This window comes from Cavia porcellus, unplaced genomic scaffold (genome assembly GCF_034190915.1).
Source record: "Cavia porcellus strain 051 isolate PalLab524CR breed Dunkin Hartley unplaced genomic scaffold, mCavPor4.1 scaffold_1, whole genome shotgun sequence".
Lineage (NCBI taxonomy): Eukaryota > Metazoa > Chordata > Mammalia > Rodentia > Caviidae > Cavia > Cavia porcellus.
Genome location: NW_026947484.1, coordinates 94,145,371 through 94,433,728, shown reverse-complemented (window position 1 = coordinate 94,433,728; position 288,358 = coordinate 94,145,371). Strand labels below are relative to the sequence as shown.

General features: G+C 37.9%; 1 protein-coding gene across 6 annotated transcripts; it reads left to right on the top strand.

The window, feature by feature from the left end:
- Window positions 1-47,222: 47,222 nt before the first annotated feature.
- Slc24a2 (solute carrier family 24 member 2) lies at window positions 47,223-284,705 on the top strand. Of its 6 annotated transcripts, none has more exons than XM_063251786.1 (11): window positions 47,223-47,362; window positions 49,273-50,355; window positions 192,975-193,013; window positions 195,482-195,590; window positions 225,254-225,304; window positions 242,854-242,952; window positions 245,981-246,099; window positions 262,044-262,187; window positions 270,596-270,685; window positions 274,331-274,497; window positions 275,832-284,705. In XM_063251786.1, exons 2-11 carry the CDS (start codon window positions 49,426-49,428, stop codon window positions 276,079-276,081), a joined length of 1,998 nt encoding a protein of 665 aa, XP_063107856.1. In that variant the 5' UTR covers window positions 47,223-47,362; window positions 49,273-49,425; the 3' UTR covers window positions 276,082-284,705. The 6 variants fall into 6 exon arrangements, with proteins under 6 accessions (XP_063107856.1, XP_063107848.1, XP_023421805.2 ...); XM_063251778.1 differs by lacking the exon at window positions 47,223-47,362 and adding an exon at window positions 47,572-47,696; XM_063251795.1 differs by lacking the exon at window positions 47,223-47,362 and adding an exon at window positions 47,794-47,942.
- The last annotated feature ends 3,653 nt before the right edge of the window (window positions 284,706-288,358 follow it).

Below are 288,358 nucleotides of genomic sequence, written 5' to 3'. Positions count from 1 at the left end.
TGATTTGAATGATGGTAACCTCTACAAAATTCATGTTAAAACTTAATCCTCAGTACAACAGTATAAGCTAGGGGAGGTAAATCATGAGGGTTCCACTTCTGCAAGGGATTAGCAAATGGAACAAAATTCTTGCCCTTCTGTCTCCTCTAGCATGTAGGGAGACAGTAATCCTTTTCTCTAGAAGACGCAGCATCAAGCGTACCTTCAACAGATACCATTCTTCTTGACACTTAAATATTGAACTTCCCTGACTCTAAAAGTGTGAGAAATAAATTTCTATTTGTTATGGTCACTCAGCATTGGGTACTTTGTTATCTTAACTCTAATGGACAAAGAAAGTCAAGCATAGCCATCCATTCAATAGATTACTTAGCTCTTTGGTAAATGGGCTGATGCTAACTAAAATCGTCAGAGTCTACAGTATCCGGTGAGGGAGGAGAAGGGATGTGGGCTCTGAGAGTCTGAGTGACCCAGCATACACCAGAGCTGCTCACACAGGCACCCAGCATACAGCAGAGCTTCTCACACGGGTCGTTTAGTGCTCTGCTGCCTGCTAGAACGAAAGTCTCTGAGGGAGCAAGTTGCTTTCACTTCACTCTTTGAAGCCCTCATATGGTTAAGGATTGTTGAGGCTCCAAGTGGATGACTCAGGATACAACAGTACTCAGGAATATGTTACAACTTTTTCTGAGCATCATCCTTCTGATCTTTAAAATGTAGCTACTTGTAGCCGGGTGTAGTGGCTCACGCCTGTAATCCCAGCACTCAGGAGGCTGAGGTGGGAGGATTGTTGGGAGTTTGAGACCAGCCTGGGCTACAAAGTGAGCTCAAGGTCAGCCTGAACTACATAGCGAGACCCTGTCTCGAAAAAAAAACACACACGCACACACAAAAAGTAGCTACTTGTAACACTGCTTTCTCTCTATTTTAAGAATCTAGTGAGCTAGTGATTCAATGATCAAAATTCAACCCAATGTCCATAGTAAATAACACCCAGAATGTGTTGCTGTAAACATACATACATACATGTGTGTAGATAGATACATAGATACATAGATACAAAGAGAGAGAGAGAGAGGGAGAGAGAGAGAGAGAGAGAGAGAGAGAGAGAGAGAGAGAGAGAGAGAGAGGCATTCAAATATCTCAGATTCCCGATAAATTTTACAAAGAACTTGCTTTTTCTAGAACAGAGATGACCTGGAATATCTGAAACAAAATATGATGAGTGCAGAATTATTTTATTCATACAACTCTATTCTTAAGAAATATGTTAGTGGGCTGTGTTCATAGTCACAAGACCTCCATCTCAGCTCCAAATAGTTGCCTTGGAACTCTGCTGACAAAATTCTAGAAGACTCCTTCATCAAGACCCACTCTGTCACCATTCATCGGCCAGTCATTCTTCCCCTGGGTGGCCAAGGGAGTCAAACTGATTGATACTACCTCAAGCTGTACTTGTCTGCTCTCTCTCTTTTATATCAAAAGAATCAAAAGGACAGGAGAATAGAGGAGAGGGGAGGGAAATATATATTGAGACTTTGGAAAATCCAATTTCTATAAAAGCTCAAACTTTAACAGAAAAGAATAATTTTACTAGAATTAAAGTAAAATAAAATATTACTATACTTTTCTTTTTAAGAAAAGCAAAAAGAAAGACCATGAATTTTCTAGCAGTCAAGAAAAATTAGTGAAAAATAAAGATTGCTCTATTTAAAAATGTTAGCCAAATTATCAGAGGAAACAAGTATTTCCCTTGCTTTATGCTGGATATTTACATATTTGATAAATGTCTAGATAAGCAATATGACACATAGGCCCTCCATATCAAGTATAGTGTTTCTTTTTTTAATGAAATGGTGTTCTGTTTTGCATATGTGGTCCTTCTTTTTCCTGCTCAGTCCTCAATAAAGCACAAGATAATATTACAAGTTTTAAGCCTATAAAATCAGAATTTTAGAGATGTGTTACAAATGCAGATGGTAATAGAAAAAAAACAAGCAGAAGTACATGGTCTTGTGGAAGATGAAACTGTTCTGGCACAGGAAACTAACATAGAAGGTAACAGAGGATGGTGAAGCCACGGGATTGAGAGATGTCGTTAGATGCTGAAATACAGTGCCCACTTGTGAGAGCTTGCAACATATCAGGCCCTCTGCTAGATGCTCTTAAACACTGAATTATTTGATCTTTACAAACACCCAGGAGATCTTATTATGTTCCAGAGTAGAAACCAGAATAAAACACACCTGTGCTCCAAACTGCTCTCTGCACGTTTTCATGCTGGCCAGGCAAGTGGCCCCACGGTCTGCACTGGAAGAGAGTTTTGAGTGAGAGCACAAAGCGATAAAGAAAATGGCAGAATGGAGCAAGGATTATGTCAACACTCATCTTCTATAAAATTTCAGTTCCATGAAAAAGCTATAGTCTCTACAATAAGGGTTTTATAGGGAAAGTCCAGTTTCAGTTCTTGTGAGGAGAGTTTGGGGAAAGCGTTAAAAATGAAAAAAGGAGGGTAAGTAAACAGTACAAGAGAAGGGACAAGGAAACGTGGGAATTAGTTGACAGCAGAGGGAAGGGCTGCCAGGGTCCCTTTACTGGCCTGAAGGGACAGCTGCTGAATTCCGTTTAAAAAAAAAAAAACATCTAAATTGCAAATGTGTTGCTGGGGGTGAAGCCAGCAGTTTTTCTGATCCTGAGCAGCAGACTCTAGATTGTTCTAGTCCTCCCTATCCCAACCATCAGCAAAGCAGAGGTAATGATGAATCAGTAGCATACCCTTCTTTCCACACACCCATTCCTCAGGTAACGTGCCATGATTTATGTTAAGCTTCAGAATTCCTTGCAGCCATCCAATCTGTACATACTTCAACTAGATTTCACCCAGTTTTATAAACCCTGATGGAGGCAGAGAAAGGCTATGATTTACTGAATCCCAACATAAACCTAGATCTGAGCTTCTCATTCATGACTTTACACTCAGATTGCTATGAAAAGGACCTTTTCTTTAATTTTAAAAATATTTAATTCCTATTTCACTTTGTTCTGGGTAAATAAAGCAGTCTCCCACACAGAGCATCTCTACTTCTACTTGTATGAATCATCATAGAACTGTTTGTACTTTAAAAAATAAAAATGAGCATGGGAAAACCATGGGAAAAATTAATCTTTTGCTGCTTCTATCATAAGGGCTCTAAAGAAGACAGGTGGATGAGAGAGGGCATGCACACCACGGAAAAATTCAGATGAGACTCAGTTTTCAGAAGACAGGGCATCAGCTGGTAGAATAGTCTAGACATGCCTTATACATGGATGATCCCAGAGTTTGTCCCTAGGGAAGGGTGCCTAACCACAGCAGAGCATTTTAAAGCACATAACCTCTCTTTACTAAGCTCATGAGCAGACAGGGTATCTCTAGAGAACAAGAATGAAAAACTAAAATACATCGTCCTATTCCCTTAGCTATCATACAAAAACTGAATGAGAGCTTTTGATTTGTTGGTTTGATTTGGGGAGATCTAGAGAGAAAAGATACAGAAACACCAGATTAAACATTTATGTTAAAGTCTTTATGTAAGTCTTAAGTCTTACATTACTCCATAAATGTCAAAATATATGAAAACTAACATTTTAGAATCAAGAAAATACAGCAATAAAAGCAATAACGTCTTTTAGAAATTAGGGCCAATAGTATTGGCTTTGTCTTTATGATCATATGAAAGCCCTTACCAAAAAACAAAATTAAGATAATTTTTCAGCATCCTTAGATAGACATTCTCAGGAAGAAAGCACCCCTATGAACTCAGAGAGTTCTTACCATGCTCACCCAAGACATCTTGGGTCTATAACAATGATACTGTAGAGAGTACAGGTGAACAGTTAATTTGACCAATGAACAGCTAATTTAGTTAACTTAACTGATAATAGTTTCTGATACTAACCTGGTTAAGGTCCATTGTGACCATGGGCAGAGGAAAGGAGGCAAAGAATCCATTTCTTAGATGAGCCACAGGACCCATTTAGTACAGGGCATGTGTTGGTGCCTCTTGGTGGTAGTTTTGTAGCAACTTAGAAAAATGGAAAAGTTTCCCTTATACTTAAAGTAAGATATGACTGAGTGAGTGGGGAGTGAGGATGGAGAGAAGTCTTTGTCCAACCTGGCAAGGGACTGTTGGTGGAGCAGATCTCTGGCTGTCAGGAGAAAAGCTAAGTAAAAGGACGGAATGAATACAAGAAGAGAGAAGCTGGGAAGAAGAAACCACTTATTCCCAGGCCTCATCCAGGGGCCAGGAAGAGACCCACTGAAGACCATACTCCAAGGTGCTCCACAATCTGCCCAAATTTCTCTCCTCTCTTGCCATGGTTTCAGTGTTTATGGTGCATGGCTTTCATGGCAGGTATTTTTTCCTCATAATTTTCCATCCTCTTAGCATTTAAACCAGTCATTCAAAGTCACATTGGATGAGTACTTAACATAAATTAGTTTTTAAAATGTATACAAAAGAAACAATTCAAACAATGAATTATAAGGAGGTGGTCGACCTATATATCAAATATTTAAGTTTAAAAGCTATCACAGCAATTGCCATTAAGCCTTCTCAAAATATTCTCCCTCACTTTGAACACACTTATTTCATAGTTAAGCCACTTTCTAAAGTATTTCTTAAAGTCTTCTTTCATGAGTGTTTTTGTAAAGTGTAACCAAAAAATATAGTGAATGCTGCTCTTGAGTGTCAGCTAATAGAAAGACAGGTTTATAAAAACATGTCAGGGTCTTCATCCACCATACCAGATCTGGTACTGTTCAACTGCTGTCTCTTCATCAAAGTCAAAATAAGCATGCAAGATAAATGATCTGAATTATTTCAGTACCAGGAAGCCACTACAATAGCACAACTAAGGACATCCAAAACAGAGGACTTGCAGAACTGCCTCAACCTCAAACAGTTTCAAGAAAAATGAGATAGGCGTATAAAAGTAAAACGAGTATTTTCAGGGGAATTAATGCAACATATCTTTCACTGTGATACTTTTTAAAATGTTTAATATTCACTGTAGTTTTCAATCATGCCTCATAAACCAAACCTCAATGAACACATACATGCCGAGAGGGATTTTTTTTTTTTTTTTTATTTAAGAGGAAAAAGAGAAAAACACAAAACAGAACAAAGCAGTGTAAGGTTACACATAATACATAACTACAAAAAAAAACATAACAGTAAGAAATCACCTGTTAATAGATTACATAATATCATCTTGGAAATAGTTGCTCAAATCACAGTATCAAAGAATACAAAGTAGACATTCAAACGGAGAGACTGCAAACAGCTGTGTTCAATGATCCAAAAACATTAATATAGTCAGCTATTTAACATCCCTAAACACACTTGTTGTTATATCCGTTAGAGCTCTTTTTTTTTTCCCCTCCCTCTCTTTTTTATAACAAAATTTATACATTTTGGATTTTATTACTCCTCAGTTCTCGTTACTCTCTTGGGGGGGAGAGAATAAAGTCAAATATGGCAAAACAAAGCTGTAAGTCCAAACCAAGGATAGACATAGCACATGATGTAGAACAGAGTACAAGGTCATCAACAATGGTTATCAACATTGTCTCTTGTTTCCTTAAAAGGAATTGTCCATCTCATTAGATATTATAAAGCCGGACAAAACAGTGGAGAACAAGACCAATAAAACTTAGGCATTGTGAACATTACAGGACTTCCAAAGGAGACAATAGTCAAATCAGAATGGGCATCTTTGTGAATCTTATTGCCTTCAAATTAGTTGCCTATACCTTCAAACTTGCTACTATCGCACAGAATGGAACAGAGTCTAATCAGTCAAAACAAGATCTTGGGAGTATTACAGGACTTCAAAACAAGTTAATAGGAGATCAAAAAGAGTTACTACTATATATCCTAATTTTTTAAGTTTTTCCCTTAATTAAAATAAACATAAGAAATAGCTGAATAATTTTTTTTAAAGAATAGTAGTTACCATAGTGTCTGTCTTTTTCCTTAAAATATTTGGATAAAACTTCATATACTATAGCTTCAAATATTTCCATATCAAAAAGCCCAGAGTAAAGCCTTTCTAATTAATAAGTGAAAATTTTATAAGGCTTCAAGGCCACATAATGGGGAATCATGATTATCACATATTTTTATATATTTGAATCATTACTTACATTAGGGAAACTATTCGGTATTCATACATGCGAGATTGATTTATTTCACTTATGAGTATGGTCTCAAGCTGCGCCCATTTATTGATAAATATCTCAATGCGATCCTTCTTTATAGCTGAATAATACTCCATTGTATAGAAATACCACAACTTTTTTATCCATTCCTCAGTTGATGGACACTTGGGTTGTTTCCAAGATCTGGCGATTACAAATTGTGCTGCTATAAACATAGGTGCACATATATCCCTGTGGTATGATGCTTTCAGTTCTTCTGGGAATATGCCTAGAAGTGGAATAGCTGGAATAAATGGGATTTCCAATCCCAACTTTTTGAGAAACCTCCAGACAGATCTCCACAAAGGCTGTACCAGTCTACACTCCCACCAACAGTGCAGGAGAGTTCCTTTTTCACCACAGCCTCTCCAGCATTTGTTGTTGTTGGTTTTCTTGATCCTGGCCATTCTTTCAGGAGTGAGATGGTATCTCAGTGTGGTTTTAATTTGCATTTCTCTAATGACCAATGATGATGAGCATTTTTTCATGTATTTATTTGCCATTTGCATTTCTTCATCTGAGAATTGCGTATTCATCTCAGATGCCCATTTTTGGATTGGATCTTTGAATTTTGAAGGTCTGAGTTTTTTTAATTCTTTATATGTTTTAGACAAGAGTCCCTTGTCTGAGAGAGAGTTCACTAAAATCTTTTCCCAGTTTGTGGGTTTTCTTTTCACTATGCTGGAGATTTCTTTTGACATGCAAAAACTTTTTAATAAGAAGTGGTCCCAGTTATTGATTCTGGGAAGTATTTCCCGTGCAGTTTGAGTCCTATTCATGAATTCTCTACCTACTCCTATGTCTCCAAGGTTTCTACCCAATTTGTCTTCCAATAGATTTAGCGTTTCTGTTTTAATATTCAGATCTTTGACCCATTTAGATTTTAATTTAGTACATGGTGATAGACATGGGTCTAGCTTTAGTTTTTGGCAAATGGAGAGCCAGTTTTTCCAGCACCATTTATTAAAGAGACTGTCGTTCTTCCAGTGAACCTGCTTGGCTCCTTTATCGAAGATAAGGTGGTTGAGTGTGTTTGTAGTTGTGGTTGTATCTTCTAATCTATTCCATTGATCTTCAGCTCTGTTTTGATTCCAATACCATGTTGATTTTACTACTGTTGCTTTGTAGTATAATTTCAAGTCAGGGATTGTGATGCCTCCTGCTTTGTCTTTGCTGCTTAGAATTGCTTTTGCGATTCTAGGTCTCTTCTGGTTCCAGATGAAATTTAGGAGTGATTTCTCTAGATCTATAAGGTATGTTGATGGTATTTCTATTGGGATTGCATTGAATCTGTATAAGAGTTTTGGGAGAATGGCCATCTTCACAATGTTTGTTCTTCCTATCCATGAGCAAGGGATGTCTTTCCATTTTCTGAGATCATCTTCAATTTCCTTTTTCAGTGTAATATAGTTTTCACTGTATAAGTCTTTCACTTCTTTCGTAAGAGTAATTCCTAAATATTTCATTTTTTTGCTTGCTAATGTGAATAGTCCAGTTTCCCTTATTTCCCTCTCTGTGGTTTTGTTGTTTGTGTATAGGAATGCTATTGATTTCTGAGTATTGATTTTGTATCCAGCCACATTACTGAATTTATTTATTGTATCTAAGAGTCTTTCAATGGAGCTTGGGGGGTCTTCTATGTAGAGTATCATGTCATCTGCAAACAATGACAACTTAACTTCTTCTTTTCCTATCTTTACCCCTTTTATTTCTCTTTCTTGCCTAATTGCTCTGGCTAGTACTTCCAGTACTATATTAAATAGGAGTGGTGATAAAGGACATCCTTGTCTTGTGCCTGATTTTAAAGTAAAGGCTTTCAATTTTTGGCCATTTAGTATGATGCTGGCTGTTGGTTTGTCATAAATGGCCTTTATTATATTGAGGTAAAGACCATCTATTCCAATTTTCTGTAGAGTTTTTATCATGAATAAATGTTGGACCTTATCGAAGGCTTTTTCTGCATCTATAGAAATGATCATGTGATTCTTATTTTTGGCTTTATTGATATGGTGAATTACATTTATTGATTTGCGTATATTGAACCATCCTTGCATTCCTGGGATGAATCCCACTTGGTCATGGTGTATAATCTTCTTGATGATTTGCTGGATCCTATTTGCCAATATTTTATTGAGGATTTTTGCATCTGTGTTCATTAGGGAGATCGGTCTATAGTTCTCTTTTTTAGTTGGGTCTTTCTCAGGTTTTGGTACTAGAGTGATATTTGCTTCCAGGAATGACTTAGGCAGGATTGCTTCCCTTTCAATTTCATTGAATAGTTTGAGGAGTGGCCGAGAGGGATTTTTGAGGCAGTGGATCCACTCATATCACCTCGAGTTTTTCCAGTGCCTCTCAGTGGGTGATCTCATACTAAGATAAATTCGATTCTAACATTTGAAAAGACTAATTTTTCAGACTACATGAATCTTACATGCAAAATAACAGGGCTTTTTTTTTAGATGCTTAGTGAAAGAAATGATCTGTCCTAGGGCAAGAGACAAAATCTGGCTGCTCTGATATTATGGTAAGGCAAAATGTCAGATGTTAACTAAGTAATTTTCACTTCTGGGATAAATTTAGACCCTACATCCTATATTACATGAATCTGTGCTGACTCTCCACACATATCATGCTATGTTGCCCAACTCATAGTGTCATTAATAGTGTTTCTACTTCCCCAGAGTGGATATGAATTCCTTTTCACAACCCCCCATTTCCCTCCTGGATCTGACCAGTTCCTGCCTGACACTTAGTTGGCACTTAATAATTAATCATAGAATTACATTTCATGCAAAGTAAAAGCAGAGACTCTAAAGCTTGATCTTGGAGATTCTGTTGCTATAAAAGACATCACTGAGACAGCGAGCAAAATATGCTAGGTAATGTAATTGAATTTATGTTAATTTTTGACCAAAAATTGCACTGTGGCTGTGTAAGAAGATTATTTTTAGAAAACACAGTGAAATATTTAGGTTTAAAAGAATGCCATGTCCACAACTTTCTCTTAAAGGATTAAAAACGAAATGTCTATATGCATATACACACATACATACATAAATTCTAAGAGTTAGGAAATCTAGATGAAGATTTTCAGATATTTTTTGTATCATTCTTACAAATTTTGAGCAAATCTGCAGTAAATGAGAAAGGTATAAGGAAAAGACTCATTTGGATTGAGCAGACAAGTCCTTGAGGTTCCCATCCCACACTTTGCTTCATTTTAATCGATAGAAAAGCTTTTCAGATGACCCTTCCAAAATGAAAACATCACAAAACTCCTATAACAAAGAAAATCCTAAAGAAGCAGCTACAATGAGTTAGTATTATGATTATCCTAGGATTCTGTGAGATTACTTTTCTATAACTAGAAATCTAAGCCCCCTCAGAGTAAAAGTAACTTTCAACTTGTAAAACTTTTTCCTAAACAGAGAATTTTAGAAGCACTGAAGGATAGTAGCATTAATGACAATTTCTGTGTATCAACTACTTGCCATGTGCCTGCAGTAGTGTTTTTAATCTGTCTGAATCTTCATCCATTTTCCAATTTCTTTTTCATAAAAGCCCTAGAATTTAACATCTGTTATTTTACCCATTCATTGATATAATGCACACTTATAAGTGTAAGTTCATTTATCCAAGCTAAGGAGTGGTTTTTACTCCAGGTATTCTGAGAACCGTGTCCCAAGAGGAGAGTGGTAAGTATATTACTCTATTTTCCACTGCAATAGGAAAATATCCGGAGTTAGGTACTTTATATAGCTCACACTTTTGAAGAAATAGTATGGCAAGATAGGAAGCCATACTCTTATGATAACCCACTGTCACAAGAACTAACTCACTCTGTGAAAACATTAGTCCCCTCCAAAGTCCCCATGACTCAAATACCTAGCAACAGGCCCTGTCTCTTAAAGCTTTCACTACATTTAACACCACTACATTGGAGACAAAACCTACAACACATGAACGCAGAGTGGGTAATCCCATTCAAACCATGCAATGCAGGAAAGATTTTATTGAGAAGAAACTTCTATAAAAGATAAAACTTGGAAATTCTGGGAAGATGGTGAAGTGGTAAGCAGCAGAAAAAGAGCATTTCTAAGAGTTGTCATCATAACACTGGAATATAGCAATGCAGGGAAGACAAAAAAGAAGGAAGTGGGTCTGAGGAAGGATCTGAAGTGAGAAATGAAGACCATAGGGAAAGCAAAGAGAGAAACTTCAATAAAGAAGAAGGAGATAGCCAGTGGAGTAAGGACTCACTGTGTAGGAGGAACAGTTCAAACTTGCAGGCACATGCGATAGCTGGGAACATCAGAGGCTCCATGGAGAGATGCAGCAGTGAAAGGGAGCATCAGACATGAAGAACTGCACTAGCTGTTAAGTACTGAAGGCTTGGTCATCTCACAGGAGAAAGTGATTGGCTGGGAGTCACCTGGAGAGGGGCCGGCTGAGCTCAGAACTCAGCTGAGTCTATCTAGCAACTCCCAACTGGGTTCAAGACTGCAGAAGTTATACTGACTGCTGCAGACTGGAAGTGTCTTGTCTTGGCCCCATGGTCAGAATAGAGCCTGAACTTCAGGGAAAATAAAGGTACAGCCTCACTGAGATTATTCTCTACCCCACCACAAAGCTACTACTGGCTTAATGGGATAAATCAACACAGATCTGGACTGTCTCCACATGTTTACCAGAGACAGCAGAGATAAACCTGGAAATTGATCTTCCTCACCCCTATTCTTTTTCTGAGGCTGTTGTTGTGGTTTTGGTTTTTGGGTTTTTTTCTCTTTCATTGTTTGATCTTTTTATATGAGTGTAAGCTTGGTTTCTAGTACCTTTGTAGCTCTTTTTCTGTTATGTTCTTCTTTTTATTTCTTCCTTTTCTCTTTTCCTCCTGTCTTCTGCTCCACTTTCTCAAAGTTAGTGTGATCCTTCCAGCCTTACTTCTAATTTCTTCCTCTTCTTCTACTTCTCTATTTTCTCCCTAACCCCTTTTAAATTTTAACCCCTGAGGATAAAACTGACATATGAAGGACATAGATACTGTATGTAATTTTACGGTTTGATTTAGATTTTGTTAGATAGCCACAATTTTCACATGACGTACACAACTTTTTCTTAAAAGATTGAATAGTTTCCCTAATGTAAGTAATGATTCAAATATATAAAAGTATGTGGTAATCATGATTCTCCATTGTGTGGCCTTGAAGCCTTGTAAAGTTTTCACTTATTAATTGGAATGGCTTTATTCTGGGCTGCTTGATATGGAAATATTTGAAGCTATAGTATATGAAGCTATATTCAAATATTTCAAGGAAAAAGACACTATGGTAACTACTATTAAGTCGGGTTATTTGGTGGTGAAGCACTAGGTTGCTGAAACAGTCATGCTTTGACCTGTATTGTTATGTCGTTATGTCCTCTTTTATCTCAATCTCTCCCTTATTCATTAAAAAAATTATTTAGTTATTTTTAACGATTTTTTAATTAAGGGAAAAATTTTTAAAAATTAGCAAGATATAGTAACTTTTTTGATTTCCTATTAACTTGATTTGAAGTCCTGCAATACTCCCACTATCTTGTTTTGACTGATTAGACTCTGTTCCGTTCTGTATGATAGTATCAAGTTTGAGGGTATAGGCAACTACTCTGAAGGCAATAAGATTCACTAAGATGCCCATTCTGGCTTGACTATTATCTTCTTTGGAAGTCCTGTAATGTTTACAATGTTTAGGTTTTATTGGTCTTATTCGCTACTGTTTAGTTCAACTTTATAAAACCTAATAAGATAGACAATTATTTTTAAGGAAGCAAGAGGCATTATGGTAACCATTGTTGATAATCTTGCAGTCTGTTTTTACATCATGTGCTGTGTCTATCCTTGGTTTTGACTGACAGCTTTGTTTTGCCATATTTGACTTTATTCTCTTCAAAAAAAAGTAATAAGAACTAAGGAGTAATAAAACCCAAAATGTGTAAATTTTGTTGTAAAAAAGAGAGGGGGAAAAAAGTGCTCTAAAGGATACAACTGCAAGTGTGTTTAGGGGTGTTAAATAGATGACCATATTAATGTTTTTGGTTGGATCATTGAACACAACTGTTTGCAATCTCACTGTTTGAATGTCCACTTTGTATGCTTTGATACTGTGGCTTGAGCAATGATCTCTAAGATGATAATGTGTAATCTATTAACTGGTGATTTCTTACTGTTTTTTTTTTTTTTTTGTAGTTCTGTATTACTTGTACCCTTACACCACTTTGTTTTGTTTTGTTTTTTCTCTTTTTCCTTTTAAATAAAAAAAAGATTGAAAACAGAATGTCTATATGTTAATATGCACATTGATGCAGACAGAATATTAGTAGTTAAGTAATCATTCCTTGGAAGATACCTCAGAGAAGAATTGATTTTCTAAGGCTTCTAAATACTATCAATAAAGCAACTCACCATAGACAATTTACATGCAACAACCCAGGAATTAAACTAAAAATTTAAAAATGAGAAGACATTTAAGTCACAGCACTACATATCAAGTTCACCAAAGACATTCCCAAGGAGCAAGGATATGGGACAATCCACAGGCCACTCATCTGCCTCTCTGAAGTGATAACAAAAAAGCAATTGAATGAGGTTCAAAAAAATTCAAATCAGAAATAGTGTCTCATATAGCCGCCACTATGGAAACCATGACCAGTGATTTTAGAGTAGATATAAATTTTTAAAAAGTAGAGAAGCTTCAGAAAATGATGGAAGCCATAAAAGCCTAACATAAGAAAAACTGGAATCCATAAGACAGAGTCTTATGGTTCACAGATGAAATTAAAGAAGATAGACAGTTTCTACAATTTAATGACAATAACAGTACAATATATGAAAATTTTGGGGACACAATGAAAGCAATTCTAACAGGGAAATTTATAGCACTAAATATCCATATCAGGACTACAGAGCAAATACAAGCAAACAACTTAACTTTGAACCTCAGAATTCTAGAAAGAGAGGAGCACACCAAATCCAAAGCTCATATGAGTAAGGAAATTTTAAAGATCATAGCAGAAATTAATGCACTAGAGACTAAGGAAACAATGCAAAGGATCAATAAATCGAAAAGTTTGCTCTTACAAAGATGAAATAAAATCAATAAATCTCAGGCAACCTACTGGAAAAAAAAACAGACAGAAAAGATTCAAATCCAAGCAATCAGGGATGAGAAATCTAAAATCACAATGGACTATGCAAAAATCCAGATCTTTTATATATACTTTCAGAACTTGTGTTCTAATAAGATGGAAAATGCAGAAGAAATGAACATAATTCTAGATACATATGAATTACCAAAAAAGACATAAAAATCCTAAATAAATCAATATCAATCAATGAGGTTGAAGATTTAACTAAAAACCTTTCCACAAGAAAATTCAAGGACCTGACAGATTCACTGCTGAATTCTGCAAGAAATTCAGAGAAGAACTAATACCACTACTTTGCAAACTCTTTGATGACCAAGTATAATTCATCTCAGGGAAGCAGGCATGATTCAACATACACAAATCAATAATATTAACAGAGCCAAGTACAAAATCCCAATAGATGCAGAAAAAGCATTTGACAAAGTCTAGCACCACTCATAATAAAAACCCTACTGAAAATTGCAATGGATAGTCTTTATCTCAATCTGATAAAAGTCATCTGTGACAAGCTAACAGCCAGCATCATAATAAATGGACAAAAACTGAAAGAATTAACTCTAAATCAGGAACAAGACAAGAATGTTACCTGTTTTCACTCTTATTCAGCATAGTTTTGGAATTGTTAGCCAGAGAAATCATACCAAAAAAGAAATAAAAAGAATAACTATAGGAAAGCAAGAAGTTAAACTATCATTATTTGGGAATGATATGATACCTTATGCAAAAGACACCAAAAACTCCACTAAAAGCTGCTAGACTTAATGATCAAATTCAATAGCATAGCTGGATACAAAGTTGACACTCAAAAATCAATAACCTTCCTGTACACAAATAAAAATGTCACTGTAAAAAGAAGCGAGGGAAACAATGCCTTTCACAATAGCATTCAAAAAAGTGAAATACCTAGTTATCAATCTAATGAATCTAATCAATCTAATTTCTATATTGAAAACTATAGTACTCTAAAAAAGGTATTAAACAGGGTATCATAAAATGGAAAGATACTCATTGCTCTTGCGTAGGAAGAAAAAGGATAGTGAAAATGATTATGCTTCCAAAGCTTTTATACTGATTTAATGCAGTTCTGATCAAATTTCAAAAGCACATCTGACAGAATTAGAGAAAAAAATTCTAAAATTGTTTTGGAAGCAGAAGACACCTAGAACAGCAAAGACAATGCTGCACAATAAAGGCAAGGTAGGGGGCATTACAATCCCTGACTTGAAATCATACTATCCAGCTACTTTGATTAAAAACTGTGTGGTACTGAAAAAGAAAATAGATCTGAGGATCAATGGGACAGATTAGAAGATCCAGAAGCAACTCCAGACACAATAAGCCACCTTATTTTAACAAAGGTGCCAAACACATTCACTGGAATAAAGATAGAGTCTTTAATAAAGGATGCTAGAAAAAGTGATTGTGCACATGCCAAAGATTAAAATTGAACTCATATTTTTCTCGATACAGTAAAATAAATTCAAATAAATCAAAGATCTAAATATTAAAATAGAATCATTAAATGTTCTGGAAGATAGAATAGGCAAAATTCTTGAAGATATTGGTGTAGGCAAAGACTGTATGAATGAAATCCAGATAGCACAGGAAATATCACAGTGAATTAGCAACTGAGATCATCGTATTAAAAAGCTTTGCATAGCAAAAGAAACCACCAACAAAGTGAAGAATTAACCCACAAAATGGGAAAAAAATGTTTTCCAGCTGATCCTCAAAGGATTACTCTTGAGAACATATAAACAACTCAAAAAAATCAGACCTCCCAAATTTTAAACGAGCAGCTGAGATGAATACACATTTCTTAGATTAATAAATACAAAAAAATAAATATTTGGAAAATGCTCAGCATCACTAGTCACTCAAGAGATGCAAATTAAAACAATACTGAGGTTCCATCTCATCCTAGAAAGAATGGCTATTATCAAGAAATCAACAAATGCTGGCAGAACTATGGGGGAAAAGGAATCCTTCTCCACTGTTGATGGGAATGTAAACTGGTGCAATCATTAGGGAAATCAGTGTGGAAATTTCTCAAAAATCTATAACTACAAGTTCATTTGACCAAACCCTTCACCTTCTGGGTATCTTCCAAAATTAAAAGTATCATGCCACAGAGACATATGCATGCCCATGTTTATAGCAGCACAGTTTGATATATCTAGATTTGGAAACAATCCACATGCCCATCAAATGGTGAATAAATAAATGTTTTTTAAAACAATGGATTACTACTCTGCCATAAAGAAGGATATGCTCAGGACATTTTTAGGAAAATGAATGTATCTTAAATGAAATAAATCCACCACAACTGTGTAAATACTACATTGTTTCTCTGGTGTGAGAAACCAAAAGTTTAAATAAGAACGAAAATGTATTCTGAAATAGGAGGAAAATGTTCAGCTGAGGAGAGAAACAAGAGGGATCAGAAGGGGAAAGAAAAGAAGGAAAAAGTAAAAAAAAGAAAAGAAGGAAGAAGTTTAAAATGAGAAAAGAAGTAAAACATGGAAACAAAGTTTTGTAAGTGGGGAGGAGAGGGCAGATTGAAGGGAGGGTAGGAGAATAGGGAAAAAACCAAGTTATGTACAGGTACAAATTCACTATGGTGAATGTGATATGTAAAAAAAAATTTTTAAGTAACCAGATTAAAAAAAAGAAAGAAAAGAAGAAATATACAGAGGTGGGCAGGGCGACTTCCTCTGGCTCCTGAGGAGGACAAAAGGAAGAAAGGAGGCTCTGTCTCCACTGATGCTTGGAGAATGTTTCTGTAGTTTTGAATGAAAACAAGCAAGCTTATTGTTTTACATGAAGACATGGCAGAAACCTTCCATTACCTGCTGACCATCTGCTCTCAAACAGCAATGTCCTTCTTATCCTTGAGTTTTATTTTTAATTTTTAAATCAGCGGTCTTATCTTCTGTAAGACGATGTAATCACTCTTTCAGAAATATTGCAAAGTGAGCTGTAGTTCAGCAGCCTTGATTAATTAAGCAATCTTCACATTTTTCTTAGCAAATTCCTTGGTTTTATAGAACATTAATCTTTAATCATAAATTCACAGTGAAAAGTATCATTCCGTCAATGATAAATATTTCAACCTACGTGGAATTTCTAGAAGTCACATTTTGCATCAAAAAAAGATCAGGCATAATGGGGGGAGTAATATTAATATCAGTAATGATCCCTCAAGAAAGACATTTTATCTGAAGTTCTCAGGTTTTGTCAAGAAATAATTTTATAGTAACTGTGTCCATAATCAAATTATATTTTTATCTCATCCAACATATTTTGAATTGTGAGACACAAGCCCTTGAATGGTCTATATGTTCTCCTGTAAGCCAAACATCATTGGCATAAATAACACACCCCTGATACTTTTATAAAAATTTAATGATTCTGTAATAATTATATAGCATGAAACTGTATTTAAAGTATTACTAAGGTCAGAACCAGTATGATCATTAGGTCATTTCTCAATCAACAAGTACCAAAGGTGCAATTTTCAGGATGCAGCAGTACCAGTTGATGGTACCTTTTTGAATTTCAAAATGAATCTTATATTCAAAAAGTTGGAATCTGCTATTATATAAATGATGCTCTGGACCATTAAGTTTATTACACACCTATGCAGCATCTTCAGGATGCTGGGCTGGTACACTTAAAATTGATGTTACTTTCTTGATAGATTGTTTTGAATATTTCCAAATCCATTTACTATTTATCAGAAGAAAGGCAATGTGGAATATCATCACCAATGTGTTAGTGAAACAAGTTGTGGGTGTGTATTTTTCTACAGAACATAGATTACAAATTCTTGATATAAAATTTCATTTTGAAGATCACATTTTCTTCCCTACTTCACTCTAGTTTTTGTTCTAGTCTATGCTGCTTCTCAATCCTTACAATACAGTACAAGTTGGCATCACTAACGTACACAGAAGTGTGGAGAATTAAATTGGTCTTCACATCCATATGTAAAGCTCTCCTACATAGCAATCATTCGGAAACACCAGTAGTACATCTAACGTAAGCCTAAGCTGTTTAGAGAGTATCTTAGTTACTTTTCTCTTTGCTGAGACAAAATACCTAATGATCAAGTTAGGGAGGAAAGGTTTATTTAGCTCACAGTTTGTAGAGGTATCAGTCCATGTATCAGCTGGCTCCAAGGCAGGGTCACACATGCCAGAGGGGCAACAGGTCATAGCAGGAGAAGACAGCAAAAGTTATTTGGGAGTGGGGGAACAAGCCTATTTCTACACTTATAGTGTAGGCAGACTGCCCATCCTAGGGCTGGTATGGGACTCACACCCTTATTCCCAGCATTGGACCATGAATCAAGCACAAAGTCTATATTCAACGAACTCTGAAAAGGCCACCTCCCATGACTTCATGAGGCTTTGGAGAGTCATCTAGACACAATCTATAACAAAGAGCATGGAACTTTTGTAATAAATAAAAGGATATTTCCAAAAATATAACATTTTGGAAATGTTTTGGTTACTCAATGGAGACTTCTGTAGGTATACATGAGACTCAGGTCCCAAATGCACCTACTTTCTTGATATTGCAGATAATGATAACAGAAAACTATATTATTAGTCCATCTATTTATTGTACTACATTTTTCATTGTTTATTTTAGAGTTCTCCTTCAACTTTTAAAAATATATACTAAAAAATTGTGTTATACTGGCAGTGGCCTTACACATCTGTGTTTACATCTCTTGATGCAAACTCAATAAGTGATTGATCTCTAGATTTGTGTGAGTATAATCTATATTTGCATATGTTTTGTATAAATATGTACTATATTTGCTTTGTATATGTTCACTTTATATATGTTCACTCAATAAACATTTATTTTTAAATATTCATTTATATGTTTATTTGTATAACGGCCATATGAAGAATTAGATGGAATTATGCATTATAAAATATATCATTAGGCATGATAAAATAAAATGCTTGCATTTTTAAGTTAACACTTTTACTTATTTCACATCATAGGTTCAGACTTAATTACAAGCTATGAGAGTTAGATTATAGAATAAATTAAATCGATTCACATAAACTTTCTACACTTTGTCCTCTAGTCTTGATATGTCCATTTAATAAGAAGTTTACATGGTTAGTGAGGATTAGATTTATTTACTGTTAACTTGGTGCAATACTTGGTACATGAGTCTCCAGGAGACTCTTGTTCTCCTCATTAAGCCAACATTTCTCCAGTTCATACTCTCTGGTTTTCACTGGGCCTCTCCAACTATCACCTCCTATAAGAGTCTCTTTGTTCTCACTAGTCCTAATTTTTTTGACTGGAGAAGAAAGCAGAAAATTAGAACCTCTTTCCTAGAAAGGATATCAGCTTCAGTGGGATGAACTTCTCTGTGATCTAAGAAACTAATTCAAAATAAAGATACATATTTCATAAGTTATTTGTGATAGAAATACATACATTAAAAGATAACTACAGTGGTTTATTACACAGGTAGTGGATTACTGGAAAAGGTAATTCAGGATTCTGTGTGTGGATGTGTCTGTGTTTCTCTGTGTCTATTTGTATCTGTGTGCATGTATAAGGGATTATACTCTGAGCAGAACTGAAGTGATATGTAAGGTAGGCTATACTTTCATAATACTGGAAAGACAGCAATTGTTTACACAAACATCACCAAAACTCAAGTAATGCATTGTGTTATGACAACTACAGCAAGGGAATAAGCATATTAGCTCCTGGAATCCTGAGACCTGTCATTTACATGGTTCACTGTTCATCAAAACACCTGTGCCTGTGCATATATATTGATACTGATGTTGATATCAATACTGATATATGTCTGTTCTAATGTCACACACTCTTTTGCTTATTTTTGGCAGTTTACTCATGATGTGATTTGAATATGCAAGGTTGCTTCTTCCATTTTAATTGATATATTTTTGGAATAACATAAGTCAGAAGTAGAGATATTAACAGTGATGTTTTCCACCTTGGTGTATTTTGATATATTAGACCTGGGATGGTGTTATGGTTTGTGTCTAGGGTCCTCCCTAAGCCTCATATAGTCACGGAGGCAGCTGAATCCTCATTCTTTAACAACCATGTGGAGGAAACTCACTCACCAAACAAGTGAATATAAGGAGAATTTAACTAAACAAAGGAGAAAAAGAAGGGAAATGCATGTACTCCTACAAGGAAAATAAACATGAAGAGCTAAGAGACCAACATGATACTGTTGATTTCAGCCCCCAGGCAAGCCTGGGAAAAGTCATCAAAGCCATCAGTAAATATATTCTTATTGAGGTGAAAAAGAGCAAAAAAATGGAAAATATCGTCTGTATTAACATGGAAGTTAATGGAATTATTTGTGCCTCATGGCCCATTACATTGGCTTTACTTGCTGTGCATATTTCTCTTTCATAATCCAACATGATATCATGAACTTGAGGTACTCAGAGATAAAATGCTCAAAAATAGATACAAAATCTTAGAGATACAGAATATCCAAATTTTTACAACAATAATTGAAAGACATTTTAAATTTGTTACATTTCCCATAATTTAAGAGTCTGAATCTCCTGAAACTGCAGGCAAATATTTTGTGGTTTTATTCAAGAATGCATTTTTCTAAAGATGCATATATTGGATTCTGTAAGATTAGTAACAAGTGAGTTAATGCCTGGAAATACTTAATAGGTCATAAAGGATGAGAAAAAACCCTGCATACTCTAAATGATGAAAAAAATTAATAAAGTATCGAATTTTAAACAAGCTGGAAATTAAGCAAAAACAAGTTTTAGGGAAATTGTCCCAAAGCTTATCTAAGGAACCCAACATTCCACCAGTTATTTTGTCATTAGCACAAGTAATATATTCTCAAAGGCAAGACTTTATTTTCATAGCAGGACAAAGGACGAAAAAAATGAGAGTCAGAAAAATTAAGTGCTGTTTTCCGAATTTGCAGGAGAATCCAAGGGATCTCTCAAGTCACTAATTTTTTTCTTTAATCATCTCATTAGTCTCTAAAGTTGAAATGAGTTCCGACAGCTCTTATCCTCAGAATTTAAATTTCTTCTGTGTGTTAAGGGTCAATGTTTGCAGCAATTATCTTAATAAGGAAGTTATCTTAGATTAGCTAAAATCTAGAATTCTGCTTTTCCTTTAAAAGAACATTTTCTCATAACTTCCAAAAGGCAGATAACTCAGTCAGAAGGATATTCTGAATTTTACTTTCATCAAATTTTATGTCCACATTTTTCAGTTTCACAACGGACATAAAGAGAAAATAGTTTTCAGGTATAATCTTCCTAGTGTTCACCACTGTTAAGTTTAATCTTTCCATTAGAAACTCAGACATCAGTTGCAAGATTTCTCTAAACAGAGTTTGCTTTTTATTCCACAGAAGGGAACTTCTGCTGAATTTAGCAAGAAATGCCTAAATATCCAAATATTGATAGTACTTTTGTAAAAGGGCCATAGCAACAATCATAGCACAATAGTTTAAGAAGCTATTTTATCCAGGGCAAAGGCAGCTCAAAAAGACAGGTTCATCATGTAGAGTATGCTGCTGGATTGGCTTATTTACCCTAATGAATATAACTGCCAGATGCATTGGTAGAGTTGGTAGATTCATTATCTGCTGAGTAGCACATTCTCTTTAAGCTGCTAAGGAAAGCTAAGTTACCACCTCATGGCTATTTGGTAAGTATAGTGTCCAAACATGGACAGTCAAATGATTTTGATAGATAGATGTAACCAAATAATGTGTGTTTGATGAGCTTATATTATCTAAGTCAAAATTATGTTCTAGCAATTCACAGCCACTGTATGTAGGAAGACCACTCCCCATCCCACTTGGGACTGCAACTGCTTTATACCTCCCTCTCTGAGACAGAATGCTATTTGCTTATCTGAACACCCATTCTTCACCTTTCCAAGAATATTATCCTGATTTTCACTTGGGCATAATGTCACTGAAAAATAATTTCTAAAAAATTATCTTTCCTGGATGAGATACAATCTCGTGGGTATGTCTAGACAATGAAATACTGGTGAGTATGATGACTAGCTTACAGTTGTTGAACATTCCCACTGAGAACAACTAGAAAAGCAAAACACAAAGAGAGGCAAGCAACAAATATATTTTAAGCCATTCAATGGCTGCTAAAACATCCAGAACTAGAGGAGCTATCTTAGTCCTTAAATGATATCATAAAACAACAGACTACTTTATAACAACAGAAATTATCTCTCACTCCCGGAGAATAAGTAGTCTATTATGGTTTGTGTCTGGAGGTCCCTCCAAAGTCTCATGCAGTCATGGGGGCAGGCTTCCAGAATTTGTGATTAATTCATGGTCCAATGCCGGGATTTGGGCTGTCAGTACTACACTCACCCTTGGGCTGGTAGCCTACATACAATATAAGGGACAGAAAGAGTCTCCACTCCACATTCCTCCTTTTTTGCTTTTGTGGCTTTGCTGTGTTCTGCCACTATGAAAGTGGCCCTCTGCCAATGAGCCACCCTGATTTGGACCCGAAGATTATGGACTGAAACCTCCACAACTATGAGATAAATAAACCTTTCTTCCTTAATGTTGGGTGTTGGGTATTTGGTATCAGCAATGAGAAAAGTAACAGTCCAAGATCAAGGTACTGAACGTTAAGTGTCTGAGGAGCCACTTCCTGGTTCCTAGACATGGTATATCCCCCTATATCCTCACTGCGGGATACGGGATACCATTTTGCAATGTTGTCTTTGTAAGTATGCCAAATTAATTCATGAAAGATCTGCCTTTCTGACCTAGTCACCTTCCAAAGACCCCCACCTCCAATACTGTCACTCTGGTAATTACACTTTACATGAACTTAAAGAAAACACAGACATTTAGATCATATTTAGGCTGAGGCTTACTAATACTGTGTAAATAAGTACCCAAATAGAATAAGATAATCAATGCCATTTTTTTGTCTAGAAAAATGAATGCTTTCCAGGCTGAGATAAAATTATCTATAGTCTATATAGCAATGAACAATGTTTGTCATTGAATCAAAATTATTACATATGCCAAGAGACAGTACCATATGATTTGAAATCAAGAGAAACATTAGATAACAGACTTAGAACTATAGATGGCTCTCATTCTAGAGATTTCCAAATTGTAATGATTAATATACTACAGAAGAAGAGATGAAAAGATAATTTCATGATAGAATTAGAATCTATCCAAAAGATAAAATAGAAATTCCAACATTTAAAAACGTAGTGCTTGAAATTAAGAATTCAATAGATAGCTTTAATAGATTAGAGATAACAGCAGAGAGAATTAGTGAGATAAAAGCCTGGGTACTAGGAAATACCTACAGTGAAGCACTAAATGGAAAAACAAATAGGCAAGTGAGAAGAATCTACGAGATAAATAGCAAAAAGCTTGTGTATATTTAACTGGATTACCAAAAAGAGAGCAGAAAGAATATTGGGGGAAAACCTTTTGATCATGATCAAGAATTTCTGAAGCTATTTTTTAAAATGACTTCACAAAGCATCTGGGAAAAAAAGAACAGCAATTTTTCAGCAAAACTTCTCAAAGCCAGAAAATAATGAAATTATATTTGAAGACAATGACTTTCAATGTAGAACTCTACAAATTATGAAATCATTCTCCAAAACAGAAAGGAAAATAAAAATATTCTAAAACAAGTATAAGTTTTGTCAGCAAACCTGCACTAGGAGAAGTACTAAAAAAAGGTTATTCAAACAGAAAGAAAGCTATTCTGACCTGAAACAAAGAGATGGAGATTCACAGAAGAGCATTGCAAAAGAAAAACAAAATTGAAATTGAATATAGTAATAATAATACTTTTAGGGTATACTATAGATATAGAAATAAGTTGCAAAAATCAGCAGAAGGATGTTAGTTAAAAGTACCTAAAATTTTAGCATCAGAGAATTGCTAAAAGATAATCCATATTACATTGTAATCAGGGCTACCTGATGAAATCTCTATGATGGGCTCTGAAAAGAGTGCAAGAATAAAAGAAAATGGAGAGGGAAATGCAATGTTAAAAATTATTTATTTTTTTATTTTAAAGTGGAAGAAACAAAAATCAAGGAGCAAGCAAACAATTAAAAAAACAAAATCAAAATGATGGCACAACAACAACTAAAACAAAACCATGGCAATGTAGGATTTCAAAACAAGACGATAAGAATTTAACAATGCTTGGTAAATTGCATACTGTTATCCTCAGAGTACTCACTTAGGCTACCAGATACAGGCATGCAAGATTGATCAAACAATAAAGTTTCCCTTTGAGTATTTTTTCTCTTTTACTGTATCTATTGTAGCTTTTGGATCTTATTTACTCTTTCAGTTTCTTACACTGCCAAGACAATTTGGTTTTCACACATGCAAATCTGATTTATTTCACTTATGAGTATGATTTCTAGGTGCATCAGTTTACCTGTAAAAGCCTCAAGGGTATCATTCTGTTTGGCTGAGTAGTACTCGATTATATAAAAACATCACATCTTTTTATTCATTCTTCAGTTGATGGACACTTAGGTTGTTTCCAAGATCTGGCTATTACAAATTGTGCTGCTATAAACATGGGTACACGTATATCACTGTGGTATGATGTTTTCAGTTCTTCTGAGAAAACACCAAGAAGAGGAATAGCTGGGTTGAATGAAATCTCTAATCCTAGTGTTTTCAGGAATCTCCATACTGATTTCCACTGCGATTGTACCATTCTATACTCCCACCAACAATGGAGAAGCCTTCTTTATTTCTCGCAACCCTGCCAGTATTTGCTATTAGTTAGTTTCTTGATGTTAGTGATTCTATCTGGAGAAAACTTGTTTAATCCAACAGAGGGCATGAAAAGAGAACAGTTAGCAAATTCATATTCAATTATGTAAGTGAACTAAGTAACCCGAATGTTTTGGTCTTAGTCCGTTAGGGCTGCTGTAACATAGTATCATAGATTGGATGGCTTAAAATGCAGAAATGCATTTGTCACGGCTCTGAGGGCTGAAAGTCTAATATGATGATGCCTGCCAGCATCGTTAATTTTCAATATTTTCCTGAGTTGCAGGTTGCTGACTTCTCAGTGGATCCTCCTGGGTCAGAAAGAAGAGTTAACTTTCTGGTTTCTTCTTATAAGGGCACTAATCCTATTGAAGAGAACCCTATCCTTATGGACTAATTACCTTCCCCAATCCTTCTTCTTAATACCATCACACTGGGGATTACATTTCAACATAAAAATGAAAAAGGGCACATCCATGTATAACACACTTGGAAAGATTTGCAGCAACTTGCTAACTGTAGTAACTTTGGTGAATGAAGAGGTTGGAGGAATTTAAGGAGAAAATTTTGTTTTCTAAGTTTTGGGTCATTTGAGATGTTCCCCCTATGCATATTTTATTTTGAATTTAAAAGTGGAAAAAGAAATATTGTGGAAAAATAGAAATATTGTAAAATAATATTTTGTGTACCTATTTACCCAAGGAAATAGTCTTCAAGTTTTGAACATTTTCTCTATGGCCCTCACATATTTCTTACTGATGTTATACCCTTAATATTAGCTATTATATCATTTTACAAAGTACTATGATGATTACCTTTCACTGATGATTCTGGTTTCTAAAAAGTCACTGTGGTATGCAAAAGAGCAATGGATTTTATCATGATTTTTCTTAATACCAGCTATTTTCCTGGATCCATTAACTCAATTAGTTTTCTTTCTGACATTAGAATCTTGAGATCTTGAGACACACGCAACTTGGTACACCCCCTCTCCTCCTTGGCTATGAAAGTATGTACAGCTAATGAGCCTTGCAAAGTTAACTTCCACCTTCCACCTACCATTACTGGAGTTGATCGATTCTTCATGCTGTTGATATATAGTTACTATTTTTCCTGAGACTTTTTGGCTTAATCATAGTTCCCTGTATTCTTTCCTATTTAGCACATTTTTAAAAACCAGACTTTATGCCCAAATGAAAGGGAAAGTAAGTGCTCCAAAGGAAAAAACATTATACACACGACTATATGTATAAGTGTGCAAGATAGATGACCATACTACTAAGTTTTTGTTGCTTCATCAAACAGAATAGCTTGTGCTGTCATTGTTTGATTGTCTATTTTTTATACTTTAATTTTGTAACTTAGGCAACTAGCTCAAAAATAGCAGTAATTTACCACATAGTGATTTCTTACTGTTACTTTTTTTGAAATTCTGTATTATTTCTACACTTTTTTGTTTTGCTTTTTTTCTCTCAATTAAAAATAAATAAATAACCAAACTTTACAAACAGGCCATTCATTAATATATTAAGCAAAATACTACAGATACGATTTGATACACAATCAGCTCAGTTTCATACACTGAAGTAATTCTACCCCAGACATCCAAACTGCTCATGTAGCAAATCTGCTGCTGTAAAACTGTGCTTTGCCTAAAAGCCTTCTGTGGGACGCTTTCCATGGGGCTCAAAGCTATATTTCTCCCACTGCTTCTTGTGGTCCTAGCCAGCAGTCTGACCTCCATGCTCCAAGGACTGGATGTGGAATACTCTACAGGATGCTAATTGGTATACCGAGAAAACAATCTTCAACCATGTGCATAGATTTTTTTTAACTGTTAAATTTTTTAAAGTTTTTATGTCTTTTACTTTGTTACATCGCAAAAACATTTAACCTGATTCTGAGATAGGAATACCTGGTAGGACTTTGTGTTTGTTTTTCCTAAATGTGTAGATAATGGAATTTTTTCAAATTTTATTTTTTTATTAGTATGTATTTGCAGTACATAATGAATACATTCCTCATAACGATTTGGTACATGTACACAGCACATACAATTTCTTTCTTGGTCCCTTCTCCCTTCTTCCCCTCTCCTTCCATCTCTTGGCCCACTTCCCATTTGAAAAAGAACTATCTCCCTATTTTCTATTATCTATTCATTATTTTGCCCTTTATTTACATTTTGGTTTTCTCATATAAAGAAACCATGAAATATTTAAGCTTGTGTGTCTGATTTATTTCACTTAACAATATAGTCTTTAAGTTACATCCAATTTCCTACAATAACTTTAATTTACCCTTGTTTTGGCAGATAATATGCCATTATGTACAAATACTACATTTGCTTTATCCATTCCTCTATTGATGGACATATAGGTTATTTCCAAGAACCATCTATTATGAATTGTGCTGCTATAAACATGGGTATGCATGGATCATTGCAACATTATTCCTTGACTGTTTCAGGAGGATATCTAGAAGGGTAATATCAGGGGCAAATGGAATCTCTAATTTAGTTTTTAGAGAAATGTCCATGCTGATTTGCATAGTGGCTGTTACTAGTTTACATTTCCACTAACAGTGTACCAGGCTTCCTTTCTCCCTAACTTGCTTAGAATTTGTTGTTATTTGATTTCTTGATGGTGGTGATTCTTTGTTGTTTTGATTTTCATGCCTATAATGGCCAGAGATGTTGAACATTTCTTCATGTATTTATAGGCCATTTTTTCTGAGAAATATCTATTCATTTCAGTTGCCATTTTTTTGACTATATCTTTTCTTTGGGGAGTCCAGTTTTCTTTTGTTTTTTAGTTCTTTTTTATTATTTAAAGAGAAAAAAAGAAAGGAAATAAAATTTTAAAAAAGCAAAGCAGTAAAAGGGTACAAATAATACAGAATTTCAAGGAAAAAAATACAGTAAGATATCACTAGTTAATAGGTTACATATTGTCATCTTTGAAATAGTTGTCCAAATTATAAAATTAAAGCATGTAAAGTGAACATTCATACAATGAGATTGCACACAATGCCGATCAATGATCCAACAAAAGTTCAGTTATATGGATTTCCATCCTATACACTCAAACATACATGCAGTTATATCCCTTAAACCATCTTCCTTTCCTCTCTTTTTGATAACAATTACACTTTTTGGGTTTTTTACTACCACAATTCTTATTATTTTTTGGAGAGAATAAAACCTAACGTGGCTAAACAAAACAGAGTCGGTTAGAACAAAAGGATGGGCATAGTACATGATGTAAAAATAGAATATCAGGTGATCTAAAATGGTTACCATTGTGCCTCTTGCTATTTTTTTTAAAAAGTTGCTATATCGTCAGATATAATAGAATTGATCAAAACAGTACAGAACAAGACCAATAAAACCTACACTGGAGACCTTACAGGACTTCAAAAAAAGATAATAGTCAAACCATAATGGGCGTCATAGTATATCTTATTGCCTTCAAAGTGGTTGCCTATACCCTCAAACTTGATACTATCAAACAAAACAGAATATAGAATAATCAGTTTTTTAGTTCTTTATATATTCTAGATATTGGTCCTACAAAGGCTACCTGACAAAATTTTTTTCCATTCTGTGTGCTGTCTTTTCATCTGTTGGTTGTTTTATTTGCAGAAACTTTTAATTTGATCCTGTAGCAATTGTTGATTCTCAGTACTATTCCCTGGGCAGCTGGGGTTCTGCTCAGAAAGTCCTTGATAGCATCCATGACTTCAACAGTTTTATGTATTTTATCTTCCACCAGATTAGGTGTTTCTGTTTGAATATTTGGATCTTACCTTAATACACAGCGAAAGATATGAGTCTAGATTCAATCTTCTGCATGTGCATACTCAGTTTTCCTAGCACCATTTGCTTTCTTCCAGTGCAAGTTTTTGACCCTTTTGTCAAAGATCAGGTAGTTGAGTGTGTCTGGGGATGTTGCTGCATCCTCTTTCTGCCCCATTGATCTATGTGTCTCTTTGTTCTACTATCATGCCATTTTTATCGCTATAGCTTTGTAATATAAATACAGAAATGTATAAAAGGTAAAATTTAGCTTAACAGTTACCTGGGAAATCTTAGCACATTTTTAAGCAATATATGTGCATAATTATAAAGGTAACAGCAAATGAACAAAGCAAAACAAAAAGGGAAATATATCTTCATTAATTCATTTTATCTATAAAAATATAACCAAGAGTCATGACTAGACCAGACATGAGACTCAGATATTTCAGTCTCTGGAGGTCAGGGGCTTCCTCAATGAGTTCTCATTGTGATCTAGACCAAAAAAAGTCTCCTTAAATAACCTTTAAATGTTCGTTTCCCACACTATATCAGAAACTGCTTTTATTAGACTTACTGTCATTGTTCTGGGTCCAACAAATCTATGGTTAAATTCTCTTTCAGTATTCCTTTAGGTAAATGCTACTATTTTCTTTTATGGGACATAAAGTGAGTTTTATTTGATTACTCACGGGCTTTTAAAAAGTAGAATCTATATATATCACTTAAGCTTGTCACAGAGAGAATACTGCACTAGATTCAAGTGCATCTGTGTCATCTGTTAATGCTGACACTATCATGGTGGTTTTATTTCAGGCACCTTCCAGCACAATCTATATTTAACTACAGGAGCAGTGGCTATTTCTTAGGAGAGTAAGGCAAGATCTGGAAAGAATCAATTCAGAAGGAATGATTTATGCCTTAATAACTGTTCAAATGGATCAATATGCTTATTCTTCATCATAAGAATGGGGGGTGGTCCTGAGGTACTGCCTGAAAAAATGAAGAATCAGAGTCATAATATTGGAACCGTTGCGAAGTAGGAACTTAAAACTCTTTTCAATTCTGCAGGTCAATAGCTTTGTTTAAAGCAGATTTCACCTAGAAAACTTACAGTACTGGAATGGGGGGGGGTTGTCTTCATTCTAAAATGACAGACTTCCTCCAATTGCAATTACCATGTAAAAGATTTTCATATCCATTTTCAAATGTACCGCCTTTGTAGTCTTAGCAACCCTTTTATATTTAGATTCGGTTGAGCTATAAGGGTATTTGAGCAATTTCTTTTATCCTCCTCCTACATGTACCTGGTTCCTTTCCTGTTTGTTCTTCTTAACAGAGTACAGTATTGTACTTTTTCTTCTACAGTATCAATTTTCCTCAAAGAATGAGAAAAGCTAAACAAAGTGCCATACTAAATAACCAGACTAGGACACTGCTTCCTGCACTAACAGGAAAAGCTAGAAGATGCTGCTGTGTTCAGACAGATAGAATGAAGGTTTAAATTGAAAAAAAAAAAAAAACCTTAGCATTGTAAAACACACATTGACAAGGATGAGGGGATAAATGTGAAAGAAAGGGGAGGATTATTGAAGGGGATTAAAGGTAATGTGTCTTTACTGTGATAAATTTTTAATGTAAATGTTCACCATATTTTCTGATCAACTCTCATTGATCAAATGGCAATTGTTATCAAATAAAAACATTTCAGTTTGTCCTCATCTACCTATCCACTGAATCTAGAACCATGCAATTTCCGGTTCTTCCTCAAAGTCAAAATGATCATGAGAGGTAACTGATCTCAGGCATAAAGACAGCCACTACAGAGCAACTAAAGACACACAGAGAGGCGTTTCCAGAACTGCTTAAGAAAGTGGCAAAAACAATGGTATAAATGTATTGGAAGTGAGGGAGAATGTTGTTTTTTTTTTTTTTTTTTTTTTTTTTTTTTTTTTTTTTTTTTTGAAAGTAGTAGAATACAACAAAACAAGACAGAACAAAGCCAATCGAGACAATGCAGTGAAATTGGTACACAACTTCAGGGCAGGATACGGGGGCAACATAAATCGGTACCATAGTATATCTCATTATCTTCACAATAGTTGCCCATTCAATCAGGAATAGCAAAATCAAACATTATAGAACTTATCAAAACAAAATATTGAACAGAGCAAAATAATCAGAACAAAGCAAAACAGTGAAACCAATATTTGCCTTCAAAGAGATGATAAGAGATTCCCCCATATTTACTACTATATTGCACACATTCATCCTCCCAAGAGATGCTCAGACTTCTAGCCCCCAGTTGCTAACAGCACTGGGAGGGGATGGGATGTTCGATTCTCAGCCCGCATGCTGATAGGCTCACAGGAAATACTGACTTGTTCCCTTAGGCTCACCCACAGCTCCCTTATGCCACTGCTTACCAAGAATGAGGAGATTCTTGCTCTGCTCCCTAAGTTCCAACATGGCTGGATCTCAGGAGATGCTGACTTGTTCTCTTCCTGGTGTGACTCTGAGGGAGAATATTGTGAGAGGCAGTAATGGCACTGTGTTTCTTCTCTAACAAATTTTTATAATTTAAACATTCATCATATTTTCTATCACATTTTATATATGGCAGTCTTGGCATTATACATGGTCAGGCTTTTTTTTTTTTAAGTGGACAGACTCCAAATGCAAAACAGACTTTGAGTCCGTGCTCTGTTTCTTTTATTTATAAAGGTTAATCTCAAATAAAATATGAAACATAATGTGAAATTTGCATCATCTTCCCCTATGCTTTCTCATTTGATGTCTGTTTCAATATTGGATTTTATAATAATAGACATGGGTTTTAAAATCTATTTTATTTAGAAATCCAGAGCAGAAGAAGGCTTATAGTTTATCAAGTCCAGAGTCCTTATTTTACTAGTAAGAAAACTAAGATTACAGAGAAATGAGAGGCCATACATTACTCAATATCACACATCCGGTTAGCGACCAGAAGCCCCACTCCTAACTTCTTTCTGTGATCTCATTTTCATAACGTACTCAGCTAAGCAGAGGCATAAGAGGTGATACTTTCCCTCATCCATCACAAGTGTCATAGCTGATACTCAAAAGACAGATTAACAGAAGAAAAGCACGTCAAGTTTATTTAATTAAAGTTTTATGTGAGATGTGAGCCTTCAAAAATAAAGGCCTAAAGACTCAGGAAAAGTTTCTGAGGATAAGAAATGAAAAGCCATATAGAAATATCACTGGACAAAATAGTATGATCCAGAGTTAGTAGACTGATGGGGAAATCCCAGGAAGGATTGTTTGTTCAGATTCTTCTTGGTTTATCTGTATAGTTTTCTTCCTCTGTGTATGAAGCAGGATCCCTTTGGAATAAATAAATGTCTTCAAAGAAAAAGGGAAAACATTACCTTTGTTGATTTTATAGATTACTTTGAGAGAGAGAGGAAGACAGAGGATAAAAAGACTAAAAAAGTTTGAGCACTGCTTCTGAGGCCTCTCCAAAGTCTTTTAGTTCAAAGTACCTCATGTTTTAGAATAATATATTTGAGGAAACAAGAGCCTCAAGAACTATGTCCTTTATAATCTTAAATGTTAGAATTTTGTTTTTCACTATACTTTTCAGATAACTTAAATTTTAAAAGTAAAATCATAGAATAACCTTTAGTTAGAATTATCCTATTGTGTAATAATAGTATGCCTATTCTGATTTAATCTGCTTCAGAATCAAAAGTCAAAGTAAAATAAAGCAAAGAACAGTTTTATTCTGATTTTTTAGAGTAAAAAGAAAGAATTCACTTATTCAGCAAGCATTAATTCATAGTGATAGTTTATTGAAAAGTTAATAAATCAAGACACTGGCCCCTTCAAAGTCCTATAACTAAGACTGCATTTTGTTTCGTAGGCCCACAAGTGTTTGAACTTCAGTTGACACAAAACTATATTTAACTGTGGGAAAACAATTGTAAAGATCATAACCTAAACATACTTGAAAGCAGAAGTTTGCCAAGAGCTAGTCATGGTAGCCTAATTTATTTTCCTGTTTTGATTGCTTAATAGGTTGGTACATCAAATGTGTTAGTCAACTTTCCACCCCTGGGGCAGATACCTGACATATATACATCTTATACGAGGAAGAGTTTCTTTTTTCTTATGGTTGCAATCTATGTTTGGCTTGCTCCAAAGCAGGAATATCATGGCAGAAGGACATGGTGGGAGAAAGTTCCACCCCATAGCAGCTGGGAACAAAGAAAGAATGAGAACCAGAGAGAAAGGAAGGGGCTGGGGATACAATACACCTGATACAGCCTTTAAAAACACATGTCCCCAGTGACCTATTTCCTCCAACTGAGTTGGACTTCCTAATAAGCCCATTCAGCTCTGACGTCACCAGCAGGCTAATCCACAGATGCAGTGAGATGAGGTCAGGGACCTCCTGATCCAGTTACCTCTCTCAGCCCACCTCAGAACATTGCTGCACGGATCAACACATGACTCTTTGCAGGACACTTATTTGAACCATTAAAACAAGAGATTAAATTCAGTTACTCATGAAACAAATGTTTATGAGAGCTTCTATGTGTCAGAAATGAGTCATCAGTTTGGAGACGCTGCACTAAGTATCTGCTCTCAAGGAGCATGGTCCTATGGATTAACCACACGTACCTTCATTTGGAGTCAGTCTCTAAGATGTATTTTTGAATAAGATGAAATAATGCTGCTCTACTTGATGGCATTGTTCATTAGATTTGTTGTTATATAAATAAGAGAAATCAAAGTATTATTAGTGCATTCATGTTCACATGGATAGCAGTTTCTAGAGGAATGGCACAATGAATGTCTGTCCATGGAAGTCACTTGCTCAACTATTTTACTAACAACCTGAGTTGACACAAGCATCCTTTCTAAATGAACAGCTAAAGATAGCATATTAATATGATAAATGATGCAGCCAAGATTTGTCACTATTTTTCATGACGTATAGGCAGACTTTACTATTCCATTATTGATGATATTAATCACATATAATGTTGTTATTGACAGATGTCAAGAATAAAATACTAGTATCTTATCTTCAATCACTGTGATAGTTCACTGAATTTCTATGTCAGTTGTAACAATGAGAAATTCCTTTCTTATAAAGTTCAAGTAACAATATTTGTGATAAAATAATGTTTATTAAAGCTCAATTTCCAAACATCTGAAAATCAAGTAATGCAATGTAAAGTATGTTTGAAAATATAGTGCGTGGAGAGGGGAAAGGAACCTATGAAGAATTAAGATATGGTATATCCATGTATCAGCACCCCACAATGAATGTACACAAATAAAAAATATGGTGAATAAATTTAACAAACTTTTATTATTGTAAAAGGCATATTGCCCATAATTTCCTTCAGAATACTCTTCCCCGCTTTAACACTGTATCACTCTTTCTGCTCTCTGAGCAAGAAGTCTTCCTTCACGTCTTTGGTTGTCAGGACTGCCTCATGTCCTGAATTGATTCAAAATTGATATTTCATGGTCATTTTTCCTTTGGGAAAGAGCCAGAAATTACACGGTGCCACATTTGGTGAATGAGGAGAATGAAGACACACGGGGATGTTTTGGGAGCCAGCCTTTCTGCTGAATGGCACGGAGCAGAGCATTCACTCAGCTTGTGTCAGGCCTCACAGGGATGCTCATGGGCGCTTCCCTTCCAGAACTGTTTCAGAAAGCAGCAAAAATGATGGGGTAAGTGTCTCTGAGGTGAGGGAGAACACTCTGAGGAGGATTAATGGCAATGGGTCTTTTATTACAACACATTTCTAAAATTCAAACATCCATGGTGTGTTTTAAACTTACCTTGTGTACCATATTAATGGAAAAAAGAACAAAAACTACAGGACCATCTTAGCAGATGAAGAAAAAGCACTTGATAAAGTTAAACACACCTTCATGATCAAAATATTCAATAAACTAGAAACAGGAGGGAACTTATTCAATCTGATAAAGGACATACAGGAAGGAGGAATAAGCAGCATTGTATTTACGGAAGAGTAAATGTTTCCCCCTTGAGATCAAGAACAAGACAGCTCTCATTACTTCTAATCAACATTTTATTAGAGGCTCTAGCCAGTCCAATTAGGAAAGAAAATTAAATAAAAGTCACTCGTTTACTATTTATAAATGATATAGCTGTATATATGGGAAATCTTAAGCTATCCTCTAAAAATCTGTAAGAGTGAATGAGGAAGGTCAGCAAGGTTACAGGACATAAGACAATGTGCAAAAACCAACAGTGAGGTTCAGAGAACAATCCCATTTACAACAGCTCTGAAGAAAATAAAATAGAACTACATTTCAAGAACGAGGCATAAAATATATACTCTCAAAATCTACAAAACATTTTTGAAAGAAAGTACAGGAAACCTAAATAAACTGAAAGAATACCATTTTTGTGGAAGGAAATGACTTTATATTTTTAAGATAACTATTCTCCCCAAGTTGATCTACCAGTAAAGCAATGTCTATCAAAACTCCAGAGGACATCTTTGCAGGAATTGATAAACCAGTCCTACAACAGAAATGCAAGAGACCCACAGTGGACAAAACAATATAGAAAAAAAGTTGTCAAAGGAGTCATGCTTCCCTATTTTTTCACATCAGATTTTCCAGATGACAGTTTAGCATCCATATCACTTCTTCACTAAATCTCATTTCTTTTTCATTAAAAATAATCAAATTTTACATTTTAAAATATAAATTTGATGGCATGTGAATTATAGTCAATAAAGATATTTAGTATCTCAATTTTCCAAATTTTTTTTTATCTCAAACATAATTTTTCTCCTTGATGATTTCTAATAATGGCATAATTTCCAGATACATTTCATCTCTACTTTTATAGACTAGCTAGTTGGGTACAAATATAATATTTCTCTAGTATTTATTATTTTATTTCTAACATCTTCAGAAATATTGGAAAATTATGTCTCATATTTATTTGATAAGTGGTAGCAAATGCAGTTATCAAGATTTTAATATTGAATTATTAATATTTATGTCATTTATTTACTGCATTATTCCAGAAGTGATTGAAAATGTTTCTTGGCTTTTTAGCTAAGATAAAGTACAAACGTGATTAAAAATCTTATTTTAGATAGTGTCAAATTAAAACATTTGGAATTTTTAAAAATTATGCCTGAAACTCCAGGATTCCTTCCTAACATTAGGCTATGACATATGAATAAATTTCAGTAAGCTTTTTAGGTTAGTATATTTCAGTGAAATCAGTATTTTGAAGTATCAGCAACTACAATGCTCCATGGTATTTGAGATCTTATTGAAGTCAGCTTCCTAAGATTAAAGAAAATGTAAACTTCCAACTTTCTCAAAGTAATGAATTTTACATTTAAAGAAAATCATTCCACCTATTTACATAAAGCAGGTGATGCTTAATCAATAATTATTGGAATTTGTTTTATGCTTTCCAAAAACAGCATTTGCATTTCAGTAGATATGTTTTTAGCAAGCCAAGGCTATAAATATAGATTATAATTATGTGTCCAAATTGGTATTACTATGTTTTTGAGGTTTTCTAAAATACTCATGCCTAAAACTTTTAAATATTCTTTAATGATTCTCAAGTGCTTTCATTTACTACTCAAGAATGTGATTTTTCAAACTTTTTAACATTTTTATTATGTCATTCATTTCTGATATGTGTTTCCTCTTACTAAGGAATATTAACTTACCTTAGTTAGACCATGAGATTTTGAAGAACATGATTCTTAATCTAAAAAAAGTTTAATATTTTATTCTTTTCATGATTTAATTTTGATATCATTTCTTCTTTATGTTCTCACAGAAACAAAGGATTCTTGTTCCTTACTTGTAGCAGAAATGTTACAAAGAGTCTAAACTTTGTATTTAATTCTGTGTGCTTTGTTGAATGTCTTGTAAATCCTTATACTTTAAAATATTGAATGTACATTTACACAAAAATTATGTTGTATCAACTTATAGTTTTATGACCACAAAAACCCCAAAACTATTTAGATTCAATAGCAACTGTAATCTGAGGTGAAGATAAATTGGTGATTCTTCCAAAGGACAGAGTTAATAAAGAATTTATAGATTATAGACATTGCTTTACTAGACATTGGCAAATTGAGCACAAAGCTATGACTATTTCTTAAATGTTGTGTGACAGATGGCTCATTTAGCCAGTTATTAAGTAGTTGTATAAATGTATGTTTTCTTCACTTGCCTCATTAAAATGCCTCCCAATCAACAATGCAACAAAACCATATCATGAAGAACAAGCATAGTATAGATACAATTCTATCCCAAACTAGCAATGATAATGAATTTTTTAGAAAATATAGAGATATTTTGGCAAATTAAGGGAAAATACAAAAATAGTAATAGGTAAGGTTCTAAGGGCTCAATGATTCTCTCAAATAATTTCAAGCATTTCTAGGAAGTGGGAAGCCTCCCCTGGAGCCCTGATCATGCTAACCCACTTATTTTGAACTTCTAGCCTCCAGAATTGAGAAAGAATAAATTTCTGTGCCTTTATATCACCTAATTTGTAGTAATTTGTTGAGACACCCCAAAGAAATGAATATGTCATATTAAGAAAGTTAGAATGTGATAAAGGAAATATTGAGCAGCTTTGCAGTGTTAAACAGAGTGGACTGACTGCATAGAAATAAATACAAATTAGCACCCAGAGACATCTGTGGTCTTTTAGCTTTCATGAAGAGCCAAAAAGAGAGACTGAGCTCAGAGCTCACGTAGATGAGCATCCCCCTGCAATCAGGAAAAGCCAAAAATTAAGGAGAGACCTGCTTCAGGGAAAGGCTCTACAGGTTTTTGTGTACTCCATGTCTTTAAGCTGATCTTAAAGTTCTGACATGTTAGCTGATTCTTCCTCGGTCCTTATCTTACATCCCACTCTACACTCTTTGTGAGCCAAACACAGACCTGCAGAGAACTTGCCATCATCAAATAAGAATACTAAAAGATAAAACACAAATTTCACCTAATAGTTATGTACAGATACTTAGGAGGAGAGTGAAAGAAACGTCCAATACAACTGGGTAATATGAAGAGGCTTCCCCTTAAGAAACAGAAGAAAATATCAGGCAAGTAGTCACCATTCAATCAAAGTAATAAACATTACAAGGTCAATAAGGAGTGGGGGATGGAGCATAAGGGTAGGTAATAGGGGAGATGAATATGATCAAAATACATTGTACACACTGAAACACCTCAAAATGTGATATTAGGGTGGAAAGAGGGCAATGGGGCAAATGATTAACATATGCTACATGTGCGTGCAAATCTGCCAAAATGAAAGCCATTAATCTGTTTTAGCAACATGCACTAAAAAGGTGAGAAAAACAAAAGCCAAAGGTTAATGTTTAAAAAAATAGAAATAAAATTAAACATATGAATAAAATTTTAAAAAGGGTACAAAATTGAGAAATAAGGCAATAGAACATAAAAGCATAAGGCAGAATTGAGAAGAAAACCTAAATGTAGTAAAATCAATAGAAACAAACAAACAAAAAAAAATAAATGCTATGTCAGATCCAGTGAGAAGTAAAATGAAATCTACTTCCAAAGTCGGTGAAATAGAAAACACTCGCTTTTCAAAAATCTGCTTCTGTTGCAAACATTATAATGCCATGCACTGGATAAACTATAAAGAAGGTTCATATTGGCTCACAATTATTCTCTGAGGTGGATGAGCTGCTTCTAAAGACAGCCTTTGAGCCGGCAGAGTCTTCAGCAGCACAGGATGCTGCATGGTAAGAGAAAGGGGTCCCCGAGAGACCCAGGCTGGCTTTTGTAGCAGAACCATTGAGATCACCCACTTACCCATCAGTCCATTAACACCTTCATGAGCACTGAGTTCCAGCTCATCTCTTAAAGTTCCCAGCTGGTCCCACATTTCAATATAATATAATGAGGATTAAATTTCAATATGAGTTTCAGAGATGACAAGTCATATTCAAACTATAACAGCTTTCTTTGAAAAATCCTATGAAATGAAATGTACAATGTAATAACAGGATGGAAATGAGGGAGGAGATGATATCACAGATGATACAGAGACAATATGTCTACAATTGTAACATTTCTAAAGATAACAAACTCAAAACAGAAAAGACAATAAAAGATATTTCTACCCAGAAAGGAAGACTCAGAAAGAAAGAGAACCCCTGTTCTAAAAAATAAAAACAAAAACAAAATAGAATGAAAACAAGAGAGGGGTAGATAACCATAGCTATAAATGTTCACTGAGACTTGTCAAGTGAAAAAAAATTGGAGATATGTTTCTCTACTTAACTCAAAAATACAAAGAGACCGCAAGACAATGTCTATAAGCACATGTAGTATGTTATAAAAGGTTTCATCAAAGTCAGGTATGATGGTACATGCCTGTACTAGGGAGACTGAGGCAGGAGGATTGTTGTGAGTTCAAGACCAGCCTGCATTACAAAATGAGCTCAAGGTCAGCCTGAACTGCATAGCAAGACCCTGTCTCAAAAAGACCAAAGAAGAAAAAACAGATTTCATCAAATTTACTGTACATTTATGAAGACAACAAAAAGATTTTTCAAAATGAAAATTCTCATCCTCATTGCAAAAACAACTTGAATTACATTAAGTTAATATAAAAACCACAGGAATTATAAATTCATATTTCAAAAGGATATATATGTTGCATAACTTATTCAATATAGGACCAAGGCTAAATATAGCTTTTGAAATTATTTTGTTCTATACAATTACGAATGTAGAAGTTCAAATTCATAAATATCCTTGTGTTGTTAGCAACAAGTCAGCACCACTATCTAAACTTGGCAAATTGAGATATACAAATGTAATCATATTGTGTAAGGAACAAAAGGAAGAACATGAGGAAGCATTAAAAATATAAAATGAGATGACAAATTTAAAGCATTTCAAATAACTATATCTCAGATTGGATTCAAAATAAGAACAAATTAAATGCTATATAAACAAGGTAAAGCCTCAAGGAAAGAAGCAGGCCATACTTGACTTCTGACCTGTGCAATTGTAAGATAATTCACTTTCTTAGATTCTTATAAGGCACAAAGTTTGCAGTAGTTTGTTGTAGTTGCAGCAGAAAACTAACAGTAAGAGTGTGGGACAGGGCTGAGAACTGGAAGATTGAACGTCTCAAATGAGCAAGTAGATCTCCTACCTTAAGGTCCACAGACCGAAGAATGATGGGCTCACCCTTTTCGCTTGTTCAACTCCCATAATGCTGGGAGCCAAGCATTTTAGAGAGGAACTTGAAGAACTTCTCTGGGGATACTGATCAGCCTAAGAGAAATTTACTTCTGTACCAAAACTGACTCTTGTGCTTTCAGCAGTGAAATGCCTAAGTCCTTGCCTGATTACCCTGTACTGAAAGTCCCCACCAAGCAAAAATTTCTCATTAGCAGATTTAGAGCCTCATTATTCATAATTAACAAACACAAAAAAAACCACCAAGCATTCTAGAATGGTCTGTGAAATGATAAAACAAATAGTAAACAAAGTAGCAAAAAGAAACTTAAAACAGGAACTTCACAAGGGAAGAAAATGTGTGATAAGTCACAGTAAATATTCAAAGATGTCAGTGCAATCAAAATACATGGTAAATTCTTAATTCAAAAAAGGATTATAGTAAAAGACACATTGCCATTAATCCTCCTTAAGATACTATCCCTTGCTTCAAAGACACCTATCCCATCACTTTTCCAGTTTTGAAGACAGTTCTGGCAATCATCTCTCATGAGAGTTATTGTGAGTTGTGATCAATATTCAGTGAGTGTTACTGCCCTGTTTCATCCAACAGAAAGACAGCTTGTAAAAACATCACAGTGGGTCCTCATCTACCTTATCCCCTGGATCTGCCCCGTGTGACCTCTGGCTCTTCCTCAAAGTCAAAATGATTATGAAAGGTACATATTTTGAATTAATTCAGGATATCAAGGCATCAAGACAGTGCAACTAAAATTATTTACAAAAGAAGAATTCCAAATCTATTTCAGGTAGTGGCAAGAACAAAGGCATAATTCTGTTCAAAAATGAAAGGGAGAGGTTTTGGCAATACGCCTTTTACTATAAAAACATTTAATTTAGATATTCACTATTTTTATCATACCTCATATTTATTGAATATTTATTCTACTAGGCACTCAGTATTTGGATATAAAGTAATGATAAAGGAAATAAAGCTCAAGGTCTCATGAATCTTACATTATCTTAGACACCTAAGAGAAGCTAGCAGTGCAATTTGAGACTCTAAATAAAAAGAAATATGAGAAGAGCAAGGTAGAGCTTCTAAAATTTAAGTTAACTCACCCAATTTGAACATTATACTGTGTATTCACATATTGAATTATCACTCCATACCCTATATATGTACATAAACTTTGAATTGAAAAAGAGCAAAAAATGCTGAAATTTTTATTACTAGAAAAATTAAATGATAAATTTGAGAAACTTCCTCAAGAGTGGAAAACGGAGAAAGAAGGTCTTGATCAGAGGACCAGGCAAGGAAAGTTAATATAAAAATAACAGAGATTGTCAAGAGAAAAGAAAAAGATCGAATTGAGAGAAAAAGTTATCTTTTAAAATATACCACAAAAACATTTTTTCAGGCACAAAAGAGTTTCTAGGGCATGAAATAATAAACGATTTCCTCAGACACAATATATTTGAAGACTGTGAATAAAAAGAAAATCTAAAAATCTTCTCAAAAGAAAAGATAGACCTTGTCACAAAGCACTTGTAATCCAAACAAAGTTTTCTCTACAGCAACAAAGAAATTTCAAATACAATGAAGAAAGAAATTTGTTAAAAATTCCAAGGGAAGACATTCTAACCCAGAGGTTTGCACAAAGCCACCCTCTGGATAGAGTACTAGAGAGGACAGAGATGTTAAAAAGTCTTTTCTTATCCCCTCTGAGGAAGGTTCTGGAAGCTGTGTGTTAATAACATGGATAGTACAGAAAATATGACCTAAGACAAAGAATTCAGGAAACAGGGGTGTTCACTTAACCAAAGACGTTCAGGGACTCCTAGACAACGGTCAATAACACGCTTCTACAGCTGTCAGCCCACGTGGCAGTGGTGTGGGTGTGCTTCAGAAGGCGAGTCTCCTAAGAGAAAAGCAAGAACCAGGAGACCAACTGTGTGTGTGTAAAAACCTTAAGAGGAGAGGTGTGGTTCTGTCAGAGTGTGGAGTGAATTAATAGCTATGTAGCTCCACTGATGGTTACCTTTGCATAATTAAAGGATGTAAATAGTGACTATTAATGTATTCAAGATGGCGATGTCACTCTACCGCAAAGGGTAGTTGATAAGTAAGTTTCAGTCTTGGGTGGGAAGGTGGGGTACTGCACTCCTCTTCCATGGTAGAAATTTAATACTGAACATCTAAATAAGAAAGTCAATCTACAATTTAAAAGTTCCACTATTTTCAAAAGTGGGTGATAAGTATCAAGAAACAAAAAAAAATTCAAAACTAAATAGCTAAAACATTGGACTTGGCTACTTCTACAGACCAGGAAGCAGGACTTGTAGGGGAGGGCTGCCATTTTTCAGCATAAGCCTTGTAGTAAGATTTGGAGTAGTTGAAGGATTCGGTATATGTTAACTGTCTTTCATCTTGGTCCCAAACAAACTAACAAACTGAGAAATAAGCACAAATAAATAAATAAAGTGACAGGTGGTGAGAAAGTGTCACTAACGTTGGGTCTTCATGCACTAGGGTGCCAGAGCACACCACATGGGACCACCACACATACACACACTATTTAGAGTGTGGCGGGGGCGGGGGGCATAGTTCCAATTTTGTACCCTCGAGCCAGGAAAATAATTAAGGATACATTTATTTCAATTTTATGAATCAAACAAAATCATTTTATTCTGATAATCAAAGACCCAAAGTATATACTGGATATACTTACTGGATTTTCCTGCCTATGTTTGATGCTCAAGGCACATGGGTTTTCCTTCCTAAAATTGTAAAATTTTATTTTATGTTGAAATTCTGAACCAGAGTTAGGTAAGGACAGGATACAGCCTATTAAAAAAGACAACAGAAGCACAGTTTTCGAGCCCTCAAAAAGCAGTGCACATTGCTCGCCTTCCAAGTGGGCTATCTAACACTACGCTCTCTTCCCCAGCACCGCTCTTTTTACCAGTATCATTTATCTTTATTTCCACGCACATGTAGTTCTGAGAGGCCCACGGGTACCCTGGAGGTCTCTTAGGAAGTCCCTGCTTGAATCAAAAAGGTTTTAGACTCCAAGTCCCTTGATGAAATCAATAAAGCATGCCCTGCCCTCCTCTGAGCCCCACCTCAGCACTGTGCCAGTCCAGGTGCTCAGGAGCAACAAGGCTGAGCTGGTGTTGCAGAGGTTTAATGTGTGTGCCTCCTGCGCAGGAAAGCCCCCAAAATTCCTGCTCAAATTTTTTTTAAACCCAGAAATTTATCACCCCCCATCTTTAAATAGATAAAGAAGAAAGCCATTTGAGCATGTGGCTTTATGTTCTATTGTAAAAACTGCAAAGAATCCTATACTTGTATCCTTCAACCCCCACAAAGGTTTTTTCCCCTGCTATGATGATTCTCATTGAAATGGAAGGGAAAATCCACTGACCAAAAATGAGCTAAATGCAAAAGAAAATAAAGTCAGCCCATGTTTGGAGTTCTGAAGTTACAGAATACCAGGATTTTATTTTGATATTTATACCTTTGACTTTTAAATAAGCAAAACAGTTTTTCTCAGGAAATAGTTATTCTCAATTAAGGACTCGCTGGTATTAGAAAAAATCCATAGGAACCACCTAAGTATATAATGTCAACAGGAAAAATGCAATGAACTCTTAAGGCAGGGAAGAAAGACCTCAGTCATATGCAGTGAGGGGTAACGCAAAGAACTCAAGCCTTGGAGTAAATGTCACATTCAAGCAAGAGCTGATGAAGACTGAGCAAGCTAGTTAACCTCACACAGCAGTAATTTCTTCATCTATAAAATGGGAATAATAATAATAATTGTGACAAAACTTATGACAGTAAAAAGAGATAGAGGTTCAAAACACTTTTTAAAAAAAAAACTATTTTATCTAACCAAAAATTCATGGTACTTGCACAAGACATTGCACCAAATTCATGGTACTTGCACAATCCTTTTTATCACCGCTGTCACCTGCTGTGGTGGTCATTATGCTGGCAACCAAGTCTTTCATGCTTCTCCCAAGCACGCAGTACACTTGCACTTTCTTGCTCTCTTGAATGTAGATTGAGTTAGCCATGTGATTTGTTTTAGCCTAGCAGAACTGAGTAGCAGTAATGTGTTGCTTTCAAACTGAAGCTTCAGAGTTTGCCTCACACCCTTTCTATGAGGGCAGCAGACTGTTCCCAGCAGAGACCAATTTGGGGTTCAGAGTAGGAATGATAGCAAAATTCACAGAAGACAAGTGACTGACAAACAACTATTGCGCTTTATGCTATATGATTTTTAGGCCTTTGGTTACCATAGTCCATCTTCTATGCTCCTGACTTTAAGTAACATATGCCAGCATTTTATTAATTCATTCCACAGATACATGTTGAACAAATGCCAAGCATAGTGATGCTGCCTGAAATGCATGGACTGATTCTTTGCCTCAAGGGGAACAGTTGGGGTTGCAGCTGGTACTCCTAAAAGGATTCCCAGCTGGTTCTGATGTTTGCTAGCGTCAAGGTTGGGAAATGCTGCTTTTGTGGACAATGAATCCTTTGCATGCAGCCCAACTGCCTGTAGTTTTTGATAACAGAGAAGCTAGAGACTCTAATAAAAGACCTACAGAAAGGTGATGTATCTGGGAAGAAGAAAGAGACAGTTAAACTGACAAAGTAAAATCTCAATACTTCATCTTGTTCCTGTGTTGACCACAATTTACTAGGGTTTTTTTTTTTTTCTTTTAGACCAACTGTCAAGTAAAAAGCAACTTAAAATTACTAATCATTGCTATAATTCCTAGAGCCATTTACTTTTAAAGAAATCCTGAAGTTGTAAAATAAATAGCCAAAGTAATGGGTGTCTAATTATGCAACTACAGGCACCGTGCCACATGAGGCTGCCACTTCAGTCAGGGGCAAAGGATCTTCCCAACCTACTTTAAATCATGCCATTCTCTACTTGTATGTGAAAATGATGCTCATCCTTAGTACCCTTTAGCAGTTTTTCACATTTTAGCTTAAGTGTGACCCATGCTTCTTAAAATTCTTTGTCAATTTTTGAATGGCTCCTTACCATACTTAACCTATAATTATCAACAACTCCCACAAACTGTATATTCAAGTAGTCATCCAGTAGGAAGCTAACTAATAGTTATATTTATGCAGATACCTAACACAAATAAAGAGGTTACTTCTTAATAACAATGTAAACAAAGAGACCCATTGTTTACTTAAATCTTTTAGCAGAGAAATTGGTCAGTGCTACTGTTCAAAACTTATCATTTGGTAGTAGAACATTTTCTCATGTGTCACCCTTTTCTTTGTACCTAGACAATGAGGTCTGTGGATCTGGGAAACCTATGGGGGTTCTTCAGCTCTGTTTCAGGGGTGTGTGACTTGGACAAAGGGCAGCCCACACCTTTTTCACACTACAGTGAGGACAGTGCCAGCCTTCTCCACTGTCTTGGCAGTTGACTGCCAAGTTCTTGATTAACTGCCAAATCTTCAGCCCAGTGTAGATCTCATAAAGATGCTTTAAAACTGTATGTCAGATACTGCTAGTTGCCCCTTCAACACTTATTTCTTCTTTATTATTAGCAATACCCTAATATTCTAAAAGGTGATCATGAGCCCAGAGTGATTATATCCCCCTGCCACTAGGGATGACCAGGTGACCAAGTTGTGGCCAGGAAATGCAGGTGACATTTTGACAGCATCTCTTCCTAAACAAAAAAGTAAGCAAGTTTTTTGCTTTCCACTCTTCAATATTTCTCTTTTTCCTACCTGAAACACAGACATGATACCTAAAAGAGGCAACTATTTGTACCCTGGAGGATATGAGCCATTCATTAAGAAGACACAGCAAAAGATCTTGGTTTTCGGAAGCATCATGAAGCTACTGTACAAACACTTGGCTGGACAGTGGATTTTTATTTTTTATTTTTTTGGTACCAGGGATCGAACTCATGACCTCACACATGCCAAGCAGGTTCTTATGCCACTGAGCTAAATCCCCGGCCTGAGTTTATATTTCTTACATGAGAAAAATTTGTCTAGCTTGGTTAGTCACTAATGGTCAAAAGCAAGCTCCAACCAACAAAATTTGCAGATTCATAAGCTCTTTGTTCTCTGCCTTTGCACTGTTCATCAAGTGGAGATTGGGCTCATATCTGGGTTGGCATGAGCAGAAAAATCATGATAAAGATCCAGGTAGGAGGGAGTATGACATAGTCACAGGTAATATATAAAAATATAATCATTTTTAAAGCAGAATCTCATAAAAGATATCTTATTTTCCCCTAAATACCCAAAGGAATCTTTCCCTTAGAAAGACTCACATTGTCAACCCGGAAAAGGAAAGACAAATGCAGGGTAAGAGTAACACCTAATTAAGTTCCTCAAGTCTATTGTGTATAGAAAATGCAAAATGCATGTTGTTTTTGGTTTTTTTTTGTAAAACAATTTTCAAAATAAAGACTGGTTCCCTCTCAACCATCAACAGTTATCAATCTGTTGAGCTGTTTTTGGAAACTTTGAACTAGATGGTTTGGGAAGACCTGCAATTATCCTTTTATTAAAGCTGGAACTGGCTGGTCTTTAGTCAACAGGAACCCATTTGGAGTGTTTCCAGAGTCTTTTCCACAGGCTCCTAGAAGTGGTTGATAGCTACTTTGCCTTCTGTAAATATTTATGGGTAAGATGACGGGAAGGCTGAATTTTGCTTAAAGACGATGATACGAAGAAAGTGGGTAGGTATAAGGCATGACTGATCATGAGTTGGTTATTTCACAAGCTGGTGATGGCCTGTGAGAGGTTTGTTGTACTATTTTCTTACCTTTGTATCTTTACATTGTCCAAAATAAAAAGTAAAGATAAAAACGTTGAGCCAAGTCAAAAAAGGGACTTGAAATCCTTAACAAAATAATAGTCTCGAATGCCTGGACTTGTCGGGGAGAAAGCTGCGTGGTGCCAAGCGCTGAAGACGACATTTGATTTGGCAACAGCAAGCCCCTGAGGTCTGAGAGCGCCCTGTATCATTGGTAGCAAGCCTGGGATGTGACCCACATTGCCCATCCTCGGGAGGGCAAGAAGAAGCCTTTTGTCATGGGCTGAAGAAGAGGACAGACTATAAGAGTGGAAGACAGTGGAACAGAGGTAAGGAGAGAGGACGATGTGTAGGGGCCCCCAAAAGCTTGTGGTGGGGGATCTCTCCACAGGGTTGGTTAGGAGCGTTTTCTTCAGCCACTGGTTTGTATCATCTCCTACTCTTTGGCTGCAGTTCTCTGACCCCTAAACAGGTCTCACTCAGTTTCTCCTGACCAAGGGAATCTTGCTTTGCAGACAGGGCAGAAAGAAGCACTGAGCCTAGGGTCCGAGGCAAAATCTGAACCTTTTCAGTGATTGGACAGGACCTGTGCCTTGGATGTCAGGCACAAGAAAGGTCTGCCTGCCTGTCTAAAGACCCTTCAGTGTTGCAACCACACGAACCTGAGACTCCAGGAACCAGGACCCTAGCAGCCTGCCCAGGGCTTGTGTGCCTTTCCGATAACCATCTTTTCTTCCATTACGCGTTAAGTGACTTCCAGAGAAAGACGCAACCACTACACGTTTTGCAGCTAATTGGAGAGGAGGTGCCCAGCATAGATGACCCCAAAGTTTACAGCACTTTCAGATTCGGCCATTCGACGCGTCACCGACCTATAGGATTTCTCCTGGCTGCCCTTGCTCGCCTGCAAATCCTGACCCCTTTCCCCACTGCGGAGAAATCTCCCGGGAGGCGGGCGTCGCCTCTGCGCGCGGGAGGCGTGGAGCAGAGCCCTGGCGAAGGCGCGGAGCGCGCTGCAGCCCCGCTCCCCGCGCACGGCCGAGAGGGAGGGGCCGGCGGCCCGCAGCGCCAGACGCGGAGCCCGGCTCGCGGCGGCTCAGTCTCCTCCGCGCCCGGCCCGGCTGGTGCGAGCAGCGGCCGGCGCACGCCGGAGCCCGGGCCTCGGAGGGGAGGCGGAGGGCCAGAGGCGGCTGCGGACCGAGCAGCGGGCCGCGCTCGGGCCCCGGGAGCGCGAGTCCTCCCTTCGGAGCCTGGTAAGCGCGAGCGGCTGCGTCCCGCGGGTCACCGGCTGGGCTGGCCGCGGGGATTGTGGTCCCCAGAACCAGCTTGCGCGCATCTCACTGCTGCGCTGCAGGCGCACAGGTGGCCCCGCGGTGGCTGCGGGCACCCCAGGCCCGCCTAGGAGTTGGCCAACTCTCTCTGCTCCGAGACGCGTTTTCCGAGCCCACCCGCTTTGCTCCACCCTTCTTTCTGGCCCGGGGAGGGGGTGAGGGGCAGGGCCTCACTTGGAGGGAGGAATGTGCAGAGGGAAGTCCCCCTTCCGCGACCGGAGAGATGGGAGCCAACCAAATGCACCCCAGAGTGCTGGTGAGTTGTATACCCTTTAGTTTTTTTTTTAAATTTTCCTATTAACCCACGAGGGAAAGTTTAGGACCAGGCAAGGCAAAGTTGGGGCGCGGCTGGCGGCTCACTTCGCCCTGGAGGGTAGATCGCTTAGAGTGGAGCGGTGAGTGTGCAGAGGGAGCCCAGCTCCGATGCAGCTGGTGCGGCACCCCAGGAGTGAGCCTGTCCCTGCCGGCAGCCCGGGCCAGCACTGTGACAGTCCCCAGAGCTGTGAGTCGCTTAATCTTTGATGTTGAGCATAGACATCCGCAGCCAGCCGGGAACCTGATGGGTCTGGGTTATCTCTGGAGTAGCAACCATTCAGCCTGGATTGACTGGTACTCTTGCTCTGCTCTGAAAACCTGAGCTCCAGCTAATCCCAGGTTTTAAGTGGTGTGTGTTTAATTAGCTTATTTTACACCTGAGATGATCTCGGTGAATGCCTCTAAAATGAAATCACTGATCCAGGAAAAGATGTTTTTAAAGAATAATTAAAAAGAGGATCCCTCACTGGATCAGCTCTCATATCTGGTTATTTTATCAATTTTTCCGTGGAATCAAGAATGAAAATCCTGCTTAGATATCTAACCTATGAAAGAATCAGTGTTGGGGTTGTTTGAGGCAGATTTTTGTGGACAGAGGAATAGCTGTTTTTGCGTATTGTTTATGAAATACCCTACTTCTTATTTGACTGCATTAGGATTGTTTGTTTAAGCTATTTTAAACAGACTAAGGTTTTTTTTTTTCTTAAAGCCTGTAGCGGAAAACAACATATAAATGTTTTAAGAAAACAGATTGTTCATGCTACCAGAATATTTTTTTGCAAACTTAAATTTTTAAAGGGCTACTTTTCTGCATCTCATACAGGAGAGATTTTCACATGAAAGAGAAGATCCTGAGACCACTGTACCTCAAACTTAACCCTTTCCAAATAACAGGTTAAGTCAGAAAAGTGTGTGCACCATAGAGAATTATGTAATTGGACTAGAAGAAAACAGGGAGTAATTGTCACTTGTCAAGAACCTAGATATATCTGAAAGAAGTGGGATCTTTTTAGCACTGGAAAACGTTGTTGCATGATTTAAGGTGAATTAACTGATTTTCATCTATAAATTTTTATACTTATGCACATCTCCATTTTTATATCTAACATTGGATTTACCAAAATGGTTGTTTGGGCTTATACATGACTAATTTTAAGTACCTACCATTTGTCACTTCCTACATCTCTTGTAGCTCACCTTAAAGCAATCCTGTGGGGCTAAGGATGTAGCTCAGCAGTGCTAAGCTTGCTAAGCCAAGCTTGAGGCAAGGTGGAGCACTTGCTACAGTCTACCTCCAGCACTGGGAAAGAGGAAAAATAAAAGCAACCTGGATGTTAGACTGTAATTGTCCCTGTGTTTTAAAATGAGGAAACAGAGGCAGAGAAGAGTTATGTAATTTCCCTTGACTGCAGGACAAAACTGTCTCATATCTGTGAAGTTCCATATATATATATATATATATATATTTATTTATGATTCGTATGATTTACCTACTCTCATTTTTACTTTTATTTTAGCATAAATGCTGAAAATTTCCCTTGAAGCCTAAGAAGCCCTGATTGTGGAAGTGCCCCACAAACACTGTTAACCATAAAGTAAGGAAGAGCATGACCGAGCTGTCTGCTTGAGTCTGAACTTTGAAGAGCACCGTGTCCACCGAAATACACAGGATGGATCTGCACCCAAACAGCACCATCAGTCTCCTTGAGAAATGGTGTTCAGAGGCATCACTGCCTGGCTGCAGGAGGCAGCGTAATATGAGGAAAAAACTGAAGTTAATTCGCATTTTAGGCCTTTTCATGGGCCTGGTAGCCATTAGCACTGTTCCGTTTTCAATCAGTGCCTTTTCTGAGACAGACACGCAGAGCAAAGGAGAGGCCAGGGTTGTCAGTGGCCCTAGTGTAGCACACAGTTACCATCAAAGGACACTCTTAGATTTAAAGGATAAGATCTGGGATTACACTTCACAGCCACCTCTTTCCCAGGAAGGCAAATCTGAGAACAGTACAGATCATGCCCAAGGGGACTACCCTAAAGATATCTTTTCCCTTGAGGAGCGAAGAAAAGGCGCCATTATTCTCCATGTTATAGGAATGATCTACATGTTCATAGCCTTAGCCATCGTGTGTGATGAGTTCTTTGTTCCCTCTTTGACCGTCATCACTGAAAAACTCGGCATCTCTGATGATGTGGCTGGAGCCACCTTTATGGCTGCGGGGGGCTCAGCCCCAGAACTTTTCACCTCCCTCATAGGAGTATTCATTGCTCACAGCAATGTGGGCATAGGCACAATCGTAGGTTCCGCAGTGTTCAATATCCTTTTTGTTATTGGAATGTGTGCTCTGTTTTCCAGAGAAATCTTAAACCTGACCTGGTGGCCACTCTTTCGGGATGTGTCCTTCTACATTGTTGACTTGATCATGCTGATTATATTTTTCCTGGATAACGTTATCATGTGGTGGGAAAGCATGCTTCTCCTCACAGCTTATGTTGGCTACGTGATTTTCATGAAGTTCAACGTGCAAGTAGAAAGGTGGGCGAAGCAAATGATAAGTCGCAATAAGGTTGTCAAGGTGGCAGCGCCAGAAGTTCAACCAAAGGTTGGTGGCGATGGTGTTTTATTCAGTGTTTTTCTTGATCATTGTTCTGAATCACTATGTTTTGGAGATCTTCAACTTCTTTTAATGTGATGATGTTCTGGGCTATGGGGAACAGCAGATTGCATTCTGTGATTTTGTGATACCAGGCTAACATGGCAATATAAAAAGTAATGTGGGGGCATTCTTCTAGATGTCTATCAAGTTCCCCAGCTACTCGCTTCAGAATAAAAACATTTGTACATATAGGTTACATAAGCACCCAGAACAGATTTAGAACTTATTTGCCTTTTTATTTTCAGGAAACTAGGTTTAACGATTCTGTGAGCAACTTGATATTCATGGGAAAGCATGTGCTTTCTAGCTTTTGCCTGTTAAATGGGCACATGGCAGTTATCAAGAACCATCTCTTTAAAGGTTGTTGCCCAGGCAACAGTTTGGGCCCAAAGTTCTGGCTATTAGAGTGATGATGACTATTTTCCTTCTTTTTTACTTTATTTTGTGGTGATGGGACTTGAACCCACATCCTTTCACTTGTAAAGCTAGCACTCTCGTCACTTGAGCTCTACCCTCAACCCCACTGCTATTTTTCTTGCTCTATACAATCATATTTCAGGTTATCTGACCAAGACCTAATTAACATCCATTTTAAACAGTCATTGGCCAGCCCTGATTCCTGCTTCTGTATCATAGAGGCCAGTTTTGCCCACCCTAGAAAACATGACCCAGTATGTTTCCACAGTAGAATTTGGTAGAGTTTTAATGAGAGTAGTGACCACTCTATTGCTCAGTTGGGAAGCAGATTGATAAAGAACTTAGAAGAAAATGATTTGAAAAAATGTGAATTAAAAAATAATAAATAAACAAGTAAATTCTGTAAAATTTTGAGCGTTATCATAATGCAGTCTGGTATATATCTTAACAATAGAATATCATCTTTGAATATGACTTTAAACAGAAACCCCAGATACTGTATATATGCAAACTTCATGCTATTATTTGAGGAAATTCTCATGTATATAAAAAACAGCTGTTTGAGTAGGTGTAAAAGACTTTGCACATAAAGAAAGAAAAAAGATTCTACTTCTAGTATACGTAATTCTTGTATAGTAAAGTTTGATAACTGTGAATTTTAGCATCCATGAGATAGAAACAGTGTCAGAACATAATTGTAAGATATAGAGAGAAGTACATAAAAGTGCCCTTTCTATGTATTACATTCAAAAGAGACATGTTGTGTATTATATTTTTTCTACATCTGTCTCAGTACATGATTATTTGTTAGAAACTGTGGTTTTAAAAATCATTTAGCAAAATATGTAGCAAACATGCATCTAGAGGTGACAAATGAGTACATATCCTTCTGGGCAAAGAACAGGACATCAGTGAGCCTCTCTCCTCGCCCTCATTCGGTAACTAAATGTATGAGCCTTCAAAATCTCTCCTCAAGCCCAAGTGGTTTGATCAATAGTCTCTGCTTCTTGTAATCAGAATAATAGGTTAATAAATTACTATTAAGGAAAGCCATATTTTTAGGGGCAAAGAAATAATTTTGTGACTTATAAATGACTTGGGCACATCGTCAGTAAAAGGTCTTTCTGAGACTCCATACTTTTTTATTACACCACCGTGGAAGTTCATCAACTTGGACGCGCCTTGTGGTTGAAGGTTACGCTGACTGCATTTACCAGAAAGGAACTTGTAGAATAATCCAATGGGGTATGTAGAATTGCAAAAGGACTTTGAATTCTGATTTTAGTGGGAGTGGGAGTGCATTTTGGAAATAACTTTTTAAATGCAGGCTACAGACTACATTTAATCAGTTATAAAACATGCATTAAAATAGTCCTAGCAAGATTACTAGCTGCTCGGTTAGATGACTGTCGTATTCAATGACTTCTAAGTCAGCAATTCCAACTGACATTCTTTAAGAGTTGTCATTGAAATCCATAAGTTTGTGCTATGCTTAATACTCTTTTATAATTTAGAAATTCTGAATATCACATACCTTAAAAAGAATACATGTCTTATTATTAACTATTTCTCCTGTTTCTGATCCCCCCACAGATGTGTTCATTGTATTATTTTAAAATGCCAATTAGTTAGAATTCATTCCATTTAATTAGTATTGTTTCTTTTGGCATTCAAAAACTATCTAAAGTAGACTTTCTTTGACATTCAAAAACTAACAGAAGTAGACAAAGCTATGTCTTGCTGGATATTCCCCACAAATGCCAGAACTGTTTTGCATGGTTAGATGGACTAATATATATGATTTCTCTTAGGAATTCACTTTTGAATCTTTGCTGGAATACTTTCTTCAGTAATTACAACTTTTATCATCTTCCTGAGTACAGAATCTTACAGAGTTTAGTTCTGCACTTCCAGAACATAAGGTGTCCCAGAGTTGGGTCCTTGAGTGTGGCCATGTAGTCCTATGGTCTGCAGAATTCATTTCTGGCCATGTAACCCACCTCTCCTATAGAAGTCAGAGTTCTGGTATCATTGTAATACTCAGAAAAAAGACCCTAAGACGAATGTGACCATCAGTGGAATCTTTATGTGTTATGCAAGAATTTGGAAAGTGTAATCCTGAGCATCATTTCATATAAACCTGCTTCATTGAACAATTATGCATGGGAATTTAAGAAAGTAGAAGAAACAGCTATAGGTGCTCTCATACAAATTATCAGATGTCCCTTGTCACAGAATTGTAACTGCTGACTATAAGCAATGAACTATCTTTTAAACTACTTGCTTCATAAACAAGTTGAAATCTTAATTTGATTCTACTGTGGGTGATACATGGCATGAGGCAACTCTGAAGCATGAAAAATGTGAACTGACATTTTATTTTCATCAAGCAATATATGCTATCCTGTGTGTGCTTTTTGAAATTTATTTTTATTATTCCTCAATGATACCATTATCATTGTATTGAAAGGTGGAGGACAGTTATATGTGGAGAAACCCTGGGACTTTGACTCAGGGAGCAAAAACTTTTAAGCCCAGCTGTGTAAGCCAGTAGCCTCAGAGAAGCCATTTAAACTCAGTGAGCCTCAGTTTCCTAATTTGGAAAATTAGAAGAATAGTATCTACATTATAAAGTTGGAAAAACCATTAAGTGGATGGTAAGCATCTAACATAGTTCTTGGCAAGTATGAATTGTTCAATAAATGCTGGTTCCCTTCTTTTATGTTCTGTTCTTTAATGAAAAGTAAATCAGGATGAATTATTTCAGATTTGAGAATTGCAAAGCATTCCTTGAAGATTAAATTTCCTCCAGTGAATCGTTGAGTTAAGCAGGCTGTTATACCCTTTAGAGACTTACAATATTTGTCATCTTACAATATTCATTAGCCCTAGTTCCTATATAGTGAATATAGACAGTTTAAATATTATCATAAACTCCCAGGAAACCTCCAAGCACTTTTTTTGTCCTGAGTTTTTATTGTGAAGGATTTTGTTTCAAATAAGAATATCATTTGCTGGGGTTCAGAAATAATCTATACTAAGAGGAGACTTCTGTACTTATAAATGATAGCACCATCATCTTAAAACATCTTTCTAGCTGGTTAGGAATAAATTTGAGTCATGAAGGATGAGAGTCAGTTGAATTTCAGGAATCCAACACATTTTGCTGAGTGCCTGGCCAGCCTGTTAGGATCCTGCTGATCTGTTTGGTGCTAGGCTGTTATTGGCCTAGAAAGCAGCTGTCCATGGTATTTAACTTCTTAGACTTGGCACTGTAATCTGACAGCAAGTCAGCCAGGTTCTAATAAAGGAAATGATCTCAGTAAAGATGCTTAAAGCTGGATCATTGGAGAGGCAAACTCTTTAGTAAGGTGTACCTTGCTTTATTTAGTTTATGTGTTCCTGTGTTTTGTGGTTCAAATTGTTATTAATATTCTTGGGAAAGTCAGAATAAAAACAATATACATTAAATATGCCTTGTACAATGAAGTAGTTCTTCTAATGTAGCAAATCATTAATAATTTCACTGTGTACACATGTGCAGTCCCAAATTTTTTTCAGATTCAGAATCTATTATAAAACTGAATTCATTCCAAGCTTACTAAATAAATTGGAAAAATTAATGTACAAAATTCAAAGAAGACAAGATAATCCTTGTATACATAAAAAGTATGTATACTGATTGTCAGACTAACAATCTTGCTAGTTTAAAAAAATGCATCTGCATTCTTTTCATGAGAGTTTTATCTAAAACCAAAGAATGTTGAAAATTAAAGAGTGGAAAAATGAAACGTGTAAAACCAAATAAAGGGGAACCAAAAGAAAGAAAATTTAGACATCAAAACTCTTACCTAGATGCCTGTGAATGTGGTATGTATGTTTAATGGGGAATAGTATGCTGATATTTTTCTTATTTTGTTTTCCTCTACTAACGTATCACTGTGTAATTCAGGGAGTGAAAAGAGAATTTTGAGAGACCCAAAAGAACCCAATAGATTTTAATAAATTAACTTTAAATTGCCCTTGATCATTCCCCCTGGTACTCTAGGTTTCCCTGGCATGGAGGTGAACTAAACTTTGTGAATTTTTCTGGCAGTATAGAAAACCAGAGTCACCACATCCTTTCCTGTCCTCTCCCCTCCCCTCCCCTCCCCTGCCCTTTCCTCCTCTCCCCTCCCCTCCCCTCCCTGCCCTCCCCCCTACCCTCCCCTCCTCTCCCCTCCTTCCCTTCCCTTCCCCTCCCCGGCTCCCCTCCTGCTTTTCTCCTTTTCCCTCTCTCTCTCCTTCTCCCACCCTTTTCCTGTCTCCTTCCCTCCCTGTCTGTGAACATGACCATCAATTGGGATTTTGACTTGAATAAAGAATAATATTTTTATGTTAAGATAATCCCTGGATGTTGGGAGCACAAGAAACACTGTAGTATGTATTTGGCATATTTTGTTTCATTCTTTTTTTCCCCCAGTACCAAGTATTGAACTTGCAACCTCATGCTAGCCAAGCAGGCACTTATGCCTCTGAGCTAAACCCCTGTCCTGTTTCATTCTTTTATGTTCACATTTATTTTGTTTTAGACAAATTTCCCATAAACAGAGTATACTGACATTTTGTTTAAACTGTCAGATTATCATTCTGACAATCATGTTTAATTGGAGAGTTAATTCATTCACATGGATTGTGACTATTGTTGTTTTTAATTGTTTTCTATCATGATATTTTGTACTTTCAATTTGTTCTGACCTTTCTCTTTCTTTTAATAGTTTTCTCTTAAATTTTTAAGTTGAATTTTAAAATTTGTACTAGTACACTTGCATTACATAATCATTATTCTTCAAAGGAAGTTGGTATGTACACATAAAGTATCTTAGTTATTTTTACTTCCTCTTCCTCTCCTCTCCCCTCCCCTTCTGTCCACTTCTTGGTTCTTTCCAGTTTTGCCAAAGATCTATTATTTATCTGTTATTTTGATTTTTAATTTATTTATACTTTGGATTTTTCATCTAAGAGAAATCGTGATATTTCAGCTTATATGTCTGATTTATTTCATGAAATATATTCTCCAAGTTCATCTATTTTCCTGAAAATAATTGAAATGTATCTTTATTTATGAGAGAGTAGTGTTCCATTTTATATAACTAGCAGAATATCTTTATTCATTTATCTGTTTATGGACATACAGGCTGCTTCTAGAATTTAGCTATTATTTGTTGTGCTGTTATAAACACAGTTACACACATTTCACTGTAATATGATGTCTTTAACTCTTTCAGAAAGATGTCTAGAAGGGGAATATCTGGATTGAATATAATTCCCATTTTTAGTGTTTTGGGGAATCTTCATATTGATTTCCACAGTGGCTTACTGATGTACATTGCCGCCAAAAATGTAGAAGGATTCCTTTTGCCCTACAGTTTCTCCAGCATTTGTTATTATCTGATTTTTTTTATTATACCCATTCTTTCTGGAGTGACATAGAACCTCAGTTTTGTTATGTTTTTTGTTTGTTTGCATTTCTATAATGCACAGAGATGATGAACATTTTTCCACGTGTTTACTGGTTATTTGTACTTTTTTGAGAAGTGTTCATTCATTTCAGTTGCCAATTTTTATTGGATCTATTATTTTGGCAGTATAAGATTTTTGAGTTCTTTCTGTATTCTGTATATTAGTACTCTGAGGAATAGCTAGCAAATTTTTTTCCATTCTGTAAATTATCTCTTCCCTTTGTATGCAATGCAGAAGCATTTTAGCTTGATATGATTGTATTTGTTGATTCTTGATGTAATTTCTTGTGCAATTGAGATTCTGTTCAAAAAGTCCTTGCCTATGTCTGAGTCTTCAAGAATGTTATGTTTTCTTCCAGAAAATTATGAATGCTTCTGTTTTAACATTTAGATCTTTGATCTATTTTCATTTAGTTTGGTATATAGTGAGAGATATAGGTCTAGGTCACTCTTCTACATATGTGTAGCCAGTTTTCCTAGTACTATTTGCTAAAGAGGATATCTTTCCTCCAGGAAAAGGCTCCTTTGTCAAAGTTCAGACAACTGAATCGTCCTGTATCCTCTATTCTGTTCCACATATCTAATTTTGTGCCAATAAGACTCTATTTTTAAAATTTTTTATTTTTTGTCTTTTTCACTTTTATTGGTACCAGGGATCGAACTCACAACCGCACACTTGCAAGGGAGGTGCTTATGCCGCTGAGCTAAATCCCCAGACCTTGGACTCTATTTTTGTCGTGGTAGCTTTGTAATATAACTTGTAATCTGGTAAGCTGCGGCCACCCCACGACAGGAACCACCCAGTGTCTCCCGAGATCCACGCCATGTTGGGAAACCAAGCAACCAGTCCATCTCCTTGGTAAGCAGCCGTGTGCCTACCAGCGTGTGGGCTGAGAATAAACATCCCATCCTCCCTCACCCCCGTTATCAAATGGGAGCCAGAGTTCTGAGCACCCTTAGAGGTTGACCATATGCAATATAGAAAATAAGGGAGATTTCCTTCTACCATCTCTTTGAAGACAAATAGTTTTATCACTGTTTTGACTTATTCTGATTAATAGTATTGCTCTCTTCAATATTCTGTTTTGATAAGTTCTGTAATGTTCTGTATTTCATTTAATTTTTCTATACCTGATTGAAAGAACTACTATTGTGAAGATAACAAGATATACTATGGTACCTATTACTTTTATCCCAGTAACCTGATGTGAAGTTCTGTACCAATTTCACTGCATGGTCTCAATTGGCTTTGTTCTGTTGTATTTTAATACCTTCAAAATAATTTAGGATTCTTGCTTTGCTTTTGTTGTTCAGGATTGTTTTTATAATTCTCTTTGTCTTCTATCTAGTTCCATATGAATTTTAGGATTGTTTTCTGTAATTCTGTGAGAAACGGTGTTGGGATTTTGATTAGGATTTTATTAAATCTGTGTGTAAGTTTTTGAAGTATGACCATATCAACAATACTGATCCTGCCTTTCTAGGAATGGAGAAGATGGTTTCTATTTGCTGAGGTCCTCTTTAATCTCTAGGGGCTTTTTGTTTGTTTGTTTGTTTGGTTAGTTGGTTGGTTTTTTGGGGGAGGGGTACTGGGGATTGAACTTACAACCTAGCGCTTGCGAGATAGGTGCTTGTGCTGCTGACCTAAATCCATGGCTCCTTTTTTTTTTTAAAGAGTACTATAGTTTTTGTTGTAGAAATCTTTCACTTCCTTGAGTATGTTAATTCTGAAGTATTTGACTTATGTTGATCTTTTATGAATGGTGTTGTTTTACTAATTTCTTTCTGGGTGAGTTAATTTTTGGTGTACAGGAACTCTGTTGATTTTTGGGTGCTCACTTTGTATCCTGCTTTATTGCTCAATTCATTTATTAGTTCTAGAAGTCTTTTCATGAACTTTCTTGGCTCTTCTATGTAGAGAATCCTTTCATCTGAAAACAGTAATAATTTGATGTCTTTCTCACATATATATATGTGTGTATATATATAATCCCTTTTATTTCTTTCTCTTTCTGATTGCTCTTGTTAATGTTTTGAGTACTATATTGAACAGGAATGGTCATAGTGGGCTTCATTTAATATGATGCTGTCAGTGAGTTTATCATAAATGTCTTTCGTCAGATTGAAATAAGATACTTCTATACTTTTTTTTTTTCAGGGCTTTTGTCCTAAATGGATGTTGGATTTTGTCAAAGGCTTTTTCTGCATCTATTATGACAATCATGTGATTTTTGTCCTTCCTTGATTTATTATATTTGTTGATTTGCTGATACTGAGACATCCTTCCATCTCTTGGATAAAGCCAACTTGGTCATGATGTGTGATTTTTTTTTTTTTTTTGGAAGATCTGTTGCATTCGGTTTTTCAGTATCTTATTGAGGATTTTTGTGTCTTTGTTCACTGGCCAGAAGTTCTCTTTTTCAGTTGCATCTTTGGTTTTGGAATCAGGATAATCCTGGATTTCAGGAATGATTTCAGGAGTAATTCTTCCCTTTCAGTTTCACTAAAGACTTTGAAGAATTTCAGCACCTTCCCTGAAGTTCTTGCAGAATTCAGCAGTGAATCCATTTGGGTTCTGAGCTTCTCTTGGTAGGTTTTTTAATAATTATATTGGCTTCATTGCCCATTATTGGGTTTTTGAGGGTTTTTGTATCTTCTGGGTTCAGCTTTGATAATTCATTTATATCTAAGAACATTTTTCCTGTCTTCTCCAGTTTATTGAAATACAGATTTTTGAGGTGGCTACATATAATCTGGATTTTCATGACATCTGTTGTGATTTTGCCTTTTTCATTCCTAATTGTTTTGATTTGAGTTTTCTCTTTATCTCTCTCCTCTTTTATTTTGATAATATTGAGCAAGAGTTTTCTATTTTTATTCTTTGGAAGAACTAGGTCTTTTATGAAAAAGTAAACCAGATTTTCATAACAAAATAGTAGGAAAGTAACAATAGTCAATACGCTATTTGCTGTTATCTGCATGGTAGTTACGCAGTACAAAACATAAAGATTCTTACAAGAAAACAAACTAATAGAAAACTTTCTTTTCATTGAGCTAAGATAATCTAGTAGTATAAATGAAACAAATAGGCATGTATATTAAAATATTTTTGAAACAATGAAATATGTAATTTGGGAAAGTATTTTAACTTCTCCCTACTTCCTATTTCTCTTTCTGATTATGTTTGCTAATGTTTTGTGTACTGTATTGAACAAGAATGGTCTTGGTGGGCGTCCTTGTTTTGATTCTGATTTTAGATTCCTCTCTCTCGCTTTCTCTCTCTTCCTCTTTATATTAAACTGTGTGCTATTTGAACTTGTGTTTCTCACTTATTTCACTTAACATTGTGTCTCAAATTGCATCCACTTACCTAGAAATGCTTCAAGTCTATCTTTCTTTCATCAACATAGTACTGCATTGTGTATAAATACCATGTTTTCCTTGTCCACTCATCTGTTGATCGACATTATTTTACTCTTCTCATTGATGAAACAAAATGCCTGACAACTAAAGGAGGAAAAGTTTTATTTTAGTTCAAAGTTTGTAGAGATTTTAGTCCATAACAGCTGGTTTCAAGGCAGGATTGCACATGGCAGAGGGGTAACAGTCTATGGTGACTCTCCTTGAAATAAGAGCTATTGTCTTCATTTTGGCTAAACCTGGACCTATTTCCATATAAATATGTGCAAAGCTGGCTAAGTTTTGTTTTTATTCCCTCAGTTGGTTTTAAGCAAGGGAAATGGGTGTAGTGGAAGTGCTGATGCGTAGTTGTTAAAGCAACATAACAGATCAGTGAAGGCTGAAGTTGGATTCAGGGAGTCCTCTGATCTCCTTGATTTCTTCTGTGATCCATTGATTATTCAAGAGTGTATTGTTTAATTTCCATGTGTTTGCCCAGTTTCTGTGAGAGTATTTTGCTATTAATTTCTACTCTCATTGCATTATAATTATAATCATGAGATAATTTCAATTCTTTTGTATTTACTTAAATACACTTTAGGAGCTAGCATGGGGTATATTTTGGAGAAAATTACATTTGCTCCTGAGAAGAATGCATACTTGGTTATTTTGGGGTGGTATACCCTTGATATCTATTTAGAATATTTCTTTGAAGATGTGGTTTATTTTTGATATCTTTTTAAAATTTTTGTCAGTTGATCTGTTTGTAAATAGCAGTAAGATTTTGAAGTTCCTTACTATAATTATGTTGATACTTATCTGATATTTTATGTCCAGTAGTGTTCGTTTTATGAACTTGAGTGCACCGGACTTCATTGCACCAGAGTTGAGTGCAATGAACTTCATTGCATATATGTTTAAAATTATTATATCTTCCTATTGAATTGTTCCCTCAATTAATATGTAGTGACCTTCTTTGCCTCTTTTGATCAGTTTTCACTTGACATCCACTGGGTTACTATTGCTTATTTTTGAGTTCCTTTGGTATGGGGTGTTTTGTATTCTTTGAATTTCTTTTTTTAATTAAAAATGCTTGTTGTATACACCATATCATTGGGTTTTGGTTTTTTTATACAGTCTCCCAGTCTGTGCCTTTTGATCTGGGAATTGAGACTCTTCACTTTGAGAGTTATTACTGGAAGATATTTATTGACTTATTCCTGTCATTACATTATTTTCCTATTGCTGATTTTTCCTTCAGTTTAACCACTCAGCCTGACTTGTGTATTTATTCCATTAAACTTTTTTGCATTGTTGGCATCATTGTATCCTTCTAGGACATCCTTATGATTTTTTTGGAGTGCTGAGTTGGCACCATGAGCTTTTTAAGGTGCTCTTTATCATGGAAAGACCTTATTTTTCCATCAATTTTGTAAGATATTTTTTCAGGACATATTAATCAGGATTGGATCTTGTTTCTCGTAGGGCTAGAAATACTGCACTCCAAGTCCTCTTGAATTTTATGGTTTGTGTGGAAATGCATGATATAATTCTTACCTTTATAAGTGATTTATAGCTTTACTTTAACAGCTTTTAAGATTTTGTCCTTGTGTTGGACCCCTGGAATTTTGATTATCATGTGTCATGGAGAAGTTCTTTTCTAAATGTGGCTATACGCCTCTGTTATCTGTATGTTAACTTGTTTCCCATAGTTGGACATTTTTCCATTATTATTTCAGTAAACAGGTTTACATTTTTTCTGTCTTCTGATGTTTCACTAATTCCAGTTAATCTTAAGTTAATTTTCTTTACATTACCTAGCATTTGTTGGACCCATTTTTCATTTATTAGGTTATCTCTGAGTGTATGGTCACCTGTACCAGCCATATGTGGTCACCTGTACCCACCCTATCTTCTGGTTCTCAATTGTCTTCTCATTGGTCATTTCTGTAGCCCATACTTTCAATAGAATTTTTAACCTTCTGGATTTCTGATTGGTACCTGTTTATGCACTGTAATTCTTTGCCAAACTCATCATTCATGTTTTGTATCATTTTGTTTAGCTTTGATAACTTTTCATTAATGGCTTTTATGAATTCACTGATTGTTTTGCTTATTTAACTGATCATCCACTTAGTTATATCTTCTTTGAGTTTGCCAAGCACCTTAATGATCTGGGGATTTCTTGTGTCTCCTTTTATTTCATATAATTTAGCTGTTTGGTTTTTGAGTTCCTTCCTATTATTGCCTCATGTATTGGATTTGTGGGATTTTGAAGTTTTGGGGGGCAGTTTATTACCTTGTCTTCTCACATTCATGTGTGTGTGTGTGTGTGTGTGTGTGTGTGTGTGTATGCTCATGTGCACTGAGGTTTGCAGGTGATTATAGTGGAAAGATTTGATATTATTTGGGAGATCTCCCTAGTTAGCATCTGCTCTCTAGTAATGAGTTGGTGTTTGGCTAACTATAGGTCCAAAGATCGAGCCACATCCTTTACTTTGGGAGGTGAGGGTGCAGTGCAAATGGCTCATCCTTCACTTCTTCAGAAATGAACCTCATACTGTTGATGACCCAAAGAGAAATCAGATATTTCCGCAATGATGACTATGCCACCCCATCAGTAGCAATAAAATCAGCAGTAATTATAGAGTCAAAGACAGAGTGCCTATTAAAACACCATAAGAACAAATGAATACTATTGCTGTACCACCCTTCACCATAGAATACAGATCTATAATTATGATATAACACAAAGACAAGTCAAATATTAGGATGCAGTAAATAACTCCTAAATGTAATAGGTTACCATCATTAATGAGAGAAAAGAATTCAACAATAATAGCAAGTTAATTGAATATCTAAATGTTAATAAATTTAGAGGTTATACTAGTAAATATGGAGAAGTGAAGAAAAAGAGAATGAAAGAAGTAAAAATTTTTAAAAGAAACAAAAGAATAGGAAAGAAACATGAGATACAAAATCCTATTAAAGAATGAAAGAAAATAGCATTAGAAAAAGTAACAGAAAAGAACAAACAAGAAAAAAGACAAAACAAAGTAAAGAAATATGAGGAAAAAAGAAAAGGAACAGAAGAAAACCCAAAACCAATGAAATGTAATTGCAAATATAGTCTTCTGTGTTTTAAAATGAGTCGTTTCTTTCTGGGTTCTGTAGTATTGGAATCTGCCAGGTATGGAGGAGGGATAGCAAGTCACGGTTAAGACCCATTTTATTTGTACACTCACATTTTTGCGTGTGAATGCTGAATCCTTCCCCACCTTCCCCACTGGGTCAATGATCATTGCCCTAAGTCTGTAGTCACTCCAGATTCTGTGTCCCTCTGTGCATCCCATATCATAGCTTATTTTGCCTAGCTTTACAGCCTGTAGGTTGTGAGGTGCATACCCCCATCCCAGAAGATCCTCTGTTCATACAACCCTGGCTGTGGGAGCCATCTAAGCCAAAGCAAATGCCTGCTTGCATTGCTAGATACAGAAGGCAAACAGACACCATGCTGGATTTAGGCAGCAGGGTTTAAGCAGACCAGTAGACTTAGTGCAAGGTCTTTCAGACTTAGTCCCTTCTGAAAGGCACGCGTGACTGGTCTGGCTTCTCATCATAAAGTACAGAGCCTCTATGTCCTTCTCAGCCTGATAAACTTCTTGGCTGGCTCTGTATCTAGCCTGTGTCTTCTCTAAAATTGTCTCTTGTGGCCATCTCCCACTCGGTCACTGTGGTATGGTGACATTAGAAACTCTGAACTAGGTCTGAAAATGGCAGCGAGCTAGGGGATCGAGCGAAGAATCTCTCCAGAGAATTCAAACTCAAAGCTAAAAAAAAAGACAGCATGGAGAGGACCAGACAAATCGATAGCGATTCTTATTAACCAAGACAGTACAGCTGGAGGATTTAAAGTCGTGCTGAGACCGGAGGCTGCAAATCCCGCGCCCTTAAATCAACGAACAGACTCGTGGACCCAGCACGAAAAGCTGAGTTGCTTTTGGGGACTGCGGAAACTGAGACCCAGATCGAGACTCCAGGTGGCAGCCAGTTCTGCACCGCTGCACCAGAGCAGATGTACAGAGCTCTGGCGTTTCGAATCTAAACGGCGCACAGAAATCTGACCGGTCAGCGCTGAGCCGCAAGGTAGGGAAAAGTGGACGGCTTGGTATGCGGCGGTCCCGGAGTGGGGACTTGCACCGGACTCTGGTGAGTACAGAAAACCCCGCGGTTGCTGGGTTTGACCAGAGAACAGCTGGCCCGCCACCACGGGGAAATCAATAACACAGAATCTGGTGCAGACATATTAGCCTGGCGGCAGAAACCGCAGCTTGGTAACATCACCAGGTCCCCCTGTAGGGAGGGCTGGTGGAAGACATCTTGAGTCCTGGCAGAGTCTGATTGCTTGCTGGCTTCAGCTCCGCATGGAGAACTTAGTGGGAGCCATCTTGGTTTTGGGCAGATCCGCTTTTCTGGTTCTCCTATCACAGAGAGGTTTGGAAGAGAACGGCTGGGACCTGGGCAGAATCCTGTGCCATTACCCAGCTGCTTCTGATTCAGGGAGAACTGGCAAGAGCTACTGGGGCTAGACCAGGCCTCTGCTTGGGGCCCAATGGGCGGATGCAGAATGGTCACAACTCAGTGACAACCAGAAGGTACAGCCTAATTTATGAACTAACTGACACAGAGGCTAGAGACTAGACTGTACCGCCCCTGCATCCCAGCCTACCCCAGATAACAGCAAATTGGGGAGGACAGCAAAAACTCAAGCCAGCACGCTTCTGAAAGGCCCTAAGCAATTCGGAGAGGGCCAGAGAACTCCAGGACAGTCTGAAAGAAACCAGAAACATGACAAGAGATAAAAATAAAAAAAAATCTCCAGCTGTTCAACAGGAGAAATTAAACCCAAGAGAACTAAACACTGAAGAGAACAAACACAGTAACCATCCATTGCTCGACACAGCATCAGCCGAAATTAAAAAGTATTTACATGATCTCATAGAGGAATTTAAAGATGTACTCCTGATCCAAGTGAGGCAAGATATAAAGAGATTAATTAAAGAAATGACAAGCCCCGCCCAAGAGAACACAGATGGAAGAACTGAGGAAATCAGAAAAGAAAGAGAAGCATCTGAAGAAGAATTTAAGCATAACTTAGAATACATGAAACAGATCCAAAGAGAATATCAGGAAACTAAAAACTCCATTGAATATTGGCAAAATGCCTTGACAGAAACTAAAGACAACCTTCTGAAACTTGAAGAGAGATTTAGGGCTTATGAACGTGAAAGAAAAAGCCTCTTAAAAATAACAAGGAACCAGAAAGAAGCAATTCTAAAACTGGAAGATGATAAAAAGATGCATAACCTAAGAATAAAGAATGTGAGTGAGGAAGCAGGAACATCCAAAAATGAAATACAAAAAATATTCACAGAGATATTAAAGCAAAATTTCCCACGTATAGCAAAAAGAAATGATATCCAGATAAAAGAAGCATACAGAACGCCAGCTACCTACAACCAAAACAGATCTACGCCTAGGCATATAATAATCGAGATCCCAGAAATCCACCAAAAAAACAGAATATTAAAAGCAGCCAGAGAAAAGATGCAGGTTACCTATAACGGGAAATCTATCAAAATAACAGCAGACTTATCAACACAAACTCTTAAGTCAAGAAGGGAGTGGGGAGAAATATTCCAAGTCCTGAAGGAAAAAAATATGCAACCTAAGTTCATATATCCGTCAAAACTCTCTCTAAAAATTAATGAAGAAATAAGATACTTTCAAGACAAGGAGGAACTGTGGGAGTTCGTGGCCACCAATCCAACCCTACAGAGAGTGCTGAAGGACATTACAGAGAAAGAGAGGAAGAGATATCAGGATTACAGCTACAGTGGCAGAGAGGCCTCAGTGTATGGGGCAGACCATGGAATGAGGGAATAAGGTGGACAAATTATAGCAGAAAAGTGGAGTAGCAGACATGAGGCAGAGACGGTAAGCTAGTCTTTGGTAGAGACAGCTCTGAAACTATATTTAAAAAAAAAAAAGCAGAGGTCATTGCTAATGGTGTATAACGATTTAAAAGACACAGTAGTCCTAGTGCCATATTTAGATTGAATTAAATTTGTTCTGGTCTGTCCACTCATATCAGATTTGAGGACACAGACCTCTAGAACCAAAAATAGCAGGTTATACCATGGTAACTATCCTTACTTTCCTATTGACTTAAGCTGAAATCCTGTATTACTTACATTGTCTTACTATGACTGATCTTAATTGTATCTGAATCATAAGACTATTGGTTGGCCTTGACTGATCCTATTTGAAATCGGTATGCGTGTTAGAATCAACCCTAAAAGTAGAGGAAACTACTCTGAGCATGACAGGATGTAAAGGATATCCATACTGGTATGAATCAGTAACAGCTCTCAAATACTACAATGCAGTCAAAGATAAGTTTTTATAAAAATAGGTGATAGTATATTTAACTATAATAAGCCAGTGTTGTCGACAAATCTATTGAAAATAACAAGAGAAGGGGGACTCTGGAGAACATGGCGGACAGACAACAGCAAATACTGAACGCTCTCTAAAGGCTCGGCTCAGAGGCCAGGAATGATGCGGACTAAGGAGATACGAACCAGTAGAGATATGCTCTGCTGACTCAGGAACGAACTGGGCTGAGAGAATCCAACTTGGAATACAGTCCTGGCGCTAAAATAGGAACAGAAAAATCTCGGTGTGGAGGCTCGACTCCGCGCCATTGGAAACCGCGGCTTGGATTTCCCGCCGCGCGGCGGCCGGCCACCTCCACAGCGGCTCAGCAAGGAGAGACGCGACCCCCGAGCTCTGGGAACGGGCGTCTGGGAACGGTCTCGGAAACGCGACGGGCAGGAAGGAAGGCTGACTGGTGGCGAGGTGAGCGAGGAACTGACTCCCTACCGCAGTCTGACTCCAGCGGAGGATTTTCTGGGCGCGGGCAGTCCTGTAAGAGCAGGGCGCAGTGGCAACTGCAGCCGCGCATTTCCCTCTCGGACGGGATTGGTGAAAGGTGCCTGGCCGGAGGGATGCTGCTCGCGGACTCCCTAGGCTGGCCTAGCCCAGATCCCAGAGCCTGACGGTGGCCCGGAGGAGCGACCGACTTCCGCGTAGGCTGCCTCCTCCGCAACTCCCTGGGGCGCAGCGGTGAGCTGGAACAACTAGCCAGCGCAATTCGATCAAGCTGTAGCTGACAGGCAGGGAAGCCGGGCCTCCTGTGTAAGATTACATTTTATAAGGAACAGAAAATATGGGGAAGGGAAGCAACAAAAAAGGCTCCTCGACCCCCAATCCTGAGAATCAGGCAATAGTGGACACTGTACCAATATACATTAAGCGCCATTTAGAGAGCCTCATAGACCAATTCAGGAATGAAGTTATCAATGACCTGAAGCTAGAAGTATGCAGAATAGTTAGAGAAATGCTAAGCACCACCCAGGAAAAAGCAGATGGTGGAGTGGAAGAACAGAAAAAGAGGGGAGAATTGCTTGATGGAGAAAACAGAGAAAGCATTGAGTATGTGAAGCAGGTGCAAAGGGACTATCAAGAAATCAAGAAGTCTACCCAAGACTGGCATAACAGCTTGAAAGAAACTAAGGACAGACTATCTGAATTGGAGGGCAGACTTGAAACATGGGAGAATGAAATGAAAAACTTCTTAAAAATAACAAAGAAACACACAGCAATAATACAAAGACAAGAAGATGATAAGAGGAGCCATAACTTAAGGATTAAGAACATAAAAGAAGAAGTAGGGACACAAACAAGTGAACTACAAAAGCTACTCACAGAAATAATCCAGGAGAATTTTCCTAATTTAGCAAAAGGTAAAGATACTCAAATGTATGAGGCATACAGGACCCCAGCTACCTACAACCCTAACAGAGAAACACCCAGGCATATAATAATAAAAATTCCAGAAATTCAATACAAGAACAGAATATTAAAAGCTGTAAGAGACAAGAAACAGATCACTTACAAGGGAAGACCCATCAAAATTACAGCAGATTTCTCTTCACAAACCATCAAATCACGAAGAGCATGGGGAGAAATAATTCAAGCTTTGAAAGATAATAATCTACAGCCAAGATTGAGATATCCTGCACAACTGTCCCTGGAAATTGATGGAAAAACGAGGTGCTTCCAAGATAAAGAGGAACTGGGGGAATTTGCAACCACCAATCCAACCCTACAGAAAGTATTGCAGGATATTCTAAAAAAAGAAAAATACAAAGAACCCAGAAATAGGGGCGGGGAGGCCACAACGAATAGAGCAGAGACCAAAACGAAGAAGACAAACTGACAGCTACTGACAGAAAAAGAGCTCAACAGAAATGAGACAGAGAAGATTGGACGATAGGAACAGCTTTTTTTGGAGAAAATGACATCTTAATAGGTAATGCTGATTTAGTACCATCTTGTTTTGAAGTCTCATCTAGCTTTTGTTCTTCTGTCTCCAATGGTCTAAACAGGTTGTATCTTATTGGATTTTACTATGTACGATAGTATAAGAAAAAACCTTTTAAAGACAAGGAGATTATACAGAGACCATTGTTCATTTTCTGTTAATCGATTCTAAATACTCTATAATGCTGTTATTCTCTTAAATGGATTTACATTGTTTTGATATACTTAATGCTACAGTATATGAAGTTGTACTCAAGGACTTCAGGGAGGGAGTCAATATGGTAACTATCTTTGGGTCAGGATTAGCTGGTGGTGAAACACTATTCTGCTTAAATGGTTATGTTTTGATCTGCCCTGTTTCGCTGTTATGCCCTCTTTTTTTTTCAATCTCCACTCCATTATTTACTTTTTTATTTTTACCCATTTAATTACAGGGAAAAATATAGCAGGATATAATATAGTAACCCACTTTGACTTTCTATTATCTAGATTTGAAGCCCTGTATTACTCTCACCATCTTGTTTTTGACTGAGGTTCCTATATTCTGTTTTGCTGGATAGTATCAGGTTCGAAAGTTTAGGCATCAGCTGAGAAGATAATGAGATTCATTATAACGCCCATTCTCGTTGACTTTTATCTACTTTTGAAGACCTACAATGTCTCCAATGTTTTGGTTTTGTCGGTTTTATTCTTTACGGTTTTGTTCAATTGTATTACAACTAATGATATAGGCAATTCTATTAGAAATAGCGGGAGGCATTAGGGTAACCATTGTTGATCACCTTGTATTATGTTTTTATATTATCTATTATGTCCACCCTTTTGACTTGACCGATTCTGTTCTGTTATGTCACATTTGGTTTTACTCTCTTCCAAAAAAGCAACAAGAACTGTGGGAGCAATGAAACCCAAAATGTGTAATAGTCACTGTACAAAAGAGAGGAAAAGAAAGTGCTCTAAACTATATAACTGCATGTATATTTAAAAGTATAAGATAGAAAATGATATCACAGAGTTTTATTGGATCATTGAACAGAACTGTTTGCAGTATCATTGGTGGAATGTCCACTCTACAAGCTTTAATTTTGTGACTTGAACAATTATTTCTAAGATGGCAATATGTAATCCATTAACTAGTGATTTCCTACTGCGCATTTTTTTATTCTGTAAATCTGTATAACTTGTACCCCTTCACTGTTTTTTTTTCTTTCTTTTCTTTTCTCCTTAGATAAAAATTAAAAAAAAAAAAAAAAGAAAGAAAATAACAAGAGAAAACATAGTAGCTACGGAAGATCATTTATATTATAGTTTTATAAGTCTTATCCATTGCATGTTTATCTAGGAAATTGTTTCGCTGTCTTGTTATGACTTGGTTTTCCCTATAATACAGAGAGGATAGGAACAAATACTCTGAGGAAGAGACCTGAAAAACCCGAGGCTTATTTTGTAGCATTATAATATAAATTCTAGCAATCTGTTGCTTGCTGATTAAAATGACTCTGGACTGGTTTCTTCAGCTCAACTTCAGCATATGCAGAGATGGGGACGGCTATCACAAAGAGAATGAGAGATGCGATGGTAGTTGGAAATGTCTTCCCTAATTTGGAACTTGAGGACCTAAAAAGACTCCATCATCCTGTAATGATTTGATTAGTTCTATAATATGCAATAAGTATAGAAAGTGGGTGAAGTTAGGGACAACTATTTGTAAGAAGCTAGAGACAGTTAGATAAGGTAGATCTCCAGTGGACTTGCTTTGAAATCTGTATTTCTTTAAATTGTTTTTTATTTTTTTTTTAAATGTTCTGTTCTGTTTTGATATGGTTAACCTTATCCTCTTAGAGATGTAAAACAAATAGGTGGGACTGATAATCATATTACGGAGCTTTTGTTCGGCCATAAAGCAGAATGGTTTGTAGGGTCACTTTTTTGAATGTCATTCTAAATACTTTAATTCTATAACCTGAACAGCCATTTCGAAGAAGACAATTTGTAACTTATCAACTGGCAATTTCCTACCTTTTGTTTGTCTGTAATTTAGTATTATTTCTACCCTTTTTTTTTAATCTCCATGTATTTTTTTTTCATTTCCTTTTCTTTAAATAAATAAAAAAAAAAAAAAGAAAGAAAGAAACTCTGAACTATAGCTGTTCTGTAGTTGGGTTGTGTTGCTCAGTCTTAAATAATTAGCTCTTCCCAAAGTGAGTCCCTGATTAAACCACTGGATACCACTGGACTTCTTCCCCCTTACCCTGCTGTGTGGAAGGAGTCACGTTCAGAGTAAAACACCACACTGTTTTTGCAGTTTACAATAGTTAGGGGCTTTTCTTCTGCTTAGAGCTTCCAGTGCAATCCACTGTTCCTGCCTGGAGCCATCCACTCCAGGCCACCTGGTCACAGTGGGGTCAGCTTCGCTGTGCAAGAGCCAGGGTAGCACTCCCGAAGCGTCATTCTTTTCTCAGTGCTGTGCAGTTTCTCTAGATTCTCTGTAGTTTCTAGTCTTCCTGTAGCTCCTTCCTGATTTCCATATAGTGATATACTCTCAGAAAGGTTTGATGCAACCTTACCTTGATAGTAAAGCTCCTCATCCACAGAAATCCTACTAACAGCAAAATGTGTAATCAAGTCAGTTCTGAGACAAAAAAATAGGAAATCATAGTCACTTTGAATTTTAGACTTTGCTTTTTAAACAGTAATTTACACTAGATACTAAAGCAATAAATTCATTTTACAAGGTTATAAATGTACATCAAAACATTTAAATTGCTTATAATCTCCCCATTGTACTGTCCATCAAAAGATAATTATGCACTATACAATAAGTCTAACAAAATCTTCGAGAGTTCTCATATACACATATGTATTCACATATACTTATATGCATATACTTAAATACATTGAAATTATATTGGATAAAGGCAATTTAAAAATGATAGTATATTCCATATTAGCATAACTTTTGAAATCTTGGTTTATTAAGAGCATGAGCTCATATCATTAATTGTTCTTCTGAATATTTAGTATTTTGTCAAAATAAAGAAAAACATTTTTTCTGTTGCAATTGTTATAATATTTCATTAAAATTATGAAAAAATCATTAAAATCATGTGCCTTACACATGAATTTTTCTAATTTCATGGAAGCAGAAATTCTAGATCAAAATTTATGAGCTTTTTAAAGCTTCTACCACACTGCTACATATTTAGTAATATTGAATATTGTAATTTTTGTTTTCTAATATCATAGGTGAATTATAGCATTTTAATTAGTTTTAATTTGCATTTCTCTAATTAATTAGTAGGCTGAGCTTTGAAACATATGGTTTTGACAAATTAAGTTTCTCTGTTGTAGATTGCCAGTTTCCTATATTTTTTGTGTCAATTTTAAAATTGGTTGTGATGACTCATACAAAGAACTCTTACAAATATATGTTGAGAATCACCAACTAGCTGTCATCCCTCCCCGCATTTTCACACCTAAATAAAGGCAAGAAGTTTTTGTTTTTGTTTTAGTGGGTGAATTATTCTGAAGAAGAGGTCTTGTGATGAAGATGTTGGGAGAGGAGTTTCCAGAATTGGGATGTCCTTCCTAGCCATATGACCTTGGGAGATGCTTTGCCTCCAAGATCTTTGCTTCCACATCTGGAAAAAAATGTCTTTGGCCTAGATGACCCAAAATATTGGGAAGATCTAACATATTTGAGATGCCCTCATATAGATATTTTAGCTTACCATGTCTATTCTTAAAAGCTCTAATACTCTTCAAAGTAATGTAACCAGACCAAATAGCAATCTGAAACATTTACCTTCACAGAAGAGCAGAGACTCACCTTTATTAAGTAACTTTTTTTTTCCTTAACTGGTTTACATGTAATGTTTTCTCTCAAATGACTTAACTGACTTGATCAAGCAGTAATTTTAACTTGAGCATGCAGTGGAAGACAGCTCTCCCAGACAGATGCGAGAAAAATGTGCATGGAATGGGATTATTCAAAGTTCCACGAGGACATTGGACCCCGCCTCCCAGCATTTGTGGCTTCTGTGAGTGGAAGTCCTCTATGACCTCTGTCTCTAGACTGCTGGTGACTGCGAGACACTGCTGGTCTCCCAGTCAGCAGCAGAGAGGGAACTGGAAACTAGGAAGTGCTCCATACCAGATACAATACTATCTCAACCCTCTGAAATAGACATTATTATCTCTATGTGCATATCAGGGATCTGAGGATCAGGAAACAAATGACTGGCTAACGTTCAGAGTTAGTGATGTTTAAGCTGCGTTTTAACTTGAGTCTGTCTGACTCCCAAAATGCAGACTAGTTCTCTTGTACTTTACTACTTTCCACTGGGAAAATGGAAATAAACAAAACAATCCTGCCAGTTAGATTCACTTTTCATATTAGGTCCTGCCAACATAGTGACTGTCAAATAGTTTTGACTGTCACTCATACAAATATAAGAAATATATTTTACATATTAACCCAATACGTAAGTGTAAATATGTGTAATCCCTGTGCATATATTTGTATATACTTATAAAAATTAATCTAAGTGTGATGCACTTTTATATTATAATTTTCTAACTCGCTAATGGGTTGCGACCTGAGTTTTTAAAAATAGCATGTTAGGAAATTTCTTTTTTCTCCTTCTTCCTCTCAGCAGGGTTACCCTGCAAAGCTGTGGCAGTTGGATACTGCTCAAGGATATCTGTCTGATCAAAGAGATGAATAGGAGCAGAAATCCAAACATCACCCCACTGGCAAGCTGTGTGCTCTGGTGTGAAACTGTGGCTGCCCAAAGGAAGGGCTGACTTTTCTGAATTCAATAAAGATGCCCTTTGGGCTTGTGGTACCCTGCTTCTTAGCTCCTGCTTCTTGTTTTATGGTTTATTTAAAGTTTCAGAGCCATGAATTCAGAGGGGTGATTAATTACATTTAAATCCGTGCTTGTTTTGATGATTTGGACTCTTTTGGCTATTTCGAACTGGATCCACGTACCATTGCAGCTTCCCTCATTAAGTGTGCACGTCATCCATGTCCACTGGGGCCAGTCTGGCCTTCTGCCTAGTGCAGATGTCTGTAGGCTCCTAAGAAGCCCACACTCACCGAACTCTGTGTTGCTTACTGGCTCTACCATAGACCAGTTGCAGAGAGGAAGGTGTAGATTGTAGCATGAGCCACACCCTGAGAAGACTGAACCTGTATTTTCGTTAGATTGGTTTCCTTTTTTTAATGAAGTATTGGATTTGTAAAGCATATGATGCAGACATGGTTGTGCTGGTGGTTTTGGAAAGAATATAGCATCAGACCATATTTAATGCCATATCCACAGGACCATGCATTGACAGGTACCAAACCTGGAAAGATGGAATTCCTTTTTTATCCCGTACACTAGTTGCATAACCCCATACCAGACATGCTGTCCCAAGTGTCTGTTCTCATACAGTCATTCATAGGTATTGTGGAAGACTGATTTGAGAACCACTATGGGTACCAAAATCTGAGGATGTTCAGATTTCTCATCTAAAATGGCCTATAATTGTATATACCTACATATATCCTTCTAAATATTTTAAATCATTTCTGCTTTTCCTATACCTAATGCAGCATAAATGTTATGTAAGTAGTTGTTAGGCTGCGTTGTTGAGAAAATAGTGACAAGTTTAAAAGCTGCATATTCTGTACAGACACAATTTTTTCTGAATATTTTCAATCCATCATTGGTTGAATCAACAGATGTGACAGGCTAGCTTTTTACTTGTTTGTAACTATGTATTGACCAGTAGAAGAGATGGTCACGTAAGGAAGCCCAGAATATATTTCATTTGCAGTGCTTTTTCAGTTAAGAAACTCAATTACAGGAGATTGGTTTCTTTGGAGGATGGTGAGAGGGTCTTTACCTATCCATGGGACTTTCTTGCAAGGTGGTGCTCTGTAACTAACTTTCTCGTTTCCTGCTTGATGGAGATTGAATTAGGCGAGCACATTAGAGACAGAAATACAGGTTCCATCTTCAGCCGCCCTATTCTTCCCACTCCCTTGTCATCTGTTGCTAGAGACTGAGTCAGATTCACTTTTCCTTGAACCATCTTTATTATTTTAGGCCCAAGGTCAATACTGAGCTTTGGTGTATTCCAGGAACCTGTTAGTTTGTTTTTTTGAGTGGAGTGTGATGATTAATAGTTAACACAATTTGAGAGGTGATTTTAATTTACATCTCCCTGATGCATGAATTGGTTGTCAGCTTTCTGTTACTCTGACAAAATACCTGAGAGCAACAATTCAAAGGAAGAAAGGTTTATATCAGGATTTCACAAGTTTCAGTGCAAAGTTATCTGGCTCTATTGGAATGACAAAGACATCATGGCAAAAAGGAAAAATGGAGGAAAACTGTTCACCTGATGACAGCCTGGAAGAAAGAATGAGAGGAAGGAGAGAAAGGGAAGAGGGAGAAGAGGAGGAAGGGAAGGAGAGAATTTGAATATGCGCTAGTGGCCCACCCAGGTCTCTATCCTATTGGATGTTGCTGCTGACATTTAGGAATAGTCCTGTGTTCTACTAATCAGCTCGGCATTTTTCAATCCAGGCAGGCTGACAATCACAACTAACTGTCTCAGATGACGATGTCACAAATCTTTTTTAGAGTTTGTCAGCTATTTACATATCTTCTTTGGAGAAATGTATTCAAACCCTTTGCCTGTTTTTAATTGGACGTTTTTGCTTGAGTTTTAAAATTCTTTATGTCTCCTGATTACCAGTCCCTTATCCGATTTATGACTGGTAGATGTCTTTTGCCATTCTATGGGTTTTTAAAGCATGTGCTCTATAAATACAGTAGCTCCTAGGCTGGGAACCTGTAGGACACCAAGCTGCTCCCTATTGTCCTGGAATCATACTTGTGGCTAAAATGATTCTGGACTCTTAGATTAATCCTAAAACTGGCAGATCCCAGGAAACTTTGGGGAAAAGTTTGATCCTCTTGAAGCTAAGGACTAGGAAGAGATTCAGGGATTCCTTGGGGTCTCAGGGTGGGAACCTGGGATCATGAATCTACTTGAGCATTGGGCTTGCAGTGTTTGTTATCTGATTGTTAAATCACACCTCTCTACATCCTCCTAACTTTTCTGTGTCTTACCTAAGAGAATTTCTTGCCATCAAATCCCTCTTCCTGTTTTCTTGCCTGAAGCTCTGTTAGCAAAGCAGTTTGGCAACCGTCCTTTGCTCGCTAATGTGAACTTTGCCTAATTTTCTGGCTGACCTTGTTTCTTAGCTTTATGTAGCTTGTTTATGAACCAACCCTGCTAAACTATACCTTGCCCATACACACATATATATATTATATACATATATAAAATGTACATAAATACATACATACATATATGTATATGTATATGTAAAAAGCTGCCTATTTCAGGTCTTAGAACATTTGATTTCATCTTGAGTGAAACTTAGTAAGTATATGGAGCTAAATACAATTAAAATAAGTAGCAGAGTCTCCTCCATCACTGTCTACTGTGACCAGTAATTCCACAATCCTGATTAGTATGTATGTTCTGAGGGTTAAGAGAATTTGCCACATGATTTCTATGCATAATTAGTCCAAAGCTCTAGCATTTTCCAAGCAGCTCAGGAAATATCCTCTTCCTGGCTTTTAGCTTGCATCACGGGCATCACAACTGGCAGCCTGGTGGATGGAGTTTTGTGGCCTTGAACAAGAGGCTGATTTATTTAAATAGAATTCAGCTGAGCCAGGCTGCTCATTTTATGCTTACTATGAAGGACCATTATAAACCTACTATTTTATGCTGCCTTTTATTTAAGTCCAATTAAATAGATAGCCACAAATAGCTCTGACCTTGAAAGTCTGCGTGAAGGTGAGATGTGAGAACAGGCTTAGGAAACATATGTTTTGACGTGTTAATGCTCTGCGAGTCACACACACTTAAGGAAAATAAATAGAACAGGAGAAGATAGTGTCATGCAGCAGGAAGAAGAATTTAAATGCCTTGGGAAATAGCACCTTATGCTTCACTGGTGGATAATCATAAACTGGGCTAAAACTTAATCCAGCTCTATCTCCACTTCACTGGTGGCTGTGGGAGACTGGCCCAGATCAGTGGTATTACTGATGGCATTCACTGTGTAATTGTGTTCGTCACCTTGGACCCACACCTCTGCCATAGGCCTCAACTGAGCAATATTTCCTTCCTCTCAGCAGCTCTGATACATGCATTTGTCATTTATTTTTAGCAATAGTACTTAGAGCCACCAATTCAGTTTAATGTCTTTCACATGTGGATCACAGGATGAACTGTATATGTGGTGGAATAAGTGTTATTGACCTGGGGCTTCTTATTGAAGTTCTTAAAGTCTTTGATTTGGATTATACAGACTTAAAGAATTATTTTATTCATTTTAAAATTAGTATTTGTGATGTCTTACGAGCTGTTCTTTTCTTTGTGACCTAATCAGTCCTAGGAAACAAAATGTTTAAGAATCTCACGGACTCACTGAATGGTCAGTGTTAAACTTTAGTGTCTACACATCTATTTTTAAATATCATTATGTTTCTGTTATCTCATTAAATGCTTCAACACTTTAGGAGTTATATATGCATTTATCTGTCCCCAGTTTTTTACATCAAGAAATGTGAGCAGATGGCCTTTCCCTTGCTTCATTGCATAGTGTGTTAACTAATGAGGGAATAGGAATGGATCTCTGTCTGAGACTATGTTGGATGAAACTGCAGACTCAAAAGAGACAGTGGAAGTGCTAGGTGAGGACATTAGGAAATAACACTGAGATGGTTTTAAGCAAATTTTAGTTTAGGGTTCAAATAATCTTCATGCTCATGTAGTTATCTTGAGAAATTAATATATGTGGGTATAATTTTAACCCCATAAACTTTCACCTATCTGGAAGTCTAGAAGAGAACCAAGATCCAAGGCCAAGAAACCTTTGAGCTGCCACAAAGCAGCGTTCTAATCTTCAGGCATTTAATCATACACCTTGAGATTCTTTGTTAGAGTGTGTTTACTTTTATCTCATCCAGAATTCAATCTAATTAAATTGCATGCTTTCCCAGCCTTTAAGAAATCAGAAGCAATAACTGTGGTTTATATAGTGTGGAGGGTTGGAGGGATGTTGAGTGATACAGATTCGTACATGCATAATGATGACCAGGCCTGCCACTGGCCTTGTCAGTGTCCTTGAAAATATTTTAAAAGTCTCTCTTCTCTGATTATTCCAATTAGAAAAGACACCCCCCCACACACACACACACATAGACAGATCTACAGGTACAAAACATGATGAGCAGCAGGGATCCTTGTGTAAAGGGAAAGGTGCCTTCTTCCCTAAATGGGCAAATACTCACCCCACAGGTTTCATAGTTTAGTGTGGAACACAGGCTTGGCTCCATCCTTAGCTAAGCACCCATAGTTCTTGCACATGCCATAGCCCTGATGGTCTGATGAGTAACACAGCCCATAGCAACAGGAATCAGAACTGTAATGCACCAAAGTATATTTATCTGGGTTTAGCAAATATAGAGTGAGATCACAGAACTTTATCTTCCCATGGTACCTGTGGGTGTACAAGTTATATAGTCCTTAATGCTGGTAATAACCATAGGAACATTGAGAAAGTCTAGATCATGTTCATTGTGGCTTGTGAGAGAGGCTGCGGAGCTATGGGAACAAGCTGTAGGATCTAGAGAGGAAACAGACTCATGTTCAGGCACTGGGATCATGATCCAGGTGAATGATGGCAGTGGCTTAGTCAGGGTGATAGTCACAAAGGCAGAGAGAAGTGATCAGATTCTGGACATACCCTGAAGCCAAAGATAACAGCATTTGCCAACAAATCGATTCAGAGTGTGATAGAAAACAGAGGAATCGAGGGTGATGACAACATTTTTTTGGCCTGTGTAACTTGAAGAATGGAGTTGCTATTAATTGAGATAGAGAAGGCTTCAGGAGAAAACAAGTTTCCAGTGGAGGATGAATTCGTTCAGTTTTCAATTTAAATTGGTGATCTCAATAGTTGTTAAACATTTAAATGAGGATATAGACTAGGTCATTGGATATGAGTCCAGAATGTAGATTAAAAATATAATTTGGGAAATCACAAGATAATCTATGAATCTAAATATAGATTGTCTATAAAACCAAGGGCTGAATAAATTCAGCCAGCAGGGAATGTAGACAAAGGCTGAAGATTGAGTTGTTAGGGTCACAGCACTAAGGCAGGAGAGAGAGAGAGAGAGAGGAAAAAAAAAAGGAACCAGCAAAAGAGACAAGAAAGCACCACTCCTGAGGAAGGACCACGACTTGGGAAGGAGGAAGTCAGGTGAAGGGAGTATTTCAGAGAACCAAGTAGGTCGACAGAGATTGAAGGTGGGATTAACAATCAAATCAGAAGGTGACTGGGGACTTGGCAAGAGCCATTTTGGTAAAATGATGGAGTGAAAACCCAGCAAACTGTGTTCAAGAAATTGGAGAATGGGAACTAGAGATATAGAAAGAGGAGCAAACATGGGTAGAGGCTGGAAGAAAGCATAGGGTCAAAAGAGGTTTTCCTTTCCAAGTGGGAAGAATAATAGCATATTTGTATGGTAATGAGAATGACATGGCAGAGGGGAAAGTCAACAATGGAGAGAAGGCAGAATGCTGGCACAGACTTTGGGTAAGTGGGGAAGGGATGAGGATGCTACACGCAAATGGAAGGGCCGGGCCTGATGAGCACCCAAGGGAGGGATGCAGAAAACAAAGGGACTTGTTGGTGAGATGTGAGACAGCTGTCTTTTTGTTTGTATTTTCTCAGCAAAAAAGAAGGCAACAGAGATTTCCAAACTTGGTTGGAAAAATCCTTTGGTGAATAATAAAAATTATCTGTCAATCACACTGACATTCAACAAAATTCAGATTGAGTTGCAAAAATCTGTACTGCTTGAGAAGCCAAAAACCAGAGTGAGAAATGTTAACTTATTTTGGTAAGACCAAAAGTCTGTAGGACACAACAGGACGTGTGTAGACAGATTGATGGCTCTAGAGGATGGCTCCCTCACTCAGGAACCTGTTAAACAACGCATGGTGTAAAGTAGAAACACGGAACTCAGTAAACTGGATTTCATTAGGCCAGAATTTTCGTTTGTTTGTTCACATGTGAATCCCTAATACCAAAAAGAGTATGAGACACATAATAAATGCTCAGTAAATAGTTACTAAATTATTAATAGATTTTAAACCAAGGGCAACCAGAATATTCTTTACTTAAGAGGATAAAACAGTTATTTTAAATGATCTCTTTCTACAGCCTTGAATTTTCATCATTTAAGTGAAAATGTCCATATGGCTCCAATACTGCCATTTTCCTCCAAACACTTTGCTCTTGTGAAATGACTAAAGGATATTGCTTATAGCTCTGCTTTTAGGGGATAATTTCAAAGTCTTCAATCCATAAATTTACTTTGCAGTTAAAAACCAACTGGCAGAATCTCCATGCAGAAAATTTCTCTGCTCTCTGGTATTATCAGGTTCAATCTCATTATTAAATGGTGCTGCAGATCATAATGTTTAATGGGTAAAATGCTGGGCACCATCTGTTGGTGAGTTGGATACCTACATTGGTGACTGATTGGACCAGATACAGTTGTGAAAATTCAAAACAAGGTCCTCTGGTATTTAAGTTATGCCAACTTGCTACCATATGGCCGGCATAGAAAGAATCAGAAACTAAATAGCAGTGCTATATTTTGTATTCCTGGCCTGTTTTTCATTTTCTTTTGTTTGATCTTCTTTGTAAACAGCAGGGTCACGGAGTAAGCTAATTGTATTTTATTTCCCTTGGCTTAGCAAGATGAGTGTCCTCAAATAAAATCAATAGGCTGGACACTGAGGACTGTGCCATCTTCACACATAAGAGCTTTGCAAGCACTTCTGCAGTCTTTCTCAGAGTTTCTGAGCAAAGGTGCAGTGCAGTACAGGGTAAAGAATCGAGTCAAGGAGAACAGATGACTTTTCCTCAGGAGAACAACTGCACGTGTTTTAGCTCCAGTTTGCCTGATTACTAGGCGTTATTGATAGACATCAGTGATAAGGAGAAAATAACTTCCTTAATTGAAGTATTGGATTTAGCACCATTTAAAAAGATTCACCTTTCCTGTTAAAAAGCAAGGTGAACCTAACAAGCCTCTCCTCCTCCTGTGCCCTCTCTCTTAAATGACCCAACCCTACAGAACACTGCCTGTTCATTTTCATCCCAAACTCTCAATTTTCAGAAACATTCAGTGTGTTAAATACAGGACAGACCCCATGCTTGTCTTTTGGGGCAGAGATAAATGAAACATGCCCTTGCCTCTAAGTATTTTAGAATCCACCATCATCTAGCTACTCAATTGTTTCAATTGTGAGTTGGAAAACTGAATGAAATGACTCCAGAATTTTGAGGTAGGCGTTTCTATTAAGAAGTTACAGAAGCCTGGGTCATGGATTCCAAACTCTTAATTTTATACATTTCTGGTAGCATCCCTTTCACCTCCTAGTCTTCCTGAACTTGAGCATTTGCTAGAACTAAGGAAACATGATCTTTTCCAAAGTACAGTAAACAGACTTAAAACTTCTTTCAAAGAGCCTAGTCTGGAATGGAACCAGATAAAAATCTGATTTTTTAGTTACAGAATGATCTGAAACTCTTAATGTAATCTTTAGTGCCACCAACGGTGAATTGTCACTTAATAACGTTTGCCCAAGGGGAGAATTCAGCTGAGACCTGCTGTAGCTGTATTTCTGACCCATGGAAATCATGAGACAATAAATGGATATTGTTGTAAACCTCCAGTTTGTGTTATTTGCTAGAGCAATTATTAAAAGGAAACCTAATGTATCAATAATACCATTATATTAAGATCTATTTAAAAAGTTTAAAACAATACTTGTTAAGCTGCAAGTATTTTCAAAGGTTTATCATACACTACATACATGATTCACCTCTTTTTGGAGTCATTTTGGGGTTATATGCTTCTTAGTTTCTATGTTTTTTTAAACTCCTCTGCAGAAGGATACATCCATTTATTTATGGATTCCTTCATTAAATATTTACCAGTATCAACTATGTGCTGGGCATTCAGTTGAGCATTTAGAGATAAAATCAGTCTCAGGAGCTCACAGATATGAAAGCAGATCATTGTGTGCAGTTCAAATGTTCAAATTATAGCTGGTCACACAGGACATTGGAAGCAGGTAGCATTTAACTTGGTGAATTTGCCTTGATCAGGAGCCTGGCGCTCAACCCAGTAGAATCATAAGCCTGATGGCGATGACTCATTGCAGAGAGATTGTCTCAGAGTTGGACTTACATTAACCAAGATTATTATGACTGCTATATATTAATACAAATCCAATTAGGACCCATTAAAATGCAGTAATCATGACAGCTCCAAAACTGAATTGAAAGTTCAAATCAGTGTCTTATGTGCCTGCAGGAGAGTACATGGAGTGCAAAATTATAATAATCAGGGTGACCATCTACTGATTTACCATAAAGAATTAAACTGTCAAGTTGACTGGTCTGACCAACACATTGGCAGTGTAGATAACAAAATGGGGAGCCAGATTGTGGCATCAGGAAGGGTTTAAAAAGAGAACTTTGCTAAAATAGCCTGACAGACTCTCACTCGCAGCAGGGATGACCTTACTGAAGAAAAAGAAGCACTTGCCCAGCCAAGATTTTTTTCTACCTTTGAGTGCCCTTGGACAGCCTGGCCAACTCAGTCTTTTGCTATAGTTCCATACCCAACCACCTGTTTCACACTGTATTTCTATAACCAAGGAAATAGAGAGAATGATGTTTTCAATGATTATTACTATCAATTTTTAGTTCTCCTTTCAGATCATTTCTGAGTCCCCTTGTTCTAAATTTAAGATATTCCTATACTTTTTATTCACATGTTACAGACAGTCCTCTAGGCCTGTGTTCACAAGGGATCTAGTAATCAATACAATGTGATAAGTCCTGAAATAGAAGCGTTCAAAGGACCATCCTATGGGAACTCAGACCCAGAAGAAATAACATTTATTGAACTCATATTGTGACAGGGATTCTACATGTATTATCTCACATAATCCTATAATAACGCCATCATGTAGGAACTGGAGATTAAGGAACTTGGCCAGGGTTACAAAGTAGGATATAGGACCAGGACTTAAACCCAGGCCATCTGAGCCCAGAGCTTATGTTCTTAACTGCTGTGCTCTGTTGACTTCCCTGAGTCCTTTGGACCTTATGCCCACTCTGAAGACTGGAGATATTTATCAGTCTGGACTGTTTCAGAAAATAGAAACTGCACTATTGTTTTAAAGAGTGAAAAAGGTGTAATGTAGGAACTGGGTGCTTATGAACTTATTAGGAGATCTGGAAGAGCAGGCGAGGGCTCCAGAGATGATTCCCAGACCATCCTGAAAGCCTGGTCTGCCCAATGAGCTGCCATTTCTACTTCAATAAGAAAATGAAGAATCAGTATGCTTCCCTTGAAACTGTCTTATATTCCGGGATAAACCACCAGTGCTTTGCCTTTCAGTGCTTGTAATCCTACTTCCTAAGGACCACAGATAAATAAAAATTAATAAAATAAAAATATTCCTGATGATTGCCAAGAGAAAGCAAAAGCACTCTTCTGTCCTGACTTATACCTTTTAAATTTACCTTAAGAGTATCCGATTGGCTAACCTGAATAATAACTATATCCTAAATGTAAGGGAAACTGGAAAATGTCACTGTTGGATTTCTCAACTATTACAATTCAGAAGCAAATGTATATTAGTCAGACTTGAATCACTATAACAAAATACTCAGCACAGATTGCTTATAATGAAAAATGATTAATTTATCCCCATAGTTTTGAAGGTTCAAGAGTGAGGAACTTTCATCAGCTCAATTCTGATGAAGGTTCCATGGCAGATATTGATTAGTGAAGCATATACAGTGGTAGGCAAGTGATTACATCTCTAACCAGGAGCAGAGAGAAATATATTGAGGCTTCTAAGGCCACAACTTCAGTAACCTTAGGGCATTCCACTAGGTATCATCTCCCAGAGGTGCTACTACCTCCAATAGTGTGTGCCATCCTGGACCGAGCCTTTAATTGTAATAGGCCCTTGGAAAGTCACAAACCAAATTTAAACCACCGCAGCATGGAAGAAGGAAGTGCTGGGCACCAGTTCCCTTCTTACTGAGGTGATGCTCGAGTCTCAGAGGTTGAAGTACCCAATGTTGCACCAGGAAAAGTAGGGTTGTTAGGCTCACTTCAGACTTACACACTTCAAGATCTGTGCTCCTGATGATCCTTTTCAAGGCTAATTCAGCATAACTGAAGAAGGAACATTCATAGCATTTCCTACAACTTCATGTGACAATGAGAAATCTGGGTTAAGGGATCCATTCTCCCATCCAGATGACATTGGATGCCTATCTGGTCCTTGACTTGATTTTCTCACTAATACCTGGCTTTGATGGGACAGTCATTTTGAATGAATACCTTACCCAAAAGAGTTGGCTGAGCAGGCAAACATTGTGCTTGGGGGGAAAGATGAGAAATACTAAAGGAAGTTCTAAAGGATACTTGAAACTTGGAGGTTCAGTTATCACTGTTCTCATTAATGTAGTTTAATTGTAATGCATTTCTTAAAAAATAGAGGTGAACACAGTATTAAAGGAAGATGTTAGCTTTAAAATACAGATGGATTTTCCATCCTTCTGATTAATAATCATCCAGTGTATGAAAATAAATTACATGGGAATGATAATAGTTTGGGATTATTAATTTTTTCTTCACTTAGTCTTAGAACTATCCAGAATAAAAGCTATCTCTATTCTGTTCTTAGAAACTGTATTGATTGTCAACAAAGATAAAGTTCAGGGTTTCAAAAATGCTGGGACTTGGGAATCTGAGAAAGTAGATGAGCTGCCCTTGTGGATCACCTACTGAGGTGAGAAATACCTCAGCTGTGTGCTCCTGTCCTGTCTGAGCTCCTCTGGTGGTCTGAGCACTTCAAAAAGTGTCTTTATTTTTGTTAAATGTTTCTATTAGTGCATTTTTGAGGTATCCAATGATTACTTTTATCATGAAGAGTTTGTACATAAACATAACACATCTGCATCCCTTTTTGAGGGGAGTCCTTTCCCCCTTCCGTTCTTTTGTGTCTTTATACAAGACTTTTCACTCTGGAAAGTAAAGAAAAGGGAGAATGTGAAAAGTGACACAAGGTCTAAATGCTACTTCTGGCACTGAAGGATCAGGAACCTCCTCTGAAAACTATAATTTAGGAATTCTGACATTTCCATTTTTCTTGCATTTGCCATTTGTCCTCATTTTGTTAATACATACAGAGAATTTTGAGCATAATGGAGTAGTTAGGAGTCTAGAATTTGGTATCAAATTACCTTTGTTCACAATCTGCCTTGCTTTTTATTATCTGTATGGCTTTAGGTAAGTCAGTCAGTTTCTCTGTTCTTCAAGCTGTTTGTCTGTAAAATGGGCAGGGTGACAGTACCTACTGCCCAGAGTTATGTCCAAATAAATAAATACCTTTCCCATTTTTCCCCATCCTGGATAAAGTTCTCCTTCTTTCTGTACATAGACTCTCCAATTTGTGTTCTTCCTTTTTCTTTTTTTTTTTTTTTACTTATACAAGTATATTTTATCATTGCAAGCTAAAAATAAGTTGATTGAACAGAAGATAAATGCTTTCTCGTTAGCCCTTCAGGCCACACTCTCCGATGAGTATTAATTTCCCAATCTAGGCTCTTCGAAGTGTTGCTGGTGACACCATCACAACCACCACCAAGCACAGTGAAAGACAAAGACTATCTTCACAGGCAAGCACTGAAACTTTGCAGAGCTTTGATTTACTTCTAGGGTGCCTGTTGTAGTCAGGGGTTGTGAGGAGAACAATTAGAATCGTGACATGCAATTTATAATATTATTTTATGATGGTCACCCAGAGTTAACACAAAGTGCAGGAAATCTACCCACAACACTAAGACACAGAATATTTAGCCAAGGGCCTGAATCCCACAGCAGTTTCCCACATGAGTCTAAATGAAGACTCAGAGCTCACGACAATGCCTCCCACAAGTCCAACTGGAGGTCCAGAGCCCACAAGAAGGACTCATGCCAGTCTCTTTAACAGATCCATGCTGGGAAGGCCCAAAGGTCAGTGGTGGAAGCTGGGAAGTCTATGCCAGCAGGGTGAAGGAGCTGTGCTTGTAGGTTGAGAGTTCTACACTGGAGCCAAGAAGTCACGCTCATAATAAAGCCCAGGGTTGTCCTCAGCAACTTGGAGGCCTTGAGCTCCTCCGACAGTTGGGTACATGCTGGGAAGCCAGCGTGAAGAGTTTATCCTGGAGACCAAGTGGCAAACGTGTCCCCCTCCAGAGCCAGGAAGCAATGTTTGATGTGAGGACCAGAGCTTCTCCAGGAGACCCAACGGCTCAAACAGCAACACAGAGCAAAACCCACAATGCCTCAATGCCTAGCTTCTCCTTCTCCTCTCTATTTATGTTGGCAACTTTCCTCAGGTGGAACGTCTACACTCAGCACCATGGTGATTTAATTCCGCTGGCATTAAGTTGATCATCGGTTTTTAAACAGTGCCAGTGACAGATTCCAAGTATGTCTAAGCAATTGCTCTAGTTCATTCGATTTGTTTCCTTGACACTGTACTTGATTTGAAGTTTAATAAGTTGTGTTCTGAAAACAAGCTTTATGACAAGTGACTGTGCAACTCATTGTAAAATATTTCTAAAGAGAGGTCTAACATATCCATATATGATTAAAAGCTCAAACATTTCTCTTTAAACTTCAGACCTTTCAAAATGGGAAAACATTTGCTCCCTTCCATCATTTACTTAGGTGAGATTCAAAGTACCTAGACTTTTGGATGACAATTTTCTCCAGGACCCCTTTATAGGTACACTTTTGTTTTCAGCTTTCAACATAACAAGCAGCTAGCACTGTTACACAAAACTGAATACCTGCCAGGCACTCATCAAATATACATTTTTAAGGTCAAATTCTGCCATTTGACAACTTTCTGACTACATAGAAAGTGATCACTGCATTGTACATCCTAATTTTAGAGAAAGAATTATTTATTTATTCTTTGCAAAGAAGCAGTGGTGTACAGAGAAGAGCAGCACAGGTTGTGTATATGGAGATTAGGTAGCAGTGTTGCCCATATGCTGAGAAATGCCAAATTCAGCCTCAGCTCCTCTCTGTCACCCCCACTACAAAGGATCTGCTTTGGGAGACCCACTTTCTCATGCCTCATCTTCCAACCATGCTTGGGCTAGAGAAAAAATGACAGTCCTAGTTGCAGTGTTTAAAAAGGAGACAGAGAGCCATGTTCTGTGGCGGTGGCCCCGGGCTCATTTATATGAATCTTGTGCTTAATAGGCCCTCTGGGTCCATATCTGCAAAGCTACTCAAATCTCAGTTCCCAATATGAGGCTTATTTTTTTTCTTAAAAGTTCTGATTTCTCTCCTCTTTCCAAAAATTTTGGTTGAAGTTTGTTGGAATGAAGCAAATAGAACAGTGATCCTCAACACTGGCCATCTAGGAAGTTTTCCTAATATCTTCCCAATCCTAGCCCACCAAAGCTTCTGTTTCAGTGGTTCTTGAGGAGGCCTGAGCAGCAGTATCTTTTAAAAAGTGTCTCATGTGCTTCTTATTTGCAGCCAGGTTGAAACCATGGTGTACCAACTCTGCCAATTTGGCCAGTCCTTTACATCTCTGCCTCAGTTTTTCTTCTGTGTACTGAAAGTAATAACAGTACTGGCCTCAGAACTTTTGCTAGTGTCAGTTAAACTGGAAAAGATGCTTTAGAAAATTGTTCATGACACAAGCACTCAGCAAGTGTTTACCACAGTGCTTGTGCAAAATCTCAAGGACCCAAAGGTGAGTACATCACAGTCCCTGGGCTCAAATTTGGGAATACAAAGTCCTTTCAAGTGGTGAGACCCATGGTGGAGGCAATAGAGAAGGAAACAGGCTTCCTAAATGCACGACTAACAGTGGCAGAGGCTCTTGAAGAGTGAGTGTTCCAGACACATGCAGGGTAGGTACAGGACATTCCAGGTAAAGGAACAGGCTGTGCAAAGTCATCTTGCCATGAAAGCATCAGATGGCTAGCAACTGACCGGTCATTTGGCACCATCTGTTGTTGGGGAAAGTGATGGTCAAGAGGCTGTAAACAAAATCCAAAGCCAAACCGAGAAAGACCTGTGCACTTGTCCAGATGCAATTTGGGTTTTATTCTCTAAGCAAAAAAAAAAAAAAAAAAAGCAAAAACCAGTGGTTTTGGTTTTAATCAGTGGAAAAATAGCCTCAAAATTGCATTTTGCAACAATAGATCATATGGCAACAACAACAACAACAAAACAAAGCAGTTTAAAAGATAGTGGCTGTGCTCTAGGGAGTTCAGTTCTGGCCATCTTATTGTGGAGGTCAGAACTAAGAGTGGGGCACCCTTGAAAATTGGCATGATTGCTGCCATGCGACAGAGCAGGGTATCTGGGGGTGACTGGGGTCCACCATCTGGGACTATTGGAATCTTGGTGTACTGTCTGTACTGGAGGCAGCATTACAGGAGGGCAAGAGGGGTTGGGTAATGAAAGAGTAAAATAAGCGATGACTATGTTGAGTTTGAGAACCATATTGCTGTGCAGGTAGAGAATGTTTAGGTAAATTGTTCCATAAGTAGCTGGGGATGACAGACATATCTTTCTGCTACTAGGTCTTTCCTGTCTTTCCAGTATTCCCAATAAATCTTTCTGTATTCTGGACCTCAGCTAAACATTATTCTCAGCCAGCCTCGTAAGATAAAAATCAAGGCTGTCTTCAACACCTATATCATTCTTTGGCATCATCCCCCTTTTCTTTGATACCAATCCACCCTGAAACATCCAACAACTGATTCTTTTGGTCCAGAGACCATAAGTAACTGTGATTCCTCTTGCCTTGGCTTGAACTCCTGAAGGGTCTAGTTACTCCAAGTGACTCCTGGTATATTCCCTCGGACTTGATCGTAATGGTTGATCCCAGGTGGGATAATATGATTTCCCTTCAGCATAATGCACCACAGTGGGAAGTATACGCTTAGAAAAAATGTCATCAAGTCCCAAATGTGGCATTGCTGCATGACTCTGAACTCAGAGCCCCACCTAACTAGGTTGCTAGATTAATTATAAGATGCCCAAGAAAGTTTGAATTTCTAGTAAATGCTGAATAATCTTTATGTACAGATGTTTTCTAAATATTACATGGGAGAAATATGCTATAAATGACTTATTGTTTCTCTGAAATGCATATTTAAATTGAGCATTTTGAATTTTTACTTAATAAATCTAGCTACCCTGAACTTAAGCTATTGTTAACATTTCTTGTAATACCTAGAATTTCTTCTAATAAAAAAGGGACCCATTTTCCTTTTAGTACAGGAAGACCCGCTGAATTTGTTTCTTGGGTCATGTAGCCATGACTGTTCCTTATCCTACAAGTAATAAACAATTGGTTTTGGATATGTTTTCCTTTTTAAATCTTGGGTGATATCAATTTTACCCTTTAAACATATACATACCTTTAAATAAACACTTCTGTCTTCGTCAGTTCTTTGTCCCTCTGACAACCGTTGAAAAGAATCAGCTTAATGGAGGAAAAGTTTACTTTGCCTAGTGGTTTCAGAGGCTTCAGCACATGGTCTCTTGACAGCTCACTTTTGGGCTGTGGTGCCACAGTGCATCAGGATTCGGAGTGTTTGGGGAGCAGCTGCTTAGGAGAAGTAAAGAGAGAGACAGGAGGCAGTCCAGCATTGCTTTCAAGGTCACACCCTCACTCACCTCACTTCTTCTTACTAAACCTCATATCTTAAGGCTCCTTCCAGTAAGTGTCACAGTCTGGGGGCCAAACCTTTAATATGTGAGCTTCTAAGGATCATGACATATCATTCACAGAAGCTATGCACAAGAACTGACTAAAGCATCTCTGTATCAAGCCATTTCATCCATACAATTCTATGAGATTAAGTGTTCATTATTTTAATCTTACAGATGAGGAAACAGAGGTAGAAAGAAGTTAATAAATTCCCTGCAATCAAAAAGCTACCAAATGGTGCCAGGCAGAATAGCCAGTGCAAGGAATATGATCCAATATCAAAATACAGTCAACAAATTTGGGTTAGTTTTCATAGCAGCCATTCAAGAAAAAAAGCCAAAAGAAATATGCGTTGTTTATCTCTTTTAGAAAGAATTAGTGAACACTTTCCTGCTTGAGGATTCAGGGGCATGAATTGTGAACCTTTTATTATTTTTTTTAACTGTTGCCATCTGAACAACCTGAGCTTAGAGCAAGGAAAAGAGGTGACCTATGTCAATATCTGGAATGCACACATCTATTTAGCTGATTCACAAGAATCTTAGGGCCTTATTGATAGTGTCTGGAAATAGCTCTGGAAGCCATTGTTGTGTGATCAGATGTATCTCTTCCTGTACCTCAAGGTCTCTAGAGACACAGACATTGCATAACCTGGTGCCACAACCTGCTGGGAACAGGCAGAGGTTCTTGTTGTTGCTTCTTCCTGTGTGCTTCCCATAGGGAATAAAAGAAGGCTGCTTGTTCTCCTCTCCTGGGGCTGAACTATACTTAGGGTTTACCTTTCTGCACTTAGGGATACCTAGTCCCTTCCAATCAGACCAGTAGTGCCACTTCTCCTCCCTTGTAGCCTTCTATATATTTTTTTATTATACTCTTTCTTTGTGCTTTGTACTGCAAAAACATACTAATAGAAAGATTAAAAAGAAATAGAAGTTGAGATAATTTTGGGGCTATGTTGTAAAAAATAAAATAAACAATAATAATAATTGGGCCTAGTCTACCAGGATGAAAGGGCTGCCCAATATTTCTGAAAATTCATTATGAGGTTAAATTACTAAGATCATAATTTTGACACTCTCTACCCATATCTGTGTCTGTCTTGCAAATTCCTTTACCATGCATTTGTGACAACACAGAAGGTAGTTAAACACACAAAGATGCCCCCAACAACTTTTCTATCACTTTCCCCATTGCATCAATGGAAAGCCACTCATAAAAATTCTCTTGTCATTCCTTGGTATAATTTCAAAGGGAAAACTTTGCTTGGCTCCTTTCTTCCTTTCTTCCTTCCTTAATTCTTTCCTTCTTTCCTTTCTTCCTTCTTTTCTACCTCTATCTCTATATCTGTATCTCTATTTCTATCTCTGTCTCTATCTCTATCTCTATCCCTATCTTTACCCCTACCTCTGTCTCTATCTCTCTTTCTCGTCTTGAACTTATGATCCTCCTACCTGAATGTTAGGATTATAGGCATGAGCCACCATGCTTTCTTTTGTGAATCATGCAGAAACCAGCCCCTTGATAAAGAGGGAAGTGTGTCTGGTAGCTTGAAGTGTGTTTGGGGAACTCAGACATCTGAAACTACAGATCTGCTCTGTATCTGCTTCAGCTAAGCTGAGTGTGAGTCACTGTCCAGTGAAAGTGACTTTGAGTATTTTTTTTAGTAAATAATTTATTAAATGCCCTAGGAAGCAGATGTAATATTTACTGCTATGTGTATCTTCTGGGAACTTGCAACTTTTGCAAAACCAGAGAAATTCATACAGGCAAAAAGGGAGGTAAATGGTGACCATCAGCCTGAGCACAGCCTTAGAAGCAAGACTGCTTGCACTGTCTATCCTCCCTGGCACCATTCGGTAGCTTTTTGATTGCAGGGAATTTATTAACCTCTTTCTACCTCAGTTTCCTCATCTGTAAAATTGAAATAATGAGCATTTAATCTCAGAATTGTATGGATGAAATGGCTTGATACAGAGATGCTTTAATAAGTTCCTGTGCATAGCTTCTGTGGGAATGATGTGTCATGTGCATATTTGCACAATCACAAGTGTGTTCCGGTGTACACTCACATTTTGGTCTACAGTTATGTGGAGCAAGTAGAAATACTTAAGTTTATCAAAGACAGTCATAGTAAAAGTGAAATTCCAAGTAATACAAGAAGAATTTGCTGGAGCTAATCTCTTGAAAAGAAGAATGGTATTGTGAAATGATGACAAAAATTTTGTAGTTACCATCTATCAAATACTCATTATATATTTGAACACTGTGCTAAGCACTATACTGATATTATTTTAAAAATGGAAGCAAAAAAGCAAAGTGTGTATGTATACTACAGAACCATCTATAGAAATTTTTTGAGGTATCTGTATATCCCTGTATGTTTATAAGGGGAGAGAGAGAAAGTAAAATATGGAGAATGATAAATATAAATTCAGAATAATGGAGAAAGGGACAGAAGGAAAGAGAATAAGAAGGAACACCGAGCACCTTCAATTTCTTCTGTAATATTTTTATTTCTTTCAACTAACTGTGAATATGGAGAGATGTTAAAATTCAAAGGCCAGACAGTAGATCCAAAGCTGATTATTATGTCATCCTCTGTACCTTTTTGACTGCTTAAAATATTTCATGATTTTAGAAGGACGTCATTTCATAATGATTTGGAGAGTCCTAGCAGACTCTGGCACACAACAGACACACAACAAATGGTATTGTTCTTTTTCCTAGGCTTTTTTTTTTCTGCTCTAAATTCTGCTGTGAAGTATCACTGGTGATTTCAGTGTTGGAATCTATTCAAAGGGAAGATTCAGCAGGTCACAAGAAAAATCCCAAAGGAACTTGGGACACCCATGACAGTGTTCTTGCTAGTGGTCACCTAAACCAAAAAGATAAACAAGTATGGCTAAAAGTAGACATCAATAAATGATTGTCACAAATAGCACTTAACTTGACCTTCCCATAAATTTCTTTAGGTTCTTCAGCCTTAGCTTTTTAAATATGTAGTGAGGAAGAGAATGCAGGGTTTTAGAATAAGACCTGAATCAGAAAAATAATTCTCTGAATCAATAAAAATTAAAAGTCAATTACATGTTATTGGGTATATTTTATATTATTTTCTTCTATTCCATCAGCAGAATCAATTTTACTAAGACACTAGCCTGTTATGTCCACAGAGGTTTGTTGCCAGTATTATTAGAGAATTCTGTTGCAGTTAGGCACACTGAGTCTAACCCACACTCTCCGCAGCAGCCAGTGTTGCCTCAGGGATGCCTAACAGTGTGAGAGATTTTGAATATTTTCCTATCAGGATTAACAGTTTTCCCTGTCTGACATGGCTACTAGGGAAATCAGTGCTGCTGATTTTCATGCCTACTTTTCGAGTTTCTTAGAACTTTGATGACAAAAGATAAATTAAATAATTATTTGCATTTGTTGTAAAGTTGCTGTGGCTCTGAGACAAAGGAGAATGCCTGTCTCTTGGCAGTACTGTGTTGCGCTACTGAAGAATAGCTTGCATCTACGTAAGCAGGCCCAGAGTTCATTTTTTTTAAAAAAGCCAGGGAGGAATGGTTGGTAGAATAATTCTGGATGATGTTTTCATTTTCTTCTTTTGTAAATTTTCAGACTTTTCTGCAACTAATAGGGTTAACCACTGCAAGTGGGAAAATACTGCTCTGAAACACAGAAGACTCTGATTTACATCAGTAAACTAGGCTGATATTTACTCTAACACTTTGCTGGCTCCTTGGCCTCTTCCTGCTAATCTTCACATTTGTAAGATGACCATATTGAGAAAAATAAACTTTTCTGACTTATTTTACCTAACCTGTAGGATTCTTTTGTCTCTTATTAATACATCTTTGCATATATGAAGTTTACATTCATCTTAGAGAACAGGTACACGTACATGACATACCATGATTCTCTTTATTCCCCTTCCCCTCTCTCCATTTCTAGATCCTTCACTTCCTTTCCTCCATCTCTAGATCCACTTCCCCCATTATTATTATTATTATTATTACTACTACTATTACTACATTTTAGTTATACTTCCAGTATAGAATGAACATGTTCATTGTGGGTAGTTAGTACATGTGTACATGCATCTTAAATAGTTTTATTGTTCCTTCCTCTTCCCCCATCCCCTCACATAGGTTGCTTGACTCCTTCCCATTCACAAAGGATCTATGTCCCTGTTTGCTTTCATCAGTCTTTTTATTTGTACTTTGCATTACTCAAATGAGAGAAACCATATGACATTTGAATGTGCATATCTGATTTATTTCATGTCATTAAATTAGTTGATAGAATGTGAAAAAATACTTTAATAAAAAGTGCTGCTGCATCATTGCAAAGACTTTCCCTGAGATTTGGAAGAGATGAAATTATAGAGCAAGAGCTAGAGTTGTAGATTACGTTGCTTCAGGCAGAAACCCATCCACCTTCCCTGTGCTCCTAGAGGCAAGAACACTTAGGGCAGTAGTTCTCAGCAAGCATCAGAATTCCCTGGAGGCTTGTCAGCTATATACTGTTGGCTTGGTAAGTCTGGGGAGGGGCAGGAGATTCTGCAGACCTGGCAGATTCCCACACTGCTAACTTTGCTCCTGCCCTAGTCACTCTAAGATCCATTGCTTTAAGCATATACAGAGATAACTACATATAGGTGTTTATTTCAGAGTATTTGGCACTGGAGACTTCTTGATGACCTTCAAGAAGACACTTTCAGGAGAGTGAAAAATACTGAAGGTGGCTGAGGAGAGAACCACGGGTATGGAAAAGAAGTCAGTGGTTGCCGCCTAGATGTTCAAAAAATTTAAAGTGAAATACCATGGTATTCGAATGGGAAACAGAGTCATTTAAATGAATGTTCAGAGGAAAGGTGAAAGTTATGATTGAAGCCCAGGAAGTATTTGTTTTGCACACTCACCCCATCATTCAATTTTAGTGGCCCATGTTTAAAAGATCAGATTTCATAGGAAGATCTAGATTCCTGCCTACATTTGAAAATTTAGATGTTGCAACATAGGACCCGCATTTCCATGTTACAGCGACTGGGTGGAGCCAAGCAGTGACTGTTCTCTTTATTGGGCCGTTCATACCTGGGTTAAGCAGACCTGCCCCAGCCTTTCCTCCTCCAGGTGACCTCCCAACGCTCTTTGAGCTTGTGAGTTTGTAAGGACAAAACCTAGTTAGCACATTTTTTTCATCTGAGAACAGAGAGAAACTGAAGATGCTGCTGGGGAGTTGTAATCATAACATGGACAAGGACCAGTAAAGAGATGGACTCGAGGATGTATGTGGAAGTGTTGGCTTTGGGAAGGAGTGGAAACATCGGTGCATTCATGTTATAAGGAAGGAAAGCAAAGGAGAACAATTTTGGATTAAAGATGATAACCTTCATCTTCCCAATATCATAGATAAAGCCCTCTCTGAACCTATGAGAGAAGATTTTAGGACCTAGGAAATAAAACAGGAAATTCAGCATATTCCTGCAGAATGTGCAGGGAAATTGATATGTGTTAAAACATTGGAGTAGCTCAGCCAGCCCACTGGAAATGAAATATATTGTGGTTCTCCTTCTAGCACCATTTTGCATGTGTTGTTAGGATAGTGATCCAAGACTGGTGATTTGTGTCTTACATGTTTCATTTTAAGCTACTAAACAATCAAATAAACACAACCCTAATGATACCTGCAGCTGCACCAAATCAAGATATAAATCCATCTATGCCATGGGTTCATCTATCTATAGACTTTCTACAGCACCAAGAACTGAATCTAAATTTCTGCGCTTTTTGAAGTAGCAGACTGAGAGTGCGTACCACAAGCTACAAACAAGTATATATTATAGGATGCAGAATTCCCTTTATTGTTGAATAGAAAACCAATTTCAGCCCAGTGTGTGGCACCCAACTGCGTCTCAACTACTTAGAAGGCCGAGAAAGGGTGACAACAGCACAAGGCCAACCTGGGAAATTTAGTGAGACCTTACACTCAAAATAAATATCGAAAGGTTCTGGGAATGTACTCAATGTTAGAGTGCCCCTCGATTCAAGCCCTGCTGCCCCATTTTTTAAAAAAATTAATTTCAAAGAAACTGTGATCCACAGTCACTGCTTTTGGTTCTTCAGCCACCATGGCTAGGACAGTAGAAAAGTTTCAGAAAAGCCACTAAAGAAAACATTTCATTCTTCAGTGTTAAACTTATATCAAACAATCATGCTTTTAAAAATGCAAAAAATCAAGCCAACTGAATTTCAGTTTGTTTTCCTTAAAAATAAGTTTATGAAAATTCTGTGTAATTTGTGAGGTGAATTGCAAATGAATGTATGAGTAAGTTCACCATGAACAGAAGTGGTAAACTGACCCTATGCATAACCCCAGTAGTAATTGTCCAACCCAGCTGTCACTACTTAGTCTAATGTTCTTGTGCTGAAGCAGGAATGTGGAACTAATGCTGACTTTTAAATTCTTATAGGCTGGTATTTTGTAAAAGAGTGTTAAGCACAGGTTACTGTTACTTCTCAAAATAATGAGACTATTTCAGTTTGAGGGAAAAAGCAGAAATATACAAGTTTTTAAGACTTTCATTGGAACACCAAGAACTCTCTGCTTTTAATGAAAAATTCCCCCTTTCCCTTTGAAATTTCCATCTGTTGGCAAAATGTTCTTTCTCTCCAAACACAATAAAGTGGCTTGGTGAAGCTGTCATGCATCCCAGAGGGAGTGCAACCTGCCCATCATTAGAGGTGCTGTCTCACCCACATGTGCTGTCAGAAACATGCCTGAATGCAAGCGAGTGTGTGTGTGCATGTGTGGAGGTGGGAGTAAGTTCGTTGAGTCTCTTCCTAAGTCCCTGTTTAGCTGCCCTTGTTCCTGAAGGAGATGAATTCTAATGCCAGACAGAGAGTCTTTCTGGAAGGAGGGCCAGGTAGCAAATTCGATCAGGATCTACTACTCCCTTTTCGGCCACTTACTATACATTTGAACTAAGCAAAAGGATCTTACCTTCTTATACTTAAAATTGAGAGAGTGGGTGTTGGGAAGAAAGTGTGGAGAAGGGCAGTAATAAAACTAGTTGTGTTGCAAGAGTGACGTGGGAATTCAATAGGGTCATGCTAGTGAAAATGTTCCTCGGGAGGAATCTTGGTATGTGCAAATGCCCTGCATTACTAAGCAGAATGGCAGTGATGGCAGTTTTTAGAATTTTACTCAGAGAGAATTGCTTTGCTATAAAATATTGGTTTGATGTGATTATCCTGTAATCTAATGAAAACAGAAAAATGGGATTTCTCTCCTAAAATTTCCTAGTTTAGAGGGAATATCTTGGTTGGTTTAAGAACTTCTAAGATAAGGCTGGAGATGTGGCTAAATAGGAGAACTCTTATTTTGCATGCAGAAGGCCCTGAGTGTTCGATCTTCCATACAAAACACACAAACAAACAAAAACCTTCTAAGATAATTTCTATAATTATGGAGGCCTCATTTTCTGTCTTCACACCTTCCAAAAGGTTGGGTGACTAAGAATAGATAAGTGAGAGGAATGTGAGCTGCCAATGTCTCGTTTTCGATCCTTAGTCTCCAAATGAATTCATTGTCATTTGTTGAGATTTTCCTGAGAATAATAACTATACATCTTGCCAAAGAACATTTTGACTAAATTCACAGTGGAGAACTCTTTGTTTTAGATAGTGCTCATTCATGTGATATGCAACTTTCAGCTCATCTGTTAAATTAAGCAATTAACTTCGAGCTTCCATAAACTAAATAACCGACACTCAGTGGAAATGGCTTCAAGATAGAATATGGCTTTTAATATCTGGAACTCAAATATTGCTCTCTCACTTTCATTCATAATGGGAGGCTTTCACAAAGTAGTATAAACATGTGAGAGTGGTGTAGATTACAGCTCAGACACACTTTGTCAGCAATTATCCCATTACATACGAGGCTAACTACAGTATTGTTCAAGCAAGCTGAATGATTTAATTTTCAATACACCACTTAAAATTACGTTTTAATTTTTATAAAACTGATCAAAATTTGTACATCTTGAATGTCATTGCATTTTACTTTAGGGTTCTTTAAATTACACTCTCAGTAGTATACAAATCACAGGAAACTCTTCAAGTGAGAAATTTGCTAAAATAAAGTCATCAAAAATAATTCTAAGAAATAAATATAACTACTGATAGATTATTCATGCCTTCATTTTATGACTTATTCAAACATAGCCAGCCCATAATGAGAACACCCAGACATATCTCATGATTAAACATAATCGACTTTGATACTTTGCCAATTTTTGTCATATATGAATTATCATTTTATACTTTATTTTGTCACAATAAAGATACATTTGTCAGACTAGGAAAGTAAAACATATTTTGACAGCTTCTTAGCTTGATTTATTGGATTAACATCTTTATAGTTGTGTAGAATGTAGACTCCATTTGTCTTTCCTTGTCCTCTCAGTGAGCTTGGATGAGTGTACAGTGACCTTGGTACATTGTGACAGAGTAGAGGAAATCTGGGCATACTTGTTCATCATGATCCTCAAATATTGAGATAGTTCCATTTAAATTTTTTTTTGGTCTGATTCTGTCAATTTCTGGGAGAAGTGTGTTACAAAAAAATCTCACTGTTTGTAGGATTTTTGTTCTTCCATTTAGTTCTTCTGTGTTTCACTCTATATATTTTGAAGCCATGTCATCAACTATGTTATAAATGGAGAAGTTTCCCATCATCGTGATAGGTTAACCCAGGCATTGTTGTGAAATGGCACTCTTATTTTCTAGTGCTTCTTCTGGCATAAAAGTCTACTTCTAATTTTAACATTGATAAGCCATTTTTCTTTTGATTACTGTTTATATGGAGTTTCCTATTTACTTTCACTTTTTCATGTCCTTTTAGTCAAATGTATCTCATAAACTGTGCAGGTGGGTTTTTGTTTGTAATGCCTTGTTTTTAATTTTTTAACCTAAAATAGTGAATCTATGTATTTTAATGTAATTATGAATACATTTGGATTTTAATTTATCATCTTATGTGTTTGCTATGTGTCTCAATGAGTCTGTGTTCTCTCTCCCTCTGCTGATTCTTAGATTAATCAATATTATATTTTCCTTCTCTATGTTATTTTTCTTCCATTAAAGCTATAGAGACTATATAGTTCATACTTAATTTATTAAAGTATTCTTACATTTTGCTTCTCTCCATTTTATTATTTTTCTGTTAAAACTTCAGAAAATATGTAATTCATGTTTAATTCACTAAAGTCCCATATAATTGAAAACATACTACTTTCTGGTGACAAATGCTAAACACCCTTAAATACTTTAATTCCCTTTAATCCACTCTACATTGTGCACTACCATAATCAGATATTTTAATTCTAACAGCATCAAACTATCCTGTCTCAAGCCAGGCATGATAATGCATGCCTGTATTCCCAGGACTCTGGACGCAGAGGGAAAAGGATCTTTTCAAGTTTGAGGCCAGTGTATACTACATAGTAAGATTCTGTCTTAGAAAAACAAAACAAAATAAAACAAAACAAACCTGTTCTGCCTTCTCCCAAATGTTCTTTCCTTGTACTATGCTAATTACAACCTCGCCCTGCCTCTTCCCTTTCCACCCCTTTATTCGATTTTGTTTTCCTTCACTGACTTACCACCCAAAATAAAGATTTTTGTTTGTTTTTTGTCCACCTGTCTCAGTAGCATTTAAGCATCCTAAGGGCAGGGATTTTGATTACATTGTCCACAAGGGCTTGACCGAAAGTAGGCATTCGGTAAGGATGTGTTAAATCACAAGTGTAAGTCTGAGGTGCCCCACAGAGAACTCATTCTGAATACAAAAATGAGAAAAGTGGGCCCAAAGCCCTGGAGAACTACTGCCAACCACAACTTGGAGCGTTTTTATGTCAAGAAAACTTAGGAGAGATAGTAGGATTGCTTCAGAAATACCTAAGTGGGCCTGTTTCCTCTGTTCCTGTCTTTTCATTCATTCAACACTTCCTGAACACCTGTGCAGATCTGGGCACTGAGCAAGGTGCTGAATGCTCTGCCAGACTGCGTGCAGTGTGCAGCAGGGAGTAGCATTGGCTGTGAGGTTCGCCCATAGATCACACGGCAAACAACACCTGGCTGAAGGTGTGAGAGGCCGCCGGGCTGGATGACAAGAGAATGTCGTAATAATAATGAACGGAAACCACCTTGCTGCCAAGGCTTTCTTGAGCTGGATGAAATTAAGAGCTTTGAACTTGATACCTTAGGTAAGCAAGGCCAAGACCACGTCATGTTTCCAAAGGGTTTCATACCTAAAGGTGTTACCAACTGATCCAAGAAAAATTCTAGCTCCAAAACACCTAGATTTATAATTGTTTGTTGGTGTTTTTGTTTGGTTGCTTCTTTGTTTTTTGCATTGAGACAGGAATTGGGTTAGGGTGCCATCTAAAGAGCAGGTTTTTGTGTTTACCTTGAGCCAAAATAGCCTTTAAGGAAAAAACAAAAAACACAACAAATGCCACTTGCATCCGAAGACTTCGAAAATCCCATCCCCATATGAAGTCTCTATTTTCATATCTGGGCATGGCTGGACTGGCCCAGATATTTCCCTCTGGTTTTTGCTCATTTCTGGAATAATAACATAAAATGACCATAAGTTGATTCCTAGGTTTCACTCACAGAATAACAGTTGAAAAATAGGGATTTTTTTTCCACAGCAAGGCTGTATTATTTCTCCCTTTTCTCCCATCCAGCAGGCAGATGGGCAGGGCAGCTGCTGTGCATTAAAAAGTGATGCTCGTAGCCAGTCTCTTTGTTTCCTGGTCCACCCTGAGAGAGCCGGTCTGGGTCTGATTGGCAGAGTGGCTGCAGCAGGGGTCCCCCTCAGGTTGTGGTGTTTGGATTATAGCCTAATGCTGGCTCAGCGGTGCTGATGCTTCGTTAAGACACTGCAGCCCTGATGGCGTTACACAGATGGGTGCGCGCTGCTGTTTAACAGAGAGTGTCTCATTTTTGCACTAGGTGACTTCACGGTTCTGCGTTAATCTAAGCTACAAGTCGGAGTTTTCTCTGAAAGCGATTGGACAGGATAGAAATGAATCTCACAACCGCTGTCTCTGTGATGCCAGTCAGTGAGCTTAAGCACCTGAAATGTCCAGTCAGCAGATCTAAGGGAGCCCACAAGGATTCAGGTAGTAGGCCTAGAGTAGCTAAAGCTATCGGCCCCTGCCCTCTTTGGTATATATCTAAAAATTCACCAAGAAGAGATTTTATTTTATTTACCCAGCAATGAATTCCTTAAGGTTCCATATTGGACATCTGTTTTATAAAAATGCCATGAAGTATAGTGCTTTTGAACACTCGCAATGTATCAATACTGTTTTAATGCTTTTCTTGAATGTTTTCAAATCCTCACAGTCCTCGTAGATACTGTTCTGTTTCACAGATGAGAGATAATATTTGTACAAGTAGTTGAAGAAAATTACTCACCGGGTTTAGGTTGTAAAATGAGGGTGTTTTGTCAAGCTCATTCTGCGACATCATGAACCTTCAGAAACTCTCTGTGCTGTTGACATTTACATCACAGCATAGTTCACCTTAATATTAATTCATGGGCACTTGAACTGCTACTGTGTATCTCCATAAGCAGTTTCTCAATCAGAGTTTTCATCTGTAGTCAGCTTAAGATCCATATTGTATAAAGGCATCGCACTCCTGTTAGAACTTTTTCCTCTGTAAGTTATCACAATAAGGTGACAGTTTTTCTCTCAACAATAATCCCCTTCTCAAGACAGGATATGTAGAGAGCTATGGTAATCACTTCAGCTGAGATGAATTTTTAAATTTTTAATTCTTTATTATTAATGTGCACAGTAACCAAAAACTTTTGTATTTATTTATGTCGAAACCAGAAGCAGTTTTATTTGAATGAACTGATGACAAGCCCCACCTTTTTTTGATGACTTATTATTATTTATTAATATTAACAATAAAATTGCATATATTTCTCATAACTGTTTAATGCAGCTAATAAACATAATTGTAATAAAATAGCATAATAAACATGTTAATTCTAAGCATCCAACTGTACTCACTTTTCATGTTTCCAAAGCTGCTTGTTATGATACAATTCCAGTATGTTTGAAGCCCCACCAACAGGTTGCTGTGCAAAGTGTGGGCTGCCTGCAGTCACAGGCAGTTATTTAGTGTCAGCTATGTACTTGGATTGTATTTTGTGTTTTATCCATGCCAAGTGCATTAGTCAGCTCAGGCTGCTACAAGAAAATATCTCAAATTTGTGACATAAACAACAGCAATTTATTTCTCTCAGGTCTGTGAAGTCCAAAATCAGGATTCCGGGTGATTCAGTTTCTTCCCCACTTCACTATACATTCAGGTGAGAGAGAGGATTTTTTAAAAGAACACAAATCCTATTAAATCAGGACCCTTATGTATGATTTCATTTAACCTTAATTCCTTGTAGTTACTATTTTCAAATATATTCACATTGATGACTTCAACATATAAAGTAGTAGAGGAAATAAACATTCAATACATAAATGCTATAAATATGTATTCCTAACAAGAAGCATTTTTATAGATGAAGAAACTGAGGCTCAGAGAAGATAAATCATATTGATAGCTCATGGTAGAAATAGGATTCAAATTGAAACCTGATTCCAAAATCTATACCATTTCCATTAGTTAGAATACTTCCTAAGCTTTATTTAATGGCTTGATGTCAAGACACTATATAAATGAGAACAATTGTTAAAGTTGATTTGTCAGTAGTTTCCTTACATACTGTGCTAATTTGTTTTCCTCTGGTTTGTTTTAAGAAATGTACTCAAGACAAATCAATATCACTTAGCATTCAAAAAGCAGACTAACAGCAAAATGAACTGAAAAATGTGACAGTTTAAATATGATCAATGCTTGGAAAAGAAGTGTCTTTTTTCTATTGTCAGAAAATTTTATTATCAGAGGTAAAATAAAACCTAAAAGTATTAGATAGAAAGGGGTAGGTGTGATAGCTTAAAACACTATTAAATGTGGATCTAAATGTACTCATTTATACTGAGAAAAGATATGCATAAAATAATACTTGAAACATTTTGAAAATTTTAATGCAGGAGTATTTTATAGTGTTATATTTTAATCAATTTAAACAGTAGAAACTATATAAAACTAATATTGATGCATGTAAATATATATATTTAATCAAAAATTCTTTAAGTGGATATCAACTTCTACAATATCATGTTTTCATTAAATACATAAGTTGGATATATTTTCATGTTGCTACTATATAAATTCATCTTATTGTGTGAAACAATAGCTTAGAATTTGGAGTAAGATTATAACATCTTTTGCTTAATTACTACCCTATTGGTTAGCACACTTAGGTTGTTTCCTACAGTCACAAAAATGTAAACATCTTCCCAATTCCAAATTTATTCATATGGATAGATAAAGTCTGAAATTGTGTACTTAACTATATATCCTATAGATTTAATTATATCATTTCTCTATATAATGAATACAATTACTGCATCAAAATCATGCATCTGATATTGGTAGATAGTGCCAATTGTCATCTATATAAACTTTATTATTTAATATTTTCCAAAAACTACATTAATGTGATGAAGCGCTGTCAGGGTTGTCGCTTTATTCTGTGCTTTCTTAGTGGTAACGCTTGATGAAAGTAGAAGCCAATTGAAAGTGAGACAGCCACACTGATTTGGAATGTGCTAGCAAAAACAGTAGTCCACTAAACTTTCCTGCAGCCTAGTGTGAGGTGAACTGATGTTCGCTGATGTAAATGGAAGAACTTTTCTGCGTCCTGTTCTTCCAGTTCATCCAGGAAGTATTCATTGAATATTTACTGTGGGAGAGTGAACTTATAAACAGTAAGATTGTCCCAGATGTAAATCAAATAGGGCCACCTCAGAGTCGCAGTACTTTATTTTTCCGTTTTAGTACCATTTTATGTTTTTTAACTTACAGATGTAAGATTCACTCTTTTTAATGTAGTTTGACTTTTAAGTCCTAGTCTCAATTCAAACAAATATAAGCAACATTTTAGTATTTGATGCACCCTCTATCCTATTGGTGAATAAAGTGAGCTGCCTAGAGTTCTTTAGCCCTCTGACTGTACAAAAATTGAGGAGTCTTATAATACAAGGAGTTTCTGAAATTGACAGTTTATACAATTAAACGTATTTTTAAGTTTATTTTAAGATAAAAATTGTACAACAGCTATTATGTTTTAAAGCAAGGAGGATATGGTCTTTGAAAATTATATTTGCCTCTCAGACCATTTTTTCCCTGGCAATGGAGAACCTTCTAGAATTATTACCTATTTGACAACTTGAGTTTTTTCATTATAACAAAGCATAAAGAATAAAAGTGTTCTAATGAAAGGTGTAGTCTCCTGGACTGAAAGCACGTGACTGAACTGAAGCTTTGGGAAAGCTAATACTCAGTATATTAAAAGGACAGCCTGCTTAACCCCCTTAATGCCTATTTGTCTGAATTTATGAGATATCATTCTTTTCAGTTGGGCATGTTTCAAATTATCCAGCTGGGAGTGAGTCGATTTTTTTTTTCTGTCACTAATTCATTAAAAATGTCAGTCACACAAAGGAACCCAAGACAGACCATCTGCTTTTCCAAAAACCTTAAATACACAAAGAACAAGAGGGACTGTGGTCCTTAGACTTAAACCGGGGCTAATGTGTGCGGGCGCCGTGCCCCACACACGTCAGCCCACCTCCTCACTGGCAAACAGCTGAACCATTCTGAGCTTCAGATATTTCACTTGAAAGGGACTAACAATACTGACCTTTCAGAGGCCCTGCGGGTTAACCTACTTGTATTTCTTTTCATGAACATTCAGAGGTGGACCTGGACACTGAGAGTACCCCTTAAACCCACAGAGAAAGAGATAACAGTGATCTCAGTTTATGATTTCTGGTTTTTAATTGTAAATTACCCTGTTTTCAAATAAATATAAAACATATCACACCACTGCACAGAGAGATGGAAGGTAAATTATAATGGTATGTTTTTCCAGGAAAAAAGTTTTCAATATTCAAAATAAATGAATTTTTAGACACCGTTTTATCTAGAAAGGTATTTACAGCAAAATTACTTGATTACAAAACAAAAGCTGATTGGAGAAAGAATACAAGATGTAGCATGAGCCCATGCAGCACATAGACTCCAGTGTCTCTCTCAAGCCTAGTCATGGTTCTAAATACTGAGACTCCAGCAGGGAGCAACCCTGCCTTCTTAGAGCTTCCTAGCTGCAGAGGAGATACATAATGCCAAATAAATGAAGTAAGAAATAAAGTACCTAGAAAGATGTAGCATACTATAAGAAAAACATGGAAAAGGATGAGAAAATTATGAAGTCACATTCTAACACAAATTTAATCACTTTTCAAAATTTGAATTGAATCTAATGTATCCTTTTGTTTCTTTTGTGATGGACAAAGAAACATTATTTACTGTATGAAGATCTGCCTTGTTCTTCAGTTTCACCCATGTAAAAATGTCTAATATTATGCCAAGTTAAATTGAGACTATACCCTTAAATCTCAGCAGGATTATTTTTATAAGAACCCTGCAGAGTCTGGCCGAGATATATGTAACTACTGTTTTTACTTTCTTATAAATAAGGTGACACAATCTTTACTTTGTTACTGGTGAAAAATTCTACCCCAGATTATTTAGGTGGCTGAACAAAATGGGAATGAACAATAAATCTGGGATTGATTTCACATGGCATCTGCCATGTACTGCCAAGCAAGAAATAAAATGCCATCATTTTAACACAAAGGAAAAACAAAATGTACACAGAAACATTTATTATAACTTTAAACCTAAAAACTTGCCTTGGATTTGTCTGGTTTTTGTTATTTTTAAAAGAAAGGCTCTATATATCATGTCGGATTTGCCTTGGGGTAAACAGATCAACTCAAAGGGTGAAAAAATACTCTATAAAACAGTTGGTAAACTCAGATGCATGTAACTGCCACCCATATGTGAAGAAGACTATTCTGTAATGATTTTACATGAGTCATCTGAATGATAAGTAGAGGGTATGTAATGCCAAATTTTTGTATTAGCGAAGAGGAATCTGGTAATCATTATGTAGAGACCTAAATCACATTTTATACCCTGTTCAGTTTGGAGAAGGTCACTCGGATCTCTCCACACCAATCATAGCCTTCTCTTCTGTCCTTCCTGTTTTAGGGGAAGTAATGTGACTTCTGATTGTTCTTTGGACTCACACTGCAATTGTATTTGCTTTCATATTGATGCAAAAAAGATAAACAAACAAAAACAATATCCATGAGAATAGCCACAAATTTACTCTGATACGCAAAGGAAGATTATGCTACTAATTTTGCCTTCTCCTTTCACCTTTTTATGTTCTTAAAGGTCTGTTCTTTCTCAGGTAATTAGAATACTGTTACTTCAGCAAAAAACATTACAAGCTGAGAGGAAATGAAATCCTAAGCAACTTTCAATGGGAAATGTTTGCATATATAAAGGTCTTGCCAAGAAGTGAGTGATTGCTGCGAGATGGATTTTTGAGATGCTATGAAATCCTGACCAGAGTATACAGGTCTTGAGTCTGCCATTTGTTCTGGGTGGGAATGCATTTTCCCTAGAGCTGAGTTTGTTTGAAGAAACGGTGATCACAATTTGTAGATATTTTTATTAAGAAGCAGCTTTATAGAAGCAGAAGGTTTTGGTTTTCTTTTTCTTAATGCCATCAAAGTCTGAATATGAAAGGGACATGACAGGAACTGGATTTTTTTCCAAGCCTGACATAAGTCTGCCCTGGAGAATGATTATAGGAAGTGACTGTGTATCTTAAGCATTAAAAAGGGGGGGAGGATATGTAATGTATCCCCACCAAACTCTCATCCCCAAACTATTACAGTCAAAGTTGTTTATATCTATACGTATATGTGTATATATTAATACAGTACTGGAATATCTATCCGTTCACTCTCATTGGATTCTTATGCATATTTCATTTCAAGTGGCAAAAATATATGTGCTTATTAAAGAAAGAAAAGGCTATAAATAAAACACTGTGGTATGTATAAAGAATCCTAGGAATATCACTTATTTTGTAGATAGTTTACCTCCAACTCTGAGAGTTTTTATAAAAACATTCAATGGAGTTTGTATGCATTTCATTCTTAGCCAAAATAGAATACAAATAAAATGTTGAGCCAAATTCTCTTACCTAAACTATTTGCTCATTTTGAAGGAGGCAATTTAGGATTGGCATTAGCTCTTTTAGCTGCTGAAATAAACAACTGATTCAGTTATGTGCAATTACAACATACAATATCTAATTAACAGCTTACCCAGTATACTGTGTACAATCTTTATGTGCACACCAAGTTTTCTCAGCCTGGGCTGTTCTTTGTTATAGAACATCATCCCAAGCACTGTAGAATGATTACAGCAGTCCCTGGCCTCTGCCCACTTTATGCCAGTAGCCTATCCACTTTCCATTTTTGGAACAACCAGTATGTCTTCAGACAAAATGCTTTCTGCAGAAGCAGAGTCGTCCCACTGGTACACACCATAATGCATACATAAATGTAACTACAGTGTAAGACAGAGTTTTTGAATGGCGCATCCCAAGGCTGCAGGACTTGTACAGCTGGGTCACCTTCTCCCACAGGAACTGCTATAGATGAGACCGGGAATAAGTGAGATGTGTCTGGATCTTGAACTTTGTTCAGGTTTTGTATTAAACTGTGGTTTCCTTATGAGTCTTCCTTTAATGGTATCTAGTCTAACTGGCATTTGTGTTTGAAATATGCTATATTGGTTTTGAAGGTATTTGAATTCTAACTATGCTCAAATTATAATTTGTTCATGAATTAGAACTTGAGAATTATTTTAATTATTTTTTATTTCCCCTTCAAAACTAAGATTGAATTATTTCTGAAATGGATAATGTGGATGTTTTGGAATTAAAAGCATCTGAAGATAATTGGACTAGACATAAATTCAATGTACTCAGTTCATAAATGCCACGAAGATATTTGATACTGTTTTACTGAAAGAGAAATAGTCCATCACATCTTGCATTAACAATTTTATCTTGTGGCAGGACCTCCTCCTGATCCCCACCCTCACCCCAAAGTATCCCAAAATACATGTCAAGTTGTTTGAATAATTTATCCCATTCCCAGTTTATCATCTAAAATTGTGTACAGTTGTTTTTCAGATGTTTGTTGACTCTTCTGTTTAATCTTAGCATTGAAGACAGAGCCTTTCTCAAAGGAAATGACTTACTCACATCTTGCTGTGTTTCTTTTTCAACCTCTTAGTGTCCTCACTGAGTCTCAACTGACATTTAACACATAGGTGAGACTGATCATGATTTTGTAGTCATCAATAACTTGTAGCTCTGAATTATTCAGAATAGAAGTTTGAGAACATTTGACTTTAAATTCTTGTTTAATGAGTTCTCATTCCCTCCAAAGAACAATAATTGTGTATCAATATGTCTCCCTAGAAAATTAAATTGTAATATTGCAGCAAAAGTTGTTCTTGTATTTTGACCTGTGAATGAACCACAAATCAGATTCTGTCATAACTTAGATTACATTATAATTTCAAACATCTAAGTATCAAATGCATTCAAAAAACAAATTTCTAAATCAAAAATACTAAAATATGAGAAAATGCTCCCATCACCAGAGACATACTTCACACAGAGGTCATTATCTAGTAAACCTTTAATAAATTATGGTGTTAAGCTCATGAAGTACAATGTATAGAAGACTTTTTAAACTGTAAATTTTTCCATAATGGCTTGTTTTCTCTTTGACTCTGGCCCTAGACTTCTATTATTAATTATTAACAAAACAAAAATTCCCCTGCAGCTGAGTTTCAAGGAGAATCCCATGAATAGGGCAGTGAATGACCTGTTTCTGTCTGATTCAGCTATACTGGGGACAAGATAATAGTCCAAATATTTCTTGGGGTTCCTTCTAGCCTTTGAATAGTTCCTGAATTCATATGGCAGAAGTTTTTTATTTCAGGAAGACTATATTAAAGTCACTAAGAGTTGATGAAATGTGTAAGTTATGGCTTTAGAGTTCAAGGAGGAAAACCTTAGCAATAAATTAAATGGAAGGTAATAGAATGTTCAAAATGGAAACACCTGTATTAAGTATTATATTTTAAATGAAAGAATATCAGATGTTCTGTGGGCTCACTCTTTTTTGGTGCATTTTATTTTTCTTTTTGTTAGCAGAAATGTAAAATAAATTAAAACTCCTTCACATTCATGCAATGAAAACAGACTGCTAGATAAAGCACGACCTAAAATAATTGCCGTAAGCTATTTGGAGATGTATTGTGAATTAAACTGCAGGAATATGCATGATAAAAGTGGCATCTGTCATTTAAAAACAATATAATTTATTTAAAAATGAATCTGTGTGCTCTGCCTGGATTGACGGGTCTTTAAATTTTGATGATAATTTTATCACTGCCACCCTCAAGCCCCAGTATTTTATGTGCCATTTGCTTTGGGATTTTCCTTGAATTAAAAATTGAACAATCTTATTGCAGTGCAGAAAAGATTTCATTACTTTCAGAGGTGACCTTCCAGATTCTATTAGGACAAGAAAATAGCCTCTAACAACCTCACTCAAAACCTATCTTCTCCTACTGGCTTTACCTAATTCTAGCAATTCCAAATGCTCAGTCTACAAGTTCTTTCTTTGACATTTTATTCTCCTGCCCTTCTCAGCAAGAATCAGGAACAGAAACATGTAAAAACTATTTGTGAGTCATCTTCTCTATATTTTGTTTATTTACATGATTCTATGATTTTGTTCTCTGCCTTCCTCTAGATAAGAGTACCTTAAAGTGCCTTGAAGATAGAAATTGAATCTTATTTTTCTATAGCTTCACAGAGAGCCTCCTTCATATTCCTGTATCAAATGGGCATCTGGCAATATTAATCAACTGGTTGTTTTTGATGAAATACCGTATTCCATGCTTCCTTTCTTTAAAGACTGTCCTAATTTATTGTGCACTTTAAGGGTCTCATAAGAACCTCAATCCAAAGTAATCAGCTGTTTGCAGCTTTAAAATAGTACCAAAAGAAGCAGGTATTTCATTCAGCTTACTATTAGCAAGCAGAAATGCATTTTTTACTTAAAGTAATACCAAAATATGTGTTGAACTCAGCATTCATAACCCATCCTAATTAATTCTATAAGAAGTTATATTTTTATTGCTTCAATAGAATTTCTCCCTTCATATTCTTTGTAGAGAACAGTTTTGAATATACAATCTGATTTCATCTGCTTCAGGGTTCTTTAATTTTTTCTTCCAGCTAAAGAACCCACTCATACCAGACTCCTAGTGTGCATGAAACAATTTAAACACTGTTTCCTGTAGTTTCCTTTTATATATATTCAAGATGTAAGAGTAACATGCACAAAAAATATAGCAGCTGATGGATAGTTTCTGGAATGCTTTCTTCTTCTCTTAGGAAAGATTATAACTAAAGGGTATAAGGGATGATGAAAAACATTGTAGAAAATAATTTGTTACGTGGAAAATAAAAGATAATGCAAAGGGAGGTTGAAGAAAAGAGTTTATCTGAAAAAAAGGGATGAATCTCACTAAATCAACGACTTGTTTTAGTCACATAAAGAGTAACACCCAATATTTTCTCTATAAATATACAGATATAAAAGCTTAACAAAAATAAAATAAGCTTTATGTAGCACAATTAAAATAGATGAAAAATCCTCAAAATGGATACTGTTGTGTGTTGGAATGATTAATTTAAGACTGTAGAATTATTTAATTAGGAAGTTAAAGGGATGAGGAAGATACATAAATATCTGAAATGAGGATTAAATGATATTGTGAAGAGCTACTGTTTTAATGGTTCTTAAGATTTCATTTATTATTTTTTTATTATTTCCCTTGATTTCATCAGATTCATCATTCTCTAATGATTAAAGCTCTTTAAACTTCATTGCATAAAAGGAAGACATTAATGTTGAGTTATTTTATTAGAACACATAGTTTTGTCCCTTTTTCGTGTTTTTCTTCTCTAACTGCTGTTACTTCAGTCAAGTAGAAGCCCTAACTTTAAAAGAAAAACAATTCCAAATGTGCACAAAAACTCCAGTAGTATCAACAGAAGATCAACATTCAGAATATTTGTAATGGAAAGAGTGACTAACACCGATCATTTTGCTCTGGCTCTAAATGAAAGTATAGAATTGATATTTGATTTGAAATACACTAGAATGTATGTTTACAGTGGAATTTTTAGAGTGGGAAATTTACCTGTCTTCAGTGCTGCCTTCAATCTCTTTTCTGTTCATTCTTTTTCAATGTATTTTTAGGGATTTTAGGGGAAAACAGTGATTTGTGTTAAATTTATGAAAGGAACCCATAACCATGGAGTGAAACTTGAAAAGAGGAAGATCAGATGCTCACATAGATACTAGAGGGTAGGATTGCTGCTGTCTTGGTGGTTACCTGTGTTAAATACTGTGCTTTTGAACATAATCAAATCATGATTATATAAACATCAGGGAAATACGTTGTACTAATAGAAGTTTTCACAGATATAGCACACATGTAACAAGACGAACACACACACCTTCACATAAACACAAATTGTTTCAGAGCCATAGATAGAAAATCAAGTGCATGAGATGCTATTTAAGGGTCATTGTGGAGTTGAGTCATCAATGCATCAGATCCCTCTCGGCTACACCCAGGGGACTTGTTGGTTTTGTTAGACTCTTCTTGTTGATTTAACACACATTTTCAGTGTACAGTACCCCCATAGCATAAAGTCTAAAAGAGGCTTCAGCCATAAAGAGGCCTCTTGAACACCATAGACAACAGCTCTCAACTTTTTTCCTGAAAGTTCATAGTTTAACATACTTGAAGACCAGTTAAAAATCATCAAGGCATCCTAATCCACATGTTCATTGTGAAATTCTTCCCTTGAATTTCATATATGGCCATCTCAAGTCCACATTTCTCTCTTCACTGTCAAATCATTTGTATACCATCTTCTTTGAATCCTTTCATATTACTCAGTACCTTAGTTAGTTTCTCAGAATAAGTCCAACTGATGGCTCAAAAGCTTGTGATTAGTCCTGTGGGGTTTTGTTTGGTAAACTCTGAGGTTTTTAAGATGTAATGTAGTAAGGCAAATGGTCACAGTAGTATCAACATAGCATCTACAGGTTTGTCTCAAGCCTGCTTCATTTATTTTACCTCCTTGCTTCTGTGGGAATTTGATTATATGAATTATAGAGCACTAGTAAGATTCAAAAAGATTTGAAGTTTATTTCAGATGAAGACTAAGACCTTGAAGGCTAATTTGGCTTGCTTGAATTTACATAACAATGTATATATTTCTTGTATGTATTCTTAATCACAATTTCTAGGTGTGATCAACTCTATGATATGATGCACTAGTGGAAACCAGAGAAAGCAAAATACAAAAAGATACATAACATCACCTCCTTTACTGCCTCCTTTTGCTTGTCACATTGAACAGCTTAGGGCTGCTGTCCAGGCATCTGAAAGAGGAAAAAACTCATCACTACAGGCTGGTTTTAGGTCTTGATTTATGTAAGTACCTTGCTCAGTATTGCTAATGTTTCCGTTTTCCCCATAGGACACTTACCAAAATATGCAACCTTTTTTGGTGGGAAGAAAGAGTGTCCAGTGAATTTTTCCCATTTCCTGAGGTCTGTGGAAATAAACCTTTATGTACTTAAAGTTATACAGAAAATAGAATAAAGTTAATACCAAAAATAAAAAAGGATACATAGCAATATGAGCTAAAACCTTCATAGTCATTGTTATAGTTATATGATGTTCATCTAAATTTGAAATCCATTTTACTTAGCAAACTTGATGATATTCTTTTAAGTACTCAAGATTTGACCTTACTTGAAAAAATGACACTTTCTACAAATTCCTAATTTCAATCAGGCTGATCCTTCTTTCTCTGCTCTGCCTCTCACCTCTTGGACCCTTTCTTTTCTGTTATCGAATGGGATTTTAAATACAGACACTGATGCAATCCACTTTCTCTCATTTCTCAGCTTTAGATGTCACTCAGAAAGCAAAGAACTAAGAAACAGGACAGTTAAAGCCCGACCTCTTCTTGTTGAGAGCACTGAAAGAAATCAGGCAAAATGAAAAATGATGTGGGACTCAGTAGGTCAAGAAATAAACCAGTATAATGTTCTCAAGAAGCCAATTCTGGGTTGCTAATTTCTACAAAGTTTTCGGATTTTAGTTTTCACTTCCTCATCCACTAATTCGGTGTTGCAAACAGTCCCTGGAGGAATAGTGAGACTCTTACCCAAGCTTAGTGCTGGTAACCAAGAAAAAGGATTTCTTATAACTCTGAGCACCAGGCTAGCAAACTGTGCCCCTAAGAACTTCTTCAAACAGTGAAGACTTAGTCATTCATGCCCAGAGGGAAGATTCATCAAGAGCCTTCACATTTTTAGTATTTTATGAAGTGTGGGTGGAAGAGTTCTGGTAAGACTCACTTTGCGGAGGACTTGATTGCTTTCTGCCAATATTCAGTTTTACAGCTTACTGCAGATGGAACCCTCTTTCTCATATAACTTGAAATATGACAAGGGAAATGTGTCCCACTTTCTCAGACCAGCTCTAAAATTTCAAAAGGTAAAAAACTAGTCTAAATTCAGAGAGTCATGGGGGAAATAAGTTGACACCGTACACCTAAGTTCCCAAAGTTGAAGAGGCATGAAAATGGGTCATCTTTTAATAAACTCACAGAGAGGCATTTCCACCATACACTTGTTGATTCCAACACTGGAACATGCGTGAAACTCAAATCTAGATCTAGTCATTCCATATCGCTGCCATGGTGACTTTTGCCTTGCTGACAGCAAAGGTACCAGTCCCAGTCCAGGCAGCACAGTGATGCTGTCACTGTGCAGGTTTTTCTAGGTGCTATCATTGTCTTCAGAAATCCCAGTCCAATTAGATATGACCACATGCATGTGTCTTCTTCTTGTAACTGAAGTTTAGAATAGAATTTTCATTTGGTTGAGTAGCAGAAAAACCAAATCTTTGATAATTCTTTTATGGAAAGGTCTATGCCATGCCAGAATAAGCACTACAAATGGCCTCCGATATTCCTGGTCACAGAAAAAAAGAGAATAAATTGTAAGGAACAACTAAAAATAATTTAAAAACTAGGAAAATTTTCAGAATCTTAAGAAATGTATTGAGGTTACATTATACATACTAGATGTTGTATAACTATTGGCAATCAATTTAACAGTCAAATATAGTGTATTTGTGTAGACTTTTATTTTTCTGTATTTAATTTTTCTAAAACTTAAAAATCACAGAAGTAGGCTTTTTGTTATAATGTTCATAATGACTTCTGAAGCAAATGTTTGGGTAGCAATTTTTTATTGAGAAATGCACTTTATTCTTATTATTTAAAAATTAGAAACCTATTATAGTGCAGATTTAAATTGACCTAACTATGTTACTTTGCCACCACTTAAAAACAAGTTGAAGTATCTTAGGCTAATCGTGCAGCACCTTCATCTCCTGAAACTCTAATGTACATGTCTCTGTAATCTAACATTCCAGTTTTATTTTCTGAAAACTTGAGAACCTAAAGCAGCACAGAAAGTTCAAGTTTTCTTCTATTATCTCAGATTGTATGAGTGCACCTGGCATTTTAGACACAGGTCTCACTGTCTCTGGCAAAGGGAACTGCAGGAGTTTATCCATCATCCAGCCTTGGATGTCAGATTGCAGCAACCTCAAGCATCTAGAATACTACCAAACCAAGTATGATAGAGAGAAAGGAACAAAGGTGGGACCAACAATTGTGTATCTTAGGGATGTCTTCATGTAGTCCTGCCTAACAATAGTAACTAGCAAACTTGGAAACACAGAGGTTTGAGTAAGTACCACTGATCTTCTAGCCAGTCTAAAAGCATGAAGGCTTGACTAAAACAAAAATAAAAAAGGAGCAGGAAATATGTGGCAATAACACAGGGAAAAGAAGAGGCTGTGAGAATGGGGTGTGGTAGTAGTGATAAGCCACAAAAACAGAGCTTATGAGAATAGGGAGACAGGTAAAAGGATCAACATGTGGCATGTATATGTACCTATCCCCATTGTGAATATGTATCATGGACCCAGATATATACTAACTAGGGTACTTGTCATTAGTTCTTTGAGGTCTGCCTCTGTATTATCGCAAATTATGTAATGCATATGACATTCCAGGCAAAGCTCTCAGTGTCTCTGGCAAAGGGAACTTCAGTACTTCATCCATCATCCGGACTCAGATGTCAGATATAAGAGCTTATGAGAATGGGGGAACAGTTAAAAGTATCAATACATGGCGTGTATGTGTACCAATACTCCACAGCGAATATATTCATCATGTATCACAAACAGACTTTTTGGAGGAGGAAAAAAGAGAAGGAAAAAGGACTGTATAATGTTGACCCAGAGGTGTGTTTTACTCAGTAACTGCTATATGGATTGGGAAACCAAAGGACAGAAGCAGAAGTGGGACAGGAAATCTAAAGATGACTCCAAATGTGCAAGACCGGGACACCTACCCTGATAACTGTTCATTTTTATGTGTTCAATAATAACATGGCTAAAAGGAGATGTTCTTCATAAAGCCTTCTGATTTCGTAAGTTTGTTCTACATTCTGGTGATCCAAAGTAAAAGGTGCTATTTTTAGCTGAATTGGAGGTATCGGCTTTGAGTATTCCTCAGTAAAAAGAATATCCTTCATTCTCCCTCTCCCAGTGACCTTCAAATTGAAACTCAAAGAGTCCAACTTTAAAGAACAAGTTAGAGAAGTCATAGAGTATTAGTTGAATAACGTGGGACTATTTTGACTGATTTTTAAACTTTGTGAGGGGCCAGCATATGACACAGCTACATGAGAATGGTCAGTTGCTTATGCCTTTCAGATAACTCATTTATAATATTCTTCCACCCTCGGTGTGGTGTGTAATCCTGTATCTTGGTCCTATTTTCGAGCTTCCCTATGGCTATATCTGGATTCAAAACAATGAAGACAGACTGTGCCTTCAGGAGCTGGTCATATAAATTCCTTAAAAATAAAACTTTAACTTTTAGGAAAAAATTTAGCACAGAGCTATCAGAGAGATCATGGTATTTATTCCAAAGGACAAACTAATGCACAGATGGACACAGAGTACTTTCCAAGTGTTTCCATCATTTTTAGTTCCTTCAGGGAAAGATTATTTCAAACCTGAGTTCTGCTTGAAGATACTCAGCTTAATTCCAGTTAGTAATTATGGCTGTAACCTTGAAGAGAAGTGTTACTCTTTTTTTAAATCATCTTTCTGCCTATTAGTGTATCAATTGAGATATTATTCAGAATGCAAAATACAAGAGAAATTTGTTATGTCCTGTGAATACTATATAAAGTGCCCAAACTTCTTATTCTTAAAATGCATTCTAGAGATGTCTGGAATTCTGCTGAAAATCAGACATTGGGAAAAATAGTTCCAGATCAATACAGGCTGGTGTCAAGTGTTTGCAAGTGTTCTTTTTCTGGCAATGATGATGTGGTGGTGGTGATGACGGTGGTGATAGTGTTTGAAGAAGGAGTAGAATTCGATTTTCTGTATCTCTTCTCACATACAGTCTTGGGTTACTTTGGATGCTTTAACCTACATCTCCCTATTTCCTCCCTGCCTTGCTGGCCCATAACCATTATTTAGTCTCGATTTTTGTACAAATTAGCAAATATGTGGGATAAATAAGTGTAATATCTAATACACAGCATGAGAATGATAGTGGATAGTAGTGTGTTGTTTTTGAGGCTGAATAAATTGTAGCTGCTCTTGCCATGGGGGAAGTGAAGGAGGATCAGAGGATGTAGACTAATTTGTTCCATTGTAACATTTTACTACAGATACGTGTCTCATAACATTGTTATCTACCTTAAATATACACAATGAAATTTGTTTTGAAAAATCTTTGGATTAATAATGCAGAATGCACCTCCTCCTCCAAACAGAAAAGGAAAATAGATGCGTGGTTTGAGTGGCCAAAAGTACTCATTGTAAGAATCACAAAGAAGGTTTAGGAGGTTACTGGCACGTTCATCAGACTCTCAAAAGGAAAATAAAGAAGGTGGTTTTTAGAAGTTCAAGATAATTCCCTAAGGGAAAAGAAACTTTCGGTCTTTAACTCAGCGATCTGTTTTATAAAAGATAGGCAGGTGGCAGTGCCTTCTAGCTCTGCTGGGCCACACAGCACCTGCAAGAGGAAGTGGCTTTAGGGTCCCAAGCGTGTGACCTTGCTCCCACCCTGTGTTGCACTGATGGGCAGCTTTACAAAAGGATTCGGGTATGTCATTAACATGCTTACACACGCGCGTGTGACACCCCAAAGACTCCATATTTTCACGAAAAAGGAAAGTACTGTTTGAGAAAAGTGTTCATCAGTGAAAGCTGAGAAAATGTGAAAGTGCAGTTACTTAATTTTTAAAAGCTTTGATTAATGTGTTCCAATGTTCTGCTTTCTCTAAAGCTTCTCAAGAACTAATGTTGTAGAAATTCACTAAATATCTGACCAGATCCAGGTTTCATGACAGTGTTCAAAACCTTCACAAAGATCTGCCAACAATCAAGAGACCGTTCCATTCTTCTCCAAATGTGCAGTTTGCTAGGCATTTTCAATTTCTCATGACGAAAGTCGCAATCTTTTAAAATTTTTTTAGAAAGTCACAATCTTAAAAATGAGTCAAATATGTCTTAAGAAACCAGAAAGACTATAAAAATCTACAGAATGAGAGAAACTTCTTGTAGTCAGGTAAGGACTTCAGTGTATGACTAAATTTGTAAGGGCTGTTCCTGAGGGTTTTGTTCGTTTGTTTGTCTTTTTAAGACGAGTTCTCACTGTGCAGTTTGGGCTGGCCTTAAATTTACTTTATAGTTCAGGCTGGTCTCAGACTCACAATGATCCTCTTGCCTCAGCCTCCCAAGTGCTGAGATTACAAGTGTGTGCCAAAGGGAACTCCTTTCTTTCTCTGTCTGTCTGTCTGTCTGTCTCTCTCTCTCTTTCTCTCTCATTCTATCTTTCTTTCTTTTTCCATCTTTTTGAGATAGAGTCTCACTGTGCAGTTGAGGCTGGCCTTGGGCTCACTTTGTAACCCAGGCTGCCCTTGAATTCATGGCAATCTTCCTGTGTCATCCTCCTGAGTGCTGGAATTGCAGGCCTGAGGCTCCATGTCCTGCTAGGATTATTTATTATAAGTTTCACTTCCTGGAATTGATTCATTTATAGTGTGTACACCTATAAGTCTCATACAGATAGTCCATAAAATAATAGCAGCATGTCTAATGATCCTAATGCTTTGATAAACAGGAGTACTTTAGAAGAAATACAATCATAACTTTTTAATGATCAAGTATGCTGCACATTTAACCTTTGCTGTTAGTGAAGTTCTTAAAAACAATGAATTCTTAATATTTTATAGTTAATGTGTATATTAAATATTATATATAAACTGTTAAGATTACATATAATTTCTGCAAATTGACTTAAATCAGTATAAGATTTTCAAAATCATCTCTTAAATTTTGCCTGTAGAGGTTTAGATTTTCAACATTTTGGGGACTCAGAACCCAACGTTTTCAGTCAGCACTATATTGCAGCTTTTCAAATTAGTTAAATATATATTCTGTCTGATTTACAGTAAAATAAGTGTGTGCTTACATCCAAAAATAAAAATAAAATAAACTTGACAGGGCTGGAGTCAGAGAGATACTTTCTGAATTGGTACCAGCTTATGCAGTAATGCTAATAAAAAAAAAACTCTTAGAAACACATTTTTAGCTTATAAATATGAAGGCAAGATGCAGACCTTTAACCAACTGCTTTCCTAATTATCAGGATGATTTTTGCTCTGTGGAAGCAAATGTCAGTGTTAATATCAGCTGAGAACATTGTTTCTTAATAAGTGACTACAATGTTAAGTGGCAAAATGCATGTTATTCACAAAAGTGCCCGAAAATATATTTAAAATTACAATTTTACTTCTGCATTCAAACTACATTCTAGAGGTGAATAGAAGTATCCACTATTAGAAAACTCCCTAAAATTTACAAGCGTTTCACACAACGGTACAAGTCTTCATAGTTAACTTGGGTTGAAGCCTGTATGTGGGTACATGTCTCCATCCCCCTAGGAAAAGAACTTCCTACCTCTCCTCTGAGTTTTTCAAAGGTGTCAGGTACGTTATTCCTTTCCTTATCAAATATTTATAAGTCATCTACCAATTAGCTAGGTGCTAGGATTGGAGCAGGGAACAAAACAGATGGATAAGCAAAAAATACCTAGTATAATGTTAGCTAGTGATAAATAATGTAAAGAAAAATAAAACAGAAAAGGGGACAGGGAGAGATGGGGTTTCTGTTTTAGACTGAGTTTGAAAAAGTTTCCCTAGAGGAGACATTTGAGTACAGACCTAAATTAAGTGAGGGAGCCAATTGTGCAGATATCTAGGGCAGCGTTTCTTAACCAGGGGTGACTTTGCCTCTCAGGAGACATCTGGAGACATTTTTAATTATCACAGCTGTGGGTGGGGGTGCTGCTGGCATCCGGTGGTTAGAGGCTAAGGGTCCTGCTAAACATCATGATACACAAGATGGCCCCTGGAACAGAGGGTTATTCGGCCCAAGTGACAGTAGCACTGACGTTAAGAAACCTTGATCTAGAAAAAGAATATATATTCCTGGCTAAGAAGACAGAAAGTGCAGGAGGGACCCTGAGATGGGAATGTTCTTGGCTTATTTCAGGAAAACATGTATGGCTACAGCACAGTGACACGGAAGATACGCATCTCAAAGTAGATTCAAGATAGTCAAAACCCCCGCCTCTCCTCTATCCTGCTCTGCCCCTAACTTTACCAAGTTCCACAGCTCTCCTGTGAGACCTGGCTTTGCTGGCAGATATCCCAGGGCAACAGATTCCAGTTTTTTGTGGGAGACAAGCATTTCACATATGTGTTTCTGAGAAGAGTGAGTTCACATCTGTCTTTCCCAGGAATGGGAGATCTCAGAGTTGCCTCTGCAAAGATTAGGAAAACTGTTTCATTGAAGTTCTGCAACTGAGACTCTCAGCAGGATAGTTACTGGTCATGTGGCTATTTGAATTTAAATTAGCAAAATGCAGTACTGTTAAAATTTCAGTCCCTTGGATATGCTAGCCACATTTCATTCCCAATAGTCATGCAGAATCTTAGTCTTCTGTCTTAGACTTCCACTGTCCTGGGTCTGGACCATTTTTGTTGTTGTTGTTGTTGTTGTTTTTGCTCTGATTCTGACCTTAGTCAGGTTTTTCATGCTGAAGAGGCCAGTGACCTCCTGAATCAGCAAACACCCTCAGTGTCATTCAGGAGCCTGTTCAGCTGGTGTGGGTGACTGGCAGCTTTGTGCTTACTTAGCTGTTTTGTTGCCTCCTGTTCTGTTCTGTTCTGTTCTGTAAGAAAGGTTCAAAGGGGATCCTAAAGTTCCTTTCAGGTTGGGAATCTGATTTTGGAATACTTGGTCTGATCTCATTTGTGTCATTTCTCTTCATTGTGTTATTTTCCAATTACTCACACTGCGAGTTCTATTTTGTTTTTTTCCCCTTTCAACAGAGATCATTTTCTCTTAGCTATCAGTATTACTCCATGACTGCATTTTCTAACTTTAAAAATGAGTTTAAGGAATAAAGCATTTTAGAATTAGAATATATATATTATTAGAATTAAATATATTAATTATTAAATATATATATTTAGAATTAGAATATATATATATGCGCTATGATTTCTTTAGTTAGATGTGGTCTTCAATAAATGAAATCACAGGCATTATCACTGGATTGTGCAGGTGATAGCTTTGATTTAAAAGGACACAAAACTAATGTAAGAATCAGTTTCTTCATCAGTAATGTTTACCCTCATAAATTTTCCACACTTCTGGTAGTGATTACCTTAAGAATGATCTTTAAATGTGTGTGTCAGTGGCTCTCAAATTTTATGGTCTTGACTCCACCTTTAATGTCACTGAGAACCCCAAAGATCTTTTGTTTGTTTGTTTGTTTATATGTTTGTTTGAGATAGGATCACACTATGCAGTTCAGGCTGGCCTTGAGCTCAGGCTGGTCTCTTAACTTGCTTCAACCTCCCAAGTCTGGGATAACAAGCATGTGCCACCATGCCTGGCAATCTTTTGTTATAGAGGTTATAACTTTCTGTAGTTACTATATTCAAAATTAAGACAGGGAAAAATTTAAAGCTCGAGAAAATCCAAGCACCTATAACATTATCCATGAGAGCAATTACATCATCATCTGTCAGCACTTGGAAAACTCCACTGTATGCTTGGAAAGAGTAAAAACCGGAGAGGCAAGTATAGTCATCCCTCAGTATTTGCTGGTGGCAGATTGATTCTAGGACCTCCCTATGATACCGAAATCCTTAGATGCTCAAGTTACTTATATAAAACTACAAAATTGCTATCATGACTCCTCATAGTAGCTTTCTTTTTGTAGATGCAGAGTGCATTTTTATTTTTGCTTTTACCTTTTTCCTCTTCTTGTCTGACCCAAGTTTTCTCTACAGGACCAGTGTTTCCCTTACCCCTTCACCCGTCACCTTTCAAATAAACTTTTGGCACTATTTTTAGCTTGTCTTGTCCAACTCTTTGTTCCAGGCAAAAAGGACCTGGACTATTAAAAAAAAAAACTACATAGTATTTGCATGTCACCCTGTGTGTTTTAAATTATCTCTGAATTACTTGTAATACCAGATACAGTATAAATGCAACATGAATAATAAGTACAATGTACTGTTTAGAGATTAATGACAAGTGAAAAGTACTGTGGATGTTCCATACAGATGCAATTTTTGTAAGTGATTTGAACCCTCATTTGAATCTGCAGAGGCATAACTTGCACATACAGGATGCTGACTATACTGTCTTAGTACTATGAAAATTGATTTGACCTCAGTGACTCCTTACCCAGAAATGTGTAACCCTCAAGGATTCTGAGACCTTACTTTGAAAACTGCTAAGGAAAGACAGGTATTTTATGTCTAGAAAATATCTTTTTCACTATCGCAGGGTTAATCTTCTCTTGACCTTAGTAATGAATATATCTCCACCGAAAGGAAAGGATGGAAATAACCATGTATGGAATACATTGTCTGCTCCCATCTTATCATGTCCCCACTTGCAGATCTCACTCAGTTTACAGCCATCCATTTCTAATTTAGGACAGGAGAATCTCTCATCTGCAGCCCCATAGCAGCCTCCCACCTATCTTTGGCTCCGGTTCTTGAAAGGATGCAAGCAAAGCATCATTTCAGCAAAGTAGCTGAGTTATAATGCTGAAATATTCTCAACCAGAACTCAGACTAAAGCCACTGAAGCCACTAAGCCACTGTAAAAAGAAACGGACCTATTTCATCATAAAAGTACTTTCTTAGTGGGTGATCTTGAAAGTATCTGTGTGCTTACAGCTTTATAGCCCTGAAATAGATAAATGAATAAGTAAGTTTGCTGCATGCAAATACGCACACTCACATACACTTTTTTCCTAACAGCTCCAAGAACATGAAGGTTATATAGACTTATTTTCACACCTAGAGGAAATTCTTATCTCATAAGCCTTTCTTTCTTGACAATTTCCCGCTACACTGATTCAATTCTTGTGAGGTTTTTTGCTTCTAGCTCAGCTTGTTGATTCATGTTTATTTTTCCAGAAAAAAAACTCAATGAAATTCTGAAAACAAAAAAGAATTCAGGATATAGTTTTATGACCTTTATTTTTTTTATTTTGAAAAGAATAAAACCAAATGAGAGAAAAAAAATGGGGCCATTCAAAACAAATGGATGGACTTAGTACTTGATTTAAAATTACAATACAAGGTTATCTACAATGGTTACCATGATGTCTTTTGTTATCTTCAATAGAATTGCCCATATTATCAGACATAAAAAAATTGAACATAGCAGTACAGAACAAAATCAATAAAAACAAAACGTTGGAGACATTATAGGACTTCAAAAGAAGATAATAGTCAAACCAGAATGGGAATCATAGTGAATCTTAATCGTCATCAGAATGTTTGCCTATATTCTCGGACTTAATGCTATCAAACATAACAGATTTGAATAACTCAGCCAAGACAAGACAGTGATTAAACAAAACATATTCAGATAAAATCAGTCAAAACAAGTCAGTAAAAGCAATACAGAGCTTCATATTATATTAATAGAAAATTAAAAATGGTACCATAGTATATCCTGCTATGTTTGGAATAGCTGTCTATGCCCCTCAAATCTAGTACAAGCAGACAAACTGGAACAGAATATAAACAAACTAAAGAGAGCGATGAAAACAATATGGGCTTCAAATCATGATACAAGATTAACAATGTCCTCTGCCTTCCCTTTTTACACACTTCCCCCTTTCACTCTCACCAGAGTACATTTTGTATCCCACTAACTCCTTTAGTTTTTAGATTAGGGAGGCAACCCGCTATTTACCTAAGTGATTCTGAACCTTTTTACCCCTGAGCTTGATCTCAAGTTGTAGCCATTTACCTTACAAGAGCCTCAAGGTTTTCCTTCTTTACAGCTGAGTATAAAAGTGTTAGGTCTTTCCAACCAGTGTGCAGCTGATGGGTGAGCTACCCCACTTTTTCTGGTTCCCTGTCACATAAAGCATTATTTTATCGTCTTTGACTTTCAGTCTATAAACCCTCTCTCAGGTTAATTATATTTCTTATATAGAGCATTTTGATGGACCCTATCTTCTGATCCACTCTGCCTGTGTTTCTTTTTATTAGTGTATCAAGGCCATCTATGTTAGTGATTATGGCCAACCTTCTCTGCCTCATCTCTGCCATGCTATTTTTGTCATTGTTTGTCTACTTTTCCCCTTCATTCCACCATCTGCCCCATTCAGTGAGCCCCCTCTGCTGCCACTGTTCCTGAAACCATGCTCTCCTCTCTCTCTCTCTCTCTCTCTCTCTCTCTCTCTCTCTCTCTCTCTCAAATGTTCTTCAGTATTTTGGGGGGTTGTATTGATGATCATGAACTCCCACAGTTCCTCTTTGTCATGGAAGCATCTTGTTTCTCCATTGATTTTTAGAGATAGTTTTGCAGGGTATATCAATCTGGGTTGGAGGTTATTTTCTTTCAGTGCTTGGAATACTTCACTAAAAGCTCTTCTTGATTTGATGGTTTGTGTCAAGAAGTCGTGATTCTGATGGGTTTTTCTTTCGTAAGTGATCTATTTCTTTTCTCTGACAGCTTTTAAAATTCTGTTCTTGTGTTGAATTTCTGGGATCTTATTATTATATGTCTGGGTGGAGATCTATTTTGGTTGTAGCTGGCTGGGGTTCTGCATGCTTCCTATATCTGAATATCATTTCCTTTTCCTATGCTTGGGAAATTTTCTTTAATTATTTCTATAAAGAGCCTTTGTATTTGTTTTGTATTTACCCCTGCTTCTTCACTCACATTTTTAATTCTTAAGTTATGATCCTCTTATCATTTTCTAGCCTTTGTATTGTTACTTCCGGTTCCTTGTTATTTTTAAGAGATGTTTTTCCTTTCACGATCACAAGTTGCAAACCTGTCTTGAAAGTTGGATAGTCTATCTTTAGTTTCTTTCAGGCAATTTTGCCAGCTTTCAATGGAATTTTTAATTTTCTGGTAATCTCTTTGAATCTGTTTCATGTATTCTAGATTGTTTTTATATTCTTCATCAAAGGCTTCCCTCCTTTTTCTCTTCTTCTCCATTCTTCCATCTGTGTCTTCTTGACAGGTACTTAGCATTTGTTTTATTATTTTTCTTATATCCCCCTTTACTTGTATTAGTGTTTATGTTTTGAGTTCTTTTATAGTGTCACAAAGACATTTCTTTATGTCAGATGCTGCTTTTTCATACACCACAGGTGTGCAACCCCCATCTCTTCTGTGTTTACCTCTCCAGGACCAGTACTGCTTGGGTTGGAGGCTGGAGATTTCCTTTTGTTTCTACCTCTTGTCATGTTTCTGGTTTCTTCCAGAAAAGTGGATAGTGGGAGTCCCCAGCACTTCTGAAGCGTGCTGGCTAGGGATTGCTGCCCTCCCCAGTCTGCTGTTGACCAGTGAAGTACAAGCAGGGGCGGGGCAGGCTGGCCCTGCCTTTCTGAGGTGGTCAACCACTGGGAGTCTTCACCACATTAATGTGTGCCATGCGGACAGGGCTGCTTAGGGGTAGGTTCAGGGAAACCTCATCCTTAACTATTGGATCATACACAGGGGTGGGACTCAGTCCAAGCAATTCTCACCAATCTGCTCTCTGCTAGGAATGGCTGACTGAAGCCGCTGTAGTTCTGGTTCCAGGCTTGTCCTGCCCAACTCCAAAATGTCAACCGGCCAATCGCACACTCCCACGGTAGGACTGAGTTCCCCGCACTCACCGAGCAGTGCAGACCTCTGAGCTGGTGCTGTTCTCTGCTCCACTTCTCCCCTCTGTGACCACATCTTCCCACCAAGGCCCTCAGGCTTGCCAACCCCCAACTTCACTGCAACCATGAGTCTTCAGATTCCAGCGGTGTTTTAGTACACAGTTTTTCTTTTCTTCCCCGCCCCCCCCCTTTAGTTTCTTCCTAGGTTGAAAGGATCCATCTCCTTCCGTCTGGTCTTCCCCAGGATGCTATTTTCCAGCATCTGAGCTGTTTCTCTCAGAGAGGCTTTTTACTTTGCTGCTTATTGATCTGCCATCTTCCCAGCTTCCTTACTTTTATTTTGAAAGAGATATTTTATAATACAAAATACAAGCTTAAATATCACGTGGTTTCTCTTTATACGAGATAATCAAAGTACACATACAAATAAAGAGCATAACAGAAAATAGATAAGTACAAGAAAGTTCAAATAAGTTCTAGATACATTTCAATGTATACTAATTTGTTTTATTTATAGCATTAGTTTCTCTTAGTTCATTGAAAAGAAGGTTTGTACTTTTATTTGTTTCTTTTGTGTTCTTGAATCTTTTGTCTTATGTCTTATACTCAGTGACTATGAAAATAATAATACACAGTATCTTAACTTATTGTCTTATTATATTGTTATGAAATTTTTATTTTCAAATAAAATTTAAAAATATAGATAAACAGAAGAAAAATAACTTCTTAATTTCCACTACAGCTGATATCTGCTATATACTCTTTTATTGTGGGTCTCTCATTTAACACTCTCTAGCACTCTTTTTTCTCTCTCTCCCTTCCATTTTCATATTTTTAAAAAATTATCAGTATAACACCATAGAAACTAATTCTTGTGGGATAATTTTATTTTACTTCAATTGCAAAATCTTTCTGTGCTATTAACCCTCTGCCTCTGTTTATCAAACTTCAGTGCATGTGTGAACCACTGGGAAACTTGTTAGAACTATAGGATCTCAGACCCTCTTCCAGACCTACTATATTAGAAATGGCATTTTTAAAAACTCCAGGTAAAGGTATTGGTAATATTGCTGTAGTAAAAGGCTGACATATTTTGTGAAGTCTGCGCAGTGTCCCAATATTGATGAGATATTCAGTATTCAATATTCAACATTCAATATTGATGAGACATTCAATTAGTACTTCCAGTTTTCCTGGGAAGATGAGACACTTTCCTATGAATATTAGTAGTAAATATTTCTTTCAAACATTAGCATTTTCTAAAACAAGACTAGGTAAGATTTAAAGTTAAAACCTATAGTTAGTTTGCAGGGTGATAGATAATCTAACAGAAATAATTTTTTTAAAGATTCCAAAACATCAATTGAATCCAGTTTTTTTGTTTCTATTCCAGGAATCAAACTCACAGTGTCGTGTTTGCCAGGTAGACACTTATGCCACTGAGCTAAATTCCCCAGCTGATTCAACCTTGTAGCACATAAAGATTATAAGTGTTGCCATAATGCTTCCTATCATGTGGCTACATCTTTCTCTATCTACAGTGACCCAAGAAAAAGCTTCCCCTAATATTTTTGTTTTGGTGTTATTATTCAAAATGCCTTTGCCTCTGACTGTTCTTGAAATCATCTATTTTTATCCATCCTTGGACACATAGTTTTAATCTCACTTTCCTCTGGAAAGTTGCCCCACCAGTCCAGTTTATACTGAATTCACTTGCAAAATAGTCCCCATTATTCTCTGAGCCAGCTGTATCAATGTACTTTATGTACTTAATGTATTCAAGGTACTCATTTACTTTCTCTTGATTTAGATACATCACTTCTTACCTCTGACCCACTTATAAGTGGTTGAGGGAAAGATCTTCAGTGGGCTCATCCAAGTCCTCTACAGCCCCTTTCACTTTAGAAGAAGATGGAGTATAGTAGAAGGAGCATACAGTTTGAAGTGAAAGGGCTTGTGTTTGAGGCCCAGCTCTGTCATTTACCATCTGTGTAATCATAGAGCATTAAGTAGCCTCTCTGAGCCCTGATTTGGTCATCAGTATAATAGGGAAAATCGGCACTGTGCACTGCTTAACAAATCACTTAACAAGGCTTATTGTGTAAATTAAGAATATATCACTCCCCAAAGTCTAAATAATTAACTAAAAGTCTCATCTCATGTTGGAGCTTGTCTCTAAATTCTACTCATGTATGCAAGTCTTAATCTCTCTCTCTCTCTCTGTTTCTCTCTCTGTTTCTCTCTTTCCTTCTCTCCCCATTGCCCCCACACACATACACACTGACATATAAGAATGATTATATCCTGGGTTTAAAATCCTTTACATGGTTGTAGTATCTAGCAGGAATTGAGCAATGCATATTGTTAGTTTACATTTACATTTACATTATTTTTAAATCGTTTATTTACATTATTTTTAAATCATTTATTCAATCAATTATTTAAGAAATGTATATACAACACAATAAAAAGTTGCATCATATGATGTTTTAAAATATGTATGTTTTGTGGGATGGCTAAATCAGTACATTTACCTTCTAGTTAGGACTAGCAATATCAGTTTTTGAGTAATAGCAATAATACGTAGTTCACTTTTAAAATAAATTTATTTTAGAAAAACCAGCGCAACTTAAAGTAAAATGCTTGATAAATAGTAGAGCATAAATTATGAAAATATGACAACACATCATGCTGACATTATAAAAAGTGACTAATGTTTGAGGAAATATTTACCCATAGAAGCCAACTGTAGGCAATATCAAATATCAGTTGTTAATTTACCTATGATTAAGTAAACTCCTAGAATTACCAATTCATTTGATTGCTCTCCCACAGAACCCTAGACATAATAGATTCTCAATTATTATCCAAGTGTGATTTAAAGTAGGCCAATAAATCATGTTCTGTTGTTTGACACATAACTACCTGTTGTTCCATCTTATAAAAATATCCAAAATGCATAGATAAGATAGTGTGTTTCTGATAAAGACATTAGATGTAATGTCATCAGAGATTTATCACATAACCTGGGTAGCTCAACATACACAGTTACAGTTGGGGAAAGGGATGAGTAGTTTATTTGGCAATAAGTCAGTTCCTTTCAAAGCAACAAATATTTAAAGAGCACCAGTTGTACAGAGTATACTTTTCCGGGAAAGATTTGACTAAAATCTGCATTCAAATAGCAGGATACATTATAGTAACCCGTTTTGATTTCCTATTAACTTGATTTGAAACCCTGTATAGCCCTCACCATCTTGCTTTGACTGATTTTCCTCTATTCTGCTTTGCTTGATAGTACCAAGTTCAAAAGTATAGGCAAAACTGTAAAGACAATAAGATTCATTATGACGCCCATTCCGGTTGACTATTATCTTCTTTTAAAGTCCTGTAATGTCTCCAATGTTTTGGTTTTATTCTTTATTGTTCTGTTCAATTTTATCATAACTGATGATATAGGCAATTCTTTTTAAAATAGCAAGAGGCCGTATGGTAACCATTGTTGATTACCTAGTATTTTGTTTTTACATTATCTATTATGTCCATCCTTTTGATTTGACTGACTCTGTTCTGTTATGTCACATTTGGTTTTACTCTTTTCAAAAAAAAAGTAATAAGAACTGTGGGAGTAATAAAGCCCAAAATGTGTAATTGTCATTGTACAAAAGAAAGGAAAAGAAAGTGCTCTAAAGAATATAACTACATGTATATTTAAGTATAAGATAGATAACCATATTACTGAGTTTTGTTGGATCACTGAACAAAACTGTTTGCAGTATCACTGTTTGAAAGTCCACTTTATATGCTTTAATTTTGTAACTTGAACAACTATTTCTAAGATAACAATATGTAATCTATTAACTAGTGATTTCCTACTGTTTATTTGCTGAAATTCTGTATAACTTGTACCTTTTTTCTGTCTTTTTTTTTCTCCTTAAATAAAAAAAACTGAAAAAAAATCTGCATTCATGGGAAAAACAAAAGGTTTACTATGCTCTGAATCAAAATAAGTACCATTATTGTATTAGAACTCAAAGCTCATTCACAGAGAGTTTTCCATCTAAAACTATGAAATCTCTTCAAAAAAAGGTTTTATTTTCTCTCTTACAAAGAAATGAAGTCAGAGAAATTACGTGATTACTCTAAGATCATGTGATGATTAGTCTTCCTCTATGTGCCTTATAATTCATCAATTGTTTCCATTCAGTATAAGTTGCTGGAACTTTCTCTCTTCCTGCTTCTCTGGAGGTGTTCGATAATTTCATTATAAGAATTCTAGATTTTTATTATGCAAAAATGGGATTAAATTAAATGGATTCAGTTAAATTATGGGAATAAATTAAACTGAGATTAAGGTCATACTAGATGTTGTTTGTTTTAAGGAATGAAGTTTCACTTTAAAGGATGTTGACCGTGTTTCTGATACGAAAGGACCAGTCTCTGGATGGCTCATTTTCATGAGGCTGGCAGGTGCCTTCTTGACTCTTTCTTGTGTAATGAATATCAACAAAGCAGAAAAAGGTTGGGGGTGAAATTTCAGTCTCAGGGTTGAACCAAATCAGTTCCATTGGACAAATTATTTAACCTCTCTGAGTTTTGGTTCAACTATAAAGTGAAAAGTAAAGTAGTTCTTACTCCCGTATGATTGTAACATACATTTAATGTGGCAAAACAAAGAGCAGTGCCTGACTATGGCATAGAAAGTGGCCGCTATGAAGATGAAAAGGGTTCCTGCAAGCAAAAATATGAGCTAATGCTTTGAGGTATTTCAGGCTCCTCTGAAACATACAATCCTGCCTCTAGGGTACAAGTTATTCTCCTTCAAATAATGGCCATAACCTTTAGGTTTATTTTCGTTTCTTCATTTAAGTTGTTATTATAATATGAACAAAATATTCCAAGCACAGCATTTTCCATCACCTCTCAGAATCTCTGCCTCATAGGAAGCCACCATTTCCCTCATTGTCCTAATGACTCCTCAACTAAAATGGAGATTACATTGTCTCCTTAAAATCGGATTTCCTCCTTATTCTCTATTCTCTCACAATGGCCTCCTCCGTATTTCTTGTCTCATCCCTCTAGCCACTATGGGCCTCTCTCTAATATTTCCCTAACTGTGGGATTCCCCAAAAGCAGGTACTGAGGCAAGGCTGTGAGCAGAAGTGATCTACTTGAGAGATCTAGGAAGCTCCAGCAGGAAAGCAGGGAGGGGAAAACAGGCAAATGAAGGTGAGATATAAAGCCACCACCACTGGGGATGCTGAGAGCAAATTCCTAGGTGGGCAATGCTGTGAAATGGCCGAGTAATTGTCCCCCAAAGATGACCATGTCATAATCCTCGGAGCCTATGAATGTTAACTTCATAGATTTTGCAGATATGAGTAAATATCTTAAAATGGAAAGATTACCATGGATTACCCAAATAGGCCCACAGGAATCTCAAGGGTCATTGTAATAGAGAGAAAACAATTCAGTTACTGAGAAATTTGAAGATACTGTACTGCTGTCTTCAGGAGGAAAGGGCAAGAGCTAAGGAATACACGCAGCCCTCTGGATCCTGGAAAAACAAGGGAATGCTGTGGATTCTTCCCTAGAGCCTGCCAACACTTTGATTTTTGCCCAATAAGACTCATTTCAAACATAGGAGCTCCAGAATTGTTAGACAGTAGAGTGGTGTTCCTTTCATCCTCTAAATTTTTGGTAATGTTTTCCAGTAGCCATCAGAAACTAATGCAACACACCTCAGAACTCTTCTAGTCAAACACAAGGGAGCCAAAGTGTTCATGTATTGATTTTTATCAATCCTTGGCTGAGGGCTCCAGGACATGGAAGTGTTAATTCCACAGTACTCAGCCAGTGGTTATAAATCAGCAAGAGCACACTGGACGGTCAAGACTTAGGGAAATGGACTGGGCCCTTCCTCTGCTTCTTTAAGTCTGTTTTAACATTCATCTCTCTTGAAGACCATCCCTTCCAGTCAACCCCTTAGCATTTGCCGGGTTAATCATGCCCACATAAGGGGGCCTTAGGTAGGTTGCTTCCTTTCTCAAAATTCTAGAATGCTCCAATGGGGAAAAAACTTTTAAGAAAGGAAACCCGCCTGTCTACTAATAAATGTTAGTGCTAAATCTTTCACAGTTTATTCTTGGCCTTTGAATCTTTAAATTTGGGTGGGCAGCATGGATAGTCAGTGCATTTGGGTATCTGCATAGAAAATTCCAGGCTTGACATATGAATCTTTGGAGCCTTGAAATGTTCATCCCTTAGGCATGCATTCCTTATAATAGCAGTAACACCATGAGGAAGTGATAAAATTGATTTGAAAATGGAGAAGGTTAATTAAAGAAAACATTTAAGACGTGGTTGTCGGTTGACACCAGGGACACCAAGCCTGAGAAATGTTGAGTTCTGCAAATTTACAGAATGTCAGATGTATATTAAGATAAATCCAGCATCTGAGGAGATAATACCAGGTGAAATAATAGCCCACCGAAGCAAGTGCATCCTAACTAAAAGTGCTTAGAGTTTCAAAGCATTGCATGGAAGATTTCATGCTCAAATGACCCCTTACAGTTTGTCCATGGTCTTCACATTGGTTTTGCCAGCTGTTGACTTTGTACCAGCTATTAGTCCATTCAATAAAAGGGTAGAGAAATGAAAAAAGAGAGTCTGTGCAGTTTTTAACATAAGCAAAATAAATATGCTTTAAAATTGGAAAAGGAAGTGCTGCTTCTGGAATGTTTTTGTCCTCCTTGCTTCCGAGGAAGGTGGAGCTGTAAAAGAGCCTAAAAAGGAAAGGAACTGACATTTACCACTCCTCCTAGTGCAGTAAAGAAGTAAGTACATCTGCCCTCTGAGAAGGCATAAATGCTTCGCTCAACAAACTAGGAGGATGAGTTTATGTAATGTGTCTGATGTCATAAAACCAAGAAGGTAGACATTTGGGATTCGAACCTAAATTTGTTTCAAGAGTTTATATTCTATCTTATCCATTTTTTATTTAACATATACCTTATATTTATATATTGCTGCTTAACACATTTTTCTTATGTTCTTTATATTTCCTCTGTAGGGCAAATATCAATGGCCACATTTTACAAATACAATTACAAAAACCCAAATGTTTTGTATTGTTTTGTGTTTGGTTTATTGGTGGTGGGGGTGTTGTCCAAAGAGATACAGCCAGTAAACAAAAGAGATAACTTCTGGTCAGGGGCTCAGGTTCAAATTTCCTTATTGCTGTGTCCAAAAAGAAGGGACTCAGTCACTGATTACCTGAATCTAACAGGAGGAGGCCATTCACTTCAGAAGCATTCTGGTGAGAAAAAAATTTAATGTTCAGTAGGTTGTATCTTAATTATTAAATTAACATTTTCCATGCAGAAAATTTGGAAAATATAGAAATGGAGAATATAAAAATCACCTATGATATCACCAGCCATAAATAATCAGAAGTATTAATTTGGTGTATTTCTTTCCAATACTTGGAATGTAGACTTGTATATGCATTGTATATATATGCTGTACATAGTTTAATATGCTGGTTTTCTAGTAACAGTACATAAAGAATATTTTTTACAGGCTATTAGATAACTTTAACAAATTGCCACCTGTATTATAGTGTTGCATGAATATAACCTTAATTTATTGAAACAGTCACTTATGATTGAACATAATCATTCTTGGTTGTAAGCTACCCTGATGCTGCAATTTTGGTATCTTACACATAAAATTTGTATTTCTAACTGCAGTAGATGCAAGGGCCAATTTCTATATTTTGAAGGTTGTTATTTTAAAATCTTTTCAAAGTTGATAGATGAAAACAAATTCTCCTTCCAATTTGCATTTTACAGATTGCAGCTTAGCTGAATTTGTTTCAATGTGTTGACTTTGCCAGGTGTCTGGTACTGTACAGGACTGGGTTGTTTATATGCTGCTGCAGTCTTCAGGGACCCAGCAGCGGGTACCAAGGTGATCAAATGTTACAGCAATTCCCAGAACTCCAGTGCCAAAACACTGCCAACACCAAAGCATATATCTCTGTGCAGCAGCTGGGTCTCATTCCCGGTTCTTGTCCTTGTTCCTGACTCAGCCAGACATCTGGCAGGTCCTGGATACAAGTACTGAAAACATCACAATAGGCCATAAGTTCTGAATTGGTCTTCTAACTTGTTGTGTGACTTTCAACAAGTTAGATCACCTCTCTGTACTTCCAAGCCTTCAATGCAAATGAATAGAAGCCAGATGTGATACACTCAGTGAGCAAAATGCTAGAGAAAAAGTACAACTTCCAGACAAAGAGTCTGTGCATGCACATCACCTAGGCAAGGTTCCTCTGCTTCTCCAGCAGAGGGAGAATCCATGCTTCTCCACAGTTTAGATTAGTGGGTGCTTCCCACCTTTCATGCCAAGATGCTGTGACTGAGCAGATTTCCTTTTGTTTCTTTTTCTAGCATCTAGCTTATGCATGGCCCATAGCAAGTCCTTCTAAGGAAGAAAAGATTTAATGCAGTTGTTAATGCTGCCAGAATGGCTCTAGATCTTATATTACTGTTTTTAGGGGTCATCTCAGTTACCATTTTACTTTTCTAAACACAACTAAATTAGCACCATTATCTTATAAGCATTAGCCAGAACAGATTTTAATTATTTAAATAAATTTGAATAACTAGACATAATATTTTAATAACCAATTTAATTTAAAATGTTATGATAAAACATTTTTCCTCATTTTGTCTTGCTTGATTTATTACTGGCTGTGGTCTTACTATATATTTAGAGGCATTAGACTTCACTTTTTAAGGAAACACACTACATAAGAATTATTATATTAGAAATTTATTTTTTCCGGATGAACTTTGCAGTCACATAAAAAATTATGAAGCTATTTCAGTTTCCAAAGTTAATTTATCTAATTGGGTACTTACAAAGCCATTGGAAAGTCTGAATTGTATCATCACTGAAAATTGTTTTCACTAAAGAAATGAGTATGCTTATTTTAGCCCACAACATATATGTATTTTTAAAAGTTGCACTACTGAGTATGAAAATACTGTGTTTGTAAACAGACAATTAAGTGATCATTTTAGCTAAGCCAGTGTAAGGCAATCAAAATGTTTACTTATATAACTCACAACTTTTTTCATATCACTATTTATACAATTTTAAATGGCAAGTTTTATATTTCTCCTAAATCCCAAATTAGTTCTCTAGTCAAAACAATTTTGTACTAATTACAAAGAAAAAGGTATTTGTTAAATAATTACAAAAGTTATTACAATTTCAAAGCCTTTGATGCCAGCATGTATCTAAAGGACTTAATTCATGAATGAGATCCTGAAACACTGACAGATGTTTTTTAATTTCTTACTGTTGTATTCTGGACCATATCTGCTAAGCACTTCCAATATAATGTTTCTGTTTTTCACCAATTAACAATTTACCCCAAGACTTGGGGTAAGAAACTGGCTGAAAATTGCATATAACCTATTGGGGTCTATCTATAAAACCTTCCAAAAAGTACATGATTCAATTATTTTATTTAATTGGTGACTAGAAAACTTCAATTCTAAAATTAAGCAATTAAGCTTAAATTTAACATATATTTTTTTTGGTTTTTTTTTTGTCTTTTTCATTTAACATATATTTGAAATTAAATTATGGATACTTTAAAGAAATTGTATGTATTTTAATTTTACAATCTTTTGCATCTTGTTTTTATGTTTTGAAGCATATGCATTAGATTTTTAAAACTACTATATTTCTAGTATTGCATTCCTGTTTCATGTACCAGGCATAACTTTTTACCAAAGGCAATATTTTCTTTCATCTTTCTAAAGATATTAAAGAGATTTTTAAATATGTATAATTTAAAATATACTAAAAATTTACATAAAAATCATGAAACAAGCCCGAGAAAGCCCAAAATGCAGCATAGGAAGTAAAACACAGCCCAGCTAAAGTTCTGCATGTACCCCTTGCATTTCCTCTTTGTCTTCCTCTAAAAAGAACCTTCCATCTTGAGCCTGGTGGAGAGCTGGAATGTGGTATTGCTTTACAGAATAAACTGGTCTGAGTGCTTAAAAAATATAAAGCCCCTGCATGGTCCTGAATTTTAAATAATTGGTATCTTAATGAAGTTGGTCTTCCTGCAATTTGCATGTTTTTAAGTGACACCAAATAATTGTGCATGTATGGGGTACAGTGTGACATTTCAGTACATGTATGCTTTTTAAATCAACATTGCATTTGTGATGTTTATTGGTATTGAAATATTTAACTCTATGTCGCTCATTTCAAGTATTCTGTGACATTGATTACATGAATAGACTAATCTAGCCATTCTCTTTTTGGTGAACAAGGAGATTGTTTCTAGGTTTCTGTGTAGGTCTGGTAGTGATATATTCAAGAGTTTCCAAATAAATCTTTACAAGTGAAATGGCTGGGATAACATCGTTCAGCTTCACACTTACTAGGTGTGGCCAAACTGCATCTTAGGTTAGATTCTACCAACTGCAGTTTTTCTATTTAAGTTTTTTCCATGCTTTCTGTTTCTTCCATCTTTTATTTTAATTCTTTTGCTCTCCTTTTTAGGCCAATATTTGCTTCTTTTAATCTATGATTTTCATTGTGAGGGCTTTCCTCAAATGTCTGGTGAAAGGCTAGCCATTCAACACAAAAAGGATGAAGTCCAAAAAGGTCTTTTACTGTCCCATAGGAGTGAAAAGGACAGAGGTAAGTGTTAACTGTGGCCTTCACTAAGACAAAGCTTCTTAACAGCACTAGGGCATTTGAGTTGGTTAATTCATTGTTCTGCTCAATGTGGGGTGTCAAGCAGCTACCTTGGTCTCTACCCACTGGATTCCGGTAGCACTATCAAAAAAGCCCGAGAGAAACTCTCCCACCCACCACTTCCAGCTGAGAACCGCCACTGTAGGATGATACATGCCTAGCTGAGCCTTTCACTTGTTCCATGTTTCCAGAGCCTTTGCCTTGGATCATTATTCACTTTCTTCGGATAAAGTGCAGCATCCCTTTTCCTTGATGGAGAGAGAACAGTGCAATCGTCTTGATGAGCCAGCCAGCCAGTACAACCTAACTCAATTCCTCTGTTTTCACTCTATGCCATGCCTAACCTTGACTGTGTTTGGCGTCCCTGACTCCAGAGGTTCCTTTTTGTCTTCCCTCAGACTCCAGTTTCTGTAGGGCAGTCTCACCCGTCTCTCAAGATGGGAAATAGATCTGCAATTGTTTTCCTCTACAATCAGCATTGACATGATTATACCTTTTAGTATATTTTCATGCATATCTGAATTCTTCATGATAAATTCTTAAAAGTAGTACTAAAATACTTTTAAAAATGCAATTTAAAATGCATCTTAGTATGTACATTCCAACCCCAATACTTCCTATGCACACTCATTTAATCACAAGTTTATATTCTTTCCATTGAACAATAATTACTTTTAGAAAGTCTTTAGCCTGTTTCCCTGCAGTTTTCTCTTTATTAGAGAATAAAAGTAAAATAAATTGTGAGTTTTTGATAGAACAAGTACTATATATTTTCCCCATCTCCTAGAAAATATATTAAAGGGGAAGGTAAGGGGAACATAAACTCATGTCAAAGTAGTGTGTAAAACTTTTGAGGTAGGCCTTCCCTCATACAAAATACCTGTTATTAATTATGCATTTAAGGTGATTAAGCAAGTTGTTAAAAATAACGTTCTACAGGAATACATTGAACTTTCTGTTGAGATTTCATTGTTTATTATTTTTCTTTTTTTTTTTTTTTTTTTTTTTTTTTTTGTCTTTTTCCTTTTTATCGGTACCAGGGATCGAACTCACGACTACCTGCTTGCAAGGCAGGCACTTATGCCGCTGAGCTAAATCCCCAGCCCCCTATTATTTTTCTATGCAAAAAGGCCATTATTTTCCTAATATTTTAATGATGTGTTTGTTTAGAATGAACATTGAAATGATTCAGGGGTACTTTTTAGTGTACCTTGGTTGACCTTTTTTAATGAGAAGCTCTGTTATTGCCCAGCCAATTCCTCTTGCCTTAGTGGTAAGAATTTGAAAGTTCTAATTTGAAGAGGATTTAACATGAATTCATCTTAAAAGACTTACATTGAACATTTTTTCCACTCCTAACCTACTAGGTTTTAGATACTATATTTATATTAAGTGAGGAAAACAATCAAAATTTAATTTAATTCCAGTTAATGAATAAAATCATGTAGAAGGAAGAAAATAAGAAAGGACGGAAGGAAGGAAGGAAGGAAGGAAGGAAGGAAGGAAGGAAGGAAGGAAGGAAGGAAGGAAGAAGGAAGAGAGAGAGAGATGGATAAAAGAAAAAGAGAGGGGGGAAAAGGCCTGTCTAAAAAAAATAGAGTGCCCTAGAAATTACTTGGTAAATATGAAATCCCTCCATTCCCTTACACTGTTTTCTGTGTGAGAGAAGCAGCTTAAAAACAAAACTGACCTTTTAGGAAGGACAGAAAAGATGACTTATCTGTCTTGTCAATGTCCTGTTCTTATTTTTGACCTCTAAATGTACTTGACTGGGAAAAAATTGTGTTTTTAAATCGCTTCTTTGCAGATATAATAAACAGTATGAGTTTAGAGATATAAAGGCAATGTTTGTACCACCTGATTTCTTTTCCTTGGTTTTAGGCAGGGGAAGAAATAATTACAACATGTAATAAAATAACAAAACAATACATATCGATGGTACGCCTCCTGTGGGTCAGATCCTGTGACAAAGTATTTCACTTATAAGTAGTTGTATAGATAGATATTTGATTGCTTACAGAGAAAGGCCAACATCTTCACGGATATTACTTCATTTTGTTCTTATAGATGCTCCAGGTCCCCATTTTACAGACAGACACACAAGTCATTATAACTTATTTGACTGAGTCCAAATGATTAACAATTCTGTTTTTCCAGATCTGGGAACTGGTGCATATGCCTAAAAAATGAAATTTTTAAAAATTTAATATCGAGTTATTAATTAACTTTTGTTCATTAAAGGAATTTTTATTCAGCACTTTCTGTATACTGGATACTGAGGAGACTATCAATTCAACATGTTAGATGACAGGACCCAGCTGTGTTACTCAATCCAGCAACACAAAGGCTAATCTCTTATAGAAACATTCACAGACACACACAGAAGTAACATTTGACTAACTCTCTGTTCATCACTTGTCGACACATAAAATTCATCATCACAGGGGGGCCTTCAAAAACATTGTCTCCCAAAAGTGGAGTAGTGGGCATTAGGTAGGAGGAAACTAAATCTGGTAGCAAACCACACTCATAGGACAAGGCTAGAAGTAGAAACCATTGTTGATGATGAATATATTCACAGAAACACACTGACAGACGCTTCCCCCAATTGGCATGTGGCATTTATTCTTTGAAAACTACAGTAAACATGATACCATATATCACATAACCCTACTCTATAAAGGAGTATGCTGAGTATTAGCCAGATACATTGAAAGAAGCACATAATCATGCCTTTACCCAAAACTCCTTCTAAGCTCCCCTTCTAACCAGAATAACAAATCATCAAACAGCATTGAGCATGCCAAGGCTAAATTAAGTGAACTAAGAAGCTAATCTTTTGAGAAAAGCTCAAAACTAGGCAAAACTTTAGAATAACTTGCTGATTTTGTTGCTTTTTTCTCTCCTTTGTGAGTCCGCATGTAACCCCTGCACTTTCTTCCACAGATGAGAAATATTAGTAAAAGAGCCAGGAAAGCTGTGTTATTTATGACTTTAGATCACTTGATCTAGGCTTCACATGGCCTCAGTTACCTCATCTATAAAATGGCAGTGGTGATTTTCTTTAAAATTAGGCTGTAATGAAAATGTGATGAAGTAATTCAGGAACAACTAGGAAAATTGCTGATACTTGATGCAGTACTTAATATGTGTTAGCTCTTTTTCTCTTAAACTACCTTTCATTCTAGTTTTGATGAATATATTAATTTGTTTCATAGAAATTAAAGTCTCAAATTTATGCAATATTTGAACTGAACTAATGTAAGCATATATATGTATATATAAGCTTATATCTATGTGTATGTATATATGTATATGTAATCATATATATGTATGTATGGCTATATATACACATATGTATATAACTGCATATTTATACATATGTATATATACAGTTTGAGTTGTTTTGTTTATATATATATATGTATATAAAATAGTTTGAGCTTAATCCTATGAGACTGCATTTATTCAACTAACAGACCAAAATAATTTAAATTCTGGAAGCTCTGGGTATAATATCAGAAGGTGTTCAAAGTAAAAGATAATACTCTGCTGGCTCAGAGAAAGACATACAGGTTAGGGAAAGATAAGATGCTCAGAATCATTAAATTTATAAAAATTCCTGCAGATGTATCCTAGTATATTTACTAAATGAAGAGTATTCAGCAAAAACTCATCTGATTTACATCATTAAGGTAAAGGTAAAAATAAAACATTCTAAAGAAATTTGTTTTTTAGTCAATTTAACCGAAATGCAACTCTTCTATAAAGGGTAAAATCCTTAGAACTTTTCTGTTAACTGCATTCACTGCTTAGAATCACTTTAGTATTGTTTTCAAAATCAGATTAACAAAAAATGTGATAGGTTTATCAAAACATACCCAGAATTCTATCAGCCACATTTTCATGCACTCTGTGATTTTGGTTTTGCTACAGTATAATGACAAGGATGTTATTCCTTCATTTTGCAGTCAAAAAACTGAGGTTCCAGAGTTTTATGACTCATGCAGATCCACACAGTCATTAATCCATGACACCAGGATAATTGAGGCCAGATTTACCTTACTCTAAACTGGGGGCACGGTTCACAAAGTATTAATAGCATACTGTAGTATATAATGGAGTTTTTTGTTTTTCACATTTAATGGCACCTTTTTTCATCAAGATTCCTACAAGCTGAACAAATTGATTTGCAAGTTATTTTTAGAAATCATTTCACCCATCACTGAAAGCAACCCTTACAGAGCTTTTCAAAAAAGCACAAAAATATTGCCTGACAATTTAATGAAGTAGAATAAAGAGAAAGAGGGATTATTGAAAACTACAGAATATTTATACATAAATGATAGAAAACACATAGGGGCAAACAGATGGCTCCTCACTGGCCTGCCTTGAATTAGCATTGCAGCAACATGAGTCTTGTTAGCTTCTGCTTGGGTCCTCCTAAGGAATCAGGACACTTGACTGGAACATTTGTCACTTAAGTTACATAATTTGAGGTACTAATCAGGACAGGTGAAAGTAGTAACAGATGGGGACCTAAATCAGAATCATTGAAAAAAACCAAAGGTCAAAGTCAAAGAGCAAATACTAGCATAAGCTGCATTGCAAGCGCCAAGGTCGTGAGTTCAATCCCAGCACCAAAAAAAAGAGCAAATACTAAGGTCAGATGCAAGGGGCAAGGTAAAATATATTCCAAACAGAAAATCCAGAGATCTAAAACTTTAAATCTATGCCCTCCTGTAAGCCAGCAGTAGCCATGCAGGCTAAGAGAACCAAGAAGTCAGTCTGTGCCTTCCCTTAAGTTTATGGGAAGCAGCCATAGAGGCTAGGAGGAGAACCAAGAAGTCAACCTACACACTCCTGTTAGCAGTCAAAAAGGTCAATCTGCCCATCCCATGAGCCAGAAGCAGCCATGTAGGCTGGGAACAGAACCAAGAAATCAACCCGTGCCCTCCTGTGATCCAGAAGCAGCCCCTATGTGGGCCAGGAGGAGAACCAAGAAGTCAGCCCACCCCTCCCTGAACCAGCCTGTGCATGGGCTGAAAGACAAGAAGAGCCCCTCCCCCAAACCATAGGCAACCAGCTGATTTGGAAGAACATAGGCTGAAATGATAGCAGTTGAGGTACAAGAACAATATGCTTGTTTCGTGTGATTTTGCAGCCCTTATGCTGGTAGTCTGAGCATCTGTTTGGAGGATAACAATATGCAATATAGCAATTATGGGGAATTTCCTTCTGTCTTGTTTTTGAAACCCAATATTCCCACTGTTTTGTTGCATTTTATTGTTTTGTTTTATTCTCTTCAAAATAAAAAAGATGAATTTTAAAAAAGAGATCCAAAGCTTCGAAGTTCAGGAACAAATTGAGAAACATGGTCTAGAATACATTATGACCTGAAGGTGAACTACGTGAGGAAGTCAGGAAACTTTTTCTTTCATGCCTGCTACCTGATACATAAAACTGCCCAAGTCTAAAGGAATTGTTTTCTGTTTGTTCCATAATTGAACCCACCTTCAACACAACCACATGAATTCCTAGAGTCCATGATAGCCTATAAAATATATGTAACTTTAAAACTGTGCATATGCAGGTAAGTAACATGCCATTTCACATTTTCCAGCACTGCAATACAGTGAATTTGTTAACCCAACCAAGGACCTGGTTAGAGGTCAGTTCTAAAACGCTAAAATCTTGTCATCTTCAGGGGTGAATTTCTCCAGAGTTCTTATATACCCAGCTTCTTCATCCTGGGGTTTTTATGATGGGAAGACACATGTTTCAAACATTAACAAGCCTAGAAAAAATTCAGCATCTAGAAATATTCAGAATGTTCCAAGATTACCTGAGACTCACAGATAGAGTAGGATGTCTGTCCTCTTACTGCTGTGACCATCACAGAGACTGCTTCTGTCATTTTAGTCAGAAAAAGCATAGCAGGACTCCTGATTGAGAATTTGCTCTAAAGCTGTCACCTGGTGCTAGAAAGAAGACCCTGAGGGAGAAAGGAGTGTTTCTTCCAGTGCAGACTTCTGATTTCTGTTAAGAGGAAAGGATCTCTGACTCTTTTTAGCACAAATCACATAGTCCAAGGAAGAATCTATCTCTGTCCTTGGAGTTGAAAATTTAGATGAAATGACACAAAAGTGGAGGTATACATGGAACTGATTAAAGACATTCCCCCTGAGTTGCAGCTTCCTATGCTCCCAGCGGGCCCTGTGCCTAATACTTCCAACCCAGATTTTTTATTTTCCTTCAGTCAGTTTTCCCATTTCTTCCCAATAAATTCCATTTTCCCTGTTAAGCCGAGAATTTCTTTTGTTTGTGGTCTCAGAGAGTTCTGAGGAGATGGTGACTTGCCAAAGACACAAGGAAGACCTACCAGGAAGTGGAGAAAATAACAGAGAATAGACTCCCATATCCAGGAGCTGTGTCCTGGCCATTGGCTTATATCTTAGTGACTTTCCTCATTGCTGCAACAAAACACCATGCACACAAAATTTAAAGGAGGAGAGGTTTATTTGGGCTTACGTTTCATAAATGCATGATAGGCAGCAAAACTACTCATGTCATGGCAGCCAGGAACTAGAGAGTAAGAAGGAGCCAGGAAGAAAGATCCTCCCTATTGGGATGGCCCCAGTAGCTCAACTCTTCCAGTCAGACCCCCACGTTCTAACAGCAAGTCAGCAGTACCACCCCATAATACAATCTGCTTTCAAAATCCTCATCTTTGAGTATTTGAGGCTTTGGCAGGACATCCAGATATAAACTATAACAGATTATCAACAGCTTTCTTACATATTTTCTCCAAAATTGTTTTTAAAGTTCCCCTTCTAAACACAGGAAAATTTCTGTGATACATAAAATTTCAGTTCTGTTCTGTAATCAACTAGACTTGCATCACCCAGTGCGTGGTGCTGACTACTTCAGAAGCTGTGGTTGTAACTGCAGTTAAAAGAAATAAGAAAATGAATTAGGCATTGTTTAATCAATGAAGTTTGCTTGGCCACATTTTTCATGAGAAAATTAAATGATGCTTCTTAGAGATTAAAAGAAGTTAAAAGCACAATTTCCAGGCAGAATACCAACTGCCAAGTAGGAGATACAGGCCACTAGATCAGAATGGCCATCTGTGGCCATAACAAATGTCTATCACCTTCTCTATCTGCCATTTCCAGAAAGACAACAAACTCCTTGGCTTGGTTTTATCTTGTTGCTGGAATAAAATACCCAACACCCAAAATAAAGGAAAGAAAGGTTTATTTAGCTCACTGTTTGTGGAGGTTTCAACCCATAATCAGCTGGCTCAAGGGCAGGGTGGCATGGCACAGGGCAACATTTCAAGGCAGCAGCCACAGCAAAAAGGGGAGAACAAACTTCTTTCCCTCCTTATATTGTGGCAGGCTACCACCCCTGCCACCCAGGGCAGGTGTAGCACTCACAACACCTCTGTGCCTCTTCTTGCACAGGCTGAAAATATTTATAAAATAAGGATCCTGGCTCCCTGCTGAATCTCTTAGTTAAACTTCTAAACTTCTCAAGTTGACACATTGTATCAACCATAACACCCCTCTGCACCCTTCAAAGTGTAACTGTACATCCATGTCACTTCTCTGAAACCTAAGATGAAACAATTGCTCATTGTCCTCTGCTCCAGCAGTTCTCTGCTCAGAGACATACATTTCCAATGTCCAGCTTTGTGATTGCTCAGTTTCACCCCCCCCCCACCACCACCTTTGCATTGGCATTTTACCACAGCATGGAGGTATGTGTCTGACACACGGTAAACATTCGATAGTTAATTTAATATCCTTTAAAAAACTTTATAGAAAACTTTGCTCTCTCCTTGGCAAATGACTAGCAATAGAATTTTACATCAGTAGAATGGTAGAAATTATATTTGGAGCTGAATTTCTAACATGAAGTCGTTAAGTTTGTTTTTTACTATGAATCTTTTGGGGAACAACTGCTTTCAGTTTTTTTTTTTAATTTAGCTTCAAAAAGCTAAATTTTGCACTAAGACAGTGCAGACAATTAATACATAAAGTAGAAGCAATGTAAGATGATACCAAGTAAATGTCCTCATGACTTCTTTGGGTTACCTTTGGCTCTACTTTCTAAATCTTTTTCAGCATCCATCAGTTATTTAGGATAAGTACAAATAGTTGGACAAATGCATTTTTAATTCCATGGTGTACTATTTCTTTCTGTGCACCTATGGATTTAGAGGAGCATCTGTGGGTTTAGAGATGCTCTTGCTTGTGGTATGTCTCCTGCTCCTGGAACAGCTGTGTCAATCTGGGCAATTTGGTGATTATACTTCGCCATGGAAACAAGCTTTTCCTTTGGGACTTTGTGCATGCTGTGGCTACAGGGATTAAGATTGTTCCATTTCTGTGCTTTGCCATTGAAAATTTACCCCTTTGCCATTTTAGTTAAATTTTATAGGAAGAGTTTAGCAGTCCTGTAGGGAAGGATTACTAGTGCAGGAAACTGGTATCTTTACTCCTGTTAGTATTCATTAGCAACTTAATTAAGGTAATGTTTCACCTAATCGGGCTTGCAGAATGGTGCAGTTTTTGCGCTCACACAGTTAGCTCCATTTTATATTCAGCTGTTTTCAGCACCAGAGAAACATTAAATATAATGTCACATGTGCTGCCATAGACAATGAGAATTTCAACTCTGCCTCAGTGAACACTTCTGGGTGTTCATCACTGTAAGTCAGTACCCTTATAATTAGAATCTCACCTCTGGTAAATGTTCATATAAAGCGCATCCATGATGCAGGATAATGAGTTTCTGAGGCCCCTATCTAAGTCCCAGTTCCAATTAACCTGTGGCAGAGAGAACTGCGTAAGAAATGTCAAGAGTAAAATCAAGCTGGTTGATTTGGGAAGAAGCAATGATGATAAATCACTGAAGTGAAGCCCATCAATCAGTGCCTATTTCCTTTATACAAATGAACTGTTTTTGCAAAGTCATGCATGTCATTCCTCTATTGCATATTCTGCAAACATAATGCACTGTTTTCCGACAAAGGTTGACTGAATCTCTAGAGAATAAAAGCAAACAATCTTCACACACATTAATTTCTAGATCCTCAGTATGTGTCTAAAATGCTTATAGTAACAGAGTACAAGGATAACAGGCAGTCCTGCCAGTATGATGGGCTCTGTTGTTGCCACGTTGATTTATATGATTGTGCTAGAAGAGAGTACCTTGGCTCTAACGCTGTTTTTCATATCTGAGCAATATGAGTCAGAGAAGAGGAGAGACAAAGACACCAGAATTCCAGTGAAACTCAGTTCTGTGGGACTGCAGCTAGTTTGCTTTCTGTACTGACCCCAAAACCTCAATTGGTCAAGCTGTCAGATTGAATGTGAACAAGAGACAGTAATCCTTGACCTTGTGAAGATTCCATTCTGAAGGAAGGAGCCAGAAAATTAAGTAAATTAGCTATAAAGTCACAGGATGAGAAGGACTATAAGAAGCATAGAACAAAGAGGAGAGGTAGGAAGGTGTGGGCAGGGGAAAGAGGCTGTACCTTTAAATATAGTGGGGACGGAAGGCCATCTTGGAAACTCTCTATATTTTATAAATAGGGAATCTAAATTGTAAAGGGCCATGGTAATATTCGAGCAAAAACTGGAAGGCAAGTAGGGAGAGATCTGAGATCTAGATGAATATCTAGGGTTAAAAAAAAGGGGGGGATCAAAGCCAAGACCTTAAGGTGTTCCTGGAGACCCGTGAGCAAGGCAGAGTGGTGGGATGGAACAGTCTCCTGTGGAGTTAGCAGGTCTTTGCAGGACTTCAGCCTATACTCTGAGATAAGGACCACTGAGGAGCTTTTCTGCAGAGCAGAGGCCTGCTCTAACAGTGTTGTGTTCTTTTCAGGGTTCCTCTTGTGACTGTGTGGAGGGTTGGTTTTTGCTCATTAGCATAAGATCTTTTAGATGTCTTATCTACATGGCATGTGGTACCTCTGATTTAATTTGGGCAATGTAGTAAAATTCTAGAAATAGAGGCAAGGAAAAAAATCTGCAATGTTTATTAAATAGAAATAGTGGCCAGGCGTGATACCTCACACCTGTAATCCTAGCACTTGGGAAACTGAGGCAGAAGGATCACTAATTTTGAGAATGGCCTGGGCTACACAGTAAGTTGAAGGCAAACCTGAACTATAACGTGAGACCCTGTCTCAAAAAAACGCTAAATAAATAAATAGTTCCACAAAACAGATGAACTACAAAGAAATCAAAAGCTAAGCGCTTGGCTGTGGCCTCTGTAGGTTTCCCTGCCTTGGGGGTGAGGAGATACAGAAGCCTACAGATCCATGCCAGAGAAACTCCTACTCCCATTTGGAAACCCTCTTGCTGAGTAGCAACAGACTGTGACACAGAGCTTTTTACAGGAAATGTAGGGGAGGGTAGTATGGTGCAGAGAACACAGGATTCACAGTATCTAACAAAGGCAACAGCTACATTATTGAACACCTACTCTGGGTTAGGTAGTACTGCCTACACTACTACCTACATTATCTCAGTCTTTGCAGTCAATATTGTTAACCTAAGTTAGGGTAAAGAAAGAGGCTCAAAGAATTTGAACGATATGCCTGAGTTACAAAGCTAGTGTGCAGAGGATTCTAGACCAGGATTGTCTAGTTAAAGCCACATGTTCCTACCGTGCTACCTGCTGCCCAGGCCTGGGGCTGTATTATTGCTCAATAATTGTTCTCTGTGCGCGTGTGTGTGTATATTTATACTTTCACATTTATTTACATGTGCTTGTTTATTATATGTATGCATTTGTATACATGAGCATAGAAGATATGTATACTTTGATACATAACTACTTATATCAGTATATATACATAAATTCACAATATGTCATACATAAGTACATTTTTTTTATTTTGAAGAGAATAAAACCAAACAAAATAAAACACAATAGAGTCAATCAAAACAAAACAATGAACATGACTTCAAAACAAAATACAAGGAAGTCAATAATGGCTACCATAATCCCTCTGGTTATCTTCAGAAGAACTGCCTATACCATCAGGCATAATAAAATCAAGCAAAATAGTACAGAATAAAACTAACAAAAACAAAACAATCGAAGAAGTACAGGACTTCAAAACAAGTTAATAGCAAAACAACCTGGCTACCATAATGCCTCTTGTTATCTTCAAAGTTGCCTATACCAAAGTTGCCTATACCATCAGACATGATACAGTCAAACAAAACAATGAAAATAATAATAAGCTTCAAAACAAGATAATAAGAAATCAGTGACTGCCATATTTTGTTATCTTTGAAGTAGCTGTCTCATGCCATCAAATATAATAAAATTAGACAAATCAAAACAGAGTAAAATCAAACAACAATGAAAACAATACAGGTTTCAAACCACAATAATAGATTAGGAATGGCCACTGCCTTCCCTTTTTAGATACTTCCCTTTTACTTTTACAGTATGTATTGTACATTTTGGATCCCACTAACTCCTTTAGTTTTTTCTACTAGGGAGACAACATGATACTCACTCATGTGACTCTGAACCACTTCATCCGTGAGCATGATCTAAGTTGTATCCATTTACCTACAAGAACCTCGAGGTTATCTTTCTTTATAGCTGAGTAGCTTTCCCTTGTACAGAAAAGCCATGTGTTTCTTATCCACTCTGCAGCTGATGAACAAGCTATGCCCACTTCTTTCTGGTTCCCTGTCACATAGAGGATTGTTCTCTCTCCTTTGACTTTCAGTCTATGAGCCTCCTTTTGAGTTAAATGTGTTTCTTGTATAAATCTAATGATGGATACTGTCTCCTGATCCACTTGGTCTGCGTTTCTCTTTATTGGTGAATTGAGGCCATTTGTATTAGTGGTTATGGCCAATATGCTCTGCCTCATCTCTGCCATGCTATTTTCCTGCCTTTGGTTGCCTACTTTTCCCCTCCATTCCATTGTTTGTCTTGCTGGGTGATCCCCCTCTGCTTCTGCTCCTGGAACCATTATCATTTTAACCTTTCTCTAGAATGCCCTTCAGCACTCTTTGTAGGGTTGGTTTGGTGGTCATGAATTCTTTCAGTTGTTCTTTGTCGTGGAAGTATCTTGTTTCTCCATTAATTTTGAAAGATAGTTTTGCAGGGTACATCAATCTGGGATGGAAGTTGTTTTCTTTCAGGACTTGAAATACTTCACTTCAAACTTCTTGACTGATGGTTTGTCTGTCACAATTCTGACGGGTTTTCCTTTATAGGTGATCTGTTTCTTTTCTCTAACAGTTTTTAATATCCTATTTTTGTGTTGAATTTCTGGGATCTTGATTATTATATGTCTGGGGGGTAGATAGATTTATTTTAGTTACAGCTAGCTGGAGTCCTATATGCCTCACTTACCTGAATGACACTTCCTTTCCCATGCTTGGGAAGTTTTCTGATACTATTCCTTCCTTTAGATAGACTTGTGTTGACCCTACTTTTTCACTCACACTTATTCTTTTTTTTTTTTTTTTTTTTTTTTGCTGGTACTGGGGAACTGGGGATGGAACTCATGACCACATGCTTGTAAGGCAGGTACTTATGCCACTGCACTAAATTCCCAACCCAACTTATTATTCTTAAGTTATGTTTCTTTGGGTTGTCTTGCAGCTGTTGAATTGTTACTTCCTGGTTCCTTGCTATTTTTAAGAGATCTTTCCTTTCATGATCACAAACTGCAAACCTGTCTTCAGATTTGAAAGTCTATCTTTAGTTTCTTTTAAGCAGTTTTGCCAGCTTTCAATAGAGTTTTTAATTTCCTGGATATCTCTTTGAATCTGTTTCATTTATTCTAAATCTTTTTTATATTGTTCATTCAAAGTTTCCCTTATTTTTCTCTGCTCCTCTATTTTTTTTATCTAAGTCTTCTTTAGAAGTGGCTAGCAATTCTTTTATTATGTTTTTCATATCTTCTTTTACCAAAGATGGTATTTCTGTTCTAATTTCTTTTATAGCCTCATGAACTTATTTCTTTACTTCAGTTGCCATCACTTCAGAAATTTCAGGTGTGCAAATCTTGATCTCCTCCATGTTCACATCTCCTGGACCAGCTCTACTTGGGCTGAAGGCCAGAGTCTGCCTTTTACTTCTTCATTTTGACATATTCCTGTGTTCTTCCTGACAAGTGGGAGTCGGGTCCCAGGCATTTCCTGCATTGGCTGCAATTTCTCCAAAGTAAGACTGTTTGGTTCTTGTAGCCAGTGCTAGCTACGGGTATCTGATAGTGGCCATTGGGTGTATGGGTACAGGGCTATCTGCTGCTTTTCTCGAATTGACTCACCAATGGCTGCTGGAGTGTGCACAGGGGCGGGGCTGGCTGCCACCTCCAGACCAAGCTGGCTACCGATGGGGAACCTCAGTGATGGTTTCTGGAATGCACATGGAGCTGATGCTCAGTCCAAGCAATTTCCACCAGTCTGCACCCAGGTAGGAGTTGCTAGAGGGAGCCAGAAGCTTATGCAGCCTAACTCCAAAATGGCGCCTGGCCAATCACTCTCTCCCACGGGAGGACTGAGTTGTCTGCACTCACCACCAGCCATTGCAGTCCTCTATGTCCACTGGTTCCCTCCACTGCCTCATCTCTTTGCAGAGGCCTCTGGAGTCACCAGCCATCAACATCACTGTTGACTGTTCATCACCAGGTTCTAATAGCTCCTCTCACACAGTGAGTCTGACTCTGGGCGAAGGTGCCACCAGCTACCACTTTCTTTTTCGTTTAAGTTTTTCTTTTTTACTCTCTCTGTGGGCTTTAGTTCTCACTTTAGATTCTTTCTGGATCCAGGGGACACACTTCGTGCCTTCCTGTCTTCCCCACAATGCTATATTCCTGCATCTGGACTGTTCCTGTCATAAGAGGCTGTTTACTCTGCTGCTTACTGTTCTGACATCTTCCTGAAAGCCCTAGAAGTGCATTTATTTTATTTACTATATACTACGTTGTCTATTGTATACAACATTTATTTAGATACAAGAATGTATCTATATAGTTTTTTAATGATATACAAAAATTTATTTTCAATGGCCAAGATACATAATTTATTATTTTACTCTTGTTAATCTAAATTTATCAAATAAAAATATTTTTATTATTAAAAATATTTTAAATAAAATCTTAGGCTAAGAAATTAACTAATTAAATAAACAATTTCGTTTCAAAAACAAATTTTTCCTTCTTAATGTATGGCAGTATTAACCAAAATTTTACCTTTTAATTGGAATAAGATTGCCAAGTGCTGCAAATTTCCACTAATTTAGAGTTTGTTCATATTGTTTGATTTGATTTTTCTTACTCTTTATGCTACTTAACAACTTTTAAATGAAAAACTCTTTAAAAACTTTTTTATGCCATATAAAAGATTCATGTGGGGGGAAAATGTCCTTGTTGTGGAAAACAATAGAAGATACAGATAATCGAGCAAAGAAAAATCTGTATTTTTATCACCCAGAAAACACCATTGTTAATGTAAGATGTAAAGCCCTCTAATTTTTTTTAAAGTATCTAATTTCTAAACGCTGTTTTCACTTACACATTCCAAAAATAATTACAAAATACTAAAAGTAGTAAATGCAATTGTTCAGGAAAGCCTTTTGAAAGAGTGATTTATTTCTTTTTATTGTTCAAATTCCACGGAAGGAATACATAACTTTCAGTGATCACAGAATTAACCCCATTCTGATCTGGTTACTTTAGGCTAATTAGTTGAAGGTCTTGATACTGGTGGCTAGATTAACAGTTTTTATCAGGGGTACCAGAAATATTTCTTACAAAGCCATGAGCTTCATTCAATGTAGTTAAAGCAAGATTCTCACCCCATCATGGAACTTGGGCCAAAAAGAGTGACTCATAGAACTTGCAGTGTGACCAGGGAAAAAGATGTGTAAATTAAACCACTAAAAACACAATATGAAATGTGCAAGCATTGAAGAAATAAAGCCAAGCCTTCAAAAGGAGTCCTTATAGGAGCACTGGTTAAGACTCAGAAGGCTTCCTGGCAGCAGTACCATCAGAACAAGTGATGACCATTACAGATCATTTTCTGGACTGACAAGGTGAACAAAAGAATTTCTAGGCAGAGGAAGCAGTAAGATAAGATAAGATAAGATAAGATAAGGAGGATACAAGCATCATAGAATTGCTGGAAGATTGAGTCCAGGTTGATGCAAGGAGTAGCTAAATGTGAAGCGCCACAGGAGGACAAGGCTGCTCCAGTCTGTAGGACTTGGGACATTGCTTAATCATAAAGAACAGGACCGTTTAGAAGCCTCCTCAGACTTCACTATAGAATGTATAGAAGGACTGTGTGACTACAAGCAGAAAGACCTCAAAGAGGCCGTGATGGATGTTCATGAGCAAGTGGTCTGGAGTAAATACAGGTACAGAGGGAAAGCAAAAGGTGAAGCAATGCTCAGAAGGTAGAATCACCCAGATTCCATGATCTGTCAGACAAGGACAGGGAGAATGAACGTGTCAGCACATCAGCCCTCTCTGGCTGGATGGTAGGGAATGAGAGAGGAAAGCCAGATCTGAGTGGGAGCATACACAGCGTAAATTGCTGTTTATTCACTTTTGAATATTTTAGTTCAAGGCATTTTATTTAAAAACAGGAAGCAGTAACCAGAGTGGAGTAAAAATGGGTTTGGCAAGATCTCTGTCTGTGTTTTAGCGATGTCTTCTTTTCATTATGATTCTCCATTTGAGATTTTATTTTCTAAATCATTTATGTTTTTACATGGCAAGGGAATTGAATTGCTTGTAATAGTGGCATCTGTATTTATTAGTATCTCAACAGAAGAATGGATCCCAATTATGTAAAGCTCTTGATCTTTATTAATTTGTACTGAGTGTTTTACCTTAAATATTTCAAGAAAAGAGTGAGAATTATTGTTTATAGAACTCTGAGAATGTGCACATAAATAGCACTTGTCAAAGTGGACATGGTGTGCTTCAGTAAAAATAAAATGTCCTGGACAAAGAACAGAGTTGCACGCAGGGAGCTGTCTGAAAACCATGAAAAGCACAGTGCTATAACCTAAGGGAAAAGGACAAGATGTCTTGCATTGAATAAAACCTAATGGCTTTGGTAGCCTTTCAGAGAGGAAAAAAAATATGACAGAAAAGAGAAAATGCTGTTTTATTTCTGGTACATGTTCTCATAAATTACTGGAAATAAAATGTACACACAATGGACTTTAATTCATTTACCTTTTCCTTCTTGATGAAAATTTTTTTAAACTCTGCACTGAAAATGATAGAAATTTTATAGATGCATGGACACAACCAGAAAATAATTTTTATTTCCTAGAGACATTAAAGGGAGCCAGCACTGGTGTTTAACCACAGTGTGCTACACAGTTTTCCACATCTTTCTTACATTTAGTTGAGGAAGTAAAAGCAAAGCACTCTCTCCTTCAACTGCAAAAAATTGTCAGAGATAATAAAAATGTATCATTAAGAAGTTTCAGGAAGAAAGCATTGTATTATAAACTATTTTATAAAAACTAACCATTGATTATTTGCTTACCATGTGCTCTTTGCATATATGAATTAATATTACAGATGAAAACAATGAAACCCTGTGAGCTAAATGATTTACCAAACTAGTGTGTGAAAAGTTCCAAGAGTCCTATTTTACTTTTTCTTGATTCTAAAGCCTGTTCCCTTAGAGAAGATTACAATAAATGCACTTCAAAGAAAATCTTTTGGGTTTAGATCAGTTGCAGTTAACTGATCTCTTGTCACGTTTGCCTAACCAGCACCTAGTTACCCACAGCAGAAACGTAAGTATCAGAGCTGACAGACACTCACCTTTGTCCCCAAATCCAATATGGGAGTGGTCCTCAAGTCCACCTTCTCAAGACCTCATAACTTTCCACTTCTCCTCTTTATTACCTCCGAGCAACACAATTCACCTAAACTGCTTCATGGACAGCAGTGACATTTCTAAGCAGTTTTCTCTGCAGCTGGACTTGCTACTTTATGTGGGACCATGTTTGGAAAGCCCACCTTTGATAGATCATTCCCCTGGCTAAAGCTCCCCACTGGCTTCTTCATAAACAAGTAGCTCAGATACTGGCAGGAGCAAGGGCCTGTGATGTCAATAATCACACACCAGGCACCTTGGTATTCTAGATGGAGAAGGATGCACCTTTAGATTCAGCAACCTAGTGGCTGAATACCAGGTGTGCTAGTTTTCTAGGGCTGCAGTAACTACAGGTGAGTGGCATGAAACAACAGAAACTTATTCTGTCACAGTTCTGGAGGTTACGAATATGAAACCAAGGGTTTTGCACGGCCATGCCCATTCTGAAGTCTCTAGAAAACTCCTTCTTTGCCTTTTCATATCTCCAAGTGGTTGCTGGAAGAACTTGGGATCCTTGCCTTGCAGCTACATCACCCTAAGTTGCCTTCACGGTCCTGGGACCTTCTTCTCTGTAACGTCTTCTGTGCTCAAATCTCTTTCTCCTTGTAAGAACACGAGTCATTGGATTTAAGGCCCACTCTGATCCATCACATCTGCAAAGACTCTGCCTAATAAGGCATGAACGCCAGAAATTGGCATTCAAGGTATCTTTTGGGAGGATCAGCTTAATCCACTTTACCAGATTTTCCCCCATGACCTTACACTCCTTTGAACCTTGAATTTCTCATTTATGTAAAAGCATGCTAACATCCTGTCTCCAGAGTCACTCTGAACAGTAATTGAGTTAATGTATGTAAAATGTTTGTCATAGTGTTTGTCTCACACACAGAGACCACTCAGGAGATGACAGCTTTCACTTAATGACCTCTTTTTTAAAAAATTGTATGTAAACCATCCTCTATTTTAAATGCACCAAAGAAACTTGCTATTTAAATGAATCCTGAATCAAGTCCTTTTCAAACCACAGTGAACAGGTTTCCCTAATTTAAGTTTTTGTTCTAACTTTTGTATACTCAGTCTCTAAATAGGATACACACACAAGCTGCCATAAAACAAACCAAAATCCAAACTCAGAAATTAAGTTTACACAAAGGTGTTAATCTATGTGTTTTGTAAATTCAGACTAATCTGGCAGAGAAACTCATTGAGGAAATCCATCCATTATCCTTGTAGGATCATAGTCATTTCCAGGAAAGGTATTGTGACAGCCCTGCCAATCTGTTTTGCTTCCAGGCATCCAGCTACTTTTTAGTCAGAGAAATAGGATATCAGGAGGGAAACCGATCCCCGTTTGCAAATTCAATCCATACCCTGTTTGCAAATTCAATCCATGCCCTGCCACTAGTAGTTTTGTCACTAGCAGCTTTTGCAAGATACTGCTATTCTTAGCAGCTCTGGGAACCATGTAATTGCATGGGCCAAAGTACAAGGCATGTGCGTATTTGGTTTCATCAGTGCTATTGGCGATGTTACGAAAGTGACGTAAGTGCTGAGTGAGACAAAAAAAAAAAAAAAAGCAGGGCCTCTTTGGAGAAGCAGTGTGGCACCCTAGAGCTGCTTCTTACACTCAAAAGCTGGGGCTGACTTCTGCTCTCTGATAGTCTGACTGCCCATGAGACATGGGCCAGAGACCTTTATTGCTGTCCTGATCCACCTTCATGTCCCCAGGAGCTTATTCTGCCAAGTTAGGAAGCATTTTCTGTCTGTTCCTTTTGTTTCTGTCAGAGTGGGGCAGAAGCAAGTTATCCTAGTGGGGGAACCGAGATAGAAGAGATGCATGGCCCTGTGTCATGCTTCCCCATTCCTTTGTGTAAAGAATACTCTCAGCTGGGTATTTTTTGAAGCAGTCAGAAGCTCATGCTCTAGAACTTTGTTGGAACTGAAGCCTCTGCACAAAGCACAGCTTCAGAGACAGATACACCTAGACGCCTATCCTCATGTGACACTCACTTGCTGTGTGGCCTTGGGCAAGTCTCTGGGCCTTTCTGGGCCTTTTTTGCCTCATCTTTGAAACAGATGCAGGGTTGATATAAGGCTTCAATGAGGTAGTATAGATGCAGTTCCATTTTCCTTTGGTTATTCCAAAGCATGGGTCAACATATTGAACATTTAATAACTATTTGTACATTTATAGATGATCAATACGGAAAATATTTTAAATCAGAAATATATGCAAATCAATGATTTTTTAGCTTTTATTATATACTATTGCTGCACTAATTTCCCAGGTATCACTGATTTGAAACCAGAAATACATGGAAAACACACACATGCACATAAAACCACTCATCAGACAGCAAATGAGACCAATGAGCAAATAAATTATGAGAGAACAATGTAAATCCTCATGAAAGATGTTCAGAAATCAAGTATTAAGTCAAATCAAAAGGCAGGAGGAGATGGGTTGCTTTTTGAGAACAAGTGTTACCTTTTGAAGAGAAGTGCAAAGAACATCCAAGGTGGACATAACACAACCCAGACAGGACTCTGGTATCTCAGTGTAGTCTCTAGGAGAATCTGAGGATTTGTAAAATTCTTGGGGACACATCTGCTTGTCTTGGAGGATGGATAACACAGGACATGATGGCCACAACAAACTACAGCAGAGAGGAGGAGCAAGGGAGAGAACGTGAAACAACAAGTCCTGAGTCCTGCCATGTTCCAGGGCTACCCCAGCTTCTGGGGACCTGGGATCTAGTGCTGCATCATCCATTGCCAAGCCCGTAGTATGTGGACAGTCCAAATAGAGATGTGCCCCAGTTTTCAAAGATTTGCTAGAAAAATTAAATGTCTCATATATATTACTAACTTATACTGATTACATGTTTAAATTATATATGAATGTATTGGGCCAAGTAAAATCTATAATGAAAATTAGTTTGACCTATTTCTTGTTACTTTTTTTGACTACTGAAAAGTTTACAGTGGTACGTATGGATCACATTCTATTTCTATGAGACAGTGCTGGCCTAGAGATCAAGGTGTAGCAGCAAAGAGGATCATGGAGCTTGAATTGTGCTGTGTAGAGTGAGTGGGGCTCAAGTGAGAGATGATTGTTCTAAAAGACAGAGAAAGATGAGTATAAGCAGTAGGGTAGAATTAGCAAGGTGTGTAGGAAAATCTGCATGAAACAGGTTAAAATCTCTTAGCAGCATTTTGACAAAATAACACTTTCTGCAGAATCCACACACAGATATGTTGATATGCTTCCTATAATCAGTAGACAGGAATGTCCATCACTAACAATGACTATCGAACATTAGTACAAAGAGAGACTCTGTAGCTTTTCATTTCTAGTGGTTTTCTAATCAAGTATTGCCTTACAGAAAATTAAAGTGCTGTCTCATGATTGAAGTTTTGAAAGCAAATGTAAAGATTGGTGATTTTGTCACACTCATTATTTGGACTTCCTTCACCAAATTACTTCGTGGAACTAATAGTACATATGTGTCCAAGGACATTATAGATGAAGGAACAGATAATAGATTTCTACATAGGACTTGCAGTAGGAGAATTAAGAAATGTTTCTAATTTTTTTTTGCAATGGTGCCTTGCAAAGTAACTACTAGATCTGGCCCATATCAATGTTCTATAACAGGAATGTTGACCTGAATTGATCAAATATGGTATTTTGATTTGTTTTTAAATCACTTAAAAAACATGCCTAACCATAATGATTTTATAATTAATTCTTACTTTTCTTTAGCTACTCAGAGGACAATAGAACAAAACTCTTAAGAAATAAAGTTTAAAAAAAAATTAAAAACTCTGCCAGAATACTGTGTTGTGTACTTATTATGTACAAGTTCCTGTGGTGCTGTCCATGGTACTGAACGGTCATATTCTTCCAGAAATGACAGAAACTACTGTTTGTTATTGTGAAAGGTCAAGAGTGAGTATTTAAGTGAATAAAAATGCACAAAATACACTGATATAAAAAGATATATAATGAGCAATCAAAAATGTAGGGGATGTTTAACACTTTTAATGCAGTAAAAGACATTACTTCCCTTTGCTTCAAAACACTTATCCTGCTGTTGTTGCTGTTTCCTTGTGCAGTTCTGGAAGTCTTGTTTCATGAGTGTCTTTATGAGGTTGATTAGAAATGTAGGGAATGATTCTGCCAAATGCCAGCTTATGAAAAGACAGGCTTCAAAAAAATATCAGTAAGCCCTTGTCTACTTTATTTACTGGATCTGGTACTTTTGAACTTCTGGCTCTTCCTCATAATCAAAATGACCATGAAAGGTAAAATTTTTAACCAGCTGAGGATATTGAAGAGCCATGGGAGCACAACCAAAGGCATTCACAGCAGAAGACTTCTAGAACTGCTTCAGAAAGTGGCAAAAATAATGGATTAAGTGTGTTCAAGCCAAGGGAAAGTATTTTAAGAGGAATGGATGGCAATGTGTCATTTGCTATAATAAATATTTTTAAATCTAAGCATTCACTGAGTTTTTATCACACCTCATATGTCATGAGTAAATTAATTTGTTGTTTTGGATGAGGGAGAATCTAAATATTGGTAATGGCTGAATTTTTACCGTGCTTTACCCACAGAATCACACAAATGAAGTTTCTCACAAGAAGGTAATAAATCCTGCATGGAAAGGCCTATAAAATATTCAAGAGCTAGTCTCATAGTAGAAGCCCTAACTGTGACTCTGGTACCCTAACAACACTCCAGCAGGCCAGAATTACTGGATGTCTGAGCTCAGAAAGGCCATTCAAAGTATGGCCTTCCTTCTTACTAGTATGTTACTTCAAGGAAATTACAAAATTTCTATAACTTTCTTACTTTTGCAGTAGGAAAATAGTTCTCAGAACAATGCCCTGTGGACTACATGAGATCACTGATAGGGGCTCTGGTTTTCTGTGCACCTGGTGGTGGGGTTGGTTGCACCAGGATTCTTAAAGTAAGCTTTCATTTCACAGGAGGCAAATCAGATGGTCATGATCAGAAAGTGGCCTTTTTCAAGGCTTCTAAATCTTTGAGGTCCTAGTAGAGTATTTTCCCTGCTATCGCATCGTGGAGTGTGAGCATTCTGGAATAAAATGTCCTGAGTCTTTCTTCACTCTCCTGGGCCAACCCCTTACCTGTCCCACTTCTAAGGTCAACCTGGAGCCACTGTACCTCTTCATTTCCCTTTGCTCATCCTCATTCATAGTTGTACTTTTGAGAACCTACCCATTTCTCAGATATCTGAATGAACACATTAAATTATTTCAAGTAGGAATTTCTGTGTTTTCATTAATGTCCTGAATCAAGACTGGCAGTTTTGACAATCAAAAGAAAGGGTAAAGGCTGAGGATGAGTGTAGGTACACCAGGACATAGGGTTTAAGTCATCACCCACCCTGATACTGACATGAATGAGTCACTTCTAATAAAAACAGTGACTACCTTAATAAAAATGGCAGAGCAGTAATTATTTAGACATTAGCTTTCTCCACCTGCTTGCCTGGGCAGGAGCTGAGATACCAAAGGCAGAAGCAGAAAGATGGCCCAGACGAGGGCACAATCAGAGGGTTGCTTTATGGCAGAGGAAATTTTTCAGATCTGTACTTGTCATCTGTTTGCTTTTGATTCTTTTTCCATCTGGAAGAATTGCAGCTTGCCGAATAGCCTGCCTATTTGCATTTAAAAGCACTTGGTTCCTTCACAGTTCCCTGCTTGTTCACCTTAAAAATGAGGACACTGTCCAGTAGTTTAAGGGTTTGATGGTCAGAAAGATTGGGATCTGAGCCCCTGACCAGCTGCTTCCTGACAGTATTCGTAAGAAGCTTGGGAGAATATGTGAAGATTCTGGCCCCCAAGGACACTGGCTTTCACTTGTACCTTTCTGAGTGTGTTTATGCCTCTTCAGGAGACCTGCTTGCTCAGCTTTTTGTCACCATGGCAGCAATATAGTTGCTCTCCAGTTAATGCAGACCACCTGGTCTGTGAGCCAAAAAGCAGGCAGCCATCAGGGTGGAAAATACGCCCTGCAACACTAGCGCTCAGGGAAAAGCAGCATGAAAAGAATTATTATAGCACAGTATAAGGTTTACCCATTTTATTAGTGTTATTATATATGATAAATTGCAGACTCAGATCTACCCTCCTTCTCACTGTGTCTGTCTTCAAATGGCCATCTTCTTTTTTTGCCCTAGTTTTACTTTTATTTTTAATTAACACATAATTGTGCATATTAATGGGTACAATGTCATATTTCAATATATGTACACATTGTATAATGATCAAATCAGGCTAATTAGCATACTCTTGAACACATATCATTTCTTTGCATTGAAAGCATAAAAATCCTCTCTTTCAGCCCTTTGTATGTACACAGTGCATTATTAACTACAGTTACCCTACCATGCAGTGGAAGACCAGAGCTCATTCGTCCTGTCTATCTGCAACATTGTCCTTGTTGACCAAACTCTCCCCATTCCCCCCTACACTCTATACTTGCCATGTTCTTTAAAAAAGAAAAAGCACCAGTCAGATTAGGACCTTCTTATTCCTTACCTGAAATAACCATTTTCAAAGAAGGTTATAGTCTAACTAATGTGGGTTAGGATCTAATGATGTTTTTTATGAAGGAATATAATTAAACCCATAGCCATAGGGCCCAGGAAAAACAGCAAGGACCTGTGAAGCAGTTGGGCCCTCTGTTGCCTGAAGGTACAGGGCACAAAGTTTTACTGCAACCCTCTGATACTTGTGACTCTAAAGCAGATCACTGGACAGGAGCTGCAGCCTTGGGGAGAGAAACAGAGACACTGGAAATCTACAGCCCTCATATAACGAGCTAAGAATATAGTGGGGTTTTTTTCTCTCTCTTCTCTCAGGACTCATGAGCCTCCTGCTGATACCTCTCAATGACTGAGTCCAACAGAAGGTCAGAGGGCAGATGCCCATTGATGCAGCACCTAAAGATTTGCCTCCCAAAGTACAGAGCAGGATGGACACAGTGAATCCTATCTAACAGAGAGGCAAATGGAAGAAGTAGCATATCTTGTTAACTTCTCCAAGTCTCTGTTTCCCTGGCTACAAATTGAATCTGATAATAATGCCTCCTTCATATGGCCATTAGCTTGGTACTTAGCATGTAGAAGAATACATGTTAATTAACATTTTGTTATGAGTTCTAATCATCCCCAAGTGACTTTGCTTCCCCGCCACTACCTTATGAACCTGTTAAATGGGGAAAGTGAAGTTGTCATTTCTATGAATCAACACAAAAATGTATACTAATCATCTTTCTCAACTATGTTCTCTGTTTTTTTGAGTCATCAATCCTAATGAATGTTCTTCTGTTGCCCCAAGGACAGCTTGAACAAAGACTGAGTACCTTTTGTTTTAAACTAAGAGCAATGCAGTATCTGGTTTACATTATTTTGGGAGGTGCTATGGTTGGTGATCTCAGTAGCTCACAGCAAAACGCAGATAACTCAGCAAGTAAAAATCAGTGAAGTTCATAAGACTCAAAAAATCCCTGATTTTTCTATACTAGGATATCTGAGAAGATAGTGTGAAAAGAATAGTGTTTTAGCTGGATGTTGATAAACTAGGCCACAGAGATAAGGGGTGAAGGGAATTCATAGCCTGTTGAACGTCAAAAAAGTAGAACTGTACAAAAATATAAAGGGGACCATGAGTACTTCTGAGGATGTGAATGAGATTGAGAATGATAAGGTATAAGACAATGAACAAAATATAAGGAAAATAAGACTTAAACAGTTACAGTAAAGGATCTAATATACCTGGTCGAGTTTCCACCTGTAGTTTAACACAAATGCATTACCCCCTGGGTGATAGCAGTACCTCTGTCAGGTTCCAAATGTAAGCTGACTTTTTTTGCCTCCTCATGATGGCCCCATTTAAATATATGTCATTATTTTAAGTTCCTTCTGTGATTAAGATTAAAGCCTGAAGTTAAAAGCGGCAGCTCTTAGAATCCAGAGGTGAGCAGTTATTTAGTCACCACAAAGGAAGGGAACCCAGATCGCCAGGCAAGAAACTGTCAACATAGCAAAGGAAGGTACTCTGAAGTTTCAGAAGGGCTAGAGAGCAAACCAGCAGAAAGAAGCTTGAGAAACAAAGACCCCCACAGATTGGAGTGGGAAAGAGTTGCAGAGTTGGGAAGACATGGATGGTGGACACTGGAGAAGGAATTCAGCTGGGTAAGAAGCCACTGAATGTGGCACCTAGAAATTAACTCAGACATTTCAGCTATCGTGGTTGCAAAGAAATAAAAGAAGGTGAGAGGCACGGGGAGCCCACAGTGATACATACACTGGATTTCAAAAGAGGCAAAGTGCTGGAAAGAAAACACAGAGAAAGAACCAGCAGGGAACATAAGTGTGGTGTGAGTGTAATCTGTGGGCTCTGAAGGTGAGGAATTTAAAAAGTAGGGATTTGTTCCCAGTAGGGAAAATGGGAATGTGGGAAAGAGACTAAGGAAACTTTATATGTGAGGAGGGATCGTAGGAAATAGATTTTAAAGAAGGTGTCTGGAATCACTAATAAAATAGTTGAATTTTTAAAGAGACACATTTGGGGTGGACAGTAGGACATTAAAATAAAGACCCTTAGCCTGGCCATACAGAAGAAAATAATTCTAGAGTTCTGAAGGTCAAATTAAATATAGGCTGTTGTTGCTACAAATCAGAGGGTAAAATCAAACTAGGGTGATTTCAATAGAATTAACCACACGTGGTAATCCAGGCTTCCTATGTGTAAGTTTCTAGTATTTCTCTTTTCATTTTTTATGTTGGTTTTAGTCTTGGCAACCACAAAGACTTTGTATTCTGTTCTTTGTGGTGTCTAACATAATAATTTAACTTAAATAAAGTTGCTCTCTATGGAAATGATCCATTTCCTGGTCTCAGAGCAAAATACAGTCCAATTCACAGTGTTAAAGCCGACAGTCTGACGTCTTGCACAAATGATTCTGAAAGGGTCCACTTGTTACAATTTTAGACCAAACTTCAGAAATCCAACAAAGAGAAAGTTATTCAGGCTCTGCAGAAGCAGTTAGAGCTGTGGCCATCTGCGATTGTACTTCACAATCAAGTATGGATCCTTGAACTGGGATGATACACACATGGTTTTCAAGCTGTCGTGCCCTCCTCCCGTGTCCATGTGACATGACTAGTCAGTCTCAGCAGCCTCTGGGAGCCTCTGAGCTTCACCTGATACAAACTCAAAATTGTTTGCAGCACAACACTTCAGGCAACCTCCATCCACCAATTATAATTGACAGGGAAATGGAAACCCATTTGCCACCAGCCTAGGAAAGCCTTGCATGTGCATTCTTTTTTTTTTTTTTTTTTTTGTCTTTTTCGTTTTTATCGGTGCCGGGGATCGAACTCACGACTGCCTGCTTGCAAGGCAGGTGCTTATGCTGCTGAACTAAATCCCCTGCATGTGTATTCTTGGAAGAAGCTTACATGACTGGAGTTTATCCTACTGGGCATAAATCTGTCATGAAGAAAATCCTTCACTTATGAGTGAAAGATTATTTACTTTATTTATCCAGCCTCATCACCTAATAAGATTTATAAGTGAATGGGTTTTCCAGAAAACTAAAACCTACTTACTTCAAGTGCCATTTCTAATAGAAGTCTTTCTAAGGAGTATTCATTTCACACTTCTCTGCTTGAGAAACTGAGTACATTAAGCATAATTTAACTTTTTCACAATTTATCCCTGTGCTTTAAAAATATACTTGAAAGTATTTTGTATACTTACAGAGGTGTCTCAGAAGACACCTTGCTCTTTTCCAAATATCTTCTCCGTCTTTAGGCATTTGTGGGATACCAATGGATCATCTTCTGATAGTTTTATTACTTTTTAATTTTCTGAGACCAGTTAGGTAGAATGAAAGGATACCAAAAACCCCAGGTAACTAAGAATGTTAAATTACTAACTCACTTTCCACACCCTACCAAAGTGGCAAGTGGATGGCTTGTAAGAGTATCTCCCCAGAATGACAAATACTTCTTTTACACACTTCTGACGTTCAGTCTGTGCTACAAGTATGTGACTTAATGGAACTGTAATTTCAAGATTTAAAAAAATGAAAATTACTTGAAAATTGTCTTTTTGCTTTATTTACAGTACTTGTCTTAAAAATCTGATATAAATCACAGGTTATAATGAGGTTACCCACCATAAGTGATGAATATCCATAAGGGAAGTGAAGTTTCTACATGTTGGCCTGAGAACAGGAGAGGCTAAGCACCCACCCTCATGTTTCTGATGAGGTCTGTAAAATCTCTTTCACTGTTTCCACAGTGAACTCTCCTCTTTGCAGTGGTGAGTGAGGGCTGAGAGAGCAATTCACAATCTGAGTCTGCTACAGCAGGCTGAAAAAGTTCCCAAACCCCAGGAAACTAAGAATATTAAATCATCAAGCAAGGATGATGACCTGGGCCTGGACAGTGGGGAAAGAAGTAAATTGGACATCTGTCCTCAAGGAGTTCACAAGGAATTACCAGCTGGTGCGAGGTTTTTGGACTTTGGTAGAATAGTAACCGATGCCGTGTTTTATCATGCTCCCTTTCTCTTCCTGGAATGAAATCCATAGCTAATATGTCTAAGAGAGAGGGAAATGCAAGATAACCTCCAGGGGGCCACGGATACAGCTCAGTGGCACAATGCCTGCCTGGCAAGGGTGAGGCCCTGGGTTCAATTTCTGGTACCAATAAAAATAAATAAATGAATAGCCTCCAGACTCTTCACTAGGACCACTGAGTAGGCAGAGAAGTGGTGCTTTTAGTCAAGTGAGGCCAAGTCCAGTGCTCCAGCTGGTCAGAAGCTGTGGTCTATCACACAGGAGAAAAGCTATTCCTAGGAACTTCATCTTCTCGGGAGCACACACGTGCTAAAGTGTAAGGCAACCAGGACAAATGCCAAGAGCAACACTAAAAACAAAGGCTCAGGCAAGACAGAGGCAGCAGAGTGATGCATTTCAAAAACGTATGAAATAACCCCGTGTAATTGTTTGTATAATCCTATTTATATGAAAGTCACAACTGTAAAACCAAAGGTGAAACTCTAAGAAGAAAAAAGCAAGTTAGTGGTTATTTGGGATTAGAGCGTGGGAAGTAACTGACTACAGATGAGCACGCAGAAACTTTCTGGAGCAATGGAAATATTCCCTGTGATCGGAGTGACAATTGTATGGCCTTGGTAATTGCCACAACTCACTGAATCATACATATAACATGCATGGATGTCACTGTGTGTAAGCTGTGCTTCCACAGAATTGGTTTTAAAAATCAAAACACCTTACTGTAACTCTGAAAGCTGGCAGGAAAGGCTGAATACAAGGCTCCATGGAGAGCCTGGTGCCAGTGTAACGCCAGCTGGGCCTTTTACTCTACAGACACATGCTGCAGAACCATTGAGCGTCACGCGCTGCACCAGGCCCCATTGTGTGATGATGACAAGGAATGACAAAGTTAGGACTCAGAACAAAACTCTAAACTCAACTCTCAAGATTGTACTGATATTTGATTGTTATGTATCAAGTGTGTCAGTGTGGCCATTTGTGTATCAACTTAATAAGATTAACTTTTCAAATGGAGCAAAGCTTTCAAAATGAAGACTAGTAATCAATGTGGGCAAGTCATGAGGGCGTGAGCACACACAGGCAGGCGCCTGCATCCACAGTGAATGCTCTCCTGTAGCCTTCCGTACACTTCTTGGGCGCCTGCCACATGTCAGGCAACAAAGAAAACATACATGTTAGTAGCATCCATTTTAATGAGAACTGCTAGTAGAAGAGTGAAGACAATCTTTTTTTTTTTAATTTTATTTAAGGAGAAAAGAAAAAAAAAGCAGGGAAAGGGTACAAGTTATACAGATTTACAGAAAAAAAAATGAACAGTAGGAAATCACTAGTTAATGGATTACATATTGTCATCTTAGAAATAATTGTTCAAGTCACAAAATTAAAGCTTGTAAAGTGGACATTCCATCAAGCTTTAATTTTGTGAAGACAATCTTAACTACTCATGCCCCAGTCAAAGACGGCGTGTGGTCAAGTGTCGGGAAAGAGCATCGCTGTACTGCTGAGCTCAGGGGTGCAGACTCACTTTTTGCCAGGCACTTGAGGGAGAGTTCAGTGATGTGTCTTGTTTGCTCTGCTCACTTTTTACCTGAGGCTGAGTCCTGAGAGTAGAAGGCCTCACTCCTCAAAGAAAGTAGGTTAACTGTGTTTGTCCATCATGGTGGTGGGCGGGGGCAGTGAGGCAGCACAAGGTGGGCAAAGTTTCTGATTAGCCGGATTTTAAGTTCCAAAATGGAACATCGTGGGGTGAACCAAACCCAGATTTTAACTGAAACATGTGGAGTCATGACACAAAAGGTTTAAAGTGCTAGTGGAAAAAAGACTGGTGTTATCTTCCTGTTCACATAAGCACTATGCCTGATATATGGTAGGGACTCAACAAAAATTAGTTAATTTGAATACAATGGATGAATGATCATTGAAACTGGTGAAATAAACTATAGAGAACAGGCTGAAATCAACAGCACTAGTTTTGAGCAGGCATGAGGATCTGTATCAGGAGGATTGCTTTAGATTCCTGTTGCTACTGTAACAAATTTCTGTAACAAAGTTTATGATGTGAAATGGCACACATTTCCTATGTTAATGTTCTTGAATGCCAGAAATCTAAAATCAGGTGTTCGTAAGGCTGCATTGTTTCTAGAAGCATCAGAGGCAATCCATTTCTTTGTCTTTTCAGTCTTCTCAAGTCAGAGATGTTTTCCCTGCTTTGTGGCTTCTTCTTCTGTATTCAAAAGTGAATCATAATGACCTCTAGTTCCATGGTCATGACTCTTTTTTTCTATAACTCAATTTCTTCTCTTTTAAAATCCTTATAATTAAATTGGGCCCAACCAGATAATCCAGCATAATCTCTCTGTATAAAATCATTAATCATAACCATAAAGTCCCTTTTGCTATATAAAATATTTATGGATTCTTAGGACAAGATATGGCTATCTCAGGGTGGGTGGGGACATTGTGCAGTTTACCGTGATAATATTAAACCTAAATCTTTTCTTTTACCAAACAAGAAGCCATGATTTAGAAAAAGTATCTTACCTCCAAAACAAACGAAAGAAATGTAAGAATAGCCAATAACCTCTAGTCACATAAAGAATAAATATAGAGAACAATTAGCTTTAGTATTCATTTCCAAAAGATTTGAAGATGGGCATTTAGTGAGTGTAATCTTAGAGAAAGCAGAGGGTAGTTGTCTCCTAGAATCAAAGGCCATTTGAGTAAGGATTTGCTGACACCACTCGCAGATGACCCAAATGGAAGGAAAGGATGAGGTTTTCAGGGGGAGGGAACCCTCTTTGTGCCCAGTAATTGTGGCCAGGGATAAAGTCTGTGTTGTAAGAATGCAGCTGAAGCCTGTGGAGGGCGCTGAAGAAACTGGCACAAATTTGAGTCACAGGTGCTGCTGCTTTGTAGGGCCCTCAGTGCTAACCTTAGCTTGATCCTCAGTCTCTTCATCCACAAACTAAAAGCTGTGCTTAAATTGCCTCTAGGGTTCCTGACAACTCTGTGGTTTTGCTTTGTTATGGGTTGTTTGTTTTTGTATTTAGCTTTGGTTTGGGTTTTTTTTTTTTTTTTTTGACCTAATTTTACAAAATAGTGAAAGTTTGCTTGCTTACTGTCATCAACTAACACCCTAGGGAGATAATAGAGGAAGAAAAGAGGGAATCCTGAGGGGGGATGTGAACTGTCAGGAGAGGCATTTTCCAGTAGCAAATTCTGTATTTTGGAAGTCTGATACCAGCTCTTCCCAGAAGCATCTGCCTTGGTGTAAGACCAGAGCTGGGTTGGGTTACACAGCCTGGCCTAAATCCCTACTCTACTTCTCTTTTTAACTCAAACAAGTTACCTAATTTCTCTATTCTTCATATGCTTTCTTTATAAAATAAGTATAATACTATCACCTTCACTATTTGGTTGTTTCACTATATGCAGAAGTGCTCAAAATAGTAACACATGGTAAACATAGTGTGTGTGTCACTGTGATCAGGTACTGTTATTGCCAACATGACTATTTGAGGTGTTTCAGCTTTACTAAGAAAGCTTGTTATATGTCATATTATAAAATCAGATGATTAGGGCTTCTGATCTATGCTACCTAATATATTCAAGTCTTATCTGAGCTTAATTCTTAAGAGGCACTAGTTGTTAAATTCTCAAATTTTAGAAGACAGCACATTTTTTTATCTATGAGGCATATAGACATCCTCTCAATACAAATTGACCACTTATCCATGAGATTTTTTTCAAATGCAAGCTATACTAATCATTCTTTGCTACAGAAACTTTTCTGGCCTACCAACAGAATTCAAGGTCATTGGACACAATACATTCACACACACACACACATACACACATACACCTGTACACATACATACTAGAATCTGATTTACAAAAACAATTGTGAATTAATTTTTATTTTAGTTGTAAATCTTCATTCTCATTTGTTTGGATAGTTTTATTTGTGAGTGTGTACATACCATGCTTATTCTGCAAATGGCCTGGCTGTCTATGAAGAGGAGATCCACTCAAGGACATTGCTGACTGTTTTTAATGAGGCCAAGGTCACCTCTTCAATTCCCATTTGGCCAGTTAGTGTCGCTCATAGCCACAGGCTAAACTGCTCCCTAATTAATGCATCCAGGCTGTCTCTGTAGGGTGGGAGACTAGTGAGGCAGATTATGAGACCTGGTTCACAACTGCAGGTCAAGTTTGTGGTAGGCAAGAGACCTAGAGAAGTGGTGGCTATGACCACTCATGGGCTTGTTCTTCATTCTCATCAAATCACTGTTTCTTAAATTTTGCTATACTGGGTCCCTGAAAAAATCCATTTTGAGTTCTGTGTCTTGTTTGCAATTGATAAATCATTTTGGTGCCCATTCTCTTTACTACCAGGATAGACTCCTCGAACCCAAATAGCACCATTATTTTTTGTCTTCTGAGGTATCTTTCCTTTGAGTCCTTGCATTTTCAGCTCTTGAGTCTTCTGCCAAAGAATCTGCTAGTAGAAGCTAACACTTATTGAACACTTACCAAGTGCCAAAACACTGTATGTGAATTATCTCCTCTAACTTTCCAAGGAGGTAAAACCCAGTATTCTTTTCCCAGTGACGATTGAGGTTTAGAGCAGTTATGCTGCCAGTAATTCCTAGAGTCATGATGCACCTCTGCAAGCCACTTACAGAACCACGTAATTTGCAGGGGTGCTATGACACTGGACTGCAAATGTAACATACTGCACAGAGTAGGCTATAACTGGGGATTACTGCTTTGAATTCATATTGACATGGAGGACTGCTTTTTTATTGTATGGCTCTTTTGAGAGCTAGATCCAAGATGACCACCTGGCAAACTGTGCTAATTAGACAAGCTTGTTCCATGCCAGTAGTTAGATGTTACTGTTACGCACTGTCCCCTATCCCTGTTGAATCATATCCTGCTGGGCATAAACTGCCTGGAAACATGCCATGGTACAGATATACTTGAACATGCTAGTATTAGTGACCAAATAAAACCCATGCCCAGAGATGCTTTGATCCACAAGAACTCTCTCCAAAAGTCAGTGTGTAATATTCCATATCTTTTGGAATGATTTTCAAATGCTGAAAGAAAATCCACACTGAAGTCCAAACATAGTATTCTCACCAGCCCCTTTCTCCCACTCCTTATCAGGAACATATGGTTCTCCTAGATTTTTTAAAAAGTAATATTGTATAAGAACAGCACTTTCTTTTTAAAGGTACACTGGTAGTACTTGCTATCTTCCTATCGATTTTGAAATACCAAACGTATTTTTGTAAATGACAACTTACTTTCTATCTTCCTATCAGTTCTGAAATACCCAACATATTTTTGTAAATCACAGTTTAAGTTGCAAATTAACAAATGGGAGAAAAATTTTTAAAAAGCAGGAAGACTTACTTACTTCTTAATGTTTATCATAAAAGTAAGTGCAAGTCATAAATAGTGACCCAGACTTGTAATACCAGCACTCGAAGAGACTGAGGCAGGAGGATCACAAATTGAAACCCAGCCTGGACAATTAGTGACTTAGTAAGATTGTATCTTGATAGATAGATAGATAGATAGATAGATAGATAGATAGATAGATAGAGGCTGTAGCTCAGTGCAGAAGCCAGAGTTTCAATTTCTAATAGCTCAGGAAAAAGAGAGGTGGAGAGACAGAGACAGAGACAGAGACAGAGACAGAGACAGAGACAGAACTTTTGCTTCATCTAAAGAAACAAAGTTTTGTATACCTATCAGTTACTTAGTTTTAGTACCAAACCTCTGAGTGCTTGCACTATTTACAAGTTGGTTAATTTATGACCTGATTCTTTTCTAGTTTTTTTTAATTGACTCAATTGATCCAATTGATTCAATTGACCTTGAACTTTTCTAAATGATGTCCATATTTCTCATCATCCATGTTTTCTGAAGAAGTGCTGGCTTTTTGTTCTTAATCAATAATTAAAAACAAAAGTCACTGAGCTCTCTTACTTTGCAATAAATATCTCTAGGCTCGGACAATTTGGGTGAAATCAGCCTTATTAAATAACTTTGAGTTCTTTCCTTCCCTATTCTAGTGTTCCCAATCTGCCAATTTTTGTGGATAATACAGTCTGTGAAAATGAATGCAGATTGACTTTTTTTATAGGTTGTTTTAAAACCTAATAACCAGCCCTATCCCCTTAGCCTTAAAAGTATCCTCTTTTGTCAGATGATTCTCTTCATCAGTGAATCAGTGTTTACGCTGGTTGCTCTCTGCCTAGTGGAATTAAATAGTGTTTTCCCTGTTTCAACTAATTCTTGTTTTAAAATTATCACCTATTCTGAGCTTTATTTTTACAGGTGGATTTTATTTCCTTTACTTCTCTTAAAGAACCTCATTTGCTTTTCTTTTTTATGAAATTCTGTTATGTCAGTGCAGGTTCCAGTTTTGACCCATTTGGTTCTCTTTCTAAACTTTCTCTTTTTCTTTTGTGTTTTAAAATTTCCTCTATAAGTGACATCTAAGTTCTTCAGGGTATTTGGTTTTTAGATTTTGTTTGTTTTGTCTTATTTTCTTTCAATTTTCTCATCTAATCTAATCTAATCTCTTGCTACTTCTTGAAATTCATTGAATATAACTTTTGAAATGTATTATCCTTAGTTGTCATATTTCTTTATTTAATTGAAGAATGCAGACTAGTTGTACCTCTCTTTCCCACCTGGAAAATTGTATTCATAATGTCTAACTTCATGGATTGTTGTGTCTGTTATGTATACCAATGACTGCCCATTGCTAATACAGTTTATGGGACTAGAGTTGATGTTAGTACCATTTTTAATAAAAATTAACAAACATGGCTATCTTTGCTAGTTAACTTTTCATCTTTTATCCTTCTGTCTTGCTTTCCACATGTAACCCCTACCATCACCACCAAAAGGAGGAGTGAAGAGGTTCTAAGTCAGGGTTCACAATTATCATTTTAATACCCACTATAAGGTGAATGTTGACTAACCAAACTGTTCCAGACCTTTTGTCTGTGCTGCGTGTGATTCAGGCATTTTCCCACCCACCAACAGGAGTTAATAATTGATACAGAGCTGGAAACCTATATTCATATGAAGAATGGTGTAACAATGGTGAGATATCATTATTAGAAGGCTTTATCATTCTTGCCTTCTAGTTAAAAAAAAAAAATCCTGTCTACTGTTCTCTTTTTTATTAGCCAGAAACATTCTCCTTTTTTCATGGTATATATTTGTGTTCTTCTACACGTAATTTATCTTTAATGCCCATTTCCTACCCTCCATACCATTCCTGACCCAGCCTGGCCACTCTGAGCAGTGCTTGCTGCACAATCGAGCAGGACAACGGTCACGTGAACACTGTCATGAATAGCCACATCTTTCTCATCATTCCTTACTTCTCTAACTTTAGAGACCTACTTATGGTCTTGTCTTCTTTGGCCAAATTTTTCAACAAAGGAGATTTAGGAACCAGTTATAGAGAACATCTGTAAGTTCCCTGAGATCAAAAGGATGGCTTTGAGAAGTTTTGACAGCAAAATATTCCTATGAAGAACTTTACTAAATGCTTAGTTTCTGTAGGAGAAATACAGATGACTGATACTCTGTCCACAAAGATCTTTCTCAAAATGCACTGGTAACCCAGATATGGAAGGTGGGGGGAGAGATTTTTTTTTAAGAAAGGAATTAAAAGTGTTAAGTACATGTACCAACTCCACACAAAGAATGTAAACATGTATTGCAAACATGTTCTACTAAAAAGTAGTAAATATTTTTTAAAGTTCATAACATGGGAGAAACAAAAATAAATTGCTAAACAAGGTAAGATTTGAACAGAGCTGTAATACAGTAGTCGTTATGATAAGAAGGAAAAGAAAAATAAATTTGAGAAAATCTTTGGAGGCATAAAAAGGTAAGAATTAATGATAGGTGTAAGTTCAACAGACCTGCATAGAAAATGGGTCAAGGGATTATTCCAAATAAAGGACCAACTAAAGAAATAACAAAAACTTTTTCAATAAGATGAGATTCCCAGTTGTTTGATTCTTTGAAATATTTTCTGTGCAGTTTGGTTTTTGTTCATGAACTCTCTGCATACCCCTGTGTCCTCAAGATTCCTATCTACTTTCTCTTCAAGTTGATTTAGTGTTTCTGTTTTAATATTTAGATCTTTGTTCCATTTTGACTAGGGCATGGTGAAAGACATGGGTGTAGTTTTAGTCCTTTGCATGTGGAGAGCCAGTTTTTCTACCATCATTCATTAAAGAGGCTGTCTGTCTTTCAGTGAATATATTTTTTCCTTTTATAAAAAATAGTGGATGAGTTTGGTTTTTGTTGTGTCTGCATATTCTAATCTGTTCCATTGATCCTCAAGTCTGCTTTTTTTCCAAGACCAGGCTGCTTTAATCACAGTACTTTATAGTATAATTTGAAATCAGGGATTGTGATGTCCCCTGTCTTTCCTTTGTTGCCCAGGATTGCTTTTGCTATTCTAGGTCCCTTTGTTTCCAAGTGAATTTTAAGAATATTTTCTCTAGATCTGTGAGGTATGCAAATGATATTTAATTGCATTTGCATTAAATCTATATAACAGTTTTGGAAGTATGGCCATTCTCACAATGTTGGTTCTTCCTATTTGTGAGCAAGGGCTATCTTACCATTTTCTGATATCTTTTTTATTTCTTTTTTCAGAGTACTATAATTTTCAACATATAGATCTTTTACTTCCTTTGTGAGATCGATTCCTTAGTGTTTCACTTTTTGGATGCTATTGTAAAGGGTGTGGTTTCCCTAATTTGGAAGTAATTTTTGACAGCTGTCTCTCGGATAAAGGACTTCTGTAAAGAATTGAAAAAAATCAGACCTCCCAAATTCAAAGACCCAACCCAAAAATGGGCATCTGAAATGAATACATACTTCTCAGATAAAGAAATACAAATGAAAAATAAATATATGCAAAAGTGTTTGATATCATTAGTTTTCAAGAAATACAAATTAAAACAACATTGCAGTCCCATCTCACCCCAGAATAAATGGCTGTTACCATGATATCAACCAATAACAAATGCTGCAAGGATACAAGGAAAAAGGAATGCTTCTCCACTGTTGGTGGAAGTGTACACTGGCATAATCACTGTGGAAATCAGCATGAAGAGTCCTCAAAAAGCTGGGATTTGAGTTCCCATTCAAACCAGCTATCCGTCTTTGGATATTTACCTGGAAGAATTAAAAACATCACACCCCAGTGATATATGTGCACCCATGTTTATAGCAGCACAATTTGTAATAGCCAGATCTTGGAAACAACCCAAATATCCTTCAACTGAAGAACAGATTTTTAAAAAGTGATATCTTAATATAATAGACTACTACTCAACCATAAAGAAGGATGAACTTGGGCTTTTATAAGTAAATGGATGCAAATAGAATCATACTTGTAAAGGAAATAAATCGAACTCATATATGAAAACACACATTGTCTCTGTAGTGTGAGAAACTGAAAGAGTAAAATGAAATGTACAATAGATATTATGAAAGTGGGAAAAACTTCTGAAAAGAAAAGAACAACTGGGATGGGCAAAAAGAGAAAAGGAAAGAAAAGATATGTACTTTATATAAGCAAGATAGCTAAGATGATTATACTAATAATTTCTTTTAGTTCATTGAAAAGAACAGTTTGTGCTTATATTGTTTGATCATTTTTGCATTCCTATATCTTGTAATCTGAGCAACTACTTTGAGGATAACAATGTGCAATATATTAACCTTTGTTAATTTCTTATTATCAATATAAAATCTTCATCATTGCTTTTATTGTTTTTTTCTCTTTAAAATAGAATTTAAAATTGTAAAACAAAATTCACAACCCCTTCCCCTCAGTGTGTGCACGTGCATGTGTGTGTGCTATATGTGTATGCCCCGAGGATGAAAGAAGGGAATGTAGTAGAATATACATGCATGGAAAGATTCACTGAAGTCATATTTCTGAGACTTGAAACTGATTTTTCACTCTAGAGGTGCCAAAGAAATGAGATTGCATGGAAGTAAAAGAATTGGGAAAACGCTCTGTTTATGTCTTGTTCCTATCTGATTAAGCACCCTCTTGAAAGAGGAAAGATTGTTATTATCTATCAACATGTTTCTGGTGCACAGTGGGTCTGTCAATCTTATCCCACCTAATTTGAAGCCCGGTGTACAGATCAGTCCTCACAGCAGTGACCTTTCTTTAAAAGGTCTGACATCACTGACGTTTTGAATTCAACCTTCAGCGCTTGAGAGGAATTTCTTTTTGAAAGGAAAGAAAGTATGTCAGCCCTAAAGTGACAGCCCCTGCTTGCTGCCAGGAAAGATACCGATTTTTATGATAATCTGTGGCAAAGGCAATTTCAGAGGAGAAAAATTATCTGTGGGTAAAAGCACAATTATTCTTCAAATCTTCTGAAAACAAGCAATATACTCAAATGATTTGTGTTTCATTTTGTAAGTAAAGGAAACATAGCAAGGCTGATGGTCTCTGCGATACTCCTGTTTGACTACTGGTTATAAAAACCGACCCGCATTCCTTGCATTCTGGGTGAAGCTTAGATCCAGTTTATAAGCATACCAAAGTGAGTTCGACAGCAAGGATGGGCTGCTGCATCTCATTTTCAAGGTGATTTGATGTACATCATCCCTTGTAATTGTCCTAGTGCCCATTGCAAGGGTTTTCATAATGGTATCAGAGGAGAAGCTGTCGCTAGAGTCTGACAGCTTTCCCACAGTCACACAGGTAGGAAGATGCACAATGGAATCATCTCACCCAGGTCCAGCACTCTCTATCAAGGTCACTTTTGTAGGGATCATATTCTGCCTCCTTAAGAGAGAGAGAGACAGAGACAGACAGAGAGAGAGAGAGAGAGACAAAGACAATTCCCTCAGGGGTTCCTCACAATCTTGGAAAGCTTGTATTTGAGATTCACAGTGAGAAATCAATGCAAAGTCTTTTTTACAAAACCAATAAAAGAAACCCAAGGCTGAGATGTGCGATTATCATAGAGATGCCCACTCAACCCCATGCTGTGCTTTACTTGACCTCAGAACCACCATCTTTGCCCAGTTTAAAATGCTCATCCTTTCCACCTGAGCCCACCTCTTTCATATGCCTCTTTGCCAATGTATTTTTAAAAACATGTAACTTTTGCTACCGTATTTTTAAAAATACATTTATTCTACCATTTATGGAGAATTTACTGTGAAGTAAAAAATGAGACCTCTTGTTTTCTCTTACAGCCATAAGCTCACAACCTTAAATATGCTAAATCATAACCCTGAATAAGTAATTATAACTATACAGCATACTCTATAAGGAGCAAAGACATTTAAAGTAAAAACTAATAATATCAGTTTTACAATCAATCTCTAGTATAAGATATTCCTTTAAAGGTAGAAATTTCAGATGTTGATCTTTATAATCAATGTATATAGAAATTGTAATGATATTAATTAAAAGTAACGTCTATGCATTGATGTATTATAATGTTCTAATACCATTATGTCTTGGCAACTTACACTCTTCATCTATGCCTTTACTGTATATAGCTTGAGTGCTTTAGTTATTCTCATCAATGTAATGGGCAAAAGAAACTTTACTAAATAGAATGTGATAGACTAGGTTGCTAATTCTCACCTTTAAATACAGTACATTTCATGTTCTTCTTGTATAGTTTCATACTTTTTCAAAATTGTTCTGAAAAGTTCCCATCCATGGTTAATGCAAGAAAAAGGCCCTGTTCCTGTAAATGTACTTTTAGACTTAAAAGATCACTAAGTGGGAATACTGATATAATAATGCATGTAGAACTTATCCAATGTAAACAACATTAATAATGACAAATATTTATAAGTATGCATCAGGCAAAACTTGAAAAATGACACCAATTTTTAACAACATAAACATGAACATTTTGTTTTAAGCAATATAAAATACATAGACCTTGACAAGTACTTATAAAAGTCAGTAAATGTCATCTTGAAAAAAACCACCAACTTGTCAGTTTAGGCCACATACTTTATCCCTCAGAAGCATACCTTCTGCCTGCAATCATTTGAATCTAGCTGCCCTAATTCCTCTATTTATTGGTTTCCAGAAGTGAGAAGAAATCAGCAATCCCAGACACCATCTCTCTCCACCACCAATAATACCAGGACTCCCATTAGCATTCCCAATACTGCGTCTTGTCCCACTGTGTGTAAATAGCTTTTGCTTAGAAGAGAGATACCATTACTAAGCTCTAAGTTCACTGCTGGGTGTTGAGGCAAACTACTATTATTTGTCGATTGTGTAATGTGTCATAACTGTTCATTATTCACAGTGGCTCAAGTAAGGTCCCTCAATTTACTTTCACAATTTAGAGTGGTTTTAAATTATCAATAAAGCCGGGCATGGTAGCACACAACTATAATTCCAGTACAACGGAAGATGAGGGAGGAGGATTGCTGCAAGTTTAAGGCCAACTTGGGCTACAAAGTATATTCAAACCCAGTCTGAACTACACATCAAGACTCTGTCTCAAACCCAAATAAAATTATCAGTAACTTCAGCCCCACTGTCTCCCACAGGTCTTCCACAAGAGGAAGAAAGCAAAGATATAAAATCTGGTGAATACTAAATCCTGTGGATAAAGCAGTCAATAGGTTCACCAATGTACAAGGTCACACACCAATTGCATCCTCGCATGTTATGAGAAAAAATTTAAAGTTGAAATTGTCCTTCAAAACAATTTTGAAAGTGGGTATTACAATATTTTGAAGACTAGAACAGCATATACTGCTATTCATAGCTAATTTGGGTCAACATATGTTATAGAGACAAGGATCAGACATGACGAATGTGCCTTTCAAAAGTATAAACAACCGATTGGGGCAGTTGTCCTGACCACAGTATCTAGTACAACAAGCCCCTCCATCTTCTGCTGCACCTCCAGATTAGACCTACTTTTTGGTCCATTGATAACAAGCCATTTAAACTTAGAATAAAATCCAAACACCCAGGGCTAGACCTCATTTGAGTTAAGTAAGACACTCAAGCACAAACCTTAAAGAAGCTCCTAAAATCCCAGTAATCAAAATAAATAATATTTTCATATAATAGTTTTTAAAATTATCAATTGGCAAATTCAGGCCCTGGGCCAGTCACTCATTTTATAAATAAATTTTTATTGAAACTAATGCCAAGATTGTGGTGACATGAATGAGGAAGGGCCATGCAAGAATAGAGGGGATAACTGTCTTTTTTAAAAATCTTGTTACTTTGAATATCCATAGTATTTTTATCTTATTTTGATATTTTGAAATATTACACTACATTTAAAAGCTTGATATTTTGAACATCAGAAATATTTTTGGTATGATTTTCATGTTTTGAAATATTACATTGTATCATTTTAAACATTTCATTATGTCACTAATCTGTATTGTGAGGCGTTTTGGCAACCACTTAAACTTTGTGCTGGGGAGCAAGTGTCCACCTCACCCCTGCACTAGCCCTACCACCGCTGTGTCAGACCTTATGCTTCCCAGTGAATATAAGTTGCATTTATTGCCATAAAATATAAATACTAGTCCAAGTTTTTTAAAGTGTTTCAGAAACGTAAAATAAACTCAAGACGTATTAAGACGTTTTGCCCAGCAATACAGAAAGAAAGGCAACCCAGCTGTAACACTGAAACAGGTAAAGATTCAGCCTCTTATTTTCCCAGCAGGTCTGATCTTACTTAGCAGTGAGTACGCAGCCAGGCTCACAGATTAGTAAGAGCAGCAGAGCCATTTTTAGACAAAACTGATGATGCCGTCATGGAACCGTTCCAGGAAGATTACAGTTGTATAAGATGTAATGCTTTTTGACTGCTTAAACATGTTGGGATCATAATTTTATTTTGTGACTTTTTGAACAGAGGAAAGAGGCTATCCTTATTACCCAGGTTATCAACTACAAGAATTTATCTAATAAATTTAAGATATTACACTAAAGCGTGAAGGATCTTGGAAATTTGTTAACATTTTCAAGAGGACATATGGCCTAAATTTCATTAACAGAATAAATATTTGTAGGTTTTCCAAGTTAACGAGAAATGTTTTCTTTCTCTCAGTTTTTCCCACCTCTTCCCCCACCACCATGCCTTATGTTTTAAAGGTTGATTTGCTTCCTCTTTGAGTAACATTGTGGGTAGATGCATTCAGCAAGGCCTGTAGGATATTGACCTTCATGTCTTATATAGCACAAGGTGTATCTCAGTTTTCCTACTTTAGATTTGAGTTATATTGTTAATATAAAGTGCTTTTATCATAAATAAAAATTGGTTATCCGGCTACTGCCAATATGACCCAGATCTCCAAATAAGATTATGGGATGAAAGACATGTGGGTGTCTCCCTTGCATGTACGTATCCCCAAAGTATTTGCTTCACTGTTTGGATGCCATTTGTGTCATCTGGGTGGAGGATAGCTGGCATGGCTGAGGACTGGTGTCAGGGTAGCTCAGGCTTATTCCCATGGTAAGAGCTTTGAATGGATGATCCTGATGAGTGCAAGTCTCCTTGAAGCCTCGCCTAGTGACTGGCACCTTATCACTTCCGTGGCATTCATTGGCCCAAGGAAGACACAAGATCAGCCAAAATCATAAAAAAGAGAAGTACACTGTGCCTTCCCTACAGGGAGAGACACACCCAGGTGTCCTTCTTGCTGATAATCTTATTTGACACCTGGGTCATAGTGGCAGTAGCTGGATAACCAATTTCCATTTGCAGGACAGTCACTCTTGCAAAGGGACACTGATACAAGGAGGTGGAGGATTGCAAACACTTTGCAAACGAGCTACCACAATTAATATGGTTGAAATCCCCACTCAATTCCCTATACCAGGGTAAAATTTTTTAACAAAGGCATTGGGTAAGGGAGATAATGAAGAGCTATGGTTTTACTAACAACTTGAAAATGCAAAATGGCGAACATCGATGAGAAAGTGGAAAAATTGAAGTGATTACATCTCCATCTGTCAGGGATGATAAGAATTGATTTGCCCAGTTCTCCGTGGTTTTATGAAACTAAAATTCTTGGCTAAAGCTTCTGAGAGATTAGAACTCATTCAGAGATAGAAATTCCCATCTGGCTACCTGCCATCTCTGAGTAAAGAGAGCTAATTTCTCCAGTTGTAGAGCTTATAATTTCATTTCCTATATATGTTTACTGAATGTCCATAAGTATCCAGAATTTTACATGTTGTCTTATTTAATTTTATAATTAAATAACTGTGAGATAGCTGTCATCTACATTTTACATGTGTAATTTCTGAGACTTAATGCCCTCTAGTAACTAACTGGAGGCCACAGATCTTTGAATTGGTAAAACCAGGACCTTTTAAAATACTTATCATTCTGCAGTGCCATCCCACATATTTTGCCTTTTTAATTATACCATGTCTGTCTTTACTATTTAAAGTTAGAAATACAAATGTCAAAATCAAACTAATTGAGAAACAATTACTCTACTAACAAAACTTAAAAAATAGAGATTATCTTAGATCCTTCAGTATATTTAAATGCTTATTTGTGGCTCTCCAAAATAGGGCAGGGAAAAAGAAAAGTATTAGAATCATCTACCAAATGAATATCCATTGATGACAAAGATAAATTCCAATTACTAAAATTTGATTTCCCACAAAATTCTTAAGAATATGTGTATTAAATAAAAGGGACTCTTTTGGGGGAAATGCTCAACTAAGCACTCTCCAGTGAGGTGAGTCTGTGTACTCCCAGACGTGAACAATTTCCTAATCCCACCTGTCCATAACCTTAAATCTGCAGGGACAGAGACACCAGCTTTGTGGCCACAGTCGTAAGTGTAAAGCTCAGCTTTCATAGCTCCTGCAGCTGTGACTTTGGGCTGTTCCTGGGCCTTGCTGAGCCTCTCTTTCCCCAGCCATGAAATGGGATGGATAATGCTTAGGAACTATAAATGTAAATGAGAGAATGCATTAAAATCAAGTTATTAAGTGTCATTAGAGAGTGCATTAAATTCAGATACTAAGTGTCATTGATTTGTCTCCCACTGTACATTTTTTCAACAGAAGCAAGTGCAAAATAAAGCAAGCAAGCAAACTGTTCCATAGCCCAAACTGCCTTTGCACCTTTATTGTTCTTCTACATTTGTGTATTCACATCTGTCCTCTTGTGGTACCGATTTATAAAGCAACAAAGTATGATAGGCAGCAGCTTCCAAAGACACCCTGATTGCTGAGTATTTGGCTGTCCATACCCATCCAGTTGCTTCGTTACTTGGAGCTCACTTCCTCCTAACAGAGATACTAAGCTGATACTCATTCTCCTAAAACTATCAGATAGCCATGGAAGTACCCATAAGTGGGGTTTCATTTTTCTTTCTTTCTTTGGTATTTTCAAAATAATGCACCCATTTTCAACATATCCAGGCACGTAAAAGAGGTTTTTATCACCTTTCTCTCTATTTGGGTTTGTCCACTTCCTTCTTGCGTGTTTTTTCAAGATGAGCATAATCACAGATGTGAACCATGCTCAAGGTGGTACCAAAACATCCAGAAGGGTGGTGATTTGAGCAGGGAACCTGATGCCCCAGGTACACCTTTGGCTCCCTGTCCATTCTGTGCCCACTGAAGAGTCAGACCATCTGTGTAGCATTTGGGTTTTTTCCTGAAAAGTGCCCTGGCCTCTGGATTTGCTTTAATCAATTGACATACATCCATTCTCCAAAGATCCAGTATATTTTTCACTGTAAACTGAGATCCGGTCAAAGATGTCTGGTGTTACCATAACCTATTAAGGAGTAAACTTTCATAGTGACATCATGGTTATCATCAGCATGATGCTTGTGCCATGAGACCTGATACAAAACAAAGTTTTCAGAAAAACCTTAAGAGATTCTCATTGGCTAAAGTTGGGGCTTTAGAGCCAGCAATATTTAGAAATAAAGCTTTTGCTATAGGATATTTCTGAGTCATCTTCCCCCAATCCTCAACAGATCTCTAATTCCAACACTGAAAATAATTCTGGATATTTGACCAAGAAGATGGTGCTGACTATAACTGCTGATGCTTCCTGGCTCCATTTGATAGTAATGTCACTCAGGTTTCAGAGCACATCTCTTCGATCTCTGTTACTGTGAGGCTATGTCTGTGTTCAATTGCACATAATTTGCATTTTGCTATTGACAGATAACAGATAAGCTGCATACTAGGAGACCACAGCTGCTGTGTGGAGCCAGAAATTTTATTTTAAGGCTAGACTTCCAACATCATCAGTCTATTACTACCTCACTTGCAAAAAAGGAAAGTTATCCTTACTTAATGTAATCTCATTTTTCTGTTTCATATTTTCTATGATTATATAAACCACATCTTTGTAAGATGAGAATTCATGGCATTGAAAATAATAGTTAATTTTAAATCATGTCTTTTTTTACTCAAAGCAAACCTTTAGATTTCTTAAATAGCTCTATGAACATTAGATGGGTTCTGTTTTCTAAATAAATTTTGCTGTTCAGCATGAAAGGTAAATTCAGTGTGTTTGTGTTTGCATTTGGAAAATGCAAAGCCTTGGACTAGAGAAGCCTGATCATTAACAGTAGCTGGTTTCATATTAGACTACCTGTGTTTCGGTTCCATTTGTGTGACTTTGAGTAAATTAGTTAACTTCATAAGATCTTCCACCCTAAGCCAAGCATGGTAGTGCACACCTGTGATTTGAGTCCTTGGGTGGCTGAGGCAAAAGGATCTTTGCAAGTTTGAGACTAGCCTGGCCTACAAAGTGAGTTCAAGGCCTGCCTGAACTGCATAGCGAGACCCTGTCTCAAAAAGACAAAACAAAAAAAGAAAGAAAAAGAAAAACACCTTCCACCCTGAATCTTTAAGATGGATATAAAAGCAACTAATTTTGGACCATGGCTAAAATAAGATCATATATTATCTTGAGCTGATCATTATATCTATAAATATACTGTGCCCTGTAAGTTTGTACAATCACTATGTCAATTAAAAATAGAAATGTATTTAGAAAACAGAAATAATTTCTCAACAAAGCAAAAGCTAAAGAGATTAAAACAGAAAAAAATCAGACCTTAAACAAAAATTGGCTCAAGGGGCCAGGGATTTAGCTCAGCAGCATGAGTGCCTGCCTGGCAAGTGCTAGGTCATGAGTTCGATCCCCAGTACCAAAAAAAAAAAAAAAAAAAAAAAAAAAAACCCTTGAGTCAAAATGGATCACTATCTTAAAAGTAAAACATAAAACTTGTAAAAACAAAATTAGAGAAAGCTTTAGGACCTATGACTAGGTTAAAGTTCCTAGAATTACAACCAAAATCTCATCTATAAAAAGAAAAATTGATGCATCATATCAAAATTAAAAACTTTTACTAAATGAATGACCATAGAGGATTAAAAAACAAACTACAAACAAAGAGAAATATTTGCAAATTACAAATCTGACAAAAGGCTTGTATGTAAGGTATGCTAGGAACTTGCAAAACATGACAAAAACAAGTCCATTTAGAAAGTGGACAGATAATACACACAGATATTTTGCTGAAGATCTACAAATGGCACATAAGCATAATAGCATCATAAGTTATTAGAGAAATGCACATTAATACCACAGTGAAGTCTCACTGCACCTGTGAGAATGGCTAAAATAAAAAGTAGTGACAATACCAAATGCTGGTATTGATTCACCTTTGCTGATGGGAATGTAAAATAGTATAGGTACTCTGCAAAATAGTTGGACAGTTACTTTTCAAATTAAAAATAAAATAAAATATGAGCTAGGGGTGTATCTCAGTGCAAAGGTCCTGTATTCAATCTCTGTGCCTAAATAAATAAATGAAATAAGAATTGTTTTATCATGTGACCTAGTCACTTCACTCTTGGGCATAATCCCAGATAACTTTTGTTTACACAGATATTTGTACATGGACGCTCAAAAAAACTTTATTGAAAATATCCCCAAACTGGAAGATATCCAAATGCCCTTCAATATGTGAGTGATCAAATTATATACATCCCTACCCTATTTATTATTGGTAAATAATAAAAAAACTGTTGATACAACTTCGATGAACCTCCAGGAAATTACACTGATAGCAAAAGCCATTTTCAAAAGTATACATGCCACACAATTGCACTTATGTGACATCCATGAGATAACTATAGCAATGGATAACTTCTGGTGATCAGGAGTTGAGGATAAGGAGGAGTGAAAGATGTGGACATACAAAGAGCACAAGGGAGTTGTTGAATGGTGCAGCTTCTGTTCGGTGATCTCTCCCTAAAGCTACACACGTGGTTAAATGACATGAGCTTTCCACACTCTCTTCATGAACACAAGTGCATGTAGCTGGTGATACCTGAAGAGCCCCACAAATTGTATCAGTGTTAACTTCCTAATTTTACGCTATGCAATAGTTGTGTAAAGTGTTTTGTCTTGAGAGAGTTTGACCAAAGGGTGCACAAGATTTCCCTGTATATTTTTCAACTACATATGAATCTACAATTATTTTAAAATTAGAGGCATTTTAAGTGTTTTCCAGTAACACCGTCCACTTAGGATTGTGAATGAGCACTTAACATCTCAAGTGTAGTTAGTGCTCAGTATAGGTCTGCAAGGAACTGTTGCTGTTGCTACTCATTTGGAAGAGTATGTCACAGAAGAGAGATTTAAAATAGAAGATAAGCTCCACAATAGAAAGCATTTGGGCTGCTTGCTCAGCATGGTTTCCTGGTACTAGAACAGTATAGTACATATGAGGTGCTAAATAAACATGATGACGAATGAGTTATTTTGAAGATGCCCTGAAGGAGGATATTTGGTGAGGGATGTGGAGCAAAGCAAATGATGTTGCGCTATCCAGATTAGGACACAAATATTTTAAATGGTGGTTTAGCTAGACTGCCTGTGAGAGCAATGGATGAGGAGCAGGTGAGCTGAGATGTTGAAATTAAGTTTGAACCTAATTATGACTCTCCTTAAAAGTAACTATCCTCAAGTCAGATCCCTGGGTTAGTCCTGACTCTTCACTGTACTTTTCCAAGACACCTAGATGTACTATGGTCAGTCCCCAGGGGAGCAGTTCTCACTACCATGTTCTCTACCTCGCTGCATGTGGCCCTCCTGCATGCGGCCCTTTCACCAGCCAAAACAAATGACCATGACTGAACTTACCTCCACCATTAGTAGCATTACAGGTCCAACTGAGCTGTCAAAAGGGAGATTGGTGCTCTCAGATTAAAGGACTTAGGCAATAACATCTGACAGAGGATCCCAAAGACCACAGCAGAAGGCATCTGAATGACACTGCTCTACCCTAATCAAGTACTTTCTACTGACCATGACTTAAAGCCCAGCCACGGGTCCAAACACCGTTTTTTTTCTAATGTAAGATTCCCGCCTACTTGAGCATCCTCTCCCTCACAAAGCGCTAGTCCTACCAGCAATAACTAACAATCCCAAGATCTCTGTTAGTTGAGTATCACTGAGGTCCCAGCACAATCATAGGCAAAAATATAATGATATGTACAAATGTAAGACACATTTGCTTGAGAAGCTTACAATTCCAGCAAAGTGGATAAATGGTGGACACACGTGTACACACAATCAGAAACATTGTGAAATGCTGATTCTAACCGAAACAGAGGTTCAAAGAAGAGTTCAGTGTGCTTGCACTTCCACAAATATGAAAAAATAGTGGCCTCACCAAAGTGCACATCTGTGTGACCTGGGAAGAGAATGATTAAAGAACCAGTGACTCATTACTTTCAAAAGCCAAAAGGAAAGTCACACAGGTCAGTGTTCAGCAGAGCAGAAGCTCTTTGCCTCTGGCTTCATAATAGATGAGCATAAGGGAGCATTAAAAAAATCTGGAAGAAAAAACACAAGATCTGGTTTAATTTATTTATTGAGCATCTATCACCACTGTGGTAGGTACCGTGGAATAATGTAAAATGAAATAGGCTTGATCTGTGCCCTCAGAATGGTGCTCAGTAGTAGAAAGGAGAGAGAGGAAATAAATAATACATAAGAATGAGCTGGGGAAGAAATGGAAGAATGCAGAGTGTGAGTGAAATACAGAAGTAACCAGCAATGTTTGAAATGTGTGTGGCCGTGTCCCACTTTTACAGATCATCTCTGTGATAGGAATGATTTTAGCTTCCTTATCTGGGGAGAGAAAAGCATACCAAGGAGTGGAATTGACTAATACCAGTCAATATATATTCAACAAAAAGTCTCTTATGCTTGATATTTGTGTTTTTTGTTATTTGCATTTATATTATTAAATATTTAAATTGAAATACATGGTATATATTTGCTTTCTGATAACTAACAATCAAAAGAACACTAAATTCTAAAACTAAACCTGGCCTCTTTTTTCGGCATGAATGGTTATTGTGTCAGGGTCATTTAGGCATTGGTATGGTGATGATAAAATTTCTAGGATCAGAAGTGTTCTAACTTCTGAAAAATCAATATGCATATCAATGAAGTTATAATTTTATGTATGTATAGAAGAGCATAAATATGAAAACTTATACATTATTTTTCAAAATCACTACATTATATTATACTAATTTATAGCTTTTTCTATTTTAATCTCAAGGCTTCTTTTTTTAAATCTTTTAAGTCTGTGAAGTTTTTAAAGAAAAATTAGCAAGAAATATCTTCAAGATTCAAATGACACAATTTTCATCAGTTTCAAATATGTAGTTCTCTTTGCTTACTGAAATTTGCTAAATATTAAGTTTATAATTATATAGACATAATCATGTTCTTTATATTTTTAGTAGTCCTTATTAGCTTCTCTCCAAATATATATACATGCTAAGTCTAGGATCAATAATTATAAAATATTATTACTAAAGTTTTGATTAGAACACAGTTAACTCACTTAAATATACCTTAAATATAACACTATTTTAAGTGCTCTATTACCTACAGTTTCTGCCTAGTTAGTTTTATGATGCTAGTATTCTGAAATATGAGATCCATAAGAACAAAGATTTTGACTGAGTTGATCATACCAAGTACTTAGAATCTAGAAAAATTCCTGGCATGTAATAAGAGTGCAATTAATATTATCAAATGAGTATATTCAAATGAATGGATTTTCTTTACTCAAAACACTGAGCAGAATCACAATTGATACATTGAATACCGAGAGTGATCATTTAAGTATTGTAGGTTACTAGTTCCTTAATACAAAGAAACAGCAATGAACAAGTGTCAGAAATTCACTGAACACTGGGTCCAAATAAACTATATATACAGTGGAATCTCATGGCCATAGAGGTAAATGAGGCTGCCTGGGGTCCCACTATTACCATCTACTGCTGAGCTATCAGCTCGTATGTCAACTTCATATGACTAATATGAGTCAATTTCATATCTGGAGAAACTAACTTGCAGTGTTACTGGAATCTGTGCCTTCGTGAGATCAAAATGAGTGCCTCCAAGGGCTTCAAAGAACAGACATAACAATAAGGAATCACGACAATTAGAGATGAACCTAAATAATAATGCTGGAAAAGACAAAAGATAAGAACATAATTTCTACATCACCAGATCTAGTACCAAAGGAACACAAATAAAATCTGTCGATCTAAATTCACAATTAATTGGCGTCTATCTTCTGGCTTCCATCAGAATTCAAAGCTTATAAATGGTTCTTAATCTTTTTAGTGGATTTGGAGTCATATTGCCTCCAACCACCCTACAAGTCACACTACAAGGAAAATTACACTTTTTTCCTCCAACTCTTAGGGAAGCTTTGAATTCCAACTGTCTAAGTTTAGACCACAGTTCTGTTGGCTATGTGGGCTTGGAGAAATTGTCCACCTTCTATGAGCTTCTGGGTCTTCATGTATTAAAGGCAGCAAATATAGTTGTAATACCTATTATTGTGAGGATTGTGTAAGATAGTATACATTGAGATTTCTGTAAATATCACCTGTTATTACTCAAATAATCTTCCTAGTCAACAGAAGTTTGTGTGACCAACGCTAGAACATGCTAACAGATTGTTTCTGATTGGAATATCAAACTCATTCATTAGCAATTGTGAGAGAATTGCTCAACAATACAATAAAATATATTAGCAACATCTGGATTTTTCCTGGGAAAGCAAGAGATGGCAGTGCTATATGGGTTGTTAATTCCTAAATTAAATGAATTAAAACTGGTGCTTAATAACCTGAGCACAGAAGCCGCCTTAGGCCTTTCCTGCTTCTCTCTCTGTCTCCATTTACAAAATGGGGGTTAGTGTTTTCTGTGCACCTATTTAATAAGGAAAATTAAATAATACTTCAAGAAATGGACTTAAATAATCACCATGATTATTAATTTAGCCAGTGGAACAAACAGCTGTGGAGCTTGGATTACTGACACAGAAGCACACATTTCCTGTCTGCCTGAATAGCCTGACTCACCCATGGTTGCATTCTAAGTAGTTGGGAGTCAGGAACCACAAAGGGCACAGGGGTGAGTTCTTGTGGATCTTACCGCTTTCGGGATTTGAGAGGTTGTCTGGAAGCACTGCATATGGAATATGCCCAATATAGCTTACTAATTCTGTGAGAGGCATTTCAAGAACTCCTATTTAAAGATTTATGGAGCACACAAGATATTAGTTTGAAACGCAGTAAGAAAATATTAGGATTTCTATTTTTATCTTCTCTGTATTTATTTTTATCTTTAAAAAGAGGAGAGAAATTAGTCCATATTTACTTAGTGGTTGATAGTAGCACATAAATCAGATGGATAACAGAGTTTAGATAGAATAGGGAGCTAAATGGATGATGAATAATGATAGATAGAAAGAAAGAAATATGGATTCACAGGAGAAGGTTGCTTGTTCCAAGTGATAACAGTACATTATTCATAAAGTTTGGAGACACTGATTATACACAATTTCGTAGGTTTGATTTTTCAGTGATATCCAAGTGTGCATCATATTTCCCTCCGCTCTTGTCTAACTGAAGATTTCCAAATTGTGTTCCCTAGCAATCTTAACATGGCTCCCAAAGGATCCCTCATCTCATGTGTTGTGAACATCTGCCCTTTCCTGGGATAAACTTTTACCAAGTAATGAAAAGGCCTTATTTAATTCATTAGCCAAATCATGGATTTCAGCAGAAACCTAGTGCTCCCAGGAGCTCACACAGGACATATTCACCGTCTCACAGTCATCCTTAGGCCAACCTGGCTTCCTGGATGCTAAAGCGTCTAATCCAGAATGTGCCCAGAGAAAGAAAAATGCTGCAGGAGACTCTAAACTCATGACTTGACTGCGGTCTTTCTGATCCAGAGACTCCCTTTATTTATCCACAACAGTGTAAGTGTTGACTAGAAGCCCCATAATTTCAGAGTTGGGGTGTTTTTCTTTAGTGTTTTGTTTTGTTTTGTTTTGTTTTGTTTTGTTTTGTTTTGTTTTGTTGTTGTTCAGATGTGAGTTCCGCGTTCTCTGAATCTCTACTTCCAGAGAACCTCCTGGTCAGCCCCAGGCCACAAGGCAGATGAGACTTGAGCTGCTGCCCTAGCCTGTGCATCTTATAGCCTTCAGACAGTGCTGACGCATAGACCTGGGACAAGCCTATGAGAAGCCGAGTTAAGGAAACAGAGTCTGTGGTGTCATGTCCTCTTGCCGCAGCTGCCAACTGGAATATGTCCAGCTGACCACACTCTAGGTTTCTACCCACTCCGCTCCTCACCATCCTCAACAAGAACTTGCTTGGCTTCCTGGAGGCCACTGTGTTCCCAAACTCAGGGTGTGGCCTAAGCCTACTTTCGTCATGTAATCTACCATCATTTTTCCTTGTGGCTCCTGATACTGATAATGATGATACTAGAGCTAAAACATAGTATTATGTACCAGATGTTGGCATACACAGCTTGCATGCATGACATGTCACAACAATGTCCTGAAGGAGAAACTATTTTATCCCACATTTTAAAGATGAGAAAACTAAAGGATGCAGCAATTTATTTGCTCAAAATCACACAGCCAAGAAGTAACAATAAAAACATGGAAACAAAACCACTTGGTCTGGCCCTGAATTTCATGTGATACTATTCATCCTACTTTTTTTTTTTTTCTTTTACAGATCTATTTTTATACACCTAGCAAATTTCTACTCCTTCCACTTTGGGTATACCTACTGTCTACGATTCCAAATATTTTATGATCATGGAGATTTTTCAAAGATCAAAAGGCTTTATGTGTCATGTATATGTACCAATTTCCTACATTGCATGCAATCATTATGGACTACAAACATGTACTAATAATAGTCAAAAATGCACACAAAAAAAGAAAGTTTGGTTACTTCTACCCTTTCTCTCCATCTTACTATCTCATTAAAACAAGATTTTGGGATGGCTACCCCTGCACCTTGGGCTGACCGCTGCAATACTAATTAATCATTGAGAGTCCTGAAAGACTGGGATTGTAAAATAATTACCTACCAAGCAGTGGCAATTTGAATTTATGTCTTAGTATTTCTTTTGGAATGTACTAATCCCTCTTCCTTTTGTGTTTTAGGAAATATGCTAAAATACTGTAATACTTAGGAAAAGGAGATGAGTCTCTAAGAGGTGGCATGGACTTTTTTTCCCTTTTAAATCTTATGTTGGAGGCTTTGCATCTTTTATCATGTATTACCTATAGATTTTGCACTGTAGTCATATTTAATCAGTAATAACATGTTGAATGTTTTTATTTATTACATATAAATATTTTAAAAGAAAAAGGAAATGTTATTTCACATTTCCACGTTACTTTTAAATGAAAACAACCAATCAAATTGTGCATCATCCAACTTTCCTAAATTCTGAGGAATTAAAATTAGTGTCAGTTAGCCAGGTGTTGTGGTGCACACCTGTAATCTCAGAACTGAGAAAACCAAGGCAAGAGAATCGCTGTGAGCTTGAGGCCTGCCTGGGCTACATAAGCAAGTTCAAGGCCAACTTGTGCTACACAGAGAGATTCTGTCTCAAAAAAATAATGTAAAACTCTTGTTAATTAAAATTGGATTATTAATTTTGATCACAGGCCTGTTTGTCTTGGATCACGTTTACAACAAAACAATAATTTTAGTGTTATCTTCATAGATCCGGTTGTCATTCTGAAACTTTGGCATAGTTTATTTAAGGACATTTCACAAGATTATGATAAAACAAGTTAGTGTTTTTCTGCTGAACTTTTCTAACAAAGTGCTTGTCTTTCCTCTGTATCTGATGACAAATCACTGACCAGGAAAACTGTCTCCTATTTTCACACTTGCTTTTTGGCATACAAAATCTCCATGTTGATGTATTTGATGTGTGATTATAGGTATCACTTACTGTGCAGAGAGAACCACACGCATGCTAGTGCTCCCATACTGAGTGACCCTAAGGTGACTCGACTTTGCAACATTTGGCCAGTTGTAATGTATGGAGGGCTAGGAATGAGATTCTATATGTTTGGTAAGGCTCTGTACAAAGTTACACCAAAGCTACAGTTTAGATTCAGCAAAATCGTTTTTAGCCAGTGGCTTTCCCTGGTTAAAGGAAAAAGGACGAAGGATTTGAGGATGATTTATATCACAAAAAATTGCTTCCAGACGGTTTATATTTTTATGGGGGGGAATGGAGTACTTTCAAAATAATTATTAAATAAGTAGCAGAATCCCCATGTAGAATTGAGATCTCCACCAGGAAGGACAACATATATTACTGGCATCATTCCAGTTGCTCAATTTAAGCAGAATCATCAGGTGATTGATTCCAGGAGGGAGCACATCTAAATTAAATAAAGAGTGGATTACAGAATACTTTCTTGTAAATAAAAGGTATGCTATGTACATCCTGGCCTCGAGGAAGCCTTCCAGTCTCTGTAGATGGGGAAGTTTGCACTGGTATGCACTTTATGAATTATTTTAATAATACTCAAGGATTGCTTTGCATGCTACAGAATGGCTTAACAGATTTTTCCTGAAACTGTCATAGCCTTTGAAGTGATCGTCAGGAAGTGGGTTTTCACATTTGTAGAGCTCAAAGTAGTAATACTTTAGTGTTTTGTGATGCACAAAGTAATAGATAACTTTAAAATTGGATAGTATAATAATAATGATGAATTTAAGGATTAAAAATAAAACACATAATAAGAATGCCAAGATTAATCCTTAATGTCTTGGTAGGCTTATTTTGAAGGTGGTGTCTTCTTTAATATCCAATAGAATAAGAATGCAGCTGTTCTTTGGCCCTGAAAAAGCATTCATGACTCCAAGGCCAACCCCAACCGATTGGCTACGCACATTAAGATTGTTTCTTTGTTACCATCCCCTACTGCTTCTAGTGTAATTAAAACCCCTTTAAAATTGAATTCCTAACAGAATCAGCAGCACATTGCCAGGGGTACAAGGTTGCTTCAGGATGCTATTAGAGCAAGCCTGAGTCACGTGAACATCAGGAATCATCAGCAAACATGGGTGACCCCTGAAAATGGGCAATTATCATCATATGTCATGCAAGCCTACAAAAAAGGAAAGCAGAGAAGCATTTTAAATGGCCTTGACTGTCCTTTGTGTGTCTACCTAAACTTACAATCTGTAACCTGAGGTATATTCATGTCTTCAAATCACACTTGAGAGAAAATTAATGATGTCAACTTCTGTTGACATTAAACAGTGTGAAATTTTGTAAAGAATTTCAGACCTTTCTCTGCACTTTGTATTTTCTTTGTAGAATCTGTGTGCAAGGCATTTTCCTTCCAGTTATTGTGCTTTATGATCCTCCTAGCTTTGAGACAAATAAAAAAAGCAGTCAATGGGATAGATAATCTTTCTTTCTTGAAAAACAAAAGACAGATCTGAATGTTTTCTTCTTTCCAAAAATAATTTCTTTAAATGTATTTTTTTTTAATTCAAACTCTCAGTTGGTGACTATTTTTGCTCTTCAGAAGCTTCCCCCTCCTTGGTTTCATCCTGTTCCTTCATGTTCTGTGGGATCACTGGACTATCAATACTGACTCATAATTATTTGTCTCCCATTTAGCAACAAGGTGCAAATTTGCTAACTGAGAAGGTGAGCTCTGACAGCTAAGCTCGATGTCAGTCCAAAGGCTGAGCTTGCTGCACTGGAAAATTTCCCTGGAGGATTATTCTGTATGCAGTGGGGTCATTTGCTGAGCTGTCTGATGTGGAAAGATAGAAAATGCAGCACCCACCAAAGAGAAGCAGGATCATAGGGTTCCTTTCAGAGCACTGAAATCAAAGGACAATTTCTGGTCCACTTGTTTCCAAGTATGTTCTGGGAACTGGGGTCTCAAAGGACATTTTTCCCTTATTAGTGTTTTTTAGAGAAGTCATTGACGGAGAGCCCTAAATCAGGAGCTGCAGGCAAACTTAGTGATGTTCATGGGGTATACTTAAAAATGACCACCAACCCAGAGTCCTGTGTCTGCCCAATACTCAAAGGTTTTTCAAGTCTATAAAAATATTTGGAACTAGAAGGGAAAACGCTTTGCAGTGATTCCAAAATAAAAAAATATACTTCTACAAAAATCAGCATTTAATTGTTTAATTTTATGTTTAATTGAATGATGTCAACAAAAATATTTACAAAATATTTAGTATCAACTGGTTATTATTAAATTTACCCTTTGTAAAACTTTTCACTGCCTTTGAAAGCAAATTTTGGATTCACTTTTCTCACTTTCCAAGATTTTGAGGATGGTATTTGTAAATGAAAGTCAGCAATTTAAAATTGAACATTTAAAATTTTTACACAGGCATATGTGTTTCATGTGATGTGTAGGAGCATCCTTAACAATCTTTAGATGACGGATATAGTATGACCTAAAAAAGAGAGTCCACACCTATTGAAGATTTTAAAACAGCTTTGCACCTGTCCTCTCTTTTTCGTGTGTATGATTATTCGTGTGGATGCTTATCTGTTCAACCAAGAGCAAGGAGGACCAGAGTAGAAGATAGGGAGAGACAGATTCTGGCTTATTCCTCTGTAAGGACCATAGATTAGGTAAAATGACCAAATTACTAGTCTAAACATAAGAAAATCCACAGGCCCTGTACATCGCAAGAGAGATCCCCAAATGGTGCCCTGATTCTGTTGAACAAAGGAGAGTTCTCTTTGAGTTGGGACGGCAAAGCCATCGGATTTGATCACATTGGTAGAATCCCAGTATCCCCTTATCTTAGTTGTGTTCCCTCCCCACAAACAACCAAACCCTTGCGTGCACTCATGTTCTAACAAACCTTTCCAAACTTAAAAGAGATTTCCATTTTTTAGAACAGGAAATTTGAAGTGATGGGGACAGGAGAAAACAGAGGTTCTCTGAATTTCATGTGTGATGATCCTGGTCTTTAATTCAGTGGCCTAACTAGTTCAGTTTTCATTCTGTTCATCTTATGTGGAGTGATGAATACCGATTCCCTCCAATGCATTGAAAGCCAAACTTCCTTATAATCCAGTCCTCCTGACAATAACCACTACTAACACTAATCCTTGCAGAATTCTTTCTCTAAATATACTAAAGTACTATTTATATATTTTTAAAATATATTTTCACTTAACAGTATATCTTTCATATTTTCAATTTCATCACGGGAAGTCTCCTCCTTCCCGATGACCACCTGGTATCCCACTGCATAACTGGGTCATAATTAATTTCACTGCCTTCTGTTGCTGGGCATCTCAATTGACTGTTTAGCTTTGACCTTTCAAGAGAGTGGATCATGTGCCTAAATGAACCGTTGTATATTGGCTAGAAATATGTTTTGGCTTCATTTGTCCCAGGAACAGAACGGATCAAACCTTTCTCTTTACTCTTGCTTGTTATTAAATGTAAACCCTATGTGTAATTTGTCATTTATTTATTTGGGTTTTTTTTTGTTTTTGCCTTTTTCTCTTACGCAGTCATCCACAGACAGAGAGAAGGATGACCCAGCTCTACCGGTAGGAAGCAGGGGCTCTGTTGGCCTGTTCCTGTGCCTGTGGAGAATGTGGGGCAGGGGTGGGAGCCAGAGGGCTGAGGGTTCAGCAAATCATCTTCTCCCTTGGAATATATATCTAGCTTAACCCACTGGGCTGTATGTATACTCTGTCATACAATTAGTAGCTACCGGATTCTGACATCCACTGACATGCTATTTCTTACCCAAGATTTCAAAATTTTGAATTGTCTCTTCCTTTGAGTATAAACTATGATAGGAGTTGAAAGAGTAAGAAATTTCCAAATTACATTCCAAGGGATGTTGAGCTGTTGTTTGGGGACAATGTGGAATCTAATGCTTGGTAACTCTTTTCTTTGTTTATCTGCATGCACACACCTTTGGACTGAAAATTTCTTTTGGACCCATCAAAAGAAATGTTGCATGAGACTTATATATTCAGTATATAGATAATGCCTGAAAAATGCTTTAAATTCTTCTGAAGGTATAATCTGATTCTGTTGAAGATATCCACAGCACAGTTCTTCCCGTTTCCCACAATAAGGACCATAGGAACAATGATTATGAAAAGTTATTAACAAAAAACACATTTCTGCTTGCTTATCCAATTAACATGCCACATTTTAGATTGTGCAATGTGACAAGGAAATGGGCTAAGTTTTTTTATTCAGCCAGCAGTGATTATATTTCAATTCTATTCAGGTTTCCTAATCTTTCCTCTAAAATAATTGAACCTTAATCATTCAAATTCACACTAACTAAATAGCACGATGCATTTAAAAATACTATAGACTTTTAATGTTTAAAAAGACTAATAGTAAAAAGAGTTCTTCCTCTTGTAATGCTCAAAGTAGGAAAAGTAAGATGTTCCTTGACAGCTCATAGGATATACTAAATATACTACTAGCCTATGAGCAAAAACTTCAGTCTCTTCCTTTGAGAAGCTTATGATCTCCTTCACCCCTGAGGTACTATCAATCCCCTGATTCTTCTCTGAACCCTGTTGAGTTGAGAGACCATTGATTAACTCAAATCACATGAAGAAAGTCAAATTTTTCCATATATCTCATACTGAGAATTTACTCATATTTCAACTTCACCATGGTTTCACAGTTGCCACCATGTATTTGGACCATAATGGTTAATAAATTTTTTTTAAATATGGAGCATATGTTCAATAGTTTGAAGACACTGCCCAAGTTATGTGTTAATCGTATTTCTTTAGTAGAGACATAGTGCTCTAACTGGTGCCTAGAAAGTCTAAGGATGGGTATTAAGTATAGCACTTTGCAAACATTTAATTATGGAATCTCTAACAAAATTTTTGTTAGTAAACCACTTGTGGGTTTAAAATATACTCGAATATTTGGGAAAATCCAACAAGGTAGATGATAGGAAGACAAAAGGAAATAGTATTTTCCTTTTACCTGGTATTTCATATTAAACTTTGTAATGAAATTAAATTTCAGAAAGAAATTGTGTACCACACCTCCTCTTCACATAAAATCTGTCTATAAAGTTTGGCTATCTCTAAGGATCTTAGCCCATGACATGCAGCATAAAATCAATAAGGGGAAGAAAGCAGCTTCTATTTGGGATGAAAATCTGTCCAGATATGGTAGGTTTGGGACAGAGCTCCTTTAAGACCATTTGCTTTTAAAATAAAAAGAATTTGGGGATAACTTGAGAACCTCATTCCTCACATCTCAGTTCCATTTTTGGGGGCAAAGGATGACACCTCGTAGGTGTCTGTGCAAAGGAATCTGTCCTGAAGCCAGGAGGCCCTCCGTGGGTTAATGATAAGAAGCTGCATTTCTCTGGACATCATCTACACAGACCATAGTGCTCTCCAGGGTGGAGAAGAGGCTCCACAGCAGACATACAAGAGGATCATTTGGGAAACAGAGAAATTATTAGTACTATGTCATTTACTTTCTGTACTTTTTTAAAAAATGTTTTAGATGCTCATATTTTAGTATGTATGTCTATACAAATATGGGTATTGATATGGATACAAATATACACATCCAAAGATTGTCTAATAGGATGTATAATTCAAAGAGTTTAGAGAATACCCACTAGTTTAGTCAGCGTGTTTGGGAAAAGCAAATCTGAGATCCATGGTTCTGCTATTCACATTTTGTCTGTGTGACCTGGACACCTCATTTTATTTCTCTGAAACTAAGTTTCCTCATCTACCTAAACTTAACACTGAGAATGAGATGAATGATGTAAAGCATATAGCACATTGCCTGGCATTTACTAAGCTCCAAAAAATTAGAAGTGATTAATTCATGTAAGAAAGGATGTAAGAAAGCCATTTCCTCTGGAGGTTTGAAATGTACTGTGAAAATCTTTGATTCAGTAGTGTGTGCTCATGTGTTAGAGACAAATGGCTACCAGAGACCTTATCTATAATGCACTTGCCATTAATTGCTGAGAAATAACAACCTCTTTGGTTTCTCTACTCAGGCTAAGCCACGTCTCCAGCGAGGTGGAAGTTCTGCCTCCCTCCACAACAGTCTCATGAGGAATAGCATCTTCCAACTTATGATTCACACTCTGGACCCACTTGCTGAAGGTAAACGTCAGGCTTTGGTTGGGAGCTTGCTTGGGTGAAAGACAGTGACAAAGGCTTTGCCCCTGTCACACAAGCCTGCTGGCCTCCTCTTGGTTAGCATCTGCCAGAGGAAGCCCTGACCCTTTGCCGTGCTTTATCTGTCACAGCTCAGTTCATGACGGGTGGTTTGGTACCTGGAGTAGGATGTGAGACCCATGTACTGATTCTGTCTTTTGATGCCTCTGGCACAAATAGCATTTATTATGAGGCAGATAATGGAAAGGTTTTCCTCCCATGCAACTAGAGTAACAGTTTTCCTTTATCATCCTTTCTAAGTTTCAAAACAAAATTGTGTGTAAAGATAAATTGCACTCCTCATAAAAAAGAAAAAGAACTCCATGATTTAGGAGCTGTTTGAGTAGCTTGGGGAATGATGTTCACAGCAGTGCATTGACATTGTACTGATCCTCTGTCATTTGAAGAGGGTGACTGGTGAGCATCTAAACATCCAGATAACCCTAAAATAGTTGCCTGGCAGACAGTGGAGACCAAGAAGATTTGGTGCACCTCCTGGGTTAATCGTAAAAATTATCATTCCAGTATTATGTCCTTTCAATTTACTTGGTCACAAGAAAAGCAAATATATTGTGTTTCTTCAACTGCATAAATATTCCAAAACACTAATTTTTCAGAAGTTAAACATCTTGTATGGCAAATAAATATCAGAGCTTTGCCAGTAGTATTGGATTCGAATGTCACCAAGTCTCCCTACACCCCGGACTGTCTAATTGGGCCTGGTATTGTATGGCAGTGAGCAAGGGTCATAGGAAGAATGTGACCTGCGAATCAGCTATTTGCTACTAAACAACACATAAGATCTGATTGCCAAGCATGCCGTGTATCTTAGAGTTCTCGAAATATCAAACTTGGCTAATTTCAAGGGTACAGCAATCAATAGATTCATACAGCATAAAGAATCTGGGACCCAAGAGCAGCTCCCCAGCTGCCCTCATCGAACTTATGCCACCCACCCAGGGTAACACATGAAGATCACAGGGTCACCTGCCACACAGATAAACAGCATGGAGCACTTGGTTATTAAACATCTCCCTCTAACACCCCAGTGAGTTGACAGCTGATATGGTATTACCCAAGGATTCAGGTTCTATTTACTAGAGGTCATCCTGCCAGGGACATATACATGCTGTTATTCTTACTTATCCAGAGGTTCTTTTGGCAAGACGATTAGAACTGCTCACAAGTTTTCTTTTCCTTCCCATGGTGTACGCCCCAGAGAAAGGAATAAAGGATTCTCAAGCCAGCTGTTGTCACTATCTCCTGCTGGCCACTGAGAAGTCATGTGACTTTGGAAAAGATAGGGTTTCTCTAGATCTTGGTTTGTTCATCAATACAGTACTTTTCTTTGTTGAGCATTCTACAATTGACAAAGCGTTTGCCTACCTATAAGATTACTCTTCACAGTAACACTTTATAGCTAACATGTTTCTCCTTTCATAAAATATTGTGCCACCAACACAGATCTCAAACGTGTCTACTTCTCTCGCTCTGCCAGTGCCAGTGCCCCCTCCCAAGCTGCCATTGAGATTCCTCACTAGTCTTCCACTGCTACCTGTGCATATTTTCCACACTGCAACCCAAGTAATCTTCTTTAAAAAGTAAATCAGTTTGTGTCACTCTTGTTTATGAACTTAGTGGCTTACTAGGACTCTTAGGAAAATTATGGTGCCCTTACTATGGTCTCCATGGTTTGTTCTTGTTTCAGGCTCACTTTAGCCGTCTTTCCATCTTCAGACAGGCACCTCTTCTCAGCCTCAGGGGCTTTGCTGTAGCCGTTTCTGCCACCAGAACCCTTTTCTTCCTTTATCTTCTCCATTTCTCCCAGCTCCACGCCTTGCCTTTCTTCAGCCTGGTATCTAAGGAAACTTCCTAGTGATCTAGCATAAATCAGGATCCCAACCTCACCTCTCAATAGCCCTTTAGTTGCAGTTGCTGAGTGTTTGTTGTCTTTCTGCCATGAAGTAGTGTTTTGAGAGCCAAGTGCTCGATTTTATTCACCAAAGCTTATGCTGCTCGGGCTCAGAAGGATTAATCAACTTGGCCAAAGTCATTATAATAAACTAATATTCACACAATTCTAAAGCCTCCAGAAGCTGTACAGATTTAAGATTGAAGGTGAACTGTATCTTGCTTATATTCTCTATCCTATTGTTCTTATAAATTGTGTGAGAAGAGAAAGGAATGATTCTGTCTGTTTTCAGTTATGAGCAAGTGACTGAGTATGCTTGTTTGGGGGAAGGTAGTTTTCTGTAATGAATAAGAAAGAAGCCACCAGATCCAGAATCTCTGGATCCAGATCCCAATTCTACATTATCAGCTGTGTGATCTTGAACAATTTACTTAACCTCTCTTTATCTCAGCTTTCTCATCTATAAAATCGAAATGATATGTAATGACGCCTGCACTGTAGAGTTTTTATAAAAATTATAGTAAATACATGTATAGCATTTAGCACATTATAAGTGCCAAATATAGGTTTCGAATATTCTACTTCACTATTTTGTAAAATAATACAATATATGAGTTTTTAGAATATATCATGTATGGATAGAAGTTCTCTATGATGAATATGATCGTTATGCATACCTACGATGAACCAATAAACTTGATTTTTTAAAAAGATTAATTTAACTGATATATTGTTGAATTTGATAAACAATAGAAACTGAACAGTTTCAGAAAACTAGATATGAACAGATTTTTTAAAACTGACAAAACTCTTATGTAAAGAGAAAAAACTGAGAAAAATTCTGCTACAGTTGATCAAACACATGTTTTATAAGTGATTAGACAGAAGTACAATCATTAGAAGAGTGGTTTTTAAAATGCGATTGATGCTCTTTGAAATCAATCTTGTTTTTAAAAAGTTTATTAAATGTCAAGCCAGGAAAATATCATAAATATGACATATGTCAAAATTTCAGTTAGCAAATGACAAAGCTTTATGCTAATCTTATAGAAAATATGAATTTAAAACTCATAATGGTTTAGACACTCAAAATTTAATTGATGACTAAGTGTCCACATAAAGGAAAATTATAACCAGCACACTGTAGCTTTTTGTACAGTGCTTTATCAGATAATTGCTTGAAATAATGTTGTACACTTATTAAATTTCTAGGTGAAAAATTTTTTAAAGTGTATTGGTCAGCTTTCCCCTTCCTGGGACAAAATACTCAACATTTGCATTTTGAAGAATGAGAGGTTTATTTTGACTCATAACTTCAGCAGACTCCGAGACAAGAACATCATAGTGTAAAGGATAACCAGAAATCAGGACACAAGGAGAGAGGACATAGAGAAGAAAGGGTAGAGAAATAGCCCCCAAATTCATAACCACTTGACCTGCTCAGACTTATCTGAAGTATGCTTTACTAATCTGTCAAACCAATGATGGTTTACAGTCAGGAATAACCACCACAAAATGTTATAGTGAAAAAATGCTTTCCTCCTCCATCAACTTCACAATTTTCCTCAATTCCTTGATTATCTCCCTAAGAAACCATTATTATCAATATCTTATTGGCCCTTCCAGAGATGTTCTTTTATACAATTCTCTGTGAGTGACTGTATGTGTGTGTGCGTGTGTGTGTGTGTGTGTGTGTGTGTGTGTGTGTGTATGTAAACGCACAGGTCTCAGCAATCTAAATATCTCATTTGTTTGATTGTTTGTTTTTCTGGAAGAATTCCACTTCTGGTAGAACTTGTTTTTGTTTTTATCTCTGTTTGGAGGGGAGGTTATGTTTTGTTTCTATGAGACAAGAAAAAGTGAATGTGGGTTGTTTCACAGTTGGGCCATCAGTGATTTTCCGAAACATCTGGTCCTTATGGATCTGTGCTGCAATTAAACTGTTCATTCCTGCTAGAGCAAGATGTGCCTTCTGAATCCTGGCACCTGCTTTCAAGGTGAAACCTCTCCCAGAAAGATGTGGATGGCTTCAGGAGTGTGAATCTAGGAAATGCTGAGAGCCATAATCAGTTCTGGACGTGAGTGATTAGAAAATATGGAAAGCACTTCAGTGCTCTAAAATTACTCCATAGCACACGGCCAAGAACACAGATCGCTCTGGCATTTTTTCCCCAAAAAATTCACAATTATTTTCCATTCCAAGAACAACCAAAAATTTAACCTACAGTTCTCGGAAATAGTCATCTGTCCTTTGGTTTGTGTCTAATCACTTGAATTCACACATCCTCGTGCCAAACTGCCTCCTCTGAAAGATGGACACTGTGGTGGTTACGTCCCCATGTTGACCCCACAATATTCAGCAGCTTCCCTATTTTACTAAAAGACACTGATGTTCCTGGAATTCACCTCGCGGAGAGCATTGGCACCTCTGGTAGTCAGTCATTAGACCTAGAGGGAAATATTCAACCTCATTTGAAAACATCATCTAGGACAGGTGGAAGTACATTTCCCTGTGGCTCATTTGTTTCACTCAGATACTTTTGTCTTCAAAAACCCATTGAGATTGAGCACTGGCTAAAAAGCTTCATTGGCAAATGGTTTGGCCTCTAAGCTTGAGTAACAGGATCCAGCTGCATTTGTGTTGATTTGGTGCTTAAAACAACCACAACATTATTGTTCATGTTTTTGAGGATCAGGAATTTGAACAGGGATTAGCCAGGTGATTCTTCTGCTCCATTTGGTACTGATTGAGGTCATTTGATCATTTGGTATCTAACTGGTGAGTGGGCAGGGAAGTCAGTCCAAGCAGGCCTCACTCACATGCCTGGCACTTTTGAAGGCACAGTGAATGGGCTATGCTAGGTTGCATCCCTCTGGCTGTCCATACAGCCTCAAGGCCTTTCCACATAGCTGGACTTCTGTCTACAGCCATACCACCCTGAATCTGGTCTGATCTCAGAAGCTAAGCAGGGTCGGGCCTGATTAGTACTTGGAAGGGAGACATAGCTGGACTTCTTTCTTGGTGGCCAAAAGTTCCAATGATGAACCTTCCAGGAGGCCAGCCCAAAGCTACAAGGCTCCATATGACATATGCTGGGAAGTCCCAGGGCATCACTTTACTGCGATCCCTCATTCAAATAGTCACTAAGACCTACCCAGACTCAAGATGCAGAGATGAGCCTCCATCTGTCCATAGGAGGAGTACCAAAGGAAAACAGCCTTTCCTCTGACCTCATCTGTCTCTGAGACACACATCACTAGCTGGTCATCTGTGCATTGTTGTTTGGTGTGCTCCAGGCAGACCATACTGTGTGGAAGGAACAGCCATTGTCAGCCTGCCAACCAGACTGCTGAGCAGTGCATTTGCAGGGACACAGCATTCTGAACAGACAGTGTTTCTGAAAAAGAAAGAATCTGTCTAATACTCTTCAGAATGACTGGATCAAAGACTATTTTCTTTATAAGAAAGGCCCTAGGGAGCTAGAATTATCAGTCTTTGAGATTAGATGAGCACTGTCTGAATTGATCTTTCTAGTAAATTCACTGTCCTCTATTGATTTTAACATTTTCTCTAAGCAAATCATCATGTTACATAGGTGTACATTTTTATGAACCTAAAACAAAGATACTGGATGGAGCACTCTCAGAGTGAGAAGTAGCCTCAACTATCAACTAATAATAATATTATACCAACTGGCATTTGCCATATGCTCATTGTAGGCCAGGTGCTGCTACGCATTCTGTAAACGATCTCATCTTTACTCCTGCCCTATTCTGTCCTGCAGGCAAGGACACCAATAAAAGGCTATATCTTGCTTCACCAAGGTGACACAGGAAGTGAATGGCAGAGCCTGGATTTCAGCTGGTATCTGCCTGACTCAAATTCTATGTCCATGCTTCTTGTGCTACTCTGACCCCTTGTGTCACGTCATGTCCAACTCAGTGTTCCTCGCAGACACCTGTGTAGATACCAGCCTAAATCTCAGGAGCACAAGCCTGTCCCTAGACTTCTGCAAGGTGTAGGTTCCCATGGAGAGTCCACAGCAACCAGACCTGCGTTGCTATGGCAACTCCATGCCAATCCCATTCCTCTTCGTTTCCCAGCACCCTTACTCTCATCTCTTGGCTTCTACATGAAATTGCTATTGACTTGCCTATCCAGAGGGACTTGGAGACTGTCTACTCAGGAAAGGTAACCCCATAGCCAACTTGCAATTCTGGGAGAACCTAATGAGCTGGTACTGACAATGGAGAGACTGATATAGGAACGGATAGGCATTGGAGTCCAGTCATGCTGTGTGTGTACTCACATGTGGTCCAGCAGTCAGACTGCTGGATTCAAACCCTGCCTTGGCCTCTTGCTCTGAGACCTTAAGCAACCTATCCAGCCTCACTTGGGCTCAATTTTTCACTTTGCCAAGTTAGTAAGTATAACGCCACTGTGATAAGTGCATGATTTCTTCATATGCTGCAGAAGATGATGATAGTTCCTCTATCAGAAGTGTATGAGGATTCAATGCAGCATTCCCAGAAAGCATACTGTGAGAGCTTCCTGATTATTGGCAGTTTTTTTGTTTTGGTTAGGTTTTGTTTGTTTTTGCTTTAATTAAAACTGTGGTCAGTGACATGTAAGAGAATACAAATGGCTTAATCATCCTTTAGGGTTTACTGTTCTCAGGTAGCCAGAGTCCAGCGCTGGCAGTCCAAGGCCCTGACATTGGAGACCCAGTCACCTTCCACTTCGTTCTTTTCTTTGTAGCACGTGTCTCCCCTCTTCATCCTCGGAGGATGGCAACTCTTCCATTCTCTGTGCTTTCCACCATCATACCTGTAGCCCAGCTGAAAGAAGGGGAGCAGAAAACAGGAAAGCTGTGTCTTTTAATCATTAAATTGTTAGGATTCTCAAAAGTAGAGTTCTCCTTACATCACATGAACAATAACAGGGATAGGGGCCACCCCAGCTTCGAGAGGAACCAGAAGTAGGTGGTTTGGCACCACAAAATCAGGGTGTGCTTGGGAAGGTAGACATTAGGAAAGCAGCACTCATGCCCACCACTTCTTCTTATTGCTCTTGTTGCTACTGAGAAAGGTTTGAAGTGCCTTCTGTGCCAGAGAGGGGGGAATAGTTCTCCTTTCCTCTGCCTTACATGAAGGAAGAAAGCATAGAATGTTGGGAATAAAGACTCAGGACTGACCTACTAGAAGCAAGAGAAATGGGGAAAGATGGTTTAACTGCCTCTCCCCACCTTGCCAGCCCTCTGTCCCTCTGGTTCATTTGTTGTGGTTCAAGACACTGATCGTGAACATTGCACGGTATTTGGTCCTGAGCTGCTCCTGAGCAGGCTTCAGCAGTACAGCCTGGCTCTATCCAGTCTGCCTGCCAAAGACCTTTTAGAAGGAGTTCCACAGTCTTTTCTGTTTTCCAAGCACAGTCACCATGAGAAATGACCATTAAAAAATTCAGAGAAAAAGAAGCAACAAGGTTATTTGTTTAAGAGCATGTACTATGTGGTAGTATTTTCACTGCCAAAAAGAGACGGTTGTTATCGGCAATAGGAGCTTCCACTTACCCAACACTTACTTGCCTGTGACCTCATCTGAATGTCATCGACCCCACATTGATGATCTGGCCAGGTAGATGACATGTCTGTACCCAGCCTGGAGCCAGGCCAGGAGCCTGTCCAGTCTGCTAAGTCATGGAGAATCAAATTCATTAGATCCCCTTATCTGACTCCAGGAGATTGAAGTTCTTTCCTATTTTTGATAAAGATTGATGAGGATGGAATCACCAAAGATGAGGTCAGCACAATGATTGATAAGAGAATGGGCCACTCTGGACCCAGACCCCCTGGGTTTCACTCCCAGCTCTGTCCTTTAGCTGTGTGATCTTGGATGATTCGTTTCCCTCTTTGTGCCTCAGCTTCCTTGTCTGTGAAGTAAGAATAGTAATATCTCATTGGACTGCACTGGGGTGTTTTAAGAATATATGAACTAATTCATGAGATGCCCATGAAATGAGCCTTGGCTAACAATAAGTGCTATTTAAATGCTAGTGTTATTCAGAAAAGACCAGTACAAAAAGGATCTCAAGCTAGAATCTTGCTTACTTCAGTTAATAACTTTTAGCTGTCATATCTGAGGGCATGTGGAGACTGTGGCATGGGAGAGCAGCAACTCACATCCCCTTGATGGTGTCCCCATCAACCTAGCATGTAGCTTCTAGACACACTTGGAGCAGAGAGGGATCAAGGGGACGCCCACCTAGCCTGCCAGATCAGCCAAATCAACTCTGGTGATCCATAGGGTAACAGATGTTGCAGCCAGGCCACCTTCAGATCTGAACTGTCACATGTGAACACTTGCTAGGAACCAAGGCCTTTGCAAACATTATCTAACCAAAGCCTCTCAACAAGCCCAGGAGGGAAGATCTGTTATCTCCATTTGCAGATGAGAAAACTGCACCTGTCCCAGGTCAGAGACCTGGGTGAATAAAGCCAGGCTCCTAACTCAGGCTGTCGCAGCTAGCTCGACCATGAACTCTCTCTGGTACCACTGCCATGAGTAGCTATTTGCCAGTGGCCCACTTGCAGAGGACACAGAGTTGTAAGGAAGTATTTTCCCAGGACCACACCATGTAATTCCACGGCAGACCCTAGCTGAGGTCCTGTATTCCCACCTTCTAGTTTCCATCCCTGGTAGCCTTCCTCCTGTCTTCTCAGGTGTCCTGTCTACAGGGAACAGAGGTGTGATGTTCCCCTTCTCCTTCCTTTTAGAAGGCCTTCTGCTGGCCCATGTGTCCAGCTTTTTTCCTGTGGCCCTAAATCCTGACCCCCTCTCCAAAGGGCATCTCCCAAAGCTTGTCATCTAAGGATATTAATTCCCCTGTAGCATAGTTGAATCATGCCCCACCCCTACTCAAAACATCTCATCACAAAGATCTAGGATTACAGTGGCCCTGGGCCCCCTATTACTTGCCTCTGTGTCTCTGTCTCATACCTGCCTCCCCGCTCTTCCCTTTTTCCTTTTCTGTCCCTTCCTGACTTTTTCCTCTCCCTGCTTGCATGCCTTCTTATGTCCTCCTCTCTGTCTTCCCTTTTCTCTTTCCTTTCATCTGTCACTCCCATTATTACATGTCTGTGGCTGCCTTGAATCTCCTTCTACAAACTGCAGCCATACTCCTGCCTTAGGGCCTTTGCACATATCCCCTCTTCCCCAGGTACCCTAGTAGTTCCTGTGCTCCATTCACCAAATCCACTTTTAGATATTACCTGATCAGAGAGGCTTTGCTCAGTCAGTCCTTGAAAACTCTATCAGAAATAATGATACATTGAATTTCACAATCTTCCTTGCCCTGCTCTATTGTTCTCAATTCACACATCGCTATGAAAGCATTTATTTGCTGTTTCCTACTGTAGTTGCCATTCTGTCTCCAGTAGGGTAGGATTTGAGGCAGGCTTTGCTTTGGCCCCAGTCCCTGGCACAGTAAGACCCCCAACATGTAGTTGCTGAGTGAACTGATGATTACTCATTTTAGTAATTTTTCGAATGGAGAACGGCCTGTCTCTAGCTTTGCAGATTTTCTTAATCCATGTCATGTCAAAGCCTCCTGAGTTGTGATCAACAAAGTCCTGTTTGGTCAGGGGTCGTCTTGCAGTTGTGTAGAGCAATCCCATCTGGCTCAGCCTGCAGTGTATCCCCTGCAGTCTCTACCATGGTCCTGAAGTAAAGTAGGTGCTTAGTCAGTATTCACTGGATGATTGAATAACTCTTTCTCCAGCTCTAGAGCCACTGCTGCAACGAGAAATGTTCTCTCCATGCCGCTCCTCTTGATGAGTTCTGCTGACCCTTTCTTCCCCTTTCCTCTTCTAAATGATTCATTATTCTGGTTTGCTTTTCTTCCCCTTGATGTAAAATTGGTTCTTTGATTTATTGTATTCCGTGGGCCTCACTTTATAAGTTCAAAGAATTACTGCCTCCGCAAGATGATATGAAACGTATTGTTAGAACCATTCATCTGCTTTGTACGTCCAAACACCTGTGAAATAGCTCTCACCATGCGATGTGGAATTGAGATGAGCTTGGGAAGAAAACTGCAAAAGCGGCAGTGCCTCACTCTCCTGCTGTGGACTCTGATCCTTCTCCAACAAGACTGTAACCTCCTCTCTCCCTTGTGGAGGCTCAAATTTTGATTTACATTTTAATTATAAAAATATTAGTATCAATATTTATCAAATAATGTAGTAAGTAGTTTAAGAAACACAAAAGTAGGGCTCATACTTGCCTGCTGAGCCTGTCACTAAACTGAAAGATTATTTACTGCCATTCCTGGAAACATTTAGGACAGCAGCAGGTCCCCAATTCTTTTGAGGCTGTTTATCATGACAAAACCTTCAGAAGCCTCTAACAGGATGTCTTTAAAAGACTTGCTTATTTGCAGTTAAGAAGACAGGTGAGTTTCCCCATGGTAAGCTCACTTCACATCTGTTATCAGGGCCAAATGCTTATTACTTTCCAGCAGACACAATTATGTTACCCTTCCTCCAGACTAGTTGAGGAAGTCTTCTGATGCTATGAAAGATAGTTTTTCTCCCTTATTTCCCCGTCTGATAGGTGGTGTGATTTTTTTTATTTTTTTAATAAAGGATTTTGTTTAAAAAGAAAAAAAGCAAAACAGAAAACAGGGTAGAATTAATACAGAATTTCAAAAAAACAGTAAAAAATCACTAGTTGATAGATTACATATTGTCATCTTAGAAGTTGCTGTTCAACTTACAAAATTAAAGCATACAAAGTGAACACTTAAACAGTGAGACTGCAAACAGTTCTGTTCAATGATCCAACAAAAACTTAGTAATATGGTTACCTGTTTTACACACTTAAACATACATGCTTGCTTTTCCTCTCTGTTTTATAATAACAATTACACATTTTAGGTTTTATTACTCCTACAGTTATTACTTTGTTTCAAGAGAATAAAACCAAATGTGACAAAGCAAAATGGAGTCAGTTAAAACACGAATAGACATAGAATGTGATGTAAAAACAAAATACAAGGTGATCAACAATGGCTACTATAAAGCTTCTTGCTATCTTCAAAACAACTGCCCATATTTTAAAGAGGGTAAGATTAAACATACCAAAACAGAACAAAACAGATCATAAGGAAACAATTTTAAGTAACACTGATTTCAAAGCAAGTCCACTGGAGGTCTTCACTGTCTGTCTTATTATCTCTAATTTTCTTCCAAATAGTTGTCCCCATCTTCACACACAGTGAATGTGTACTGAACATTATAGGACTAATCTGATCATAACAGGGTGATGAAGGCTTTTAGGTCTTCAAGACCTGACATTGGGGAAGTCAATAGTGACTGCCATAATGTCCCTCATTCTCTTCATAGTAGCTGTCCTTATCTTTACATATGTGAAACTGAACATAAGAGACTAATATCATCTGAACAGTGAATAATAGTTTTCCTAGATTTTATATCATAATGTTACAGAATTAGCACTGGGTTTCTTAGTGTCTCTTCTTCAGAGTATCTGTTCGTTACATCGTGCATTATATAATCTGTTCCTGTAAACTGTTTAGAAATTCTCTCCATATGTGAATTTCCACATGTATATCTATCCTTTCTGTATTGTAGGGAAAAGTAGATCATAACAAGACAGAAAACAAATTCTTAAAAAAAAACATGAAATGAAAAAGATATATAAAACCACATTATTAGGTGATCTACAGTAATTATTATGCTTTCTCTTATTTTCAATAGAGTTGTCCACATCATCAGACATATAATAATTGAACATATCCTTACATAGCTATTTTAATAAAAACACAACTTTGGAGACATTGTAGGACTTCAAAAGCAGTTAATAATCAAACCGGAATGGATATGTTATTACATCTTATCATCTTCAGAGTGGTTGCCTCTTAGACTTAATATTATCAAGCATACCAAATTCGAATAAGATTAGTCAAAGCAAAACAGCAGTTTAACAAACCAGCTTCAAATAAGATCAGTCATAGTAAGACAATGTAAGTAATACAAGTCTTCAGTTTAAGTTAATGGGAAATTAAGGACAGTTACCGTAGTATAGCTTGCTATTTTGGGGATAGCTATCTGTGCCCTAAATCTAGTATGAGTAGACTGACCCAAACAAAATAAAGTCAAACTAAGCAGAGTGATAAGATTACTGTGGCTTTTAAATCCTGATACACTATTAATGTCCTCTGCCCTAGACAGTTCCTCGCCTTTCCCTTTCTCAGGATGCTTTGTATATTTTGGGTCCCACTAACTCCTTTAGTTTTTATATTAAGGGGGCAGCCCCTTATCTATCTGAGTGGTGCTGAACCTTTTTACCCATGAGCTTGATCTTGAGCTGTACTCTTTTACTTACTAAAGCCACAAGGTTTTCCTTCCTGCTAGCTTTGTAGTTCTACACTACACAAAAGTGTCATGACTTTCCAGCCTATCTGCAGCTGCTGGACGAGTTGTCCCTATTTCTCTCTGGTTCCCTGTCACTTAGAGCTTCGTTTTCTCATCTTTGACTTTCAGTTTATTAACCTTCTTTCAGGTTGAGTATATTTCCTATTCAGAGCATCTCGATGGATCCTGCCTCCCAACCTACTCTGCCTGTGTTTCTTTTTGTTAGTGTATCTAGGCTATTTGTGTTAAAAATTATAGCCCACCTTTTCTGCCTCAACTCTGCTATTATATTTTTCTGCTATTATTTGTCCATTTTTCTCCTTCATTCCACTGTCCTCCTTGTTCACTGAGGCCTCTCTGCCACTGTTGCTGGAATTCTGATATTTTTTTCTCTCTCTCTCTCTAGAATATCCTTCAGTGTTTTCTGTAGGGTTGGGTTGGTGGCCATGAACTCCCAAAGTTCCTCTTTGTCTTGGAAACATCTTATTTCTCCATTAATTTTGAGACAGAGAGATTTTCAGGGTACATTAATCTGGGTAGGAGGTTATTTTCTTTCAGGGCTTGGACTATTTCCCCCCAGGCTCTTCTCGCTTTAATAGTTTGTGTTGATAATTCTGTCATTATTTTGATGATTTGTTCTTTGTAAGTGATCTGCTTCTTTTCTCTGGCCACTTTTAATATTCTGTTCTTGTGGTGGATTTCTGGAATCTTGATTATTATATGTCTGGGTGTAGATCTGTTTTGGTTGTAGTTGGCTGGAGTTCTGTATGCCTCATTTATCTGGATATCATTTCTTTTTCCTATGCTTGGGTAGTTTTAATTATTTCTGTGAATAGTCTTTGTAATTCATTTGTGGTTACTCCTGCTTCTTTGCTTAAGTTTTTTATTCTTAAGTTATAGGTCCTCTTGTCATCTCTTAGCCTTTGAATTGTTGTTTCTTGGTTCCTTGTTATTTTTAATAGGTCTTTTTTTTCACGATCACACATTGTAAATCTCTCTTCACGTTTTGAAAGGCTAACTTTTGTTGCTGTCAAGGCATTTTGCTAGCTTTCAATAGAGTTTTTAGTTTCCTGGTAGTCTCTTTGGATCTGTTTCATGTATTCTAGATTTTGTTTATATTCTTCACCAAAGGTTTCTCTTCTTTTTCTGGGTTCCTTCCTTCTTCCCTCTGTGTTTTCTTGAGAGGGGCTTAGCATTTCTTTAATTAACCTTTTTATTTCTTGTCTCACTTGGGCTAGAATTTCAGTTTTAAGTTCATCTATGAATTCACAAATGTATTTCTTTATGTCTGCTGATGTTGTGGTAACACTGCATGATTGCTGGACTGGTTCTCTTCTGTATTTACCTCCCCTGGGCTTATTTTCCCAGGGTCAGCAGCTGGAGGTGTTGTCTTATCTTTTGCTCTTGTCATGTTTCTGGTTTCTTTCAGACAGGTGTGTGGAGGTGGTCTCAGGCCGCCTCTGTATTCCTTACAGTTTTTCTAAAGCATGCTGGCTGGGGGCTTGCTGCTCTCTCCAGTTTGCTGATATCTGAGGTGGCGGGCAGGGACGCTGAGGGTTGACCCCTCCCCTCTGAGGCAATCAACCTGCAATTGCCTTCAGCACTTTACGCTGTGCTGTGGCAGACGTCACAGGGTCGAACAATTTCGTCCCTGGCTATTGGTTCCCAACCAGCAGAGTGGGTCAGCTGCTCCCACCAGTCCTCTGTGGGTCAGGGGTGGTTAACTGACTCCATAACGGCACCAGTCTCTGCCCTACTCCAAGATGTCTTCCAGTCAGCCTCCTGTGCCACAGGACCCAATTTCCAGCACTCACCGAGAGCCAATAAAGCTCTCTACCTTGGCTCCACTCCACACTGTGCCACGTCCTCCCGCCAATGGCCTGGGACTCACAAACTCCCATTATCAGCAGCCGTGGCTTCGGCACAACCTTGAATTGTCCATCTCCATGGTGTGCCCAGCACAGCATGGAACAGATCTCAGTGAGCGTGTCGGGCTTCAGCCCTCCACCTGTGCTTTTCCTTCCTCTTCCTAATTTTATTTTTCTTTCAGTTTCCTCCTGGGTTAGTGAGAATCATTCTCCAATTGTCTGGCCCTCTCCATGTTGTCAGATTCTAGCATCTGGGCTGTTTTCCCTGGAAAGGTCTCTATACAGTTTCCTAGCAAGCCACCATTTTTTTTCTCCCAGCGATATTTTTTTATTTCAAAGAGGTTAAAATTAAAAACAACAAAACAGAACATAAGAAAGAAACGTAAGAGACATAAATTTCAAAGCAAGACAACCAAAGATCTTCACTATCTATCGTATTGTCTCATTTTCTTCCAAATAGTTGTCCATATCTTCATATACAGAGAATTCATACAAAACAGCACGGTACAAAATGGATCTAAACAGGATGAGGAAGGCATTTAGGTCTTCAAGACCAGACAATAGGATGTCATGATATCTTAATGCCATAGTTCCCAAGGTTTTGTCAGTCTGGGTCAAGCATAAGGAGATAAGCAGGTCGACTCTGGGGCCTGAATTCCAGAATGTCTTGATTGGAAAAATCTTACAGATGTGTAACAAAGACCTATTTTTTCACCATCTTCTCTGTACCCTAGATCACGAGTTTTTGGTCTTTTAAAACAGCACAGCCCTTTTTCAAAGGAATTTCCATATGGAAGAGTAAATAATGTTTTTTGATGAATAGGACCACTAAGAGTTCCCTTCTGTCAGATCTTTGTGCAAGGTGCTTATTTCACTAGCCTTCCTATAGACAAGGAATAGAAAAAATAAAAGCAGTAAAGATTTACAAATGCAATAAAGCCACCAAGTACCAAGGATTAACCTCCAAGAAATATTAAATATTTATGGGAAAGATAATCATCATCCTTTCTGAAGAACATAAGAGAAGATCTAAATAAATATTAGCATACAAGGCAGGTATCAGTTCTCGTCAAATGAAGCTCAAAAAGGCAATTTAATTATGAAAGGCAAAAAGACACCCTATCAGACTATATAATTTGATTTTTAAATGCATGCAGAGTAAGCCAGAAGAATACTTTGGGGAAAAAGGCCAAAAACAGGAAGGTATGTCCACCAGAATTAGGAGGAATCATAAGACAGAAGCTTTTCTATGCTTTAATCGAAATATTGGCAGAAAAAAGAGGATATTACAGGGGAAGCTGGGGTCCTCCCCAAGGTGGCCACTGCAGGGCCCCTGGGGTGGTTTGATTACCACCACCTTACAGTGTTGAGCTACTCGTGGTGAAACACTCTGTGGAGCGGAAAAAGAGCTTTCCCAGTATGAGAGTCACCTGACTGAAGAGTCACCTGTGTCTGTCATTGTGAAGCGGGGAAAGCTCACATTTATGGATACAACATCGCATGATGGCAAGCGCCCTGGTGCATGTACAGCACAGGCATGGTGTCTGGCACAGAATACGCTCAGGATCAGAGCCGTGGTGCTGTATGAACCCTGAGGAAAGGCCACCACGAAAAAGTTCATAGAGAAAGGGAGGAAGGAGTGTGGGCAGCAGAGGAGCTGACTGGACTCAAAACACGGGTGGTTGGCCCACAGAAAGGAGGGCTCCTTGAAGATGAGCAGGCATGTGATGGCCTGCTGTACTGATATTCCAGTACCTCTGCCTGCCAAGGGGAGCTAAGGGTGCATGCATGTGTGCATGAGCATGTGCGTGTGCATGTGTGTATGTGTGGTGTGGTGTTGTATACCTGCACATTTGTGACTTAAACTTAAGGAGCTAGAAACCTTGGAGATGGCAAAGAAGGAAAACAAGCAAGTGAGACTCTGAAGAGTGGCACCATGCCACACATCTCATATCATCGGTGTGATTCTCTCCGCAGTCTCGGGGGAGATTCACATGCATGTTTGTGGAAACTGAGGTTCAGAGAAGTGACATGCCTGACTCATAACCACGCAGTTCCAGGGTCTGACTTCAAAGCCGGAGCTTTCCACCCACACTCATCTGCAGCCGAGCACACTCATCGTCTGTACACAGAGCCATCTGCCTCTGTTCTGGAAAGTCATTCAAATCTGTAGCACATACTTTCAATGTCAACGTGGAGCTCACACTAAGATCAAACTTTTACTTGATTTCAGGCTTTCCTTTTTTCTCATCAAACGCAAGAGCTTGTTGTTCTGTTTTTCTAAAACTTCAAACTGAGCTTTCATAAATTTTCATTTGATTCCCAAAGAAACTCATTTCATGCCTGTTTCATTCAAAATGTGGAGGTGTCCCTGAAAAGCAATATTGTAACGTTTCTTTCTGTCCCAAGTTACATATCAGTTTAAACTAGCAAGGAAAATGTTTGCATGCAGCCTCAACCTGGTAAGTGAATAAGCAGCAGTATGGAAAATCTTCACTGGAGGAGAAGAAAATCAAATGGAATGGCCACAGGTTAATAAGGTGACAGTGGTATAAATCCCTGAACAGAGGAGAGCATGTTGTTCATGCCTCTCACAGAGCAAACACAGGCCAAATTAAATAGCTCTTTTCTTTAGAGAACAGTAAAGCATTGTTCCCATATTAGAACACTGAAAATGGTTGAAATTGTATCTCTCTTTGTGTGGTACAAATTATAAATATTATTTGGAGCATAGGGAATGTGAATTGCCTTAGTGAAATAAATGCTTGTGAGTGTAGGAATCAATCTCTCTCTCTCTCTCTCTCTCTCTCTCTCTCTCTCTCTCTCTCTGTCTCTGTCTCTCTCTTTGTTTGTCTTTCTTTCTCCATTGCTTGCTTCCCTTCTCAAACTCTCTCCTTCTCTCTCTAGCCACATCCCCATCTGCTTTGAACTAAAGGCCACAAAGGTATATGGCCACAAAATTGATTCCATTGAAACTTGAACTTAAATATAGCATAAAGAAAAAAAAGGCACTAAAGCATTCATAAAGTGCACTGTTTCATCTTCATTCTCTAGGATTTAAACTCAAAAGGAACCTCCTTTAGAAAGGGGGACTCAGAGTCCCCAGAGATGAAAGCCATCTATCACCCCAGGGGGGACCAAAGAATGGGGGTAATCCTGAACAAAGAGCACTTCCATTTTACCAAAGACTGTCTAATTTTAATGTGGACTGACTGATGCATGCCTGTCTGCTGTGATACGGGATATTCGTAATGTTTTCTTCCAAATGAAAGACAAGGACACTAACGGTATCTCTGATTGCTTAATAAATAGCAAGGCATCCCTGGACAGAACACAGGTCAATTGACTTGCATGCAGTAGTGAGACAGCTCTTCCTGTCCAGCTAGGATTTGCCTCTGCTGTGCACTCACCTCTGGATGCTGATCATACTGTGGACAAAAGAGTCAAGAAGCCATCAGGTCCTCTTTCTCACCTGATCTTGCCCAATCAGATCTACCAGATCTGGCCTCTTCACCTGAGCTGTTAAAAGGAAGTTTCTCATCCATACCAAGTTTTCTTTATTATAGGTTGTTTCAAGCTCTAATGAGACTATAATATACAAATATGTGGGCACACACACTTGAAAAGAGTCAAACATTTTTATAAAGCTTATAGGTCCACAATAAATTGCTTTGTTACTGTGGGTATGTGTATTCATATATTCACCTATTCATCTACAAAATTCTTTCTTATTGTGGGCTGGCATGAGTGGTAACCCCTGTGGGAACATTTTCCTTTATAAACTCCTGCTTTATGCTGGTCTCTGGAGGAACACTTGTCAGTGCTGCCCAAGCCTAGTTGTATTCCAGAAACTCAGGTCAAATGCTGTTTGAACCTGACCTTTGACATACAGTGGCAGCACATCAGTCCAGGTTATCAGCAGTGTGTGTGTCTTTGCCTTAACTTTCAGACTGTTAGGTCATTGGCAAGAGTTGAATTCCATAGTAAATAAATCACATGTCAGAAAACTATTTATGAGGAAAATTCTCCTCTGCTGTTTCTGAAAAACACTCTCTTAGTTAATTATTTTTTTCCGTGTACCATATTTCCAGAACTGATGTAATAGGTCATACAAAGTTTCTATCTGGGAAACAGTTAAATATTCTTGTCTTAATGTCAGGACTATAACCCATCTGGTCAAAGCTAGTGAGGATTAAAATGAAGAGCTGATTCCGTTCAGAGGCAGATGTGGACCATCCTTCAGTTAAACAAATCTCTTCTCCCTTGCTTAGGATGTGGCTGGCAGCCTCTCTCCATCAGATTCTTAGGAGGAGGAGCATAAATGGTTGTTGAGCAGACACACTATGGAGCCAGACATTTGGATGTGAATCTCAACTCTGCCACTTCCTAGCCAAGTGATCTTGGGCAAGTTCTGTAACACCCTCATAACTCAGCTTCCTCTTTTATAAAATAGGGAAGGAAATAACACTACCTCGGAGGGCAGCTCAGTACAATCAGTGCCTGCACATCATCAGTTCCATGTAGGCAGTTGCCAAATAAATCAATTTCAGTTGTTCTTTAATTTTTTTCTGAAAGCTATCATATATTTAAATAGCTTTTAGCAGTTTAGTAACACATCACTTAATTCTCTTTTCTACATTTTCCCTTAAGAAGAAGACTAATTAGCATGTGCCACTTCTTCATATCTTACTATACCTATCTGTGATGTGAGAAATGATTTTCTATCAGTCTCTAGTTTAGCAAAAATTATCTATAAACTATATAATTATAGCTTCCATGTATTCAAAGTTCTCTTGTCATTTTTATCTCATTAAAAAAAATTTTGTAACCAAATAAAAATAGTTATTACACTGTGTATCATCTTCAAAGTAGTTTCTCACAGTGCAAGACATACACCAAAAAGATTCTTCCAGAAAAGATCCAAACAGATAGTAACACAAAACTCTCTTTTCAATGAACTAATATAACAAGTAGTATAAATGAAACATGTTTATATATATATATGACTTTTTAAAAGAACATAATATGTAATTTGGGGATGTAATTGAACTTTTCCCTACTTCCTATTTATCTCTCTTCAATCTTGTTTTTTATTTGTATGTGTATATACAGAATCCACCAAAAAATACGCATACTTCAGCAGATCACCATCGTAATAAATGTCTGGAGGCTAATAGTCACTATTTGAGCACCTCTTATAATTGTAGATGCCAAAGGAAACTTGTATTAATCTCATGATATCTCAATAAGCTTGGTATTAAAATATTTATACAAGTTTTTCTTTCCTGACATAGACATTTTTGGGCAGATTCTGAATATGTGCATGTGTGTATGTGTGTATATATGTGTGTGTGAATGTATAGGTATATATATATATGTATGTATGTATGTATGTATATTTTGTGTTTATCATATAAGAGAAATTATGCAATTTTTGAGCTTGTATGTCTGACTTACTTCACTTAATGTTATGTTACGGAACTCATATGACATGATATTTAACTTGTTTTCTTCCAAATGATCTGGATTTCATCTGGGGCCCTTACAAGATATTTCACAGAAAAAAAGTATTTTTGAACATACTGATAAAAGACTGCACAAGCAAATTGCTGCATTAATTTTTTAAATCATGCTAAAACATCCTTAGGCCAACATCCTAATTCTGCTGTATTATCATAGTCTGCTGATGGCCCTTGCTATTTAATCTCAATTGCACAATTGACTGTACATTTAATATTTCCTACCCTTCTACCATATCTTTGCTACTTACATTTTAAACGCATTTGCATACAATATAATATTATATGCAAAATCTGTATTTAAAAAAGGAGCAGTGATTGACACTTAGATGAAATTTAAGTCATATGAATATTCTATGTTAAATTCATTCATTTAAGCTCTGGATATGTTAGCTGACTCTCTGCTAGCAGAAACCCTTGAGTCCAGTCAGGCCACAAGATGGGATCCAAGAGGACATTCAAGCTGTTGTGTAGTCAGCACACCACAGCCATCCTAGCCACCAGTGTCTCCATCCCATTTCCAAAATGTGGCCATCGTTTTATTTCTGGTGTGCTAAAGTCTCTCATGGTGGCTTTTTCACATGATATAAATTCCTCTACCTTATTAAAGTAATGATCAGGACTCAAAGAGTCAAGGCCGGATACATTTTCCCTTTCCCAGATTCTTCCCTGCAAAGATTCCAAAGCAGAATAGTTAAGCTTGCAGGTAAGACTAAAATAGGAAGACTCACCGGTGACAGAACCAAAAGTGACAAGGCTGAAGAAGACTAACAGCATTTTCAATGGTGTTTTAATTCAATTCGGCAGCGTTTGTTGGAACCCACAGAGTGCCAGGAACTCTGCAGATGATGGAATGAACAAAGTGCAGAGATTCTTTGCTCTAAAGAGTAGAAGGCAAATAAATAGATTCAGACACATTTGACAAGTACAACAGGCAGTGCATGTCTAGTACAGACAGAGGAGGAAAGTGACTTGCCCTGGAGATTGTAGCACTTCAGGACGCCGTCTGGAGGAAGGAGCCACCAAACAAGGTTCTGAGGGGCTAAGTAAGTTGGGGAGGATACATAATAAAATTCCAACACAGAAAGGCAGCATATACAGGATTTAAAAGGGTTGTATTTTCATCTTGTGTTTGAAAAAGATTACACTAATTTTATTTTTTTAAAACTTCAGTAAATGAAAAGTTCTGTGAATAGATGTGTAGTAAAAAAAAGTAAAGAAATGAGAGCTTACATAAGACTATTGCAGTAGCCTCAAATAATACAGGGGCAGTGGAAAAAGAACAGAAAGACACGCTAATGTTTCTATCCCACGAGGGTGCTAGGGGCAGAAGAGGGGCTTTTGCCTGGGTAGGTGACTGCAGTAGTTTACAGAAGCACTGTTTCACTTTAGTCACCCCTCCCAAATCACAAGACTTGATCAAATGGAACGCCACCAAAATTGTGTTTCTATAAAAGAAAGCAGTGGCCCTATCTACATGTACCACCTTGTAAATACTTAAAAAAAAAAAACAGAAAGAGAATGAAATGTTTTGCCAATTTTAAAACTGGGTAATAAATGTAAAGCTCCAAGATCTGACAGAATTCTGTCAGAAAGTGCCCTTCGTTTGATTTTGTAGTTTACAGAGATGCAAAAATGTATCCAAGATGTTATTAGTGAAAATGTCAGTTTCCCAACCTCCACCTGAAAACTCAACCCAAAATATTAAGAACATGTTTTAGAAATAAACCTGCTATTAGAAGAGCTCAGATTTTCTGACACAAGAAATGAATCCCAAATGTTGCATGGTTGGTTTCAGATGTTCTATGTTCTTTGCAATTGAAACCATTTTTTCATTATCTTTCACAATATTATTTGCTCTCTTATTGAATATTTAACTAGAACTCTGAACTGATGGGCACAGAAGCAATAGTGATGATAACAACAGGATTACTAATATTTAATAAATGCTTCTGTGTGCCAGATATTATTGATACCTATATATATTAACTCATTTATTTTTCATATCAATCCTATAAAGCAGGAATTTTTATAACCATTTTACATAAAAAGACACTGAAGATTAGAGTAATGAAATAATTTGGCTAAGAACTGAGAGGTAGAAAGTGAAAGATTCAGGTACAATTCCAGGTTTATCAGACTCTTAACCACTAAATGATGCCACTTTTTTGAAAGCCAAAGTATCTTCTAAATTTTCCTCTTGCAAACTAAAATTCAAAGATTTTTACATTATCTCTTTTCCTAAGTTGCACATTCTTCCTTTTACTCACCCACTGACAGATTTTACAAAGGACTGTGACATTCATAGACTTCTTTTAGTGTGACATGTTTGATGATTATTTTTGTCATTCTTTTCCTTTTACATGTTCCTTCTAAAATATTGGATAGTAAGTAGCAGGCAGTTTTCAAGATTGCGAGGGCTCCAAACTGACAATACAGCTATCATGTTATGCCATCACTTCTTTTTGTGTCCTTAACTTTGGGAAAGAAGGGAAACAAATTTTAACAAAGTACCAGTATTTAAAATTATTTTAAGATCGTTATTAAAGTTTTAAATTACACAATTAAATGGAGGCACATAGCCATGTGCAGTGGTGTATGCAGCTAACCCCTGCTACTTAAGAATCTAAAACAAGAGGGTGGCAAGTTCAAGGCCAGCCTGGGTAAATTATAAAGACTCTGCTCAAAATAAAAAATATAGAGCTGAGAATGTAGCTTAGTGTTCTGTGAGTTTAGTCTCCAGCAGCAAAAAAAGAAAAGAAAAAAAGGGATGTTCATAAAAGATACAAAAATCTTCTTAATCATACTATTTTAGCTTGATTCTCTTGCTTAAAGTGCTCATTGTTTTTTATTTAAAAATCCTTTCTGGAAACATGCTCACTCTATTCTATATCCTGTCCCTTTTTAGCCGCCACAAAAGGAAAACAGAACAGCACATCCTGGTCCTGTTTTTCATGCTTGATCATCCAGAGCACATAAAGTATAGTGAAATATGGCCAGAGTGAGCTCCTAACTGGATAGAAATCAGTAACCACTGATACTGCTAAGCAACAACACAGAGGAGCTGGCTGTAAATTAGGTGACAAATTTATAAGAAGCCAGAGAATCTGGGGACTCACTTGGACATTTTATTATGAGCCATCTGGATGGCCCACAGTAATGACTACATTATTGTTCAAGAACAATAATTCCCACATAATTACATTGCCACCTCCCCTGTGATCCTAATCTATCTTTCAGAACCCTCCACTGTAAGTACTTTCCATAATCCAGATATTTTCCTGCAAGATAATTTTGTATAATTACAAGCTAATGAGAAACTTTCATTCCTCCCCAAAATAAAAACAAAACTTAAAAAAAGTATTCATTTTGTGTAATGCAGAGCTTCCTGGACAGGAATAGTAATATCAAAGTGAATTATTTATGGGGTCATCATAGCTCAGTCCACCTGACATGGCCTCTTCCATGGTGGCCACCCAGAGGACCCTAACGTAATGGGACATAGTCCAGTTCAAAGTCAGGGATAAGCCAGGGTCCTTGACCTTCTGAGGAAAGGTACCTGACAAGAGTCTTATCCAGTTCCAAAAGCTTGACTAGTTTCGTTCATTCATTCAACTAACATGTGTAAGAAAATTGAAATAAGTCCCCTGATTTTAACCAAGGGCTACAAGTTGATGAGCCAGATATAGCCCACTGTTACTGTTTTTTTATCTGGAATTTGTTGGAGCATTTAAAAATCAGGAGAGGGGCTAGGGATTTAGCTCAGCGGCATAAGCACCTGCCTTGCAAGCAGGCAGTCGTGAGTTCGATCCCTGGTACCGATAAAAGGAAAAAGACCAAAAAAAAAATTAAAAATAAAAATCAGGAGAGCTGACGCAAAAACCAGATACCTATGAATAATCTGAAGATTCAGTTGGAATTGAGAGGCTGCTGCCCCTTTATAGGTGGGCACTCTGTAGCTTTTCATAATCTCTACTACTTCCCATTGGTTTCCTGGATCATTTTAAACACCTGAAAGCTGGACGCTGTAGCTCACTGTTGCATTGTCAGGAGATCTTTGGAGGGAGAAATGTGACGGAAAGGCAAGAAAGGGAGAACCCACTCCACAAACGCTATACAAGGGTCATAGTTCTAACTCCTCCCAAAAAAATTAACCTTTCTCTCAACCCAGTTGCATTGCATATTACTCATGAATTTGGGAACACATTCAAACCATACCAATTACCCTCGAGTTTGGCTCTTTATTTTGATTTCCAAAGTTTTTACCTATTTCAAAAATCTAAGTGAGAGATTTTTAATCTCAGAGCAAAAAAAGAATACTCATTAGCATAAATCTGGAAGATTCTGATGTGAAAAGAACTTCACAGGGCCAGATCATCTCTGTTAGCACCTTGCATGTGACAAATATGTGTAGCACATGTTGGGTGCAGATGTCCTCAGGCAACCGGGTACACATTTAAGAACCTCTTAGATGAGTTCAGTGCATGAACATCAATCCCCCACAGAATACTAAACAGAGTTTCAGCAGTGCATCAGTACTTTGAAAGCTTTTTTGAGTGAGATTTAGAATTTGAAGGTTAAAATATTCCCTTCCTTCTGATGTGAGGATTCACGGTGGTTTCCTCATTTAACCTCCATCTCTTAAGGTGTTTTTTTTCCTTAGTTACAAAAATGACTTCTATTGCCAGGAACATTTGATATAAAAGAATAAAGAAAGGAAAAGCCATTAATTTTTTGTAGTCCGCATAGGCTTTTTTGAAGAGAAATCAAGCAAAAAGCGTAAAGTTGGGTTATATTAGAAGATGGATTTTAACTTAGAATTTGTGTTTATTGTGAAGAAAATTTTGCAGATGAGTAGACAGTATGAAAAACATAGCCAGGCCACTTTAACTCAGACACCCTGCAAAAAAATCTTAAAAATCACAAAGTCTACAAATATATATAAGTGCTATGTTTGGAGGAGTAAAGTGGGAAATTACAAATACTCAACCTTCATATTATCCATTTACATAACTTCAAAACTATTTTACTTTGCCTTAAAAATACATTTGCAGATTTTTGAAATAAGCAAAAAAATCATTTATGTTCAGGATAAAATATTGCAAAACATAGTTTTATAGCAAGTGGATGGACAGTTTTTCTTCCAACAGCCTTCCGGTGTTGAGGGGAAGAAAGGTAAGGGCTTTTAATAACTTGCATATCTCAAAATATAGGTGGATAGCCACCCATTAGTGTTGTGAATAGGGTTTAACTACCTTGCACTGAACTGATTTAGCTGTTCACAGCAGAACTTTGACAGACAATGAAGAGAGGAGCCAATTATTAAATATGTTTGTACCACCCCATTGCAAAGTGCTGTTTAGGAACTTATTGTTCTTATTAATAGTCATTTCTTGCACTTTTTCTCGTTTTACAGAAAGAACTGAGGCTCAGAGGGTCAACCAATTCATTAGTAGTAGCGTCATATTTTTAATTAGATGGTTGATCTGTCTTGCTCAGAAGCATTCTTAACCTTTATGGTCACATTATAGTATCATTCAGAAGCCTGTCATCAGCGCCAGACATCTTGACTTCAACAAATCCAGAGAAGCACAACATATGCACATGTCCTGCATGTCACTATCATCTGAGAGCTGCAAATTTGAATACTTTATTTAAGAAATGTGTAGCAAGCATGTGATGTGAACACAGTTCTGTGTCTGCTGTGATGGATCTAAAGAGGACTAGAGTCTCTGCTCCAATGATAGCCTAGCTGGAGAGATAGGCTCACAAGCAAATGTTATAAGGGAAAGCATCTCAGTCCCAAGCTGGAATTCTGACAGTCAGGGAAATACAGGGCCCACTTTTCATATCCTGCTCCCTGGTTGTGGTCCAGGTTTTGATTCTTCTTGGACTTTAGAGTGGACAGACAGGATTCATGCAAGGGTATGTTTAAAATACTAGCCACAGTGTAGCAGAATATCTTCTACTGTTGAACAACAACCCCAACAACCCAAAACCTCGTTAAACCTGTTGAATTTGTTTTAACAAACCTGAATAAAAACATCAAGTTGTTTCAGTGCCTGCTCCTGTTCCCACTGGTCCTCTTTCACACTTGTTTATGGTGCCTGCAATAATGACAGCTTTTCGTATTGCTTGCTGTCATCTTGTCTGCCCTTCCCTGACACATTGTAAGGCAGATGCAGTCACACTTTTCCTTTACTGTTGAGGACTCCGGGGTTCAAAGAGGTAAAACAACTTGGCCAAAGTCACACATCTACTAAGTATCAGATCTTGAGTCCAAATCCACAACCCTGACTTCAGAGCTCATGTTCTTAACCTCCATGCACTATTGAAAGTAACCTTCGAGGGACCCAGTATTTGCGCACATTTCCTCAGTAAATATTAGGCAGCTTTATCCAAAAACTACTAAACTATCTGTACTGAGAAAGCCTTAATTTTATGTCTTCATGTCCAGGTCAAACCAATCCCAAAATAAACTTAACTCTTTAAAAAATTCATTTTTTCCATCAGTTAACATTGAAATAAAAAATGCTTGTTCTCGTTGACTTCTCTATTTCCATGACCTCTATTTTTCAATCTAATAAAGTGAACTCACCACGGATCTTTCTATTGATTTTACATTTTCTACATCAGACTTTCGAGGCCTCAAATGTGAGAAATCATTTTTCTGCTACTTCCACTTCTGGGATTTGCAGAAAAAGAATTGAGAGTGCCAAAGGCCTCAAAACTACAGCTGAGAAAAGCAGTGGTGGAAGGAAAAAATCTATGTTTGTGCACTTCTCAACAAAGGAATAATTTAAGAACTCAAAATACTAATTCCTGTTTGCAGATTCTTAAAGACTGGAGACAAGACCCTTACTTTGGTTTTGTTAATTTTAAAGTACGGACTAGAACTCAAAGGTACCTTAAGCCAGGTAGGGAAATTGTTGGCCAGACCAGAAGGAAGTGGACAGAGAACTACTGAAGAGTTCAGTTCCTCTGGAAATCTAAAAGACTGCGTACCTGTGTACCCACCTACCCAAACAGCCTGAAGTTTAAGTACAACAGTCATGCTGGGCACCTTCATGATCACATGATAGGCTTATCCCCAGCACCAACCACTGAGTCCTGAACTTTTCTCTTAAGATAGAGAAATATAGAGAAGAGGCACCAGGTTGTACCCAGAATGGCATCACGTGTAACACATCACTTCTCCAGGGCTGCCTCTTGTCAGTTGCTACAATGAACATTGCTAGATGGGATTAAACAATGCCTTCTTGAATTTCTGAGCTTCCTTCCTCCCATGCTAAAGAAACTCAGCTTAGCTTCCGCCCAGTTTGAATACTAGTTAAGATAAGTTGGGGGTCCTGGTTATTTGCTATAGGAAGTGTGCTGATTAAAAGCCATGATTCTATACAGGTGAGTTCTCATTCGTGCCTCCGAGCCCTTCTCAGCCAGGCTAGACTTGGTCACAGGCTGTGAGCAGACAAAACCACTTTCCAGGTGTGTGATGAACTCTGGCATATGTGTGCATGTTATGTTTGTCCCAGTCACTGTCACATTCCTTGTCCTGTACCCTCCAAGGCCCTGATTCAGCAGAGAGGACTCCCTCGTCCTGGGCATAGTACCCTGCTTCCTCGGGATGTGATAATGTGTGTGCCATCTTACCATCCATTCCTGACCTTATTGAAGACTATGTTCTACCAGGCTTGTTTCCTGTCTGCCCTTTCTTTTGTAAACTGTACACATGGCTGCCTTTGCTTGGGCAGATACTCTTCCCTTCCATTTCTTCATTGCTGTGCTTCAAGGTGCCATGTCACCTGTCACTATGCAGCTTTTTCTACTCTTATTCCACCATCATCTGTCTCTTTTTTGGTACACTGTGCTGAATTCTTGTCCTTCTGTCCCATTCTTCATCCAGGGAAGCAGCTACATTGCCACAGAGGCAATAATGTGTGCATTTGTTGAACATGAACAGATCTAATTCTGACTAGATAAACATAAACTGATAACTCAACAATATAATTGCATGTATGTATTTATTTATACTTGATTCTCTTATGATAAGGGGTTATCATCTGCCACAGACAGATGTTTGACAGTCTGTGATTGATACGTGAAAACAGACGTTTGCATATAGAAAGTTTGCATCAAAAAAGATGGACCCATGAAAATGCAATGGTAGAATATGGTTTACAGCCAACTTTGCATGTATGAAACCAGCCAGTCTATTTCCTGAGCAAATAATAGTAAATGCCAGCTGCTTATGCCACTGCTTTACTTGGAAAGAGGAAGAAAGACTACAAAAATATTACTTGGCTGATGAAATCCATCAACTTACTGCAAGGTTTTATACACACACACACACACACACACACACACACACACACACACACACATTATATGTGTGAAATCACTGTAAACATGTGTTTAATATTTATGAAGTTACTTAGATCACTTAAGGATTCCTAACTTGTGCAGTGTTGCATATATAATAGATTACTCTTCTTAAAATACTAGAAATAAACATTCCACTGAAGGCAATCCCCAGAACTCGTGAAAATTTTTTTCTTATTTACATGAAATTTAGTTTCTTTTTAAGTACCTGCATCTTTTGTTATATAGCTAACAATAACGAGAATAAGCTGATTTTTGCAGAAACATAACAATAAAGTGACTTTTCTCCTCAAGACAAAATTTGGGGTAGCGTATTAAAATAGCGTTAGGTAAAATTTGTGAGGAAAAGAATATATACAGAATGTTTAATATAAGCATACAATACATTTATAATTGATTTAAGGTAGATTCATCTTGTACATAAACCCATCAATTATTTGTTGATTCGTATGTGGATTTCCAGCATCTGCCCAAGTTAATGGGGTATGGAAATGTTCTGCAGAAGCACAGGGATATCTCTTGAGTCTAATTAATTTTTTGTAGTTTATTGGCAAAGTGTTTTATGACCAAGAACAAATATTTTTAACCTGCTTACGATGTGGCTCGAAACAATATGGACTCTTCAAACCAACAAAGATAAAGATTTCCATTTTAAAATAACAGGAAGAAAAGAAAAATGATAGGTGCCCACCTCCTCTCTCTCTTCATCCCAGCCATGCCAGCAGCTGGTAAAAACAGCAAAATGAGCCAGGGGTTTCCACTGAAGCCAAGCCAGGGGGCCAACTGCCCTCAGAGCAGGGGCTGCTGGTCCTATCCAGGCCCTGAAGTTTATAGCACAGCAGGTGACACATTGATCTGGGGGCTGTCACACGTCTGAGCCAGGTGGTTGTCCTGGGAGTACACCTTGCTCTTGCTCCCAGGGCACCTGGCACCGTTTGCAGCCTTCTCCTCATGTCGCACACATGGCACTCTGCGTTTCCTGGTTCAGGAGACACAAAGTGGAGGGAAGTTTAAGCCCTGGTTTTTCATTTTGGATTCTCCCAGGTAGCTTCCTTATTTTCTAGGAAGTGCCTTCTGTTGAAAAGAAGCTGTGAAATGTACTTCTGGGCCTACTCATCCATGGCAAAGCGTCCCAGGGTCTGCAGGTTTCCATGATCATTGTCTTTGTTCAGTCCTTTGCTCCTGGAGTATCACCTCCATAAAAATTATAGAATAGGGTTGCGTGAAGTATCTTTGCCAAGTGTTCTGTTTCATTGGATGTTAACATAACTGTGTCCTATTCTGTAATGAAGGGCACAGAAAAATACTATATTTTAAGTGATTTCTGAAAATGGGCCGTGAAAGCTGTCTGCCACATGGCCCATGTTTGCACATCTCCATATAGTTACGATTGCAGGATGACAGTATAACTTTGAATCTGATTAATTAAGAATGTGTAAAAACGAAGTTCTTGCATTATAGCTCGTTCCTTATCTTTGTGTCTTTTACTGTGATGTTGTAGAACTTGGATCATATGGAAAACTAAAATATTATGACACAATGACTGAAGAAGGTAAGAATGATTTTAGAATTGTATGCATTGGCTTTTTCTTTTCTGTTTTTTCATTTATGATGTCTGTTGCTTGCCCATGTTTTAATCTTTTTTCCTCTCTTTCTTTGCATGACTTCAGTGACATTGTGTGATTTATTATTCATTTTGCATTTTTGTCTAGTTTTCGCCATTGTGTTTATTTGGAATTGGAGACACACAGTACCATGGGTAATCATGTTATTCCATTCAAACAATCCAAACCATCCCAAATGTATAACACACTCAGAGAAATGGTGTCAATAGTGTAAATGCAATTAAACACCTACTGGGTCAGTATTGTTTCCCCTACAGACATTCAACAACATATAAAAACACTCAACACCTTCATGATGTGCCCTTGATTCCAGAGGTTGGTTAGGTTCTGGTGAGATTCTGATTTTATGCAAATAAATGAGAGATCTGGATGTACATACACCCAAAAACAGCTTGAGACCTGATTTTGACGCAGAGAGTTGTGAGCTCCTGCCCTCTGAGCAGCTGTTGTCTCAGAAAGGAGCTTTAGATGTCAGGGCAGCATTTCAGTGAGCAAAACTATCTGTATCAAGGGCCCCATTCTGTAAGGTTGGGCGTATCACTTGAATCATTTTCCATGAGGAGAGATTTATTTTAAAATTCATTTGTAAATGTATTCTAGGCAAGACATTCTCCCAGAAGACAATTTCTTCCCAGGCAGCATCATTTTTCTGAATTAAGTTCTCCGTAGAGCAACAATTTGAAAACTATGAATTCTTGCAAAGGGAGTTGTCTTATTGTCTTATCCTCTATTTTTCCCACATGAACTCCACCTTTTAAATATATATATTTGTACCATATGAAAACATTTGGGGATTTTACATGGCTTTTACAAAAGTCACTCTGGTGGTGAATCAGCTAATTTTATCCTTCAACGTGAGAGAGAAATTCCCAAATGTGTTGCCTAACTTGCTTTCAGCTCCCAGCATTTCTAAGTTGCCTTAGCTTACCAGATACCTCCTAGCTGCTTTGCATGCAAGAAGTGGACCATCTGACAGCCCTAGGTAAGAAAGAAGCCCCTCTAAGCCCCTCCTGACTCTGGCTTCTGCACATCTTTGCTCTGGCTCTACCTAGGCTTTCAATTAACAGTGATTTTTTTTAGGTAGAAGACCACTAATAGAATCTCATAGTGGGCCCTATCAACAATGAGGAGGGGGCCTGGACCCTTGGGCAGTGAGAGTTCCAAGGGCAGAATACCAAGGATAGGAATAAGTATCCTACTATCAGTAGACAGAACATTCTTAGAAGAAGGCTCTTGGCTCAGCTACTATTTTAACCCTGGATATCTGGGGAGTTTGTTATCTCTACCTGACCTGTCACAAATCTTCACTGCCTCTCTTTATACCATCCTCCCTATAGCCCTCCACTCTTACCTCCCACTGCCAGTAGCTCATCTTGTCTGCTTGTCATCTCAGTCTCCCTCTTCCCCCTTACTCTGCTCCTTTCCTTCCTCCTTTTCCAGCTGAGCAAATTCACTATCCAAGCTCTTGCTTCTCCTGTCCTACAACATCAGACAATTTGAGATCACATGAAGATGCAAAAGTGGAACAGTCTCATCATATCACTTAACAATGACTGAGCTTTTGAAACAGGAAAATAAAGTCAAAATAATGTCTGGAATGAGAACCTAGACAGACCTTAGCAAGACTGTCAGACTGTGTTGAAGGCCCTTGTGGATCCCTCTAATTTTCCTTATCCTTTTTGACTTCCCATCCCTTCAGGCATGTCCCACCATGTCCCACTCCCAGTTGAACATTCATATCCATTATGGTGACAACTAGTAATAGAGAAGGCAACAGATCGAAAGTACATTCTATGAAACATATGGGCATTTTACAACAATGAAAAGGAATATTAATTTCATGGTAATAAAGTAATAAAAGTAATAAAGTTTGAGTTAAATTGAATAGATTTTTTACTACTTGTGTTCTTGGGGCCTTCAGCATGCTCCTCTACTGTAATAAACTGTAGAGAAGATTAAACCATACAGGGTTTCCCAGGCTTTTGTAATCAGAGAACCTATTCTTGCATAGATAATTGTAGAAATGCTGGCTAATCCTTAACTTGAAATAGGAACCTCTGAAAAATTAAAAAGTTCTCTAACTACATGGAAATCCCTTTCAGGTACCAGTACAAAGGATATTTTGAAACAGGAACTCAACTCCCTCAAATCACATCCTTTGGCAGCTGCCTCTATAAGAAGCCAGGTTTGGCTTGAACCTAATTCTAGGATTCCATCAAAAAGACAAGGCAGCTCATTGACCTCAGATAGGCATTTGCTAGGTCTGACTTCTTCAAATACTCAAGGAATCCTCCCTTCTCATTGTAAAATAATAATCCTAACTGCGATTTATATTGTTTCCTTGCTGTGCAGTTTAAAGAAGTACAATAAAGACAAAGATGTTTGGGCGCAATAACTACAAGGCAAGCTAGCCTTGGGAATATCTCCCCTCCAGTTAGGCATTTTCACAGTTTTAGAGTTGTGACTAAGCAAGACTATTATGATTGCTTATGTGAGTAGTCATTAAGAAAACAGACATGTGCAAGTTATTTATAACTTTTTCCAGAAATTCACTAGACATTTGTGTGAGGTCAGATATAATGAGGCCTTTGTTCCTCCTCTCTAAGTGGACCAAACAGAACCCCATATCCAAAGAAGAGTTAGATGATTTCTAAATAAAAAGAATTCTCCTGAAACATATCAGGCTATTATTTTTAAAACTCACTATATGCAAGTTATTCTTCTAGGTGCTTTGAGGAAATAAGACTACAAGGTAATCAATTTGTTCCCATAAGATTTAGAGACCAGGGGAGAAATATCACCCAGCAGTCACTGAGACACCAGGAAAAATGATGATAAAAAATGATGATAAAAATGATCACCCTAGGTGATCAGAAGACAGCGGATGGCAGGGGAAGGAAATCTGGCTTTCCCTGGGAAAGGAGATTTTGCAGATAAGGTGGTCTTTGAACAAGGCCTTATAGGACCAGTAAATATGGTGTAAAGTGGGTAAAGAGGATGGAAAGGACTGACCCGCCAGGCTGAAAAAGGAATGAGAGGGTGAAGGCACACCAGCATTTACTGAGTGTCTCCCACCTGCCTAGGTGCAGGGCTGTGAGCTTTATATATTCTATATCATCTAAACCTCATAATGATCACAGGAGTGGAAATTAATGAATGAGACTCAAAGAAGTAAAATAATTTGCTCTGGGACCCAGAGATAGTAAGTGGTAATATAGGGCCTACCCTGAAGACTGTGTTACACCAAACCCCAGCTGCTGTGGCTGTGCAGAGAAGCATGATGGGCAGAAGTGGTGCAAATCGGCTATGGCAAAGAGAGTGGGAAGACCAAGAAAGACAGCGTCATAGAGTGGACAACAGTGACCTATGGGACGAGACAGTTCCTCCTACTTGAACATTTTACTGTTAGAAGTTTATTTTAATAGAACACTGGACAAAATTGCAGTATTTACAAAGTGTGTCCCAGCCCTCAGAGCCCTTCTTTTCCATCCCACAAGGCACTCAAGTATTTAGAACCTGAACTGGACCAGCTCCCTGAGCCATACCTGTCCTCCTCCCCAGCTCCAAACACTGAGACTCTTGATGGACCAGCACTGTACTGGGAGCAGAGCCTGTAGAGATCAAAGGAAGTCCTCCTAAGAAAGTCACGACCCAGTAGAAGACAAAGGCACTGAGATGAGGGGTGTGTTGCACACACCTCCATGCTGGGGAAGCCCAGTGGAAGACACCTCATTCAGTGCTAGGAAAGGAGATGCCCAGCAGGTGATGCCTGCATTATCTTATTCCTGAATTGCAAGATGACAAACCCCTACCAGCCACCTGTTGCAAGTATATTCATTTCATAATGAGTAAGGACCTGCTCTGCACTTCCTAGACTTGATAGACTTTGAGCAGACACAATGTTGTAATAAAGCATTTCTGGGGACTCAAACAGCCCTGATTTAGTCTTTCAGTGACCTCAACTCCCCTCATATGGAAAGCCATCCCTTATTTCCTTATAGAGTGATGCTGTGTGTTACTGGAACAGCAAGATCCAATCTTAAGGTTAATAATGCACAACTTTTTTTTCATCTGCAGATACACAAATTTTATATCATTCTCACTCTAGGAAATTCTCAATAAATTGAACTTGGCTTCCTTTCTTAAATTACTCAACAGACAGAGTAATATGGAAAGTTAGTTAAAAATAAAACAAGTTTGCATGATGGAATTTAAAGGAAAAGAGGCCTTTCTATTGATGGCAATATAACTAGTACGTTTTACTCTTGGAGATAAGCATTTCATAGAGACATGTAGGTAGGCAGATAGACATCCTGACAGGTATCTTTCAATAAAGTGATATACAACGTCAGCTCCTTGCAATGTGTTATCCCAAAATCATTGCCACTTAACAGAAACCATTTCCAGAATAAATACTTTCACAAGTATCTAAAACATTGACCATTGGGGCTGGGGGTTTAGCTCAGCAGCATAAGCGCCTGCCTTGCAAGTTCGATCCCTGGTACAGATAACAATGAAAAAGACCAAAAAAAAAAAAAAAAATGACCATTGACCATTGTCCATTTGTATAAGAAAAATGAGGTAGAGAAGTTGTGATATCAAGAACAAAGTTTATAATCAACTTGCTGTTTAATTTCATTCAAAGTAACCAGTAGCCCCTTTTCCAAACTAAGGAACTAATAATGTCTCATGTGAATCATAGGCTTTTAAATTAGGCATTTGGATGAATTTTTTTAAACCCTAATTATTTCAAAGAAACAAAATCACTTGAAGGTCACATAGTCTAGTCAGCTATTTGATAGCCTTAGTGCCATTGAAATAACTCAGTTCTTCAAAATTCAAAAAAGGAATTGGGTTTTAGAATACCATTCAGCAGTGCTTTCCACTGCCCAAGATGTGTCCCCTAAAAACGCAGCTCTAAAATAACTCCTTGGTGTTATCTCTTGCCTTCATGGTACATTTTAATACTTGCTTGAATGGATAAAACCATGCTATATACCATCATATGTCAGGCAACATTGGTTTAGCTATATATAACAGAAAATCCAGATTAACAGTGGCTCACATCAGATGAAGGCTTATTTTTCTCTCAAGTGTAAAGATTCCAGAGCCAGATAGACCATGAAAGGCCTGGCAGCTCCACAATATTCCAAGATTTAGGCTCCTTCTACCCATTCTGCTTCACAACCATATGATTTTCAACTTCAAGGGCACCCAGTTAATCCAAGAAGGCTAGCTGTGGGGCTCCAGTCATCACATCTGTATTCTAAGAAGAAATAAAGTGACTTTCCCTGACATCTTGCCTTTTTTTCAAGGTTGCCTTCCTGAAGACCCTCTAGCAGAATTTGCCCAATATTCACTCACGTGATGACATCTAGATTCAAGGCAGTTTAGAAATACTGTGTAGTTTGTTAGACTCAGTGAGTAGCTTTCCCTAATAATTTTGTTGTAACATCATTGAGAAATGAAAAGAGAATAGAACTTGGATAGGGAACCTGCAGTCTTCTCCTTGACAGAGAACTCACACTTCCATATGACTGCATAGTGATGACCACATCTAAGCAAAGAGCAAGCTATGTGAGAGACTGAGAATTCGGAGGAAGTTTGGGATGTTTGTCAGATCCCAGAAGAAATCCTGGAAAGCAGCAGATCCAGGAGGCTGGTGCTCACAAGAGAGGTCAGGCAGGGCTGTAATGGAAACTCCAAAGCACAAAATCAAGATGTTCTTTAAAGCTACCGAAATAGCTGGCCTTAAAGCTAGACAGAGAAAGATGAGGATTCATCCCTGGAAACTCCAAACATGACAGTCTGAGAACAAGGTGAGGCCCAGCAAAGGAGACTGGAATGGGAAGAAGAAAATCACAAGGAAATGATGCTCCAGAAGCCCAGTGAAGACATGTTCCCGAGGGCAGCAGGGAAAAGATGAAAGGATCCATGGATTGACCGGTTAGATCTAAGAATTATTTCAATAGAAAGATTGTTCTAAAAAGCCAGGCATGGTAATCACAGCATTCTGGGAGATGGAGACAGGAGGATCACAAATTCTGAATCTAGCCTAGGCAATTTAGCTATTTAGTGAGATCCTGTCTCAAAATAAAAAATAGAAAAATGGGGTTAGGACTATGCGACAGCCCTGGGTTTAATCCTCAGTTTCACAAAAAAAAAAAAAAAAAAAAAAAAAAAAAAAAAATTACATTAGAAAGGGTGGTACAGATGGTAAGGTGTTCCCCATCAGGACTTTTGAAGTGGTTCAGCTACCATTAGTGAAAAGGTCCAGTGACCAACACAAGAGTAGGCAAATGTGTAGCTGAGAAAGGGGCAGCTAGAGGTAAGTGTTAAATCATTATGTGCTCAGTGTTTCTGTGCTCACCTGTGTAAAGTCACTGTGGTTGGCAACGGATATAGTGAACAAGATTTTTAAATCTTCAGGCAAGAAAGGAGGAAGCCAGGAGTCATTTGGGAAAGGGCTACTATAGTTATTGGCTTGTACTTCCAAGAAGCAAGGAGAAATAGTCTAAAAGCTACACGAAGGAGGGGATAGTGTGTGGGGTGTTTGGAGGAGAAGGAGATGCCATGTTCAAGGGCTACAAGAGAAAGGGATTTTCAACAGTTGGCTTTCAGTTGGAACAAGAAGGCAAGGAGAATATTGAGAGAAGAGGTTAAAGTGCAGGGGTATTATTGGTATGAGGGCTCAGAGAGAGAGAGATGTCCAGAGCTGCCTGTAGATGAGGGTCAATGCGTGATGTGCAAGCTATGTCAGTGTGGAAAGAATGCAGCGTGTTGTTGGGGAACAACTTAACAATGTACTAAAAGTCGTTGTTTGGAATTCGCTCCATGAGCAATCTGCAGTAGAAGAATAGGGTCTGTTTTATGAATAAAGTGGAGCTTTGGGACATCAGTTAGGTGCACCCCAGGTTGGTATTATGGTTGGGGAAACAGAATAGCCTTCCTCAATTCAGGGAAAGAAGGTTCTTCCCAGGATAGAGAAGTCTTCCTCTCAGACATGTCCAAAGATGGAATGACATGGCTCAGAAAGATGTGAGACGCTTTTCTTTGGAGAAGCCAGGAAAACCAGCATAAAAGAGGATTCAGATAATGGGTACCTGACGCCCCGTCCAGTCCCATGTCCAAAACCCTCTCTGGGCAGCCTTTTTTAAAGGCAACAGTAGACATTAGTTTGCAAGCTGCTTAACCCTTCAAACTCTTGATCTCCCAACTGCTTAAGCTGTCGTTGCATTTGTGGCAGCCAGTTCCTGGGCCACAACAGCTAAAATAAGAAGATTGTATATTACTCTCCAAGAATAGTTGGATGAACTAGTGAACTAGTATTTTGGATGCAATGAACTTCCTCAGGCAATATGCAATCCAGTCATTCCCTATGAAAGGGAGGGGCAGTCTCTGCCACTAAGCTCCTAAGTTCCAAAGAAATTTTTTAAAAAGATTGTACATTATATTCATAGCCAAGGTCTTTAAGATAGTGTTAAACTTAGCAGATAGCACATTAGCTAACTCATATAGATCTGATCTTTAAAGCATTGAAAAATGTATTCCTTTTTAATTATAAGTCCAAATTTTTACCAGAGTAGAAATTTCAAATCAGAAATTAATTTTAGCTATTCTTTTTTGTTATAAAAACATTATGGAAACAGAGGTAAAAAAAAAAACACCACATAAGGAAAGAATAAAAGTGACTCTTCCCTTTCCTTATAGGTAACCACTTTTATCAATTTTTAACATGTTTATTTTTTTTCAATACACTGCTCTGAGTCAGACGTTTCCACATGAACATGGTTAGGAAATCCTTCTTCTTTTTTTTACAGCTGCAAAGTATTCCACTGCATAGTTGTTCCTTGGAGATTCAGGTAGCCTCCTGTTGATAGACATTTGGGATATTTCCCTTTTATAAACTTTATCTAGTTATTACAACAATTGTGCCTGACTTCCCTCCTGGCCCGTAGAATTATTTTGAAGGGGGGATGTGTACTGACTTCATCACAAAGCAGATAAACCTTCGGAATGTCATTGCATTCAGGTTTCTAAAACTAGTAATTTAGAAAAGATTGTAAATTGTAGATTTCTAATTTACTTGTTTTAGAAACCTAAATGTTTACCCAAGTTGAGTTAAAATCAGGGTACAATTGCGGTTGAAGTATTTGTCCTTCATAAATTAAGTGACAGTGGTGTTCTTTCTACACAAAATGTTCAATTTCCACCATGGCATGTGCCCCAGACTGTTAACAGTCCTGCAGAAAGTCTAACAAGCACACCACAACCTAACTTCCTAACTTCTAGTTACCAAAGTAGGGCATGCCCTTGTCCACAGACACCATTTCCAATATCGTGTTATGTTCCATTCATTCCAAGTTTATGGTTTAACTCATTCAGTCCAACTTTCCATGATCAAGGGATTTTTCTGGGCACTTGAATGGATACTCTCAGCAAGGCTGAGCCTTATCCAAAACCAAATATATTGGACTCACCAGTTCTTAGCCACATGACTTTCAAGATGTATTCTTACAAGCACCTCCTTGGGGCTGGATTTTAGGAAGACAGAAGCCTTGCCAACATGCCTAACTAAAATATTCAGGTAGTCTCCAGCATCAGATCTGGCAAAAGAACAAATCAGCTGTGTGACTAAAGCCACCGTCTTCCTGAAAACCAGGACCAAGGAATCCTTCTCATGAGAATACATCCGGCTCTTCCAATTTTGTTGCATCTTATTTTCATGATCTAAACTGTCAGCAGTAAAGGCGGAAAGATTTGGCAAGTGCAGGCCGATTTTGCCACACTGCGTATGTGGAAGGTGTTAAATGCCAGCAGAAGGCGAATCATGGATGCTTCTTTGTTTCTGTTTCTGACATTCCTAGAGCTGAAAATGCTAAATTGCCTTCATCAGTCAAACTTAAATACTGTTATTATAAATTAATAATTCACACACGCATGAAACTTTCTGTTAAAAAAAAAAAGCAAGAATCTGTTACACAAGGAGGCTGGCATGTTCAGTGAAGCATGGTAAGTTTCTCTTATGATTAAATCTGAAATAAATCAAATCAGCTCACTTTGGTCCAGGCCCTCTAAGCTTTGAGTTAAGGACTCACCCTAGGTGTGTCAGCACTTCGGTAGCAAGTCCACCTTTCAAGTCAGATTTGTAGGCACCAGATTGCGGTTTAAACTTAAACAAAACAGAAATTAGGAACTCAAATTAGGTGCCAGTGCATAGACACATGAAACCCAGATGATAATATGTGAAATCATGACCCTTACTGAATAAATTTAACCAAATCTAAAATCTTTCACTGCACATCACCATAGATAATTAGGTAATGTATAAATGCATCAGAAGAAGAACTATTTTCTTAGGAACTCTTTTTTAGGTACTAGTAGTCATTCAATGCATATTCATTTAGCTTCTACTATTTTCCAGGTGCTGTGAACAAATTAAAGCTTTGCCCAGATGAGTAATGTCGTGACCTACTTGCAGAGATAAATACCCAAGGACCAAGCCTTGACAGCCTGACTAAAGAGACTTTTCCCCCGCTTTTGGAGGTGATCAGGTTAAATGTTGGCAAGTTTTAGGATATGAAACCCACCTCATTAGAAAAGTCAGCCTTCGCTCATATATTTCTAACATATCCATAGAACTCACAGGATGAAAGCAAAAGCAAGATGTGTGGAGCTTCTATCTGGCAGACTCTACCTGGCTCAGAATTCCAAACCTGAGAATCAACCAAGCTCTTTCAAGACTTTCTTTGTGTGAACAATTTGTATCTCTGCATATGAGATAGAAATTTCAGAAAATTAAGTTCCTTAAACAATAAAGCTGGTGGGCTCAAATGATTTTTTAAAAACCAGCTTAGTGTCACCCTCAGCCAAGGGCCATAAGTTGGCTGTGTCCCTGAAACATTGTAGCTGATAGTTCAAATGCCTGCTGCAAAATTTTTTGTTTTATGAAATTCCAATTTACCTGAACTTGACTAAGATATCTTTTTTACAAAAGATTTTCAACAGGGGCTGGGGATTTAGCTCAGTGGAATAAGCGCCTGCCTTGCAAGCGCGTGGTCATGAGTTTGATCCCTGGTACCGGTTTAAAAAAAAAAAAAAAAAGATTTTAAACTGAGTGTGATGATATATACCTATAACCCCAGCATTCTGAGAAGCTGAGGCAGGAGGATTCAAATTCAGGGCCTAGTGTAGGCAGTGTATCAAGTGTATCAGTGTATCAGTGTATGTATCAGTGTATGTATCAGTGTATCAGTGTATCAATGTATCAAGACCCTGTCTCAAAATTTTAAAAAAAGTAGGAGTATAGCCCAGTGCAAAAGTCCTAGGTTCAACTCTGGTACTGAGGGAAAATAAAGTATTACACACACTAACTATGAATACCATTAGACTTCAGAAATTTAACATAAGCGTGAACCCCGCAGAGTTTGGAGAGTACTCTGCAGCATCCTCTGGGTTTTCCTTCTTTCTCTACCCACATCCCCAAAGGTAATACTGAACAGAGTTTCTTACAGCAAACAGTTCAAGCACCTCTCCACCCACTCCCTTCCATTACTGTTTGCATTAATGTTGCTGTGCTTGTCTGCATCTAGAGGGAACCAGCACTGGGAGACAAATGCAGCAGCCTTGTGCTCCAAGGCCCCACACACTAGTTGAGAGAGAGTAAACACTGAGCTCCTAAGACTATGCCATGATGACCCAGGTGTTAGGGTCTGTAAAGGAAGGAAGGGACCCAGGGAAAGTTTTTGCAACACAAGATGCCTCCAGCAAGCTTGAAAAGCATAAAAAAAAGTAAATAGCTGTGGAGTCTTCAAAGCCACTATGCTAAACTGCAGGATGCAGAAGATGCAACTGAAAACCAGGAGACCAATTCAAATACTGGAGCCAGTATTTGTACTGGAGAAACTGGGGAAATGATGAGTTCACAGTTAGTGTCAAAGGCATGGTGGCTCATGCCTGTAATCCCAGCACTCAGGAGGCTGAGGTGGGAGGATCGTTGCGAGTTTAAGACCAGACTAGGCTACAAAGTGAGCTCAAGGCCAGCCTCAACTGCATAGTGAGACCTTGTCTCAAAAAAGACAAAAAAAAACTACTTGGTAACTAATTGGATGTTGGTGACAGAGATCTGTAGGATGACTGGGGAAAACTACAGCAAGGAAATCATCAACAGGAAATATAAAAAGAAGGCAGAATCCTAGGAAGGAAGATAATGTGTGGACTTCAGGGGATGTTGCATTTGTCTGTCAGGAACTTCCAAGGAAAGTTGTTTGAAAGTCTGCTGGGTAAGAGGGTCAGTCTGGGCTTAGGGACCATGGACAATCAGGAGGTGGTCTTTGGGTCCTCTGAGGAGAAAATGAAGTACAAGGGGGAAAAGTGTCAGGAACGAGCCTGGAGAAGCACTGACAGTGAAGGGGAACTCTGAGAGTTTCTTGAAAGCAAAGACAGTACTGAGGAGGACTAGGAATACCAAATGCTGGGAGAAATCAAGTCATATGGAAGCAAAAAGTGGCTGAACAGATTCCTTGCAGAACTGCTAAGAGATACCAGAGGCAGAGTTACCAAGTGAGCCGAGGTGTCCCAAACAGAGGGAGGCACCAGCATAGACAGGTCTTTCTAGCTGCAAGGTAGCATCTTATACTAAGAAATATTCAGTTTTATTCTCTTGAGTTTCCATACCCTACAAGAAGACCGCCATCAGATCACACCCCTGAGGTGCTCGTCCCTGGTCTCTTTTCCACTCCAGAGAGTGAACTCCGCAAGGACACCCACAAAATCTACCTTAATTACCAGACCACTACCCAGTAGATAGCACAGGATTGCTTGCTGTTTGCAGTGTGGCAGATTTTCTGTGACTTGTACTGGCTTGAAAGGCAGCTCAGCTTCCCTGAGGTGCTGATTATAATGAGTTTTACTGCAGTCTCGGAGTGCATATGAGCCAGGCATTATTCTAAAATCTTTTTTGGAGGAACTCTAAAATGGCAGATCTCTTCCCTAGAGAAGACTGCCCTCTGGTGGGGACTACAGATACGTGGGCGGCAGACTAAGAGAAGGCTGTGACAGGTTTACAAAATGCAGTGAGAACAATAGATTTCTCTATGTGGTTGTCCATAGAGAATCCTTCAGGTTAGGTCTTGATGAGTGAGAAGCAGCCTAGTAAAGAAGAGGGACTGAGGCCTAGCTTTTGCTCCAGTGCCCCTTACAGTATTCACCAAACCTTATGGTCTACATTTACTTTGGGTCAGTGTTCAACCAGGAGTTATAACCTCAGCTACTTCCCTAGACATATGGGCACAAGGATTCACGGAGCCTCACTGTGCTGAGGATACAACAGTGAGCAAAAGCAACAGTCCTGCCCTCATGGAGCTTGTCTGCCAGTGGGACACAACAAATAACCGAACAGTAAAACTTATGCAGCAAATCAGACGGTGAGATCTACTGTAGAGAAAATAAACTGGAATAACAAATGCTAGAGAAGGAGGCTCCCCAGAGAAACTGCAAAGAGAAGGTGACATTTGGACAAGTATTTAAAGGAAGTAAGATAGTGACTCCCAAGGATTCTAGAGGAAGACCGTTGCTGGTAGAAAGACCAGCAAGTGACATGGCCCAGAGGAGGGACAGTGTGCAGTTTTCAGGTCACTGTAGCTAGAGCAGAATGAGTGAAGAGAAGAGTAGAAGACAAACTCAAGGTATTAAGGGTGAATTTCATCATATAGAATCTTGGAGTCCGCTCTAAGGACCTTGACTTTGACTTTGACTTTGACTTTGACTTTGACTTTGACTTTGACTTTGACTTTGACTTTGACTCTGACTCTGACTCTGACTTTGACTTTGACCTGAAGAGCCACTACAGGATTTTGCATCATCAAGGGAGTGGCATGATTCAGTTTACTGATCTCTAAAGGAACCTGAGGGACAAAGAGGTAAGGACAGGAGGGGGACTCACACCAGCACATTGTCCTTGTGAGTCTTGTTGCTGAAGGGGCTGGTGAAGGAGAAGTAGGAAGATTCTGAAATATTTTGGAAGTAGAGACACCAGGTTTGCTGACGTATTGGAGGTGAGAGGAGAGGAGGCAGAGTAACCCTGTGGTTCCTCATTTGAGTCTGTGCTTCCAGAATACAAGGCAAGGAATAAGGCGAGGAAAGTCCAGGTGCACTTTTGTTTTTTAAGCTATCTACCATGCCTCAGACTTCAAAAAAAGAGACAGGAAAATCAGGATGAAAAATACAAAAATAGATTTTCCAAGATTTATTTTCAAGTTTGCCCTTCTGTTTTTTTCTTTCTTTCTTCTTCCCAGCCATGGTATGTGTGTGATCACTCTTCCATTTTTTCAGTGTTGCTGATTCTCAGAATGTTCTGTGGTACACGGCAGAATCTGATTACAGAAGGTTTCTTTTCTAACCTGCCCCTTACAGACTTGGTGGGAAGATGTAGAGCAATTTCCAAGGGGCCGATTTAATTTATTAACACCAGAACAGACACCAAATTTATTTCCTTTGAGTGAACAAACCCTCCAAAGGCTATTTTGCAATACAGCAAGCAGCTTCTGTTTTATCTCAAAGTGATTTGGTCAAATATTTTGATTGTGGTTGCTTCTTTAAATTCATTCTTATTCCCACTAGGCCTTTATGCTTTGATCTTTTTCTTCCAGACTTCCTTACCACCCCCTCAACACACACTCTTCTGAGGACACTCAGCTGGTACTCTTTTGCAAATTTCAGAACAAGTTAAACTATGTTAAAATTGTGTACTCGGTTTTGACGTAGGTGCCTCACGATTTGAGCAGTTTGCTATTTTGGTGATCTCTAAGTATACAAGTATCTGTAGCTATATAAAAATACAACACCTTAAAGATTTACACCACAACAGAATATATTTTTTTAAGGATGCCTTAAAACATGTTAAAAATTACTCCTTCACTCACCTTGAAAAGCACCCAAAAATATCTTGATTCCTTAGCACCAAGCACAAAGTTACCCAATTGTTTATTAGATCCATTCTTCTGCACCACTCCTTAAGACAACATGGAATCTGTGGCTAAAATTTGGAGCTGACTTTTGGAGGATTCCCTGAAACACAAGGATTCCTGGGTGCTTACATTACCAGATTTGGATATAGCTTATTCTCCAGTTCTGTGTGTGCATTGAAAGGTTGGAAAATAGCAACAATCATCCTAAAGCAGCTCAATACACACCATCCTTATCCTGAGATTTTGTTGGTTTGTTTCTCCTTTGCTTCTCTCTTAGAAAATTCTCCTAATACCACAAATCATAATAGGTCTTTCCACATATTTTCTTACTTAAATTTAACTAGTGAGTCAACATACCTCGGGAATTCCCATGTATGAGATGAAAATCTGATGCTCAGAGTTATGCAGAAACTTACCAAAAATCACCTGGCAGAGCCAGTGAAAGAGCTGTGGCTCAAACTTTAGATTTGCCTGCCTCTAAATCACTTCCACTTGATGATAGTACTGTGCTGTCCCCACCACCCACACCCCTCTTGGTGTTGTCCCCAGCATATGCTTAGTCCTAAAGGTGCCATTCTTCCTACCCCAAGCCACAGAGGGTCACCTGGAAGATCACAGGTTCTGTACTGGATTTTGCCCTGTTCCTGCCAGGAACCTCACGCAGCCTCTTGCTTTGCTCCCCTATGGTGACCCCAGGAGTGTGCAGTGCTATAGTGAGTACACCTTACTATCAGGTTCTACCCTCTAACCTCAGAGATCACACATGTGCTGACTTCTGTAGGTGGGCCTTCAATTGCTGTCTTTCTAGAAAGTAACCTTCAAGGGAGAATTTCCTTTAGGCCATGGAACAGCCATTGTCAGCACTTAGCATGCAAAATGATTGCCAGGGGGAACAAAGAATGGTCAAGAGAAGGGTATGAACTAAAGTTCAAAAAGATAGCTCTTAAACTAGCCACAACTGCTTTGCCATGCTGCCCATTGGACTATACTCCCACTTTTCAATAGCACAGAGATTCTAAGATGTTGCTGCAATAAGAAAAATAGTAACACAATCTGAAAAACAACCCTTCCTGTTATGTAAAAGGTTTGAGGACCTACAAAATCTCAGTTCCAGAATGATTTCCTATCCTGTTCACATAGTCAGTTCTTGGAGAATTTGAGAAAGCCAGCCTCGTTTGTGGCCCGTACTTTATACTAAAGTATGCTTACTGCGAGAGTGGGTAACTATATCCTTATATATTTTAGGGCTCCTTTTTTGATCATTTATCTCTGACACACATATAAGCTCTGAAAACATTCTTGTAATCACAAACAATATGTACTCAGCTGGTTTCCAGCAAATATTTTCTCTGCTATGTTTCATGACTTTAAGACAGTATTTGGATTGGGTTATTATTTCAGGTTTTCTTTCCACAGGTTTGTTTCCTCTTTGGAATCCTTTCCTACTTTATTATTATTTTATACATAATTTTAAAACAAATATTGTTCATCTTTAATTCATAGAGCTCTAGAATTATCTTAAGTTCAAAGAATAAGCCTGACACCATGGTAGATTGATTTTGTTTGTTAAAAGCTACATCTCCAATAAATTTTCAGGACCTCCTTTTTCCTCTCCTGGACTGAAAAGGACATAATTAGGGACTTCTTTAAGTCTTCTTCCACAAGAAGTAAGCCTTCTTGTGCCTTAAGGCTCCAGAGTATTGAATATCACTCTTATTTTTTGTTTGAGTCCTCAGGAAAAAAACTAGATCTGGCAGTTGGAGAAGTGGCTGGCATCTCTGCTGCCTGGGCAACTTCCAGGCAGTCACAGCCTCCAGTCCTCTGCCTCTATCTTACATCCTTTATCTCTTTTTTCTCTCCTTCTTTGATCCCTTTTACCCTTTTGTTTTCTAGTCCCTGGGTTTCTTTCCTTTCCCCTTTTATTCCCATAGTTTGCCCTGGAGAATAAATAAAAACAACCATATCCACACCTTCCAGGTTGGTGAATGTTGCTCTGGCCTTCAGCACTCCTCAAGGATGGCCACTGTGCCCATCTGCTCATCCTTCTTTCCCATCCCCTGTGCAGTGCAAGCCATGTAGTGCCCTCTTTTTCTCTATGTAATGCATTTCCCTTGAGAATACACTCTGAGCTGCACATTCATTGCCCAGACTGAGGTGCTTCTGTCCTAGAGGCTACCTTCATATCCTAAGCAGAAAGGACCCCATACTAAGTCTCTGTCACCACTGACTGGGCTGTTGCTTATTTTGTAAGCAACTGGAGGGGAGGGAAGAGTTTGAAGTCCCACCTTTTATCGATAGCCCAGTACCTTCAGGTTCTCAAATGGAGAAATGAGCTAACAAATCCATAAACCAGCTACACAAGTCATCACCGTGACCTACCCCACAATCCACATCCACGGAGAAAGGAGGGTAGTGGATGTCAGCTTGCTATGTCCCATCCAACAGAAACATTTTGGTTTGGTTTGGCTTGTTTCAATTTGGTTTGGTTTGGATTGGTTTGATTTGGCCTGATTCTAACTACAAAAGCAAAAGGAGATATCCAAACTGCCTAGTGGGGAAAATTGTAGGGCTTAAGGTATTTTGAGGAACTCATATCTGAATGTAGGCAATTATTAGTCGATTTAAAATGAGAAGTGTTTTGTATCTTGAATGTTCCCAAGGCAGAAAATCAAGGATTAAAAAAGAGAAATGTGCTGTGTGTCATTAATCTCTGTACCTTTGCATGCTTATTTTCTATGCTTGCTGCATGAGTTTGCCCATCAATTATGTCAATAATGAATAAGAAAAGATGCTGTGTGCTTGTGGCACGGCGATTTGAAGTGATTAATTTGAGAATGGTTTTTTTTTTCAGCACCTTTCCCAAAGTGTCTCATCACCAACATGACTTGCTGTGTTCAGTTGATCATTCTTTGCCCTAAATCTCCAAGTGGAATCAGTTGCCTCCTTAATGCTTTAATTGCAGCTGACTCAGCTCATCTAGAAAGCTGTGATGCCTGTTCTTGATTTGTTCAGAAACTGCAGTGTTAATTGTGACAAATGCTTGAAACCCAAAGTCAAACTAAAGGACTTTGGGCTTGACTTTCCTTCCCAGCTCATTGCCAAAAAACAGTCTGGGATGAGTACTTAACTCCAGACAAATGGCTATGCCTCCTCTGTTTCTTCAGACTGTTTTGGATCGTAGCAGTATGGGGTGGAGTTTAGTGATGCTTGATATTTTGTAAGCAATTGGAAGGGGAGGGAAAATTTCCACATCCCACCTTTCACCTATGGGCCAGCACCTTCAGATTCTCAAATGTAGAAATGAGCTAAAGAATCCACAAAGGTAAGACAATTCTTTCATGCAAGTGGCAGGGCATTTGGGTTGGACAGAGTGCTATGGTCACTGCTCCTAGAGAGGCACAGCTGAAGAGGTCACATGCCTGCCCTGCCAGTGCTTCTCGCTGGCCATAGACCTTTCCTTTATCTTTCTCCTCACTGTGTCTCCTCCCTGCAACTTTCTCTTGCTTCAGGGAGGTTCAGAGAAAAGGCTTCAATTCTCCACAAGATCGCCAAGAAGAAGTGCCAAGTGGATGAGAACGAAAGGCAGAATGGGGCTGCCAATCATGTTGGTGAGTACAAGCAGACTGCTCCCTAACACGGTGCAGGGACTGGAGGACAGAGAGGCCCTGCCAGTATGTATAGCCCTGGCTCCGGGCAGATGCAAGACCCTGCAGCTCAGTCCTTTTCGGCACATCAGGAAATGAATTCCTGTTTCCTGAGTGGGGCAGGACAGGTGTGGACAGTCTGACACCAATAACTCTAGGAGAAGTCAAAACACAGTGAAGCAATTCTAACCAACTCCTTGCCAAGCATCATCATTCAGGAATAAACAATACTTTATTTCAAGGATTCCACACAAAGGGGACACGCACACATGTACACATGCACACACACACACACATACTGTCTAATGTTTAACACAGGGTGAGAATCCCCCTTTCTCTAATTCCTGTCTGGTAACCAGATCTTACACCTGTAACATTGCTTACAGCTCGCTCACTAAATTATGTACCACTCAGATGACTGAATGCCAGAATCCGAGCCGAGCCTGCCTCTTTCTTAAGAATTCAGCAGTATCAGCCCAGGTCTCTTTTGGCTGACTTTTCCGGAGTTCTTGTGTGACCAGATTGTGACATTCAGCATTTTATTTTAACTTGGAACATGATATTCCTGCTCTCCTGTCTGTAACTATAATATAGCTCTCTATTTCTAAATTCAAACTAAATTTAACCTAATCTGGATCTATGCTATAAACGAAGCTATTGCCCAAGTAACTAAAATTATCTGCAGACAAAATTCAACAGTATTGCACTCAAAATACATGACACTCTGTAGAAGAGTTTTTCCTTCTCTGTTATCCTGTCTTCTATCTTAGGGAAACTTTTGGCCAAAAATCAGTTAAGATTCAATTGCATATGAAAAGAAAAACTGGACAGCTAAAATGTTAACATTGGTTCTATCTTGAATTTGAGGTTCTGGGTGGTATATTTTTTTGTCTGCTTCTTTATACTTCTATGAACTTGGACACATTTTTTTAGAATGAGAATATTTGGCTTTTATATTATACAAATGTGATGACACACCACAATTCTATTACCTAGGATAAATTTTGCTTGTGATAATTAGGTTTTCTGTTCCACTTGCTTATTTCTCTTGTGTGGAATGAAGTAGCTTGAATTAAAGATTAGATACTTGAGTTTCATCCCAGTCATCCTCCTAGGGATTAGGGACCTGTGGCTTGGACTGAATCTTCTATAAGAAGATAGGACCAAAGAACTTTCTAGTGTTTCTGGGTCTGTGAGTAACTTTGTAACTAAAATAAATAGTCTCTACCCCACTCCAAGTTTTTCAAAGTAAGACCAAGATTTATTTTCATGTTTCCTTTGGTGGTGAGACCTCAAGTATTAGGTAAAATTGCTTCATAAATTAAGCTGTGTGTACTCAAGTCAGGTATTATGTCTAATAGGTAGTTTCTTCTTGTTCATGTCCACCCTTGGGTATCTTGAATCCCTTTGGTTCACAGTATCCTGTATTGCTAGGATTAAGTTTGGCTATGGGAGTCTGATCCTGAGATTGTATCACTTCCCCCACAGAGGATTTTCATAGTCCACAAATCACTTTGTATTTTTTAGTTTAAATAACTGCACCAAATATACCAAGATAAGCTGTCATTGCCATATGCAGCAAAACATCATGTATATTCCACCATCACTGTTAAAAATACAGAAAAAATACAATTGTGTTTCTATACCTTCCTATATTTAAATCAATCTATGCCTCTATATGCTATACCTAAATACATAATTATAAGCATTTCCCTGATTTCCACTGTTTGGATACTTCAAACACAAGTTTTATGTAACTCTAGAATTATTTTCTGAGACATCAGTCACAGAAATGTTTAATCCTTCTGAAGTTGCTAGGAAAAAACACAGTCTGATCCTAGATGAGCAGCTGGTGCTGCTCACATGTGATACTGATGAACAATACCATAATAGTCCACCCAGCTGCACTCTCTTCTGAAGGCCAAGACCTGGCCCATAGTTGGCATGAGGTTCCAAGGAACCTTTTGATTTCCTTCCCACTGAAGTCCTGGCTGACCCCTGTGGTAGCTGAGCACTGAGCTCCTGTGGCTATTTTCTTGGGCTTAAAAAAAAAACCTAGCCAGAAGCTGAGGCTATAACGGGAATTCAGATAGTTGTTCCTTGATTGTATGTAATATGCAGAGCAAGGGTGTGAACACAGGCCCATTCTGATTCCCAGCATCACAGAGTCCATCTTTAACCATGGCCCTCAAGTCACTTCTCAGTTCTCAGAGGAAATCTTGATCCTGCAGTTTCTGATCTACACCTCCATTGTGGTCAGCAGCTTACTTTCAGTCAACAAAGACACAGATTTTGGCCTGTATTTTTGTGCAAATCCCTCTTGCCTCACCTCCAATGGGACATCCAGGTGTGCAATGTGCTGTGTGGCATTCTCCAGGCATCTGTAGGGCCAGGTTGTCAAGCCTGCCTTCCAGATGGCCAGGACTCTATTCACAAAGCTGGAGAGAATTAGAGCTAAAAGCAATGGGCTTTGGAGGTCAACCGGTTGGGGCCACTCATTTCACAGATAGGGATCCAGATCACAGCAGAAGGAAGACACTTGCCTAAAACAACAGCCTCGTAGTAGCAGAGTAAAACTTGGGACCATTTTTCCCCAGCCAATATTATTTCTATGGTGCATACAAAGATACTGCTGTAAGAAGGTTGTGGTTTACAGTATAAGCAACAGTGTGCAAACTGGGTCTGGCTTTGGTTTCTTGAGTGACTATTTTATCTAGAGTAGAGAAAGGCAGGCTGTGGGAGCTCATAGGGCACTCAGGTGACACCACAGCAAGGTAGAAGGCAGAGTGTTGCTGGGATGGAGATGGATGCAGCCTGCTGGATGACATGGGGAAGGAGGGTGGAAATCCCCTATCATTTTGCCCAGCACCATCTCAGGTCTCAGACATACTGTTTTTTCCTTTGCCCAAAATCTTAGGGTGTTCATTTCAACATGTCCCTTCAACCCCTGTTGACTCTGTTTGTTTCTTTGTGTGTTTAAATTATGTCACAGAAAAAATCGAACTCCCAAACAGCACGAGCACAGAAGTCGATATGACACCATCCAGTGAGGCTTCAGAACCTGTACAGAATGGAAATCTCTCCCACAGCATTGAAGCCGCAGAGACCCAGGTATGGCACTTTTCCAGGCTTTTCTGGGCTGCTGTTCCTACTGATGCCAGGGCATAGCAGTAGAGACCCTGAATCCTCCTTGGAGAGCCCAGCTTCCACCTGCATGGACACAAATTAGAGTTTGATTCTTTCTTGTGTGTATTTCCCAATATCAAACCATGACCCAGCATGTGTCAAGATCTACATTTATCAGATGACTACACATATTCTCTAAGCCACTGTTTTCAAGGAGAGATGGAGGACTTGTGCATCAGGACCCCCAGGAGTGAAAATGCAGCTCTCTGAACCTATCCACAGACCTCATAATTCAGATCTCTAGGAAGCAGCAGCCAGATATTAGCATTTTTAATTAGGTCCCAGGAGATCTTTAGTGTATGATAGTTTGATAGCTACTGCCATCTAATTCTTTGCATCTTTAAGCTCCGGGTAAATGACAGAGAAACCACAACCATAATATCTTGGTGAGTTCCCCTGGCCTTCTCTCTACCTGTAGTAGAAATGAATATTCTCTAGCCCAACCCATTGTTCCACCTAGTAGTTATAATACCTGTAACAGTTAACAAAACATCTACTGTGTGCCTCGGATTTGGTACTGGGAACTTCATGTATGTTACCATCTTTATACCTCACAGCTGATAATTTAAACAGTGGGATCTCCATTTTATAGTTGACAAATCTGAGTCCAGTGAGATAAAATAGTTAATTAGTATTACCTAGCTCACAGACAGTAGAGCTGAGATTTGATCCCAGGGGTGACTAAACATAGTACTAGACTATTTCCACCTTGTGACACTGCCTCAAAACCATAATTGCTCAGAAAGTAGCCAGGACCACAGTGGTACTTGTTAGATTTCTGAATCTCATCTTTATCCAGTGAATCAGGCATCATGAGATCAGGGCATCTCAAACTTTAAAATTCCCAGAGTCAGAGCGTGGGTCATGTTAAAAATCAGATTTGGAATTGTCAAGTCTGGAAGGATCTGGAGTTCTACAGGGCTCCTCAGTGAGGTCAGTGCTGCTGGTCTAATATCCATGCTTTGAGTGGCACTACCCGAAAGTTTGAAACTCACTCTCTTGCCGGAATTTTCCCAATGAGCTGAAAAGTTACATAGTGCACACAAGGAGAAATGAAACTATAGCAGCATACTCCGGTACTCTCCTTCCTCTCCTTTATATCTGAAATACTCTGCTCAAGAGGGAATCTGTACTTGTTAGAGGGGAAAAAAAACGTGCTAATTGTTGCCTGCTGCCTTTAATCCCTAATATGCATATGTAAAGAAAGTGTGTTTATATAAAGGAAAGGATTTTTAAAAACTCTCCCTGCCCTTATCTGCCTTAGACCCCTCACTCTCCTACGCAAGCCCTGTGGCCCCTCTGTGCATTTAGTAAGAGAGGAACCTGACAGAGCAACTTGGTCCACATGGACAAGCAGCATGTGGCAGTGGGAGGCAGGCCACAAGGACATCTGGCTGCCCTTGGGACTGACAGTCACAGATGTTCAGAGGGCTGCTCATCACCATGCCTCTCCATCTGACTGGCAAAGGGACATCTGTTCCTCTATGAGGGAAGACCCTGCTTCAGGGAAGCAACAATGTCACCTGACCCCTCCGCGAGCAGAGATGTACCCAGGTCTCAAAGTAGAAACCCAAAGTAGATTTGTGCACCATACAGGTGCACTCAAGCCCTTGAACAAAGGTGTCTTCAAAGAGCCAACCCACCAAGTGCAGAGCTCCAAATGCACCAAGGATGAGGCACCAAACCATGCTGAGATTTCATTTTTTCATGTCATCTCTCACAGTACCTGCCTCATTGCAGTTATTATGAAAGCTATGCGAGAGAATATGCATAAAGCACCCAGCATGGATCTAGATGCTGCTTATCTGAACTTACTTGTTGTTTAAACCCCATCCAAGATGTCCCTGCTCTGAAGGGGTTCATTGTAAGTAAAATGAAAAGGCATAGCATATACACATATTTGGTATTCAGGTTATCAATAACCAGTAAGCACTGTGACCTTGGATGATCATGGAAGTCCGCACAAAGTCCTCAGGGAGACACCCAAGTAAGAAATTAGTGCTAGCTAGGAAATACATCAAAACTCCACCAAAGAGGTAATATTGGAGTTGAGTGTCGTTGGAGGAGTAGGAGTCTATCACTCAGGGGAGAAAGAAATGACCAAAATGTCAACCTGTGCAACCGTGTAAGGTCTAAAGAAAGAATTCATGTTTAATGATTGGTGAGAAAGATGATAAAACTGGAAAGAAAAATATAAACTGAGGAGTGAGGAGAGATGCACCAGGAGAGATAAATTAGCTTAAATTCTCCAGTTGTTCATCTAATCAGAAAATATTTATTGTTCATCTGTGTCAGGTAAGACAGCATGCTGGGTACTAGAGATTCCCCCATGTTCTCACAGGACTGGACTCTCAGTATTAACCAGTGCAGTTGCAGACAGCCTCAGGGCCATGAGGAAGGCACAGCAGTGATGGAATGAGCAGACAGGCTCCTGGGGTAAGGAATGAGGAGAGGCTCCCACGAACGGAGTGTCTAAACTGACAGTTCACTTGGGGAAGGAGCTAGCCAAGGATACAAAATAGGAATGGACCTGGCTTGTTGGAGGAGCAGAAAAATTGATGTGGCTGGAGTGTGGGGAGGGAGGACAAAGACAAGTAGTGTGGTGGCACTGGTTGGTAAGGATAGAGCAGAGCTGGTGCACCTTATACACCATGACAGGGAAGTGACTTCCTTCTGGGGCACGCTGCTCTTCCGTACATGCCCACATGAGCGTCACACTCATAAACGTTTCCCAGGTTATGGTCCAGAGCATGGAAGTGGAGGAAGCATGGTTCATAGCAACAGCAAGGCTGAGCAGTGGCTGCAGGAGCCAAGGGAGGATCTGATGGGGCAGGAACTGGACTGGAGACACCGAGGGGAGCAGAAGTGTGGGGACTGAGAAGGACGTTCAAGCAATCTGCCCATCAGCCCGGGGGCATGGAGCTCTATAAGGGATTTAAACAGCATGGCAGCAGCGCTCGATGTGGGATGGAAAGATGACTCTTTGATAAAGACCAAGGAAGATCAGAATAGAAAAAGACTGGGTACAGGGAGTCCAGTGAGACACTTGTTTACCGGCCTGATCAGGCCTGTAGACTGTTTTTGCAAGGCTCATGAAATGAGAATGATTTTTACATTTTTTATTTAAAAAAATGATATAATAGCAACATATGTGACGGAGACCATCTGGACCTCAAAGCTGAAAATATTTACTGTCTGGCCCTTTACAGGAAAAAACTGTCCATCCCTAATATAAACCATCTGTAGTCTTTAAAGAGAAAGAGAAAAAATGAGGAAGTTTTCATGTACTGATTTGGAATGATCTTCAATACATGTTGTTAAGTGAAAAAGGCACCATGCCAGATGTATCTTATGCTGTAGGATAGTATAGCATACTATGTTATACACTGAAGACAAAAAAAAAGATAGAAGAAAATAATCTGTAATTACTTGCTTGGATGCTACCAAAACACTGGTCATGTTGATACCTTCAGAACAGAAATCTGGGCAATGAGAAACTTTGATGATCGGCTTTTCAAGGTGTACTCTTCTGTGGCTTTGGATTTTGAACCAGGTAATAGTATTATGTATTTTTAAAAAGGCTAACAATAATAATGGATTAAATTAAAACAGAAGCAGCATCCTTTCATCATTGGACAGGCTCTGGAGACAGACCACCTGAGTTCAAATCCCAGATCTGCTCCTTCTCAGCTGTATGACCATGTAATTTTTCTGTTCTCCATTTTCTTTCTCTGCCAAACAGGTGTGCATAATCACAGCACTGATCTTGTAGCATTGCCACGAGGATCAGTTGCTTTGGGAACAGTTCTAGATATGTAGTAAACCTCTCCTAAATGTCTGCTATTATTAGCACACTTAATCACAATGTCTTTTTAACAGCTATTAAGTAGTTTCAATGACAAGGTTGAAGACTTGGTTGTAGTGTGAATGAGTCTAAGTGGATTTGAGAGCTACTCCTGGGCCAGTGCTGAAAAATGTGTCCAGTGCTGAATAATTGGTCATAGAAAAGGAACAGGAAAAGAAGGCTTAGGTTTCCAAGCTGGGGAGACTGAGTGATCAATAAATTAGGGTTATGGCTCCAGAACTTTTTAAAAAAAAGATGGGAACATTCAGATCATCTGTAGCACAGTTTCCCAGAAATAATTCAATGCTTTTGTTTTTTTAGCTTTTTTGCTTTCTGAGTTGTGCTTTTATCAAGCTCCTTGCTGAGGGAGGTATGCACCCTGACTTTATTCATGGCAACTCTCACTGCTGGGATTCCCCTGAGAGTTCAACCTCTCTCTTTAATTAACCTGCTATTTTGAAACCCCTATTTACAAGGAAACTAATTTCGCACTGACACCTCATCTCTGAGGTTTCTCCAATACAGACTACACTGGTGATGAAGAGCCTTTAAAAAATCTTCTCTCACAGAAGACCAAACCCTGGGCAAAAGAGGTTTTGCTTCATGGTATAGTCTGTGTAACCAAGAAGTAATTTGACTTTTTAAATGGATTAGTACTAATTCTTTTCTCCCAAACTGTTAAAACAATGTTGTTGAGACCAGCAAAGAAACATGATTCCAGATTGCTAGCAAGAATTTACCAACTATCTCAAATTTTCAATATAGAGAATTTAAGTAGATTTGAAAGACATTTCAACAAAACAGTCTTTCCCACCCAGAAGCCAGCATTTTCTTACATACTGACTCTGCCAGTCTAGACAACAGCCAGACAACCCTCCCGTCTATGCTGTGAAGCTGCCTCCCTGGCTGCCAAGACAATTAGAAACCTTTAGCAACTGCTCACAGCAGGAGATGAAAGAAAAGGCACCTTGCAGCATTCTCGCATTCTGTACCTGAAGATCTAACTTTTTAAAACTTATGTCCTATATTTTCATGCAACACAAAATGGCTTTTTATGTCTTGTTTCATTTTACCTCTGAGATTTCTCTCTATTGCTAGAGAATTGTCACTGGTTTGGTTAAGAGTCACACAGATGCCGGGGTGGGCAAATAGATTTATATAAGAAAATCACTTTTCTGGATAGATGGATGGATGAATGGATGGATGGATGGATGGACAGAAGACAGGTGGGTGGAGAAAGAGACAGAGAATATATAAAATGCAGAATCCTTACTTCCTCACTTCACAGTTCAAATATTATTTCATCATGTTAAGTCCTCTTTCCCTTTTAAGAACTCAGCTCTGACTTATTTCTCCCTAGCATTATCTTCACCTAAGCTCACTAGACTTTCTAAGACTTGCTTTTATGAAGGCTCATGGTGCTTATAAAAAATGCCCATGTTATGTGACTAAGTAAAAGATAATGGAAATGACTACAGTTTTGAATTTCTCTTCAAAGAAGAATTAATTGCTTTATTTTTTAAAAAATCCCTACTATTAAAGTTAGGGCTGAAGGTAGTTTGGGGGAAAAATCATTATCAAGGTCCGCAGCTTATTATTGATTGTCATTGTTTAAGGTTATAGCTATGATTTTAGGGCTCCTTTGCAAGACTTCTTAATGAATACTGTTCAAAGAATGTTGGTTCTGATAGGGACTTCCAAGGTTTTCCAAGCAGGTGGGACTTGGAATCTATATTTTGTCTTTCCTCCTAAAATATTGCCCTCATAATGTTTTCAGCAGTGGTGAGGTTTAATATAGCATTTGGGAAACTCAAACCCTCCCATTATTCAATGAAAAAGTCACTTTTTAAATGATGAAATGTGACACTATTGGAAAAGTTTAAAAACAACCAAGGACTGCATTTTCCTTCCTGTTAATTGCGATTATTCAATAAAGGTCTTGAAACATGAGGAATGTAATATGAGGATTCTGCTCCCAAGGAACGGAAGCTCTGTGAGAGTGAGATGTGGGTTTCCATATCTGACACTGCCAGGACACAGAGGCAGTGCTGAGGGTGGGAGTCCAGTGGTAAAGAAATGGGGCTTCAAAAGATTCTCCACCAAGGCCCAAGCCATCACAGACTATGACTGCCTCGGAACCATGAAAACCAAACATAAATTATGAAACCAAAAAAATCACATTTTACTGATCAGGCCTTGGCACATAAGTGTCAGTATTAGGTGAGATAACATTTTCTTCTGTCAGTTTATACACACATATTTTGAAAGAAAAGTTAAAGTTCTTTATTTTTTAATCTGATGACCCGAACAATTTACCAATGCTTAAGATGCATTCAAAAGCCTTAACATATTTAAAAATGACTCTTGAATTTCTACCTAAACTTGAATACTGACAAAAAATGATACACTGTATGCACAGAGAATCTTGCTGTTAATAGTACCATTTGTCGCTGTGCTTTCTGAGGAGTTTAAAGGATGTATTCATCATTCATATAAGACAAATTAAGGGGTCACTACTAATACAGAAAAAAATACTAACATTCATATCACTATTCCTATTGTTAATTCTAGTCTAGTTGATATAAAATGATGAGAGTGATTTTTTTCTAATGCTCCAGTTAGCTTTGATGTTGACAAATGTCTTATGAATTGCATCAATGAGATATACAAAGCCCATGAAAACGATACAAAAGCCAATTTACAATAGCAATTCAGAAGGAAACCCCTCTTGTCCATAGGTTGCACCTCAGAATCACTGAGCAAAATACAAAGTGAAGGAAAGCAATTGCATTCCACCAGACTCCCAAATTCCATTTCACGTCATTATAAAATGGTCGCTTGGCTTCTTGGAAAGCTTAGGTCCAGACAGCTTCATCACTCACAGCAAAATATTTTTAAAACCTTGGTTTCGATTCAGAGTCTTGTGCAAGATTAAGTTGTTTTCAAATTTCTCATTGCTCAGTGAAACCTCATTTTGTGTTTAATGCACTAAATTCCTGATGAAAAATTTTTCCCATCTATATGTAAAACAAACCATATGATGGTATTACGAGAGGAGTAAATTATTTCCTATCATGAGACAGGCAAAGATTTATCACTGTTTTAAGAAATCTGTTTTCTACTGAAATGTTATCTGTGTTGGTTCAAGATGTCGACACAGAAGGCAAGACAAATGTCTCAGAAGACACTTCCTTCCAAAGCAGAGTTTTTTTATACTTATTTCTTTTTATTTTGCAGATAAGAGACAGGAACACAGAAGATAAAACAGAATGCAGAGAATAAGGGATGTTAGTGGGGAAAATGCACGCAAACACATTAAGAAACCAAGAGAACAACAGTAGTTTGTTCTAAGATTTTAAAAAAATGAGTTAAAATACAGGCAATTAAAAATAAATTGTACTGAACTAAGTGAACACAGTGATTTTTCTCAAAGCCAAAGTTTCTACTCAAAAAAATAAGTGTCAGCCTGGTATGATGACACACATCTATAACCCCACCACTCCAGCGGTCGAAGTAAGAGGATCATAAGTTTGAGCCGAGCCTGATTAATTTAGCAGCCTAGCAAGATCCTGTATGGAAATAAAAAACAACAAAAAGACTGGGGGTGAAGCTCAGTGTAAAGGCCCTAGGGGTAGAGAGGGAGAGGGAGAGACAGAAAGACAGAGAGACAGAGAGATGACTGACGTATTAATATATTGGGGCTCCCGTAACAAAATATCATGGAATGGATGACTTAACAGAAACTCATTCTGTCACAGTTCTAAGGCTTAGAAATACAAACTCAAGATCTGGCAGATTCAGTCTCTGGTCAGGGCTCTCTTCCTGGCTACAAATAACCACCTTCTCACTATGTCTTCACATGGTCTTTCTCAGTGCATGTGCACCAGGAAAAGGAAGGTGAGGGGGAATCATCATGAGTGTGGATGAACATTCTGGTGCCTCTTCTTAAAGGAAACTAATCCTTTTGGATCAGGGCCCCACCTTTATGGCCTCATTTAACCTTAATTGCTTCCTTAAAGACTACCATTCAAAATTCAGCTTCGCCAGATAGGGAAAGAATTTTCCATCGTCTGACCTAACAGTGTTTGATTTGTTCAGTTTTGTTTTGTTTTGTTTTGTTTTTTCTTCAAGATTCCTGTGTTCCCATTACCTTTTCACAGAGGAAAAGCAAAGGAAGCTTTATCCTTAGATTTACAGTCCTTAGAAAAACTCAATTTGTTTTGGAAATGACTGATAGGACATTTTGTTTGGCAGATCCAAAACTACTGTTTCAGAATCCCTGGAGTTCATTTTCCATGTATCACTTAGAGATTTTAAGTTTAGGTCTTTGGATCTGTGAGACAAAAACGACCCACAACACAATAGTTAATATTTTATAGGTCAGTCTTTTCCATGATCCAATTGCAAGTATAATATTCTATTTCTATAATCAGTTGATAAGAGTGAAAGTTATCAGTACATTGATCCCACTAACTGGGCAATACATTTAGGAAAAGTGGAGCTGAGAACAACTTACCAACATTTATGGATGGAGTTTTGTAGGCATTTCCTTTGTACAAAAGCCTGGTACCACTGCAGCTTACAAAATAGAGGACACTCAGTGGAATGTTTCCTGGGAAGCGCCTTTTACTTGCCAAGTAATCGTTGATTTCAGTCTTTCACTGTTTTAAGGTGTGACGGAGAATTTTTTGGTAATTTTACCTTTGAGAATTCAAACTCTACTATTGTTTTTAGCGCTGCACAAAACATAGAATCAAGGTGTCATAATATTATGATTCTTAACCATCTGCTTAGCTTTGTTTCTGATAGAAAATTGACTTAAAGCCTACCTACTAGAATAGAATAGTATTTTCTCTCTAGGATTATGGAATTTTCTCTTTCATCTTATTTATAAAAGCCTTCTATTTAGTCATATTACCTAAGAGAAAAAGAAATTAGATTGCCAATCTCACTACATTCAACAAATGTTCAATAAATATTGGATGAGTAGACAGATGGAGAAGCAGAATCATTGCAATTTCTACATTCATATCAAATGATCGAATTTTAGAATTTTACTGCTGATAATGTCATTGTAATTTACCTAGTCAAATTTCTTTCTCTCAAATGTCTTTGAAGAAATTACTTTCCTGAATATTCTTAAAAAACATAACCAGTATTTCTCTGAATGTTCACGATGGTACCTAACAAATACTCTTCTGCTTCTTTTCATGGATTATCTGTTAATTCTATAGCAAAAAATACAAAAAAGAACATTCTGGAACAGAATCCGTATGTAAGATAGCCTTGTGCCTGACTTCCTGTTTATAAAGAAACCATATAAAATGAGAGTCTTTGTTAATTCCATCTCCAACCATCCCTTCATTAGACAGGGCACTGTAAAGACTTCTGCTGCTGCTGAGAATCTCCCACACATGCGTGGCGCAGGCTCTCACACCTTTTCACCAGTTCCCACGGAAACCTAATTGGGGAAATGAAACATGCCACCTTTGTCAAAGAGGAGGGAGGTAGGAAGAGAAGAGACGATCCTGCATTTAAAGATGATGCTGTTTAGTTGAGCACATTCTTCCCAAGAGACTTTATCAGCCTTCAAGCATTCATTGTTAATAGTCTGAAAATAACCCAACTCCTAGTCCAGCTCTTGCTAACGTTAGCTGCAGGAAGCTTTATTACTGGGAAGGGCTTCATCTGTCTCCTTACAATGCCCCCTAGATATTCATTCTAGACGTAGCTGATTCAGGATTATCCACACTTACGGGCATCCAGGGTGGCATCAAACAATGAAGTACACATAAAACCTCAAGCCCTCATTTTGGCCATTACAGTGCTTGGGTGCCACCTCCCCTTGTAGCAACCCAACCAACGCTCTGCACTTTGTTCTTGGACACAGATGCAAAAGAACAAGCCTTTCTCTTTAACCTTTTGTGAAGAACCTGATATTCTTATGCCTTAATTGACTCCTGCATTTCACTTCTAAATGTGTACCTTGGAGATATCACTGAAGGACACTCAGAAAAAAATCATTAAAACAGCTCCTTGCCTCTGTGTCCCAAATTTGCCCTTTGTGTCCTTTCATTGCTGCTGTGGATGTTCTGTGACACAGAGAAAAGGAAGCAAGATTCCAATGTTTCTCATCAGCCTTTTTAAAAAATGTAGCCATCTAAATCACCAAAAAGTGGTTTGGGCTCAAGCAAATCAAGAGTAATTATATCAGTTAAATAAAACCTGAGGACATAAGGCACATGCACATCTATTTTTTAGGACTGAAGAGAGGCAGTGTAGAATAGGATTCTAAACTGGGACTTAGAGGTCACTGAAGCCTAGCCTGGAGCTGTGACCTTCCTTCTGACCTTCCTCAGGAGGTCAGTTCCTCTCAGGGCCTGGAACTGTGACCTTCCTTCTGACCTTCCTCAGCAGGTCACTTCCTTTCAGGCTCCCGTCCATCAAATAGGCAGGTGATGTCAACAAGCCAGGATGCTTCCAACTCTGAAGTTCTGGAGCTCCTTCCTTTAGAGCCAAAGCTCCAATTCTAAATGGTTGCAGAGGTCAGTAATTGCAGCTTGTCTTTTGTGGCCTATTAGCATCCATAGGGTGGGTCCAGTAACAAGTTGTTATATAGAAAAGCTGTCCCACATTAAAGCATTCCAGGGGACAAAAGTTCAGCCTCACAATGAAAAAGTTGTTAGAGGTGTTTGGGGCCTGGAAGCCAAGGTGGACCAATGTTTTAGAAAAAATGAATTCTGTTTTCATGTAGACATTTAACTGCTGGCATTTTATTTTTACCCAGCATCATGCAGAATTCCCCAGCGAGGAGAGCCAGTACTTCTAAGTTCTAAAGTGAGTAAGAACCTCACTGACAGTCCGAACTAACACCCAGGTGAGCTGTGCATCAGCAGGTCTAGGTGTCCTCTGAAGCTGTTCCTTGTGAGCCAAGAATATGACATTATAACCAACAAATAAAACTTAACATGAGGATGGCCTCCTTTCAGATGTCTCCTGAGTTGTTATTTAAATTCGCTGGTGGAACAGAGTGCCTTGAAATGGGCTTGCCCTCACACTGGAATCTCACCCAGGATGGCTCACAGACAAAAATAAGAAATTGAGTTGCTTCCAACTTCGAATAGGTTTCTGGCTTCAGAGGCAAACTCTGAACTGGTGAATGCAGCTCAGAGACCTCTACTTCAGAGTCAGTTGCTTTTTCTGAGATTCATGTAAGATATGAGGTAAGAGCATACAATGTGCATGTAAACAAGCTGAGTAAGAGCTCTTGATAGTAGGCCATCAAGAGATGGGGCTGCTGCCACCCCTCCCTTCACTACCATAGATAAATAAGAAAGCAAGAGATCAATGCAGGGGCCTCCCTGGAGATTCTATCTGAGGCCTGGAACTGTTTTCTTCTGTCTTTGTGGGTGTTTACACACTTGCTCTGAAACCTCTAGGGAACAAAACAAAAACGGAATAGAGCCTAACTCATATTTCTAAGACTTTATTTTTGGGATACTGGAGTTTGAGCTCAGGGTCTTCACACTGAGCTACATCCAAGCCTTTTTTAATTTTTTATTGTGCAATAAGTTCTCACAGAATTGATAAGTTGCCCAGCCTTGGCTCAAATTCTCAGTCCTCTTGCCTCAGCCTTCCAGAGTGCTAAGATTATAGGTATGAGATTACTCTAATGTTTCTCATAGGAAGTGTAACTTTTCCTGGTGCTGAGATGTGAGATTTCTTCCCTGAGTCCTCATAAAAAGAATACAGCTCAATTAGAATAAGGCTCCAAAGTGAGCAACCAAAACCCAAAATAGTAGCAATTGATTAAGTAGAATTTTCTAAGTCAGTAAAAGAAGTTCAGACTAGAAGATCTCTTCTTGATGGGTATCATTAACTCAGAACTTTGTGTACTGTCTCCTTATCTCATTCACCAGCCAAATGTCTCCAAGGACACACCCTTACCCTTTAAAGATACATTATGGAAGTTGTGGTTATCTCTGATTACATTCCTCTGGCCGGATCCTAACCATGTAGCCATACCTCACCACAGGAAGCCTAATAAAATAGTCTTTCTTCCAAGAATGGATAAAAGTGGGAATTCTGATTACTAAATAGAAGGATGGTATATTTGTTTGTTCAATACCATCACAAAATGCCACCGGGTAGGTGGCTTCAGAACACAAATTTACTTTCTCACGTTCTGGAGGCTTAAAGTCCAAGACTAACTTCCTTTGTGACCTTTCTCAGTTTGTGTCTTCATCCTTATGTGGCCTTTCTCTGTGCTTCTGTGACCTTTGGCTTCTCTCTGTGTGTCCTAATCTCTACTTCTTATATGGACACCAGTCAGATTGGACTGGAACCCACTCTAATAGCCTCACTTAAATTTAATTACACAGGGGCTGGGGATTTAGCTTAGTGGCATAAGCACCTGCCTTGCAAGCAGGCGGTCGTGAGTTCGATCCCCAGTACCAATAAAAAGTTAAAAAAAAAATTTAATTACACCATCTCCAAATATAGCCACATTCTGAAGGACTGGGGGTTAGGGTTTTAACATATGAATTTTAAGGAGACAGAATCAGGTCAGTTCATAATAGGTAGAAATAGATACTGGAGGAATGCTGCTGCTTGCTGCCTTCTGCCTACCACACCATGGACTGTTTCTCTTCCTGCCACCCTGTCTTGCAGCCAACAGACTGCGGACTAAGTCCTCTACTAACTGTAAGCCAAAATAAGACTTTCCTCCTTTAAATAAAAAACATACTGCAATACAACTGGAACTGTATCTCCATATAACCTACCAGCATCCCTGTAAGTGGATCAGTAGTAAATGCTTTAGAGTCATCTGTTTTGTTTCCCATTTTAAATCTAAGACCCTTGAAAGCCAGAATCCCAGAATTAAGCAGATGGCTTTGCACCTGAGGGTGATCAGTGGAGGCTTGTGGATGATGATGTGAGATGGCCAAGAAAACACAACCTGGGCAGAAGCAGGACTCCTGATTCTCTGCCACCTGCTCTCCCACAATACTGTAAGGTTTGACAGTGAGCACACTGCCCACCACATGGAAACCTAAAATCAAGATTTTCATCTGATTCTCCATACCAGAGATTACAAGGCCCTAAAGCAGTTGTCCCTGGATTTTTGCATAATTCCAGGGCTTCTGCCGGGACCCTGGTAGACATCAAAGTATTTTAAACTCTTATCTCAAAGTCACTTGAATTGTTTCTGTATTACAGCTATATCTGAAGTTGCAGGATGTAAAATGAGTTGGTGCAAGGTCAGAACCAGCATGCTACAGTTCTGCAAGAATGGAAAATCATTGTCCATTGGGATTGAGACTGATGAACACATTGGCATCCCTAGCCTGGGCAAAGCAAAGTGGGCTCTCAACTTGGAACAATATTTTTTTTTTTGCTTCTCTAATCAGCTTGCAAACTGTTGCCCATTCAGCAGAGTAAGAATTGAATTGGCAAAACATAAAGGAAATTTCTCCCAAAGTATGCTGACAGTCTTGCTCTTGGGGCGGTGCTTAAATCCACACCAGGAGTCTAGGCTCATGTACTTCCCTACAGAGGAATCCCTCCACAGAGACACTGTTTGCATGACCTAAGACGCATCTCTTCTTTTAGTCCTTCTCTGCCCCAACAACAACCACCTCAAACACAACTTTTGGGAGCTTTACAGCATAGCTAATTGTTTGCATTGGACAGTACTGTGTTTAGAGAATATATATCTAAACAGACCATTATTTTCTGCTATTTGTTAGTGGCACTGCCTGCCTGGTGACTTTGGCAGATGGAGAAAGGAGCTAATCCGTAGGTTATAAGCAGAAGGGTTATTGATGAAATGTCACCATCTGTTGATGTCATTAAAATGATATGAGTCGTAAAGAGTTGCTTTTGGTTTTGGGTTATTTTTTTCTCCCCCTCAAAAAAGGTTAGCTTAGAGTTTACAGAAAAGTTGCTAGATTGTGGATGACAGAGGGGACAAAGCAAGGAGAGGTCGCCCTGGAAAGGGAAGGAATCTAATTACTCATGAGATCAGTTTACTGGATCTTCAGGGAGGTGGATAGTCTGCTGGAATAAAACCACCTATTCGTGCAAGAGGAGGTGTTTATTAGGAATGATGTAGCACCTCAACTCTCTGATGCCCATTTCTGGCTCATCTATGGAGGTGTTGGTGGGGAGTGATTCCCTTGACTCAGCAGATCATATCATATCTGCAAGGGAACTCTTAAAATGTACTTGTCTCATTAACCCTTGTCGGCTCCATGACACACAGATTATTATTCCATCAGCTGACACCTTGGGAGGCAGCAAGCCCAGAAGGAATGAATGATTTTCCCTGTTGATTCTCCTCTGAGGAGAATGGAATGTCCTCCTCTGAGGACATGGAGATCCCTGGAACAAGGACAAAGTGTGCATACACCCACGCTTCCATCAGGGCTGGAAGCCCTCCAGCCAGAGAGAAGATAGCCGTGGATAGATTAGCATGTACATTGCATTAGCAAGGGGCCAGACCACGTGAAACGTGAATTTAATGAGGATCCATGGACCAAAATCCTCTGTGCCACCCTATTAATTCTACTTGTTTATCTAATCCTCTTAATTTCCTAATATTTGCAGTTTATCAACTCCTTTATCCACTGCCAAGGACCTCACATTTAAAACAGAACTTGTAATACTAACCATTTTCATTATAGCCTTAGATCCCTTTCTTATTATTATTTTTAGTCTTAACTCTAACTCTTGGACAGAGATGAAGAATGAGTGATGTGTGAACCACTACAAATCCTTCTGTCCACCCCTTAGGTTTGCCAAATACAGTGCTGCTCCAAGTCATGCCCTTACTTACCGTCTGACCTCAGTTTTCCCCTCCTGCCACCACTTGGGGACATAGTTGCTAGAAGGGTCACTGCTACTGCATGGAAAGTGCATAGTGCTGGAAGCAAAAGTGGCAGGGGACAGGAGCTTCCTGAAGCCTGTGCAGACTGTTTCCAAGGTCTCAAAAGGAAACCTTGGTGGAAAAGTTCCTGTCGATATTTTTAGATCTGCTGCTCTGTCCTGCTGCTACACTTTCATTTTTAAACAAGCAGGGAAGGGAGTGATTGATGGTGTCTGCCGTGCTGTTCTGGAGGCTCAGAGGGCCCATCTGACAGGCTAATGGTCATCCTGCCGGGCCCAGAGCCTCCTTTCATCTCTTCTGGTGCTGGGACTGTGGAAGCTGCCAACTGCAGAGGCTGGCAAATAAAACTCTGGCTGCATGCTGCCAAATCAGACTGGGAAGTTTACACCCGACTCGGGCCCTGCACAGGGTCAGCGTCTTGCTCAACTTCCGCCATCTGTTTCTCTGAGGAATGAGGAATGTGTTTTTGCATAATAAGCTTTTGGCTGCAAGTAAAATAGTTTAAAATTCAACAAGCTGATAAAGCAGGTTAAAAACACATACCCACGCAAAAAAAAAAAAAAAAAAAAAAAAAAAAAAAAAATCATTGAATTTATTCCTAGGCCAGAGGGAGGGAGTAGAGCCCTCTCCAGATTATTATAGAATTGTTTCTGCACTGATTTTTTTCACTTTTCTGCCAAAAATCAGTGCTCTACAAAAAACAAAAGAAAGTTTGTTTCATCAGCACCCTCCCTCCCAGAATTCCAAATCCCTTGACAGAGTCCTCAGGGTAGAGGAGGAAGGAGACAGGGGCTCCTCTCTGTTGCTCTGTAGACACAATTTTTCATAAGTTCATGAATAGTAACTATAGCCCAAGGTGAATAATCAACTGATAAAAGTGAGAAACTGGAGAATGTTCAAGGAGAGAAGAAAATCCTGCAGTGCTCATATCTGAGCACTTTACTACTTGGTCCTGGGCCCCTAATGTGACAGATAGGCATGCCTTATAACCCTAGAAAGCACATTATGAAGCAACTGTATGGCTCAGGAAAGATCCTGATGTATCTGGAGCTTCCAGGCCCCGCCATGTGGTCTTTCTGCTTGGCTTGTATCACTGTCTTCACTGTTTTGTGTTGTGTTTGTTCTCTCATTCTGCAGCAGGCCACAGGGACAGCTGAGGAAGAAGACGACCAACCCCTCAGCCTGTCCTGGCCTTCCAACACCCGCAAGCAGGTCACATTCCTGATTGTCCTCCCTATAGTGTTTCCTCTCTGGATCACCTTACCTGATGTTCGCAAGCCTGTAAGTAAAGTATTTTTTTTAAATTTTATTTAAAAGGAAAAAGAGAAAAAACAAAACAAAACAAAGCAGTATAAGGGTACAATTAATACAGAACTACAAAAAAAAAAAAGTAAGAAATCACCAGTTAATAGATTACAATTATCATGCTAGAGACAGTTGTTCAAGTCACAGTATCAAAGCATACAAAGTGGACATTCAAACAGTGAGACTGCAAACAGTTGTGTTCAATGATCCAACCAAAAACATTAATATGGGCATCTATTTAACACCCCTAAACACACTTGCAGTTGTATACTTTGGAGCATTTTTTTTCCTCTCTTTTTTACAACAAAATTTACACATTTTGGGTTTTATTACTCCTTAGTTCTTTTTACTTTTTTTGTTTTTGGAAGAGAATAAAGTCAAATATGGCAAAACAAAGCTGTCAGTCAAAACCAAGGATAGACATACCACATAATGTAAAAACAGAGTACAAGGTTATCGACAATGGTTACCATAATGCCTCTTGCTTCCTTAAAAAGAATTGTCTATCTCATTAGGTATTGTAAAGTTGAACAAAACAGTAGAGAACAAGACCAATGTAAAGTATTTTTGAAACAGGTTTCCAGCATAGTCTGCTCTCGTTTGTGTAAAGGGAAGGTGACAAGGAAACCTGTGTGTTGTGTATGACTGAAACTTCTGTGGACACAAGATCCAGGCTATCAAACTGTATAACAAACTGCCTATTTAGTATGAAAGAACCACATATCTTGTAGATAGGAACTGGAGGAGAACACATTGGAGGATGGTTTCTGCTCTACAGTGTTTGGAACCTCAGCTGGGAAGACTTGCAGTCCTGAGGGTGACTCATGGCTGGGGCTACAGCCATCTGGATGGTTCAGAACCTGGGCAAGAATGTTTCAAAGGCTGGGCTTGTCTTCTGCTGCACTTACGTGTGGCCTCTTCATGTGATTTGGGCTTCCTCACAGCATGGTGGCCTCAGGATTGTCAGAATGTCTTACATAAGAGGTCACAGTTCTAAGAGGGAGCCTTTCAGTGGGGAAAGGAAGAGGCAGCATAGTCTTGATATCCTAGTGTGAGAAATTTCAGTCACTTCTACTCTGCTCTACTGGCCAAAGCAGTCATGAGCCTGTTGTTATTAAAGTAGAGGAGGAAAAGTTGACATAGAACACATCATGTCACACAGTATGTGACTGTCTTGATGGTAAGAGTATGCAAGAATCTGCAATCACATTTTAAAACTACCACAGTGATTATCTCTGAGACATGCAACTAAAAGTCTGACTAGGAGCACAACTCACTTTTCCTTGAATTTTCTTTCGGTATATATGCATGGATTATTCACTTAATTGAAAAATTAATTTGAAAAAGTAATTAAATTAAATTTGTGTAGTGAAAATGCCTATCTGTCTGCCTGCCTTACCTCTATGTCTATATGCCTTATCTATATGTCTACATGTCTTATCTTCTCCCTCCCGTATTATTATCACTACCATATGTCAGATTCCACACTAGGTATTTCTGATAAATTATACTGTGGAATCTCTTATCTAATACTTGCATATATCTGCTGTTGGCCTAAGTAGAAGGAAACTTAGATACAAAGAAGTTGGCTAACATATGCTCACTCTTTAAGAGGTTGGAGCTGAGACTCAGTCCTAGGTCTGACCAAGTGACTTCTCTTCATATTTCTTGATATCAAAAAGTAATCATCTGAAAAACTCACTTTAAAAGCATTTGGAAAAGAATATTATGATAATATCCACCATAATTTAACATGAGCCTTCAAGAGTTCACAGATGATCCTGCATCCTCATTTAGAAAAAAAAGAGAAATCACATCCTATTAACCTGGCCTATAAATAAATAATTCCACCAGATGAAGAACCATTTAGACACCAGGAAAGGGCTTGTTTGAGGAAGAATTGCAAAAATGAAGAGATTTTCTTATAAAGGATGCATGTAATAGATGTGGCTAAATTAAGACCATATTTAGGTTTCTTTATTCAAAGTACAACTGTAGTACACCTGCTCTGTACAGAAGCCTGGCCTGCTAAAAACCCACAAACAAGTAGCTCTATATGGCTCTCCCCTTCCACTTGACTCCAGTATCTCCCTTTCTAAAATCTCTCTCCCTCCCTCCCTCCTTCCCTCCCTCTCCTTCTCCCTCTCCCTCCCTCTGTCCTATTTCTATCTCTGTATTTTCCTCTTCTATGCTGTTTAACCTGATGCTTCTGTTCACCCTGAACTCTGTTTTTACCCACAGAAGGTCTGGTGCTATGTGGCCCAGAGGAGAGAGAGCTACCAGGCTGCAAAGGTTAGCACAGGACCGCTGAGGCAGTCAGCATAGTGGGAGGACGATACCAACAGCTTAAGGGCCTAGGTCCTCAGATTGAGTAAGACCCTTAGAATACAGGCTGGCAATGTGATTGCCCTGTCTTGAGCTGAAAGGTCAAGGAAGCTGATAAAATTGAAAGTTCCCAAACACTTCCTGGGAAACAGATAGAAATCAACTAGGGAAGTACTTATCTGGACAATGTAAACTGTTCTGGCTGATTCTGTAATACTACGGGCCACAAAATAGCAAAATGGAGCTGCCCATGGTGTTCTCCTCTACAGCACCAAGGCCTTGTTGTTCACTGTACAGTTCAGCCTCGAAGGCCAGGCCTGCAGCAGGGGGAGGGCAACTAATGGGGCCCTCCTGCATGGCTTTCCCAAGAGCCAGCCGCAGGATGGATTGGAGGTTTTTTCTGTCATTTTCTGATTATACTTTGTGCTGTTTTAAGCAGAAATTATAGTCTTATAAAGAATATTTGGTTGTTTTAAAATTTTCCTCAAATATTTACTGAGAATATGCTAAGTACAGAGACTTGGGCCCTCAGAAAAATATGAAGAAACAGAATTTACAATTTCAATCTTACAGAAACCCTAAAAAGAAACAAAGCATGCCCACATATAACTGTAGCTACAAGGCAAGATCATACTTCTGTATTAGTAAGAGGAACTGGACTTGGACCAGGTCTCATGACTACCACATTGATCACAGTGATTTTTCCCTAATTTATAAGTTGTGCAACCTTGGGAAAAAACCACTTCTCAATCCTGTATTACATTTTTCCTCTACCATAATTAAAGGATTGGAAGATCTGTAGACTCCTGCCATGACATTCTGTGATAAATAAAAAGAAAACTACCAAATACAATATTGCAAATTTAAGATGAGCACACATCCAATTTGCCCAGAGAGTCCCAACCTATGTGCAAAGCGTATCGTTTGGAAAACAAATTAGTGCATCTTCTATATAAATGATATGCCAAATGAAGAGCTTTTACCACTTGGTACAAAAGCCATTAAGACTCTTCTTGATCATGCTTAGTACTCAAGGGTTTCATTAGACTTGTTTTGTGTTAGTTGTCTTTTGCTGTATAAGACCACCCCACGCTTGCTGACTTGAAACAACATGCATATTTTTAGTCCATAGTTTTGTAAATTGGAAGTTTTGGTTAGGCTCAACCAAACAGTTCTGCTTGGGGAATGATGAGCACAGGGCCATCTCAGCTAGACCAGCTTTACTGTGCTCCACGCGGTCTTGAATCCTTGAGCAGGCTACCTGGACTTAGTCACAGGATGGAAGAGTGACAAGAGCAGCAAGAATGAAAACTACCAAGTCCTTGTGGGGCCTAATTTGCAATTTGCATGCCGTCATTTCCACCACAGTCTATTGATCAAAGCAAGTCATCAACGCCAGCCCAGAATCAAGGTGAAGAAAAACAGACCTTGCCTCTTTATTGGAGGAGCAGCAAAGTATTGTGGCTGTTTTTGCCATCCTACCATCAGACTCACATTATTTCCAAAAGGCCTCTGGAGAAAATATCCAGGGAGATGGAAGAGAGGAAAAAAGTATTAACTAATAGACAACAGTTATTCCTTAGGGCCCAAAAGCTCTATCTCCTCAGTGGATCTTCTGTGGCTCCTGGAGCTGAATATCTAAAACCTTAACAATAATTACAGGGAAAACATGATGTATACTTCCAGTTTCACAGTAAATAGTACTCCCACTTGTTTTTATTATCACTTCATTTATATGCAAATTACATAGCAGTGTTTATTGGATTGTACATAATTTTAGTTCAGATCATTAATATGAGCTTCATATTTAATTTCTCAAATTAATGGCTTTGTTTTAAAAGTATAAGAAAAAATTGTAAAGCTTAATGAGAGACATATCTTCAGTGAAAGTTGAAAATAATAAACAAGGAACCCAAAAGTCATCTTCTCTCGTGGACAAGGATGAGGAATGCAGGAATGCATCCAATGAGGTATGAAAACCCTGGAGCTAGGAAGGAACCCAAGAACTCAGCTGGATATTTGCAATTTCTCTTCTGTGCTCAATCATTGAGTATTTATCATTTGCTATGAGCCAAGCATAGTTCTAGAAAGAATGAAGAGACTGTGACCCAGAAAGGTTACTGCTTGCTGTCCAGTCACACTTAATTGGGAAGAAGCAAAGTCAAGACTCCACACCAGGTATCCACACTCACTTTCACTTCCCCAAGTATCAGTTTCCTCATCTTTTTAAAGTGAGAATAATATTGTTAGTAAAAATAATAATTTTTATCTGAGCCCTTCCTGTCTGCATCTTAGTTACTTTCCTCATCACGAGAACAAAATATTCAACACCCACAACTTGAAAGAAAAGTTTATTTCTTTTTACAGTTTATAGAGTTTCAGTTCATAATCAGAGAGCTGATTATGAACAAGGCAGAATGGAATGGCACAGAAGCATGCCAGAGAGTTGTTCTCAGCATGGTCCAAGAAACAGAGAGAGAGTGAAGGCAGGAGCCCGGGAGCAACACAAATCTGTCCTGGGACTGGCCTCTTCCCCCAGAACCCACCTCCTAATGGCAAGTCCCAAAAGCCCCACAGAGCTCTTAGGGGACATCTAGATATAAACCATAAAAATGTGCTCGGGACTTGATTAGACATTTTAAACCTTCAGAAAAATTAGATTTTGATACTTCCTCTGTTTTTCAAGTGAAGAAACCAAAGCTTAAAGAAATTATAAATAATTTGTCTAAGAGCACATCACTGGTAGTTTGCAAACAGAGGTTTCAAACCAACTATAATAACCCACACACCACACTTTTAATGTTAGCAGAATAGTTGTGGGAAACTTCTTAAGACATGTATATTTCAAGTCAGGTATGGTGGTATATGTCTGTATTCCAGCAGGAGGATGACAAACTAAAAGCAACCCAGGTACCATAGTGAGATCTTTCCCTGCCCCCCAGAAAACAAAATGTATATTTTGGAACCTTGCACAATGTAGATGCTTCATGAATATTTGTTGAATTTAAAATCACTAAGGATATGGAAATTGGCCATTTGGGTAGCTAGCTAATGTCCAGAAACCTTTTTCAAACCAAGCCAATAGCACTCTGATATACTAAAGCTTCTAAGTGAGAACATTAACTGTCGATTGTGTAAGTGAGCCATTACATGGGAAACAAAATGGATAGCACATGGACCCAATTTGCTCATTTGCTAATTAGTATAAGGCCTATCCCAACAGATGTTAACCATAATTGAAGTGCTAGACCTTGGCTCTCAGGGCTATTTTCTTCCTGATAACTAAATAACTGTACAGGTGCTATGGAGCAGTGGTATCTGGGATGAAATCATGGAATCTAAGTAAGGGAAATATTCCAGGGGGAGCAGAATGAAGAACAGAATTGCATGGGTTGTGAGATTGCAAGTGGTAAGGTAGTTTGATGGGGAAACACTTAGCCAAAATGCTGACGCAAAAAGGGCTGAAATTTCTGAAGCAGGAGTAATATGGGAGGTTGGGGAAGGCAGATGGCCATACAGCTGGAATGCTAGTCTCTGTTTCCCTGGTGCTTTTTTTATTTTCTGTCATTCACAGCACAGTCTAGTATTATGATGATGATTATCATTATGTCTGTGCCTGGGTATATTTTGGGCATTATTGGCCCTATTTTTCTTTAGAAAAGAGTCAGTGTAACCATACATGTTAGGAGCTTGTCCTACAAAGTCAGCCTGGCCTATCTTTGCACTTTAGTTCAAGATCTGGGTACAGGGTAGATGCAATGCCTTTGACTACCTCTACTCTATAATGAAGATCTTGAAATTCATAAAGAAATTTTATTTTTAGCCTTTTAGTAATGATTCCCTAATTAAAAATTAGGTACTTTCTTGCCTGTTTAATTGCTAAAAAGGTTCTTGATTAAGAAACATGAGCATCAAATATTGGAGAGTTTTTCACCAATAGGTTGATCTAAATTTAGTTTCTTTACCTCTTCAGTCTAACACCTTGTTAATATCTTTTGGGCAGGAATGTTCCATGGTTCAGAGTTGATATTTTCCAGGTGAGGCAGAAAGTGGAATTATTTGATTCTGATTTGAGAAGTCATCTCAGTGAACGTACAGAGGTTAAGAATTAAATATGAAAGATAAATCATAATTACACAGTTACGAAATTAGCTAACCTAGAGAGTGATCAAGCTATAAAATTATGACTGTCCCGGGACATTAGTGCAGATGCCACACTGTGAAGTATGCTCTCGACTCCCATCACGTGATGCTCAGAATCAAGCACTGGATGATGGTCCAGTCGTATGTGACCCTGCACAGCAAGAGGGGCCCTGCTCTTCTCTGTAACAGAGATGACCCTGGAAGCTTGGAACCCCTATTATACTTAGAATCCTGTAACTATGACTCATGACCAGAGGAAAAATCTGGAAACTCCAATCAGCTAAAAGTTTCACCTGGCTGTTTGCACTGGCTTGGGGAATCGACCCTACAATCCAGATGAACTCCCAGCTTTAAAGAAATTTACTTAAAGAAGTAAAGATTTTAGTCCCCACTTTGAAAAGCTGAAGACTTCCTTCTGCTTTATCTGAATTCTTATCTAAAATATATACCTTCTATGGAAGAAAAGGAACATAAGTACACAATGAAGGGTAAGGTTTTAGGTATTCGTACTGCCCCCATAGTCCCCAATTTATTTAAGTCCACCTTTTCTTCAAGGCATCCAAGAAACCATTTAAAGAGAGAAATTATTATTGTGACATTTAAGAATTGCATCAATGTAATAGAAACATTCGCTGAGACTGAAATCAGCATAGAGGTCATAAGCCTGGCATGGAGCGATAGAGACTGGTCATCATCATTCAGAAGATTACTGTGTCCAGGTTTTATCTTTTCTTCCTAATGCAGCTCTCACAGGCCGTAGTAGAAAGTGCTCTACATGAGTGCCCAGGTCAACCCTTCAGACAACTGAGATTGCTTTTATCTGGGCCAACTCACTTTAATTTCTAATATAGCTGACTGGCGCTATCAAAATAAAATCTGAGATGTTCTCAGTGTGGAAAGTTTTGAAATAAAAAGTCTTTGGCAATAACAGGTGAAAAGCTCTGTGACAACATTTTGCTGTCTGAGCATATTTTAAGGGATCCCAAGTTTTCTACAAAGGGTATCAACAGTACAAGCATAAGATTATACTGGATTTCCCTGTGGTTCCATCAAATTAAAATAATCACTGCATTTTGGGTGTTTCATGTTTTGGTTGATATTCCTAGGAGACCTTTTTAAGGTATTCACAATGTAAGCCTGAGATTGTACACAGCTCAGCACGCAAAAAAGAATTGGACATTATGTGGTGTGGTGTGGTGTGGTGTGGTGTGGTGTGGTGTGGTGTGGTGTGAAAACATTCCTAGTCACTGACATGCCCCTCCCTTTTCCCCATCCTCAGGTAAGATCAGTCCAATTGAGCATATCTGCCTCTGTCCACTCCATCTGCCATGGTGGCATATATGGTCCCAGGGTCCTGGAGACCAGGCATCACTCTGAATCTATACAAGCCCTGGTGGTAGCTTCATCTGTGTGGCTTTCCTGGTAAATCATGGGACTATAAGATCTGTTTTTAAATCCTCCCCATTCCTTGTTCAATATCATTAATCCCATAGGGTTCTGGCAGATGGATTATTAGGACATGTGGTTCACAAGCAGTAGAATCTGATTCCAATTTAGTTTGGGAGCAAACTAAAGAAAAGAGGAGAAAACTAAAATCATAGTTAACAGAATATCAGAGAAGCTGAGAAACCAGGCCTTAGAAAGGGCAAGAGCAGAAGCTGTCTTAGTATCTACCTGTAGGAAATAATAGCTCTTTACAAAGACTTTCAGTGCAGGAACCAGCATTATGATCATTCAGCTCCTACCAATTCCACGTTTCCAAGAAAGAATTTTACTGCCCCATTCAATCAGCAGTAGGGGGCCTATAAAGACACAGGAAATGCAGGAGAAATATTTGCAGTGGGTGGTTTTAGCTTTGAACTATCAGATCACAGTTGACAGTACTAACACTCTTACCTCTTCTGGTTGTCTTCTAGTCATCAAGGAAGTTTTTTCCCATCACATTCTTTGGCTCCATCACTTGGATCGCAGTATTCTCTTACTTGATGGTCTGGTGGGCACACCAGGTAAGACTTAGACTGGCTTTTCTCTAAGCTTGGTTACCAAGTGATTCATCAGTGTGTTTGCTTTTTAAAACTGTCATGACAATACTCGATGTGTTCCAGATAAATTACACGTTAGAGAACTGAGCTTTCCTCAATCTCTGGATCTTGCCCTTCTCTCTAGGCCTTTCCTTGTAGCCTGGAATCACATCAGTGTAGCCACTGGAAAGCCATCTGTAGGAAGGCAAACCTAGCTGCTTCTTGCCCTCCATAGTCTAAACCCAAGCCAATCCAAGCTTGAGACAAGTATCATTTTGCCTGATTGATTGCATAAACTTTATGCTGGGCAAACCATTTAGCATGGCTCTCACCAGCCTTTCAGAACTGGTCTCAGGAAAGGACCTGGAAACAAAATGATGTTTTCCTAGAGCTTCAGTTTATTTAAATAATGATGTATTTCATTGTTACCACTTTAAACTCAAAATCAGTCATAAACCTTATGATCTTAGTAATGGTCATTGAAAAATATGAGGAATGAGATAACAGCAATAATGATTATTGATTGAATGTGTGCTACATGTTGAACAAATCATGTCTCTTTGTCTTTATAATCTCGTCATTAACCTTGTACATAGATTCAAATCCTATAAAAAAGGTACTACTGTTATCTAAATTCTCCAGATAAAGGAGTTTAAGCTTAAAATAGCCCATGATCACCAGAAGTAGTAAATAGCAGAACAGCAAAGTCTCTGCAACTCCAAATTCATACTTTTAATCTTTATTATGTAGTACATAAATTCCAAACTGCCCACTTTTAGCCTCTGTTTAATGTCATCCTTAAATTATTATACTTGCTAACCTAAGATGTAACAATTTGAAATAAGGAAGTATATACCAAGAACATATGTGGGTAGACTCTTCAAGAAATGTTGCTCAAATCATTCAATTTCCATATGGCAAAATAAACTAATTTAGATCTTTACCTCATTTCATGCTCAAAATTAACTTCAATTAAAATATTCCTAAATATAAAAGCTAAAATTATCAAACTTTCAGAAGAAAGCATAGAAAATCTATGTAACTATGTTTGTTCTTTATCGCTGGGGCAAAATACCTGAGATAATCAACTTAGAGAAAAGAAAGGTTTGTTTTGACTCACAGTTTCAGAGGTTTCGATCCAGGGTTATTTGGTCCCATCGCTTTGGGCCTGGGCGAACATCATGGTGGGGCAGATGTGGCAGAGCAGAACTGCACACCTTATAATGGCCAGGAGCAAAGAGAGAAAGAGGAGAAGCTAGGCCCTCAACATCCCCTTTGAGAGTACATCCCACTGACCTCGCTTCCTGCCTGTAGGCCCTGCCTCCAAAAGGTTCCCACCACCTTTTGATACCATCACCAGGCTGGGACCAAGCTTTCAGTGCATGACGCTTTGAGAAATATTCCAAATGCAAGCTATAACAATGGTGCTATTTGATAGGGCATGGGCCTATCTCTGTGCCCTTGATTTTTTCTTTGACTCTTCAAAACTCAACTGAATGACAGGTTTTTCAAGCAAGCTTTAGTTCTCCAGCAGTGACAGTGTCTCAATATCCACAGATTCATCAAGGGTTAAAGTGTAATGAAAATTCAACATTAGTCCTGTGCTTTCCCCACATTGTGACCTGGTCCCAGTGAACCAGCTTTTGTCTCCAGTGCCAGAACTCTGGTTGCTATTCTGATAACTTGGCAAAGGAGAATAATGACTGAGTTGTACTAGCTGATATTTATTGATTGGTTACTTTAAGTCTGACATTGCACTATTTGCTCTATAAATATCAGCACATGATATCATCAGGATAATTCTGAGTGAATATTATTATCCTCATTTCACAAATGGGGAAAACTGAAGGCAAGGGAAGGTGGTTCCCTTGTACTGGAGGGACAAGCTAGAAGTTGCACCAGGACTCCTATGTCCCAAACCAATTTTTAACTATACCACGTCTCTTCAATTTCTTCCTTTTTCTGTATAAGTGACATTTAAACCACAAATACAGATGATTCCTGTAAGAACTTAAATCATTAAAAATGTGTTAAATAAACTGGAACTTTCTTAGGATGGCAGTCATTTAGTTACCATCTTCACAGTGCTTGACGTTTCTTTCTGAATTTAACCAAGAAAATAAGACATTGAGGAGAAAGTTTTGTTCATATAGGGCATGCTAGTGCAAAACTCTTATATAACTTATTCAAGGAGAATCAGTGAAATGCCTGTTAGGGAAATTGCCTATGTGTGCAGACTGATTTGTTCATTTGGCAAGTAGGTGTTCAAATAAAGGACATCCCAGATACCAAGGGAAGGATCCTGATTGCATAGAACTTGCTCTCTGAGATCTCTGAATGTGTGTGATGTGAGGACAGGGTGATCTCATCAAGTCACCAGGCTCTGGACCAGATGTGACCATCAAAATAAAAATATCTCCTGTATTTATGGGCGAGTAGGAACAAGCATATAATTTATAAGTCAAAAAAAAGAGATTTAAGAATGTATTCTAGTCTCTAATTCCTTTATCCTTATATACTGTTTCAATAATTCCCCAAAACCTTTCAATAATTCCCCTTTGAAAACATAAACACTGGATGTTACCCAGTGGGCTGATGATAGAAACCAAAGCGAAAAAATTCTCTTAAAGATTTTCAGAACCTTAGTTCATAAATGTCAGAAAATATGTAAAGCTTTCTCAAGCCCCAGTAAGACAAACAAGTTACTGGAAAGAATGGAAGAGCTTTTCATGTAAGGCTAGACCGACTCTCTGAGCAGAACTCAATAGTCTGAAGAGGAAAATATGAAAAAGAAACATACCTGCTGCATCCCCCTTCGCTTTTCAATAATGATATGCTATTTATAAAGGGCTTTTTGTACAAATTATCATGAACATTTTGTAAGGTAGGTATTATCCTCACTTTGTAAATTAAAAACCTAGGATCAAAGACATTGTACAGGGCCAGAGATTTAGCTCAGTGGCATAAGCACCTGCCTGAGTTCGCTTCCTGGTACTGAAAAAAAAAAAAAACCACAAAGATATTGTACAGTGGAACTGTTATCAGTAGGTCAAGTTCTTAAGAACTACAAAAACCCAGACTTTGGGCCAAGTTTCCTGCTTCTATGGTTATTGTTTTTCTGCAGCTGTTTTGATGAGAGTTTTATATTATCAGACCTGAACGTTCCCAAAATCATATTCCCTATGCAAGTGGCAGAGGCAAATAGTGTTTAAGTGTGGTTCAGACAATAGGACACATTAAGGAAAATGTGGCCAAGGAGTCAGTTTCTAAACTGTGGTGGAAAACCGTAAACCAAAGAGTAGGTCTGTGCACAGGCTAGGCATCACTGTCAGGGACTGTCCCTAGGTTCAAAGGCCAGTTGACTTTTTTAACTCCAGAGAGCCCTATGCAGCTCTTCTTGTTTTTAATTTTAAATATCTATTTAATCCTCCAATGAACATTGCTAATTTCTTGGGTCTGAATGTCATAGAAATATGAATTTCTCTACGATTGTGATTTATTGATCTTTATTATCTCAGAATTGAGCAGAGGTGAGGAGGAGCTCATTAAAAATGGGTTGCACTGAAATGTTTGTGCTTCGATGGTTTTGTGGCTTCCACCACCCATGTTTGTCCCTGTCATGACATGTAGGTTGGAGAGACCATCGGCATCAGTGAAGAGATCATGGGTCTGACCATCTTGGCTGCTGGGACCTCCATCCCTGATCTTATTACCAGTGTCATAGTAGCCCGGAAGGGGCTGGGGGACATGGCAGTATCCAGCTCTGTTGGAAGTAACATTTTTGACATCACTGTAGGGTGAGTAGAGATAAATCTATAAAGCTGTACACCTGCTCTGTCACTGTCTTTATCTTCCCAGAGGCTGTAAGGTACAACCAGGACCTTTGAGCCTAAACTTAGCAATATCTAAATAATGTTGAAACTGGGAGTACCATTCAGTTTTACCACTCTGTTTTTCATTTTTAAAGAATTTAACAAAGAATAAGTCATCCCTATATAGTCAGAAACACATACCTGCATACAAAATATATGTTTTAGAAAATATTTTGTGGAAAATTCACTTATATATCTGTGCTTGCCACATGTTATGAGTATTCGATATTCAGGCCAGAATGAGATGCTCTGGTAGTGGATTCCCGGTACATTTTTCCATATTGTAATAAATATCCTGATCAGCTTTGGATGAGATTGGGGCTTTAAGGCAGAACCAAACAAACATAGGTCCAAAACAAATACAGTGTTCTTCCTTGGAAAACATTGGCAGTCTAGGAATTATCTATGCCACTAAAGATATACTAGGTGTTTTGAAAGTTGGAAGACGAGGTCTTTTCTTATTATTCAGTATGAACAATAACTGCAGTGAACCAGATTGAGAGGTATATTGTTATCTATTTCATCTAACTTGTCAAAAGTAAAAGGAGGCTGACAAATCATCCTGAATGTCAGTCCCCTGAGAAAGCAAGACATAGTGTGTTATCCTGTGACTCCCAAAAGAACAGGGCTTTTGCCAGTTGAGTTTGGAAACCCAATTAAATGGGTGTAGTTTCTCATTGAACATCTTAATATTGTTCTGTCTTATACCTATTCATTACTATATATATGTTTATAATTTCATATAACATCTACCGTATATATACTTTAAGCCATTTAGGCCACACAACAATCATATGAAGTGTATATTTCTCAGATATGGAACGTAAGGGGCACAGAATTCATAAAACTAGTCAATGAGGTAGAAGATTGGGATTTTAACAGTCTGTGTCACTAACCCCTCTATCTGTGTATAAAACCAACTCTGAGCGCCCACTGCATGAACCTCCTATAAGGCTGAAAGGTATCCTCTCCTCTCCTATTGGACGGCCTTCTTTTGCTGACCCCTCTCACTGAAGAGCCCTCCCTGCTTTTCTGCCTGGAAAACTCTGACCCATCTTTCCAGTGTCAGCACCAGTCCTGACATCTCTGATTTTTGAAAGTTTATCTGATTCCTTAAGTGATTTCCTGGGGCAGCTACACACTGTCGCCTCAGTGAACTAGCACGACATCCTTCTGAAGTGATGAGGTGTATCATCACAATGCACCTAACTCTCCCCCTGTCTGCCTCATCCCCTTCCCTTCCTTTCTGTCCCCTGCAGGCTCCCACTGCCCTGGCTCCTGTACACCATCATTCACAGATTTCAGCCCGTGGCTGTCAGCAGCAATGGCCTCTTCTGTGCCATTGTCCTCCTCTTCATCATGCTGCTGTTCGTTATCCTTTCCATTGCGCTCTGCAAATGGCGGATGAACAAAGTGCTGGGCTTCATCATGTTTGGCCTCTACTTTGTGTTTCTGGTGGTCAGCGTCCTCCTGGAAGACAGAATTCTTGTGTGCCCTGTCTCCATCTAGCAGAAAAGCCATATCTTGAACCAAGAGCATGGATGGCCCTCTCAACTCTGCGCACTAGGCTCTTTGACCGCTTGAGAAGCAGCAGCTGGCCAGAGCCCTGGGTGCCAACCATCCCTCTCGAGTGGACTGGAGGAGGGATGGATTCACCCTTGCCTGCTGAAATGACTCCACGCCAGACACAAAGGGAACCACCGATAGGGGCTTCTCTATTCACCACTGACAGGTACTCCTCGCTGGTCGGAGGTACATTTATTGTAATGATGCAAACAAGGACAGAATCTAAATATACACATATAAAGTATACATATTATAAATATACACACATGAACACACAAATCCTGCCTGTTCCTGTACTATGCCTCTCCTTCTACACCTGTAGATTAATATATAACTGTACACAAAGAAAGAAAAATATATATAAAATTATATATATATAAGTACAAATGCATCTTTTCAGGGATAGCTCTAGTATATTTATAGTACCTATTTTAAAATGGGCATCGACCTTCAGCCTTTAGTCTGGGCTTTACCTCATAAGTGCAAGAGGTGAAATGATACCAACAAGTGGAGGTGGCATTGCTGTGACTTTTGGCCTACCTTGGAATTTACTGAGATCCTGCCTAGTAAGGTGGATGGTTTAGGGAAACAGTTTGCAGGGAGGAGGGCTTAGCAGAGAGGCTAAAGGGCCCTGAGTTGAGCCTTCCAAAATGATCCCACAAACCAAACAAGGAAGACCATATGCCTACTCCTACTGGGGTGCACTGATGTGACCCTCTCACCAGGTATTTAGGACGGAGAGAGGTAAAACCCAGACTGGACTGACACTAGCTTGGGGGAGGGTGGTGACCAGGATTGGATTCGTTTCTTTTCTTTTTTTTTCTTTTCTTTTCTTAATTCCCCAGCATGCAAATAGAAAATATGACTGCAAACCAAATTAGTGCTTTTCTAGGACAGCAAAAGTATATAAACTGAACCTATATTGTTCCAGCACATATCCCATTAACATCAAAAGAAGGAGAGCAGTTTTTGCTGTGACATCCTTTAGATGTATTTTGAAGCTAAGGGCTCACATATAGTCAAACGCCTGCCAGAAGAGCCTAGATGTGTGATAGAAACACCATCCAGTAGAGGTGCTCAGCCAGACGTGCCACCTACTGGAAATGTAAAGGAGCAGCTCCAAAAAGCATTTTCCAGTGTGGTCAAAAAGGGCTTCAGTGTCTAAGAATCATTATTTCCAACAGATCTATATTAGCTGTAATCAATACTGCTTGGATGGAGACAGTTTAGAGATGTTTGCAAAGACAGTACACTTGGGCACCCCCAAAAGGTTTCTGAGTTCTGTTAAAGGGTTTAGTTAGAGCCCAAGAAAATTCTGTGTCTATCTGAGGCTTTTTCTGATTTTTAGAGTACACTGAAGACTATATTCCATAGCTTCATTATACTGGTTTCAAGCCAATTACCCCACTGTTTTGATTTCTTAATTTTGCTCAGCTTTTCATGGGACATGTGCCCTTCAAGTTCTATTTGACATTTTGTATTATTTCTCAGGTCTACTTCAGTGGAAAATAAAACTAGCAGGGTATGGGAGTGAACAAACTAAATCAATGAAAAATATGTAGAACCTTCATTTCTCTCAAGTAAACAGAGGATGGCCCATTACTGTGTGTCCACCATGCATCTAAGTGGGCACCTCCCACATGTGTACATACGGAGTTCACCATGTGTGTTCATGTCTCCAGTCGATTCTGCCTGCTCCGATTGTGTGATGAGCACATACTTCTTAATATAGGGAGACAGGAGGTAGGACTCACAGTTGAACACCAAGATGAGGTGACCAGAGCCCCAGACCAAGGTCATTCCTCCTTCCATGAACCCTCAGCTTCCTCTGCAGAGCACGGCGACAGCAGGAAGTGCCCATCCTAGCTCTTCACTGCAAAGGGGAGCCCCCGCCCCGAGAAAGCAAGAAATCAAGTTTCTGCCACTTAGGATGCTTGTTTTCAAGGCTCTGCAACTGTGCAAAGTTGGTTTTTCAGATGTGTGGGAGGAAGAAAACTGTGTCTCATTCATCAAAGGCAAGATTTAGTATTAAGTCAAGAATTTGTTATGTGTTTAGAGTAAGAGTGAGAAAGTGAACTTTTAGTTTTAAAACAAGTTGTTAAGCCTGTATATTACTTGAAGGGGAGCACAGATGGTTAATGTGTGAATCCTATTTTACTGACTGACTTGTGCTTTTTTAAAAGGTTCAAATAGGTGACTTTGGACACCAGAGGTTTGTTGTCACCTGTTCTGATTTCAGCAATTCCTGATCCTCCCCTGCCTGCTCACTCTTTTTCACTCATTCCTAGCTCACAGTGAAGACTCATGCAAACATTCAGCAAGAATTTTACTTGCCAAAGAGTTGGTAGCTGCATTTCATAGGTAGTGTTTGGTCTTTGATGAAAAGTTGCTTCAGAGAAGACAACATTTCCAAGCTGAGTTCCCACATGAATGCTGTGCAGTCAGCGTGGCCTGAGGAAGGAGTGTTCCCTGGCCGAATGGTGGACAGGCACCTTCCATGTATGTGGCGATGTGTTAGTGCAGAATCATTTACACTATTTCAAGAAACTTTCCACATCCAGGTTTTCATCTTTAAACTCTTTCCTGCATGCCTGTGTGTGTGAATACCAGATTTGTACAATATCAGCTACATCATCACCCTGTGAACCAGTCACATTCAGAACTCCAAAGCAAAGAGCATTAAGTTTGCCAAAGTCAAAGAAAAGAAAAGTTATGCACACCAACCAAAGGGAACATCTCTTCCTTGTCTCATAAGGTTGCTTGGTTCTATGCACATATGTATACAAACATACACATATGCACTTATGCATTCCCAGCTCCATAATATACATTTATAGCCTTAAGGAAATGGCCAGCCATATCCCTACTGGTGATCCAGAGGCAAAGAGTATGCAACAGAAAGCACAGAAGAAAAATTCAGACTGCAGATACCCTCTTTGCTTCTCTGGAGCACACACAAAATAATAGCAAAATTTTATACCAACATCTTACTAAATCTAAAATGAATGAGTTGCACCCTAATGGTTTCATTTACTCACAGCAAACCAAATAGATCTTGCTTTCTTGCTGTCACCTCTCTTGTACCCAGGCAGCCTTAGGATAGAAAACAATGCAAACCAAAAATGCTATAATAGAAACTTCTAAATTGCATCTAAGAATGCTCACAACATATCCAGCTGCCCTCCTGGCCTGACCAATACCTAATGAGCTGAAGCACCTAAAAGAGGCTGTTGTTTATCTTCCCAGGACCTAAGCTGAGTCAGGTGATGACTGATCAGGAAAGTCAAATACATGTGCAGGGACCAAAGGGTAGGGTTGCTTGTCAGCTTGGCAGATGCAACAGAACATCCTAAAATTTTGCCTGGAAGATTATCAAAAGACACAGGATAAATGCTTTGTAAGACTTCTAACAGGTGTCACCTGACAGAGGATGTTATAATTTATTTTATAGAGAAGACATGAATCAGGTGATTTGGAGCCCTTTCAGCAAAACACAGCTGCCTCGCTGATTAGACATTTGATCATGTCAATGAACATGCATTCCTGGGCAGAGAGGAAGCTGGCAAACTACCCGCTGTTGCTCACATCTTTTAAATGTCTCCATAACAGTGAGATAGGAGATGAGCTATAATGGAAAGCGCAGCATGCCTGGGCCAACTCACCAGAAAGTTGATCATGGAAAAGACAACTGGTAGACCTGCTTGCCAAACAGAGTTGAAGTTGGGACTTGGTTAAAATAATGCCCTGTTTAAATTACTGCGCTGAAGTATTTGAAATAGTTCTGATGGTCTATCTGCAAGCAGTTCACAAAATTTCAGTGTGCTTTCTTTCCCATATCTACATGCACAGGTACACATACACAAATTATGTGAATGTTAAGTTTCTTGTACCCAGATTGCTACTCCAGTAAGTAAGTGACCATATTATAGATAGCAGCACTGCTCCAGACAAAATAAAGTTGTTCTCAGAGTGATTTCTGAGGAAGCATGCTACAGAAGCTAATACTGATTCTTGCTAAGCCATATCTTACACATCACCTGGCTTAATATTTTTAAGATACACCCTCAAGCCCTACCTACATCCCCCTCAACACTATTTTCTTCAATTAGCCGATATGGTCTTAGCATTAAGAGTTGGTAAAAGGCAAGAAATAGGAAGAGAAGAGAAATTAACTGACTTTACCAGGATTTCTAAGAAACTGTCACATTCAAATGTATGTTTATGTCATTTAAAGTGATTAAAAATATCAGGTTTTTCTAAACAACTAAAAAAGCCTATATATAGTCCTAGATTTTATTTTAAATCTCACCTCTGGAGGCCTTGGGAAACAAAGGTAATCATGTCCCTTCCCTCCTGTCTATTTGAGTTAAGCTCCCTGCCTCTGTATTTTTGTGCTTCTTTTTTAATCTCATGTATTCATGTTATTTGAAATACATAGCAAACAAGCAAAGCAATAAAGGAAATATAGCCAACTCAACTCTATTATTTATTATTACAGCATTGCAATATTCCTTTCATTTCGCTAAGAGTTTCAGGGCTACGTAGGCTGTGGTACCAGCAGAAAAACTCATGCTAGCTATATATAGAATGAATGTGTTTTCCACATAATCCCCAAAGAAGGTGCACAGAACCCTTTTACACATCTCCTTCACCTACGAAAAATCAGCCTTTCTCACAACGTGTGAACTCCAGAGCATTCAGTCTGGCTAGTGAGTTTTCATTATGGGAAGATTAGGTGATAGGCAAATTCAAATGAGTTTATGGATAGTAATGGGCTGCGTGGAGCACTTTGTTACTCAGTCAGAGCACTTTTTACTACATGATTGACAGACTGGAAAACCAAAAAGAATTATTTGAAAATAGACAAATAACCTAAGTCTGATGGACTGCCTTGAGTACTCATAGGCTGCCACCAAAGATTCAATTCCATTAAGAGTTTGTCCAGTTTATCACCATAATCCAAAGAATAGCATCCTCTAGGAGAGAGATCCCAGCAGAGATGTTCACGGTATAACCAAGTTCCACGTTTAACAATCATCAGTGTTGGAAAAGTCTCTGACCAAGTTAACCCTGGGTCCTCCAGTTGAAGACTTAACCTATTTTTTCTTTTTGGAAGAAACTACATGTGAGCACTTTCCACTCTTTACCTTAGTATTTGGACCTCCTTTTATCCAAAGTATTTTTACATTTTTATTTTGAAGTCTTTTTTACCCTTTTAATTGTTTTTACAGTTCTTCTGTACTACTACACTTTAAATGCTCTACTGTGTTCTTAAATGATTGTACCTTATGACCGATGATGACACAAGCCTAAGTCTCAACAGTGCTGAATTGTAACCTTGAGCTTCAAGCTTCACTCCCTTGTTATGCACCTCTCTTGCTCTGACCTTTTAAAAAGTCACACTGTGCTGCTAATTCACATTTATCTTTGTTCTCTGTGGCCCCTGTATGAAGCCAGGTATCTCCCAGCCAGCCTGATACATTTGCATTGGTGTCTGCCTATTGGGAGCCCCTCTCCTCTTGGCCTTTTTAAGTCCCTTTTTCCAACCCCACTTCTACATTTGAAGTCTTAGCTGGACCAGTCCTTACCCTTCTGCAAGGTTCTCACCACCAACTTCCCACTTTACTTGAACTTGGAAAGACTGACAAGCATTTTCTCCTACTCCTCCTCGTTGATGTGAATATTGGAAAAAGCCAGACCTCTTCCTCCAATGTGTTTTGTGTAACTGACTGCTTCTTGGGGGGCAGTCTCTGCTGCTAAGATGTGGGCAGGATTCACCACCACAGTTAAGCAAGGGAGTCAGAATACCTTCAGAGGACCAGTCTTGCATACACCAGCAGGGGTTTGTTCTCCAGTGAGAAACATCAACACGGAGCACAGCATTATCCTGCAATACCGGTGAGGTCCAGCTCACAAAGTCTGCTTTCAAGGTTATTACCCCACATTCACAAAGAGCTCAGAATAGGAGACACACCACTTTAGATCATTCCAACAAGCCGGGCTTATGCTCACCTCCATTGATTTACCAAAAGGAATTAATATTTTCATTTCAAATAGAAAGTCAGGGAAGGCAAGTTCCTTCTTATCTACTAGTACTGCGGTGTGTTCACTTCCTCATGTGGAAAGTGGGACAGAAGCTGTAAGGAGGCTGATTAGTGTCCTAGCCTAAGAAAATCATCTACGGCTCCCCATAAAGGCAGAAATTTTCTCTTGCTGTCTTGCATGTTGGGTTGCATATTTCTTCAAAACAGATCTATAAGTAACTGAAGATTTGGGTACTAATGGTTCTGTAAAACACTCAGCTAACCAAAAGAGAAAACTAATTTTTTAAATAATGTCAGACAAAAAATGAGGAAAAAGGTAATATAAGTCTGAGTGCTTGAATAAAATCATTTCAAGGATGAAATTGCATGTGTGAATTAAGGGTAGATAACTTTGCCATTTAATTAAATGAATCTCCAGTGCTCATCAGAATAAAACTGAAAGACAATGGATGCCTTTTGGGTTTTTTAATTTTTTAATATTGCACTTTATAGTACTTCATAAGAGACAATTGTCTTAATTAAAGCCATAAAATACCAATAATACATATATTCAGGGCTTCTGAATATAGAAACTCAATAAGCAGTCCATGAGTCATTCCTGTTTTGTATTGTTTGTTGTAAATTGGAGTTTATCTGTTCTATTTTTATTACCTATGATTATTGTTCTAGACAATCCTAATCTACTAACAAATTTCAGATGTATACTTTAATAAAGCTGTTTGAAAAACTGATGAAATTATTGATTTCACAAAAGCATTCTTCATTTTCAGAATAGGTTGTTATACACTTCCTTTAAATAGCAAATTCTAATACTACATTGAAAAATATTTCCTTTTTAAAAATTAACTTTTTCAGGAACATTTGTTATGCAAAGCAAAGTTCACCCATATGGAAATGAAATGGATAATTAGCAAACATACCTGGGAAATTTAAAATGTGCTTGAGTTTTTATGTAAATACAGGATAAATCTAAGAAGTTCCCTTATAAAAATGGCAAATAGAGATGAAACTCATCAGTAATTTCTTATGACTAAATTAGTAACCTTTTCTGGGAGGACATGAAAAACATCAGATTTCATAATGCATTGGGTGACTTTTTTCCTACTAAAATACACAATTCCTGGTGTATTATGGTGTATTCCTGGTGTAGTATGGTGAACCAGGAATTGTGTATTTGTACACATACATACATAGATGTCCATACAAATGAAAACTTCAATGTTTTACTTCACCATAACTTTTTATATAATTTGAATGAAAGCTAATAATATATTTTTAAAAGCTAAATAATATATAAAAGCACTTAATAACCTAGAAAATCTACCACAGCTAGGTACCAAAATTATTTACATAGAATATGTACATGTATTAAATGGAACAACCCTACCGATTTTATGCTTCAGGAGCCAATTGCCCTGAAGAAAGGGTTCTGGACACAGAGCCAGTAGTGTCCCTTTACCAGGAGCTGTTTCATGGCCTGAAGAGTTTCTACAGAGGGCAAAGATTGTCCGGAAGAGGGAGTTCTGTTGGCTTGTGACTCTGCAGACACACGCACAGAGTCGTTCATTATACCTTGTATTTAGTTTTGACCTCTCACCTGCTTCAGTTTGGGGGAAAAAAAATAAATGAAACCCACAAGCAAAAGTTCCCATCTTCAAACTGTGGACTCAAAAAGTGTTGAATCAAAACTAATGATAGCCAACACCACCCTCCTGGTTTAATAAAGTTGCTGCTAGCACTAAAGGAAAGATAAATTATGCTTTTGTTAATTGAATATTTTTAAATGGAAAAACAAATGTTATCAACATTGATTCCAACATGGATATTTGCCCTATCACATGAGAACTGATTTTTGGACTGGTTATGTTAAAACTATCAGTGCATTCAGAATTCTCTCTTCTAGCTATTTTGAGGTACACTATCTTCACCCTACCATACAATAGAACTTATTACCCTATTTAATCACTACACAATATATACATAACTTCATGCTGTATTTCATTCACATTTACATTATTGTGTATCAATAAAAGAATAAAAATAAACTTAAAACATTTTTTCAATATTTGGAAAAGATTTTAAAACCTATTAGAGTGCCATTTTTGTAAAGGATCTTTTTAGGGAAAGACATGGTCTCATGCTTCCTTTGTTTGCCTCCATTTTAAAGACTTTAATCCCTGTCTTTACCACTTTAAAAATCCAGTGGGTGAACTCCTCAATGACTTTTGTCATCTTGTGTGTGTGTTGCTTATGAGCAATGTTCACTGGATGGCAAGACCTGTGATGATACTGTGTCAGTGTATTCTCTGTGAATATGTTTGTACATACCTGAAAGCTCTATTTACTTGTACATAGGTGTTTGGAGGAATGTATCTCTGTCACAAAGAAAAGGCTTTTTCTTCCTGTCACGCCGTCTACTTCTTCGTGCTTCTACTACTGATAATCAACTTATAGAATATCACTTTATGTAGCTAAGTCTCTTTGGTGTGAAAAATAAGAGTAATAAAATTATTGACAAAATAAGTGTCATTTTGTTTGGGGGAATAATCCTTTCCTGAAGCTTATCAGGACATTCAAGGTCTCAAAAAATTCATGCACAATGGTACAAATTTTATTACAAGGATTCAAGATGACAAAGGGGCACACAGGAGTTACTGTTAATTACAACTACAATTTACTGTTGTAATATGAGCTTTTAAATCTGTAGTAACCTTACACCCTGAGAGGTCTATCCAAAGCAATTGAATTTCAATGAATTAAATATATTGAGTATAAATTCAAAATAGTGTTAGCTAAGACTTGAAGATCAACACAAAACCTTGTTATCAATGTGATATTTTTATATAAAAATAAGGATTCACGATTATTTTTTTCTTTGATTATACTCAATAAACTGATAAGTTTAAAAGCTTAAATTCTAAGCTGAGTGTGGTGGTACACACTTACAATTCTAGCATTCAGGAGGCTGAAGTAGGAAGATTTCTACAAGTTCAAGGCAATCTGGGCTGCGCAGTGAGTTCAAGGCCAGCCTGTGCTACATAGTAAGACCCTATCTCAAATAAACAAATAAAAGTCTATCTAGTTAAGTCATTTATTAGGTAATTAAATTCCCTGGGGCATTTTTTAAATTTTACATGTTTAACACACCTAATTGTCTAAAATAGTCCTAATCTGACAAAATTACAAGCCTAAAACACAAAATCTTCTTACATACATAAATATCTCCAGTTAATAAATAAAAATTCAAATGAAATGTAGTAAACCGAGTTATCAACATTTTAATACTATATTAAAACAATACCAATCTACAATATCTTCAAAATTAGTGAGTCAAATATAAAATTGCACATCAAAATATAATAAGATATACATATAACCAATTTTCTTTAAAACACTTTAAAATAAAAATATACATTAAAAAATCTCAATGTTTAAAAAACTGATTCCTAATGAATTTGATTTACTTCATTCTCTACATTTCTATAACATCTTCCTGGGCTTTTAAAATCACCCAACTGATGGGCAGATTTACCACCTTGGGCAGATAAAATGACTGAGGCTGAATCACAAATGATTATTTACCAGTTAGAAAACCCAGCCCCAGGACATGACACAGGGAATTCTGCTGGAGCACAGGTGAGAAGGTAGTACTCATGAGTCAAACTCTGTCCCATGCCCATGGAGGACTCCTCCCTTGCCAAAACCACAACTATCCTCTGCAGTAAAATTTTGCAATCCAGGGGACATCACTGCTATGACCATCTCTGTTTTATCCACTGAAATCTTTTTTCAAAATTTTGTCCCTCTGTATAAGTAAATGAATTTTGTGGCCCTATTGAGTTATAAGTTTTATTTTATACCACTTGACTGTATCCAAGTAACCTCTTTGTGGCCTTGTTGGATTCTTTATTCTACTCATAAGTTTCTTATTGGTTTCAACCACAGTTCCAATCATGGTGCCGACATGCTGCTAAGTGCTTTGGGTGCATCAATTCATTTAATCTACATCACAGTTCTGAGTTGAGTGCCGCCATTATTACTATTTTATAAATAAAAATGTGGGGCCCAAAGACATGCTCAAGGTCACACAATTAGCACTGCAACTGAAACATGAGACTAAGTCCTTCTGCCACCCAAGTTTACATCTCTTAATCATTGGTTTCTGCTTCTCCTCACTCCACTAGCTATAATCATCCCCAAGTCCAGGACTGTAAAACTCACAGAAATTAGAATAAGGACACCAAAGTCAATCAACTACCTTCCCTCCTTTCTTGGCCTTCCTTAAACTGTGTGTCTTTTGTTGGTGTTGATTATTTTTAACATATTTCTTGTCCTGTTTTTTAAAATGGGTTGCCATTCAAATGATCCTTCTTTGTCTCCCAAGTATTGGGATAATAAGTGTGTGCAATGGCAACTACTCTAAACTCGCATTTTTCAGTAACAGGTAAGTGCAACCAACTGCATTTCATTGAGTGAACTTGGTACTTTCATAACAGAGTTTTTCAACCTTGGCACTACTGATATTTTGGCCTCAAAAATTATTTGGTGATGGATATTGTCCTGTGCATTGTATCATAGTGTACCACTGTCCATTAGGCATTGGTTTCAACAAAATAAATACATCTGCAGATATTACCAAATGTTCCCTGGGAATAGCGTAGGGGTGAGGCAAAATTGCTCTCAATTAACCAGTACAGTTCTATCAGATACAATTCAGTCAGTTATCTGTGGGCCTTCACAGCCCACTCAGACATACCTTAGGCTTTAGCCAATGTGTGCTTTGCAGCTCCTGTTATAATCTTGTCAAATATTCTGTAACAAAAAAATTTGTGTGTCAGTTTTTGCATTAATGAGACACAATACCTGATCATAACTAAAGGAGGAAAGTTTCAATTTGGCTCACAGTTTCAGGAGATTCAGTGCATAATTGTCAGACTCAAAGGAAGAAACCTAATGATGGAAGGGCATGGCAGAGCAAAGCCACTGTGGTTCACAGTGGTTGAGAAGCAGAGCCAAGGAACAACCAGAGAGGAACAGGTGAGGGGCCATGTGTAGTATCCAAAGCCAAGCCTCCGTGACCCACCCCAACACATATAAGAGCCTTTACTAATCCAATAGGCTTTTCTTAACCCAATGAATTTGACACGTCAAGATTAACAGTCACAATCCACAGTTTGTCAACATCACACCCAAACACACGTTAAACCATACTTAATCTCCAAATAAAGTTAATAGCAAGTTTTAAGACAATTATCCGAAGTGCAAAAAAGAAACACAATAATCCTATCCCCCAAAGTCTCAACAGTTCTACCCCTTCTCAAAAACTGAAGTCCAAATCTCTTGTGAGACTCAAGGCAAACTGTTAGCTGTAAAAATAAAACAAATTACATAATCCCAAGGTAAAGGATAAACACTGTCATTCCAAAAGTGAGAAATAGAAAGATAGAAAAAAATTAGACCAAAGAGTGAAGTCCAGCAGGACAAATATGAAGTCCAGCAGAACAAATATTAATGTCACACCATCCCAGCACTGAGGGTACATGATTGCAGTCCTCACCCAGAGGATACCACATGACCTGGGGATCGAAAAGCTAAGCTAGGGCTACACATGATGCTGCACATCTCTAACCCCAGGCACTCCGGAGGCTAATGCAGAAGGATCGCAAGCATAGACTCAAGGTAAAGTAACATAATGAAATCCTGTCTCGAAATAAAACAAAAATGTAGCTTAGTGTTAAAGAATTTGTCTAGCATGCATGAAGCCCTGGGTTCCAACCAGCACCACAGAAAAATGGCGTAGGCTGGTCAGTAAAAACATATGAAGGGAAATTATATTTTGGTCTAAGTGTCAGGCTCAGCCAAGACATTAAGTTTCTGGGGGCTGGGGATTTAGCTCAGCGGCATAAGCACCTGCCTTGCAAGCAGGCAGTCGTGAGTTCGATCCCTGGTACCGATAAAAATGAAAAAGACAAAAAAAAAAAAAGAAATTAAGTTTCTGAAGTGTAACAAAGTCTGCAGAATTTCCACTTCTTTGGGAGGTTTTGACAATCTATCTACACATACTAATTACATAATGAAATCCAAAACTACTGCTTAGTCAACCTTCTCTTTAGGGCCAGCTTGCACATTAACTACATCCTATATATTTCTACATAAACAAACCGTCCACACTGAAA

What these genes read in the sequence shown, in the direction of transcription:
- Slc24a2 (XM_063251786.1), top strand. Translation starts at nt 49,426, where the DNA reads ATGGATCTGCACCCAAACAGCACCATCAGTCTCCTTGAGAAATGGTGT. An exon ending in TGGGGCTGCCAATCATGTTG is followed by an intron (nt 242,953 to 245,980) that starts GTGAGTACAAGC and finishes ATTATGTCACAG; the next exon opens with AAAAAATCGAACTCCCAAAC. An exon ending in TTGAAGCCGCAGAGACCCAG is followed by an intron (nt 246,100 to 262,043) that starts GTATGGCACTTT and finishes CTCATTCTGCAG; the next exon opens with CAGGCCACAGGGACAGCTGA.